Source organism: Myotis nattereri, assembly GCF_964212035.1.
Source record: "Myotis nattereri genome assembly, chromosome: 3".
Classification (NCBI taxonomy): Eukaryota; Metazoa; Chordata; class Mammalia; order Chiroptera; family Vespertilionidae; genus Myotis; species Myotis nattereri.
The window spans coordinates 59,692,530-59,938,176 of record NC_138077.1 but is presented as its reverse complement, the minus strand read 5'-3'; the positions used below and the strand labels follow the sequence as shown (position 1 = coordinate 59,938,176).

The window sequence follows — 245,647 nt, the reverse complement described above, 5'->3', positions numbered from 1 at the left end:
TAGACTTGTGTGTTTTCACTTACTTTACCCTGGTTGGGAAATCCCACTTTTTACTACTGTCTTGAGGAAGCTCTTGGCCTGTGAGGGGGTAAGGGAGGAAAGCCAGGTGGGGCTGCTCACAGTCCAACAGGACAGTAGTAATATTGGATGTTTTAGGCAGAATGTTACCCAAAAGAATTCTTCTCACAGGTTCAACTGAGGGGGGAAATAAGAGGAAGAAAGGACAGCCTGGGGTTGCCTCAAGGCAGTGAACAAAAAGCTAGCTTTTCCAAGAGCAAGAATTATGTCTATGACTCTTTGCAGAGCTCTCATTCTATATAGGCAACCCCTTTCATTTGGAACAATGAACCGAGGGGACGGATTTAATCCTCCTGAGTAGGGTTGCCGTCCTTCAGGCTTGTGGGTTCATCTGTTCCTTAGGACAGCTGACTGCAGAGACCTGACATGTTACCAACCGAACTGGATACTACAGAGATGCTCACGTCAAGATTCTGACTTCAGATCTTCAGTTCTGTGGTTCTGGATTTAGGATTCGTCCTTTTAATATCTGTGATCTTCTGATCCCTCGGAATTTCTCTACGGATTCTTAGCCCGTTATTCACACCATTCCCTCTATCTTCTGCAAGGCAGTGGACTCTCTCATTCAGTGTGGTTCTCACCTCCAATCCCAATGTTCTCTTTCTCGGGTTGGAGTACCCCTGACTTCAGTTGCCAGGCACAGAAAGTTTTCCATCTTCCACCAAGGCATGCCCTATTTACCTTAGACATGTTCCTGGAATCTTTCCCCTCTGCATTCCCACATTGCTGTTCTTGTAAGGCTTTGATTACTCTCGGCAGAACCATTTTAATAGCTTCCTAACTGGTTTTCTTGTCTCTCCCCACCCCCAACACAGACCTAAGAATGTCACTCTCCTGACAAAACCAACAAAACATTCCCTCTACCTTCTGCACATAAACCTGCAGAGCTCCCCTCTGCAATTAGAATACAGTCTAAACTACTTTCACAGTTGGGAAACAGCTTACCTGTCCAACCTTCTGTCCATTCAACACCTGTGTTCCAATTATACCGAGCCAGGCCAATTGCTGTTCTTTGAATACACCTTGGCTTTCAGATGCCCTTGTTTATTTTGCTCACTCTGTTTCCTTATCCTGGATTTCTCTTTATCCCATTCTTTACCTGTTGAATTGCTCCCAAGCCTGCAAGACCCAACTCAAATGTCTTCTTTAATGAAATTCTTCCAGATCTTCTGAGTCAGATCTGTGAGATCAATTAATACCTCCTTCCCAGCACTCTGTGTTTCTGTTACTACACTCACTACATTTGGTATATGTTACAGCTGGTTGTGTCCTCTTGTCTCCCACTAACTGTGAGAGCCTGCCAAGCAGGGTGTGTTTCTGACTTATCTTCACCCCCCCTGGGCAAAGTATAAGGAAGAAAGTAAATCCCCACACCTGAAATAGCCACTGTAAATGTTTTAGTAATCATATTTTCTCACATCTCTTTATGCACATGTCCATCCATATATGCACACGTGCAATCATGCATGCTGTTTTCTTTTGGACACCCTATTTTCTAGTCTTGTCTTTTCTTACTTCATTCTACCCTTACTATTCTCCCTCACTATTTAAAAAAAGTTAAATATATATATGGCCTGGTACACGAATTCATGCACCACTGGGGTCCTTTGTTCTGACCTGCGGAATTGGGCCAAAACTGGCTCAATTAATAGATTACCTTCTAAAAGGCTGTAACAATTTGCTCTGCATAATTTTAGGCATTCTGATAAGTAAATAGTAGTTGTTGTTCCTTTAATTTGTATTTCACTGACTACTAGTGAAGCTACTCATGTTCTCTCTCTTTCTCTTTTGGCTTTTCTGTTCTGCAAATTGCCTATTTGGATACGTAGTTAATTTTTCTTTTTTAATCAAAATTTTGGTTACCTTGGGAAAATGCCTACTGTTGTCTTTCTCATGCAATTCTAGAGATCTGCCAATCATGAAACCCCACTCTTCTGACCACAATAGTGGGCATGACCCATACTAGGACAAATTCCTGTCCCAGGAACTTAAATCTTGATTTTTAGGTGAGCAGTGTCTTAAATAATTATCCTGAATACCAGCCCTTAAAATCCTAAGATCTACTCTGTTTCTTTTACATATTTTCACACATTTTTTAAGTGATTGCTCTGGGTGTTATAATTAACATCTAAACTTAAAATAATATAATTTAAAGTAATATCAACTTAATTTGTATAGCATATGAAATTTTTGCTTCAAAAAAGCTTCATTCCATCCTCTGCCTTTTGTGCTATTATTTTCACACACACACACACACACACACACACACACACACACACATATATATATTACTTGTATTATTTTATACATTATAAGCCCATCAACAGTTTTATAATTGATTGTTGTTTAATGCAGTTGTCTTTGAAATCAGGTAGAAGAGTTATAAATGAAAAATGCATTTATACTGTCATATACTTACCTGTGTAGTTATGTTCCTTTATGTGGACTCCAGCCACTGTCTAGCATCCTTTTATTTCAGCTTGAAGGACTCCATTTACCATGTCTGCTAGCCACATACTCTCTCTTTTCTGTTTTCTTGTAATAACTGAATTTCTCCATTTTTGAAGGACAGTTCTGTAGATATAGAATTCTTGGTTGATAGTTTTTTCCTTTCAGCACTTTGAATATGTCATCCCACTGCCCATTGTTTCTGATGGAAAGTCAGCCATTAATCTTATTGAGGAGTCCTTGTATGTGAAGAGCCATTTTTCTCTTTCTGACAGCGCGTCTTTGGTTTTCTATAGTTTGACTATGATTTGTTCAGGTATGGATCTCTTTGTGCTTATTATACTTAAAATGTTTGGAGCTTCTTATATGTGTAAATAAATACTTTTCATCAAATTTGGGGTGTCTTTAGCCATTATTACTTCAAATATTATTTTTTCTCTTTTCTCTCTATTGTCTCCTTCTGAGACTCACATTGTATTTATGTTGGTACACTTGATGTTGTTACACAAGTCGTTGAAGTTTTGATTATTTTTTCTTCTTTCTGTTTTTTAGACTAGATTATCTTAATTGACCTATCTTGAAGTTTTCTGGTTCTTTCTTCTACATGTTAAAGCTCCTCTAGTAAATTTGTCATTTCAGTCATTGTAATTTTAAACTCCAGAATTTATATTTGGTCCATTTTTATAATTTCTATCTCTTTATTGATATTCTGTATTTTGTGAGACATCCTTCTCATTCTTTTTTTTTTTTTTAGTTCTTTACACATGATTCCCCTTCATTATTTGAAGATATTTATAATTCCTGACTTGAACACTTCATGTAGCAAGTCCAAAATCTAGGTTTCCTCAGAGACAATTTCTATTGACTACTTTTGTTTCTCCCTATGTAGTGGCCATTCTTTCCTATTCCTTTGTGTGTGCCTCATATATTTTTGTTGAAAAAAAAGGTAACTTTAAATTATATAATGTAACAACTCTGTAAATCAGATTTCCCCCACCTACCTCAAAATTTGTTGTTTCTTTTTGTTATTTTTGTTGTAGTACCTGCTGCTATTGTTTGCTTGCTTAGTGACTTTCCTGGAATTATTTTGTGAAGTCTGTGATCTTTGTTTTCTGCAGCACTGAAGTGTCTGCTAAGTTTGCTTAGTAGTCAGCTAATCATTGAACAGAGATTTCCTTAACTGCCTTGAACCAATAGGTTTCTTATTCTTTGCCAAGGAGCTGTGTGTGTGTGTGTGTGTGTGTGTGTGTGTGTGTGTGTTGGGACAATACTTCACATCTTGCTTTTCAGAGCCTCCAGATCAGACAGAGTTGAGAGATTTTTGGTTATCAAGAAAGCACTGCATCTGCACCTTGCTTTCTATATCTCCAGAAACATTTTGGAGCTTTCATTTAAGTTTTTTTGAAAGCCTCTTGTTTGTCCCAACTGGTATTGCTGCCTCAGGCAGCTGTGATGTTAAAAAATTGTCACTGATTGGTTTTGACAAATACCCTGGGGATAGAGGCTTTCTCAGTGACCAAGCTCTGAGGTCAAATAAAGATAAACCTCTTGAATAGGACTTTTCTAGGGAGTTGCCAGATGGTCAAATAATGACAATTCTCTTGGGACTTTTTGGGGGACTCCAAATCCATTATGCTCCCTCCAGTGGCTGCTAGATTACTGTTTTCCACAGCTATCATAGTTATGTAGCTGTTGGTTTTTCAGACTACTGCAGAACTGGGGTAAAGCAGATATAAATAGGGCATGTTAAAATGCCACAAAGCTTGCTGTTTTTATTGAGATTCAGCCACTTCATTTGAGTAAATGCTCCTCAAATTCCTACAGGTTTTTGATCAATTTCCACAGTTCTGAAAAAGTTGATTTTGATTCCCCCCCCGCCCCCCCCCCCCCCAGTGTTCTTGTTGCTTTTATAAAGGTATGGATTTTGGAGATACTTGCTCTGCTATTCTGGAAGGTCCTAACTCTGCTATTTCCTTTTTAGTTAACTAAGTATTTTTATTGTTTTGTCACTATTTTGAGGTGAATATTTTCCCCATACAGAGTTGACTTATATAGAAAAAACTCTTATACAGAGTCACCTTATCCAATTTATTTTCATTATGTTTTTTAAAAAATCTAGATAATCATATTAAAAATAAATAATTTTTCCAGTATTTATAACAATTACATTTTTCTCATTTTATTAAATTTTCCAGAATCTATAAAACAATGGTCAATAACAATGATGTGGAAAATTTCCTGTTTTATGACTGATTTTAACAGCAATGGCCTAGTGGTTTCCATGTTTAGAATAATTTATGCTGCTTCTAATTAAATAATTTTATTACATTTAATTTTTTCAACAATGAATGTTGAATTGAATTGAGCTCCTGGTTCACAGAGTTTTGCGAAGCTTTTAAATTTAGGTCTTAACATTACTCTGGGCTATTACTTGAAGGTAACTTGTGAAGTGTCTCATAACCTTGAATTACATAGGCAGTCAGATGAATTATAAACTGAGATATTACTATAGGAAACTTGAAGAAGCCTAGAGAATATACCCATGCATGTTTTAACAGAAACTTTCTGAAGGTAAAATTTCTACCTGAATTGTTTGTTACATTAATTGTTTGTGACTTAAGATAGGGAATCCAAGGCATATGATAAGGAAGGGAATCCCTGTGTCAGGCTGGCACGTGTGATGTTCTGGGATAAAGAGAGCTATTATTCTTGCTGTAGAGTCTCTCACGTATTATCTGAAACCCAGGACAATCAATTAATAAAATGGAGTTAACACTGGAACTCCTAATTCCTAAAGATGGCCCCTTCCTATAACCCATGTTAACCCTTCTCATGAAAAAGGTAACCTCTATTCTTTACCCTCTTGGCTCCTCATCTTGATTCCCTTTTCATTTTGTTCCATTTGGAACTTAAAATAAAATTCCAGAATTTTTGCTTTGAAATTGACCTAAAAGCCACTAGAATCCCCAGGCCTCCCACTCATTAACCAACTAGTAGCATCAGGCATTAAGATTTAGCACCCACCTCAGAATCTTGAGATGCTCTCTGCCTGGCCTCAAAATTACATCCAAAGGTTAGCTCCAGCTTCTACTGGTACCTAGAAGGCTGCAGGTAGTTTATGAATGGTACATTTAAAAAGTGGACTGCTGTCAGATGGCACTCATTCTTTTTTATTATTATTAATTAAATCTTTATTGTTCAGATTATTACATTTGTTCCTCTTTTTTCCCCCCATAACTCCCCTCCACCCAGTTCCCACCCCATCCTCCTCCCTCACTCGGCACCCACTGTCCTCATCCATAGGTGCACGATTTTTGTCCAGTCTCTTCCCGCATCCCCCTCACTCCATCCCCCCCAAGAATAGCCAATCCACTCCCTTTCTATGACCCTGATTCTATTATAATCACCAGTTCATTCTGTTCATCAAATTATTCACTTGATTTTCAGATTCACTTGTTGATAGATGTGTATTTGTTGTTCATAATTTGTATTTTTACCTTTTTCTTCTTCTTCCTCTTCTTAAAGGATACCTTTCAGCATTTCATATAATACTGGTTTGGTGGTGATGAACTCCTTTAGCTTTTTCTTATCTGTGAAGCTCTTTATCTGACCTTCAATTCTGAATGATAGCTTTGCTGGATAAAGTAGTCTTGGTTGTAGGTTCTTGGCATTCATCACTTTGAATATTTCTTGCCACTCCCTACTGGCCTGCATAGTTTCTGTTGAGAAATCAGCTGACAGTCGTATGGGTACTCCCTTGTAGGTAACTGACTGTCTTTCTCTTGCTGCTTTTAAGAGTCTCTCTTTGTCTTTTGCTCTTGGCATTTTAATTATGATGTGTCTTGGTGTGGTCCTCTTTGGATTCCTTTTGTTTGGGGTTCTCTGTACTTCCTGGCCTTGTAAGTCTATTTCTTTCACCAGGTAGGGGAAGTTTTCTGTCATTATTTCTTCAAATAGGTTTTCAATATCTTGCTCTCTCTCTTCTTCTGGCACCCCTATAATTCGGATGTTGGTACACTTGAAGCTGTCCCAGAGGCTTCTTACACTATCTTCGTATTTTTGGATTCTTTTTTCATTTTGCTTTTCTGATTGGGTGTTTTTTGCTTCTTTGGATTTCAAATCGTTGACTTGATTCTTGTGATCCTCTAGTCTGCTGTTGGGAGTCTGTATAATAGTTTTTATTTCAGTCAGTGTATGCTTAATTTCTAGTTGGTCCTTTATCACAACCTCGAGGGTCTCATTAGATTTCTTGTAGATCTCATTAAGTTTATCGGCAGTGTCTAGAAAATTCTTGAAAAACCTTAAAAGTGTGGTTTTGAACTCTATATCCAGTAGTTTGCTTTTCTCCATTTCTGTCATTTGTGTCCTTTTTCTTTGTCTCCGCATTTTTTATGCTTCCCTTTGTTGATAAAGTGGTTTTCTGTGCTGAGTGTCCTCTAGGGCCCAGTGGTTCAGCCTCCCCAATTACCTGAGGAGGACACTCTTGGTGCACCCCCTTGTGGTCTTTGTGCACAGTCTTGTTGTAGTTAAGCCTTGATTGTTGTAGGTATCACTGGGAGGTATTGACCTCCAGGCCAATTGGTTGTGAGAATCAGCTGTGTCTGCAGTGGAAGAACTTCTGTGCTGGAGACACCCCTCTGGGGCAAGACTTGCTTCAATGAGGCTTTGCTTCTCACTGACTCTGCCCCCTGAGTGTGTCCTTTATGGTTCCACAGAGCTGTAAACTGGATGGTCTCACTCTGACCTATGGGTTTCCTGGCTCCTGGATCTCTAGGGAGGTGCTAATCTAGCCTTTGCCTGAGGCTATCCAGCAAAAGCCTCCCTGCAGGGCTTGGGCAGGGCAGGTCCCATGGGATCAACTGAGTGGGGCTAGCAGTTATGGCTGCTCTCAATCCTTCCCTCAGAGTCTCTGCTTCTCAATATCCCAGTAATTGCTGCAAGCCCCTCGGAGAGAAAGCTGCCCTCTAGTTCCGACCGATGCCAGACAGTCCCGCTTCTCCTGTATGAGTCTGGGTCCCTAGAGACTCGCCCGGAACTGGAGCTCAGAGCCTGAGACTCCCTCCCGATTGAAAATGACAGCTGCGCCCTCAGCCGCCAGCCCGCTCCACATGCACCTCTGCACCTTAGTATTTTACTTCCGCACTGCGCCTCTTCTGAATCCCGGTATGCTTTTATCTTTCCTTCTAGTTGTAGAATTTCCACTCAGCCAGCCTTCCTGTGGTTCTAGATGATGTCTGTTCTGTCTTTTAGTTGTATTTTTGAAGTGGTGGTCCGAGGCAGCAAACTCTGGTGTTTACCTATGCCACCATCTTGGTTTCTCCTGGCATTCATTCTTTTATTATTATATTTTCACAAAAATTTATCAAATATAGGAGATACCAACCTCTTCCTCTCTGTATTTTCTTACCTTCCTCCAAAATATAGTTTTTCTGTTTTCTCAGAAGTGCTAACAATCTTCTCAGAAGAGCAGCAATCCTTTTTACTTTCACCTCCCACTTGTTTCTTAGGGGAGGTAGAATGGTTTATATGATTGCTATTTTAGAAAAAGAATTATTGCATTCATTTGGCCAAGTCCCTCCTTGACTTTCTTTTGGAATGATGTTGCCCACAGATGTGCATTCTTTTCTTCTTTGTATTGTAGATTAGTTGGAGCAGACCCTGCTTGTGGTTGTACAAGTTCTGCCTATAATTAACTTCAATTTGGGAAGAGGGATTGTGAAAGTGATTTTGACCTCTAATACAGGCTGTGTTCTCCAATCTAGCATTACAATAAAAAGCTGGTATTTGTATTATTATCTGACTTCTGGATTGATATTTCTACAGTCCGGAACTCAGAGGCAATAGGGTTGTGATTCTCGCTCTCAAACTTCAATTTTTGGTGTTCTTCATTGTTAGAAAGTTAAAGAATTATACGCATGGTCACTGACTTCAAGAAATTTGTAGCTTTGTAGTGGAGATGATACATTTACATAGATGACAATTCAAATGAGGATATTACCACAAATATTTTGGCTTAAGTTTTTATGACAGAATCTGAGGATACAGAAATATGCTGTGGTTTCTGTTTTTAAGGACTATACAGTAAAATCTTCACAGAGAAAAGGGAACTTGACCTAGTCTTTAAAGGGCAGCATCTCAAAGGGCAGAGATAGGAAGATATTCCAGGGAAGAGGAAATGAGCATGAGCATAAGCATAAGCTTGGAGGCAGGAATCAGAGCAAGCAGTCCATATTGATAAAGCTGGGTGGATCTTTCAGGAGAGTAATAGGAAATAACTAGACAGGTATATTGGAGTTAGATTGTGTGTTTTCTTCATTGCTGGCCTAATCAGAGGCAATAGTACCTGATGGTTAAGAGTCAGTGACCCTGGGTTAAAAAAAAAGGGTGGGAGGAGCAGAGGGAAGGTTCTCAATAGAGGCTAAACTCCTTAAGAGAAGAAAAATATTCTATATACTTCCCTCTGTAAACTTACTCAGAATTCAATTACTGACTGACAAAGACTGTAGAGATATTCTACTTTAACTTTTTCATTTTAAAAATGAAGAAAGAAGCTCATAGGGATGAAGTGAATATTCATATGAACACTAGGAGCATATCTGAAAAACTTAAAAATGATGTCAATATGTCCTGGCCAGTGTTCTCAGTGGTTAGAGCATTGGCCCCATGAAGGGTCATGGGTTTGATTCCTGGTCGAGGGCACATAATTGGGTTGCAGATTCGATCCTGCATAGGGTGCGTGCAGGAGGCAACCAATCAATGTATCTCTTTCACATTGAAGTCTCTCTCTCTCTCTCTCTCCCTCTCTCTTTCTATCTCTCTCCCACCCTCCCACCTTCCCTCTCTCCTTCCTTTCTACTCTATCTAAAATCAATGGAAATATACCCTCAGGTGAGGATTAACAAACAACAAAAATAATGTTAATATGGAAAATTCATTCCAAGAAATAAAAGCAGAAATAGCATCATCTTTGAATGAGAAGGGCAGATATATTCTAGAATTTCAGTAACACAATAGGTAATGAGCTGTTTCAGAAACACAAACTAAACAATATCTTACAGCGTGAGTGGGAAGATTCCTACTCCTTACATGTGTGGACACTGGTCTTTGTGAACCAGAGGTACTGAGTCACAGTAATTAGTAGATTATTGTTAGCTTATATATTTTTTTCATGTTACAGTCATGCACCAAAATGACTCTAAGGTTACCTTTCAATCCTCAGCAAGCCTTTAAAAGGTAAGAGACATCGTTTGTTGGTGCCTGCTAAGATGATGGGAGGTCACTGGAAAGGGTTACCATTATGAGTCTTCGTAGGGAACCTGCCTCCTAGGCCTCACTTGTCAGACAGTGAGTTCCACGGGACAGGCAGGAACAAGATACAGAGGGGAACACCTGTGGGAAACAGAAGTAAACATTATATTAAGAATAATTAAATTAATAAAATGGACGTTCTCCAACCCACTTCATCACTGAATATATAATGCACTGTGGCCAGAGGGAGAGTTTTAATGAGCACCAGACAACCCGAAACTAGGTGTCCAGAATCCAGCACAGTTGATGCAAATTGCCAGTCCTTTGAGGTTGGGAAGCTTGCTGGTTGTCTAGACCTTCTTATGGATGAAAGTTGAGACGGGCTCACCCTCTAGTGCTCTTAAGCAAATGTCTTTTTTGCTTTTAAAAAAAAAAAGGTATATTTATTCAAGTAGCATACAATTCACCCATTTAAACTTTACAACTCAGCAGTTTTCAGTACTTTCACAGATACCTGCAACCATCACCACAGTCAATTTTTAAGGTAATTTTATTTCCTCAAGAAACCTCAGCCAGTGAGAATAAAATGTAGAATTACATATGATCCAGCAATTCCAATCTTGTGTATATACCATAACGAATTGAAAGCAGGGACTCAAACAGATATTTCTATATTTGTGTCTGTACCAGCATTATCTGCAGCAGGCAAAAAAAAAAAAAAAAAAAAGGTGGAAGCAATCAAAGTGTCCATCACTAGATGAATGGAAAAACAAAATATGGTATATACATATAATGGAATATTAATTATCCAGTCTTAAAAAGGAATGAAAGTCTAACTCAGTGATGGCGAACCTATGACACGCGTGTCAGAGGTGACACGCGAACTCATTTTTTTGGTTGATTTTTCTTTGTTAAATGGCATTTAAATATATAAAATAAATATCAAAAATATAAGTCTTTGTTTTACTATGGTTGCAAATATCAAAAAATTTCTATATGTGACACGGCACCAGAGTTAAGTTAGGGTTTTTCAAAATGCTGACATGCCGAGCTCAAAAGGTTCGCCATCACTGGTCTAATTCATGGATGAACCTTGAAAACATTATGCTAAGTGAAATAAGCCAGTCACCAATGACAAATATTGTATAATTCCATTTATATGAGGGACCTAGAGTAGTCAAATTCATACTGAGAGGAGTAGAATGATGGTTGCCTGGGGTTGGAGGGAGGGGTGGGAAAAATGGGGAGTTATTTTTTAATGGGTGCCGAGTTTCAGTGGGGGAAGATGAAGAAGTTCTGGAGAGGGATAGTGATGATGGTTGCACAAGAAATGTGAATGTGCCCAGCTGGCGTGTTTCAGTGGTTGAGTGTCGACCTACTAGTATGAACAAGGAGGTCATTGTTCAATTCCCGGTCAGGGCACAGGCCGAAGTTGCGGGCTCCATCCTCAGTGTGGGGTGTGCAGGAGGCAGCTGCTCAATGATTCTTTCTCATCATTGATGCTTCTATCTTTTTTCCCCTCTACCTTCCTCTCTGAAATCAATAAAAATATATATTTTTTAAAATGTGAATGTGCTTAATGCTACAGAACTGTGCACTTAATAATGGTTCAATTAGTAAATTTTGTTACATATATATTACCATATTTTTAAAAAATATATTTTTATTGACTGGAATCAAACCTGGGACCCTTCAGTCCGCAGGCTGATGCTCTATCCACTGAGCCAAACCAGTTAGGGCACCATATCTTTTTTAAAAGAGGGGGTATCATTTTTAGGCCCTTGGGAAGAAAGATCCTTTCTTGCCTATCTCCAACACAACTGAAGGTCACCGTGCAGAAAGGGTGTGGACTGCGGAGGCAGACCGGCTTCTTGCCTCCACTTGCAAGCCATGTGACCAACACACTCTACTTGTTCTGTTTCCTCATCTCGAAAATGGAAATAATAAAGCAGCGGCTCAAATATTGTGGAGCTTTCTTGAAATCTAACATCCTGTTAGACCACTGTAGAGTATATTCTCCAACATAAAATGGCATTAAACATAAATATATATATATATATGTATATATATATATATATATATATATATATATATATATATATGTTTTTGAAAAAAGAAAACCCCATATTCTTTAGCTATCACCCCTCCCCCCAGTTCTCACTCCCCCTTCCTTCTACTGCCCTAAGCAACCGCTAACCTACTTTCTCTACATGTAGATTACCCTATTCTGGGTTTTTGTATAAATACAATTATATAATCTGTGATCTTTTGTGAATGGACTTCTTTGTCTTTTTTGCTTTGAATTAAGCTGCCTCTGCCTGTGAGAAGCTGCATTTCCACAGTGGGAACATAGGGGCTGTGGGCAACCCTGGGCAGGGCCAATGGGATTATTAGGAATGAAAACTAAATGAAAGTCCTAAAATTTAAAGCAGTTTTAATTTTTCTTATTATGAAGTAATATATTTATTTTAAAAATCTCAAAGAATATTGAATAGCAAAAATAACAAATAAAATACAGCTCTAATCTCACCACCCAGAAATAACCACTGTCATCATTTCGAGAAATATTCTTTCAGATTTTTTTGCAACACATATTACTTTCTCATATACACATATATTAAATGTGCTTTTTAAATATTTTTTTTCTGTTTATAAACAATACTAGAGGCATGGTGCATGAAATTTGTGCACTGAGGGGGCGGAGTGGTGTCCCTCAGCCCAGCCTGCACCCTCTCCAATCTGGGACCCTGCAGGGGATGTCTGACTGCCGGCAGTCGGACATCCCTCTCACAATCTGGAACCAATGGCTCCTAACCACTTGCCTGCCTGCCTGATTGCCCTTAACCACTTCTGCCTGCCTGCCTGATAGCCCCCTAACCACTCCCCTGCCAGCCCGATTGCCCCCAACTGCCCTCCCCTGCCGGCCATCTTGTGATGATGTGGGGTTGGCCATCTTGTCACACGAGGGTGTGAGGGTCAATTTGCATATTACTGCTTTATTATATAGGAAGGATAGATGCTTTCATATAGCTATCAAACCAGCATAGAGATATACAATTTAGAATGTATTTTATAACCCCTTCATATGTGTATATTTTCATTTAAGAATAGATCATGACAATTTTCATGTTAGCACATAGAAATTTATTTCATTTTTTTAAAAAGTTGCTTAGTAGCCTATGTGATTGTGCCATTATTTTTTTTGGCATTCTCCATGGATAAATTTAGTATAACTTCTAAAATTTCACTGAAATGATACAATCAAGATATTTATACTTGTTTCTTTTTGCCAGTATTTCCTAAAAGTTGAGTTTGGGGGTCAAAGGGTATGGAAATACACTATTGTATAACCTGCCTTTAAAAAAACAATAACCTATTAATACATTGTGAACTTCTTTTCAAATAATTAAACATTTAGTTGCCTAATATTATAATCTATTAATGTATTAAAATTTATTTTCCCAATGTCTTACCATTAGCAATTGAGTTATTTTTACACTTTTCTCTACTATAAAAAAATTTTCTATAAACGTTACTTTAGCCAAATCGTTTCATGCATGCTTAAAATGTCAAGATATAGAATTGCTCATTTAATGTGCTCATACACATTAAAAATAATGTTTATGTCTTTTTTCTTATTACAAAAATAATACCTGTTCATCCTAGATTAGAAAATACAGATAGGTAAGAAAATTAATGCATAACCTCACCACCCAGAGGTAACCCTTGGTAATGTTGTGGAGGTAACAGCTGGTAACTATTTTGTTTGCATACTTCTTTTTACATGAATGCAAATATAGAGAACGTTCTGCTTTGAACCATCTATAATGGGCATCTTTTCATTTATCTCCACTGTCATTTTTAATATCTAAAATTATTATATCTTATAGATGCAAAATGTTTTGATACAATCCTCATTGCTGGGCATTTAGGTTGTTAATGTACATATTTTGAAAACTTTTCAGGCGGATGTAGTACATATAGGGGAAATCATCTCACTGCCAAAGGGCCCTGAACAAAAGCGCCGGCCTCTTTATGGACCCGTGGGCCAGGGGCGGGAGAGGGAAGGAAGGCTGAGCAGTAGAAAAGTACTGAGTGGAAGTAGAGAAAAGTGTAATAATGTATTGGCAGAGCAAGTCTGCTGTGGGAGGGGTGCTTCTGCCCATGAGGCCTGCCAGGCAAAACCTCGTAATTTCTTATGACCGAGTCTGAAATATTACACATAGGATATTGGCCTGGAGCTGGACTCTTCAATTAACAATGACAAACTTCCAGAACGTGTACAGTGCCCCTTTCCACCCAAGTGTGTGAGAGTGCCAGGAGAAACAGCAGTTTGTCAGCGGCCCAGTAGGGAGGACTGAAATGATTTCCTTTGAGGTGTGTAGACTGACATCTGAGTTTGGGACAAAGAGTTCCAGCATGGCTGGACAACTGAATGAGCCCCAGAGAACCCTAAGCAGGATCCGATGTACTGGGCCCCCCACTTTTGGGAGGGGAGACTGTATCGTCTCCATTATCCACTCAGCTGAGGGCTCTACTATTAGAGTGAAACCTAAGCACATATTGTGTGACTGTTCAGCTGTACTCCATGACCTCAGAAAGATATGACAAATCCTCTGAATTTTTATTTTTCCCTAAGAAAGACTCTATCTTGGTTCATCCCTCTTCAATTTCCTCTAAATCCCTTTTCAACTTGCATGGTCTCATTGAGGAATGGATTCTCTCAGTCCCTAACCTACTGTGTATACTGCTTGCTTATTAAATTTTCCTGTTTCACAATTTACATACTTTGCGATTTAATGGAGAGTCGGCACTCTGGTTGCCTCATCCACACTCTTCATTATTTCATAAACTTTTATCACATCTCCTTTCAGAATGATTGCAAAGAATGTTATGAAGGGCTTAGGCAAACCAGGAATTTCCATATGCTGTATGTGGTGTTACTTTTCGGGGAGTAATTTATAAGTAGCTAAATGCATATAACAAGAAATTGAGAGGGACATTTTCTGTTTCTAAATTGCATTTAAACCCAAAGGTGATCCACAAGACACTAGGAAACAAAAAACAAAAAAACTAGATATGTATACATTTCCAGGAGAGCCATCAACTGGTCACCTTGAAGGAAACAAAACTGGCACTGCTACTAGCAAGACCACCCAACCAAAATGCCGAGTTAAATTAAGAAGACTGGAAGGAACAGGAGGAATGCTCAGCGGTGGTCCCTGGTCCTGTGAGAAAAGACAACAGTGATCACTCTGAGAGGCTTTTCTCTTTTCCTTTGGGGAAGAGAATGAGGGATGCTTTCCTGTCCTTGAATCCAAGTGAATGGGGTGCCAAGAGGATCATTAACAAAGATTAGGGCTGCCAGCAAGAAAGGGAGGTAGGTATTTCCTTTCCTAAGAGAGGTCTGCTCAGGCATGGACAGGTTTACTAATATCTTTCCCTGGGTGCCCACCTGACATGGAAGAAAGACTTGGATAAAGTACACAGTGGCTAGCTTTCCATGACCTTGTGTGGCAAAGACACGTGGTTGTCCTATGGATTGAGAGGGCCCTGCGGAAGGTGTCTGGGCTTGAATTATCTTGCAGCACTCCATCCAAGAAGGTTACCCATTCAAGGAGCAACAACTGTGACGTGAAGGACCCCAGCCGTCCGGGGGGGGGGGGGGGGAAGTAAGGTAGCGAGTGGAAGAGGCTGAGTCAGAACTGCATCATCCACGTGGGGGAACTACAACAGAGAGGGAGGCCTCACGAAGAACTCAAAATCTTGATGCTTGCCAGCAAATAACATCAACCATCTGCCCGAATGAGCCAGAGAAGCAGCATGGCCCACAGAGATGTTTCAAGCCAAGATGTTTGGCTTTCCCGTCATCTCCATTCCTCCTCCGTTTCATTCGTTGAAGGAGCCCTTCCAAGTCTCTCCGGGGAAGGGGAAAGCTTTGAATCAGCTTTGAAGTTTTAAATGGACCGGCAAGTTATGGAAATTGCTCAAGACATGCTTAAGAGCCCAACGGGTATTTAACATAACATAGTTGAAAGTGATGATTGGAAAAACAATACCACGACACATTGCTTATTCTTTACCAAGAGAATCTTTAAAAATAAACCAGCTTCATGCACATCTGCTTTGATCCTGCAATTCCCCGGACTTCAAATGTAGTAGCTAATGTACGACAAGTTATATATTCAAGGATAGTCATTGTAATACCATCTGTATTAGCAAAACAATAGTAACAACAAAATAATATTGACGAAAAACTAGAAACAACATGATGTTATTAATAGGATGCTGGTTAATCACATAATTACCTCAGAATCACACAACAGAAAGACGGAGGGAGAGATGTATGTATTGACTTAGAAACAGCTTCATGATGTTTTGTGATATGAAAAAAGCAAGGGGGAGCACAATGTGCATAATTCTTTAAAAATAAAAAACCTGCTTGTATAAGTATTTTTGAGTATTTACTGAGTATACCAATATATGAATTTAAAACTAAGAATTTACAAGAAATTTAAGAGTCATTTCCTTTGACATGAATGACAGGAAAATTTTCATTTGATACATTTAGGTGCTATTTGAATTTGTTACTCAGGGCATGTGGTTATTTATTTTTTTAAATGTTAAAAGTAAAGTAGGTTGTACAACAGCATGAATATACTTAATGCTCCTTGCCTTTACACTTAAAATGGCTAAAAGGGCAAGTTTCATGTTATGCACATTTTCCCACAATGAAACATTAAATAAATATATGTACATTCATTTTAAGTAAAAGAAGTTCAAGAGAAGAATGCAGAGTGAATGTGTGTGTGAGAAGGCTCCAAGGTGGCAATAAAAACAAGTTGAAAACCTGGTCTTGTGACTCTCTCTGAAGGCTATTGCATAGGAAGCCTACTGGGGCTTTTATGGGGGTTAGAAAGGAGCCAGGCCATGCATATTTGTCTGGAATAAGTTGGGGAGGGGAACCTGGTAATTTTTTATTTCCATTTGAGTTGTGATTAGACTCTGCACTGTTGTGTGAAATTAAAGCGCAGACAGATTTATTGGGTAGTGTGACCAGTTTTCTACTTGAGTAACCCAGGGTTTGACTTGCACAAAATCCTATACAAAACCCGGGCTGGATTCTTAGTGGATGACTCATGGACTCCATTCTAGCAGAGCAGAAAAGGACATTGAGTATGCCCTCCTTTTACTTGAGGACATTGAGACCCAGGAGTGACATTAGGGACGGAATTAGGAGTGTAATTCAGGTCTATGGGCAACCGGATCAAGTACTGTTTTTCTAAAAAAGTGATACCAAACTATTTTAGTAATGGCTTGACTATCTTTATTCAATTTTTCTTCCTGTAATTTGCCTAACTGATCCTCAGAATTGAAGGTCTGGTGTTTGGTCATGATTTTTTCCAAATACATTGCCAGATTATGGTTGCTAACACACTATCTAGAATGTTTGCACCCATCCTATATAATAAAAGGGTAATATGCAAATCAACTGAACGGTGGAATGACCAGAGTATCAGGTTTGCCCGTTTGCCCTGACCTGGTGACTTTTTGTCTGTCACTGGGACCGTGATTCGAACAAGTCTGGTGAAGATCCTGGAGTGTGGACAGGATTACATGTGTAACAAATGCAAGTATGTATTTGTGGTCAGGGCTGACTTTGAGCAGTATTATACCTTCTGCCGGCCCTCCTCATGCCCCAGCTTGGAGAGCTGTGATTCTTCAAAATTCACTTGCCTCTCAGTCTTACGTTCATCTCCAACCAAGTGTAGAGATGATCAGGAAATCAAAAGTCAGGAACAGGTTCAAGGGCTGGCTATTGGAAGTATTCCACGATCCATGAAGGTTATCCTAGGACAGTGATGGCGAACCTTTTGAGCTCAGCGTGTCAGCATTTTGAAAAACCCTAAGTTAACTCTGGTGCCGTGTCACATATAGAAATTTTTTGACATTTGCAACCACAGTAAGACAAAAACTTATATTTTTTGATATTTATTTTATTTATTTAAATGCCATTTAACAAAGAAAAATCAACCAAAAAGATGAGTTCGTGTGTCACCTCTGACACGCGTATCATAGGTTCACCATCACTGTCCTAGGAGATGACGTAGTAGACACTTGCAAATCTGGTGATGACCTCACTATATGTGGGGTTGTAATGCAACGGTGGAAGCCCTTTCAGCGAGATGTACGCTGTGAAGTGGAGATGGTCCTGAAAGCCAATTATTTCCAAGTAAACAATGAGCAGTCAGCAGGGATCATCATGGATGAGGAGGTCCGAAAGGAATTTGGAGATTTGGGGGAACACTATTAACAGTGATTCCTTTGCAGGAAGGAATGAAATATTGGCCAGTTTATGCCCTCAAGTTTTCAGGATGTATCTAGTAAAGCTGCTGTGGCCTTGGTACTGGCTGGTGGGATTCAAAGGACTGATGCTGCAGGAACACGAGCCAGAGGTGAACCTCATCTTTTATTGGTTGGGGATCCTGGCACAGGGAAATCTCAATTCCTCAAATATGCAGCAAAGATTACACCAAGATCTGTGCTCCCCACAGGAACTGGATCTACTAAGTGCAGGTATTTTACATGACCATTTCATTTAATGTCACTACAGAAACTAATGCAATGGGTTTTTTCTTATTAAAAAGTACCTACAATATGATAAATTTCAAGCTAATTTCCGAGTTACTGCCAAAAATGGAAGGGCATATGTAGCATTTCTTTCGTAGCTCTTATGAAAATATTTTCAAAGCTCCACCATTACTTATTTTCCAAAAACGTAGTCTATATATCTTTTTGCATCTTAGTTTTGAATGATACTATTCACTTTTCTCATTATCTAGTGATTATCTTCATACATACTTATGCATGAAAAACTTGTGTATTACCTGGCATTGTTTGAGGACCCAGAGAGCAGAACATGGAAACAAATTAAATAGGAAGGTAAAAAAAAAAAAATCAATGGGGAAAAAATATCCTTGAGTGAGGATTAAAAAATAAACTAAAGATCAACTAACACTAGCTGTGAACCCAAGTCATCCTGAGGTCTTTTCCCATGCAAGGTTTTTAAGTACCATTTCAAGTTTCTTATACATTGGTCTATTCCTATTTTTCTTATTTCAGGATCCATTTTTGTAAATTGTATTTCTACTAGGAAATCACCCATTTTCTTTAGAATTCCAATTTCCTGCCACAGATTCCTCTATCCTTTTAATTTCTACTTGTAGGTTTCTACAGAATCCATAATTTTTTAAATTTTTGCTCAGTTTTTTCTTAATCAGGGCATATTTTGTTAATCTTTTTCAAAGGAGGGCATTTGTATTTATTTGTACTTTCTGCTTCTTTTCTATTACATTCATTTCAGCTTTCATCTTAATTTCCGCTTCCTAATTTCTTTTAGTTTGCTACTTTTTTTCTAACTTCTTAAGGTAAAAACTAACTTTATTTTTGACATTATCTTCTTTAATAATGAAAACATTTAAGTTATATACTTCCTTTTGAGTACAGTTTCCTCTGTGAAATTTTGGTTTTGGTAAAAAATGGTTTTTTTATTGCTTTATAGATATTTTATAATTTTGTTTTGGTTTCTTCTGTGTATGGTTTATGGTCTTCTTTACACTATTTTTAACTTTATTGGATTAAGATAGGAGAATGTGGCTTTTACAATCTGTTAAGGTTTTCTTTGTGGTCAAATATGACTGATTTTTGTAAATATTCTATGGGTACCAAAAATGTTTTATTATTATTTGTTTGAGAGCTATTAGATTCTATACATAGCTATTACATCAGTTTAATTATTGTATTATTTAATTCCTATGTCATCCCATATTTGTTATATACCAGATTTGTCTAATTCTGAAATAAAATAGTAGTCTTCCACTATAATTGCATTTTATCAAATTCTTTTTATACTTATAATCTTTGCCTTAATATTAACTGTTACGTTGTTTTGGTATATACACTTACACATTCTCAGTGTATGATTATCTATCTTTTTATATTTTATCTGTAGATCTTTGTCCTTATATTGATCTATTTACTCTAAGTTTTATTGCTCACTACCAATTCCTTCCTTCTTTATCATATCACACTATTATAGTTAAGCTGTTGTTGGGCTACAGCCTCTTCTGAAGTATTTTCTTTAACTGAAAAACAAAGGTGTTAGTGTCTGACTTCTTACAAATCTGCAAGTATCTTGCTTTTCTCGTGACAACTAAATGATGTCTCAGCTGGTCACAGAATTCTTGTGTAGCAGTCCTTTTCTATCAGGGTCTGAAAATACTATAAGCTTTCACTTATATGTGGAATCTAATGAACAAACAAAATAGAAACAAACTTGTAGATTCAGAGAACAAATTGATGGTTGCCAGGTGGGAGGGGAGTTGGAGGACTGGGTGAAAAAGGTGAAGAGGTTAAGTACAGATTGCCAGTTATAAAAACAATCACGGAGATGTAAAGTACAACATAGGGAACATAGTCAATATTGTAATGACTATGCATGGTGTCAGATGGATACCAGACTTATAGGGGTGATCACACTGGAAGTTATATAAATGTCTAATCAATATGTAGTACACCTGAAATGAATGTAATATTGTATATCAACTGTAATTGAAAAACAAAAAGTCTGCAGATGTTATTCTACTAACTTCTAGCTGCTGCTGACGCAGATAAGAGGTCTGATTCTGTTTGCTTGTTTAAATAAAAATGCAACTATTTGCCCAGCTGGCATGGCTCAGTGGTTGAGCATCGACCTATGAACCAGGAGGTCATGGTTCAATTCCCAGTCAGGGCACATGCATGGGTTGTGGGCTCAATTCCCAGTGTAGGGCATGCAGGAGGCAGCCAATCAATGATTCTCTCTCATAATTGATGTTTCTATCTGTCTCTCCCTCTCCCCTCCTCTCTGAAATCAAGGGGAAAACAGTTTTTTTTAAAATGCAACTATTCTTTCCATATGGAAGCTTATAAAAATTTATTTTTTCCTTAGAGTCCAGGACTCTTAATATGGTATGCTAAGCCTCTTGGATCTATCTTCAAGTATGTCTTTTCTCTTTTTTTCATGATTTCAGTAGCTTTATATGTTCGCTATGTGCTTTGAGATATGTTCTCCATTTGATCTTCTAGCCCACTAATTTAGGTTTCTACAGTGACCATTCTCTCTTTTTGTTCATGCACAGAAATTAAATTGGAAAATCTCCCCCCCACCCCCCACCCCCACTTCTTTTCCTTCCCGTGCTCCCTTTCTTCTATTCTTTTTTCTTGGCTCCAGAGATCTTTCTGTTTTTCCTGCACTTTTATCTACTCTTGGCATACGTTTTATCTATTCTGATTGATCTTCCTTTCTGCTTCTGAGCCCCTTTGGATATGTGATTTCCTTTGTTGACTTCGTGGGGCTTGTGGTGTAACCTAGAGGCAGTAGTCATAGACATGGAGGAAGGCAAAATGATCTCTTCTTTGGGCTCATTGTATAAAGATAAGTTGTCCACAAGACTTCTTTTGAAGCAGGCAGGAAAATACCCTGCTCCCCAGTTTTTGTAGAGTCTCTCAGCCTCAGAGGCAGGGAGGACACAACCCACCATTCAGTTCCTTTCTGTCTTCCTGGGACCAGAAAAACGACACACATTCATGGAGGGTTGAAATCAGCCTTTATTCTTAGCTTCCACAAGTTCCCTGAAAGCCAAGTTTTCCCTGAGTTTTTTGGTTTGTTCTTGCCCGGGGCATTTACAATAATGGTTTCTCTTGTAGTCTTTGGTAGGGGGATCCTGGCATCCTTTCTTCTCTCCAGGTCGTGTACAGAGCCCACAGTCTCACTTTCATTCTTATGTCCACAGGCTTTAGCTACCATTTGACAAAAGTTTGGAGTCAAACTAGTTGGAGAGAAGGCAACTGGATTCAAATTGCCATCTTCAGTGTTTTAGTTCTCAACTACCTTACTAAGCCCTTGGGAGGCATGGCTGACTACCCCTTTGTCCTCCATATCTAATCCTGTGACCTACACATCATTATTATAGTGAAGATTAAGAAAAAGAAGGAAGGACCCTAGCTGGTTTGGCTCAGTGGATAGAGTGTCAGCCCGCAGACTGAAGGGTCCCAGGTTCGATTCTGGTCAAGGGCATATGCCCAGGTTGCAGGCTTGATCCCTAGTGTGGGGTGTGCAGGAGGAAGTCCATCCATGATTCTCGCTCATCATTGATGTTTCTATCTCTCTCTTCCTCTCCCTTCCTCTTTGAAATAAATAAAAATATATTAACAAGAAAGAAACAGAAGGAAGGAGAAGAAAAAGAGGAAGAAAGGAGGACGAGGAAAGCAAGAGAACTAGAGGAAAGCAGGACACCGGTGCCAACAATCTTCAGTGAAACAGCTGTCCTTTGAAGATTAGTTCTTAGTACCAAGGAATTTCCTTAAATCAGCATCTGCATCTAATATGACTTTCTCACCTTCCCAGCTGCCTAATTTTATGTGGGTGTGCACCATGGGGCCTGTATTTCTGGATCTGTTAGTATATAAATGATTGCCTAATTTTGTCTTAGTGCTCACGATTGCACAAAGAAAAGAGGTTAGATGCTGGCTATCTGGGGCTGAAGGACACATATAGAAAAACCAGCCCTAGCCGGTTTGGCTCAATGGATAGAGTGCCGGCTGGTGGACTGAAGGGTCCCAGGTTTGATTCAGGTCAAGGGCACATGCCCTGGTTGTGGGCTTGATCCCCAGTAGGGGGCGTGCAGGAGGCAGCCAATCAATGATTCTCTTTCATCACTGATGTTTCTATCTCTCTCTCCCTCTCCCTTCCTCTCTGAAATCAATAAAAATATATTTAAGAAAAAAAGAAAAACCACCCTCATTAGGGCAATAGGCTCATTAATGATAAGCAGATCCTTCTAAATCTTTTTTTAAAATATATTTTTATTGATTTCAGAGATGAAGGGAGAGAGAGAAAGAAATAGAAACACCAATGATGAGAGAGAATCATTGTTTGGCTGTTTCCTGCGTGCCCCACACTGGGGATTGAGCCCACAACCCGGGCATGTGCCCTGACTGGGAATCGAACCATGACCTCCTGGTTCATAGGTTGACACTCAACCACTGGGCCAAGCCGGTTGGACAAATCCTTCCAAATCATGATTTGAGAAATGAGACATCTGCTTTATGTCAGATCAACTACTTGACCTTTGCTCTAAGATGGCTTTGGCACTATATTTCTCAAAGGAGAAAAAATCCATCCAATAACAGAGCCTAGCTCTGCCTGCAGTGTCACCTAACAGCTCATTTATTCCTCTCTGGGCCACATGCTCAGGTGACAGTGACAGGCACAGTCTGCTCTCTGTGCCCAATGGGTGTGCATATGTGTATATTTGCATGGGGTATCTGTGTGTATATATGTATGTGGGATTGCATAAGGATTTGGGCTTATGTGAACGTAAATAAAGATTTGACCCAGTTCAAGTTCCTTTCCTTAATAGTACCCTGAAGAGATTATGGTGCCTGAGAGTTCATAAGGATAACCAAAAATAAGAGTGAATAGTCTCTTTGGGATAAGTTTGTAACAATTAACATGTACATACATGTATGTGGAAATGTACAAATAATGTGCATCTATAACTGCATGGTGGTTCAGGTATCAACCGCCAACCTTCCTCACTGAGGCATCCATGAAACACTCAGCCAAGAGTGGCTGGGGAAGCATCTTGTCCTTCTTTCCTCTTCGTGGACACATCAACTCCTTCATCTATGTCCGTCTGCCTGCTTACTCGTGGTAAATTTGAAAGCTTCACTGTCAAGACTTAATTCTCTTTTCTCAACTTATCACATCTTGAGGTCCACTTCTTATATTACTCGATTTATGTCTCAACTGTATAGAGCTGTGACCCTATTGTTCTCTCATTTTCCTCTTCCTAAGAGGTGTGGCACAAACACAAGGTAGAAACTGTTGGAAGTGTGACTCCCGTGTGTATTGACTTTTATAGTGGCAGAAGTTTGGGGTTGGGAGGAAGGACAAAGTACCGAGAGGAAGGGAGCAGTAACACTTTGCAGCCAAAGGCACAAAAACCATATAATGGGTAGTGCATACATGCATGCGTGTGTGTGCACATGCACATGCACGCACTCACACAATACACTCTTACTAGTGTCACTGTGCCTCTCTGCTGACATCAATAATTTAAAAGTTGTCTCCACATCCAGTCTGTCTGGAAAAATCACAAGAAACTTAAGAACTATTCTCACTAGTGGCAATTGTTAAACTTCAGAATTGCTGAAGAAATAAAAAATCTTCTTTGAGGTATTTGAAAATAGGATAGGTCTCACCCTGATGGTTGAGTTGTCCTGTTACATAAAGTGGTGTGATAATGACTTCTCAAACTCTTGCTGCTAAATATTTGATTATGAGATCACTTAGAACCAGAGAAAAATCCCAACAGCAGGCCAGGGTGAAAATGTAATTATAGTTACACCACAGCAAAAGTCACAGGCATCTAGTAATCATCTAAGTCACTCTTATCCATTGCTCAATTACACACATGCCTTCCTTTTATGAGAGGCTGTCCTCAGCAGAAATAAAAAGCAGATTGTTTCAAAGCTGTCATTGACGTGTCATCCCTTATAACAAACCCTGGGAAGGATATAAAGGGTAGAATTTTAATTGCAGATTCAGGGGTAAAGCTCTCACTACTCCACTAACTGCCCCTGGCTACACGTGCATTAGCTTTGGAGGAAAGATTAAAACACCCAGACAGAGTTGACTAAAAAGGGTGTGGTGAGTGATGCATGAATTTAGAAATATTTTAGAGCGACAAAAATAGAAAGAACTTTTAAGCAGATAATTGTAGACTCTTAAAGTTAGGAAGAGCTTTGGAAGTCATTGTCAAGGTTACAAAGTTCAAAATTAACAATAAGGATAACATTTTAAAATTGTAGAAGCTTTCTAGCTGTAACATAAGTTTACTTTCCAAGAAGTTAAACTTATTTCATATATCTTTAGTTTAGCTTTTAAAACATTTGACTGGGCCATCCTTTCATGAATATTTCTGGTCAAATTGACCTGTTTGCTGCTTTTGTGTTCCATGGTCCTGATGGGGAAAATGAGACATTTTTGGGGTCTAGCAATCTGAACCTGTGCCATTAACCCAATACACATTCTTATTAGCTTATAGTCTAGTCTCTGCCCCTTTAATCGTCTGGTCCTGGCAAGACCTGTTTACTCCCATTTCAGAGAGGCCATAAACTATTCCCAGACAGAGTTATCAGTGCTGGTGCCAGGCCAGGCCTTTAGTTGTGGTCTCAAGGCCACAGCACAGAACTTGCAAAGGGGACCAGAAAAACCCTTATTTGGGAGACAAAGAAGTGGAAAAAGTATAAATAGGGAAAGCTTCCTCCATGTTGGCTGCTCAGAATTTGAAAGACAGTTTTCTCTGGGCCCACATGTAATAATAATAATAAAGTGTAACTCCATTTCTCTAAGCTTTGCTTGGTTTTTTTCCGATCTTCTGCAACAATTCAGCAGATACTCTTAGTTGCAATTGGCTTCAAAATGGACAGTCAGCTTGAATATATCATCTTACACCCTCCAAACACTTTCAGTTCAGAAAAAAAGTGACTGACAGGGAGACACAAAGCACCTGGTCTAAAGTGGGCATTCAATTAAAAAAATTATTTTTTAAATAGATGAATGGATTCTAACACTAGCTCTGTCACTATGTATCTAAGAGAACGTGGTAAGTTGTTTTATCCATCGTTTGGGGCCCATTTCCTTATCTGTTAAAACCTTAGTCCACTGACTTCAAGTTACTGAGACCTTCCTTAAAGAATTATCACGCTTATTGGGCAACTGTAGGGGAGAGCTTCTACAACTACTGATGCCGACTCCACTTCTAGAGATCAGGTTTCAATTGTTCTGGGGATGGGGCCCAGGCATTTGAGTATTTTGAAAGTTCCCTTGGTGGTTCTATTGCACTAGGGTTGAGAACAGCTGCCAAGAAATAACCTTTCTAGTATCTTTTCCTTCCTGTGCAAGACTAATTCATCTGCTTAGATGGCCAAAATCTGATCCTTGTTCCAGGTTCCTCTACTGGGCAGTGCTCCAGGGTTTAAGGTTTGACCTGACCTCCATTGGATCTGAAGTGCGTCTGGTCAGCCTTGTGGAATGCTTATTTAAGGCTACACAGCCTCTGCAGGAAGTCTGACTTGGTTGGTTACATTCACTTTAAGTAGATAAGAAGCTCAATTCTCGATATGATAAAGCTGATATTTAGATTCCTTTCTGTAGTCTATGCCAATTTCTTAATCGATTTCAAATTCAGAGGAGGAAAGAGTGTGATAAACCACACCAACAAACTACCAGATCTAGTCCTGCCTCAGTGTCATGAGGATTAAATAAGGTAGGTTTTTGAATGTGCTTTGGAACAGTATTAAGCCCCCCAAGATGGTTACTCTTATCTAAGGTTTCCCAACATCTAAAATCTTGAATACACTGAGATGCACGCAGACAGCATCACTTTGATGCCAGTTGGCCTATTATACTGCAGCTGGTACTGATTTCCTGTAACAGAATAGAGGAGTAAGGAAAGGAAGGGGCATACTATCATGCAAACAGCAGTGAAGTAGGAATCCAGAGGCTTGGACTTAAGATTCAGCCATGTGAAGTCTTGGACAAGTCTCCCTGGGCTTAAATGTTCTCATTTAAGTGGCTCAATGTCAGACCTTTAACGTTTCTTTTAGCTCTAACATTCTAGGGAATGCTGGCAGTGACTGATGTGATGGGACACATCCAAGTCTCACATATCCCCTGGAAAGTGTGGCTTCCTACAGAATTAGACAAGGCATTAAAGAAAAAAATGTTCTTCTGACACTTGTTCTAAAGAGAACATCCCCAACTGGACAGATTAGAGCAGTTTTATCCGCAAGAAAGCAAGATCAGTTACACCCAATGTTTTTCTCTCTTGTGCCCTCAAATTTCTGAGCCCATCTTCACTAAGAAGCCTTCCTATACACTAACCAGGGAAGTGTTCAGCTTTTTCCACTTCAGCAAATTTAAAACATTAACTGTTTTGCAAAGAATATGTCTTTCCTACCCACTCTATTTTACAACTCATAACCAACCACAACAGTCTTTCAAATTTTGTAATCTAGGAAAATGTCAGGTTTCCATAGTCACCAAGTTATTGGCACTAAAGAACCATACTAAATACTATAATATTAACTGTTCAGTTAGTTCTATGCTACTCAGTATTAAAATTGTTGGATTCTGGACTAAATATAAGAAGGTACTGACCTTGGTTAGCAAAATGACCTCATTTCTAATTAGAGCATTCATCCATAAATCTGTTAAGACTGTGGAAGAAGGAACTGGAGTAGAAAGAGATCTGGTATAATTCATCTCATCCCTTGCATCTAGCATAGAGAGTAAATGCTACTATAGACTTAATGTATGTACTGAGACAATTCAATAAACAGATGAGCAATGATATAGCAAGGAATCCAGGCAAATACCAGTATTATAAGGATTTTAGTTTTTTAAAAAAATAAATGCTTGTCAATTAAAACTAAAATACAATTACTTTTCCAAAGTATAGAATCAAATTCCAACAACACACTTTTAATACAATACAGCAAACTGTTTGATATGGCAAAATTCACACAGAGGGTTAGTTAATACAAGATCCCATTCTTTTGTGTGTCCTGGGGGAATAAAGGAGGTAAAGAATTGAAGTAGCTTACAATATTCTTTTTAGAGCATTTACCATTACAAGGTAATATAGAAACTTGATGCAGTAAGTTGTATCTTGTTCTGAAAATAAATTGTAATTATCAAATCATGTTGCTAAATTACATTTATTGTTACCAGTTTTAAATATCTATATATACTTATTTAGATACTCCTAATTCATAAGATTTCAAATACAGAAAATTTAAAAATCAGATAAAAAGTAATTTGACTAAAAGTATTATGAATTTTCAACATCCTTTGTTTATACTTTAAAGTCCCAAACTTTATAAAAAGTTAAAATACTGATTATTTAAAATATTCCTCCCATTATGTTTTTCTCATGAATATGAAGTGGGCTCAGAAATGTAACACCAATTGTAGGCACACAGGTCTCTCCATGATTGCTGTAAAGTGACTGCTGAGTTTAATATTCCTTTCCAATAATACATCAATGTCAACCATTTAAGTTAGTGAAAAGATTCTCTTAAAACATCAGTTACAGACAGAAATACTAACCAATTTAGTAATGTTTTTATAGTACCAGCAATAGAGATGTCAATCTTATCCTATTTTCTTCCCCAGAGATTTGGAATAAAACAATTTTATCCAATTTATTCACAACCAAAGGAAGAAATAAGTTCTGTTGAATGCAATTTCTCCAGGAACCATGGCTTTCTGGTATGACAGTATATAAAAAACTTTCATTAAACTTAATGAATTTTAATATTTACAGGATTGAATACTATCTCTTGTGATAAAGTGAGACAGAGCAATACTAGTTAAGTCTAGTAGCACCCAAATCAGTATTACCCTGAAAATGCTCAATAATGTGCAACATGTGTTATTAGTGAACTGTTATTTTCTACATCATTCTTGGCAAATATGGACCAAGGAGAGAGAAAAAGAAAGATATTTACATGCAAAAATATTAAAACATACACCCCCTCACCTTCAGCCTAGTATTATAGATAAGCCACTCACAAAATATGGTAGGCCTCATGGCAATAGTATCTTTATATAATATTAATATAAAGTTGATTAACAACTGCTATCACCCCTTAGTGTTAGCAGATAAATTTTCTTTATAAAATAATATAAAGGAGAACATACCTTTGCACTGATTTTATTTATGGCTTTGACCTCCTGAGAGGATGCGTGCCTGGGATTCCTTCTCCAGAAGCCCTAAACTCATGGACATTAGGCCCTGTTTAGTGAAAGGAATCCCTCAGGATCACAGTTTTTTTCCCTCAAGTCAAGTGCAAAGGGTGACAAGACTGTCATAAACAACTTATTAAATTACCTCGTTCCCCCCAAAATCTGGATGTAGACTGGAGGATTTAAGGCACATACTTTTCTGAGCTGAAGACACTGCTACCTTTAAAAAGATCATGACTAATGAAAATACAAAATTGGATGCTATTAAATTCATCACATTAATGTTACAGAGTATAGTGTTTAATACAGACAGTGAAGGTCAATGCTTCTTTTCTATACATAGGAAATTAGAACTATGTATTGCAGATCATGCTGCCTAAAAACCTATACAGTAGCTTTTACTGTTGTTAAACGCCCAGCTCACTATTTTGAACTAAATGGGTAGTAATAGTTACACCACCACAATTAAATCTGTTTTGGATAAGAAGGGGTCATTAAAAATTAGGTATTTCTGAATGCAGCTTAATTTTATATACTCATACTATAACTGATATAGTTTAGCCTACAAAAGGTCTTATTATTCAGAATAACTCTTTATATAAAATGCTTTAAGAGATCAAACTTTATTTGCAGAAATTATGTTTTGTGGGTGTGTTGTTTTTTCCCATAGTGCAAAGGTAAACATTAACCAAGACTGTACCACAAATTCCAGGTTAATGAGGTATTACTTACTCCCTTTGGAAAGAGCAAGGTTGGCTACAGGAAAATCTTATTACTTGCTGGCCCTTCATTATGGAGGAATGTGGGCAATATCCCAATAGCAGAAACTAAAGAAATCAACGAGAAAGGCTTTCAGATGGTAGTCCAGCAACTTAATTTTAAAACAATTCACTATTACTTTAAAGAACTTTCTTTGCTCAGGGATATCCCTGGTAACTTCTATTTCCCTGCCCTTTGTTGCTTTAAAAGATTTCTTTCATTTCACACTCCAACAATGAGCCTTTTCCCTCTTTCTTGTTTAAAACTGATATTCACAATGTTTGTGTGGAATTGGTCTGCAGTGTTATACTGCACTAGTGTGAACTGTCTTTAACTTTTATTTACATCAATACAAAAATTTCTCAAATTTGAGTTACAATTTACAATGCAAGTCTTTTCTTTCAAATTTCATAGCCCAAAGTTCCAGGTATCAAGAATTTTATTAAGAGACTCCTCTGGCACACATTTAGAAGTAAAATATGAACGGTAACCCCCCAGACCTATATTCCCTACTCAAATACAGGTAATACTGACAACCCTGACTAGCTTGTCCTTAGGTCAGCCATTCTCTGGCACCATGAAAGCAAAACTTTCCTAGTTCCTAAAATCCTAAGACTATTTCACCTCTCAGTTTCATGATACTGAGAACTGTATTCTAAGGATAAAGATTACTAAGAATGTTCAATGTATCCATTTCAATTTTAAATATTAGCACTGAAGAATTTCATTCCAAACACTTTAATGCTTTGGCTAAGTAGTTTTATCCACATAAGTTTTGGTCACTAAAATTGTCCAAGTAGAGCTAAACATACTTATTTCACTATGAAAATTAGTGCATATTCTATACATCTCAAAAGATAGTAAGATTATTAACTATAGTTTAAACACAAATATGTGACTTAACAACTAAAGAGATATAGACTATCATTTTAAATACAGAGTGAGCTAGATGATTCGGGAGCTGATTATCTGGTTTCTAGAATATCAAGTCCCTTATATCTCACCTTCTGGTTTAATTTCTAGTCACCGAGAAAGGGAAGGTAGGGGTAAAAAAACAGGGGGGAAATCTTAGGAATTAGCAGCTCTTATAAAAGGTTAAAAGGTAAAAAGCTCTTGTAAAAGATTTTTTAAAAAGATAAAACAACTATAATGTAGATTTCAGTAAAAGTCACGAAAGACAGCTGGACACTGATCTTAGGTTTTCAAATGCACATATAGAGAACCATAGCAAACATTTTGATAGTTTGCTATATACATCTACATTATATAGCAAAAGCTAGAAACTGTTTCTGGTTAGACCTATTTACGCATCTGTAAAAGCTCAATCAGTGCATCTTATTTCTGGGAAGCTGGAAAGAGGTATGTAAGGTTGAACACCATATTTACATACCTATCCATTTTTTTTTTTTATTTTTTTACAAAGATTAACTCTTAAAAGATTACCCAAGCTGTTACTTAGGTGAAGCTTGTAATAAATTTGAAAGTAAATTGAGGCATTTAAGCCAGAAAAATTTGGTCCTATTCATTTGAGTATTTTACTATGAATACATTATTTATTTTCTATGAAAATATTTTATATATCTAAACTAAGTCACTTACAAAACATTTTGAGTTTACCACTTAGGTACTACCTAAGTCATCTTTACTATTCATACATTTGTAGTATATAACTTGCTGTGGTTCAAATGGAGAAGTAAATAAGACTTGTTATTACTTCCATTGTAAGACCCATGTATACTTTGCTAGGCAGTAGAAATATACTAGATTACGTCTATTTCTATACTAGACATAGAAAGTTTCTGAATCAAAAGGAAAAAAGAATCTTACTACATTATAACAAGGGGAAGGGATTTACTTTATAGCAGCGTTTCACAACTGCAGTCATGAAACTTTCATGTTGTTTCATGAATTAACATATAATAAACAGACAAACCCTAAACTACCCTACAGTATATTTTCTTCTAAAGTAAAAAAATACTACATATGACAAAAACCTAATACATATACATATCATTACTGTAAAACAATCTGCTTTAAGAAATGATGTGCCCATTCATGAATGCCAGCAAGTCAGAAAGGAGGCCACCTCCTGCTTGCAATGCATTTCTGATCTGCATATTACTGTATAGGTAACATTTACCAAACATCATGCTATTATAGATTAATGATCTAAGATTGCTAGTATGTGTTGTGTATCTTATTTTATAATACCAACTTGTTACTAAACTGTTACTCAATTTTTATTGCATATTAAGCTGATTAATAAAAAGTTGGTCATTTCCAATTGCAAGTAATCTGTAAAAGCATTTTTCTTCTATACTTTAAGGATTATCTAATATTTTTTTATCAATATAAAAAATATTTTAAAAATATTCCATGGTTAAACTGATTTTGAAAATTGTTCTACTGTGTACAAACACGACAGTGCCCAAATTTTATTTGGTTTGTTGTGATGTTTTTCTAGTGTTTTTTTTTTAAATCTAAAGAAAGTTATAGTTCAGTACACATAGGCAATAAAGTCATAACTGACTGTTAAAATTTTTAAGTCATTTTCCCACTTTGTGCAAGATACAAAGAAGCTTACATAAATCTCTATTCTGTCCAAAGAAATCTGACAAATTTTTTCTCAATCAAAAACTATTATTCTCTTATGATGAACAGAGTGGTCAAGAGTGAGGCCTCTCATTAAGTGTAAAAGTGATTTGCGAGGGGTTTACTTCATGTTTAAGCAAAAAATGAAGGTACGGTAATAATGAGCTCAGGTGTCAGATATACAGTTGTTCACCTAGTTCTGTTAAAGCATATTTCAGCGTTCTGCATAGTATGGCAGGCTATAGGCTACTCTGGCATCATCTCTCGCATAAACTTCCAAATCCTAGCTAGGATTTAAGGCACTATAACAGTCATTGCTAGATTACATAAGGGTAATAGCAATCATATAAAATAAAGGAGCAGAACTGAAGAGTTTCAAAATCCCACATAAGGTTATATCCCTTACTTTACCAGATAGTGGGGTCAGAAAGGTTTAGGGCCCATGTAACCATCTGTGAGCTTATCTGAATAGCTCTGTAATTTAGACATATGAGCAATATATGAAGAGGGTTAATTCTATTATGGTATAGTGTTCAACCTAAACCCAAGGACAACTCTGGTAATAATACAGCTCTGATCATTTATTTCTTTATCTTAATTGTTACCACTCAAGGTTTATTACAGCATTGCTCTTCAGAATGTTCTAGTCTGCTGTGGGAGTTATGCAAAACTTGAGCGAAAACTGCAAACAAACAGCCAAATTTAAAACGGCCATTCAGAGTGAATTCCATTTAAAAAATCCAAACATGGAAATGGACTCATTCCTGCTGAATGGGTAGATACACAAAATCTTTTATTTATATCACCTCTGACTCTTTCATGGACATTCAAGATGAAGATAATGTTTCTAGTGAACCTCACAGTCTACTTTCTTTTCTAACAACCTTTTCTCAGTCTTTTAGTGTTTCACTCCACTCTGCACTCTTCAACCAAGAAGAACTTTCTGCATTCTGTGTGCGGCAACACTAGCTTCGTCCTCCGAGTCAGATTCGCTCTGGGATGTGGAACTGCAAGGCGAAGAGCACTCTGGTGAACACAAGTAGTGCATCAGGGGGAGGCGGTACTTTCCACAGAAGTCCACAAATTTTATTTGTCTGACACAGCAGTCAAAGTACACTCCTGGAGAGAAGGAGGAATAAGTACAAAGTAATCATTACAAAGCACAGAATCAGTTTCTTTTGCAACCATTTCTCCAGCATTCTGAAGAAATGTCATGTACAGACTTCTCTGTTGTGAATCTTAAGCAGAACTAGATGTTTCTATAGCTGTTCATAGCTATTTATAATGATTTGGCTGCAAAGGGGCGGCCAGATTTACCTAAAAGGGAGATGGTATTAAAAGGACACTGTTTATTTAGCTTGTTTTCCCTGGGTGATTTGATAGACAGTGCCTGAGAGTACTACCCTACTGTCAAGAAACTTAAAAAGACCACAAAACTTCAAAATTTACAGAAAGGAGACAACTTTTGGTATCCTTGTTCTTTATGTTTTGAGAAGCAAAATAAAAAGAAAAAAAATGATATCTTACATTTCCACAGATTTTAACTCTACACACTTCAAAGCTATTTCATGAATGGTCTCATAGGGTTTTCACACAATTATATATTGTTAGGTAGACTGAAACTAGTACCTTTTAATCCTCACCTAAGAATATTTTTCCATTGATTTTTAGAGTGGAAGAGAGAGGGAAAAACAGAGAGTAACACCAAAATTGGTTGCCTCCTGCACGTGCTCTGACCAGGGTCCAGACTGGGGAGGAACCTGCAACTGAGGTACATGCCCTTGACCAGAATCGAACCCGGGAACCTTCGATCCGCAGGCCAACACTCTCCACTGAGCCAAACTGGCTAGGGTTATTCAGCTCTTTTGATTCCTAATTTTGATTCCACAGTGCTCCTGAACTGTGGCTCTTCAGCTAAGTAAAAATACATTTAGAGCTGAGAGAAAAGCAGAGGTTGCTGTATATCAGGGTTCTAGCTGCTCCTTCAAGATACCGCACATGTCTAACCTAGGCTGTCACAATGATTGCAGTATAACTGGAACATCTAGAACTCTGGGTCAAATTGCCTCTCTAGAGAGGAATCTCAACCTCTATATCTTACCTAAATTTCCTCTGGCACCAACAATTCTGTGTGTGTCACAAAAGAACCAAAATAACAAGATGTGGTCCAAGGAAGAAATAACAATTTCTATTTATTTTTCCCTAACACTACCCCATTAACTTCCTAATTTTTTTGATCCTACAGTAACTATAACTCATCCTATAAAAGGCTAATATGCAAATTGATCGAATGGCAGAATGATCGATCGCTATGACATGCACCAACCACCAGGGGGCAGACACCCAACGCAGGAGCTGCCCCCTGGTGGTCAGTGCACTCCCAGAGGGGGAGTGCTGCTCAGCCAGAAGCCAGGCTCATGGCTGGCAAGCACACCGGTGGTGGCAGGAGCCTCTCCTGCCTCCACAGCAGTGCTAAGGATCCCGAGGAGTCCCGGACTGTGAGAGCATGCAGGCTGGGCTGAGGGACCCCCCCCCCCCCGCCGTCCCAGTACACAACTGTTGTGCACCAAGCCTCTAATCCTATCTAATAAAAGACAAAAAGGGTAATTAACCGTACCCCCGCTACGCGCTTCCCATCGACTAATCAGGGCAATATGCAAATTAACTGCCAACAAAGATGGTGGTTAATTTGCATACGTAGGCGCCAAGCCACGGACTGAGGTGTTAGGCCTGGACGGGGCGGAGCCAGCCAGCGATCCTTGATGGCGGCAGCGTGGAGCTGGGGGTGCCCTGCCCAGGCCTAACGCTTTGGCCAGAGGCGTTAGGCCTGGGCAGGGGCAGTGCCAGCGATCACGGGTAGCAGGGGCAGAGCCGGCCATGGTGGGAGCTGGGGGTCCCCTGCCCAGGGCTAATGACTTGGCCAGGGGCGTTAGGCCTGGGCAAGGGCCAAGCTGGCAATTGGTGTGAACTACAGAGGAAACACCTTTTCTGACTGCTGATTGGCTTAGCTCCCTGTATGCCACTGGTAATATTCTTAGTAACTTGGGTAATAAGAGTCCAAATAGGTGATGTAGGGTTTTTTACCACACTCCTGGAGAAAAAAAGGAAGGTCTGCTGCTAGAGGGTTAAGAAATGTCATATCCTGTCCTAACTGGTTTTGCTCAGTGGATAATGCCTCGGCCTGCCCACTGCAGAGTCTGGGTTCAATTCTGACCACGGGCATGTACCTAGGTTGCAGGCTACTCCCTGGCCCGGGCCCAGGTCAGGGCTCATGCAGGAGGCAACCAATCAAAGTGTTCCTCTCACTTTGATGTTTCTCTCTGTCTTTCCCTTTCTCTTCCACATTCTCTAAAAATCAATGGAAACATATCCTCAGGTGAGGATAAAAAATATAATAAAGAAATGTCATATCCTATGAAAGACACATCTTGAAAATGCCTAAAGAAAGTTGTCATTTTTTCATGGTGAAGGGACTGGAGTCTGTGTTGATGAAAACACCTTGGTGGCTGCGGTGACTGGCAGTGGCTGCAACAGTGCGGTGATGGGGCTGGTGCCTTCCCCTGATCAGCCCGGTCGCCTCCCACAAAGGGAGGCCAGACTGTGGCTTAGGCCCGCTCCCCAAGGGGAGCAGGGAGTAGGACATCCCCTGAGGGCTCCCAGTATGTGATAGGGGGCAAGCTAGGCTGAGGGACCCCTCCCCTCCAGTGCACAAATTTTTGTGCACCGGGCCTCTAGCAGTTTAATAAAGGAAATTCAAGGTATATTACTTTGAACAATTTAGGAAAGTAGAAAAATGCAATAAACTGGTCAATCAGTATTTATATACCCTCAAAATATGTTAGCTTCCTAAGGAAGAAACAAAATAAAGCATTATAGAGTTACCATGAGTTAAAATAGTACAATATTATCTTGTCATTCATAAGATCTCAGACTACACAGAGAAAATGTCTCACAAAATATACAATTACTTTTGCTTAGAGTTTAATAACCAATGAGTCTGGGAGGGGAAAATGTCAGTGGTTCATTTTATATATTATCTTAAATTTTAAACTAATCATTTAAAATGCATTTTTGTTCCTAAGATAAGTAGCAAATCAGTATATTGAAAAAGTAATTCAGAAACAAATAAGAGAAAAAGTGAATTCTTATAGAGGTCCATTTCCAGAAAAGGATAGATTTAAAGAGATTAGACAGAGACTACTGAGTCTGAAGGCCTGGTGTGAATGTTGTCCCTTGTCATTGTTAAAGCCAACTTAGGAAAGAGAACCAGAGAAAAGTATAAGCAATTATAATCTGGCACAGCACAGCAATCTATACTTCTAAGAGTGAGTGGCTAGAAAGGCTCGAATATTGTTCTTTTTGAACCAATAATGTCTTTTTTCTCTTGATATTCTTTGAGGAACTTAAATGATTTTCTCCTTTTTAATAAACCTTTTAATGGTTTCAAGACATGATGGAACTTCCCAGAAAAATCTCTGGTCATAATTATATATCATTTCCTCAGCACCTACATTTATCCAACAACAGCAAAAACCTTTCTGCACCCCCATCAAATTGAATTTTTTAAGTAGCAGTCTTCTATGAGGGAGCCAAAATAAAATGACCTATCATCAGTCACCAACTCTCACTCACACTCCCTGGCATTCCATGCCATTCATAACCTACTCTCAATGAATCTTTTATAAACTCTTTTCTCTCATTACTCCCCTAATTGTACAACTGAGCCAATTACTCATTCAACATTCTGCTCCATACTGCTGTTTTATCTCTAATTTTATTCTTTCCTTCTGAAAAGTTTATCCTCAATCTTACCCTAACAAAATCCAACTCATATGTCAAGAATCATCTCATCTTTTCCAGATGTAGTTAAATGTACTCTCTCCCTCTTTTGATTTCCAATACTACACTGAATTCCTACTTCACTCTGCCTTACATTATAGCATTTGTTTCATTCTCTCCATATACTCTAAACCGAAGAAATTTTGAGCCATGGATTTAAAAGTATATAAAATTCCAAGGTACATTCTGAAATTGACACACATTCTGCCCATTCTCATATATCTTGAATCATACTCTGTAAAGGTACCGGATACTCAGACTGGTGATTCTAAGTAGCTAAACATTTTAGAGATTCTTTCTAGGCAATTAGGATTGTTATGCTTCTTTTTTTTTAAAAAAAAAAAAATATATTTTTAGTGATTTCAGAGAGGAAGGGAGAGGGAGAGCAAGATAGAAACATCAATGATGAGAGAGAATCACTGATCGGCTCCCTCCTGCACACCCCCTACTGAGCATCAAGCCCGCAACCCAGGCATGTGCCCTTGACTGGAATGGAACCTGGGACCCATAAGTCCGCAGGCCGATGCTCTATCCACTGAACCAAACAGACTAGGGCTGTTATGCTCCTATTATGTTTCCTCTCATTTTACAAATCTTATGACAGTTCCATAACAGGATAAGACTTTCTGAGTGTTCTCCTTGTGTATGAATCATAAAGGACTATGAAAAGAATAGAAAGAAAAGAAAAAGAATCAAATCCAGAGAGGGTCTTAGTTTCTGGTAAAAGGGTGAAAGGATGAGAGAAACAGAAACTAATTGCCTTTCTCTGAAAGAAGACAGCTAATGAAAACACTGAGATCATCAATTTTGAAAATAGCTAACTGAATGGAAAACAAGGACACTAAATTAGCTTACCTCCACACTTTGGGTTTGGGCAATTGCTGGCTAAACTCAAGTATCTAAGAAGATTCCCAGGAAGATCACAGGGAGTGTAGGAAATATTTCGAATTTTAATAGTCCGAGCAGCTAATTCCAGGAGAGTCGGAGGATCATAGGTTAAATCTCTAACAAAACGAACAACCAACGGATTTCCTCGCAAACTCAATTCTTCCAAATGAATAAGGTTGAGGATCTCTCGAGGCAGGTATGTCAGCAAGTTATTGTGAAGACTGAGGGATCGAAGTGAATGCAACCTGTAATGAGTGCAGTACAAAAATCAATGACAGTAAGCAAGATAACTACCAAGAAAGTTAAGTTCTTCACTTAACTTGATTTCCCCATAATGTGCAATTAAGATTAGGTCAATGGAAATAAAATTTAAAAGTGCTAAAACTAGATCAGAGTACAGATTTGTAAATGTCATGATGGGCTTTTGCCCATGGAATCTCAGACAGTACAGAATACTTAAGAGAATATTCTGATGTACTAGATGAAATATAATGCTAGATTTAAACATTTTGGGGGGATGTTTTATCAGATAACCAAAAAAGGGAAAGATTCTAAATGCAGCAGGAATCAAGACCCTTCACATTATCTCGTTAGGATAGGAATGCTTCATATAAAATTAACAAACTCCCATAAAAACCTGGGAAATCTCTGTCAATGAATACCCTATTTTTTATTACAATATACAAATATTGTTAGAAATAAACCACAGCCTTTAAAAGTAACATTAAAAATAAGCAACCCCATTCACAGCAAACATAACGGTAATTCTCATGTAACATCTAGTTCTTTCTACCTATAAAGCACATGGGTGAATGCCAAAACAGCAATTCCTAAGCATGTATCTCCATCTATAATATTAAAAGCCTAATCTACAATAATAAAAGCCTAACATGCAAATTAGATTGGACGGTGGAACGACCTTCCAGAAGTCATTCCAGACAAAGCCGTGGCGGCAGTTAGGGGCGATGAGGCAGGCAGGCGAGCGGTTTGGGGCAATCAAGCAGGCAGGCAGGCAGGCAAGTGGTTAGGAGTCAGCGGTCCCAGATTGCAAGAGGGTGCAGGCATCCTCCCCCGTCCACCACCACCCCATGCACAAATTTTGTGTACGGGGCCTCTAGTGTATACATAAGCTGCTTGAAACTACTCACTGTGAAAGCTGAGGAGGTACACTTTGAATTCTGTTGTCACATAATACCAAGTAATTTAAAGAAGGCAGATTTGCTAATTCTGGCGGGATTTCTTTGATGAAGTTTCCTCCAAGATATAAACACTCTAAACTGCAAAGATAAACAAAAATAAAAAATAAATAAACCAAAGCTAGATAAGATACTCCATTTCCTTTATTACAATGAACATATTTCATTTATTCATTCAGCATGTTTTACTTAGGATCTGCTATATGCCATACAGTCTCTAGAGAAGTAATGCAATCTTCAGGGAGCTTATATTATAGGCAAGCAGACAAGACACACCAATATTAGGCAATATTATCAATACTACCTGTAGGGAGCAACTCTAGGGTCAAACCTCAGGCTGACCTGTGGCAGGGCCACAAACAAGTCCCAGCCTGGAGGGCAGAACTCTCCTAGCATAATTAAGCCTGACCTTGTAGCCCTCCCTAATTCCTTCCTAAGTAGCTAATGGGCTGTGGGAGGTGCAGCAAGTGTTACATTTGTATACATGTAAATCTACCCTTATTTTAATCAGACTATAAAATAAAGCATCAGCTCAAAGGCTGGGTCTTCGTGTCCTCATCCAGGCACGGGAGATCCACCAAGCCCCAGCTGTATTCTCGTCTGTCTTTTTTTCAATCCTTCACCACCCCTCTTCAGGTTCACCCTTGGCCGTGCTGGTGCAGCACAATTACCTAGTGGTTTTATTTTTGTTTGTATTTATTTTACTGAATCCCAGCTCTACCACTTACCAGTGCAAGAATTTGGACCAGTTATTTAATGTTATGCTACAGTTTCTTCTTTAAAGTGGAATAATGTTATTATATATCATGTTAAGTACCTAGCCAACAAATATGAACCAGATACCTACCATGCACCATTCTAGGGAATTTAGTGAAAATAAAACCAATTACTTGACCTTAAGTAGCTTACATTCTAGTGAGACAGACAATAAATCAATGAATTGTATATATTTTGTCAGACAATACTATAAAGAAAAAGGGCCGAAACCAGTTTGGCTCAGTGGATAGAGCGTCGGCCTGCGGACTGAAGGGTCCCGGGTTCGATTCCGGTCAAGGGCATGTACCTGGGTTGCGGGCACATCCCCAGTGGGGAGTGTGCGGGAGGCAGCTGGTCGATGTTTCTCTCTCATCGATGTTTCTAACTCTCTATCTCTCTCCTTTCCTCTCTGTAAAAAACTCAATAAAATATATTTTTAAAAAAACCAAAAAAAAAAACCAAACGTTTAAAAAAAGAAAAAAAAAGAAAAAGGGAAGTAACCAGATGTTGATGAGAGTGATATTCTAGATGGGGGGCGGGGGAGATCATAAAGGGTTTCCTGTAGGAGATGACATTTGAACAAAGATTTGAATGAAGTGACTGAGTACAAATCCCTGAGGTAGAAAAATGCTTGCGTTATCAAAGAGCAACACAGCCAGTGTGGGTAGATCAGGGAGCCAAAGGCCGGACAGTGATAGTCACATAGGTCAGACAGGTAGTCTAGGAAGGGCAGACCAGGTCCTTCAGACCTCAGGAAGGACTTTGAATTGTATGAAGTTGTGCTCTTTACAAGAGTTACATTTACAATAGAAATACCTCAATACATTAAAAGTGAAGGGATAAAAAAGCACATCTCTACCATTTCACATCTGGACTACTACAATAGCCTCCAGTCTTGAGCTTCCATTCTTCCCATCACACTCCCTTCTCACTTCAGCAGCTATTTTCCACACAACAGCCACGTTATCCTTCTAGAGCAGCCATTTCCAATTGGTCTGCTACAAGAATTTTAAAAACATGCAATACCTGACTATTTAGTCAGGGGCACTGACCTTTCTTCCCTTAGACCAGTGGTGCTCAACCTGTGGGTCGCGACCCTTTTGGCAGTCGAACGACCCTTTCACAGGGGTCTCCTAAGACCATCCTGCATATCAGATATTTACATTACGATTCATAACAGTAGCAACATTACAGTTATGAAGTAGCAGCGAAAATAATTTTATGGTTGGGTCACAACATGAGGAACCGTATTTAAAGGGCCAGAAGATTGAGAACCACTGCCTTAGACTGTCAAATAAAAAAAAAAATGACAACAGCCAACACAACAGTTGCCATCCCGTGTGAATTATACTTTTTTAAGTCAGACTGGCAAGAAATATATTTTTTGGTGTGCTACAAAATTTTAGTAATTAGTTTATGTATGCCATGAGATATAAAAGGTTGAAACTCACTGTTTTAGAGTATAATTCAAGTATATCCTTTAGAAATTCTTTCAGCAAGAGCCCACCTTAGTTTTTATCTTTAAGTCCTTCGTCTCTGACATTTTTATCCCCCCCCCTCTCCGCCACTCCTTGTTAAGTAATGAATAGGTTGGCTGGGCATTAATTTCTAGGTTGACAGTTACTTTTATGAGCCTAGGACAGTGGTCAGCAAACTCATTAGTCAACAGAGCCAAATATCAACAGTACAACGACTGAAATTTCTTTTGAGAGCCAAATGGTTTAAACTTAAACTATGTAGGTAGGTACATTGTTATTAACTTAATAAGGCTAAAAACGTCCTCAATCTGATTGAGGTACGTTCGCTGAGGTCGACCCCTTCCAACTCTCCCATCCACACTTGTCTTGTATACTTGTTTCGTCTATTTCCTTTCCGAAAACTGACTTCTGCGCATGGGCCATGAAATTTCAATCGCACTGTACGTGTGCACCCGCATGTGGTATTTTGTGGAAGAACCACACTCAAGCGGCCAAAGAGCGGCATGTGGCTCTTGAGCCGGGGTTTGCCGACCACTGGCCTAGGAAGTTACTGCTCCATGATCTTATTTTAGCCAGTATTAGCATATTGCTCCTTTGTAGGTAATCTGGTGTTCTTTTTTTATTAGGAGCTTTTAGAATCTTTTTTCTTTATTTAACCTGATTGTTTGAAGTTTTATCATGATCAGTTTGAAGTACTCTTTTTAATTGTGGGAAATTCTAAACCATTATTATTTCAAACACTCCTTTCCTACATGCTCTCTATTCTCTTTCTAGAATTTCTAATAGCTATCAGTGGAACTTCAGAATCAATTATCCATGTTTTTTAATATTTATTTTATTCTACAAGCTATCTTTCAGCCTATTAAGTTCATAATTACGTTTTTTCATTCCTAGGAATTCTAACTAGGGTTTTCATAACTGTCAATTTTTAAATTTCTTATTCTTGTTTCATTAATGAAGTTCCCTCCTTTACCTCTCTGACATTCGAAATCATGCTTATTGTAAAGAGTTTTGTAGGTAGCCTTATTACATGTATTTTCTAGGTTTAATTTCTTCCATTTGTTGAATTTCCTATCTTTACTTCATTATCTCACATTCTTTATGTGTGGTGATTCAAAGTTTTGTCATTTTAAAAACATACTAATGATACTCTTTTTCTATTTCTGACTGCGTAAATCTCTTAGATTTATAATGCTTAAAAACAAACAAGTTTAATTCCAATACGTTATTTTTTTGTCTTTCAAATATTGTATCAAAAATCAACTGTCTGTATACAAGACTAAATTCACCTATATGTAAATGTTTAATTTAAGCACTGGTCTAAAAACTTCCTAGGCAAGATTTTTTGGGCTTAACAAAAATGGTCTAAATTAATGTTCAGTTATTCAGAAATAGCTGTTTTTCAATGATTAGAATGAAGAGAACAGAATAGAATTAGAATCAGAATAGAAAGGACACATATGTAATAACTTAATCAATAATAAAAAAAAGAATCAGAATAGAATATTTGGAGCCCCCCAAACAGAAACTACTCTGGAAAAATAATTATTTTAATGAGAAGACTATCTGGAAAAAAATATTAGCTAACTTGGAAGTCGTTTTATAAAGGATTAAACACTTAAATAACAACTTGCATTATAGTCTACTGAAGGAGAAAAGAAAATGAATAAAGGGGAAAGTGAATGAGAGCAAATTTAAATATTGTCTTTTCTATTTAAGTAACTAACCTAGATAAATTAGTGTCTGGTGGTCAGCTACTACTCAATGACTTTTTCTCTCAATATTTTGGAGTGGGTTGGGAGGCATACAGACAAAGGATGCCAAACCTTAGTAGTTACTGTGACTTGGCAGAGAAGAATCTGATGTTCTAAAATATAACCAAGCCAATGATTTCAAGATTATATAATTCTCTTTTGCAACTGATGGGTGTCATTAATCAGATTACACAACCAGCACATTAAATGTACACTTTGAGGCTTATTTCTCATTTTGAAACTCAAATAATTCCCAAAGTTCTAGGAACATGAAGCCTATAAAGTATTTCTAAAATTAAATTTCCAAAACACACTCTATTGTTTCCAAACCTACTTTTCTGTAAAAACGAAGGAAAACTATTATTGAATTTAAAACAAAACTGTAGTATTTAAAAGTTCTTATGTTCGTCAGCACTGCACCTCTGCTGATCAGGCCTGGAACAATTCTATTCTTTCAAGTGCTGGACAGATACAGAAAACAGGAAAATCATTCACAAAATTTACAGAATTCTTCCTTTCCTTTCTGTTTACCATTAACAGACCATCCTTAGATTTGTTTCTTGAATAGTATCTCAGTTCTCCAATCCTTAGCAATACTGAAGTAGGTGGCTTTTCTCTAGCAAAGGCCAATGACCCACTGAAAAAAAATACAGTAGGGTCCCTTAGTGCCAATCAACTTTAATCACAGATATAACTAGAAAATGTTTTTCTTCTCCATCCAAATAAAAACAACATTACTAGTAAATATAACAAAAGTATACATTAGTCCTATAATTATTGTTAAAGGGAGATGAAATTACAGTGAGACATGTTTGTAGACAAAAAGGCAGAAAACAAACAGAGAAAGAACCATATATGTATGGACAAAAAAGTAATTTTCTTGAGATACCATCCTCATATTGAATTATTTTCAAACACTATCACTGACTACAGGCTTTTAGAGTATATTATATGTTCAAAAGTAGAAGCACAAGTGGAAGAATCATCCCTTGGTACTTGCCCCAAACTAAGGCAATAAAAGAAAGAAATCAGAAGGAAGAAGTTGAGAACCAGAGAAAAACTCAGTATGTGATTCTAAATGGGAGAAAAACATTTTTATTTAAACTTTATCACTTCCTATTTATTATCTGGTCCAGTCACTTATTTTGTAAGATACCAATTTATTAGCTTCAAAACACTCTAGGGCAGCGGTCGCCAACCTTTTGGACTTCACCAACCATTAGTGGTCTGCGGACCATCGGTTTCCAACTGCTGCTCTAAGGCATTAATATTTACCTTTGTTTCTATCACAAGTCTCTTATCTTCAATTTCTAAAGCCACATCAGACATAATGTGGCATAAGAGAAGGGTCATGAATAGAAAAGGGAAGGCATTACTTGAGAAGAAAATACTGAGAGAAATGGTACCAACTGAAACTCACTTGTGCTCAAACCTACTCTCCAAATGTCTAGAATCCTGGATATCAAACAGTCCTGAAGCTTTTGCTTTTTAAAATAATTACTGGGCGTTAAGTTATTAAGCATCTGAGCTAATTGAGAGGAATAAGTTTAGAAGTCATATGAAACAGGCCAAAATACTAAATAACTTACTTTCAACATTATAAAAACAAAAATAAGTTTGTCTATATACTAGCCAAAGAGGTATTATACCTACTTGTTGGAGAATAACCTCATACTTTGATGATTAGAATCTACATCCACAACCTTATGGTTCATACTGAGCTTAATTTACTCCATGGGAATGAAGTTAATATAAGATTTTCAAAAAATAAAAATATATACATATATAAGATTTCCAGCATCTACTTATTTGTTACTAGTGGCCCGGTGTATGGTTTCATGCACATTGAAAGGAAATTAGAAGATTTGTGTAGTAATTACATTACTGCAAAAAATTACATGTTAAGATAGTATATATAATATTTACATATTCTATATATATAAAAGCCTAAGCAACTGTCCGACCGGTAGCTATGACACGCAATGACCACCAGGGGGCAGAGGATTAATGCAGGAGCTGCTGAGCTGTGGAAACTTGGCAGTTGTGGTTCTCGGATGATGCACCCAGAATGAGAGGATGGAGCCCGATTCTGGGGTGTGTCACCCCAGAACCACCCTCTTGCAATCCAGAACCCCTCAGAGGACGTTGGAGAGCCGGTCTCGGCCCGATCCCCGCAGGCCAGGCTGAGGGACCCCACCTGCCAGAGGGACCCCGCTTCACTCTGCAGACGACCTTCGAACCGTGGTGCCGCCCCAGGTGTGGCCAGCCAGGGAGGGACCACGGGAGGTTGGCTCCAGGGCATGTCCGGCCAGTCTCGCCCAGTCCCGCTCCGCCCCACCTTCTAATTAATTTCCTTTCAATATGCACCAACCTATGCACTGGGGCACTAGTAGTATTATAAAATTAATACATACATGCAATTGGCACCAGTGAGAGCTTTATATGTATCGGGCATGCGTGAGTCAACGTTTATTTTTAAATTTCCAGTGCATGTCATATGTACCGGCCAGTAGGTTGGTCAGATGTCCGGACAGATGTACAGTGGAACGTATGGTCTGTCACTTAGCCTTATATATATATAGATACTTCAAAACTGACCTTTCAGAAACCATTTCTACAAAAGAGTTTGCCACTAGGATAAAAGATTAACAAAGCACAGAAAACATACATGAAGACACCCTACAAATCTGAAGAGGTTAATTATACCAATTAAGCTAATTGTCCATATCTGTTACTCTTTCCTGAAATGAAGGCTGGGGATAAAGGAGACCTTCACATGGATTATATACTCTGCAATACTTTTTAAATTGCTGTTAAAGAGGATAGATATCTTCCTAACATCCAACAGATGAGAAATCAAAGAACTAGGTTCTAGCCCTACTCTGTCCCTGTGGAATATTCATGGGTTTGGAGTGAGAGATCACAGAGGTCAAATCCAATTCCACCACTCACTGGCTTTGTAATATTATGACTTAACATCTCAGAGCTTCTGTTTCCTCTTCTCATCTCACAGAGTCATTGTGAGAATTAAAAATCATATTTAAAACACTTATAACAGGGCCCACAGCATTGTAAGCAAGCAAATAAATGGGATTTTTACTTACCCTTTTCCTTGTGTGATGGAAATAATACTTGCTCTTGTTTTTTCTTAGTATTTTAAGAAAACTTAAATGAGGTTGAAATTATGTAACACAAATATTAGAAGGAACCAAGGTCTGTCAATTTGTATCTAAATTTCTCTTAAGCCCTTCTATTTCTTATTATCTCTCATGGTAATCTACTGTCATCTCTAATTCTACTAGAATAGCCCCCTTCCAACCAGCCCTCAAAATCTCATATCTCTCCACCCTCTCCCACTCCTTTCTTACACAGCAACAAGAGAGATGTGCTTAAAACTCTGTGTACTTAGAATAAAATAGAAACTTCAATATATGACATGGCCTGAGGTCTGGCTCACATGGATTTGCCACCTTCCCTCTTGGCCACTTTCTCACTATGCTCTAATACAATGTCCTCCTTTCAAAATTTTGATCTTCAGTCCTTCTTGCCTCTGGGCTTTCACCTGTGCTGCTCCTTCAACTTGGACTGATCCCTCCCACCCTCTCCGAGTTAATTCATACTCCTCCTTCAAAAATTCAGTTCAAATGTTACTCGCTGAAGAACCAAACTACGTCAGGCAGGCCCCTTTTATTTCATTTCAGGCACTCTGCATGTCTTCATAGAGCTTACAATTGTAATTAAATAATGAGGTTTGATGTCTCTTGTAGTGTTAGCTCCAGGAGGGCAGGATCATGTTCACCACAGTATCCCCAGCACCTGACACATGGTAGGTACTACATAAATATCCATGAGTAAATGAAGACATATCTTGTCCAAATGCCTCATTGTACAGATTAGGAGGCTGTAGTGAGGACACATTAAGTGACTTGCCTAAGGCTGGGACATCAAGAGACCTTATTCTCAGGCCAATGTTCTTTTCACTACAATTAGCTCTATGGTCCCTCCCATCTTTAACATTCTGTTACCTCAGAAAATTCAAATAAAAGCTGTGAAATATTTTCAGACGAAAGACACTTTTTTTCACTTTGGACAATCTACTGGTTCTTGCACTATTTTCTTACTCTCCTGCACAGCACATTTAAGGGACTTTTGCTACCTGTGTCTCTACTTCTTCCTTGCATTTAATTCAACAACATTAACTGAATAATAAGGCAGACCTGTATAGATCATAAATTAGTTGTGGTTCATGAAGCAGTTAAGAAAACAAAGATATCACCCTCGTGGTGGGTTCTGAAGGATGAATAGGAATTTACCAGGTACAGGCAACATTTTAGGCAAAAGGAAAAGGCCATGTAGAGAGTTACTGCATTCATTCTATGCATATTTACTGTACGCCCATCAATGCTGGTAAAACGCCTGGCTCACTGAATTCCACAAGTAGTACAGTAGTTCCCTTTTATTTGCAGTTTTGTTTCCCCAGTGTCAGTTACCCGTAGTCAAGTGTGGCCCAAAATTATTCAATGGAAAATTCCAGAAGTAAACAATTCATAAGTTTTAAATTATGCACTGTTCTTTCTAGTGCAGCCGTGGGCAAACTATGGCCCGCGGGCCGGATCCGGCCCATTTGAAATGAATAAAACTAAAAAAAAAAAAGACCGTACCCTTTTATGCAATGATGTTTACTTTGAATTTATATTAGTTCACACAAACACTCCATCCATGCTTTTGTTCCGGCCCTCCGGTCCAGTTTAAGAACCCACTGTGGCCCTCGAGTCAAAAAGTCTGCCCACCCCTGGTAGTGTGATGAAATCTAGTACCAACCTGTTCTGCCCCGCCTGGGTTCTGAATCATCCCTTTGTCCAGCATACACAGGCTGCATACACTACCCACTCGTTAGTCGCTTAGCCATCTCAGTTAATCAGGTCAACTGTCAAGTCACATTTACTTTACTTAGTAACAGCTCCAAAGAGCAAGAGTAGTGATGCTGGCAATCCTGGTATGTCAAAGGAAAGTTTTAAAGTACTTCCTGCAAGTAAAGAGGTGAAAGTTCTCTACTTAGAGGAAAGAAAAAAAAATCGTATGCTGAGTTTGCTAAAAAACTAAGGTAGGGATGATTCTTCTATCTGTGGAATTGTGAAGGAAACAGAAATCTGAGCTCGTTTTTCTGTCCCATCTCAAAACACGTAAGTTATGACCACCGTGCCTGTAAGTGCTTAATTAATAGGAAAAAGGCATTAAACCTGTGGGTGGAAGACGTGAGCAAAGACTACATTCATGTTTATTTCAAGTGTGTAGTTATAATTGTTCCTTTTATTATGTTGTTTACCTCTTACTGTGCCTAACTTACCAATGAAACTTTACCACAGGTGGGTGCCTATTGGAAAATACATGGTACAAACAGGGCCGGGTGCTAGCTGAGGTTTCCTGTGTCCACGGGGGACCTGAGAACACGGCCTCCCCGCCTCCAGCCCCTGCCGGGGGGGCTTCGGCGTCGCTGTTACTAGAGACCGGGGAGCGGTACATGTCCTAGAAAGCAAGGTTCGGATCAGAGTACATTTTATGTCTGGCTGAAAGGCACAAACTTTGATCTATAGCAGCGACTTTCAACCGATGTGCCGCCAGAATTTTAAAAACACGCAATACCTGACTATTTAGTCAGGGGCACTGACCTCTCTTCCCGGATTGTCGAACAAAGTAACAGCCAACACAACAATAACCGCCTGGTGTGAATGAATCAAAAACTGTTTTTTTCTTATCAGATCAGTAAAAAAAAAAACAACCCAAAAAACAAAAAAAAACAACACATTATTCGGTGTCCCGCAGAATTTTGGTCATCAGTTTATGCGTGCCATGAGATGAACAAGATTGAAAACCGCTCGTCTATAGGCGGGGAAAACCGCCAAGGACTGTTACAAAGCAAGAAAGTGACATTAGCATTTGTTGGAGTAGCTATCCGTCTGAATCGCGCCGAGAGAGACAGAAAAACGGCCTCGGAAATCTGCTTCGGGGAAATGCCACCCCCCAAACGCGGCCCCGCGCCGCCGCCAGATCCGCTGAGCTGGCGGCCGTGCTCACCGCCCACGAGGTGCAGCGGTTCTCAACCTTCCCAATGCCGGGGCCCTTTAACACTGTTCCTCACGTTGTGGCGACCCCCAATTCCATTGTGACAAATTGAACATGATTAAAGCATAGTGATTAATCACAAAAACAATATGTAATTATATATGTGTTTTCCGATGGTCTTAGGCGACCCCTGTGAAAGGGTCGTTCGACCCACAGGTTGAGAACCGCTGGAAAGGGAACGAGGCGGTTACGCGACAACTACACCGCGAGCAGACCAGGCCCCGCGCCCGGCGGCCCCTCCCCGTCGGTCGGCTGGGACGCGCTCACCTCCGCAAGTTCTCGATCTCGGCCGGGATGGTCTGCAGCTGGTTGCCCCCCAGGCTGAGCGTCTGCAGCGCACGCAGCTCCAGCACCGAGGCGGGCACCTCCTGGAAGCAGTTCCCGCTGAGGTTGAGCACCTGGAGGCTGCGCGCGAGCGGCGACCGCGCCAGCCCCTTGGGCAGCGCGCCGGGCCCGCCGAGCCGGTTGTTCTTGGCCAGCAGCGTGCGCAGGCCGCGCAGCGCCAGCAGCTCGGGCCCCAGCGCCGTCAGCGCGTTGCCGCTCACGTCCAGCAGCTGGAGGTGCTGGAAGCCGCTGCCCAGGGCCCGCGGCAGCGACGCCAGACGGTTGTGCGGCAGCAGCAGCCGCAGCAGCGCCTCCCGCGCGCCGCGCCGCTCCTCGCCCCGCGACTCCAGCTCGGACTCCAGCGTCTCGGGGGACACGCTGAGGCGGGACAAGTTCAATTCGGCCTCCCCGGCCGCGGTCACGGCCGCCCCGGCCTCCTCCATCCCGCCCGCCGCGGGGCGCGCGGCCCCGGAACCCGGAGAGCGCCGCGCGCGACCCCCAGGCCCGGAGCTGCGCGGCCCCGGAACCTGAAACGAGAGCTTCCTCGGAAGAGGCGGGACGGACCTTAATCCCGCGCGTCCCCGCCTAGTCACGCGACCTGGGGCGCCGGGTGCGCGCCGCTCTGCGGCCCGGCGGCGTCTCACGTGGCCCTGGCGTGCGGGGGGTGGAGGCCGAGGCCTGTGGGCTGCCACGTTGCTCTCTGGTGGGCAGGGCTTGGTGAGCCGCCCTTCACAAGGCCCCCAGAGCCAAGGTCCCCCCATGGGGGGAGGGGGGGGAGGCAGAAGAGCCCTGGTGGAGGGGCCACGCCCACTTGGTAAAGAGAAAGAGATTAAAGTCTTCGGTAACTTAGAATTTTGGAGTTATGCTAGGTTAAATAATAAACATTAAATATCTAGGTATTTTGAAATAACAGGATACTGAAATATTAATCCGAGTTCTCTTAATAGAGAATCTAGAGCAGTGGTTCTCAACCTTGGCTGCGCATTAGAATCACCTGGGAATCTTTTTAAAATCCTGATTTCTGGGCCTCATCCTCCGGAAATTCTGTTTCTTTGTTATGGGGTGGGGCCACAACATTAGTAACAAAGAAACAGAATTTCTGGGGGATGAGGCCCAGAAATCAGGATTTTAAAAGATTCCCAGGTGATTCAAATGCAGGGGTGGGCAAACTTTTTGACTCAAGAGCCACAATGGGTTCTTAAACTGGACCGGAGGGCCGGAACAAAAGCATGGATGGAGTGTTTGTGTGAACTAATATAAATTCAAAGTAAACATCATTACATAAAAGGGTACGGTCTTTTTTTTTTAGTTTTATTCATTTCAAACGGGCCGCGGATCACGGGCCGTAGCTTGCCCACGGCTGTTAATGTGCAGCCAAGGTTGAGAACCACTGATCTAGAGGATGGATTTGAATCTGTTGATGAATAAGTCTTGTATTTTGTTTGAAATATCTCTTTAAAATGTGAATGTATTGCTAATCTGAGGAATGTTAATTATTTACTTGTCACCTAAAAATTAATGTTTCTAAGAGTTAAGAATTCTAACTGGAAAGATATTACATGGCTTTGGTGTAATAGAAGGCATGAGGCATGGAGATGCCTTTTGAAGGAAAAGGAAAGTGGGTTCTAACAGCGGTTCGGAGCCCTCTGGTAAATCCCATTTTCCCTAAACCGAGGACACTTAGTAGTAAATGATTTGCATTTTTCCTCTCTAACCAGAAGGTAAACAGCTTATATCAACCTACTCAGAGAGACAAATAGCTTAGAGGAAATTGCCCAAAGTATTCTTGCTCCAGGGCACCAGAGTGGAGAGCAGGGATTACCTCAATGTTATTGTTATGGTATTAACTAGAGGCCCAGTGCATGAAATTTGTGCACTTGGGGAGGAGGTGCCCCTCAGCCCACCCTGTGCCCTCTTGCAGTCCAGGAGCCCTCCAGGGGATGTCCTACGGCTTAGGCCCAGTCAGACATCCTTAGCACCACCGTGGCTGCTCCAGCCGTGAGCCCTGCTTGTGGGAGTGCACTGACCACCAGGGGGCAGCTCCTGTGTTGAGGGTCTGCCCCTGGTGGTTGGTGCGTGTCATAGCAACCGGTCGTTCTGCTGTTTGGTCAATTTGCATATTAGCCTTTTATTATATAGGATTTTTGACTGTTAACTATCCTGTACCCACCTATGTAAAAGAAGCATGTATCTATCATTTTACTTTTTATCCAATCCCAGAGGTTCCCCCCCACACTTTGCTCTCTCCCACTTCCCTAATCTATCACCAATGGATTTCATGTAACTTATGTCTCCTCCTTTGATGGTAATAGTAATTTATAAAATAACGTGAAAACTGTCATTCTCTGGAACATTATCTCCATACCTTGAGATTCTGCTTCCCAGCTATTGTTGCCAGTTTGGCTCAAACAAATTCACAAAAATTCTTTACAGGTTTCAATGTGTCTTACATTAACAAAGTTAAGATTACAAATCAGTGAAATTAAAGGGGAAAGATGGAAATAGTCGCAAAAATAGAAAATGAAGCTACCTGATAAAAAGTTTTGAAGAAATGTTTAAATGAATGAGAATCCCTTTATTGCTCATTATAATTACAGCTTCCACATGGCACCCCTAATACTACAGTGGCTTTGAGACTCTCCAGTCAGGCTGGAGAATTCTGAAAACCCTCTGGGAGGTGAAAGAGGTTTGGTAGCCTGTGGACCTTCACAATGATGGGGTCTGTCTTGTGGTTTGCAGAAGGAGATACCAGAAAGGCAGTGGGGCCACTGGAGAGTGTGAAGGGAAAAGGAGACATTGTAATGCATTATCTAGGGAAAGGGTTGAATTTCAAGGGTTTGGGATAGTGCATGGCATATTTGTCCACTTACCCAAATTGTAACTGGACAATCAATGGGTCCATGCTGCCTGTCACTACTTGAGTCAATTCAGCAGAGACAGGGTTGAATCATATATGAGTGTTTATCCCAATACTGCCAGCAGTATGGGAGAGCAGCAGGTCATCCACAAAAATCTGCTCTGCACCCCACCATAAGCCAGCTGCTTCTGTTGGGTAGAGGGACAAAGATTACATGGGGAAGTAGGCAAAGGGTATGCCAAATGGGCAGTTTACAGGTAATATGGGCTGGAGATTTGCAAAGGCCTGTGGGCATGCAAAGGCTGGGGGGTCTTCAAAAGACTAGTGATATGCAAAGGGCTGGGGGGCGGTCTTCAGAGGGCTTGCAATTCTGATTTCTGCAACAAGGTTGTTAATCTTTCAGCTCTCTGATGGGGAGGATGGGCTGCATTTCCAGGTGAGCTCCCAGCCAGGTTAGAATGTGCCTTCTTTAACAAAACAATCACAGTTAATAGAGCATGATTAATATTTCTTACAATTATAGCTGGCCCCCAATATTCTATTTCTGTCCCTATCAAAAGTACACCATTCAGCTACTCATGGGTCAAACTGACTGTATTACAGGATAATGTAACATTCTCCTGACTAGAATGTTATTGAATAAAGAAGGGAGATCAAATGAAGGGAATTTTTTCCTTCAGCCACCTTGGGTAGGTTGCCTTACAAATACTTTCTTTTTTTTTTTTTTTTTTTGGCCAAAAATAATACAGCCATTAGAAATATCAAGTTTCGTGGAGCATCTTGGCGAGCTTTTGCAGCAAGACTTTGGTAATAACACTAACACCAAGCAGTCCCTGGGGACTGCCACACACCAGTCCCTTTGCAGAGATGCTTGACTCCACCTCGCTTGCTTCTCACCTGGCTGATCAGAGGGACCAGCTGTGATACAGGTAAGCTCTTTCAATAAAGAGTCCGTTTATTTGGGAGAAATTATTGGCCATGAACACAAACTGGAAAGCCAAATGACCGATAATGTGACTGAAGTGTTTAGATATCCACCCCAACTGTATCTGGTCCCTTTACATTTATGTATCTACATAGAGCTAGTTCATTGACTCCTCATAGTTTTCCTGTAAAATGAGATGAGAAGGGCATAAACCCTGGAGGCAATACCAGGATGCATGGCTGGAATTTTCTGTTTCGGCATAGTAGATACTCATCTTTAGTAGTGTATGAATTTCTCTTTTCTGTTTATTGTTTTTTTCCTGTTGAATAATAGAACTTTGTAAGAATATTACACCCAATTCAATTTAATGTAGTTAATGCAATAAACACTTACTGGGTGCCTATGACGTGTTGAATACCATGATGGACATAAGAAAGACAAAGAGGACCTTAGCCCTGTCCTTGGGGACATGACCTTCTAGTATGGATAATGAGATGTTGCAGACAGAAACTATGAAGCTAAGTAGACCAGGTTATAAAAATATTTTTAATGATGGAGAAATGCTTCCAAAATAGTGTCATGAGGAAAATTAACCGGACACTTAAACAGTATGTACAAATTGAGTTCTCCTAAGAAGATTGAAAGAGGATATTCCAAAAGGACAACAGTTCTCTGGGTGACAGACTTAAAAGTGATTGTAATATTCTTCTTTATTTTCTATTTTTTCAAACTTAATTTTAAAAAAATGAATCTGTGTTGCTATGCATCCCCTTTGGAATAGCAACTATATCTTTACAACAATACTTTAAGGATAATATTGGATATGTGTACAAAGATGTAAATACAAGATTATTTTTGAAACTCAGTGTATAATATCTAGAAATAAAGAACCTTCTAAAAGCCCATCCAAGAAAATTAGATAGATCCATTATGGAGCATATGAAAATGGATGATGTAAGTCTAAATTTATTGACATAGAAAGTATCCACAACCTATTGCTCAGTGTGTGTAGTATGGTCTCATTTTTGTGGAGGGAGAAAGAAAATGTTTATGTAAGTGTACACATAGTAGAAACTCTGGAAGAACATGCCTCAGAGCCTTGGGCACCAAGGATGGGTTTGATGGGCATAGTCTTCCCTGGAAGTAGAAAATAAAAGGAGTACATGGTATATGGTATATCTATGAACAGTAATAAAACCCATTAAAATCAGTCTGCTTATTACCATGTCCAGCAATTCTAAACAACAACAACAACAAAGATGGCATATAAGCCTCAGCTGCCTAACTTGTCCATGGGTCCCCTATTCTTATGAATGTACACATGTAATAAATATGATTATTTCCTCCTGTTAATCTGTGTCATGTCAATTTGATTATTAGGTCAGCCAGAATAACTTAGAGTAGAAGGAAAATTATTTTTCCTTCCCCACGCCTATTTTTATCCATTTGGGAAGGATCACTCCATAACTTCCCAGATACACCTGTATATCTTCTAACCATACCCCCTCCACTGTTGACGTTTCCCCAGCAATACCCGGAAAGGCCAGTGACAGTTGGCTTGTGAAGTTGTCACTGACCTCTCAGATATCATCTCAGGGCAGACTCATCCAAATGAATTTAAATGTGACTCCCTTAGAGAAAGAGCTTTGTATATTAGATAAATAGAATTCTAGGTTCAAACACATCTGCATAGGATCAGCCCGAGTGAACTTGACTCAGTAGACATCCCATAAGGAATGCTGAGGTGCTGGAAGTCTCTCCTAAGGGACTTAGCACCTTTGCTAAGGATGTACCTGGTGGGTGTGGAGTCTGGAGGAGGTGTCTGGGGGGCCTTCCTCAGATCTAGCGGGGTGGGGGGTGGGGGTGGGGGCTGGGCTATGCCTGACCCACACTCTTTTTCGGCTGAGGCAAGTTTTCTACCTTTCTTTTTGTTCCTTACAGAATGCCTTTCTTTTTGTTGACTATCAACATACTTCTGCTTATTTATGATGCAGGTGAGTTGCTTTTCAAAAACTACCTTGTGGATATTTCTAAGACAGCTTTGGAGATAGTGAAGAAAATAGTGATTTGGAGGTGTTTTTGTGTGTGTGTGTGTTTTAAAGCAAGTGATTTAATCTCTGAACCTCAGTCTTTTCATTTGTTTTATGCTGTATTTGTTTCACAAGAAATAGTGAAGAACAGATGGGGAAATAGACACAAATTGTAAAGCATTATTGTTTACTCTAATTTCATTTTTTAATGAGAAAAGCCTCCCCACACCCCCAATTTGGTTTGTCCATTTGAGGCCATATCTGGATAACTACACTTATTCACACCTATGATTTGAACTCGCCCAACTAAAAAAAAAAAAAAAACAAATCTGGGCCCTCCCCCCCGCCCCCCATATCCCTGCACTTCAGGTGACTCTGACATGTGCTGATTTATAGTATAAGTATCACAGGATATTTGAAATGAGATCTGTCCTGAAAAATCTGGATGGGCAGTTAACACAGGGTGTTCTTTTTTATAACTCTACTCAATTCTTCAAAAATGTTGGGATGCACAGTATATTCATGTTGAAATATTAACATAATTCAGCTAACTCCAAGTATGTATGCAACAATTTCTTTTTAAAAGGCATGTATCCAAAATCTGCAATGTAACTACTCTGAAAAGTGATGAAACATGTTTAGAGTTTTCAGGCACATCCTATCTCTCAGGGACCTATAGCAGTTCTGCTGGACTGCTGGTCTCTTCAAGCTCACAGCAGCTTGAAGGCAACAGGTCTCAGGCTCCAGGGATCTACTCAGGAGTTAGTGCAAGACCTGGTCCACCCAGGTTACTGTAACTGGGTACTGTGTGTGTGTGTGTGTGTGTGTGTGTGTGTGTGTGTGTGTGTGTGTAGAGGGGAGCAGTAGGTCAAAGTAAGATGATAATTCACTCGTGGTCAGGAACAACCCAAACAAATACATTAAAGGAATGGGGGCGTGTGTAGGTGAGGAAGAGAAAGGTATGTTAGTTCTAATTAATACCTTCCATTGTAGAGCAACTGTTGACAGCTTAATACTATGTGCTAGGTACTATAATAGGTGCTTCAGAAATAGTGTCTTTCTACAGTTTTTAAAGTGTTTTCCCATATTACTAGCTTTTTGCTGAGTTTTTACCTCAGCTTGTTAGGCCTTGGGAAACTAAAGACACATGGTCTAGAACAGTGATGGCGAACCTATGACATGCGTGTCAGAGGTGACACGCGAACTCATTTTTTTGGTTGATTTTTCTTTGTTAAATGGCATTTAAGTATATAAAATAAATATCAAAAATATAAGTCTTTGTTTTACTATGGTTGCAAATATCAAAAAATTTCTATATGTGACACGGCACCACAGTTAAGTTAGGGTTTTTCAAAATGCTGACACGCCGAGCTCAAAAGGTTCGCCATCACTGGTCTAGAAATAATACAGTGTGGCTCAGCAGTTGAGCATCAATCTATGAACCAGGAGGTCACGATTTGATTCCCAGTCAGGACACTGTTAGGTTGCCGAAGGAGGAATGCACGGAGGAATGCGGGAGGCCAGAGTGGTTAGAGATTACGAATTTATTCAAACATCCACGCACCAGGTGGCTGAGCTTGGATGGCTCCAGCACCCACTCAGGGGAGTCAGTGGCTTTTAAAGGACTTTTGGCGGGATTTTTCTGGGCGGAGACTTCTTTGTGCATACCCGGAGGGGAGATCATGGAATGTGGTCACCGCGAGTGAAAAGTGGTCTTCAGCAAAGGGAATGTCCATAGTGAAATGACCTGAAAAGCCAGTTCCAGGGGGAAGGGTACCAATTCAAATGCTCCATCAAACCTAACAGGCACATGCCCGGGTTATGTTCTTGATCCCCAGTGTGGGGCATGCAGGAGGCAGCTGATCAATGATTCTCTCTCTTTATTGATATTCCTACCTCTCTCTCCCTCTCCCTTCCTCTCGGAAGGAAAGCAGTAAAAATATATTTAAAAGAATGCAGATTGAAACAAATAGAAGAGTTATTCAAGTTTAAATAGGACCATCTGCAGACACATCAGAAGTTAGCTTTTATATTACCAATCACATCACCAGTCGTTTGTGTTCCATGATTTCCTGGCTAGAACCTTTGGATTCCTGAGTCTGAGACCCTTTCCTGAGAAGCTTGAATTAAGGACCCTTCATGAGCAAGTTACATACTCTTATGAGAGAGATTGGGAAAAGGGGCAGCTTACTAAGGTATCCACCCATTTGATTCACTCCTCTGTCCATCTGAAAAATGACTAAGCCATGTCTCTAGGATCCCAAAGCATTTCATAACAACCTGGGGCAGGTGTTCTCATCCTAATTATATAGAAGGAACCTATAACTCAGAGATTAAGTGACTTGCCCAATGTGAAATGACTTAGGCATTGGGGAGACTTAGAACTTGAATTTACACATCTTCAGACTAAGATTTATTGATAACTATAATCCATTGCTTCTTGATTATAACCACATTAAACAAATAGCAGCAATTTGAGCAAGACTCGAACTGAAACAGGCTCTCCCTCATCTTGAGCCTTCAAAATTCAACTGGAATATACCATTGTACCCCTTTTCTTTTTAAGCATACAAACATACAGAGATATATGGGGATAACCATATCACAAATTGAAGCAAAATGTCCAGCAACAGGGATATGTTAATGTTAAATGCATTCTATTTCCTTTATAATTTCTCTTCCATGTTTTCCAAGATATTTTTTTCAACCATGGTTGACATTCATTACTATTCTGCATTAGCTTCAGATGCACAGCAAAGTGGCCAGAAATCATGCACTCTACAGAGTGGTCCCCTGATGTCCCAGCACCCACCTGCCCCATACTCCGTTATCATGACATTATTGACCATAGTCCCCATGCTGCAATCCATATCCCTGTAACTATTCTGTAACTACCAATTTTTACTGCTTAATTCCTTCACCTTTTTCACTGAGTCCCCTAACCCCTGCCCCTCTGACATTTGTCAGCCTGTTCTCCGTTTCTATTTTGTCTGTTTATTTTGTTCTTTAGATTCCACATATAAGTGAAATCATATACCATTGAATTCTTGCATCTCCACCTTGCCCACTGCAGATCTTGGGTCTCTCACCTCCATAATAACGTGATCTCTTTATATAGGCTTTGTTTGCTCTATTTCTCTGGAGAATCCTGACTAATATGTCAGATAGCTTATTACGTGTTTTCAATGAGCTAGATTTGTTCTAAAAGCTTTTCCTGAATTAATTCATTTAATCTTTTTTCTAACACTGAGGTAGGAATTAAGGAAAGAGCATTCTGTACCTAGCATAATGTGGGGACAGACAAATCACACACATTGCAAATCTCACCTTCTATGCCCATCTTTGGGCTCATTCTTTCAATCTTCCAATGATTTTGTAAATGCCAAATTTCTGTACTAAATTTCTATCTGCTTGAAACAGCCACAGTGATTTCCTTTACCTGTTACTAAAACCCACCTAATACAGTAGGCACTGGTCTTGTTTTATTATTTTTTAATTTAATTTTTAAAAATTAAATTAGAGAGAGAAACATCAATGTGACAGAGAAGCAAGCATCCATTGATTGCCTCAAATACTCACCCTGACCAGGAATCAAACCTGCAACCTGGTTATGTGCCCTGACCGGGAATCAAATCTGCAACCTTTGGTGTATGGAATGATGCTCCAACTAACTGAACCACTGGCCTGGGCAGTATTCACTGGTCTTTATAAGTGCTTTCGTAAGTTCATTGCTTCTTTAGCCTTTTCAGGGATGTTACCCTCTCCTGCCATTTCTCCTTTGTGGAGGGCACAGAAAATCTTGAGTTTTCTTAGGAAAGAGAAGACATCCCAGAGGATTATGAGGTAAAAATTATAAAGAATATTTCCACTTCTTCGGGTACTATGGGGTTTTTTTTAAAGTTTTCTCTAAGTTGGTTTACCAATTTCACAATAACACAGAGCAACTAAAGAACCAAAACTCTTTGTATGAGGGAAGAGTCTCCATGGATCAGGTTGAAATTTCTGAGGGGACTCTATCACTTTTACTAAGAAATGTGGGTTTCATGGATGAAGCTATCTACAAGTGCTCAGCCATCACACCATATGGAAGATTGGAAAGTACAATTAAGCCAATAGTAGAAGGCAAGGAATTACTTGGAGATCTCACAGGGTAGTGGAGGGAGGCATATGGCAGAATTCCTCCAGGGTAGGAGCTGAAAGAGTGGGAAGTTGACAGTGAGAATTATTTGTTATCTTCTGTATTTCTCAGCAGAGCATATGAGGTCAGTGGGAAATTCGAAATGAATCCCCCAAAAGGGGAAGATTCCAAAATAAATACAGCAGTAGTAGTACCTGAGACCCAGAGGGCAGGAGCATACATGTTTCCTGATTTTCTCTCACTGTGCCTGGATCAAAATTTTAACTACAGTAAACCTCAAGATGTGTTGCCTACATAAAAGTTAATGTAAAAACTCAGGGCAAGATTTCTGCTAGCCCGATCCTCCTGGGGCTGAAATAATAAAGGAACTAATTGCTTTGTTAATTTTTTTTTTCAACCCAACTCTGAAATACCCCAGGTGTATTTGATAGGATTGATGATGAGGACGTGGCCATGTGCATCTCCAAGGGCTGGTACCTCCAGCCCAATGTGACCTGGTTGGACCGGGCAGAGAGGGACTTGAGCAACCACAGTACCGTGGAGGTCCTGGAGGAGCAGATGAATGGCCTCTCCAGGGTGTTCTCCAACCTGAAATACCCTGTCAAGTTGAATGAGAAATATGTCTACCCACATAACAGCGTCAGATGTGAACAATCAACCCTTCAGAATCATCTGCATGTACCCAAGTAAGTGAGTGAAGGCAGGTTGTATTTCACCACTGGGAAGTTATCAATCGTTAATATTTACTGAATGCCAAATGTATCAGGTACTTCTGGGCTCTTTGGAGATTTAAAGAAATATCAAAACATAAGCTTGTACTTTGGGGCAAGAGAAGGTGGTAAAGTGGAGTCTCTTTGGGTTTGAAAAGAGACCACACTTCAGGGACTGACATTTATCCCGATGGATGTGGCAGTTATTATTGATGAGGCGTCTGTTCCCCTGCTAAGCACATCAACTTTATGATGTGACAGGCCATTTATCAGCCTCTCACCACATGCCTGGCACATTATATATTTCATTTTAAGTCCTTCCTCCACCTTGCAAGGTAATTGTTATTGTCCCCCTCCTTTATGAGGAATCCAAGAAGTTAAATAGACTAAGGACATGGCTAATAAGCACAAGGGTTAGGATTCAAACCCATGCTTTCTGAATCCAAACTTCATGCACCTTGTTTTCTTATGCCACACAGCATTTATATACCTAAGACCACAAACTGCGTGAATTGATCGAAGTCCGGAGAAGGGGAGCCCCTGTGTGATAAGTAATGAGACCAGAAATGAAGTTCCTGCCTCATTCGTGAGTCCTGGGCAGTCTTAATGTTGCTATGTAGCTACATTCTGGGGACCTTCCAGCTCCTTGATAGAGTCCTTGAGAGAAAATTTGATGGGTAATTTTGTGTGTGTCAGTTCTGTTGCTTTCAAACTGTTTCCTGTCCCTCAAGGAGGGATTTAAGGACTTGAAAAAGTGTATAAGAAAAGGAACATGTATCTATTGAATATAAATGGTACGTTAGGGTGGACCTATGTACGTTCACATATCACATTTAACCCCACAGTGATCTCTGAGGTAGATATTATTACCCCATTTAGCAGTGAAGGAAACAGAGAGAAGGTCAAGTTCTAAAGGCCACAGAGCTGAAAGTATTAGATCCTAGGATTGAACCCAGGCCTAAATGTTAGCAAAGGCCTGTGTACTTTCCACAATAACATAGTTGACTCAGGGGCAGTAAGTTCCTATTGTAGCATCCAGAGCCTCAGGCGACGTCATCCAGACATGCTGCCACAGGTGGCTCTACCTGCCTCTCCTTTCAGGAGGAAGGTGATGGTGGTGATTAAACTTGCACCATAGGCTAATTCCTTCTACTTTCCCATGCCCCTGACTTAGATCCTTACCAAGAGCTCCTTGGAGGGTTAGATCTGGCAGGGACTTTAGCCGTCATCTTCTACTAACCACAGCATGTAGGAGTGAGGAAACAAGGCCAGAGAGGTGAGATAGTGGTCCAAGGTTGTACTGACTCTACCTGAGAAGTCTGAAGGAAGTCTGACTCCATGCAAAGGTTGATTGGTCACCTTTCAGGTTTGGTAAATATGGGCATGGCAGTTAATCAAGCATTCAAGACCCTTTTGCAATACTGGATCTCCCAGTAACTTGCTGTGAATATTTTACAACTATTAAAATTATACCCTAAAAATTTTAATGACATAGGGAAAGGCTCCCAACATAATGTTAAATTAAAAAAGCAAGATGTAAGCTTGTATGTGTCATATGAGCCCAACTTGTTTAACTGTTCGCATATTAAAAAGATAGGATGAATAATAATAATAACTATTATTATTAATGACAATCACTAGTTATATCTGCATAATTGGATTAATTTTTTTTCTTCTTTTTACTTGCCTGTCTTCTGCAACATTCTATAATGAATATGCATTATTTTATAATCCAAGAGAGCTATACTTTAAAAATCTGTTTAAACACCTTTACGAAATATAATTCACATGCCATAAAATTCATCCATTTGAAGTGTGCAATGCAATTGTTTTAATATATTCACAGAGTTGTGCAATCATTATCATTCTCTAATTTTAGAATATATTTATTACCCCAGAAAGAAATCCCATACCCATTAGCAGTCACTCCATTCCTCCCAGTATGCCTTCAGTCCTAGGCAAACACTAATCTGCTTTCTGGACAATAGATTTTACTATTTGAACCTTTTATATAAATGGAATAATACAATATGTGGTAATTGGCTTCTTTCACTCAGAATTATAATATTTTCAAGGTTCATGTTATAGCATGTATCAACACTCCATTTATTTTTATTGCTGAATAATATATTTCACCATATGGATATACCACATTTTATCCATTCATCAGTTGATGGAAATTTGGATTATTTTCACTTTTTGGCTATGATGAATGATGCTGAATATTGGTGTATAAGTTTTTGTGTGGACATGTTTTCAGTTTTCTTAGATATATACTTAAGGAGGAGAATTGCTTTGTCATGTGCTAATTCTAATTTTTTAACTGTTTGCAGAACTAACAGACTCTTTTCCAACGTGGTTGTACCATTTTACATTCCCACCAAGAGTGTGTGTGTTTCATTTCTCAATATTATTGTCAGCATTCATTATTATCTGCCTTTTTAAATTTTAATCATCCTAGTGGAAGTGAATGGTATCTCATTGTGGTTTTGATTTGCATTTTCCCAATGGCTAATGATGTTGAGCATCTTTCTATGTGCTTATTAGTGATTTGTATAATCTTCTTTGGAGAAATAGTCATTTAAATCATTTTCCCATTTTAAAAAATGGGCTACCTATTTTTTTTATTACTGAGTTGTAAGACTTTATATATTTTGGATTCCAGTCCCTTATCTAATATGTGATGTACAAATACGTTCTCCCCTTCTGTGGGTTATATTTTCACTTCTTGATAATGTCCTTTAAAGCAGAAAAGTTTATTTGCCTAATCCAGGATCACAAATATTTACTCTTATATTTTCTTCTAAGAGTTTTATGATGTTAGCTGCTGCATTCAGGTCTATGATCCATTTTAAGTGAATCTTTGTATCTGATATGAGTTAAGGGTCCAATGTCATTCTTTTGTGTATAGATATTCAGTCTTCTCAGGACCACTTATTGAAAAGACTATTCTTTCCCTATTGAATTCTCTTGACATCCTTCTAAAAAAAACCTGATTATAAATGTGGGATTTATTTCTGGACTCTCAATTACATTCCTTTGAACTATTTAACCTTATGCCAGTACTACACTGTCTTGATTACTGTAGCTTTTTAGTAAGTGTGGATCCTCTCCTGATCCACATACTGTGGATCCTCCAGTTTCATTCTTTTATTTCAGAATTGTTTGGGCTATTTTTGTTTTGATGTTTCCATTTAAACTTTAGGATCAGCTTATCAATTTCTTCAAAAAGGCACCTGGGATTTTGATATGCTTGGGATGCATTTCTTTCCTTGAATTGCCTAATGGACTCCTGCTCATCCTTCAAGATTTGGCTCAGACTCTAAACCCTTTTTAATTCTCTTACTCTCATTTCCATTTGTTCAATATTTCATTCACTCATGAAATATTTGTTGGGCTACAACTCTGTGCCATATTCTCTGTTAGGCATTGGGGATGCAACAAGGAATAAAACAAATTCCTACCCTCGTGGAGTTTACGTGCTAGTAGTGGGAAGAAGTAGACAGGAAATAAACAGATCATTAAAATATGTAGTATGTCACTGAATGAATCCTTTTAATATGAAATACAAAAACAGGCAAAATTAATGTATGCTCTTAGAAGTCAGGATAATGGTTACTTTGGAGCAGGAGGGAATAATGGCTAGAAGAGAGCATGAGGGGATTCCAGAGGTGTTGGTAATATTCTGTTTTGTTTGTGTTTTTTTACATCTGGGTGCCATGTTCAGTTTGTGAAAATGTTGAGCTGGCTGTGTTCAGTTTGTGAAAATTTTGAGCTGGACACTTACATGAACTTTTCTGTATATATATATACATATATATATACACATATATATAATATTTTAATATAAAGTATCAGATGGTGAAGTTGTGTAGAGAAAAATAAAGCATGGCAGGCAGATTGGAAAGAGGGGGTTGGGGGACAGAGGGTTATAATTGTAAATAGGCTGCAATTTCCAGAGAAAGCCTCACCAAGTGTTTAAATTTTAACAAAGATTTGTAGGAAGTGAGGAAGCCAGGCCTTAAGGTGGGTTTGAGGAACAGTAAGAAGACCAGTGGTTGGAATAAAGAGAATGTGTAGGAGAGTGTAAGAGACAATCTCAGAAAGATAACAGGAGGCTGGATTGAATGGCACTTGCAGGCCATTATAAGGTTTGGCTTTTGCTAATACTATGGTAAGAGATGGAAAGCTGTTAGAGGGTTTTTAACAGAGGAGTGAAATGATCTGACTTATATTTTAAAAATATCTTCCCAGCTCCTTTTGAGAAAAGACCCAAGAACGCCCAAGTGTGGGAATAAGTTTAGGAGATTGTTACAATAATCCAGGTAAGAGAGGATGATGACTTGGTTCAAGGTGATATTAGTGAAAGTGATGAGAAGAAATTGGATTATGTACATATATTTTAAGGTAGAGCAAATAGGATTTGCTGAGAGATTAGATGATAAAGTGAAAGAAGGAGCGGGTCAGTGATGACCAAGGCTTTTGCTGGAGCAACTGGAAGAATGGAGTCAACATTTATTCTGATCAGAAAGTCCTGGAGTTTGGTTTGGGATGTGTTAAGTTAGAGATGCCAATGTCAGATATGTGAGGGGCAATGAGGAGTAGATGGTTGGATATGAAATTAGAGTTTAGGAGAGAAGTCCAGGCTTGAAACATAACTATGGGTGTTGTCAACCTATAGATGGCATTTCAAATTATGAGACTAGATGGACTCACAACGCAGTCGTTATAGATGGAGAAGAGTAGAGGTTCAGACACTGAGTCCTGGGACCCTCCAACATTTGTAGGTCAGGGAGATGAAGAGAAATCAGGAGAGGAGAATGAGAAGGCGTGGACATTTAAATGGAAGGGAAACTAGGAAAGCACCATGACCTGGAAACCAAATGAAGAAAATGTTTCAGGGAGGAAGTGGTGTGGTGAGCTGTGTCAAAAGCTGCTGATGGTTGAGAATAGATTCTTTCAGTGGAGGCACATGGACTACTTGTGGAATCTGAGAATAGATTACTGGACGGTTAACACAGAGGACAGTTTCTTTTTCAAAGGGGAGCAGTAGAAAAATGTGTATTAACTGAAAAAGTTACAGGGTTTTATTTTCCTTTTATTTAGATGGGATAAATAATAGTGTTTGTTGATAATGAACAAATGGAGAGTGTGAAGTTGATGTTGGGGAGAGGGCGAAAATTACTGAGTAATGTCTTCTACTAGGCAGAGGGGATCGGGTTGATGCACAGGCAGGATTTACTGTAAATAAGGTTATGTGAAAGGTGGTTACACAGAGTAGATGGGCAGATGCAGAAAGGGGAGTAGTGTGGTGTTTGTGGAAATTCTTTTCTGCTTGCTTCTAATTTTCTTAGTGAAATGGGAGGCAAGTTATCCGCTGAGTGTAAGGCTGGGATGGTGATGTGGAAGATGTGAGGAGAAAGCATGAAATAGCCACCTAGGAGAGTAGGTGAGAATAATTAAAGAAACAGAACAGGGCCCTGGTTGATGGTTCAGTTGGTTGGAGTGTCATCCTGTACACCAACACATGCGGGTTAGATTCCTGATCAGGGCACATACCTAGGTTGCAGGTTTGATCCTCGGTTGGGGTGCATATGGGAGGCAACCAATTGATCTCTCTGTCTCCCTTTATCTCTTTCTCTCTCTCCATATCCTCTGGTAAGAATTAAAAGAAAGAAAGAAAGAAACATGACAGGCTTCCTGGGCACTACTAAAGGCACTTCTGAGGTTTGTGGTCATGAGTTTAAAGTGAAACCCCTCAGCATGATTGTGTTCTTTTTTCCAGCCACATTCAGCTGCTCGTGTGTGGACAGAGAATAGGAGGAGAGTCGGGCTAACCAGATGTGGAGGTTTTGCCATGCAGGTATGACACAGGAAGACAGATGCAGGCTAGGCAGTGATGAGAATAATCAATCATGGGATCTAAGCTGGGTTAGGAAGGATGAAGGATGCCAATGGAAGAAAGGATGGTGAAAAAGGTGGTAGGATTATTTGTTTTTTTATCCTGATGGCAGCCAAAAGATTTTTGGAGTTGGGTACTAGAGATAGTGAGATGGAGGATAGACGGTAGTGTTTGGAGAGTTTCAATGCCTGAAATTGAGATAATTTATTTTTACTTCCTGAATGCATACATACTGTAAGAGCATGGTAGAAGGTTAGGAGAGGCCAGCCAGTATTGAAAAGATAAGTATCACATGATCTCACTCATATGTGGGATACAATGATCAATATAAATGGATCCAGAGACAAGATAGCACTGAGCAGACCATCCAACCTCGGGGAGAAGGCAGGGGAGGGGGGATTAGAGATCAACCAAAGGACTTGTATGCATGCATATTAGCATGACCAATGGACACAGACACTGGGGCGGTGGGGGCTTGCCTTCAGGGGTGGGAGCAGAGGGGAGTGTTAATCGGGGAAAAAGGAGACATGTAATACTTTAAACAATAAAAATAAATAAATAAATAAATAATAAAAATAATGAATTGCATCACAGCCTGTTAAAAACCTGTTAATTGAAAAAAAAAAAAAAACAATAAAAGTGGTTGTGGACAAGATACTCTTCAAATTTGGTTTAAGATTTTCTTCTTTGAATGAAAATTTGAATAATCAAACTATGATTAATGAGATCAGTAATCTATAACAATAACATAACTGAGTTAGCCTTTTAATATTTGATATGCATTTGAGTAATACCCCAAATCCAATCAAGGTATCCTGGCTATAATTTTAGAGAAGCAAGACTTCAACACATGATTAAAATTAAGAAAGCATAAACCTCATCAACCATAATGAGCTCTTTCAGAAGATAGTATTATTGGGGTGGGGATTACATGTCTATAATAATCACTGGGACATGGGAGAGGAAAGCAAGTGTTGGTCATGTGTCTCCGGGACAGAGTAGAACAGAGGGTCTTAACCCACCAACATCAGTCCTCTTGGGAATATTTGTTCCTATGGATAATGCATGTATAGCAGGTAAAAGCCATTAAGGTTTCCCAGGCAGACCCTGGCATACCCCCGTGCCACCTGCCCAGGATATTTGGTTCTCATAGTTTCCCTGCAGCCAGCCTCACCTGATGCCATTTCAGTCTCATAAGACCCATGAGGGCTTTAACCATTTCTCAATACAGGAATGCTCCCTGACTTCTTATCATTTCCTACCCCAGACCCGCCATCCATCATTCTTTTAAATAAACTTGTTCTATCCCTGAGTAAATCTTCTCTCCCAGCTGCAGTTCCAAGATTTTATTAGGAGAAAATTTTTCAGGCCTCTTTTAAGGTTCCTGAAACCCAGACCCACCTACATCAGGTAAATATGTTCTCATAACTTTACTTAGGGAGGAGGTAAGGGGAAAGGAAACCAATACGACTGTTATTTTAATTTCTTTATTTATCAAGAATAAAAAAAAAGAATCAGGAGTTACAAAAACAAGTTAAATGCAATATGGAAGCCTACTAAATACAAATACATTTCACAAACACATAGGCAACAGAAACCTGTTTAAATTGCTTCTTGAAATTTGACTATTTAAAAACATAAGTGTAAAGGAAAGACATTCAGACTGGTTCACATGGACTTACTGGCAGGTGGAGGAGCCCTGCTTTCCAAAAACAGTGATGGAGTTGAGTCATGGCATGTGAGGTCTCCATGGACACCGGTGGGGAGTACATGTCTATAGTAACAGATGCTGTAATTAATATGTTTATAAAATAGTATACACACAGAGAAAGCCCAAGGAAGCTTGCAGACTAAGCCTTGTGCTTTTAGAGAGCTGGAGGAACTAAACCCAATTTAATCCTGTTTATTTGCTCCCTGTAAGACTCCCCAGACTAGGCTACTTAGCAGCTTTCCATGAATGGTCATCAGATCACATGATTCTGTGGTGCAGGTAATAGCTTCCCTATTTACAGGAGGAATGCAGATTTGCTCTTAGGAATTCAGTGTTGTAGGGTAGGTTAAATCTTGGATGGCAACCATTGTCCTAAATGTAACAGGTGAGAAGACACTCTGGTTTCTTGCTTTAAACAAATTGGTATTCCTGCTCTCATTCCCATAGTGTCCGAGTATTGGCAAACTTGATCAAACCGTGCTGCTGGGGTTCTCCAAGGCACTTGGGCAGGGAGGTGCCTTTCGGACAGCACAAGCGGGGTTCCAGGGGAGCGTTTAAGTGGGATGTCGATAAATGCTCAAAATTCTAAACAAAGTGGAATGTTCTCCTTTCAAAGGAGAATAAGGACATTGTTTAGAAGAAATTCCATTTCCAGTACAACTTTCTCAGAGTTGCCTGTGCAGTACAATCTACATAATTTCCCTCTAATGGTCTGAAAATGAGATCTTATGTCAAGTTTTAAATCTCTGTTATTCCAAATGCTTGTTAAGTATGGTATTGAGTGGGGTTAATAAGGACACAGGCCAAAAGACGTAGGAAAGACTGACTGCTCACCAATAACAATGTTAACATTAAATTTCCACTTTTCCGCTCTTGAAATGGGAAACTTCCTTTTGTCTTCATCTCTAAATGGAAAGCCATTTCTGTTTTCAAGAAGGTTTAAGAGGAAATGCAAAAGTGAAGACCAAGAGGACTGGTTTTCTTCCCGCTCTTTTCCAGGGCAGGGTTTACCCAGAGGGCTCTGCGTCACACACCGCACAACCCGTGGGGCCATTCACTGAGGTCAAACTTGGTCAGCTTGTTGTTGGCTATCCGAATCTTCTTCTTATAACAATAAGTTTGCATTTGTCCTAAGAAGGAAAATCCCAGGAACCTGTCTCCTCTGGGCCAATGATCATAACCACAGGCTTTACAACTTATGAAATGGAAAGGCTAATGCATTCCTACCTGCTCAGTGAGGAAACTGAGGCCCAGAAATAGGAAGAGCCAGGGCCAAAGTCACTCTCCTAGTTAGCGGCGGATCAACGAGCATTTTGATAGGCTGGGATATCTAAGCCTTGCTTTGGCTGCTCTTGTCTCCATCCTTTGAAATACTGGCTAGCATGAACTTAGAATAATTGAAAACAAATTAGCTTTTGGATCTAGAAAGCGTGTATGGAGACGCTTCTCTTCCCCTGGCTTCTGGCTGAGGTGTCCACTGCTCCTGGGGTAGACTGCTGACCCACTGGGAGCCAGGGGCAGTCTCTGGGCTACAGCAAGTATGCAGCAGGGTGGGAAGTCTGGGTTATAGCAGTCCCTGCACCAGGAAGAACCCAAACTCCCCCACCTCTGAAATGGTAGGACTACTGAAAAATAATTACAAAAGCTTAATTCCTAGTCAAGAAAATAAAATATAAAAGAACAACAATAACATAATGATAATAATTGAAAAATGAAGTCAACTTGCCAAAAAAGTTTTACAGAAAAATAGCACCTTTGGTAAAAAGTATTTTTAAAATTTGGTTGGGTCTCTAAGGGGCTGGAAGTCCACAAGTATCTGCATCATTTGGGTGCACGCTCCCATAAACTCCATCAAGTATGAGGGACACTGGGTAACTAGCCAATGGCTGTGTATCTAGAAGCAGTGGTTGGGGCCATGAGAAACAAAGACGCTGGAGCCTTATGCCGACTGGAAAGGGCTGGAAGCAGAATGCGTTCTTTTCCACTGAGCTTCCCAAATCCCTCCTCTAGGGATAGTCTGCTAAGTTCTCTCTGGCACTGTTTGCCTCCCTGCAGCGTGTTTAGAGCTGCGGTAGACTCAGAAGTGGTTCAGATCTGGGTCCGCTCCTCTCCCAACCCTGATGTAGTTTCCTTACTTGCCTCCAGCCCCCGAGCCCCATTTATACAGTTTCTCTTAAATCACTCCTAGAAATGAAGGCTATGGCCCTTCCCCTCCTAGCCAGCCACCCCCGTTTCCTTTATTGCAAAACAAATAGACGAAATAAAACGTGTTGCTATACAAGCAAATACTGGTGATTTGGCGATTGTGGCAGACACTTGTGTATACTGGACTCAGCGCTGAAGTGGAGGAGAAGGTGCCGGGCTCTGGACACCTTCCCAGGTGCCTCCTTACTAGATCTCTTTGGTGCTCACTCTCTTGGTCTTTTCAGCTGTTTCCTTTGAGAAGCAAGAGAAAAAATAAATGTTATGTAAAAAAAAAATCAGTGGCATTTACCTAGTCCTCAATACTTTATCTAGCATTGACAGATTCATGCTTATGCTGAATTTTAGTTCTGGTTACTTGTCTGTCTCCTGCATGGATGGCAAACAACTTGAAGGCAAGGAACATGTTTTATTCACAATATGGTCACTTAGGGGCTGTCACGGAATTAAGAGCTGACCCTATTTGAATTCCTATGAAACAATCAGACCACACATTTTGATGCCTGTCTTAAAGATGAAGAGAAGGCTACAAAATGGAAGTGCTACAAGACGTCCTGAGTCCAAGTCCTGAGAGGCTTGAAGAGCGACAGGCCCTGGAGGCACAATACCTGGGCTTCGATCATGGCTGTGCTACTTTCTGGGAGGTTTGGGGCATATTATGAAGCTTTCCATGCCTCAATGTCTTCAACTACAAGACGAGGATAATAAAGTACCATCTCTTACAGCAAGGATACATTTCTTCAAAAGGAGACATTTTTCTTACAGCCAATAAGCTCATGAGGAGACATTCAACGTCAATCATTAGGGAAATGCAAATAAAAAAAAACTATAGTGAAATGCCACTACACAGGGATGGCTAAAATAAAAAATAACGGACAATGACAAATGTTGGCAAATTTGTGGAGAAATTGAAACAGCCTGGCACTTCCTCAAAAGATTAACAGGGTTACCATATGATCCAGCAATTCCATTTCTAACTGTTACCTAAGAGAACTAAAAACACAAAACTTTTACAAGAATGTTCATAACAGTATTATTCATCATAGCCAAAAAGTGAAACCTAAATATACACCAGCCTATGAATAGATACACAATATGTGGTATATTCATATCATGGGATGTTATCTATATATATAAAAGCCTAAGTGACTGGCCGACCTGCTGACAGCTATGATGAACAATGACCAACAGGGGGCAGACGCTCAATGCAGGAGTGATAGCAACTTTACAGAGTGCCCTCTTGTACTCCGAGACCTCAGGGGATGTCAGACTGCCAGTTTCAGCCCAAATCCTGCAGGCCATGCCGAGGGACCCCACTTGCCAGAGGGACCCTGCTCACTCTGCAGATGCCCTTTGAGCCCCGGTGCCACCCCAGGTGCAGCAGGCCAGAGAAGGGCTGCGGGAGGTTGGCTCCAGGGCGCGTCCAGCTTGTCTAGCCCAGTCCCGCCCCTCTGGCCACCTTCTAATTAATTTCCTTTCAATCTGTGCACTGGGGCTGATTTTATCCATAAAAAAGGATAAAGCATATATTTCAACAGTAATTGAAAAATCTTTAATAAAAAAAAAAGAAATGAAGCACTGATTCATGCTATAACAAGGATAAACCTTGAAAACATGCTAAATGAAAAAAGACAAACAGAAAACACTATGTATTGTATAATTCGATTTACGTATGTCCAGAACAGGAAACTCTATAGAGTTAGAAAATAGGTTAATGATTGTAGAGTGACTTCTAATGGGTATGAGGTTTCTTTTGGGGATGATGAAAATGTTCTGGATACATAGTGATGGTGGCTGACAATCTTGTGAATATACTAAAAACTATTGGATTGTACACTTTAAAGGTGCGAATTTTGTATGTGAATTACAACAAAAAAATTAATAGGAAATAAAAACAACAGTGACTGGTATCTAACAGACACACTGTTGGTGCCCTGTCCATAGCCCTGGTCTTTAGCATCGCAGTTCACTGACATGGCTTCTTACTGCCAGTACTTGCACCTCTTTCTCTGGTTGGCAGGCCAGAAATGCCAGGTAATTTATGTTTGCTGGAGGGATCCTTGCCAATAGCTGACAGGAGTTCTGGTAGGAATACCCTCAGGCATGAAAACTGCTCCCACAGTTCCTCACGAGGATTAAGCTCCGCTTGCCTACAGTGATAACTGCTGGATACGCACTCTGTTACTTCCTTCCCATCCTGAGCTCACTTCCCAATTTCCCTTCTGGTGTTGCCTGGGATTGCCTTCCAAATAAACTATTTGTACCTGAGTCCTTGCCTTAGCATCTGCTCTTGAGGGAACTCACATAGACAGAGACACTTAAAGATGAGAGCTATTCTAATTCACTCCCCGCTCTCTACTCTGATCATCTCTCCATCCTAAATGCAAGGAATTCCTATGGACTTCGTTTTTTCTTTTGTGGAGTTGTACTCATCTGGAAACTCAAGACTGCTGAAATATGGAAAAACAGAAGATGGGAGATTCTGCATTGGCTCAAAAAACTGACATGAGGTTTCTACACTATTAGTGATAATAACAAAATGCATATAAAATCAATAAATATGAACAGTTACTATTAATATTAACAATTCTTTATTTTCAAGTAAAATATTTCACTCAATAGTTTAGCAGTTCTTATGACCTTTATATTCCTTAAAAACTTCTAGGAGAGAAAAAAAACAATCCTGTAGGTTGCTTAGTGTAAAAAAAAACCCCACAAAACTTCTATGAGAGAGAGAAGGCTTGAATGACCAGACCCAGTCTACAGGCAGGTGGTCTAAGGTGCAATATCCTTTGTTAAGACTTTGGTAAACGAGTGGAAGACAGGTCCGGGAGTCCAGCATACCCATGTTTTCTCCCTAGGCACTTAGCAAAATATGTCAGTGGATCACAATTCTGCTAAGAACCTTTTACCCAAGAAGGCCTTCAGCTTGACATAGAACCTGAACAGAATTCTTATATCTCAAGTCTCCAGGAAGCAGAACCTCAAAGTTTCCTGTATTTGTCATCCCAGGCTGTTTTCTAGCCAGCTTAATATTTAACTTAAATCCTTTCTGTTCCAGTCCAAATCCACTAATTTCACTGAGAGCCAACTGTATACCAAGCCCTATGCTAATACAGGGCTGCAATGATGAGCAAGCTATACTAGTAGAGCCTGGCCTTCAAGAATCCATGGTCTTTGGGTCTGGCCACTGGTTGTGACAGAAAACAGTTAACTTATTTAGCCCATGTTCATTTGCAAACCACTTGCAACCCATTTGCAAATCACCAACTGGCTGATTCTTATTTATTAAGCAATAAATAAGTTGCCAAGTTGTAATCTGCTAGGACCCGTGGGACCCTGCAAGGACCCCACCAGGGAACTGTATCGTAGTTTGATACTATAGGTGTATCATTCAGGACCTACTGTACTAAACAGAGTGCATCTTCTTGGTCTCCCAGGACATTAGGCAACATCTGAGTGGTGGAAGGGTCTGGTGACCCCAGAGATACCCGAATCAGCACAGAGGCTGCAACTCACCTGGTGCTTTTGGAGCTCTTGGACATATCTGGTCATCTCCTCCTCTGTCTGGGTCTGGGCCCTTTTCTGATTCTTTCCTGCAAGAAGAACCAAGGCTCAGAGGTGGCTGAGGGAAGCCAGTTGGGGGTCCCACTGGTATCTATTTTCTAGGTCTTTAATTTCATCTCCTATTTAATCAGTAGAAGAGATGAATTATCCACATTCCTCTGACACCTCCAAATTAACTCACTGCAAATAAAGCATCCTACCCCAACCCTTCTCTGGCCTCTGTCCCTAGTGACTTTAACTGCTCCAGCCCATCCTTTCCAGGAGCTGACCCTGCGGAAAGAACTACAGAGAAAATCTGGACCCTGACTCAGGCATTCTTCTGGGGCAGTGATTCCCTACCTTTCACAGGTCCTGGAGAACACTTCAAATACAAATGCTTAGACTGCACCTCCAGAGACTCTGAATTAATTGTTATGAGGCAGGGCCTGGGCACCGGGTTCTGTAAAGCTCTCGAGATGGTTCTGATGTGCAGCCAGGGTTGATCACCACCACAACTACAGTGTCTACCAAACTTGCACAGTGAAAAAAAAAAATCACAGAATATGTCTTAAGAACACAGGTTTCCAAGCTGCTCTTTTGTGGCTTCTGATTCAGTAGGTTTGGAATGGAGCCCAGGAATCTGTACCTTTATCGAGAATAGCACTGTTGTTAGGAAATAGCGCTCCACCACCACTTCCAGACTTCAGCATCAAGCTGCCCCCCATGGCAACTTCCCTGGGCTCTGGCTCCAGCTGGCTTCAAGTCTCAGTGCCCCTTCTTTTCTATGCCATTGGGATTTAGGATCTAACTTTCAGGTATTGACCTGAAAATGCCTTGGATGCCATCTCTACAATGTCCTCTCAGGTCCATGGCCTGCACACCAAGATGTGCTAAGGCCCCCGGGGCACGACCATGGAGAGTGCTCTTTATACATAACCACGTAGGGCTCTGAACATGGGCCATCAGAGAGGATAAACAGCCCCGTTGCTGTGGAAATGGGCATGGTCCCAGGAGGGCAATTATTTGGATTCTGTCTACTGCATGTGATGGGGCTCATTATCCAGATGATCGTAAACCAGCTGTTCACCGATTGCCTGCATCTTAGAAAGGGATGGCTACCTTTACTAAGCCAGACCAGGAGCAGTTAGGTGTGAAAAACTATTTTGGGTAGATGAGTAGAGTACAGGGGGCTTCCTGGTTGAGGCAGGCTGGGTATTGTTTTGAAATGTTCTCTCTTGGCTTCACTAGCTACTGTATGCTTGGCCTAGCTACCATGGCTTTAATTTGACCTCCAGCAACTTCTAGGCATTTCTACCTCTAAACAGCCTCTTCCTGCTTTTTCACTTGTCTCTGGAGTTAGGTAGGCGTCCTGTCCTCCCACACTGAGAAGAGACTTGTTCCTGGGGAGTGGGAGATGAGGGGTCCTCTGAGCTCCATTTGTATTATTGGTGTCTGGGCTTTTAATCTAGAAGAAACTCTTCCGGGGTCCTTGACTCTGTCTCCAATTACCAGATAACCTGGCCTTGAACATGATCCTAGGACCAGCCTGCTTTTTCTTGTCTCAGTTTGCTTTTTTTTTTTTTTTTAAATATGATTTTATTGAGTTCAGAGAGGAAGGGAAAGGGAAAGAGTGATAGAAACATTAATGCTGAGGGAGAATCATTGATGGGCTGCCTCCTGCACACCCCCCGTTAGGGATTGAGCCCACATCCTGGACATGTGTCCTAACCTGGAATAGAACCGTGACCTCCTGGTTCATGGGTCAACGATCAACCACTGAGCCAAACTGGTCGGGTTCAGTTGGCTTTTTAAGATATAATTTTAGGTTCACTCCATCTAGTGTAAATTTGGGGCTTGATTCCTTCCAACTGACCTTTCTTCCCTGAGCATGTGACCTGGCTTCACCCTTGTCTGTCCTGTCTCCACTCTGAATGGTGCCTAGTTTTTCCCAGGGCTTGGCTTTAATCTTTTCCATCATTGTTGTCCAAGACCTTAATGCAGCGGTTCTCAACCTGTGGGTCGAGACCCCTTTGGGGGTCAAACAACCCTTTCACAGGGGTCGCCTAAGACCATCGGAAAACACATATATAATTACAGTAGCAAAATTACAGTTATGAAGTAGCAACGAAAATAATTTTATGGTTGGGGGTCACCACAACATGAGGAACTGTATTAAAGGGTCGCGGCATTAGGAAGGTTGAGAACCACTGCCTTAATGGGACCCTAGTGGTTCTGCACTGGCCTCCCAAACTCTGTCTGACATCTCTATATCCCCAAGTCACCCTGCCCATGTCTCAACTTAAGGAATATCTAATTCTGTTAGTTCACAGAAGGTCTACATTCTTCCTTTTTCTGCTGAGAATGGGTGGTGAGGAATTGTTTTATCTTCCAAACACCGGAGTCTTTTACAGATAGGATTTTCTAAGCTATCATGAGGATTAAGTGGGTTAATATGTAAAGTGCTTAGAAACTGCCTGGCACATTGTTCTCACTAAATAAGTGTTAACTTTCATTATATTATTATCACCATTCCAATCTCATATCAACATTTGTTCTTGCCCTGGGTCTTGAACCTCTTTTGTTCTAAGCCTCTGGAGTGATTTTCAAACTTTTGCGTCTGGGATAAGTGCTTTGTCCTCAGTGCTGCCTTCTTGCAGCTCCAATATGACAAGTTTGAGTCTGTCACTTGCTGCCCAGGTTCCTTGCTTCCAGCTACCACCATTGTCTTTTCCATCATCCCCACCCTGACGTCTCTCATGGTGATTTCATGGAGGGAGCTCTGCCCCTGTTGTTCCTTCTGTCTGAGGCACAGCTCACCATCACAAGTCATGGCTGTGCAGACCCAGTTTCCACAGGCACAGACGCAGCGGTTACAGTCCACCTCGGTCTCAGCTCCGTCGGCGTACATTTCATCCTCCAGGGCACACTCTGTTGGGACCAAAAATAAGAGAGGCAATCATTTAGGGTGAAGGTGGAACACAGAGTCCTGTCTATAGTCTGTGTACTTTACCCTTTCCCCAGACAAGACCTGCCTGTCCCTCAGAAGCACTATATCTGAGCAAATGCTAACCATCAGCCAAAGGTTTTGGACCTGAACATCACTATGGAGATGAAGGGCTAGAGCCCACCTAGAATCGTGGAAGGGAATTTTCTTAGCAAGCACTGGAGAGGGCCATCAATTTCTGTCCCTCAAAATGCTCCCACCCCTCTCACTCCTTGTTTGTTAGGTGAAGCATACTCTTCTCTGGAGGGTTGAAGGACGGATTGAGGCACTTGAGGAACTCTTGGAAGCTGAGTTTCCAGTCAGCATTTTCATCAGACAGCTCAATGAGAGCATCGACACAGAGTCCTCTGCAACAAAACACAGGAGAAATGTGTCAGCCAGACCTCAGGAAGGTCTGAAAGTGTCAGGACCATGCACACCATGGGCCCCAGAGGAGGCCAAGAAGGTGACTGTTAATTGATAAAGTTTCTCTCTACACTGACCTCCCACAGCCATCAACCCTCCTGACTCCTGAAAGCACCCAACCTTTAGTCTGATATACCGCATGTCAGATCACTCAAATGTTCCTCCCGAGACAACTAAGACTTCCTGTATGGTTTTTTCCAGTTTGGATTGACAAATGTTTCACTACCTGCACACCTTCCACCTGTAATTGCCTTTCCCTATGGTGTGTCAAGCCGACCAAACAAGGAAAATCAAAACAGAAGCGAGAGGAATAGACAATATGAAAGCAATGTGTGATCTGAAAGAACATGGAGTTCAAGCAAGCATCACCATTCTAGAACAAGACCTTCCAGAAATTTCACAGAATCTCAGCTCTCTCACTCTCCCATGGCCTGGATTTGAGCCCTGGCTCAATCACTTACTGCCCAAATGGCCTTGAGCTAGTTATTCAACCTTTCTGTGCCTGCTTTCTCATCTGTAAAATGGAGACAGGACTCCTCCTTCACTGAGATGGTATGGGGATCAAACGTTGAACTTGTAAAATATTGCCTAATTTTAGTTTATCAAAATATGAAGGCTTTTCAGATATTATACTTAGGCCATGGACTATTATTAAGAAGGAATCTTTCTAGAGTCTGGGCTTTCATGCTTGTACTTCCTTTGAACAAAGTGGTGCTTAAACTATTTTAATTCTTACCAATGTACTGGAACCACACCAGAGGTTTCTTAGGGATTCATTTTTATTACTATTTGCTTTGGAATGATACCAGAAAAGGAGAGGGACGTACTCACATTTGTAACCATTAGAGTTCTCTACATGAAATAGCACCGATTATCATAAAAATCAGATCTAAGCTACAGTTAAATATTGCATTAAAGTAATTCCTTCAGAAAATTAACCGTTAAAACATTACCACAACACTCAGAAACAACTTTGTTCTGATGCAACCTTGATCATTTACTTAAAATTACATGCTTCTATTCCTTGCAAGTTCTAGCCAAAAACAATAACCGTTTGATCAGATACTAGTGGTGCTCAGTATATTAGTTCATAATGTTCACAGATTAGACCCGGACAGAATTCCTATTTTGCTTTTTACTTCGCATTAACACTGGTGGCTCCTTTGTAGCAGGAAGGAGTTCAAATCCCCTCTCCTATCCAGCCTTCCTCTCATGGACCCCTCCCTGTCGCTCTCACTCCACTCACCTAAGCAGCTTGTTGTTCTCCTGGTCTGCATAGGTGGTGATGTTGATGGCGGTTTCATTCTGCTCCACAAATTTTAGGAACTCACTGGAGTCCAAGCGAGAGTCACCATTATCAAAACTCTAGAAAGGGGATGAAGAGATCTTTCAGGAACAGTTTGTAGAACCCAGTTCCAGCATTCCCCCGCTGGGCTGGACCCACCTCTGGTTTATCTTGTTCTGGACATGTTCCAACCAACTCTGCCTTGGCTTAGCCTCAGAGAGCTACAGCACCAAAGGCTCGGATCCCTGGGCACCCAGAGAAGGCACCTGAGTCTCGAGATGAGAGTGAAAGTACCTGTGCAGAGGCCACCGAAGGCCTTCCAAACCCAGCCGCTGCCAGGGAGGGCAGCCTGAGGGTGGTCCGCGGAACCCAGAAAGCCTGGGGGGCTTCAGGAACTCTGCAGACAGTCTCGATGGCAGCCCTGAGTTCAGGCAGCCACCACACCACATCCTTAAGCCCTAAAGAACATGTGGTAACAACGCTGTGAGCCAGAATTTCCGTGGCAGAGCCCAGGAAGTGTATTTCTAACATGCTACTTGGGAATGACACAGGTAGCACTCAGAGCTCACAGGGCCATTTCTTAATGCTTGATTTCCAGCTTCCCTGGACTGCTCAGTGCTTAACTTTCACAATGGTACCCTTCATCAGTGAGGAGACAGACGCAAATGGCTTGCAGGCAAAGGTGGTGCAAAATCCCCCACCCTTGTCCTGTGTGTGGGCCCCACTGCAGCACAGGTCCTCAGCTGTCCAGGCTGTCCTCATGGCCCAGCTGACATCCCATGAGCACAGGGTGAGGGTGTATTGAGCTCAGGCATTGTCCCCACTTTGTCAAGATGCTAAACCAAGACCTTGTACTCAGGCCCCAGCTGGAGGGGGTTGTCAGTTTCAAGGCTTGGCTTAAATTCCAAGTTGGACACTTGTTTTCCTAAATAGTTCCAATGGAAAAGATTTTGTCTTTCAAAATTCTTCCCTTAGGCTGCCTCATACTGCTGCCCTGGGAGTAATCAGCACCCTCATGGTACCTTCAAGGTGGATTCCCAGATGGTGTAAGGAATTCTGGAAGAAAAGTCTGTCCAGGTTTCTAGGTGGAGGTAAAGACACAGCTACCAACTGTCCTTCGATAACTGTCACAGTCGCATGTATTCCACTCTAAGGCTGTAAACCTCTCCAGGGTATGTATGACAGCAATGTATGAGACAACTGTGACGGCCCTTGTTTAGTATCTGTTCATGATTCTTGTCCTAATTCCTAGGAAGAGTTCTCAGATGTTCTGTAGTCACCATACATTCACCTGAGGAACCTTCCCCAAGTGTTCACCTTGTGAGGTCTTGATTAATGAACATAGAGAAATAAAATAAGGTTGGCCAGGTGCCATTCTTAGCAGCATAGGACTTTCTTGGGTCCAAATGCTGCAAGTGCTGGACAGACCGGAGCAGCTTTTACAGACCCAACCCCATCAGGGCCTGAGTACAGACTGAGTGTGGGGAGAGGAACAATCCAGCAATGGCTGTGGACCCAGAGGGCCCTAGGGGCACCCGGAGCCTGGCACCTACAGCCCAGGCAGCTCTCAAAGGACAGTGCTGAGTGCACTCCCTGCACATTCAGTGGGACCAGAGTCCAGGCCTGAAACTGAGGGAGGGGCCAACCTGCCTGCACTCATCTCATGAGGACCCAATTGGGCTACTCCAGGCCAGGTCTGTATGTGGCAGCCACAGGAAAACAGAGGTTTGAAACCAGCCCTGAAACAGCCTGGAATCCTGAAATCCCTAGGGGGCCTGCAGGGGTGAGGGGGAGGAACGGGTCATGAACTTGGACCAAGAACCTACCTAATTCACTGTGTCTCTGTTCAACCAACCGGCTACAAAGGCATAGTACCTCTTTACACCAGCATTTCCCAGATCTACACTCGAGATAACTGCCCTTTTCTATGTAACCTTAGGGTTGAGGCAAGGCAGGAAAGTGTGCTCTGAGACCATGTTTGGGCTTACTGCAAGTTCGGAGATTGCTGAAAGGAGATGGGCTCGGCCAGGCACGCAGTCGCGTACAGAAGCTGGGCTGATGGGAAATGTAATCCTGGGGTAAGGGAGATCAGAAGGCTGGATCCAGTTTCAGCCTGGCCACCAGGAGTCTGCCACCCAGAGTCCAGGTTGTGTGTGTGTGACATGGCCGTGGAAGCCTCTTTCTTTACCTCTTCTCACGCTTTCACCTAAGAAAGATTGACTGAATCCCCAGTTGAGGTGAGGGCCTGATTTTGGTCTTCTCCGCATTCTGATTAGATTTGCTTTTTAACTAATTTTTCTATAAGGAACGCCAGCTGGGCTAAGGGAGATTCATTGGTGCAGAAACAGTCTCTGTGAGGTATCAGATCGCTTAGAAACAGGCAGCTGTTTGCCTAGTGGGCGGGAGTCTCCCTTTGAAGACTCCACATACTAGTACAGGTCTCAGATAATCATCAAAAAGCAGATGCTGAAGGACAGATAAAGAGCTTCCCAAGGGCTCCACAGCGTGGGAGAGGTTGAGACAGAGGACACAGTGAGAAGGGCTGTGCTTTAACATCCAGGTGTGACCTCAAACACTTGGAATCCAGAGAGATATACTTGTTCTGCCATAGAAGAGAGAACTCGCCATCTAAAGACAATAACACAAGCAGACTCTTAAGTGACCAGAGATCCTATTTCAAGCCAACGCAGTATGTAGGGTCCAGAATGTCTGTTAGAAGAGGAATCCATAGACTGGGCTGATGCTGACCACATTCGGTGACTGCAGAGCTGGCAAGAAGTTCTTCATGTGCCTGGGGTTGCTCCTGTGTCCTGCCTGGTTAGGTTCTGGGACAGAAGGCCCTGAGGCACGTGAGGGCGTGTATGTCTGGGGATGAGCATTCCAGGGCATCTGCCCAGAGATGTGTGTCTGCAAGTGAAGGGGCTTTTGTGCGCATGTGGGAATGTGGGTAACGGAGTGCGTGTGTCTGTGGATAGGATGTGTCTCTGTGTGGCGTGTGCATCTCTGTAAGTGGGGTGTGTGTTGCTGTGCGCACACGCGCTTGCTTTTGCATGTAGTTCGTTTATCTCTGAGAGGACATTCATTCATGTGCGTCTGTGTTCTCGTCCATCAGCTGGAAGAGAGCTCCCTTAACTGCTTCTTCCAACAACTATTTCAAGCTCCCAGAAAGATCTCCTTGACATGGTGGCCTTGCTCATTGCTAAGTACTATTTCTACCCTCATTTCCCTTTTTGAGGTAGCATCTCTCCTGTTCCCAATGGGAATAATCTGTCTCTTTAAGAGAGTAGCAATCTCTAGGTTCATGAAGGATCCTGGACCCATGAAATGCCAACCCATCGACTCTTCTCAGATGAGAGTTGCTCTGTGGGCCATGGGTAGTCAGTTAATGACTTAGAGAAATATCAAACTAGGTGGGAAAGAGGGTAAGGAGGCCTGGGCCTGAGTGAGAGCAGAAGGTATTTTTGTATCGGCAAACAGTTCTATAAGGTGTCATATGGGACAGGGGCATGGAGCCTGGCCATAGTTTTCATACATAAGCTTTATGACACCTATGTGGCTTTAACTGCACAAACAGAGAAACACATATGTGTTTGACCATAAAGACTGTACTGCTGGACTCCCTCTGATCAAGCTGGTCAGAAAGCAACTGTCGCTGCTGCATGGAATGACCTATGGTGAGGAAACACTCAAGGACTCTCTGCTGGTTTGCATTTCCTCATGGTCTAGCCACGGGCGACCAATCTTTGACCCCAACTTTGGATTACCTTGAAGTACTTGTCCAGGATTTCACTGTAGTTGCTGCCTTTAGAGAACCAGCCGTCTGGAATGATCTCTGCTTCCAGCCACTGGATGATGCGACGCCGGAGCTCATCGCGATTGGACTGATAGCAAACGACTGCAGGAAAGGGGGGAGGTCAACTGACGGTGAGGACCCCAGTGTCCCCCAGCACCCACCATGTGAGTGCGTCATCTCATCGCAGTCCCACAGCACTTAGGGAAACAGGATGGCCACGCACATGCTACAGAGGAGTCAACCCAGGGCACATACTGGAAAGTGTCTAACCCAGGACTCAAGCTCGCGTCACTAAAAAATTTATAAAGATCAAGAATATTGAAACAGAAAGACTATGTTGCATAGGTGAGGGGAAAAAAGTAGAGCAGCAAAATAAAGGACATTTTCATTAACTTTAGAAAGCTGAGGGGGTGGGAGAAATCAATTAATCAACAGAACAGCTCTCTTGGCCCAAAGATAAGGTAAAATAATACACGAATAAGGGAGAGCATTGCATTTCTTTATGCCACTGGATTTCTGATTCTCTCTGTATAGCTTTTCCTTCTCTCACCAACTGGGTCTATCAAAACTTTCTTCCACCTAAATTTTGCACTGCCTGCGTTATACTTTATTATACACAACAGAAAATGAGGCCAACGCAGGGCCACGTTGAAGCCAGTCTCTGGACAGCCGTGTAGGCCACATGGGAACAACAGGTGGGGCTGAGAATTGGGTGGATGGGGAAGCAGGGAAGGGAAAGACTTGGCAAAAGGGAATTCCTGGAAGATAATACATGTTAGGGTGTGTAAAAGGCACTGAGCCAGTGAGTGAAATCTGGGCACCTCTCCCCAGTGTGCCACTTTTTAGCTGTGGGATTCAGGGAAATTCACCTGGCCTCTCTGAGCCTCCATCTCCTCATCTGTAAGGTAATTACAATAAAACCTACCTCACAAGGTTATTGTGAGGATTTAAGGAAATGTATATGCTAACGGGGTCTGCATTTATAAATGATGATGAAATTTTACTTTTTATTCTAGAAAATCACAGAAGGAATCTTACTGGCATTACAGATTCCCCCCTTTCTTAAAAAGTTGTGCCTCTGATTCTGCTCATCCCCCAACAACAGGCTATCTTGCAGATCCCTGAAGGAAGGACTCAGTGACTTTCTCATCCTGGCAGTTCATTCCTGACTCAGCAAAAATGCAAAACGCAGTCAACATTCTGACTCAACCTGATGCTTCAAATGACAAACACACAAAAATCATGCAGTTTTGCAGCTTTTCTGAGCTATGCTGAGGAGCCACCAGCTGTGGTCACAGGGCTGACATGGAGCTCTGGTGGTCTTCAGCAGGGATTGCAGAACACGAAGTTTCCATCATGAAAAGACTTTCCTCCCTAAGATGCACAGCGCATGGATGGGCCTTGAGAACATTATGTTTCGTGAAATAAGTCAGTCAGAAAAAGCTAAGAACCGTATGATTTCATTCATCTGTGGGATATAAAACTGAAACTCCTGAACACAAACAACAGTGGGGGTGGTTGCCAGAGGGAAGGTGGTCGGGGATAAAGGAGGTCCCAAGAGATGGTGGCAGGAGAAGATCTGACTTTGGGTGGTGAGCACACAGTGCAATACACAGATCTTGTAACATTGAAACCCACACCTGAAACCTATATATGTCCATGCTGATCAATGTCCCCCCAATAAATGTAATAAAAATTTTTTTTTTAAAAGATACACACTGTGGAAAAACAGGCACTCACCTGGGCTGGCAGATGGACCTACAGATTTCTTTTCTGAAAGACAAAAAAAGATGCATAATGCAAAGTCAAGAAAAAAAGAAAATGTCTAAGTATTACTAGGATTAAAATGGCCCCACATTAAGTAGCCACCTGTAACCTTTTCATCATTTTGTCTTAAGTCCTGTCTCCTTTCCTTCTTCCAAGACCCAAGTTTGGGGGGGAAGGCGGTCTTTTCTTTCCTGCTTCGTTTGACATTTTGGGGCCACTGAGTCCCTCCTGATCTCACACCTTGTCCTGCTAGATTGAGGGATGGGGGAGATCACTGGGACTTTGAAATCTCTTATGGAATCACTGTGGAAACAGAGTGCAGACCAACATGTGGGAAACGCCTCTTGTTTCTTCAGGGAAGTCTGAGGCTGAGACAGGTTAGGCAGGGCAGCGGTTAGGCCAGGGGCGAATGTCTAATTAGCAACAAGCATGGGACCCCTTCCCTTTTAACCTTATGGATAATGGTTTGAATGTAAAATAGAGGAAATATAATACTACCAGGGCCGAGAGGTACCCAAATTTTAAAAGCATGGGAAAAGTGAAATTTACCTGCATTTTAAAAAGATACAGAATTCACTTAAACACTTCCTTATTATTATTGATTACGGATGTGGTTGCCTATCCACCATTCAGCTGCAGACAGAGCTGGAAGCCCCCTGGGGGTCTGATACAGGAAACCCTGGGCAGAAGCCTGGGCCATCCAGGAGGAACCCAGCAGGCTCATGGGTGCCAAGAGGATATGCCTCCAAGAACGTGGGTGGTCTCCACGGCTTTGGGTGCTGTGGTCAGGGTGGAAAGGACTCCGGTATCCCTGCCACACTGCTCTGCCTTCCCGGCTCCCCAGTGAGCAGTGAGGGCACTCCGTACCTTTGCAGTGTCCATCGTAGTCGACCTGGATTTTGGATCCAGTGAGGCAGGCATCTCGGTGCAGCTCACAGTGGTTGAGGTAGGTCTTGCCGTTGCTGCCACACACAGGCCTCTTGTGAGGTTTGCATTGCTGAAACAGAGCTGGATGTTGGTGCAATCAAGGGTGCTGGCACACACAGAGCATGCACACGCGAGCACACACAGCCATCTCCTGAGGACTCCCCACCAGCAGCGATGGCCTCAGCAGTAGGAGCCTCAGCCCTGCCATTTGTGACCGTACCCCACTTAGTGTTGGAGGCACCTTATCACCTTGCAGCCCCATATGGCTCTGTGTGCTGATCCTGGGTCAGGGTCTTCTGCTATTCAGTGAAGAGACAGACCCCCCTCCCTGCCACCTCCCTCCTTGACACACCCCTCTCTGCCACCCCGCTCCTTGACATACCCTTCCCTGACACATCCCTCCCTGCCACCTCCCTCCTTGACACACCCCTCTCTGCCACCCTGCTCCTTGACATACCCTTCCCTGACACATCCCTCCCTGCCACCCCGCTCCTTGACATACCTTTCCTTGACACACTCTTCCCTGACACACCCCTCCCTGACACACCCCTCCCTGACACACCCTCCCTGACACACCCCTCCCTGACACACCCTCCCTGACATACCCCTCCCTGCTATACCCCTCCCTGACACACCCCTCCCTGACACACCCTCCCTGACACACCCCTCCCTGACACACCCCTCTCTGACACACCCCTCCCTGCCATACCCCTACCAAACAAACAGAAAGGGCATTTTATTAGAAGCCAGGAGTTTGGAATTTTCATTGCTTTGTCATTTTGTAGTAAGTTACTCAATGTTTCTGGCTGATCTAAGATCCCTTAAAAGTCAGCATTCTATGACACAAAACAGCCAGAGCTGAGGGCTGGAAATGTGGAGACTGCAAAGCAGGCAAACGCTGCACGCCTTCTACTCTTCTGGGGCGGACCCTGAAGGATCTTTGCTCTCTTGCTTTGCTTGTACTTTGGGGCCATTTTGTTTTCCTCCCAATCTTACAACGCCTGCTGTGAGGCTGGGGGTTGGGTGCCCGGATCTTTGTGAAGTATTACAGAGAATCATTATGAAAGAGGAAGTGGACTAAAGTTCACTTGGCACCTCGGCTATGTAAAGTGCCATGGTCACAGGCAAGCTCAGTTTCTTAAGACTTTTGTGGTTTCTGAAAGGAGAGAGGGAGAAGCAAGTTCAGCTCGGACGTAATAAAGGCACCGAAGCAAGAAAGAGCAGATGCAGTGAAAGGAAACACAGGACACTGGAGAGGGAGGTAGCCCAAACTTTCCGATTTACAGACAAGAACACCAAAGCCAGGAAGACACACTGCGCTTAACCAATACTCATGACTGAGTTCTTCTATGTGCTGGGCACGGGGCAAAGCCAAACACAGCCTCTGTCTTTGTGGTATCCTGTGGCACTAGCTTGTTCAAAAATCACACAATTGACTGTGGCCGAGCTGAGACTAGACGCCAGGCTGCTGAACCCTAAGTCTGGGCGTGAGCCACCACACAGCGGCCAGCGCACCTCCAGTGAGGCCCTGCCAGGTCTCCAGCATAATCTGTTTTCCTAATTTCTAAACTGGAGGACTTCCTTTCTGGAGCAATGGGTCAGGATCCTTCCTCTGGGGACTCAGTTGGGTGTATTTATTTGCACAAGGACAGATGCACTTCAGGCTTGGGTTGATTTGACAGAAAGGGGGTAAAGGGCAGGCATTCAGGGTATTTGTTTGCTTGAAGATTGAGAACTGATCAGAATCCTGCTTATGAAAGAAGTATTTCTCGAAAGCTCACTTTGCTTTTTATGGTTCATTCAAAACCAAAGCAAACTTGAAAAACCTGCATTCTGTCTATTTTTTAACATTTGCATATCCGAGTGGAAATCAATCCTACAGAAATAAAGGCAGCAGCATGTAGAGCTATTTGCATAAGGGTGTTGTTGTTCAGTGGGACGTGTCCATCTATAGGGAAACGATTGCGTAAATCTGGTGCATTTATACCACTAAAGATCACGCATCTGTTAAAAAGTGAGTTACAACTATACATCGTGACCTGCAGGGCTTTCCATGATCTATGCATGAGTACAAAACGCAAGTTGTGTATATACATATCTATAACTATATGTTATGATTCCATTTTTGTATGAAATAGAAGGAATCTCTCTACATGTTTATAGTAGCAAAGGCAAAAATGTGACACAAATATATTCCAATCTGTTAACCTGGACTTTGGATTAACTCGGACTGGTTAACTCAGACTAATGGGATTTGAAGGTTATGGGGAAGATTAATTTTATGTTTGCATAAATACCTGTACTTATTTGACTTACATAAAGCAATTATTCATTTTGTAATTTAAAAATCTTATAAAACTAAACTTTAAAAAAAATCCCTGTATTCACATCTGATTTTTAACTCCTGGGATGAACATTCCACTCTTTTCAGATAGACCAGGGGTGCTTTCATAAAGTTGATGACATTGTTGGCACTGCTGTGCCGACTGGCAGCTCCAACAAGGCAGCCACCCTAGCCTGGGCAGCTGTCCCCTGGCTCCTGACCTCAGGACTTACCTCAATGCAGAGGCAGGTGGGCTCTCCCTTCTCCGTGACTGCACATTCCCGGCCGGCTCCGCAAAACACATTGGCACAGATCTTGGATTTGCTCCTTACTTCTTCCTAAAACACAAAATCATAAAAGAACACCATGTCACTGAAATGAGCCCATGATGGACTGAACCAATGGTGGTGATTATGGTTCAAGCCCGGGGCTTGGTCTGGAGTCACAGGTTGGAGGGTCCTGATTAGCCACAAGCTGTCCCCAGCAGCCAGCACCAGCCTTGCCAGCACTGCTCCAGCCCAGGCCACCTACGAGCCTGTAAGATTGTTTCTTTAAGGACAAGAGCTCTTGTCTTGCATGCTCCCATTCTTCTAAGAACATTTATTGGTTAATATAATATTATCCATTATATGCCAACACTATACTAAGGAAAGGAGATATAAAAGCACAGTCCCTGACCTCAAGGTGCTCTGTGACTCTCTGAGGAAACACAAGTCAAGAGATCTTTAGAAAGCGATATGGAAGCACCAGGGGGCTGGAGGAGAGATGGAGGGCACGAACCAAGTGAGACTCTGAGATAGGGGGCTTTCACTGATTTCCAAAGGGTGAGAAGAATAGACTAGGCAGAAATGGAAACTTTTAAAAAAATATTTTTATTGATTTCAGAGAGAGGAAGGGAGAAGATATAGATAGAAACATCAATGATGAGAGAGAATCATTGATCGGCTGCCCCCGCACACCCCTTACTGGGGATCGAGCTGGCAACCTGGGCATGTGCCCTTGACTGGAATCGAACCTGGGACCCTTCAGGTTCGATTGCGCCAAACCAGGTAGGGCAGAAATGGAAATACATGAGAGAAATATGGCTATCTGAAAGACCAAAATCTCACTGAGTAGTGTTCAAAGCACAAGAAGAATAGCCAAGCTATTGAAACATAGATCTGCTGTTATTTTATTTGGTCTAATTGAGGTCCTGTCCACATCTGCCTCTGGCTTCAAGACGAAGAGGGCCAAACCATCTGATAAGCAGTAGAACTAGCCTCGAAACACTTATGGTCAGATATTCCTGTGCAGACATATGCTCTAGAACTGAAAAGGCAGGGAATGGCTCCAACCTATGCCTCTGAAAATGTGGGTGTTTGTAGTTATTCATCTGTCAGTGACACACTTGTTCTCTCGTGTTAATTGGCGACTAAAAGCCAGGCCCACCTCATTTGCCACTCAGGCCAGCAGTAGTGGAGGTTGAATGAAGGAGAATGGGATTCCTCCAGCCACTCTTCCTGACTGGCTGCACAGGCAGTCTCACCACAGGCCTCTGGCCTGCCCACCAGGGTGGCATTGGCTGTGCTAAAACCAACAAAGATGGCAGTTGTTGTGATGGGGTCATGGGACTGGCCATAGTAAGGGTGGGGATGGAACCTGAGATTCTGCCCTTCGGGCCATGTCTACTGTGTCAAGCAGAGAACTCACACTCACAAACTCACTTCTTACAGTAAATTCTTATAGCTGGTGTTTTATATACAAGAATAGGTCACAGAAAACAAAAAACAAAGTAGATATTGAGAGCTTAGGGGCTGTGTCCAATACAGCTGGTCTGCTGCCACCCGGAGGCTGCTTTGCAAACTTCAGGTTATTGTTTTCTCTCCTGAGCCAGCCTGCTTGTCATACAAGGCTCCCATTGGTCTAGAAACCCTCGCCATGTTCACATCTCATTGGTTCACGGGCTGTTGCCACACCCATTCTTTTTTGGATGTTGCTAAGGCGAATTCAATAAAGCTGGCAGGCAGGGAAGAAAAGAGGAAGTAATTCCCAGAAGGCTGGGAGGACTAGCTGTTGTTTCCTAAACCAGGAATAGCGATAAAATCAAACATATTCTCCAAGCAGAGCAGCCCTCTTGGAAACTGTGCCTGGGAATAGAAATCAGCTCTAAAGAAGAAGAGGAAAAGGCTATTGCTGGGCAGTGTAAAAAAAAAAAAAAATCTCAGATAAGACCCTATTTTCTCCTTTCCCTTTCAGGAAACAACCAGCTAACATATAATCCTCTGTGTGTGTCACACGAGGTACAGACACACAAATGCATAAAAAGCATGCTCAGACATATGCCTACACTTAAAGGCACACCAACACACAGCTCCATGGCAGACACCCACAGCCGTTAGCACTTATTAGCTGTGTTTTAACTAGTCACTTTAATACTTTGAGCCTCAGTTTTTCCTCTCTATAATAGGGAAAAATACCAACCCTGCCCTGTGAAGATGAAATTAAATAACATATCTGGAAGTGCATCACAAACTGTAAAACAAATTGCCTATGAAAAGTGTTATTAACGTTAATGCTTATAGAGTTTACTGCAGAATAATAGCCGGTGGCTTTATGGAGCCTCTTTTTTATCTTCTGTTGTTGCTTTTAGTGAGTACTAAAAAAAAATCTTTTGGTTATAGTCATTCATCAGAAATAGATCTCAAAAATCCATGTAAAGAAACAGATACTTTTTATTTGAAAAATATAGACTAATACTTGAATAATACAATTAAAATTTACAAAGTGTTTATGTACATAAGATTTCCTCTTACTTTGTGAACAGCCCTGCAAGAACATGTATGTTATTAACCCCATTTTATAGACGAGAAAACTAAAGATCAGAAAGGTCAAGTAACTTCCCCAAGGCCCCAAAGCGAAAAATGAAAGGAATTAGGATTCTAACCCACATCCACAGACAAGAGATGATTAAGCTCCCATTTACAAATATCTGGTACCCTGCTGTGAGAGTTTTACTATACATTATCTTAGTTAAGCTCTATAACACAGCCATCAGTTTGACAACATAATCCCCATTCTACAGATGAGGGTTCTGAGCCTTATAGGTTAAATAACCAGAAAGTGGAAGATTCTACCCAATCTAAAGGAAAAGTTCTTATACACTGTGTCAGAGTTAGATTTGAATCCCTACGTTCCACCTCTGCTCCTCAGTTGCCCTGTCACGCCTGTGCACAGTGATAACACTGATCCCTGTGAGGGCTGTGTGAGATTAAATGAGATGTACCACATGTCGCAGGGTGCCTGCCACACAAATGAAAGTGGCCATCATGACAGTGCAAAACCGATGCTCAGGCAGTTTTCCCTCAGAGATGCTGTTACCACTTTGGGCTGTCACATCCCCACCCCTCCTCCCTTACACAGGAATGACAACCCTGAGAGCAGGTGGACCAATTAAATGGGAAAATCAAAGGGCCTACCAATCCTTGTGGCCCTGTTTGAAGTCCACAGAGAAATGCAGGTGGTGCATCTGTCAATAGGTGGCAATCTCTCTCTTTGTCTCACAGAGCCAAGAGCCGCAATGCAGAGTGCAGCCCTGGCTCCTGCAGTGCCTCTCAGCTCTTCCCTGACAGATGTGGTGAGGAGGTGGGACACTGGGGTTCCTGCCCTGCAGGCACAGGCAGCAGGAACCAAGAACTGGGGGAAAAATGTCTTACCTGAAGCCCTCAGAGTCCTCCCCAGTTCCTCCCATTCACAGGCATGCTTTCATGTAGAAATCAACAATGAAGACAAGCCCTTCCCAAGCCCCATCTTCTCTGGGAGCAGGGGTGCTGAGAGCATTCCCAAAGATTCCGGGAAGTTCCTTAGGGTGGTAAGTGGTTTTACCCATCTGCCGAGTGACTGATTCTAAGGGAGGGAGAACACCTTGAGATGTTCATGGCAGGAACATGCTCATGGGTAGGGAGAAGTGTGGCGAGGAAGAGAGAGGAGGTAGGGAGGCAGGTCTCGCCAGCTGACCTGGTAGGAGTGAGGATCTTGGGAAGTTTGGAATGGGGCCAGGGACATGATGATGCGGTGTTTGGAATATTGTGTCTGGTCCCATCCAACTTGGGAATTCTGACTCCAGGTGCGGGGCAGCCTGGGTGGAGAGAGGCTGGAGGCAGGGGAACCTGCCAGGCATAAGGCAGAGATCTTGTGGGGTTGACAATGGACGAGGGCCCGATGCTCATATTCATTAGAGCACCTGCACCGAGTGAGGCTCCTTACAGAGAAGTCTCTGTCCTCGCACGTCTGTGCAGGTTTCGGTATAACAGATGGGGAGGAAAGTACGATTCAGCAAAGCTCTGTGATGTACAGAGACCATATGACTAGTGCGAGCTGAGTCAGGCTTAGCACACAGGTCAGCCTGACCCCAGAATATCGAGGTAAAAGCCTCGATATTCTTTTACCAAGAGCAGCAAGGGAGTGAGCCTCGGAGAGAGGGTACAGCTCCAAGGGCAGGCACAGGGAGAGGTCACGCATATACACACCCGTCGGTCTGAATACACTTGTGAGAGTATAATTGATTGGGGAGAGGGGGTGTATTCTGGAAGTGTAGACACCCTGATAGATGAATAAAAATCAATAAATACTTGTCCCCAATGGAGAAACACCAGGTTTCTAGTTTTATCTGTCTGCATCATCTCCCCGACTGGCTCTATGTTGTTTGCAGTAAGTGTTGCAAGCCATGCCCTGGGAATTTGGCCCCTTAGTTAAGTTTCACAATGCAGACTTCTCTTGGTAAAGGCTGGCAGGGAAGATTGCTGACTTTTACAGGAAAAAACCTCCCCTCTGAGCAACTGTCAGCCACTGCATGGTAATAAATGATACGTTATATTTGTACCGTAATATTGATTAGTCTGTAACTTTGACTATCATTTTTATTCTCAAAACCTTCAAGGATAGGCAGGCAGGGGTTATCTCTACGGCCGTTCCAGATGTAACATCCTAGGATGAAGAAGGAACCGAGACTTGTGGACGGCTATATGTGATTGGTCCAAGACCTCATGGGGCTCCACGTGAGGTCTCCAGACTTTAATCCAGCTCTTTCCACTCCACCACTTTGCTTTCTTTACAAATCAAAGCTAGACCGGATCCACAGTCTAAAAAAACAGGAATTATTTTTGCAACTGAAAAAGCAAGTTATTTGCCAAACCACCACTAGAGGTGCTAGTGTGTCTGAGTCTCTGGGCCCACCAGCAGTAAGTCTGAACACAAAATAACACTTTGGATGTTTAAAAAAGTCTTCTGAAGTAAAACAATTTCTGGAAGAACAATGTGCTTTGGTAAGGGAGGGAGCTTATAAGCAAAGGCATAAAACTACATCTTCATATACCATCAACCACGATGTGAACTGAGTCAGCTCTGTGCCTAACATCCTTTTCCTCCTTCCTAACTTTTCTTTTTGGAAAAAAACCCCCCAAAACCAGCCCTTACGTATGCCAAGGTGGAATTTTGGCTCCACTTGCCACTATTCTGTGACAGAGCGGCTTTGTTGACGTGAGAAAGGCTCTCCTTGCTTTGCCAGAATTAGTCATGGAAACTTCACAGAAAGACCAGGGCTCCTCAGATTCGCACAGCATCATGGAGTTGGGGACAAAGGAACTCACAGAACTGGGGAGAACAGGAGAGCACGGTGGGGGTAGGGTAGGATGCTGGCGGCCCCCGGGAGGCCCTTCTGGAACGGAACCTAGTAGCCCAGACCTGAGAAAGCCAAGGAGAAAGCAAAACCACTTTAGGACCTTACAGTCTACCTGGAGTACCATGGGACCTTGCTTGAGCTCTCTAATTCCTTTCCCTGAAAAGAACGTGTTGGCGCAAGCTACTTATTCCAGGTAAAGAGGAAGGAGTGGTGATTTCTAGCAGATGTCCCGATGCACTTGGCAGCAGGCACTGCATTTGCAGGGACTCGTCCCCCTATGTGTTCACAACCCATCCCTCAATCTCGAGTTTATGCACCAGAGCCAGGTCCAGGTTTTGTGGGATCTGAAGCTTACAAAATTTAAGGGGGTCTCTTTAAGAAAAAGGATGCTTGCCCTAGCCCTAGTTGGTTTGGCTCAGTGGATTGAGCATCTGTCTGTGGACTGAAGGGTCCCAGGTTTGATTCCCGGTCAGGCACATGCCCAGGTTGCAGGCTCGATCCCCATTAGGGGGCATACAGGAGGCAGCCAATCAATGATTCTCTCTCATCATTGATGTTTCTATCTATCTCTCCCTCTCCCTTCCTCTCTGAAATCAATAAAAATATATTTAAAAACCAAAAACAAACAAAAAAAGCAAAATAATGCTTAACGATGACTGCAAAATTGGGCACAGGGGCCGTGGATGGGCCTTGTAAGTAACAGGTCTGAAAATGAAGCTTAATTGGCTTTACGGTAAGTCGGACTGTCCACCTACCCTACATTTTCTTCCTAAACGAGATAGCTCTGCACCGGTAGTCTATTAGTCAGAGCCTTGTTTAATATTTTATGCACATATAGCTTATCTCAAGTAGACTAAGTGCTTGCACATTTTGGCTTCCCACAGACCCACCACATCGTCCTGCCTGAGAGAATGCTTAATGAACGTTTCCTACACTAAATGTCATTGGGGTCTATTCAGATTAGTGTCAGTGTCAGTGGCCAATGACAATGGCGTTGGGATGTCTGGAGGAAGGTGTGGGCTTTATGACATCAAAATAAGGGATGTATCACCCCAGAGGATTCGCTTTAAGATAAAAATATCTATTATGGACTTGTCACTCGTGAATGATCCAGTTCTCCTTTCTGTTGATGTCTGCCTCTATCACAGCTTATGGGAACGTGCTCCTCACCTTTTCTCTCATGTGATACTATATGGTGTGCCTGAAAATTACTATCAAATTTCAAATGGGACAAAGCTGCTTACCTTAACCACTGTCTTTACTATGTGACAGATTCTGTCACATTCTCTAAGTGTCTGCCTGAAGCACCTTGTCAGCCTGAAGCACCTTGTCAGCCTGAAGCACCTAAAGTACCACCTCCACAGAGAAGCCCTTTCTCTGCGACCCCTCTCCTCCATAGACTAGGTCTTTCTTGAGGTGGCCCAGACCCAGCACAGCCACCTGGGTGCTTGGCTTCTCCATAGCGCTAAGTTCTGTTGTCTGTGATGGTCTTGTCCGGTCCTAGCAGAAGTATACAGCAGCATCTAGTAAGCACTTACAGAGTTAGAGTTACGCCAGGCACTTCATACAGGACTGAAAACCATCTCACAAGGGTCTAAGACAGCGGTTCTCAACCTGTGGGTCGCGACCCCTTTGGGGGCCGAACGTCCCTTTCACAGGGGCCGCCTAAGACCATCGGAAAACACTTATATAATTACATATTGTTTTGTGATTAATCACTATGCTTTAATTATGTTCAATTTGTAACAATGAAAATACATCCTGCATATTAGATATTTACATTATTATTCATAACAGCAGCAAAATTACAGTTATGAAGTAGCAATGAAAATAATTTGGGGGTCACCACAACATGAGGAACTGCATTAAAGGGTCGCGGCATTAGGAAGGTTGAAAACCACTGGTCTAGGAGGCGGGAGAATGCATTCCTATTGGTAGGGAGAAGGCTGTGGCTCTGGATCGTCTCCAGCACCTGAGGAGGGTGTTTCTGCTCTCATGCCTTCAGGTCCTGGTCCTCAATGATGAGCTGGGGTGTCTCCCTGGGGAGTGCCATGCTGTTTCCTCAACTCAGGCACATCCAGTGACTCCACTCTTACTGAACGGTTCCCCAAGATCTGTCTATAGTCCTAAGAGTTATCCCTTGGCGTGCCCGAGATATTCCGTTAGTCTTCCTAAAGAGTGCTTTTTGCAAGTCCCCCAGTTTCACAAATTCACCCCCTAGCCTTTCCAGAACACCTGGTTGGCGGCGTGAGAGCGGGGGCTTTTAGGTCAGACCACTTTCTGCCCTGAATTAGCCTGTTAGGTCTGAGCATAGTATTCATTTTCCGTTCTCCAACTGTCTGCCTAAGACTTGACCACATGAAGGACAAAGTAGGGCTAGAGAGAATCCTCCAGTCTTCAGGAAAGGACAGGCAGGTAATTTAATCCATCAGAAAGCATGTTTATGGTGAGTGCCTATAACAACAAAATAAGAATAATAAGTCTGTGCCCAGCATGGTGCAAGCTCTATGGCATACACTGGAAAGGAGTGGTCTCGGCCTTGGCAAAAGTCTCTAACCTCGTCATTGCGATGGCTAACAGGCCAATGCAGTCCTGAAGGAGATGGGGCTGACTCCAGGAGGTGGGGCTTCATGGACGAACTGGGACTTGAGCTGAGCCCTGACGAATGGTAGGATTGGGATGGAGGTTTTGAGCAGGAGGGTTTTAAGAATAGTTTGGCAGTGGTACATGGGAAGAAATGGGCAAGGAGGAATTAATTGGAGGCACAAGGAAATCAGCTAGAAAGAGCCTGGGAATGAGAGTCTCATGTAGGATGTGACAGAGAAGGAAGGAATCCAAGAGAAATTTCTGAAGAACAAGGAGATCTGGCAACATAGTGGCAAGAGAGAAGTAGGGAAGGAGAGAATGGGGGAATCTGCCAAGATCTTTGGCTTCGAGGACCTGGAAGGTTGTTGGTGTATCTCAGAGATGGACCCCTGAGAAGGGCCGCGTGAGGGAGGGGCAGGCAATGATGCATCAGTAATGGGCATACGTCTCCGGGGATGTAAAACATTCCACTGACAGTTGAAAATAAAGGACTAGAGATACACATCTGGACATCATCCGTGTCAGAGTGAGAAATGCAGCCAAGAGAACAAATGAGCTCAGGAGGAACGGGTGGGGATGGAGGGATGAGGGAAGCTGAGGAGAGGAAGAGACAGGCTGTGCGCAGAGAGGAGCAAGGAGAGCAGACTGCCACCAGCCCTCTTGGGGTCTCCTCGGGGCAGATGCAACACCTGGCCAGGTTACAGGGCTTGGCAAGCAGCGTCAGATTGGAATTCAGCCTCCCTCACCTTCTCATGTAGTGAACAGCCTGCACAACTGTATGAGGGCTCTGACGGTGAAGCAGCCAAGAAAGCAGAGTAGGCACATTCAGAAAACTGGGAGCAAAACCAGGAAATCTAGAGAGTGCCAAGAAATGCATGATGAATGCCATTATATGAGAAATGATTTGGCAAACGTTGGGATGAGACCCTTCCTCTTCCCCTCAGAAAGCCTTTAAACTTCTGTTAAAACCTGAACCAGTAACCCCGAGGACAGACCAGACAGAGCAGTGAAGTTCCATATAAAGAGAACTGGTGCAGAAACCTAGAGACAGGCCCTGACATATAACTAACTGCCTGTAACACACTGTGTGGCTTAGGGCAAGATGCTTGACCTCTCTGGTCCTCAGTTTCCCCATCCATAGAAAAGGGGCGGGGGGGGGCGGTTGTAGATGATGTCAAAGTCCCTTAAACTGTTAGGATTCTCTTAACTAGAAAGCACAGGAATTTACCATTTCAGATGTTCTTGAAAATCAAACTTTATTCTCCCAGGGAAGCTAACCCAAATGCCCAAACTACAGAGACTGTTTACATACAGAGCCCCGTGAGGGTATTTCAGGGGCTTTGCTGAGTTTGGGCTGAGGAATTAAAATTGGCTTTCACAGTCAAAGAATTTTCATAAGAAATGCCTTTTCATTCCCTCCTGGATCGTGGCAGAGGAAATCAGTGAGCAGTAATGGGACCCCAATTGAGTGGCCTTATTTCACTAACCAGTTAACTGCTTGGAACCCTCTACTCCCCTGGAATGCCATTAATAACCTTTTTATTCTATTTGTGTTTGCCTTGCAAGAAAAAAGGAAAGAGAAGAAGGGAGAGAATGCTTAAAGGAAATTCACATGAGATTCACAGTTCTTCATTCCTGCCAAGAACCTGTCACTGAAGTATGTCTGGGACTGCCAGGGCTCACATTTACTCAGCATTCGGGATCTAATTATTTCCACATGCAGTTCAAGGAGAATGGTTGATTAAAAGTAAAAAAAAAAAAGAAAAAGAAAAAAAGAAAAAAGAAAAAGAGAAAACCCCACACCTAAATCCCAATACCCTCAACTAAAGGAGGGAGACAGCTCTGGGGCAGCTGTGGGAGAGGGTCCCCTGCAGTGCCTGCCACATCTGGACCAACATTCCTGCAAGCCAACCTTCCATTTCCCCCAGCTTCCCAAGCCCGGAAACAGATAGGATTCACATTCATGGGCTTCTGAATAGAATGTAATATTTACTCCCCTGCTTCGGTGGGAAGCAGGTGAGATACGGATATAGCCTAAGAGCTACGAGTTCTCGCCACCCTTTTGTCCCAGGGGTCAACTGAATTTAGGTAGCCCCTAGGTAGCTATTTAGGGAATAAATCCACTGATTCATTAACATTGAGTACCTTGAGTACCTTCTCTAATCGGGGAATAGCCCCCCCACCTCCATGGCTCCTTTCCATTATCCCAATTTGTGCATGGCTCCCCTTAAAACTGAAGGCTATCGTTTCTCCAAGGTGATTCACAAGAGCTGGCACTGATTCAAATGCCTGACACCGTCACCTACTGGCATCTTCTTGGCCACATTTAACAAGGCCTTTGGCATGAAGCTCAGCGTCTTCTCTCCCCTGGGTAACTTCATTGTTAACATGGCCTTGAGATCCTTGGCCTCTTCACCTCCAGTAACTCTCTGGCTACACAGAGCGTCAGCCGTGCATATGGGTAGAGCAGGTAGCCACAGCATACTTAAGTCACAAGCAGACTAAAATAAAAGATATAGGACTCCTGAGGTTCTACATTTTGAAATGAGAACTCATTACCCTTTGAAAATGTCAGCACCGTTAGGTATTGTTAGATGCTCCTTTAACTTTCAGATGGGAGGAGAATGTCTTACGAGACCAGCTAAAAAGATGTCACCACCTGGAAAGTCTGATTTTTTGTCTGGATTGCACAAATTCTTCCTGTCCTTCATGGCTTAGCTCAAGTTACACGACTCTATCCTCTGTGACCTTCCCTTTTGGTTGATATGAATTCCTTCTTCCTTCCATGAATTCTCATTCCACTTTGTCTGAACTCATTTTAATCACTTTTTAAAATTTTAATTGATTGTACAGATTTTATCTTCCCAGCTGAATTCTAAGTTCCTAGAGGACAGGATTATATTTTAGAGTTCTTTCATAGGTCCCAGCATAGCACCCTGTGCCATCCATCAACCTTTGCTGAAAGCATGAAAGGGCTGCCCTGAGGACTTGAAGTAGGGGCTGAAAACAGATCCTGTGCCAACTCCTCTTCTGGGGCTGCCCCCTTCCAGGACCAGTCTTTTGGGGGAAATACTCTACAGGCCCCACCTTTCCCCACCAGGCCATAAATATTCAGCCTGAAAATTCACTAATTAGAGATTGTCTTAGACCCATAGAAAGACATTGGTGTGTGTGTATGTGTGTGTGTGTGTGTGTGTGTGCGCGCGCGTGCACGCGTGCACCGCACGTGCACATGTTGGTAAAGTGGACAGGAGAGCAGTGGGGATACTGAAATGGCTTCCAGTCATTCCTTTTGTCCATCAGCAATGTAACACCTAGCTGCCAGGCTGTGGAAATGAGAAATTGGTGGAGAGAAAGAGGGTAGAAGATGAGGTAATGTGGGAATGTGAAAATTGGGTGAGACTCTGGAGTGTATGGGGTGGCCTAGACAGGGAGAAGTGGAAATAAAGAGAACCAAGTGAGAAGAGGCCAAGAGAAATCATGAAATGGGCTTGTTATCCAAGGCAGCTGCTTTGTGTTAACTCTTCCCAGGATCCCCACCCCTACATTGTCCTATGAGGTAGAAGGGAGGCCAGTTGGTCAGTCTCCCTAGACCAGAAAAACAAGCTTCTTCCCTAGTTCTATCCCTCCCCACCCCTAGAATGTCCCAGGGTCTCCAACCACTCCCCTCTGGCTCATCCTTGCAGTGGGCTGCCAGGGACGGGTGAGGTTTTAGCTGTGCCCAAGTGGTTTATTTCCTCTGGGGCTGGACACCGTAAAAGGATGTCCCACCAAGAGCTAAGACAATTTGACAGATGAAGGGGTCAAGGTGGTTGGGTGGGGCTAGCAGGGAAATCAGGGGAGATTGGAACACAATGGAGCAGAGAGACCCAGAGACCCAGCACAGCCGAGCAGTGAGCAGCGTGGGTCTCCATTCTAAAAACAGGGACAAAGCCCTGAGAACCTTTGGGGACAGTGTGGCTGCAAAGCAGCCATCAAGTTTCTAGCAACTTGGCAATTATTTCCTGGCCTGAGGAATGCAGAAGGGGTTAAAACCCAGCAAGAACTCCAGGCTAAATGAAGTCTCCATATGTGTGTCTCGGTGTGGTTCTAGGAGAAGCAGACAGATGCAATTAGAAGTTCTCAGACACTGTGTTGCCATGGCAACTGCTGGCCAGGAGAAAAGTGGGGAAAGCCAGGAGTCCGAGGAATACAGTTTTCCAAAGAAATGCCAGAGGCAGGTGGTGTTCATCACCCTCAGGCTCCACAAGGAGGGCTTGTGCCTCCAGTGACTCTTAAGGACCCTCCCAATTCCCCTGCACCCCACCCCCCACCCCAGAACAATTCCAAATGCAAATGAAGGGCTCCCTTCAGATGGAGGAGTGTGTACCTGTGATGTTGCTCTCTGGGTGGCCTCTGGTCCCAGGGGCTTTCTAGATCTGAGTCTGAGGATCAGTGAAGGAAACTGCAAGCTTAATTTACATGTCACCATGGGACCCAGTTTCTCCAGGTGGGGGGATGCTGGATTGGTGCTGCAGGGCAAACAGGGGTTTGTGAGCTTGAGCGGGAGAAGATCTGAGCATATATTTTATCAGCCAAACTGGGACTTTTTCCAGACTAACGGGGGACCTTTTAAATAGACTTGGACAACAGGAAAACTGTGACACATGGTCACCTTAAATATTAGGCTGCCCAAGGGAAAAGTTATTATTTTTATTTTATAGAGTAGGAATTCTAACCTGGTGTCTATGAGCTCTCAGAAACATAGTGATAGATCTTGGAACTCGACTTTTCTAGGGAATAACCTAGGAAAGATGAGAAATCCAATGAAAGTGCTACTCTGAGCATGGACTGCCACTTGCAGCATTAATTGATTCAACTACCCCATGAGGATATGTATGCATGGGGTTCTGCTGCTGGGAAGCTGGAGAACCTGGGCAGATTTTGAAACTGCTTCAAAATCTTGGTCATTACAAATCCTTCCAACTGCTTCTCTAAAGAGAGAATGATTCATTTCATGCATTGTTGACAAAGGGAGCTGGTTCTCTATGAGTTTAAGGCAATAATGTGGGCAATAGAGTGGGATGATTTCAGAGCGGAGAAAGCTGCTAAATCTCCCCTGACGAAGGGAGGCTTCCGGGAGTGCATTCTTGCACATTCCTGAACAACTGAACCCAAAACACTGGCTCGGTGATCCTGTGGTCACAAAACCCAGGGGAAGGTCAGACTCTCCCAGGGAACCAGCAGAAATGACTGCATTTTAGGCATCATGTAGCCAGCCTAGAAATTATGAGCATGTGGTTCAGCCACAAGCTCAGTTACAAAATTGTAGGATGTTTAAAGGGTAAGGCCCACCCAGGGTGCATCCCTAGTATTTTCTCAGGGACTCTGAGCATCACAGCCATTTGATAGGAATTCCTGCCAGTTACTTGGCAACCATGGCTGGTGGTGGTCTTCTACTCTCAGTTCTGGTTGGCAGTCATGGGCCCACCTGATTTATTTACCTGCATTTAAACCTGAAAAGTGGGCCACATATCTCTGAGCTTAATGTAGAGCTTCCCCAAGATTTGGGGTTGGCAATGAGGGGCTCCTTAGGAAGTTCTGATGCTGACTTGCAGATCCCCTAGACTTTAAGAATCCATTTTTGAGGAATGTTAACCTTTCTGGACAAATTAAGAGCCACATAAAATCAGTCCCTTTGAAAAAAAGCAATATGCCAAACGCAAATCAATTTGCATTTCCTTATCATTGCCTGAAGTGGAATTGGACAAAACCTATTTCTGGGCAAGTAAGCAATATATGGGACAATCAAGCAACAAAATACCAAACATCATGCTGGATGCCAGGCTCAGGAAGAATAAAGCAAAAGGCAAATTCCCAAGCTGCTGACAGTTCAGATGGGGAAATGGGACAGAAAGACATGGAGTTCTAAATAACAGGACTCAATCTAATAAAAGATAACTCAAGACAATGTGTGGCTAAATGCAATGTATGGTTAAGCGACAAGTGTCTAGAGCAGTAATTTTCAAACTTTTTCATCTCATGGCACCCATAAACTAATTACTAAAATTCTGTGGCACACCAAAATATATATATTTGCCAATCTGCCAAAAAAATTATGTATAATTTGGATTCATTCACACTGGATGGCTGTTGTGTTGGCTGTTGTCATTTTTAAATTTGACAATCTAAGGCAGTGGTTCTCAACTTTCTGGCCCTTTAAATACAGTTCCTCATGTTGTGACCCAAACATAAAATTATTTTCGTTGCTCCTTCATAACTGTAATGTTGCTACTGTTATGAATCTTAATGTAAATATCTGATATGCAGGATGGTCTTAGGCGAGCCCTGTGAAAGGGTTGTTCCACCGCCAAAGGGGTCACGACCCACAAGTTGAGAACCGCTGATCTAAGGGAAGAAAGGTCAGTGTCCCTGAGTAAATAGTTAGGTATTTTGTGTTTTAAAAATTCTTATGGCACACAGGTTGAAAATTGCTGGTCTAGAGCAGCACTGTCCAATAGGAACATATCAGTCTATAGATAATTTAAAATTTTCTAGCAGTCACATTTTAAAAAGTCAAAAGAAACAGATAAATTACTTCAGCAATTTACTTTAAGAATTGCCAAAATATTACTATTTTAGTATGTAATAGATATTATTGAGACATTTTACACATTTTTCCATAATAAGTCTTTGAAATTGACATGTATTTTACACTAACAGCGTGTCTTAATGCGACCACCCACATTTCAAGAGCTCAACAGCCTCTTGTCGCTAGTGGCTTTTCCTACCGAGTAGCAAAGCTCTAGTTTAAGTAGTCCTGACAAATCACTGAGAGCTGAAGAGGAGAATTTTTAGGTAGAAAGAGTAAGATGTTAACTTGGAATATTGTAGGAGTTGTGTATATAATTGAAGTCAACATATATTACCTGAACACATGAGTGAGGCAGCATCTGGGTTGTATCTGGGACCAGGCTACACAGTTCCCTGAAAATGGCCAGATATCATGTGCACTTAAGCCTAACTCTGGCTCTGCTTTCAGTGCTCGTGGACACTGTAAAGAATGTCTCCTCTGGTCTTCTGTAAGGAAGGCAAAATGTTTGCCACCTCTTGTCATTAAGACTCTATATGGCTTCTCTCATCAAACAATGAGAAGGGGTTAATTAGACTACATATTTGAGCCTTGTCTTAACTATTAAAATATACTTTTTTTTCCTTTGCACAAAAGTTCATGGACAAATTTGGCAGATACACTCTGTTGCTGCCAGCTTTCAATAGTATTACATGCGTGTACACACACACACACACACACACACACATTTTAGTGTCTTGAGATGAAAGTCAATGAAAACATGCACATTCTATTCTTCTTGAGACATTCCTGCCTTGCATTCTTTCCTTGGAGCAGTAGGGAAGTCACAACTGGGGGGGGGGGGGAAGAAGCTGTAAAACGTACTTGTGCTGGCCAATCAGGCCTTAGCTGGCAGGAGGCCCACCAAGGAGAGGCTGCCAGGTATTCTGCTCCATTGCAGCAAAACTCCTTATTTTTGCAAAGATGAAAATCCTGTGAGACCCTCAAACTATACCAACAATGCACAATGACCTCCTTTTCTGTTCACTTTGTTTTCCCCCGAGGACTGTATTAGAAACCCTACAGAAAAACCTACCAGCTCAGTGGTGAGTAGTCTGTAATAGATTATGTATCATTCAGGGTGAAAACACTCCCAAGCATTATATAGCAGCATAGTTCTCAGGGCTCTATTCTTCACTTTAAACAGCCTGAGTAGTACACTTTTTAAAACATATGTCTAATCACCTACATAGAAATGCTACATAGTTAGCTAGGTTAGGTTACCCTGACTCCACTAAAAAATGGAGCAACAGTTTATGTAAGTAAGGAAATTTGGTCTGTGAGCCAACTGTAAGAGAGAGGGCTGCAGGCAAGTGGGGGACTGGCTCCCTGGGACTCCACCCACTGCTGATCACTGTGTATATCCAACGACATTGTTTTACCCATACTGGTTGCCATTCAAATGAAATAGGAGAGAGAGCAGAAAGGATCCCAAAAAGTAAAGGTCTCAGCAAATGGTAAAGTCAGAAGACAAAGTGACCAGAAGCTTTGGGGCAAAGACTAACCAACAACAGAATTTAATACTTTATTTTATGTTCTTTGGGATATGAGCTTATTCTGGAAATAATGGTCAGTGAAATCATAATGGCAGATCATGGAAGGAAAGAATACAAATATTTACTATTCTGCTAGCCTCTGCTTAAATTTCTACTTCACCTGGAGCTGAGAGAATCAAAATCCAGGTGTCAGACAAAGCTAACTCAGCACTAATATCATGTCAAGGTTAAGCAAAGTGCTGATAGGCAAGTGCTGTTAACTATCTTCCCAGGTGCACATATACTTGCAGAATCCAACACAGGGATGACTGGGGTACAGAGTTTATAGGCAGGATATTATACATTTTCTCATCATATAGGCAACATTTGGATTCATTAACTGACCCATTTGGCCAGTGAATTATTTCAACAAATATTTACTGAGCACCTACTATATGCTAAGCTCATTTCTAGGTGACAGGGATTCACTGGTAAACGAGACAGAGGACTCTGTTGTGAAAAAGTACATATCATAAAGGGAGGACAGTGAATAAACACAAATAATAAGATCATTTCTGATTGTGATGAACATTTAGGAGATAAGTTTGCCAGCATATGTTTGACAGAGACATCTGGGTGAAAGAAAGGGCATCACTTAACATTGAGTGGTTAGGAAACCTCTCTTGAGCTTAGACCTGAAGAATGAAATGAGCAATTCAGATAGAGGAAAAAAAAAAAGTGCCATGTTTTGAAGCAAGATGGAATTTATTATGTTCCCGGAACAGAAAAACTTGTGGCTGCAGGGAGAGCGGTGAGAGGTAAGCTGGGAAGAGTCGGCCCCAGGCTGGAACATGCAAGGCCTGGTAGGCACCGATAAAAAATTTGCATTTTATTCTCAAATACACAGGGACCACTGGCGGGTTTTACATAGGAGAGTGAGGTGATTAGACATATGTTTTAAAAAGTGTACTACTCAGGCTGTTTGGTAGAGAAGTAGATGGAAAGAGGTAAGGAGGAAAAAAGGGGCGAGAAGCTAGGATGCTACTGCAATAGTCCAAGCACAAAATGATGATGGCTTGGACTAGAGTGGTGGTAATGGAGACCAAGAAAAGTCAATAAAGGCATGATATATTCTGAGAGTTGAAAATGAATAATCAAGAAGATTCCTGAGTACTTCAAGTTGAAAACAACAACAACAACAAAAATCCAGCTAGTTCTAGGCAATGTATGGTCATAGCCATGCCAATGGTCCAGTATGGAGTCATTCCCAGAAGGATCTACACCTGGACTAGCCCTGGGGTCCAGATAAATCCCATACCTTCTTGATGAAATGGAATCAGTTTAGGTAAGTGAGTTCACTCACTTAAAGCCCATTAAGACCTGGGGTCAGATGTAAATAGTCTCTGCTTATGGAAATCTGCCCAGAACTGACCCATGTTTCCAAACTGCTCCATGGAATACTAGCCTTGACATATTTATGGTATTTTTTGAAACGGTGTTCTGTGGTGTAATGTCTGGGAAACACTGCTTAGACTACTGTCCCCTAGAGAGGAAAATTCCTAATGCATGAACACTGTAAGGCTCTGAAAAGTCCTGCAACTAAAAACCCATTTAACCAAACACATATACTGATATCACTCATACAGTTTGAGAAATACGGATCTAGGTTCTGTATGTCTCTCTCTGTAGTTCTGCTGTCCCCTGGAATTCAAGCGAAAACAAGAATAGCAACCACTATTTATTTATTGAGTACTTACCTTGTCTAAGGTGCTTTAGGTCATTATCCCCCTTGCTACACACTATATACAGGTAATGCTTTAATTTACAGGTTTAATATTATTGTTTGCTCTTGTGAGTTTTAATTACAGACCATATATTCACTTAGAAAAAGCAGACATACATCTTTTCCAATCATATACAGTATATCAGTAGTGTTCACTCATAGTATTTCCTCATGAAGCTATAAGATAAAGTCCAGAAACTCTTCACTTTATCACCTCATCTTCATTTACTGTACTTACCCTATGACAATTAACAGTGGCAATTTCCCACCCTCCACCACTGCCTCCCTTCCCTTCCCCCAGTCCTTCTCATCACTACTTTGCTTCTTCCTATTTACTCCATTCATTTCTCAACAAGAACCTAAGGTACTTGTGTGCCATGTTGTTTAAAGGGCAGTTAACAGGGGTGATTCACAAGCTTTGAACTCCCCTGGACTTAGAATCCCTAATTTTTGTTTCTCCCTCAAAAAAAAAAGTCAAGACTTTCTGAATACGGCTGTTGTCATATCTAAACCCACCGATTGGTAACAATAACCCTCAGCTATCTGGACACACACACACACACACACACACACACACACATACACACACAAATTCATCAACCTGGGCAAAGCGAAGACTTTCCTGGAGTTAAACAACAGATCACTGGGGAATGAGGAGGTCTTCATGCTCCAGGACACTGTAACATGAGTGATTACGGTCACTAAATGGCAATGCTACTTACACTGGGCAAAATAATGATAGCATTACCTGGAAAAATAATCCAATCACCAACCGAAATATAGCCGCTGGGGAGGAACCCAGCTTGCTCACTAATCCATGCAGCAATTCACTGAAGCAACTTAAGCAGAAAAGAAGAGCCTTCTATTTGATCAAATGTGTAAAGGGAATTTAGAGGGGAAATTCATTTAACTAAGCTGTAAAATGGCCAACACCGTGGGGTTAATAATCCTCAAGCATTGGTTGTTCTTGTAGGATTTTATATCATGTTCATGGTTTCTTTATTTTGTCTTAAAAAATAAAAAGAGTGCCTAAATAGGTCATGTAATAAACACCCACAAAAATAAGTTTTATAGTTTCTTATTATCATCCAGGTTGTGTTATACATGTTCTCCTATAGGAAATAAGGAAAAACACAAGAATTATTTTCCAGTTGTATCTCCCAGAGATAAAGCTGTTAACTTGGTAACTGCCCTTTAAACAACATGGCCCGCAAGTACCTTAGGAAATGTTATTAAGAAAAAAAGTCTGCAGTGAGTACTGAATTTATTATACCCAACATTTAGCGAAGACTTGAATGTCTGGCCTCGACTCAAAACACTTCCCAATCCCTTTCTCCCTTCTAGTCTTGTCCCTCAAGAAAGGAAATTGAGAAAACCTAAAAGAGCTCACACCTGAAGAGGGAGTCCTTGTGCTGGGGTTTTCTTTGATCATTAGCCAGCCCTTGGTGCCATGAAGAAAATTACTCTTCTGTTGAACATGACGCAGACACCAATTAATGCATAAAGTGAGAGTATTAACCTAAAGTAAGTAGCTAAACCAGGAAGTCTGTTTCTCCGTGTGTGGCTGTTGGCAAGGCCAAGGCCACACAGAATACGAGAGGAAAGAAAAGAAAAATGCCAAGGATAGAAGACTAGAGGAAGAGCACGGGAACAAAACAGAAATGGCCATATTCCTGAAAGGTGTTAGAACTCTAAGGAGAAGCCAAATGACTTTTCTGCTTCTGATGTGCACCTACGCCTGGGCCCAATTAATTGTAGTGTCATAATAATAATCTATAGTGAAGACCCAAGGATGGGGATGCCCTTGGAGATGAAAAGCTGAGTGTTCTGAGCACATGTGAATTCTGCCTCCACCTCAAAGGCAGGTTTTTGTGAGCTGGGCTGGGCCCTCCTGATAGGGACCCTAAGAGTGAATGGAACTCAAGTATGTGTGAGTCTGCTCAATTCAATAGCTTTTAGCTGCTTTAATAGAAATGTCACACATACCAAGTTCACACTGAAGTTTAGATGAGCCTGGAGACAGTCACCAGAAATTTCTCTGAACTGATTTTTGAGTTCTTCATCCATTTTATTTTAGGTTGCAAATGGTATGCCACAAACTTGGGTCCTTCTCCATAACTGCAAATTGGTTTAGTTAGCCTGATGCTAACAGAGAAGCTAGTGGGGCGTGCTAGTCCTGGGATTTGAGAGGAAAAGTGTACCTCTGGTTTTTGGAATGGGGTAGGAAATGAATGAATGAAAAAATGAATGAATGACATACATTAAGTTAACGTACATTAGCAAGCAAACCTCACAACCACAAAAAAAATAAGCACTCCTCATCACTATTTTCTATATGCCCAGGCTCAGAAAGGAATCAGGACAGCAAAATACCAGTCAAACACTGAACTAAGCAGTCAAATTAAGGGAAATTTAATAATATATATACTTCTCTCCATTAGTTCCCATAGAAACTTGTTTTTGTGAGGGGAGTGTATTTGAGCTATAGGCAGGTAGTCATGTTCTCCAAGTAGTGAAACTTAAGTCAATTAAGTAGTGTCAATTAAGGAGTGAAATTTATGTTTGTGTCTGTGCATGTAATCTACCTTGGAGCACAGCCAATTTTAATTCAATTCTGACACTGTACCAAGCAACATTGGGCGTGCTCCTACTTATACCAACAGTCTGCACAATATAGCATACCCGGATTATGTGGGATTCAGGAACTGGAATGCAGTTAAGGTAGCAAGCATTTAAGCAGGATGAAAACATCTGCTCTGGCCTCTGTTTCCTCACTGCCTTCACCCCAGTAAGTCACTTAATTTAACCCAGGAGGTCGAAGCCAAAGAGCAGTGTTCTCAGCTGTAACAAAAGCCCTGGACTGATTTAGAGAGAAAGGCATGGGGACTAGAGGAGCAACTTCATCAATACCTGCTCAGGAAACCCAGGATCCTGGGCATGGGCCAGTAACACGGTGAGAAAGCAATAAGGGCTCCAGAAATTAAAATTACGGGTCAGGCAACATTTTAAAAAGAAAGTGTGAACATTTTAGAAGGTCAGAAGAAAGTCATATAAAAGCTGAAGTTGCAAACTTTGGAATTTTGGGTTGTCTTCTTTTTTTAAAAAAAAAATTTCCTTGCTCAACCCCAAGGGGACTCAGCATTCTTCATGTCTCGCCCAGTGTTGTTGGACGGCTGGTTTCTAAGGTGGAAAATCAAGCGACCCCTTCCTAGAGAGCCAACAGCACTTGAACTTCCTGGGCACGAGGACTGTTCAGTGCCCCATGCTGTGCTGTTTATATTACACTCAATGCAGGTGGGACACAGAATGCCTCCTGCTTTTACTCATTCTCTTTTTCCATTCCTGCACCAGCTTCTCTTTCAAGCTGCCTCTCCCAGAAAAGAGTTAATCAAATATCCTACTGCATTTAGTAGGATATTTTGATAATCCAACCTAAATTGTCTGCCTGCTTTTGTAGGGATAGGACTGCAGATCTGGGTTTTAGAGCTCCCCTACTCTAACCCCCATTTTTTGCAGATGAGGGGTCCAGTGACTCACCCATGTTCACACTTCCCATGGTAGGCAGGAGACTCATCACCTGGGTGCGTGGTCTCCCCGGGTCATGCACTCCAGCCCATCTCTGCCCGGCCCCATCAATAGAGGCTTGTCTGAGGCCAGCTCACTTCCAGGCTCTCTGTAAACTCAGTTCCAGCTTCAGGCAGCACTGCTGGTATCTTCCCAACTCTGAACCTCTCAAGACTGTGGAATCCCGACAGTCTCATAAATGTACTCACCTGCTTCTTACTATACGTGGGGTCAGGCCAGTCCCCGAGACAAGTTTAAGGTTAAGAAAACTGGGGAAACGAGTGAAGAGAGGAACCCAAGTCAGCGCTGCAGAGCTGTGCAGATTGTGCTGAAAAGGCTCAGTGCCAAGCAGACACTGTCTAGATGTTCACTAGCCTCTCCAGGGGGGTGCGGGGAGGAGGGGGAGCAAGGCCGGAAAGCCCGCTTGCCTTTTGTTCAGCTAATGCAACACATGACACAACCCCTGATAGGCTCCGGGCTGGGAGTTCACTGCCTAAGACATTTTTTCTTCAGGGCTGGAATTCCACTGTGGGCTGAGGGAATTTGTGCTAATCCAGCAATCACAGGGAAGCTGGGAATACTTTTCTTAATTCCTGGGGAATCACAGTTCCCAAACTAGACTGAGTTGGGCAACAGCTAAAAGTAGCACATTGGTGAATGCAAAAAAAAAAAAAAAAAAAGCAAATTAAAAAAATATATTTTTTTTTATTGATTTCAGAGAGGAAGGGAGAGGGAGAGAGAGATAGAAACATCAGAGTCAGATGAGAGAGAATCATTGTTCAGCTGCTTCCTGCTCGACCCCACTAGGGACTGAGCCCACAATCGTGGTTCGTGTCCTGACTGGGAATTGAACCACGACCTCCTGGTTCATAGGTCAATGCTCAACCACTGATCCATGCCAGCCTGGCAAAAGCAGATTTTTAAAAAATTTCCACATGTATCACCTTAACGAATCCAGAGGAAAAATTGGCAAAAAGTACAAAACTGCCTTTTGATGGAGGCCTGGAATGAAAGTTTTGCAAGACTGAATGATGTCAATTTATAAAATGTACAGATGGATAAATGGCCCAGCATAGTCCAAAAAGCATCATATATATGAAAGAAAATGTTGAGTTTGGGAGCTTTGCACATCAGTTAGGAAAAAATGTCCCTTCTAGTTGGGCACACAAGCCCCATGCCAGGGTGAACAGCCTGGTAAGCAGAGTGCAGAATGGAGTCGGCCTCATTTGCCCCCTGAGGCAGCTGCACTGGTGCCGTAGATGGTCTGAACAACCTCACCCAGCAACTCAGCTGAGTCTTAGACATGTCTTGCAATTTGGTCCTATTCAATGTGGAGGGGTTGTGAATATACCGGAAGGACAAAGGGACTGCCTTCAAACATCGCCTGAGCCACTGACCATGATGCTACAAGGGCTCTGATGGAATAACTATACTTCATGGGGGTCAGAGAAGCAGCTGGCTGAACCAAGTTGGGACTAGACTACTAGTATGCCCATGTCTATGTGGCCAGAATGACCAGCCTGAAGTATCGATCGAGGCGCTTAGCTGACATAATGGAAGAGGACTGTACAGGTTTTTGTGCATGTGTGTGTGTGTAGTTTGTTGTTGTTGGGTTTTTTGTTGTTGTTGTTGTTTTTAGTCCCTGTTACCTAGAAAACCCGTTTTAGTTTGGTTTCAAAGTCACTTTGAAAGTTAAGACACAGAGGGTCTAGAACAGGGCATTTGCCGAGAGTCGAAGTCCTGTTTACTATGTACGTAGGTAGCTGATTTTGAGTCACTAACTGAATCCTCTGAGTCATGGTTTCTTCACAGATAAAAATAAGATGATAATCATGTCATTATCAGGTTGTGAGAATTAAATTAGATAAGGCTTTTCCCTCTCCTCCACCGGTTGTCCCACCAACCAGCACTCAGCTTGTGGGGCATCCCCTCTTGGAGGACTTCCCGGAAGACTCGCTGCTGCCCCGTCCTAGCACTTACCACACTGGATCAATCTGAGCCTGATCAATTGAGCACGGGAGGTGCTCAATGAGGACTTAATTCTTCCCCTGGAGGAATGATAGGGCTCTGGCTTCACAGAGGAAACACTATCGAGAAATGTGAAGGCAAAATTGGCTCAGTAGAAGCAAGGGTTCTGATATGAATTCTGGGCGTTAAAGCATCCACTGAAATAAATACCCTAGTTGCATTTTTAAAAGAAAAGGACTGCAAGCACCTGGGGAACAGGGTCTTTGTCCTTGTCACCAGCACTAACTCAGTGCCTGACGGAGAACATGCTTATGATGCTTTTTACTTTCCTTTCTTGAGTTACTTTAAAAAGTTGGCTTTGCTCCAGAAGTGTGAAGCACAATAATGCATCAACATTCCTTGCTGCTTTCTCTCTGCATTAAATGTGAGCCTGGTGCCTGAGATGTTCCCACAGCTCCTAATGCAGCCCACACACTCTCTAATGGTGGAGGAGGAAGATGAGATGGAGAAGGAGAGGCGAGAAGGAAGTGGGGAAACATGAACAGGAGAGCAGACAGCCACACAGGCAGCAATGGAGACCCGGCTCTGGGGCCTGGGAATGGGTGGTCACGTGAGGCTGCAGTCAGGGCTGGACGCCAGATACAGCAGTGCCCGGATGCAAGGTTTGTGTGCAAAACACCCTAGGCGTTGCCGTGGCTCCCAAAGGGACAAATCCAGCCTGCTCCAGGAATACTTCCGACCCTGTCTTGAGAAGAGGTTATTTATTTTTCAAACAATGGAAGCAAAAAGTTCTATTCCTTTGCCTGATCAAATTTTTCCAAACCCCAAATTTAGGATTTGTGGCCCAGTAATAGACATACCAAGGGGACTACAGCAAGAAAATGTGAAAATGAGCATTCCACAAAAAATCCAAGATATCTCGTGGCTCCCTCCATTTTTAAGGAGGGACATAAAAGAGAGAAAAGCTAAATGTGGAAAAATTCCAGACGAGTTTGATTATCTCTCTTCTGTGCTTTTTCTCACTCTGCTTCCCTTTCCAAGTCTCTCCCTTGTTCTCCGCTGGCTTGCACAGGTCACTGCCGGTGCACGGGAGGTGCTCACTGAGGACTTAATTCTTCCCCTGGAGGAATGATAGGGCTCTGGCTTCACAGAGGAAACACTATCTGACAATGTGAAGACAAGATTGGCTCAATAGAAGCAAGGGTTCTGATATGAATTCTGGGCGTTAAAGCATCCACTGAAATAAATACCCTACTTGCATTTTTAAAAGAAGGTGATCATTAATCTCTAGAGCAGTGGTTCTCAACCTTCCTAATGCCGCAATCCTTTAATACAGTTCCTCATGTTGTGGTGACCCCCAACCATAAAATTATTTTCATTGCTACTTCATAACTGTAATTTGCTACTATTATGAATCGTTATGTAAATATCTGATGTGCAGGATGTATTTTCATTGTTACAAATTGAACGTAATTAAAGCATAGTGATTAATCACAAAAACAATATGTAATTATATATGTGTTTTCCGATGGTCTTAGGCGACCCCTGTGAAAGGGTCATTTGACCCCCAAAGGGGTCACGACCCACAGGTTGAGAACCGCTGCTCTAGAGAAAGTAAAAGAGGCAAGAGGAGTTCTGCAAGCCATGAGCACAGGCATGTGCGCGTGTGCATGCACGTGCGCGTGCACACACACACATCCCCCCCCCCCCAACACACACACACAAACACCATGGCTTTGGAACTCTTCCAAAAGATAGGGATGCTGCAAGAATGATAATAATAGCTAACACTTATTGCACTCTATGTGCCAAACCACTTTCCTAATTGCTTTACATGTAATAAATAGCTGTTTAATCGTCACAAGCAACCTACGGGTGAAATACTCTGTGGTAAGCCTATTTTATAGATGAGGAAATAGGCCCAGAGAGGCTAACTAACTTCCCCAAGATCACAGGGCTATAAGGGCAGTGCTTTAAATTAGGGAAATCTAGCTTCAAAGCCTGAGTGTCAAACCATTATGCATACTTTCCCCCAAAGATAAATCAAAAACAGAGCAACAACCTGAGCCAGCACACAGGTCAGACAAATACAGACAATGCCAAGTAAATGCTAATGTGTAACTTGAGAATTCTCTTGCTGAAATCATGACAAAGTCAGCAATATTGTCAGGCCTATTAGGGAATGGCGAGAGGCACTTCATCTCTTGCAGATGTTTGGTGTCAAGTATAAGCCATGAGTAGAGGAAAACTTTTCCATTACTGAACTGGATAGATAGGCAGAGAGACAGTCATTATTCCCATTTCGAAGATGAGGAAAGTGAACTCGGGGAGATTAAATAACTCACACAAGGTCTCACAGCCAGATGACACCAGAATTGTAACCTGCTCCACTACCCCTTGCTCTCACCATAACTGAGGCCGCAGTGAGGCATCAGGTGGCTTTAGAAAGGTAACATCAACAAGAAAGAAGTTGAGCAGGCGTCCTAAGACAAGGACTCTTTCACGATTTTATAATGTCCCACTTAAAAATGAGAAGGTTCTGTAACAGGTCCATGTTAAAGATAAAAGTTGGAAACACCCAGATATGAGACCAAGAGAAGAGAATGAAGGAAGGAACTCCGTGGAAGGCTGAGGTGACATGAACATGGGCGATCAGAGAAGAGCACCAGCACTCCAGGGACAGACACAATTTCAGATCAAGTTCCACACAAAAAAACTGCCCCCTACTGGACAGATTGGCTAGTGGTCAATGGCCCAGCAGCTCCAGTGGAGCCTCTCAAATTCTGAGAAGGCGTCCATCCACTGCCACACTTCATCGTTTTCCGAACCAGCAGTAGGAGGTGATTAAGGGTATGGTAATTTCTTCAAAAGCCATAGAGTTGGCCCCTTGATGGCCAGGTCCATTTGAGCTGCACAGTAATGGTATGGTGGTAGCAGCTCCTTCAGATCAGGGACCTATGTGGTGTGCCTTCTGGTCCCACACTATTCTTCATAGCAGCATTGGTGCAAAGTGACTAGCATTAATGGCTGGCACTTTCGTGGGAGATTAATAAGTTACACTCATTAACTATGGTTGGAGGAAAGGAGGAAAGACTGTGGGGGAAAAGACAAACTTCACTTCAGACACAGGGTTTTAAATCTTGAACACAGTAACAAATAAAGACAAGGAGGCATTTTCCCTACATCAATATCCCATGACGCACACATATATAAATCTGGGCCTGCAACACGTCATGGCTTTTGACATGTGTCACATGACTTGTTTTGACAACAGTTTAGTTGGTCACAAATATTATCCAGGATTATTTAGGGGACATTTTGACATTATTTAAGTTTGACATTCAAACTTAACCCTGCGAATAGGCTCATAGGTGATGGCTTCTAAATGAGCATAGAAAATGTCTGTGAAGAGATTATATGGAAATCCTCCAACCACAGCAGAAAATGCTGATTTATACAATCCATTTTGTACTCCAACTACCCAAAGAGCTTTCTATTAGCAGGTTATTGCCAGGCGGCTGCTAATGCAGAAGCTGTTATCTATGACAGCAGCAGCTCTTAGAGCCTCAGCGAAAGCCACGCTTTAACCCGTCAGAACAGCCAAGGAAGCTATCATTATCATATTTTTGTTGATGGCTAACATTAGAGGGTTTGCCTTACTTGAAGGTGTTTGAATCAAAATCATTTAAAAAACTTAAAAGCTGGGACCAAGAACAAAGTGCTGTTTTATTAACATTTTCATCCATTTGCTGCTCTGGTCCTAAACACCTATTACCCCAGGTCACATAGTCCCAAACGCTGCCTTCTACGCACCTTCATTTTGGCTAAAGATAGAGCAAGGTTGTCAAATTGGATTGACTTTTCTAGCAGGAATGGCAAATATATGTGTATAGATGCAGATGTGAACAAAACCAATTCCATCTCTGTGTCCCGAATTTCATTTCAGTTTTAAGTTTCATACGGTGACCTTTGAACAACCTCACGATATTTAACAAGCATATTAAAGCTTTCTAGTTGATGATATGTGTTCCTTAAAAATGTAGCCATGAACATTTTTGTCAGTAACAGCCAGAATGGCATGACATTCAAGATAAATATAAGCTGATAATAGCATGGATTATAAACAATCGTCTATCACAGGACCACAAGGAGGTAGGGCCCCTCGTGTCCCTTTGTCTTGTTAAGTGGAGAATAATCTGCAGATTGCTGGATCATCTTTTCTGCTCTGCCCCAATCTTCCCATAAGTAAATTACCCTTTAATAAATGTGGTCATTTTCTATGGTGTTGCCTGCTTCATTTTTTGGTCTGAAGATACCTTCTCATTGTGGTAGCCATTACACCTTTTATCTCACAAACAGGATAACTGATGTGAAATAAAAGTTGCTAATGGCTACTTAGAATATTGCTGAGAAACACTTTCAAACCTCCTCTAGGCTCATAAGGACAGAGTTCTATGATTGATTAACAATATCTGTCAGGGGAAAGGGAGCGGGTAGTAGTGACATGCATGTCATGTTTGTGCTATCTCTGCAGGCCATTTATCTCATAGAATTAAGAGGTACTTATTTTTATTGCCTACAATGTCTAGTAGGCACATCACATACATCTGCTGATTGATTTTGATTATTTCTCTGAAAGGAGGAATAAAGGACTGGTTTATCTGTAGCTGGTGGAATTATGGGTAATTTTATTCTTTGCTCTCGTTTTTTTCTATATTCTCTAAGCTGTTATGAACAGAGGCCCTGTGCACAAATTCGTGCACAGGTGGGGTCTGGCCGGCCTGCCCCTATCGGGGTGGGGAAGGCCAATCAGGGGTAGGGGCCTCAGGCAGTTGGCCAGCCGGCCCTGCCCCCGGTCAAACTCACGGATGAACTACCGATAGAGGAGACAATTTGCATATTAGCCTTTTATTACATAGGATTTTATTTTCCTATTTTGTCAGAAAATAACACATTAACTTTTATTTAAACAAAATAGCATATATTAGGAGGGTAAATTCCTCTTGAAAAAGGAGAGGGGTCACAAGAATCTTCATGATGGAGTCCAAGAATTTTCTAACACTTCTCCATAAATTTTTACACAGTTGTGAGGATAAGGCATTGGTGTGAGGGGTGTTCTGCTTTTTAAATGAAATCATAATCATTTGCCAGAGCCTTAAAAATTTTTGCAAATGTAATTTTTAATGGCACATATTGCTGTTAACTCTTAACTCTTAAATTATTGCATGAGTAATAGGTTTTAAGTTCTTAGCTATCATAAATGCCGTGACAGGCATCTTATATAGCGTCCCTTTAAAAGTAATAATGGCCAGGACAAAGTAGTCAAATCTAACTGTTTTAGTTTCTTTCTTTGATTTAGTTTCTCAGTGTAGATTATATTGAGTTTTGAAATATACCCCCTGCAAAGCAGCAAAGTCAGCTCCCCCAAAGCTGATCCAAAGTTTGCTAAAATGAATTCATGTCAATAAAAAATATATTAACTGAATTTACTATATGTCTTGTAGCTAATAAGAAAAATAACTTTGTACTGCAAGCAGGTAAGTAAGTACATATTAAAATGCTTACAATAACATCCAAATTGAAAGTTTCATTATTGATGGGATTAATTTACCTTTTCATTAATTATTAAAGGTTTAACATGAATTAAATGTTACTAGGGCCAGACATCAAGAGACTGGACTAATTAAACCATAATGATCCTTGAGTGATGAAATGTAACCTTGATCATATCTACTCACTTTTTTTACTGTAACTGTTTCTACACACCTGGACTCCTTCACTCTTGGTTGGGTGGTGGCTACATGGGTGTACCCATATGTAAAAATTCATTAAGCTATATATTACAAATTTGTGCATTGTACTAATGTAAAAGAACTCTAAAAATCAAGATAAGCCTTACGTTAATGTAAAGAAGCAAAAATAATACTCGCAAAGATACTTGTTCACCATCTAGTTATAATAATACTAGGGGCCCAGTGCACAAACTTTTGTACCTTGAAAGGAACTGTGGGCCACGAGGCAGCAGTGGGCACAGGGGAGGGTCTCAGCCCATCCTCTGCGCCCCCACCCGGTCCCTCCCACCACAGCCCCTGGTCTCCTGTCTGCCGGCAGCCCCGCTCCCACCACTGCCGCTCCCACATGCTGACTGCGCTGGCCCTGCTCGCTTGCACCTGTGTGAGCAAGTGGCTGCTGCTGCCCCCATCATTCCTCAGAAGCGGGGGGTGGGGGGGTGGGGGGGTGGGTGGAAAGCCCTCAGGGGCTATTGGGGATGACAGCTGCGGCTCACCTGCTGACGGCGCCAAGGGATCGGGACCAGTGCCAGGCACCAGCAGCGGTTGCAAGTGGGGCCATTGCCAGCAGTGGGTGTGAATGGCGGCTGCTGGCCCTGATCGCCCCTCAGGAGCAGGGGGAGGTGGAGAAGCCCTGAGGGGCAATTGGGGCTGGCAGCCACCGCTTGCACCTGCTGATGGCGCCAAGCAATTGGGACCGGCGCCGGGCACCAGCAGAGGGTACCAGCAGCGGCTCTGGCGCCAGCAGCGGGTGTGAGCGGGGCCAGCACCAGCAGCAGATGCGAGCGCCCAGCGGGACTGCAGTGCATGGGAGCAAAGAATTTTCAGTAACTACCAGAGGCTCGCCCCAATGGCAGCTTCTGGAGCCCTGCCTTGGTCTGGCACCCCTGCTCACCTGCTCCACCATCCTGCTGGCTCCCATCCCCGCCATATTCCACACCCGCCCCATGGTGGCCAGAGCATGTCATAGCCACCGGTTGTTCGGTTTTTCTGCCGTTTGGTTTATTTGCATATTAGGGTTTTATATATATAGACTGGAGGCCTGGTGCACAGATTTGTGCACATTGAAAGTAAATTAATTAGAAGGTGGCTGGTGGGATGGGACTGGGTGAAATGGGCCGGACATGCCCTGGAGCCAAGCTCTCGAGGTCCCTCCCCCTGCCGGCCACACCTGGAGCAGCGACGGGGCTTGAAGGGCATCTGCAGAGTGAGTGGGGTCCCTCCAACAGGTGGGGTCCGTCTGCCTGGCCTATGGGATCAAGCTGAAACCAGTAGTCCGGCATCCCCCAAGGGGTCCTGGAGTGTGAGAGGGCACTCTGCAAAGTTGTTGTCACTGGGCAGCTCCTCCGTTGAGCATCTGCCTACTGGTGGTCAGTGTGCATCATAGCTACCCGCCAGTCAGCTGGTCGCTTAGCCTTTTATATATGTAGATACGTGGTACCTGCCATTTTAAAGCACCTGGCTCACCATTAAGTTGTAAGCAACCTGAGAGCAGAGACCATGTCTTCTACTTCATCCATGACTCTGTGTGTAGGGTTTGCCCTGCCGGCAGAAGGAATGCTGACTGATTGATGGCCGGTGAAGGGAAGGTCCATGCTGTTAATGACTCACCCCCAGAGAAAGGACCCGGCATCAGTCACAGATGTCAGAATATAGCACTTTAGAGAAAAGTGTGCATTTGACCTGCAGGACATTAATCACCTGACTTACAAAATCAACCTACCTAAATGCAAGTATTTTTTCACTCCTGTAATATCTGGCATCATTAAGCTAACACTATTTGTGGCTGCTAGAAATTTTATGTCCAAATGTCCAATTATTTGAAGAGTGCTGGGGAAAAGCCATGGTGACATTGCCAGTTCTCCATGTGTAACCCCTGGTATTTACAGCTCACCCTTTACTTTCTCCATTCTCCTGGAAACACACATCTTTCTGCCTCACTGACTTTATTTCCTTCTTCAGGACATTACATCCACTGCAACCCATGCCTCCCAATCTTCACCTCACAGCTCCTCCCCAACTCATTCCTCTAAGCCTGGGACCCAACTCCAGCTTTCCAGCACCCAATCCAGAGACTTCTATGGGAAGGGTAGCATGTTGCCCTTCTAAAGACATTTTCAATGGCCAGGGCTTCAATGTGCAGGGCACTTGCCCATCTGTTTTGGCTATTCAGGTGAGTCCCTGCTATGTTTTAACATCCCAATTTCCAACAATGGTCTTTGAAATCACTGCAAGTAGTGTATTTGCCAAAGGATAAACAAACAAGAGATTATTTTAGTGGTTAATGTGCAAGATGGATATTAAAATCTTAGTTTTGCTGCAGCTCCAAAAAGTCAGAGGATATGGGTGAGACTCTAAGCCTGCCTGAATCCACCATTAGAATAATCATAAAGCATATGGAGGAGTTCCCACATCAGCCAATAAAACTGAGACTCAAGGGCATATGTGCTGGCACCTGGGTTCTCAACCTTTCCCAGCCTCCCAGTCAACTGCAGTCATTCTCAGTGTGAGGGAGAAAGATAAGGGAGAGTGAGCAGGTCCACAAAGCCCCCTCCTAACAGAATCTAGAAGAGGGGAGGCTCTGCAATTGTTAGTGAAGCACTCCCTCTGCTGTTGCCACCCCCATTCTCCACCCATATGGGATGCTAATATATGCTCATCCAGAGATGTGCCCCACCCCAACACCCCTTTCAAGCACAGACTCTAAAGAGTGCCTGGGTGTGAGCTCAGGTGGCTGGGCCAGAATGTTGATGGAGACGGCCAGAAGGAACACATTGGTGGTAGCGGATGAAGACAAAGATAATGCAAGAAAGAGGAAGCAATCAAAAAAGCAACCCTGAGGTGCCAAGCAATAACACTTTCCTTAAATGAGATTTGCTAATAGATTCTTGAATCTAATGAAACAGGATTTATAGCCTGGCATTAACAATGATGACAAGCACCTTTCCCCAAGCCTGGGACACCTCTACTACTCCAAAGGCTTGACTTCTTCAAATAGCAATGTAATTTGTCAGGCAATCATATTTATTTATATATCCTCACTCCAGGATATGTTTTATTGATTTTGAGAGAGAGAGAGAGAGAGAGAGAGAAGCATTGATGTGAGAAACATCGATCAGTTGCTTCCTATATGCACCCAAAACTGGGATTGAACCCTTAACCTAGATATGTGCCCCAACCAAGGATCGAACCCGCAAGCTTTTGGTGTACAGGACAACGCTCCAACCAACTGAGCCACAGCATGGCAATCACATTTTTAAAAATTATGTTGAATTGACTCATTGTGCTTGTATTCAACCAAAAGGCATCAAGAAAACTTGAGTTTATTTTCTAAATTTCAGTTTTAAAAGGTTCAGTAATATTTGTACAATTTGAACCCTAAAGTCTACTGAAGTGGAGTCATGTCAATGAAGACTGCAAATATCATCACTTGGCTTTGTTTATGTTGTTACAGCTAACAAGGAAAAATTTTCTACTGCAAGCACCGTTAACTGCATGATAAAATGCTTAAAATAACATCGAAATTGCTGGAGTTAATTTACCTTTGTATTAATAATTAAAGGTATATTGTTAAAACATGGATTTAAAAATTGCTGAATGTTACTAAGGCCAGACACCAAGAGATTGGATTGGGCCCAAGACAGTTTTGTTCAGTGGATAGAACATTGGCCTTTGGACTGAAGGGTCCTGGGTTCGATTCTGGTCAAGGGCACATGCCTGGGTTGTGGGCTTGATTCACGATAGGGGCATGCAGGGAGCAGCCAATCAATGATTCTCTTCTCATCAATGATGTTTCTATCTCTCTCCCTCTCCCTTCCTCTCAGAAATCAATAATATATATATATATATATATATATATATATATATATATATATATATATAAAAGAGATTGGTTAAAAGATAATCCTAGATCAAACCTACTCCTCATTCCTCATACCCTGATTTCACAGCCTCCTTTATACATCAACTTCCTCCATTTTCATATCTCAGCATTTCTTGATTTTACCTTATTCCCCATGGATTTTGTCTGGGAATTCTGCGAGAGTGCTCTAGGCTCTTCTACCTGAAACAGGAAATTGCTGCTGGGGGAACTGCCTATGAGAACTAAGCTTTTCCCAGCAATGCACTGGGGGGAGGGGGTGTAACACAGGCTGCCTAGAATAGATCCTGGACCCTGGGCCACACAGCCTTATGGAAAGAGAACCCAGTCTCCTCACACCTCATACTAACATTCCAGTTCACAGAGCGATTTCACACACTAGCTGGCAATTCCTAAGCCTGCCGTAAAACCAACCAGGGATCCACCTCATCCATCAAAGGGCTGCAGCTGCCTTTTTAGAGCCCAGCAAGGGTGTTCCCTAGCCAGGCCTCAGTCAGCCAGTGAAGAGGGGTCTTCCCTCAAATTCAAACCTGGAAAACAATGCAAGAGAAGCTGATTTGGAGTTTGGGATGGGTTCCAAAGGTGGAAGGAGCTGTGTTCAGAGCCTTCTTCAGATCTAACTAGCTGTGTGACCTTGGGCGGGTTACCTGATCTCCCCAAATCTGTCTCTCCCTCTGTAAAATGGGATAACAAAACAGCCCTTACAAGGTTGGAGAAGTTTTAAAAGAAAGGATGCATGCAGCCCACCGCCTGCTGTACAAGTACGAGGCAGTTATGAGGTCCTGATATAGGTTAGTGGTTAAGAGCATAGAGTGTGATGCTAGACTGTTGGGGTACAAACCCTACCCCTACCATCTCAGAGCCCCGGATACATTGTGTAACCTCAGGACTCAGTTTCCTCAACATTAAAATGGAGTTTTATTACAACACAGAATAGATAGCCAATTAACATTCGCTATTTTTTAATTCTTTGTTAAAATAGCCTGCTTCTAGCTCAGCCAAGACTGTAGTAGTGATTTAAATGAGAGAGTAGTGATTTCAATATAATGTGTGTGTGTGTGTGTGTGTGTGTGTGTGTGTGTGTGTGTTTAATCGTAAAGACTTGCATGCTTCCATGATTTTTTTCTGGGCAGAGTCCAGCGGTGGTGTGAAGGGTGGGGCTAAGCTGTAATATGAAGAAAAAAACTCCAAGAGGGAGAATAACCACCCACCAGGGAGCTATTCCTTTTGTAATGTACATTCCATTTCTTCTCCCTCATGCTTTTTAATTCCTTCCACATTTCCTGCCATAATTATCAAATGTTTGGTTTCTGACCTCACTTTTCTGGAGACTAGAGCCCAGGGAATTTAGAATTGTTTATTTTCTGTCCATAAACCTTTGAGTTAATGGAAGGGCTGGTGAGTGAAGGGTTTGTTGGTCTGTTTGTAGTGTCTCAGGAAGGTCACTGGAGTTGGAAAAAAACACACACATTACCAAAAAAGTGCTGAAATACTTTGGAAAAACCGAGCCCTCCAAGAGCTGAGCAATGGATGGCTCACACTTGCGCAATGCTAGTTTAAGGGAAAGCTTGAGATTTTAAAAGGCCGTTATCCGGTCCCGACCTGACCATAACACACAATCCGAGGACACTTTACAAAGGAAGAAAAAAAAAATCAGAGAATTATAAACTTGCTTTATAAGCGAGAAAAAAATTTATTCCGCCCAAAAAGAAGAATCTTTTGGGATTTTGTGGGAGTTTCTATTCCCCCCACCCCCACCCCAGTCCCCACAGGAGACAGAAGACAGACTAGAAAGGAAAAATCCCCAACTCTTCTCAGATGCCTCTTAAGTGAAGGAAAGAGCTCAAGGCGCCTTTTTGAACTCGGCTGCGGCTCCGGTCGCCGCCCCCGGCCCAAACCACCCATCCCGTCCTCTCCCCCCTCCCCACTCTCCCTCCATGTTCGCCTCGGTGGGGCTCCCGCTCCTGGCCCAAACTTCTCTTCCTGATTTTGAGGTTTAAGTTTCGTAGTAGCGTTCCTGACCCAAGCGCCCCCCTCCCCACGCTCAGAAGCTCCCGGTCCCAACCGGGAGAGCATCCCCAGGGTGCAGCGCCCGCCCCGCGCGCAGACCCCAGCGGCCCCGCGCCCGAGCGGGGACCCCTGCGCGTCTCACCTACCTCGGCGCGGACCCAGGCGACCGCCACCAGCGCGAGCGCGAGCGCGAGCCAGCGAGTCCACATCTGCGGAAGAGACAGAGCGAGATTGAAGGCACCGGGCCCGCGCCGACCCCGGAAACTTCCTCGGGTCCCGGAGGCTCGCCCACGCCGCCCCGCCACCCTCGGCGGCCCCGGCGGGCCGGCCACTGCGCGCCGCGCCGGGCTCTCACCATGGTCCCGTCCCGGTCTCCGGAGGCGCGGGGCAGGGCGGCTGCAGCGAGCTCTAGGTGGGAGCTCTGCCGATCGCCAGCCTCGAAGGAAATCCGACCTGGGCTGGCCGCCCCTTAAGACCCCTCCTTCCCCGCCGCCTGCCCCCCAGCTCCTCCCCATTCTCCTCCCCTTCTGCAGCGGCGGCCCCCGCGGCTCCGGCTCCGCTCACCCCTCCCCGCCCCTGGCTCCCCGGAGCCGCGTGCGTCCTGGCGCCGCCCGAACCTTACCCCCCCGACCCCCCTCTCCCGACCCCCAGGACCTGGAGGCAGAGGCAGGGAGGGGTGTCCCAGGGGACACTGCAACAAAAGCGGAGGGTGTGTGTGTGTGTGTGTGTGTGCAATGGAGGGGAGGGCGAAATCCCACCCCCAGGAGGGGCCCTGGCTCGCTGCGGCTCCGGCGGGCTGCGGGCGCAGGGTGCAGTGGTGCCCAGGTGGGCGGTGCTGCTCGGGGGGGCCCCGGCCGGGGTGGGGTGGGAACCTGAAAGAAAAGGCGCCCGGCAGCCCAGGGAGCCGCCGCCGCCCCCCACGGGTGAGAGAGAGGCAGCTGGAGGTGCCCGGGGACACCCACAGCCCGGGGTCGCTGCAGCCAGGACTCCAGGAAGTGGGCGCAGGGCCCGGAAGATCGGTCAGAGTGGGAAGGTTGCTTTGGGTTCAACTGTGGGTTTCCTAGGGGGAAAGTGGCGGCAGCCCTGCTCTGCTGGAAAGATCCTGACTCCAGCGTTTGCTACCGGCCTCACCCCGACTGTCCTTTCCTCCAATCCAGGAACTGTGCCCCCTCCTCTCTTCAGCCCACCCGTCACATGTGGCCCTGTGTTCCTAATCCTGTCATCCCAGGTACCCTCCACATTCATGCTGTCCATCTCCACCAGCTTCCTTCCAGCGGCCTTCCAATGGTGCGGCCTCTTTGTATCGGCTCCCCAAACGCCCAGCTGCGGCCTCGTCCCTAAGAGAACAAATCCACTTGGCACCTTAGAGTTGACATGCCCAAGGCTGAGCCCCACGTCCCACCAGCTCCCAGGGCTGCTCCTCTGCCTCTTTCCGAGTAAAGCCACGAAAATGTGCTTCACTTCCCAGACCTGGGTTGTCACCATATCCTGGCAACTTCCCCTTTGACCTCTCCTGTGCATGGCTTCACCAGCTTTCGAGTTTCCATTTCCCTAGGCCAGACCTTCATCTGCTCTCACTGGCCGAGTTCAGGAAATGTTTGCCTGCCTTCCAGCTAGCTCCAGGCTCTCCTGCCCCAGTCTCCACCCCAACGCCTTGCCATAATCTTCCTACCTGATTTAAACACTTTCTTGTGCATTTCCCCTGCTGGGAAACTTTCAGCATTCTTCTTCCCATGTCAAATCCTAACTTTCTACGGTACTTGTTAAGTCTTCTGTTACTGGGCCCGCCCATCCATCTAACCTTATTTCCACTACTTAACATACTCCCCATGCTCACATCAGGTCAGTCTTGTCATTGTCCTCCAACCCTGTCATGTTCACTCTACTACCATGGTTTGCTGAGTGCCTAATGTTGTGGTTTTAGGGGCTTCAGAAAACACCCATATCCCCCACACGTGTTCACAAGCCATTGAAACAGCCACCAGAGTCAGACTGCTGGAGAGGAAAATGTCAGCTTTGTCGCTGGTAAAAGCTGGAATGGTGACCATGGCTTTAGATCTGCAGGCACAATGGACCTGCTCATACTTCAGCCCAGAACTGAATAAAATAAAACATGTTGAATGACTCCCCTTAGTACCTGGCTGTCACACGCAAAGTTGGAAAATCTGCATGTGTAAAATTGCAGAGCCGGAGCCACCCAGGGCTGATAGAGAGAGGGTTGGAGGTGCAGAAGGACCCATCTTGTGAAAATCTGATTGTGTAAAATGGCAGTTTTACAGTTTCTGGAAAGGCAGAAAATACAAGCTTCCTAGGGCAGGCTTGCTCCCCAAACCTCAGGGGTCAGAGTGACCTATGCATTCCAGCTCACCAGTCAGATAACTCACTCCTGCTTCTTTGATATGGAAATAAAAGAAGTGGGAATAGCTGTCCCTCACCTCTATGCCAGGACCGAGGTCAGCTGTGATGCACAGGGTTTGCTTCGGCCCTCTAATAATTTACAATACTTTTCATCCCTTACACATGCACTGTACCCCTCTGCCCCTTAATCTGGCATGATCTTTTCTCTCTTCCTCCTTCTGTCTATTCAAATTCTGCCTCTTTTTTTGTTTGTTAGTTTTTTCAGGACTCGAAGTAAAGTTTTATTGCATCTCTAGCACCTTTTCTGACAATAACTTGGCATAGGGAAAAGCGCATGAGGGCCCCGCCTGGCTCAGTGGTTGAGCATAGGCCTATGAACCAGGCGGTCATGGTTCGATTCCAGTCAGGGCACATGCCGGGATTGTAGGCTCGATTCCCAGTGTGGGGTGTGCAGGAGGCAGCCGATCAATGATTCTCTCTCATCATTGATGTTTCTCTCTCTCTCTCTCTTCCTCTCTGAAATTAATAAAAATATATACTTTTAAAAAGCACATGAGGTTTGAAGTCAAACAAATCTGGTTTTTAATTCTATCACTTTAAATAATTTGAGAGTTCATAAAATTATTTAAACTCTCTGAAAATGTGTTTCTGCATCTGACAATTAGCAGAGATAATGCTTTGAAGTGGGCTGTGAAATTTAAGTATAGTATATTATAGAAAGTACCTGGTGGGTAGTAGACCTCCATACATGGAAGCCATTACTATTTCATTGATCTGCATTGCAAATGAATTACAGCCAGTACCATGTGCCAAGTACTACAGAGCCAATCAAACTGTCTTATTTATTTAACTAGAGGCCCAGTGTACAAATTCGTGCACAGATGGGGTCTGGCCGTCCTGCCCCAGGCTGGTGGCGGGGGGGGGGGGGGGGGCCGGGCAGGGGGGGCAGGGGGGCCAGCCCTGCAGGGCAGTTGGCCGGCCGGCCCAGCCCCCTGGTCAAATTCCCAGTCAAATTCCCAGTCAAGGGGACAATTTGTATATTAGTCTTTTATTATATAGGATTATCACAATAAACTGAAAGGTATTTTTTTTTATTGTCTAAAGTTTTACATTTGTCTCCTGAAAGGTATTTTTCATTGTTTCCATTTTCCAAATAATGAAACTGAACCTCAGAAAATGTGGATACTTTCCCAAGGTTAACAGTTGGTTATACAGCCTTACAACTTGGCATTTATTGCATACCATTCTGGTACAAACTTTAATACTGTTCACATAGTTGTTGTTCTTGATTCTCCAGCTAGATTTTTAAGTTGCTTAGGGTATAAACAATGTTTTTATATCTTTATACTCTCTACATCTGGGGGCACAATTGATGGATTTGACCACATTTAAATTAAAGACACATGCTCAAACAAAGGCACCATAGTAAAAAAAAAAAAAAAAAGATAGATTAGAGAAGGAGAGAATCAACATTTAAAACTAATAAGGAACTCATAAATATGATATACATATATGTGACTCTTGCAAATCAATAAGAAAAAGAAAACCCAATAGAAAAATGTTCCCCAAATGGCCAACAAGTAAAGATGCTCAAAGTCACTGGTATTATTTAAACTACACAAAAACCCCGTGAAATCGGTAGTATTTTATCATTTCTATTTTACAGTTAAAGAAACTGAGATTTTAGTAATTTGTTTAAGATTACACAATAAGTAAATATTACTTTACACTCATCACAGTGGCAAAAATTAGACAATTAGACAATGCCAAATGTTAGTATGTAGGTAGTGCAGTGTTTCTGGTGTACTATAGTGATTAAGAACATTAGCTTAGGAGCCAGAAGCCGTGGTTCCAATGTGTCTTGGGAGTAAATCTTGGCTTTACTACTTATTGTGTAACCTTGGGCAAGTTACTTAAGCTCTTTGTGTCTCAGTTCCCTTGTTTGCAAAATGGGGATAATAGTAGTACTGATTCCATAGCATTATTGTGCAGATTAAATGGGTTAATATAAGTAAGTTACTTAGAACAGTGCCTGGAACATAAGCTCATAATTAACATGTGCTAGTTAAGAAATAATTCAATAGGAGGATCTTGCCGAAACTGATGATAATTCTGTGCTATAGAGTATGGTTAACTTTAACTCTACAATAAACGAAAAACAAGCAAACAACAATAACAACAAAACAAATTGCATGAGGGAGTTGACAGTTATATCAGTGAGGACTTTTTTGGTTGTAGGTGATAGAGAAGCTAACTTAAATAAATGGATTATGCAATTACATGGAATTTATTGGCCTATACATTAACTGTATATATATAGCCAAGAGATCCATAGGTCTGGCTTCAGGAAAGACTTCATCCAGGGCCTCAAATAAGGTTACCAAGGATCCAATTTCATGCCATCTTTTGCCTTTATCTTCAGCAATCTTATTTCATTCCTGGGTTCCACATGGTGGCTCCTGGGAATCCTTGTCTATGCTCTCGGTATGGTAAACTGACTGCAGTGATGTGCTCATTGTGCCACTGGACGACACCATCTTGGTGAGGGAGAGACCCTCTTTCCATAGCTGCTACATAACTCCCAGAATTCACTTTTTTAAAAGCCTAAATTGAGTTTCTTGATACCCACATTTCCCTATGCTAGTCACTGGGAAAGAGGGAGGGTGGCGCAGGAGTGAGGGGTGGGATGGGGGGCAATCAGGCTAATGATGGGCAGGGAAAGTAGGGAGTGAGTGCTGAGACTAGCCAATGTCCACTGCAGCAACGAATCACCAACCTTCACTGTGAAACCAATGCTCTCCAAAGGAGGGGTGCAGATCCCAGAGGTTATGGGAAAAATAATACATATTTCTACTTATTTCCAACCTAAAAATAAGAAATCGACTTTGCAAACATGTAGATAGACTGCGGTGCCCATATTTGGTGCATATGTCAGTCATAAGTAGCACCCCATTGCCAGGTACCAGGAGGAGAGAGTGGGCGCTCTCCCACACAGAGAGCCTGACAGCAGCCAGTTCCCTTTAACACATTGTGATGTACAGAAGTGTACCCACTTAAATGGATTACATATCATACTATCTAGTTTTAACTAAACTAGGTAAAAAACATTTCAGCTATGAAACCAAAAAAATGAGGATAAAGATTTTTTGTCTATCCATAAGAAAAGGGCAGAGCTGACATATTTCCTACTTCTGTGAAGAGCTCACTGTCTGCCACATTAGCAAGGTAAAAACAATGACTCAATCAGGCCTGACAATAAGTCAAGTCAACAAATTCAAAGGTAACAAAAAGCTGTTTGAAATATGGATTCACATTCATTATTATTAGTGATATCCTCATCCCAAGTATGCTTTTAGGTATCAGTTAACAATACTTAGGATTTGCAAGAATTTTAGAAACCAAGTAGGCAGAACATAAAGACAAATACCTACTTTTTCTTTCTATCTCTCTCTCTCTCTCTCTCTTTTTTTTCATTTTGGTGATGCTTGAAGATGCGCAATATTCAATTAAGTACTTAAGAAAATTGCACTCAATTTAGATGAAATGTTTAGAGACTTTCTTTTAGATTTCTTACTTAATGGCAAAAGACATACCTTTAGGGAAAACAATTGTCTTCCTGCTCTAATCAGGAATAGTAGAAGTAGTACATAGAAAACAATATGATGACAAGCTAAAATGCATTCTTTGGTCAGAATACACCATTGAAATTGGCAATATATATATGAAGTTTAGCAGGAAAAACAACTATTAGAGCAAATTACACCATGTTGATTGTCTATATAGGGAATGAAAATACAGGTTTTTCAAATGTTTCTCAACTTATTTTATTGGCTGGATTCTGTTTCAATAATGACATAAAAAGGTACTTTGTGAGCAACTAAGGAAAGCTATACTGGAAAATAATAGATTACTTCTTTAATGAAGTATTTTCTGGAAGAACCGTGTAAGTGAAGCCACAGAGGAATGGCCGCTTTGAATGGAGCAGAAGAAGGATTCAGGGTAAGGTCCCACAGCCACCCTCACACGTGGAATCCCTGGCTGCCCGTTCACAGATGAGCCACTGCAGCAAAGGCATTGAGGCCAGAGGTGCACAGCATGGTACAGAAAGCCACTGATGTTGTTAATTTTATAAGCTAACATATGGCAGAATATCTGTAACACTTAGTAATGGTATGGAAAGTGACTATGCAAGTATTTTATACCACATTGAGGCTCAGAGATGATCTTAGGACAGAGGCCACGGAAGTCAAACTTAGTATTTGTTTGACATAAAGACAGTTGTTCCAAATTTGTTGACTTTTTATGTGATAACAAGTAGAATGCTACTTATCAGTTCTAAAAAATCCACATACAATCTACCGCTTTAAGGAAAATTTGTGATGCTAGTAATGAGTGAGAATGTAATTGATTAAAAATACATGTTATGATGCTGGCCAGTGTGGCTCAGTTGGTTGAGTGTCATCCCATGCACCGAAAGTTTGCCAGTTTGATTCTCAGTCAGGGCACATACTGAGGTTGTTGCTTCAATCCCTGGTCAGGGTGCATGTGGGAGGCAATTGATCAATATCATCACATTGATGTATGTGGGTTCTTGTTTTTTTTCTCTCTCCCCCGTCCCTTCCTCTCTCTCAAAAATCAATAAAAATATATTTTATGTACTATGGAGGAAATATTTTAAAATTGGATATTCGGAAATGTTCATCATTAGGTGATTTTGTTGTCCAAAACAATAAAGGTGTGGTGCCTATAAAAACTCTCAATATATACACATTGTAAAACATCAACAAAATTTTCTAACCTGTTTAAAAATTTTCCAATCAAGAGTTCCAATGATTTATTGACTCATTAGTGAAAAATATAAAAATGCAACGACTTTCAATTAATTTAAAGAACAAATAGTTTCTAGAGCAGATGGACATTTACTAGCTAAATTTTGACCCAAACTTTTGCATGATTAGTTCATATGACTAAAAATGAGTTGTAATTTTGTGAGTGAGTCAATGATGCACATCTTCCATTTAGAGCTACGTATGTTTGGAATGTATTAGTCTGCTAGGGCTGCCAAAGCAGAATACCACAGACTGGGTGGCTTACAGACCAGCAACTTATTTTCTCATGCTTCTGGGAGCTGGAAGTCCAAGATCAAGGTGCTGGCAGGGTTGGTTTCTGGTGAGGTCTCTCTCCTGGGCTTGCAGATGGCCACCTCCTCGCTGTGTCCTCACACAGCCTTTTCTCTCTGTGTGTGCATCCCTGGTCTCTCTCTCTCTCTCTCTCTCTCTCTCTCTCTCTTTTTAAAGGTACATAAGTCCAATCAAATTAAGACTCTATTCTTCTGACAGTATTTAACCTTATTTACTTCCTTAAAGGCCCTATTTCCAAATACAGCCATATTGTTGGTTAGGGCTTCAACATGAATTTGGGGGAGCCCTAACCGGTTTGGCTCAATGGATAGAGCGTTGGCCTGCGGACTCAAGGGTCCCAGGTTCAGTTCTGGTCAGGGACATGTACCTTGGTTGCGGGCACATACCCTGTAGGGAGTGTGCAGGAGGCAGCTGATCTATGTTTCTCTCTCATCGATGTTTCTAACTCTCTATCCCTCTCCCTTCCTCTCTGTAAAAAATCAATAAAATATATTTTAAAGAAAAACAACAAAAAACAAAAAACATGAATTTGGGGGAAACATAACTCAGTCCATAACAGTGAGTTGTCTTTTTTACTTCTGACAGTCATAAAACCAAATATCAAAATAAACTGGACTTAGAATCATATCTTCAACCCTCCCCCTCACAAAATGTTAAGCAAATGTTTTCTAAATGAAATAAAAACATCACTCTCATTAAATTTATTATTTTTCCAGTGAGAGCAAATGGTTTTTTGATGGTTAACAAATAAAGTGTTTTTAAATGTTAGTTATTTTATAATTTTATATTGTTACTTTATATTTTGTACATGTTTTATAATGTACATAATATATCAGCCCACTGTTATTGGTGGAGGTGTGTCACCATAAAGTTTGGAGCCCACCACTACAGAAGAGCTAATCTCACACTTAGGCCAAAAGAACACTTCTAGAATTAAGCACAATATTTATTGTTGTTAATCAAATTTATTGTGACATTTTGTTTAATCATTGAGAGCATCGGTGACAAGATGCTTTCATCAGCAACTTTGGGGAAATGAAAAGTATCTATTAAATATTCATGTGGTTATTGACTTACACAGAGCAACATATAATTTAAATGTATGCCTATGAGGCCCTATCTAAAGATGCTAGCTCCACACAATCTCCTCAGTTAATTTCTGAAAATTCTGTAAGTCAGTAGTGTAAACTTTCATATTATATTCACAGAACTGTGATTTATGATAATCAATCTACTATCACAAGCTTGGCAGGCCTATTAATTTGTATAAATAAAGGAATTTTATACCATGAAATCCTCACGATGTTCAGTGCATGCCTATTCCTTTGCCAGCCAGCACGCTTTCACTCCATTTCTGTAACCATGTCTACTCTCCCTCTAGAATACGGCACCCCTTTCACTCCTCTGCGTTCTGCTCCACTCTGGAAGTAGCACGATCCAGGGTAAGACAATCAGTGCATTCCATTCCTCTGGCCACATTTCAGGAGTAGCCATCTGACAGAAGTCAGGCCAATGGGCCAAAGAGACCCAATTCCAAGATTTTTTTGTTCTACCCATTAGGGAAACACACTCTTTCTTCCACTGGCCCGGGTATAAGATAATTTAGTAATTCGGAGGCTGCAGGGGGCACCTCCTGGGGCCTGAGATACTGCCAATTCTACAGAGCCAAGAGGTGGAGCCCAATAATATCATCAGAGCCTCAAACTGAGCTGAATCTGATTAGCCTCAGACTTTTTAAAAAGAATTTATTGTTGAAAGTATTACAGATGTTCCCCCTTTTTTCCCCATTGACCCTCTCCACCCTGCACCCACCCCTCCCAGGCCTTCACTACAGTATTGTTGGTGTCCACGGGTTATGCATATAAGTTCCCTGGTTAGCCCCAGACTTTTTAGCTTTGTTGTCACTTGTTTTTGCTCAAGACTCTTAGGTTTCTTTTTTTTTTTTAATTTTTATCATAATTGAAAAAAATTCCAACTGATAATAGGCCATCAATGTAATTTCAGAGTGCTTAAAACAATAAAATAGTTAGCATAAATAAATGCAGCAGTTCTTTAAGCCTAATATTTGTACGAGCTATGAAACATCAAAGCTGGAAAGAGGAAATGATTTTCTCAAACACTTGCAGAAGAGCAGATGTTCTGCCCACTGCACCAGGCTGCCTCCTCCATCTCCCAGCCTGCTGCAGATATTGGGGATGTGCATTATTTAAAGATACCTTTAATGCACGTGATTGAACTGGACTCATGCTAGCCTAAGGCAGGAGGGAACTTATTGGCTGGTGAGGGTATGTGGGGTTGAAGGAAGAGCTGCAGGAACTAAGGTCTCAGGTATCTAATGGGACTGTAGTAGGCCGAAACATATGCTCCCTCCTTCCCTGCCAAGATTTACTCACATCCTAATCTCTGGAACATGCAAATGTTACCTTATATGCAAAAGAGTGAATATTCTCTCATATGGCAAAGATGTGTCAGCTAAGGATCTTGAGAGGAGCCTATCCTGGATTATCCAGGTGAGCCCTCCATGTAATCATGTGTATCCTTACAAGAGAGAGGCAGCGGGGTATTAGACATAGAGGAAAGAGAAACATGCAGAGAGGTCAACATGAAGATGGATGCAGAGATTGGAATGGTGCAGCCACAAGCCAAGGGACACCAGGGAATACTGGCAGCCATCAGAGCAGGAAGACCCTCCCCGCAGCCCCTCAGCCTCCGAAGGGAGCACTGCCCTGCTGACATTCTTGATTTCAGTCTTCTGGCCTGCGGAACTGGGAGAGAATAAATTTCTGTTGTTGGAAGTCACCAAGATCATGGTAATATCTTTTTAATCCTCTCCCAGGAATTTTTCCCCTGTTGATTTCCAGAGAGAGCGGAAGGGAGGGAGGAGGGAGAGAGAGACACATAGGCTGGTTGCCTCCCTCACGAACCCTTGCCAGGGCTGGAGAACATACAACTGAGGTACGTACTTTTGACTGGAAATTGAACCCGCGGACCTTTTGTCTGTGGGCCAATTCTCTAACCACTGAGCAACTGTCCAGGGCAAGATGGTTATAGCTTTTTATGGCAGCCCCAGTGGCTCCATGACGTTAATTGGCAGCATCAGATTGTTGATGGGTTGGGGCTCCCCTAAGATGACCCCTGGGGATAGAGGTTTTCATGGCCAGAGCAAAGGCTCAAGAGAATCTTCATTCTGTGGCTATTTCACCTTCCCTCTCCCTCTCTCCTGTTTTAGTCTCCCTCCCTCCAGGACCTTCCCTTTGTCTTCTTTCTCTCTTCTTCTCTCCAGACTCCCACCTTGGGAGAAGACGCAGGATGCTGACGCACCACTCCTGGGCTTTGCAGAAAGCAGATGATGCTTTTCTTTTGGCTGAAGAGAAAATGCCTTCCCCTGCCTAACTTCGGTGGGACACTCTGTTATCAGCATAATCACTGGCATTTATCACAAACCTCAGTGACAAGATTCTCCCAGGGCCTGGGCTACTCCCCGGGAGAAAATCAGGCAATTCTGAGCAATGACAGGGCTTCTTTCAGACCCTCAGGTATTATTTTTAATGCAGCAGCAAAACTTAAAAATGGAAGTGAATAAATACAGCTGGTTAAAGGAACTGACCGGCACAGGAAAGTCATGCAGTAGAAGAATTTGGCTCATTAAAAATGTGTGAACGTGGCAGGAAATGCTCATTTTTACTGGCTTTTCACAGTAAATAGAAATGCGGCCATTCGCCTGCTGGATGCCATGCAGAGGGAGCCTGTCAGAGATGCCACCTGGAAGCCCCTCCAGCTGGGTCTGCCCCTTGATGTCTCCTCTTTGCCCTCATTAAATTTTTAGTCCCTTATGGCTACTTCCAAAGAAAGCTGACTCTTTCAAGTTATGGCTTTAAATAGCTGTAATGGATGTGTGAGGGAGGGAGTTGTAATATCTCAGCAAAAAAGAGACTTGTACTTTCTCTTTTTAACATGTGAGGAAGTGGTGCTACTCCAATATGAATTTTCATTTACATGGACCAGATTGACTCTGTGTTGGGGGTCTCCAAGACCACTTTCAGGTTCCACAATTAGCTCGGAGGGTTCACAGGACTGGGCACAGAGTTGAGCTCACGACAATGATTTATTACAGTGAGAGGATACAAAGCAAAATCGGCAAAGGAAAAGGCACCTGGGGCAAAGACCAGAGGAAACCAGGGGCAAGCCTCCAAGAGTCACACAGGATGCACTCAATCCTTCCAGCCACAAACTGGGACATCTGTGAGATGTTGTCCACCAGGGAAGCTTATTAGAGACTCAGTGCCTAGGGTTTTTGTTGGGGCCTGGTCATGCAGGCACTCTCTGCCTAGTACATACCAGAATTTCAGATTCTTAGAAGGAAAGCAAGTGTTCAGCATGAGCCTTACTGTTTGCATAGGTAAGGTGCAGTTAGCCGCTCTCATCATTTCTGGAAATGGTGGGAACTCTTCTGGAATCGAAGTTCCTGATGCCAGCTGTGGGCCAACCTTGCAATCAGGGCTTTCTAAGGATGACAGTCTCAGGGCTGCTATGTTAACTCTTTCATCTCTACAACGTACCGGTGGCCATGGCCATGGCATGTCCTGCATTAAGGAAAACTTGAAGTTATAAAACAGAACTTAGTAAATATAAACTAGGGGACACACCATGAAGTCACCAATGTCTGTCATGCCCCCAGCTTTCTTTCAAATAGTACTTACATGCCATGTGCTTATCCTGTTATCCCGGCCGTTAGTGATGGAACAAGGGATGGTTGGACATGACTGAGACCAAGAGTCACAGAGTCGGACCAATGAGGGGAGCGCCATAGAGGAGGCGAGTGTCAACTGCTCGAATCTACTGTCTTGGGAAGAATAAATGCTAGAGGTGGAGCCCAATAGATGGAGATGAATAGATGGAGAAAGGGAAAGTGGGTGACTGGGGCTCAGATTTAGTGAGGACAATGTTGAGGTATTGTTCCAGGTCTCCATGAAGCCTGGTGTGCTCCTCAGTCTTGGAAGTCTATGGTCAAGATAGAGATGATGCCTCCTGGCTCACATTGTGCATCCTTGCAATGAACACATTACTCTCACTATTAGAGGTGTGTCTTTTCCAAGTAGCCTGAAAGAGCCCAGCTAATCACAGGGATTTGGCAACTAAAATGAGAATGGTTGTACTAGAGCAGTGGTCGGCAAACTGCGGCTCGCAAGCCACATGCGGCTTTTTGGCCCCTTGAGTGTGGCTCTTCCACAAAATACCGACTTCTGCACATAGGCCACGAAGTTTCAATCGCACAGTACGTGCATGTCCGCACGTGGTATTTTGTGGACGAGCCACACTCAAGGGGCCAAAGAGTCGCATGTGGCTCGCTAGCCGCAGTTTGCTGACCATGGTACTAGAATACCCAAGAAAACTTGAAAGAGTATAGTTTAGGTCAGGGGTGGGCAACCTTTTTGTGAGTACGTGCCAAAACCAGCAAAATCTCTGACTCAAAATTCTTCTGCGTGCCAACCCTAATTTTTTGAGAACATGTTATGCCTACTTGATATCTCTTAAGGTGTACATATGTGAAGAACCTTGAAGAAATAATAAAATTTATTCGAGCGACAAAAACACAGTATATGATGATGAAAAATACATTTATTTTTAATGTATACATGTTATGTAAAATGCATCCTTTTTTTATTATTGATTAAGATATTACATATGTGTACGCTCTACCCCCCCCCCCCCCCCGCTCATCCCCTCACCCCCCCGTTGTCCGTGTCCATTGGTTAGGCCTATATGCTTGCATATAAGTCCTTTGGTTGATCCTTCCCCCTTGCCCCCACCCTCCCCTACCTTCCCTCCAAGGCCCGACAGTCCAATCAAAGCCTCTCCGTCTCTGGATCAGTCCTTGTTCATCAGTTTATGTTGTTCATTATATTCCACAAATAAGTGAGATCTTGTGGTATTTATCCGCTCTCCAGTTCCATCGATGCTGTGGCAAATGGTAAGAGTTCCTTTTTCTTCTTCCTATTCTTAAAGAATACCTTTCAGCATTTCATATAATGCTGGTTTGGTGGTGATGAACTCCTTTAGCTTTTTCTTATCCGTGAAGCTCTTTATCTGACCTTCCATTCTGAATGATAGCTTTGCTGGATAAAGTAATCTTGGTTGCAGGTTCTTGCTATTCATCTCTTTGAATATTTCTTGCCACTCTCTTCTGGCCTGCATGGTTTCTGTTGAGAAATCAGCTGACAGTCGGATGGGTACTCCCTTGTAGGTAACTGACTGTCTTTCTCTTGCTGCTTTTAAGATTCTCTCTTTATCTTTTGCTCTTGGCATTTTAATTATGATGTGTCTTGGTGTGGTCCTCTTTGGATTCCTTTTGTTTGGGGTTCTCTGCGCTTCCTGGACTTGTAAGTCCATTTCTTTCACCAGGTGGGGGAAGTTTTCTGTCATTATTTCTTCAAAAAGGTTTTCAATATCTTGCCCTCTAGGCTCTCCTTCTGGTACCCCTATAATTCTGATGTTGGTACGCTTGAAGTTGTCCCAGAGGTTCCTTACACTATCTTGATATTTTTTGAATCTCTTTTCTTTTTTCTTTTTCGGTTGGGTATTTTTTGTTTCTTTGTATTCTAAATCTTTGACTTGATTCTTGGGATCCTCTTGTCTGCTGTTGGATCTCTGTAAATTATTCTTTATTTCAGTCAGTGTATGCTTAATTTCTAGTTGGTCCTTTTTCATGTCCTCCATGGTCTCACTATACTCCTTGAGGGATTCATTAAATTTATCGGCAGTTTCCATAAAATTCTTGACAAACCTTATAAACGTGGCCTTGAACTCTATATCCAGTCGTCTGCCCTCCTCCGTTTCTGACAATTGTGACCTGTTTCTTTGTCTCCGCATTTTGGCTGCTTCCCTGTGTTGATAGAGTGGCCCTGCGCGCCAGGTGTCCTGTAGGGCCCAGTGGCTCAGCCTCCCCAGTTACCTGGGGTGGACACTCTTGGTGCATTCTTGGTGCCTCGGTTGTTGTAGGATCACTGGGGGGAATTGACCTCCAGGCCAATTGGCTGTGGGAAGCAGCTGTGTCTGACGTGGGAGAATGGTCCCCCTCTGACCACTGGGTACAGTGGCTCCTGGATCTAAGGAGGTGCTAATTCAGCCCCTGCCTGAGGCCACACAGCCGGAGCCACGAAGAGGCTCAGCTGTGAAGCAATGCAAGCCGCTGCGGGGCCTTGGGCCTTCTCTTGGAAGTTCCGGGTCTGCTTGGCTGGGCTGTAGTTAGGTACATTCACATGCAAAGCCTCTGCTGCAGCCTGGGTGGGGCGGGGTCTCAGAGAGTCAAAAGGGCAGAGAAAGAAGCTATGGCTGATTCTCTGCACCCGGAGTCGCGCGTCTCAGTGTCCCAGTAACGGCTGCAAGCACCTCTGAGGGAAATCCGCCCTCAAGTTCGCCCGCTGCCGCCTGACAGAGCAGCCTCTCCCCGTATGAGTCCTGGGTCCCCAGAGACTTCCCAGAACCGGAGTTCAGAGCAGTCGGGAGCTTGTGATTCAAAAAGACAGCTGCGTCCTCAGGTGCCACCCCCTTTCCGCGCACGCGAGCCGCCGCCGTACCTCTGCACTCAGCCTCTGCAGCTCCTCTGGCTCTCAGCGTGCTTTTCTTTTCTTCTAGTTGTAGAAATTACACTCAGCCAGCCTTCCTGTTTTTCTGGACGATGTTTGCTCCGTCCTTTGGGATATTCTTCAATTGTTGTGGGGAGGCGACTATTTCCCGGTGTTTATCTATGCCGCCATCTTAGTTTCTCCTGTAAAATGCATCTTAAATGTTATCTAAGATGCACCTATATTGAATTTATCTGAAAAATGAAAAAGTCGATATTAAGAAAAAAATTGTAAATGGAAGATTATAAGAGAGCGTTTCGAGTGCCAGCAAAAGTTACTGATGTGCCATGTTTGGCACGCGTGCCAGGGGTTGCCCACCCCTGGTTTAGGTCAATGATAGAAAGTAGCACCTTACACTGCAAAGTGGAAGTTTCAGAACACATTCCACTTCCTCAAAACAATAGCAGCAACAACAAAAACATAAGTAGGCTTAAGAAAAGCTTTAAAAATTATCTGCATGGTTGAGTCATAAGGAGTTCATTTTGCTGGGACTATTGCTTCGCCTATGAGACAAAAGCCGGGAAAGAGTGACGATCTCCTGTGACATAACTCTGGTGTCCTTGACACATACAGTCCAGGCAGGAGGAACCCAGGACGGTCTGTAGCGAGGGTTCCCTTTGATGAGGCTGCCAGCAGGGGCTGTGATGATGATAATACCCTCTAAGCCAGCAGTTCTCAACTTGTGGGTCGCGACCCCTTTGGGGGTCGAACTACCCTTTCACAGGGGTCGCCTAAGACCATTGGAAAACACATATATAATTACATATTGTTTTTGTGATTAATCACTATGCTTTAATTATGTTCAATCTGTAACAATGAAAATACATCCTGCATATCAGATATTTAAATTACAATTCATAACAGTAGCAAAATTACAGTTATGAAGTAGCAACGAAAATAATTTTATGGTTGGGGGTCACCACAACATGAGGAACTGTATTAAAGGGTCGCGGCATTAGGAAGGTTGAGAACCACTGCTCTAAGGATTTTAGCCCAGAATCCCCAAACCAGACTTGAACAGTAAGCTGAAGCATCCTGATGGGCTCAGTGAAAGGCAATTATTCAACCTCTACACCCCAAGCAGGCTCAGAGGCATGAGTATAGTGTATTTATCAACTTGTCTGTGGATTAAATACATCACGAGAGTCAGATTTTGGGACTCGGCAAGGATAAGGCTAATCAGAAGTGTGCTCCATGGGCACTGTTAGCCCAGGATGTCCTTGTGAAAGGCCCCTCAGTCATGCAGTTAGTGTCAGGGTACACACCACCTACCCTCTGGCTAAGCACCTCAGAGACTCCCATTGACACAGCTTTGGTTGAGGCAGGACTGTGATTAGAAAGGGTGGTTTCATTTCACCGCCATCACCTTCTAAAGGAAAGGATAACCGCTCTTTATCTGGCACGTAACCTTTTAGCTGAACCTGAAGTATTTGGGGCTGTTCAGAGATAGTGCTAAATGGCACAAGAATACGTACTCTGTGCTGACTGTTCCCTAGCAAGCTTCCTGAAGTAGGAGAGATAAGGGTTGTCAGAGACTATCCGGTCTTAGTATTGGGGCATTTCCATCCTTTGTTATTTAAAATGGGCTTGGAGTTTTCTTTCTCTATAGGGGGAGGGGCAACTGAAAAGCTTTCTTAAGCATTCGGGGCTTGGTTATGCTTTGAATACAGAGTAGTGTGGTTAAGACTCTGAAGTGTTAGAGTCCTGCAAGTTAGCTGCTTGGGGCAGTTACCTAAACTTTTTGCTCCTTTGTTTCTTGTGTAAATGTGAATAATAATAATAACAATAATAATATCACACAGGGTTTTTATAAGGATGAGATTGGATAATGTATGTACAGCATTTAGCATAGCACCCAGCACAGAGGGAACACTCAATTACTACTAGCTGTTTATTTAACTATTTTGTTTTTTCACAAGTAGTGAATTCTGCATATAATTACTTTATTCCTGAGTCTTCAGATCAGAATTCCATTCCTGGAAATGGTCAAGAGCAGAACAAGGGTAGATTTACTGTCAAATGCCATAGACCTTTGGATTTCAGTTTTGTAGTTTCTGCTATTCTTAGACAACCTCAAGGGTCCGTGACATAGTACACGCTGTTACGTACATGTCACCTTAATCTAAAAGAGATAAAAAGTAGTCAGGGTGCAGGAGAATCATTTTGAGTACCCACACAGCCCTGTCCTTCCCTGAGAACTTTTCCTACCCACCCCCCCAACCCTGAAGAGAGATGGCCCCCAAAGCTGGTATTGTACCTCATGACCCCTGACCACAACTGATTGGACACTTGATGAGCAAGAACCAATTTGGGGTTTGAGTCAACTCAATTTTCAGTACATACACAAAGAAGAAATTGGGGATCACATCTCATGATAGCTACAAGGTATGTTCAAATGGTTCAGAAGAAAAAGTGTCTATAATACACACACAGAGAGTGAAAGCAAACTTCCCAGAATCATAACAATTGGTGAATCTAACTAAAGGGCATACAAGTGCTCATTGTTTCCATTCTTATTTGGTCTACAATTTTTAAAGTTGGAAAAGGGTTTTGATGAAAAATAAAAATCCCCCTGGAAAAGATTAGACAATAGAATACTCCCTGAGTTAGAAATCAGTTCCAGAGCCTCTAGCCATCTCTGCTAGGCCTTGAGCTGAGAGACTGCATGTTAATCTTGGGTGGAGGAACCAAGCACACACAGGAGAGAAAGCCAAACTTCGGGGAGAGACTAGGGAAGCAGAGGTGCAGAAACACGCAGAGGGGAGAGAGCCTGACATTCCTGGATACGGGGAATGGAGGCTGTGTTCCTGACCTCCTGTTCTGGCTCCGGAGGCCTAGTTCTGGTGCAAGACCTGGGAGATAGGGTATGCAGTGAAACAGCTGCAACTGATAAAAGCTACAGGAACTGTTAACAAAAAGTAAGACCACCCCACACTGGATTTATGGCTTAAAACTGGCAGAGACAAGATCGATCCAACATGGTGACTAATTTCACCCAACAGTAACCCCTAGCCTCACCATATGGTCATTGTAGCACATTAGCATGCTAAGCAAATAGAAAGCCCATATAAGGACACACACTAGCCCAGGAAGCTCCTCGGAGAAATCTCCACCCCTTTTTTTGGAAAATCCTGAATATTCCTCCCCCTTATTGAAAACATTACTCCCTGATGAAATGAACCTCACTAAAGGAAGCACATCCTGCTAAGGGGGGCTGCTCTGTCTGGAATAGCCCACTCTCTTTCTCACTGCTTCACTAATAAACTCACTTTCCCAGTAAACTCCATGCTGGCTCATGTTTGAATTCTTTCTCACACAAATCCAAGAACCCATAGTGGATGGTGAATTCTTGGGTCCCAGGACCCTTGGAATATCTGCATCATTCCTTCTACCCTCGAGGTCCATGAGTTACCCTGGTATCCTTCCAATAAATTATTAAAATTTTTTTTTTGCTTAGGATGGCTTTAGTGGTTCTGGTCCTTGTGAACAAGTGGGCTCTGATCAAGTCCCCTGGCAGGCCTGTGGTAACAGGTGCACGAAGGCATGTATGGGGCGCTTCCTCTGAGTTGGTGGGTGGAATAACTGGCTCACCTAGAAATTGTGCCTGGCAGACTGCTAGCATCTGCATCTCAATGGACTGTGTAGGACAGGCAAACTAAGTATTAACTGGAAGTATAACTTTCCATTATACTTTACAGCTTGGGGATAAATCATGTGTAGTGGGAACATATTCTTCAGGACGCAAGCTCAGGAGTGGGGTGGGGGTTGGGGGAGTAACTTTTTTTCCTTTTCTATGCTGAGCTTAAGTCCTCTGTGCAGCCTCCTTCTAGTAGCAGAGTCTGAGTTTGCTCACTGGGTTCAGTGTTTTCCCTATTTTTCCCTGGGGGAGTATGTTGGGGAGGATGGGCTATAATGCTGAGTCATCACCATTGATGCACACCTGGCATCTCCAAAGATGTCCCCCCCACCCTCTGATCCTCCCTGCCTTCACTGTGGGGCATCTCCTGGCTCACCTGCTCTTGGGGCCAGACTTGCTGCCTGGCTACACAGGGACTCTCTGAGGCAGCTTCTGGCCTCTTGGCCTACACCTTCTCTAGGGACAGACCATTCAACTGCCCCCTGCCTCACCGGGGTGGAGTCTTACCACTCTCTGGACTCAGATCTCTCCAACAGATTCTGTTTACCGTCCTCTCTAGCTTCTAGAAGGGCACAGAGTCTTTCTCAAGTCACCTAGGTGACATCTCTCTCTTCCCTCCTGGGATGGAGGACTGGATTATAGACCCCCTGGAATTCTTTTTAGTCTACTGCTCATATCACATTTTCTTTCAAAACTTAGTGTTTTATTTTTACAAGAGTAGGTGCACAGAAATAGCATATTTTGTCATTTTCTTTCATTATAAAATAACCAGAACTAACTGCTCTTTTAGAAATATGGAATTCACAATTTAATATATAATCTGGCATAATTTTATGCCCTGAATCATTTTGGGTATTAGCTTTTGATATCTAAAGACCAAGCTTTTGGATCGTAAAATCCTTTTTTCTTGCAAAGCCTATTTTGAAATCCAAATGTTAAGAACTGACTTCTTTGTTATTTGCATTTTGTTATAACAAACTTACCTGAGGCAATGACAACTTCCAGTCTAAGTCAAATGGAGACTGGTCAACAGATAGAAGAAAGTGAGGGGGTAGGCAGGAGGAGAACACATCAGGTTATATCCACTCCATATACCAATGTAGTATTCATGAATTTGGGGATTTAAATAGATTGTATAAGTTATCCTTGCCAATGTCAAGGTTTTCCTCTATTGAAAGGTACAAGATTTTTCCTTGCTAAGATTATACTGTATGGGAACATCTTGTGGACCTGAAACTTGAGTTGGATGGGGCAACTTAACAATCTAAACACAGCTGGGGATAGGAGGTAGCAAAGTCTGTAAGTCATTAAAACAGGTTTCATTGAAGCCACACACCAAAGAGTTCATCCATAAGCAAAGCCCTTAAAAAAAGTCGATTTATCTTTATTTATATATTCACTAAAGGCCTGATGCATGAAATTCGTGCAAGAGTAGGCCTACCTTCCCCCCGGCTGTGGGCACTGGCTTCCCTCTGGCACCCGGGACCAGGGCTTCCCTCGCAGCCCTGCTTCGAAGGTTGTCCAGAAGGAGGACCAGTCTAATTAGCATATTATGTTTTTATTATTATAGATACTCAGTTATCAAGTTTCTAAGGTTGTATTGGGGTAAGAGACAGAAAGATTATATTGTATATTGCAAACAACAAGAAAAACTGTTGATCACATTAGATAACAATGGAGGATTAAGCACAACAACAAAAATAACAGGTATAAGCATTTAAAACATCAAGGCTGTCTAGGAACTTTAGTGTAAAGATAACATGTGTTAAATTTCACATTTGTTCCTATAACCAGTACTGTAATTGATCAACACCTTAGAGGACATTTAGAGAAATCTAATCCAAGTAAGATATATTGGATTCATAATTTAATAAAAAGACATAATAACAACAGTGTGACATGATTTTATGCCTGTAGTCTTTTGTGGGCATTGGCTTTTGATAACTAAAAGCCAAGTTTTTAGATTTCAAAACGTTTTTTTTACAAAGATTATTATGGGCTAACTTGTGTACCCCTCGCCAAACTCATATGCTGAAGCCCTCTGAACTTTTAAAAAAATATATTTTATTTTATTTTTTTCTGATTTTCCAAAATGTCTGAAATCACTGTGCGCTAATTTAAACCAAGAAAAAAAAAACCATTATAAAATCTACCAGGTGGTTAGGTAAGAGAGTGCACAATGAATTCAGTCATTTTGTCATTCTGACTATAATGGAAGGTGCTTAAAAGAGTGATAGTGACAGATGCCAGAGTGCAAGGGTGGAGAAGTGACTGGAGAGTGAAGAAGTAAAGATACAGGTGATGTGAGTGTGAAAATGAAACTGGGTTTGGAGAAAGCTTTTTTTTTAGATGGAGGAACACTTGGATGTATTTATAGGTGGAGGAAGTAACTAACTCTAGGAGAGGGAGAGGTTATACAAATATAGAAAGAGAGTAAGGCCTGGAGGAAGCTGGAGGGATTGGGTTTGAAGCCACACAGTAAGGAGGTTGGCCTGAGACAGGTAGGAAGGAGGAAAGTTAGGGCCATGATGGGTAAGGTTAGAGGAAGAGGGAAGAGAAGCTGATGGCTTCCTGTCTGATAGCCCATTTTCTTTGAGATAAATGATCTCAGTTGCTGAGATTGAGAGGGATAGGCTGGAGAAAGGGCTCATGGAGAGTGTGTGTTATCAACACAGAGAATGATAAAGGGCATTTAATAGGCACAAGTAAAATCCTTGCTGGTCAGGGATGAGGGCCTGATCAGGGTTGAGGGCCTGGTCAGGGTTGAGAGAAAATAGGGTCATAGAGACAACTGTGAGTTACTAAAGGAGAGGAATAATGTGGTAACAAATGTATTTCAGGAAATTTTTAAAGTGCTGGTATACCAGATGGTGCAAGTGAACTTGGCCAAATTTTAGGGTGACTGGTAATGAGGTCGAAGAAGGGATGGTGAGCAGGGTCCTTTTGAAGGGAGATCATCTCGACTTTTAAAATAGGGGAGATATCATCAGACCACATTTCTCCTTGGCCAGTTAGCTCCCTGTGACAGGACAATTGGGGATGCTATAGAGAGATTGGATGCCTAGAAGAGATTTTTTGGACTGTTTTGCTTTCTTTTCCTCTCAGTGTCACCCCAGAAAAGGTTCTTCACCCTTTGGATGACAACTGGCTCTGGGTTCCATACTTGTGAGCCACCTCATAGCATCCCCTCGAGGTGCTGGCCACAGCCAGCTGGCCTCCTCTCCTCAGAGATCTGAGTCCCAGTTTCAGTCCCTTCTCTGAGCTCCCAGAGACACCAGCACTGACAGGCAGCCTCCAAGCTTGGGCCCCAGCTCAGCAGGACCTCTTCTCTGAGCTTCCAGATTTTGATAACTGAACCTCTTCCCTTTTCCTGCAGCCCTGAGGATGGTAGCTGCTTCCTGCAATTCTGCTACCTTTGCCTTTCAGCCCCCAATACCTGCTTAACCAGTTTCTGCAGTTAAACTTTTTGTGGAAAATCACTGGAGTGGTTTTTGTTTTCTGGATTAAATCCTTATTATAAGAGTCACGTTATTAGTTGGCTAGGGTTGTTATAACAAATAACCCCAAACTGGGTGGCTTAAACAATAACAGTTTGTTTCACAGTTCTGCAGGAGGTGAGAAGTCTGTAATCAAAGTGTTGGCAGGATTGGTTCCTTCTGAGAGCCACAAGGGAAAGTCATAAATGGTCTCTTTACACTGTCTTCCCTCCATGTGTATCTGTCGTCAAATTTCTCCTTTTTATAAGGACACTAGTCATAATGGATCAGAGCCCATTCTAATGACCTCACTTTAACCTGATTACCTCTGTAAAGATCCTCTCTCCAAATAAGGTCACAGTCTGAGGTACTGGGGGGTTAGGACGTCAACACATGAATATGGCAGGGATGGCAGAAGACACAATTCAACCTGTAACAGCCACCTCAGCATAATAAACAGCAATTAGAGGAAAGTATGTGCTGAAGTTTCGGTTAGTCCACTTCTAGCTTCATGTCCTTGGGCAAGTAGCTTCATCTCCCAAAACTTCAATTTTTATACTATGTGAAAACTTATACTATAGTTCTTACTGCAAAAATTAAATTAGATAATAAAATAAAAAGAAATTCCAATTCTCCTCTCTTTCTTTCTTTGTTCTCTGTATTTTCTGGAAGATAAACATGTTGCTCCTTCTTCTATTGCTAATTCTATTGTTCTTATCCTGCTTCAATTAAAGGAAGAAAGAAAGGAAGAAAGAAAGAAAGAAAGAAAGAAAAGAGTTTGTTTGTGCACAACTGGCTCTGAGACTTGACTGACAGGGCTGTGCTGACCACTGGAAATCCACCCTCCACTAACAGCTCTGCGAACCTCACCCAAGTGGTGTCAGTAGGGCTTCCGCCCAGCCTCCCTTTGCTCGCTAACTCATTTCTCTGCTTCCTTTGGCAAGGTCTGGGTGTGCCTCTGTGAGAGACCCCACTTTCCCAAATAAGTCTTGGCCAAGTTTCTGGCAGCTAACCACACCCCTGCCTCTCAGGGGAGAGTGCTTTTCCACACAAGACTTTGTTTAAAAATCCTTGTCCTGGAAGCTGACAAGCTGTGAGTTGCTTAAAAAGTAATGGTTACCTATGAACAGCACAGCTAAATATAGTCCTGCCAAATGCAGTATTTTCAAACAGAAGAGCGTTGTTTAAACAAGAATTCGAATAGTTTTCTCCCATGTAGGGATACGATGAGAGACCTCAGCAAAGCCTGTATTCTGTACTATTTTAAAAAGAAATGGAATTTTTAGAGTGGTGTGATGGATAATTTTATATATCAACTTGACTGGGTCACAGGGTGCCCAGATATTTGGTCAAACATTATTCTGGGTGTTTCTGTAAGAGTGCCATTGGCATCTAGAAAATAGAGTTTCGGAATGCTGCTAAACATTCTGCAACGCACAGGACGCCCCCACAGAGAATTATCCAGCCCAAGGTGCCCATAATGCCTTGGTCTAGACCAGTGGTTCTCAACCTTCCTAATGCCGCGACCCTTTAATACAGTCCCTCATGTTGTGGTGACCCCCAATTTCATTGTTACAAATTGAACATAATTAAAGCATAGTGATTAATCACAAAAACAATATGTAATTATGTATGTGTTTTCCTATGGTCTTAGGCGACCCCTGTGAAAGGGTCGTTCGACCCCCAAAGGGGTTGCAACCCACAGGTTGAGAACCGCTGGTCTGGACTTTGACTTTGTCACCTCATTTCTGTTCATGGCATCAACCACCTTCCCTAACTCCAGCCCAGAACAACCACCTGAGTGTCTGCCTTAGACAATCAGCATCTTAGCAGGTTATCTTTACCTAGAGGTCTCAAAGGCCCAACATGTCAAAAACTCACCTTCATTCCCAATCATTCAACCCTTACTATGTGATGGGCACTATACAGGTTATGTAAATATAGGTGTAAAGAAGATAGAGTCTCTGCCATCTTAAAAACTCTGATTTGTGGTGGATCCAAGCAGCCAAACAGGCAACTACAATATGGAGTGGGAAGTGGTCACTAGTCCAACAGAAGGCATGGTTTCAGAACATGCGACTAGAAATACACCACAGGAATGGAACTCTTCTTCATATCAGTTAGCCGGTGGTAAAACTGGTTTTGTTCTATGTCCTTTCACTTAAAGTCGAAGTTTCCAAGAACCTGTTGATGACGTTAAGTGAGATCTTACTGTACATGTGTTCATTGTATATGTGTTCACATGTAGTCACACTGTCATTTCAGGGCCAGCCTGAACTTTCCTCCAGGGCTAGTAGCAAGCACTCCAAGGGAATACACATGTGGAGTTGGGCAGTACGGTTCATTTCCATGAAAAAAACAAAAGTGTCATCCCATCAAAAGAGGAGAAGGAATTCACAAATAATTGATGTTCATTAGAGGTGAGCAACAGCTTAGCTGCTCTCTCAGAGCATAAATGGGTAAATGCTAGCCCGAAGGGACATTGCCACGGTAAAACCTCCTCCATGCCACCTGTCCATATTTTTCTCCAGTTGGCCACGCCCATGCCCTCACTGGCCCCTTAAGAGACCTGGGTCCAGTACTCTGAGCCACACCCTGTAATCACTTTCCCTGTAGCACCCCTGCTCCCTCACATCTACCAAGGTCAGCTGTCCACTCCTTGCGATCCTCCCATTACCCACACCTGGGACTCCTAATAGAATTCCATCAAATTTCAGAGCCAGAGGGAGCTTGCAGAGCATAATATCCAACTTCATTTTACAGCTGAGGAAACACAATTTACAGTGGAGAGCTGATGGAGGAAGCCATTTTCTGCTATGTGAGCTGAGTAACAGAGAAAGCCTGGCTGCACCATCAGAGAGGCCATGAAGCACAGGGATGCTCAGAAAAGAGCAGGGATCAGAGACTGCGAAAGAGGATCCCCCCGTTGCCTGGTCTTATCTGTTCTTGAGGTTCATCTGTATTTCCACCTTCACGCTCCACGAGTCTTCCCTGGACCCTAATTACAATTTCCCTTTTTTGCTGACGGTAGCTAAAGTCAGTTTCCAATATATATGTGGCTCTTACTTCACACACATAATAAATCAGAATTCACACATGCAAATTCACAGTGCTGGAGGGGAGCTCTCTGAACACCCTGGGCCCCCAGAAAGACAAACAAGTGGGTCTTAGAACAAATTAAGCGTGAAACATTTCCTGAAGCAAAAATGACAAAACTGAAACTGTCTTACTTAGGGCACATCGTGAGAAGGCAGGGTTCTCTGGAAAAGCCACTAATGCTGGGATAAAATAGAAGGCAGCAGGAAAAGAGAAAGACCAAATATGGATTGACTCCATAAAAGAAGCCATAAGCACCATGGTTGGCTAGCTTAGTTGGTTGGAGTGTTGTCCTGTACACCAAAAGTTTGCGGGTTCGATTCCCCATCAGGCCACATATTTAGATTGCGGGTTTGTTCCCTGGTCGGGGCACATACAGGAGGCAACTATTGATGTTTCTCTCTCACATCGTTTCTCTCTCTCTCCTTCCTCTCTCTCTAAAATCAATTTAAAAAATATCCTTGGGTGAGGATTAAAAAAAAAAAAAAGCCATAGGCCTGAATCTATAGGAGCTGAACAGGGTAGTTGAGCACAGAGCATGAGGACATTGCTCCTTCATATAGTCTCTGGAGCTGAAGCTGACTCAACGGTATGCAACACACACAAAACCACCTGGAATAGAAAGGGTGACTCCCCAGATGAAACTGCAAGTCTCAACCTATTCATTTCTCAGGGCTGCTGTAAAAAATGACCACAAACATGGTGGCTTAAAACAACGGAAATTTATTGTCTCACTGTTCTGGAGGCCAGAAGTCTAAAATCAGCATCACTGGGCAGAATCAAAGTGTAGCCAGGGCCATGCTCCATCAGAGACTCTAGGAGAGAATCTGTTTCTTGTCTCCTCCTCTTCTCGTGGCTGCATCATTCCTTGATTTCGGGTCACTGCAATCTCTGCCCTTGGTGTCATATAGCCTTCTCATCTTCTGTCTGTGCCCCCAGTCTCCCTACTCTTATAAGGATACTTGTGATTATATCGAAGGCCTGCCAGTTAACCCAGGATAATAGTCCATCTCAAGGTATCTAATATAATCCTGTCTGCAAAGGCCCCTTTGCCATATAAGCTACCATTCATAGATTCCAGGGATTAGGATGTAAACAGCTTTCAGGGGTCGGGGGAGGAGAGGGCTGATTGAGCGTACTACATTTGGGATAAACAAAATGCCAATTTTAAAGGGTATTAGCTAGCAATGAAATGGTAAAGAAGGGTAGAGCCAATGAGTGTTTGCAGCACCAGGTTGAATAAGAGGCATCTAGACCCAAAGAACAGCAGATCTGGCTCTCTCGGTGGGCATATTCCTATGTTGTTGTGGTCCATCCTTTGTTCTGGATGTTACCTGAGTGATCATAAGGAATTTTTCTGATAATTTGGCTGCTTATGTAGATTAACCTACAGTGACAGAATACGCTGATTTGTACACCAAAGTGTTTGGTTTGTTGGATCATTACATTCTCATCGTAAATGTAAAAATCAGAATTCTGTTTTATTGTCCATTAGCTTTTATGAGTTTAGGTAACACATCAGGCTCTGAAATGAGGTCTGTCCATTTTACAAGCTCAGATATGTAATTTGCCAGCACAGTAATAGTGAATCCATCCATGAAGAGGCAATCAAACTGAGTTATGATCTCTTGGTCCTAATTTCAAACTCTAAAGGAAGGAATGTAATTAGTTAAACTGAAGTAAATTTCCCACACTGGAGCAATGGACTGTGGCCAGGGAATGAGTCCCCTTTGAATGTGCGGCGCTTGTTTTATATTCATTTGGGAGGGATAGGTCAGTGTCCTCACAAGTTGGAGAACATGGCAAACAAAGGACATAATGTTAAGTGTTGTCCTTAATTCCCAGAAGACGTTCTATTTCCAAACATTCCCTGTGCCACCTACTACATCTTCATAATTATGTTTTTGTGTATAGTTTCAGGAATCACAGTAAAACTACAGTTTCTCGTTCCTCCAATGCATTCTTCTCACTCCTACCAAATTAATCTCTATAAAATACCTTTGATTTGTTATCTATCATGACTATTACTCATATACTATTTCTGTGTTTTTAGCCTTACTTCTGTATCTCCTGCATTTTATTACTTAGCATATTCTTAAATCAATTCACTCTATAATTAAATACACTAATAAAAAAATAAACTTTCTCCTATAAATAAAAAAACTGATATCACTTTCCTTAAATAGGAGATAATTATTCAAAGAAATGTAGCAGGATATTAGAATGTGGTTTTGACTGAGGCTCCAAATACAATATACAAGGCACAATATGCAATATGCCTATACAGAAGATAGTGTAAGATGCAAGTTCACAAAGCAAATTGTGGAGAACTGGTTCCATGGTGCTTGCACCCCTTAGCCAGATCAATGATATTTACGAGTCAGCATGTGGAGGGAGAGGATTCGTGGAGGGTCTCTTAGGAGGGATCTGATGATATGCCAGAGGCTCAAGGGAGGCCTCAGACCCATGTGACAAGCTTCCTTGGGATCGCATGGAGAGCCAAGGAAAGTGTTCCCTGCAGTTAGGGGATAGAGGGGATATGCAATGGCAAGCGACTCCCACCTAAGAAGGGGTGGAAGCGGCTGTGTTAGGATTGGACTACATACCAAGAGTTTTGGGGATAAAGGAGGGTGACTATTTCCTGTAGACCAGATGTAGGCCACTTGGGAGAAAGGGAACTGGCTTCTGGTCAGAGCATCTTGGGTCCTTCCAATTGAGTGGCCGAGGAACTCCAGCAGGAAGCTACAGGGGACTGCTGGCTTCCTACGGGCTGTGGAAGAGTTGTCAGCTGCCCTTCCACAGGGAGTGATTGAAATCTTCATGAGAGTGCCCAGGCACGAGGGAGTCAGTTTGACATATTGGTCCACAGGGATCTCAGCCACCAACCAGGAAGTACTGTCCTTACACCTTTACTTCTCTCCTTTTCTAACCCTGGAAAGTAGTAAAATAACAGCTAACAAGGGAAGGAGAAAGTGAGTGGAGAGATCAGGAGCCAACCACACTCCCTCTCTGGAAGGCAGGCAGTGGTCAAGCAGAGGCCTTGCCCAGGAGAGGACGGGGATATTGAAGGGTGGACTAGTATCTAATACTTGACATTCAAATGACCAAACCAAGACTGTGTGCAAGCCACTAACACTGCAAATGTTGATTGATTGATTGGTATCTTGGTGTGGGTAGTGAAGTCAAATTTAAAACCCCTGGATTCTAGACCTAATGCACAATAATTTGCTATGTGACTCTGAGCAAGTCACTCTCTTCTCTGGGCCTTATAAATACTGATAATTAAATAAAAACAGTAAGGGCTGGAAGGGTGTGAGAGCTGTTGGTGTATTTATTTTTTAAATTTATTTTTCAATTAGAGTTGACATACAATATCATATTAGTTTCAGGTGTATAACATAGTGATTAGACATTTATATACCTTATGAAGTGATCACCCTGATAAGTCTAGTACTGATCTGACACCATATATAGTTATTACAATGTTATTGACTATATATTCTCTATGCTGTTCTTTATATTCCTGTGACTATTTTTGTAATTGCTAATTTGTACTTCTTAATTCCTTCACCTTTCCACCCATCTTTCAACCCCCTCCCAACTAGCAATCATCAATTTGTTCTCTGTTTGTTTTGTTTATTCATTTATTTTACCTTTTAGATTTCACATATAAGTGAATTCATATGCTATTTGTCCTTCTTTGTCTTTCCCTTAGTGTAATATCCTCTAGGTTCACCCATGTTGTCACAAATGGCAAGATTTCATTCTTTTTTAGGGCTGAGTATACGTACCACATACACTTTATCCAGTTGTCTATTGATGGACACCTTGGTTACCTCCGTATCTTGGGTGTTGTGAATAACACTGCAATGAACATAGGGGTGCATATATATTTTTGAATTATAGTTTTAGAATTCTGATAAATTCCCAGAAGTGGAATCCCTGGGTCATTAGGCAGTTCCATTTTTACTTTTTTAATATATATTTTTATTGATTTCAGAGAGGGAGAGATAGAAACATCAATGATGAGAGAAAACCATGCATCAGTTGCTTCCTGCCCATGCCACACTGGGAACTGAGCCCATATGCTTTTTTTTGTTATTAGTATAGTTATTCCTGCTTTCCTTTGTTTAATATTTGTTGAATATATCTTTTTCTACACTTTTACTTTCAACCTGCCCATATCATCATATTTGAAGTGAGTCTCTTATAGACACCATAGATCATTGGATCATGTTTTGCAATTCAACTTACCAGTTTCCCTCTTTCAATTGTTGTATTTCAGCCATTTGCATTCAATGTAGTTATCAATATATTAGGGCCTAAGTCTTCCTTTTAGCTTTAATTTTTTGTTAATGATAATAATCATTATTATATCAAGTAATAAATATGTACAAAGATAAAACAGTTTTAGTCATTTTTTCCAGATGTTTTGATTGACTTATAAGTAAACACAGAACTAAAATCTATATATAATCTTAGAACAAAAGTTTCTATTTGGTTGGTTGCTCTTCTGTATTTATAATCTGTGCCTTTTACTTATTTATTTTTTTAAACTTTATTTTTGTTGTTGACACTATTACAGATGTCCCCATCCCCCCCCCCCCCCCCACTTTGCCCACCTCCACCCAGCCCCTCTTCCCTCTGGCCATCACCACACTGTGTCTATAGGTTATGAATATATGTTCTTTGGCTGATCCCTTCACCTTCTTTCAATAACTTGTGCCTTTTTAAATGGACTTCAAAGCATTAATAGTCACGCAAATACTTAAGCAATAAAGAAGTTCCATTATGCAGAATCTATAATGTATGGCAAACAGGAACTGGCTACTAAGTAAAATGTGCTGTCAGGATTCATTAAAAACAAAACCCTTAGAGTTGTGTTGGCTTATGAAAAGGAACAAGGAACAATCTGGGATACATAATGTATTTCACAGAGAAGATTATAGCGAGACATGGTATCTCAGAGGCAAATTACACTTTGCTATAAGTTAGAGTACTGTTATGTGCATCTTTTTAATCAACACTTAAAAATGATCGAATAGTTCCTAACTACTTAAATGCAAATCCTAATCAACTGCAAAATCTTTCCTGTAGTCAGAGCCTAGTGAGAACCATGGAAGAGAAAAGGGCAGAACACCCAGCTGTTAGAATTTAAAAACATGTTTCATCTAAACCAGTGGTTCTCAACCTTCTGGCCCTTTAAATACAGTTCCTCATGTTGTGACCCAACCATAAAATTATTTTCGTTGCTACTTCATAACTGTAATGTTGCTACTGTTATGAATCGTAATGTAAATATCTGATATGCAAGATGGTCTTAGGCGACCCCTGTGAAAGGGTCATTCGACCTCCAAAGGGGTTGCGACTCACAGATTGAGAACCGTTGATTACTCTAAACAGAGGAGATGAGTTGTAACTTATCATCTTGCAAGAAAAAAAAAAAAAAGGAAAACCTTTCAAAGCTAACAAGGAGGCTAGGATCTGGCATTCTGTTCTATTTCAGCAAAATACTCCCTAACCAGTCCTCTTGCATTAATGATGCCTCAGGTCAGGTGGGTCTAATCACTTTCTCCAACCCTTCTATGATGGTCAGCAGCTCAGCATGTTGTTTTGAGGCACCTGGTTGTCCCCAGGTCCCTGGAGGGTATAGACACTTTTCAAAAGAGGACATAGAGAAGGCCAAGATACATATGAAAACATGCTCAAAGTCACTAATCATCTGAGAGGTGCAAATCAAAACAACAATGAGGTACCATTTCACACCTGTCAGACTGGCTATCATCAACAAATGACAAGTTTTGGCAAGGATGTGGAGAAAAAGGAACCTTCTTGCACTGCTGGTGGGAATGCAGACTGGTGCAGCCACTGTGGAAAACGGTATGGTGTATCCTCAAAAAATTAAAAATGGAACTGCCATTTGACCACTTCTAGGAATATATCACAAGAAAATAGAACACCAACCAGAAAGGATATATGCACCCCTATGTTCATAGCAGCACAATTTACAATAGCTAAGATTTGGAAATGGTCTAAATGCCCATCAGTAGATGAGTGGATTCGTAAACTGTGGTACATCTACATAATGGAATACTACACTGCTGTAAAAAAGAAGGAATTCTTACCATTTGCAACATCATGGATGAAACTGGAGAGCATTATGCTAATGAAATAAGCCAGTCAGTGAAAGAAAAATACCACATGATCTCACTCATTTGTGGAATATAAAGAACATTATAAACTGATGAACAAAAATAGATACAGAGGCAAAGAAACATTGAACAGATTGTCAAACTACAGTGGGAAGGCTGGAGAGGGTTGGGTGGTGGTGGGGAGGGAGGTAAGAGATCAACCAAAGGACTTGTATACATGCATATAAGCACAACCAATGGATGCAAGACACTGTAGCAGAGGGGTGAGGGCATGTTTGGGGGGTTGGAGTAAGGGAAGCCAGAGGGAGGTCAATGGGGGAAAAAAAGAGACATATGTAGTACTAGTAATACTTTAAACAATGAAATAAAAATAAAATTAAAAAAATAAGTAAACAGAGACCTATAGAGGTTAAATAACTTGCCTAGTCTAATAATTGCAGAGCGAGAATTCAAACCCCAATTTGTCAGCTATGAAAATCTGCTTTGCAGGAAGAAGGTGGGGCTTGGGAGAAGTAGCAGTAGGGATGCTTGGTAAGTCCTTGAGGTGGCCACAGAGGATTGATAGATGTAGCTGGACTACACTGCTTTCCTTAGTCTCTCCTATTTTCACAATTGTGCTGTGCTTTGTGCTAGACACAGTGATGGCGAACCTATGACACGCGTGTCAGAGGTGACGCGCGAACTCATTTTTTTGGTTGATTTTTCTTTGTTAAATGGCATTTAAATATATAAAATAAATATAAAAAATATAAATATTTGTTTTACTATGGTTGCAAATATCAAAAAATTTCTATATGTGACACAGCACCAGAGTTAAGTTAGGGTTTTTCAAAATGCTGACACGCCAAGCTCAAAAGGTTCGCCATCACTGTGCTAGAGTCTACAGCCTTCTCCTCCCAGGATGAACTTTTATTTCAAGGTAAAAGTCTGGGCTGGGTTCTTCTTTCCTCTCAGATCTGAAGGGAGTTGGCCAAGTCTCCTCTTCCTGAGTGTACAAGACGAAGAGAGACGGGAGGGGGCCTCCAGCACAGAGACCCATTGCCAAGAACATCTCAGGGTGGAGAGACCTTTGGAACATTTTTTCCACTCTGCATCAGACAGGGTAAAATTGATTAGCATTTAATTGGTTTCAGCTGTTCTTAACATATTGCATAGAAAACTTTGATGTACTTTGCTAAATTCAATATCCCTTATGGTTAACAGGCTGAAAGCCAAAACACCCTTGAAGAAACACCAGAAATCAATGCTTTGGATCACACTGAGTTCTTTGCTGTTGTTCACCCATTTGGAATGCTCCTGGAATGCTAACTACCTTGAATTGGGATGAGAAAAGAAACAAATTGGATAGATAGCTTCCCAGAAACCAAAGTATCTAGATTGCAGCTCCAGATTTCCCTGGGTAGCCATGTGATTTTGATAAACCTCTTCACCTCTCTGAACTGCATTTGGGTTTCTAATCCAGAAAATGAGGAGAATGAGCTCAGTGATCACAAAAGTTGCTTCCATCTTTCAAAATTCTCTAAATTATTTTCCTTATTCTGATGCTTCAGTACAATTCTGGCAAAACAGCAATACGTTGCTCTCTGGTCAGGAAGTATATAGAACAGCAATGGGAGATTATGTGTTGTAACTCAGTGAGGAAAAGAGTTGAGAGAACATGTAGGCTACAGCTTAATCCATATGCATTTTAGTCTCCGAAGGTCAGAGGACAAACGAGGGGCTGGGGAAATCACTGACTGTTTCACTGTGTGTTCTTGGGCAAGGACTCTTCAGCCTCCACCCTTCATGTCTACATCTACCTGTTACTGCAGAAATCTTGGTCAAAAAGTAGTCTGCAAATTGTGTGTACCAGACACTGAGAGACACAGAGTGAGTGCAACTATAGTAACTGCTCTTTCTCAACCTTCCATCCTATTCTTCCCTGCATTCCCTTCAATTGCTCATTCTTCAACTTTCTCTTTGCCTTTATTTCTTCTCCCTTGCTACTTCCCTCTTGCTGAGTCACTGTCACTGGGTGTTTTCTTTACTAGCACTCATGGAGGACTTCGTGACCCCTAGAATAGTGAAAAGCTTAGGAGGACCTGAGAGGGAGCCTTCTAAAGTCCTGCGTGCCCCCGCTTGGCTTTATAGAGTCCCCAACAATTATTGTCCTCTTATCGTCAAACCGAAAGTTAGCATTTAATTGACTAACTTGCAGGCCTAACCCCAAGGCCTAGAGAATTTCTGACCTATCTCCAGCACCCCCAGGGTTCCTAGGATGAATGTGGACTTACTTAAGCTTGAGAAGAGAGAGACCTGAGGCACCTCCATTGAACGCCTTCTCCAACCCTAAAGCCAAAGATTCCCCTTATGCTCCATGAATTGGTTAATGCTTGAAATAGTTGAACCTGCTGGACCCATAGCTGGTGCTGCTACATCCTCGGCCCAGGACCCTTTAGGGGTCAAGGCAAATGGTAACATTGAAGAGCTGTTGCCTGAAGTGGTTCTCCATGAGTTAATACCCCTCATAGATGAAGTAGGTTTGTGTTAACAACACACAGCTATGACACTGAAGGCAAGACTAGCTACTGGAATTTGTAGGCTGCTTGTAAAACGTCATGAGCGTTATTATATCAATATGGATCCTTCTTTCCCAGAACCAAGTCATGCACTGGGAATCTGAAATGTGGAAGAGAGTAGGTCTTGGTCCTTGACTCACCCATTTGGGGATGCCAGCCTCACTAGATTGGAAAAATGATGAATAGTGTTCTTTCCATCTGGAAATGCCATGTGGCCACCTGGGAGGAGAATAAAGGCTTGCAGGCAGCAAGGTTTTCCCAGTCCCATCTGGAGGCTCTTTATCACAGTCTGGGTAGGAGTGGTCTGAACACGTTCTTCTCCATGAGTGGTAGAACATTCTATCTCTCTGAACACCCTCGGGGAGCAGAACAAAATTGAGCCTATTGAGTGAGCCCACCAGCTCAGCAAATCAGGGCTTCACACTGTTGTGTGCTAGGTACTCCCACAAATCTTTCCTGGCTTGGGAATTGCACACTATTTAGGGCATCATTTCTCTTAAGAGTTTACCCCTGGTTGGGAATGTGGGGAGTCCATGGAATAGAGATGAGAAACAAAGATGAAAGCAGTCTGTGAACTCTAAAGGGCTAGTCTTGTTTATTATTGTTGTTGGTGTGCAAAACCCCATGGAGCCTCCCCCCAGTGATTGCTCTTTAATATGTGTTCAGTCAGGGAGTGGGGCCCTGTCATCAGGTGATTTATATGCTCATATTCTTCATGGAGAAGCCCAAGCCCATCCTGCTGGCCTGGCCAGCTTGGCAATAAGCCCAGACTCATCTTGTTAGATCCTGATTCTGCTCTTCCTCCCCAAAGTCACAGCAACACTTGTACTCATTGACCTCAGCATTTTCCCTAGTTTCTCAACTCTAATTCACCTTGAGTTACAAATGGATGATGAAAGATCACATAATTTTCTTCATTTTGATTATAAAGAGGGAACACGAGGGAGCTTTAAATCTTGAAGTCACTCTTGTGCTTCCCACATGTTGCTCTCACTCAGGAATGGGAGAGGATGGTGTGGTTGGAATTGAGCCCCAAGTCCCCACCCCCATCCTCCCCATCCCCATGCCCCCTACCCCATCCCTGCCCAAGGTTTTAGCACAGCCTCTGTTTCTCCTCTGGATTCCTTTCTCAGCCCTTCTGAACTCCTTTTAGTCTGAACTCATGTAAATTCTTATTGAGCCAGACAGTGTTTTCCAATTTTTATAAACCAAATGATAGAGGGTTATAAAAAGAAAACAAGCCATGATTATGAAAGGTGCCATGAACATCAAGTTCCACACTGTTGCTTTTGAATTGGCCTTTATTAAAAACTGGTTATAATTCTTCTGGGGTCAGGACTGCTAAAAATATTAAAAGTTGACTTGGAAATTCTATGCTTTTATTATGCCCATTTTCCCTAATTATTTGTTTTCAGCCATAAAAAGCTGACATTTTAGGGTCTGTTGCTTTTTCCCTAAGCCATAAACTTAATTTTCAGCTGCTGCATCTTGGAAACCTAAGATTCGCAGACCATTATTACTTATATTCAGAAAAAAAATATTTTATTTTAATCAATAAGGTTTAGTTCACCAGTAATTAGGTCAGCTGGGATAAACCTGCATTTTCCTCTTCTTCTTTAATGGTGATGTAATTATGAGAACTATTGTAGTTTATAATAATGCATTTAGATATTGTATGATCAAAAAAACACCAATAAAGAAAGGAAATGAAACAATAAACAGGAGAAACATCTATCCCTTTTCCCCCTTCCTCCATCTTTTTGGCTATTCGAACATAAACTGTCACTAAAATCCAGGAGAGTTAAATTCTACTTCTATCTAGGATAACTGTTATAAACTCCTCCCTAAGCAAAAATTTTGTGTTCTGAAGTCATTGTGTTCTTAGGCTTCGGTCCAAAGTGACTTCATTTTCTGTCTGCTGGGATTTAAGAGAGACTGCTAATGTAAGGATGGCAGTTTCATGAGCCAAAGATGTCTTCTTTTTTTTCTGACTCATGCTCAATAAGATTGAATTGTGTGTTAAGATGCCCATCAAGTTTCTCCAAAATTTTAATTACGTTTTGCAGAATTCTACTTGGCTCAACCATGGAATTAATTAAAAGGTACATTACAGATCTGAGAAACTTAACAAAAAATTGGCATCGGGAAGGCAAAGGAACAGTTACTAAAACTCTAAAAATAACAGTTCTCAGAGAACAGTTCTCAGCCTTATATTAAACACATCAAAATTAATTTCAGCTGCATCAAAAAGTTGGCATATGAGTCAGTCTCAGGGTTTATTTTGTTTTGTTTTTAATTGGTTTGAATAGAAAGGGGGTAAAAACAATTCTAGGGTTTCAGGATGGAAATGAAGAGTTTATTAGTCATGAGCCTGTCCATTAAGAATGATGCAGGCATCTTAGCTACTAACACATCCTTAGCCTTCCTGTCATTGGCATCACTGTAAACCAGAAAGTCAACACTCCTGGGAGAACCTGTTCTAGAAGAAAATTGGCACTGAAAGTTCTCTCTCAACTCAGTTACTCCAACCTTCAAGAAGAAAAAATAATGAGTTTCAGAAGTCGCCTTAAAAGATAATCCAAGATGTGCAAAAAAGATTTTTGTAAAAGGTGCTCATTGAAACATTATTTATCACAGTGAGAAATTGGAAAGAGCCAAATAGCCCAAAAGAGGATTGGTTAAACAAATTATACTATAGTCAAACAATGGGATACTCTGCAATCATAAAAAATAGTCTATATATATAAAAGTCCAGCATCTGAACGGCAGAATGACCAGAACGACTGGTTGACCAGTTGCTATGATGCACACTGACCACCGGGGGCAGAAGATCAATGCAGGAGCTGCCCTCTGGTGGTCAGTGTGCTCCCACAGTGGGAGCACTGCTCAGTTAACTGGGATAGCAGGCCCAGGGTGAGGCGGAGTCTCTGCACCTATCAAATACCTGAGACAATTCAGACTCCGGCCTGATCTCATCAGCTGATGCAGGCCCTCTAAGGTGTGTTCTAGAAAGAGCATGGGGAGCTGGCATAGGCGGATGGCAAGAGGGGATGTGACTGTAGACCCTCCCCACCCGGGGAGGCTGTTCTGATGGCTGAGGATCCTGGAGCATGGCTTCCCTGAGCATCCCCGATGGTGTCACCGACCTGGAATCACACATCAAGGACATTCACCAAGTGACTTTGGGATGCAAAGCTCTCCATCAGGTTCCTCCAGGATGCAGACCACGCCTTTACCCAAGACATTACCCCAAAATATCAGCTCAGACTAATTTCCTCATTCAGCAGCTGCTCAGAGGGTGGGTCCTCAGGTGTTTGGTTGACTGGGATGAGTGGTGCTCCCACAGTGGGCCGATCCCTGCAGGCCATGCACACACCAGTGCACGAATCTGTGGACTGGGCCTCTAGTCCTATCTAATAAAAGAGAAACATGGTAATTAGCGTACGACCGCTACCCTTCCCATTGGCTAATCAGGGAGATATGCAAATGAACTGCCAGCCAAGATGGCAGCTGGCAGCCAGGCAGCTGGAAGCGAACATGAGGCTTGCTTGCTTCAGTGACGGAGGACTCCAACGTTCCCCGCCTCTGCTGCCGGCCTCTGAGCTTGCAGTTTGAAACATTGTAACAAGTATAGAAGCTAAACAAAACCCCAGAAACCTGCTTTCAGCCTGCCAGGATCTCAGAGCTGGAGTTATACATTGTTTCGATTATAGAACCCAAACAAACCAGATACCTGCTTTCAGCAGCAGAGGCCTCAGCGCTGGAGCCAGAGCTAAAACTGGCCCAGAATAAAAAAGAAAAAAGAAAAAAAGGAGCAGTTGGGAGCTTCAGTCACCCGTCAGCCTGAAAACAGCCCTCAGCCCCTTACCCAGACTGGCCAGGCACCCCAGTGGGGACCCCCACCCTAAAGGGTGTGTGACCAGCTGCAAACAGCCATCATCCCCTCATTCAGGCTGGCCAGGCACCCCAGTGGGGACCCCCACCCTGAAGGGTGTGTGACCAGCTGCAAACAGCCATCATCCCCTCGCCCAGGCTGGCCAGGCACCTCAGTGGGGTTCCCCACCCTGATCCAGGAAACCCTTCAGGGCAAACCAGCCAGCCCCACCCATGCACCAGGCCTCTATCCTATATAGTAAAAGGGTAACATGACTCCAAGCACCGGGATCAGCGGAGCCGCGCGGCCTCCCGGCACCGTGATCAGCATGACAGGGGGCAGCGCCCAAACCCCCTGATCACCCTGTAGCTCTGTGTGTGACAGGGGGCGGGGCCACAACCTCCCTATCTGCCCTGCTCTGTTCGTGACAGCGGAAGGTGCCCCAACCTCCTGATCAGCCCTGCTCTGTGCCTGATACGGGGAGCTCCCCAACCCCCTGATTGCTCTGCGGCTCTGTGTGTGACAGGCTGCGGCGCCCGCCCCCCCCCCCCCCCCCCCGCCCCCCCGCCACGGGCCCTGCTCTGTGTGTGATGGGGTAGAGCCATAACCTCCCCATCGGCCCTGCCCTGAGTGTGACAGTGGTGGTGCCCCAACCCCCTGATCGGCCCTGCTCTGTGGGTGATAGAGGGTGGCGCCCCAACCCCCTGATCCGCCCTGCTCTGTGTGTGACAGGGTGGAGCTCCTCAACCCTCTGATGGGCCCTGCTCTGTGCATGATGGGGGGAGCTCCCCGACCCCCTGATCGACCCTGCTCTGTGCATGACAGGGGGTGGCGCTGCAACCTCCCCATCGACCCTGCCTTGAGTGTGACAGGGGGCGGTGCCCCAACCCCCCAATCGGCCCTACCCTGAGCGTGACTGGGGGTGGCATCACAACCTCCCGATCCGCCCTGCTCTGTGCATGACAGGGGGCAGCGCCCCAACTCCCCAATTGGCCCTGCTCTGAGCCTGACCAGGGGCTGCACCTAGGGATTGGGCCTGCCCTCTGCCACCTGGGAGCAGGCCTAAGCCAGCAGGGCGTTATCTCCTGAGGGGTCCCAGACTGCAAGAGGGCACAGGCCAGGCTGAGGGACCCCCCCTTCCCCCCCGAGTGCACAAATTTTTGTGCACTGGGCCTCTAGTGTTATTATAATAATGCTAGAGGCCTGATGTACAAGATTTGTGCAAGAGTAGGTCTTCTTTCCCCTGGCTGCCGGCACCAGCTTCCCTCTGGCACCCGAGACCTGGGCTTCCCTCCAGCACCAGCAGGCACCCGGGACCCAGGCTTCCCTCTGGCCACCGGCAGACACCCGGGATCCTCACAGCCCCAGCTTCGTCTGGAAGGACATCTGGTCTAATTAGCATATTAAACTTTTATTATTATAGATTAGAGTTCATAAGAAAATGTTATTAACATGTTAAGCTAATTATCTATCTATCCTATCTAATAAAAGAGAAACATGGTAATTAGCCGTACGACCGCTACCCTTCCCATTGGCTAATCAGCGAGATATGCAAATTAATTGACAGCCATGATGGCGGCTAATTTGCATATGTCAGCCCCAAGCCTCGGACTGAGGCTTTAGGCTGGGGCCTGGGCGGAGCCACCCAGCAATCGTTGATGGTGGAGGCGGCGGCGGGGAGCTGGGGGTGCCCCGGTCCAGGCCTAACACCTTGGCCAGAGGCTTTAGGCTTGGGCCAGAGAGGAGCCAGCCAGCGATCATTGATGGCAGCAGCAGCAGGGAGCTGGGGGTGCCCCGCCCAGGCCTAACACCTTGGCCAGAGGCTTTAGGCTTGGGCCGGGGAGGAGCCAGCTAGCAATCGGTGGCCGGGAGTTGGGGGTGCCCCAGCCCTGGCCTAAAGCCTCTGCCAGAGGCTTTAGGCTTGGGCCGAGCGAGCCAGCCAGGGATCCTTGATGGCAGTTGTGGTGGGGAACCGGGGAGGAGCCAGCCAGCGATCATGAGCCAGCGATTGTTGATGGCGGCGGCTGCAGGGAGCTGGGGGTGCCCCGGCCCAGGCCTCAACCCTCAGCCTGAGGCGTTAGGCCTGGGTCAGGGAGGAGCCAGCCAGCGATCGTTGATGGCAGGGAGCATGGGGGGAGGGGTCCCGGCCCAGGCCTAACACCTCAGCCAGAGGCTTTAGGCTTGGACCGGGGCGGAGCCAGCAAGCGATCCTTGATGGCAGCTTTGGCAGGGAACCGGGCTGAGCCAGCCAGTGATCGGTGGCGGGGAGCTGGGGGTGCCCAGGTCCCGGTCTAAAGCCTCGGCCTGAGGCTTTAGGCCGGGGCCGGGGTGGAGCCAGCCAGCGATCCGCAGCAGGGAGCGCCGGCCCAGGCCCAGGCCTAACACCTCAACCGGAGGCTTTAGGTTTGGGCTGGGGTGGAGCCAGCCAGAGATCCTTGATGGCAGTGGCAGCGGCTGTGGGGAGCTGGGCGTGCCCCAGCACAGGCCTAAAACCTCGGCCTGAGGCTTGAGGCTTGGGCTGGGGAGGAGCCAGCCAGCGATCCTTGATGGCAGCGGCAGCAGGGAGCTGGAGGTGCCCCGGCCCAGGCCTAAAACCTCGGCCTGAGGCTTTAGGTTTGGGCCGGGGAGGAGCCAGCCAGTGATCATTGAGCCAGCAATCATTAATGGCGGCCCAGGCCTAACAACTCGGCCTGAGGCTTTAAGCTTGGGCCAAGGAGGAGCCAGCCAGCGATCGTTGATGGTGGCAGCGGCGGGGAGCTGGGGGTGCCTCAGCCCAGGGCTAATGCCTCGCCAGAGGCGTTAGGCCCGGGCAGGGGCCATACCGGCAATTGGTGTGAACTACAGAGGAAACACCTTTTCTGACTGCTGATTGGCGAAGCTCCCTGTATGCCACTGGTGATATTCTTAGTAACTTGGGTAATGAGAGTCCAAATAGGTGATCTAGGGTTTTTTTACCACACTCCTGGAGAAAAAAAGGAAGGTCTGCTGCTGGAGGGTTAAGAAATGTCATATCCTGCCCTAGCTGGTTTGGCTCAGTGGGTAATGCCTCGGCAGATTCTGGGTTCAATTCTGACCAAGGGCATGTACCTAGGTTGCAGGCTCCTCCCTGGCCAGGGCCCAGGTCAGGGCTCATGCAGGAGGCAACCAATCAAAGTGTTCCTCTCACTTTGATGTTTCTCTCTGTCTTTCCCTTTCTCTTCCACATTCTCTAAAAATCAATGGAAACATATCCTCAGGTGAGGAGAAAGAAAAAGAAAGGAAGAAAGAAAGGAAGAAAGAAAGGAAGAAAGAAAGAAAGAAAGAAAGAAAGAAAGAAAGAAAGAAAGAAAGAAAAAGAAGGGAGGGAGGAAGGAAGGAAGGAAGGAAGGAAGGAAGGAAGGAAGGAAGGAAGGAAGAAAGGTCATATCCCATGAAAGACACTTTTTGAAAATGCCTAAAGAAAGTTGTCATTTTTTCATGGTGAAGGGACTGGAGTCCGTGTTGATGAAAACACCTTGGTGGCTGCGGTGACTGGCAGTGGCTTCAACAGTGCGGTGATGGGGCTGATGCCTTCCCCTGATCAGCCCGGTCGACTCTCACAAAGGGAGGCCAGACTGTGGCTTAGGCCCACTCCCCAAGGGGAGCAGGGAGCAGGTAGTAGGACATCCCTTAGGGCTCCCAGTATGTGATAGGGGGCAAGCTGGGCTGAGGGACCCCCCCCTCCAGTGCACAAATTTTTGTGCACTGGGCCTCTAATCTATCTATATAAAAGCCTAAGCTACTGGCAGACCAGTAGCTATGATAAGCACTGACCGCCAGAGGGCAGATACTTAATGCAGAAGCTGCTGAGCTGCGGTGACTTGGCAGCTGTAGTTTTCAGGTGACACACCCGGAACCAGAGAGGAGGGAGCCCCATTCCTGGGTGTGTCACCCAAGAACTGCCCCCTCACAATCTGGGACCCCTCAGGGGATGTCGGAGAGCTGGTTTCGGCCTGATCCCTGCAAGCCAGGCTGAGGGACCCCACTGGTGCACGAATCCATGCACCGGGCCTCTAGTCATATATATTAAGAGAAAATAGCAAGTTAAAAAATAGTAGACTCCAAAAAGTAATCACGGCTATCTGTAGGGCAGTGCCAAAAATCTGCATTTTCCCCTCTCTGCCCTTTTCCACATGTTCTTTGGAACCAAAGAAAAGAGAAATAAATGCCACAAAAGGAAATTTCTTTTGCAAAATCTGCTGAGAGATGGTGCATATTTTAATTTCTTATTTTTAAACTAGAGCTTTCAAATTACTTGGCTTTTTAGAACGGCATCTACTGCTTATGGTTCTCATCACTTTTTAAAAATATCTGTCACTTCCTATTGTATTTGGAAGTTTTCTGTTCTTTACTTATGGTGCTTAGGGGAAATAAAATTTGATTGTGCTAAAGTAATCAGAAATGGCTTTTATTTTGTTTCTGGGAAGCCTCTTTAAGAGTTGTTAGATGGTGTTAATAGGCTGTTAAATTGGTCAAGAGTCCACCAGACCTGAAATAAAACAACCCTTTATTAGTACAAATACCTCCGTGGACAAACTCCACGCTCCAAGCAACATGCCGGCCCCAGAAACTGAAAAGAAGACACACGCTAAGCCAGGGTGCTCCTGCATTCAGAGCACAGATTAAGCTACTTCATTAAAGATGGATAACTGAGGCTTTGACCAGTAAGACTGAGCACTGGGGAAAGATCAGGTGGGTACATTCTTGTGTGGGAGGATCACTGTCCACTACAATTGAGAATGGCTTTTGGTTAGATGGGAAATTCCATGAGCCCATTATCTAAGATAAGAAACTAAAGTTATTATATTAGCTGCTCTTGATTTGAGACACATGTGTTAAAGGACTACAAAATCTCCATCTCTCTTCTCTCTCTCTCTCTCTCTCTCTCTCTCTCTCTCTCTCTCTCTCTCTCTCACACACACACACACACACACACACACACACACACACTAGTGGAAAGATAGAGATAGTTATCATTATAGCAGTAGTTGGAATTCTGTGTTCCCTCCTGTCACAGCTCCCTGTCCATGACCTGGCGCTTCTCCTTTCTCCCTGGCACTCTACTCCATGCCCTGCACAAAGTGGGTGCTTGAAGGATAACGGGGCAGCATTATCCTTCCAAGGCATAATGCTTCCAGTCTTGCATGCTCTAGGGAAGGAGACAGCAGAAACTCTAGGCTGCAAGAGGTGTGGCTGCTGGGTTCGGGTGTGAGATGTGGGAGGATGCAGTTGTTTGGTGCCCATGCTATGGGGATAAGGAGATCTAGGTTAGAGGAGAAGAGTAGTGAGGAAGAGTAGAGAGAGAAACCTGAGGGAAAGGGTTAATCACATGAGCAAGAACAGGGCACACACATGGCATAGGCAAGGAAGAGTGAGGAGAGGGTGGTCTGGCAGTGGAGGACTGCTGAGGGTGGGGTGGGTAAGAAGGCTGGTTAGCAAAGGAATTTCTTTCAGTGGAGTCTGCAGATTATAGTTTTAGTTTTGTGTGTCTGAAAATATCTTTATTTTCTCCATCATTTAAGTTGTGATTGAGCTGGATATAACAGTCTAAGTTGAGAGTTTTGTTCATTCAGCACTTTGAAGACTGCTTTCTTCATCGTTTGTACCATTTAATGTTGCTGCTGAGAAGTCTGACAGCGTTATTCTTCATATATACATGCACATACACATTTTTTCCTGGGTTTTATTTCTGGCACATTTAAGATTTCCTTTTTTTCTTTCTGTTTTAAGTTTCATTACAGTGTTCCTAGGTGGGGACTTATTTTTATTTATCCTTTTGTTACCAAGGGTAAACTGTCAATCTTTCTTTTGCTCTGGAGAATTTTATCAGCCTTATTTTTATGTTAAGCAACTTACATTGCTTCTCTGTCATTCTTTTCATTCTCTTTTCCCCCCGGGTACTCATGTTATATGCATATAACCACTCTTTGTCTCTGTTGAATTTGGGGTAAACTCCTTAGTTTGACCTTCCCATGGATCAGTACTTCCTTTACTGAGTATAAAGTTCATTTCTCCTATTAAGTATTTTTAAAATGTCAAAGGCTACCTTTTAATTTCTAAGAGTTCTATTTGGTTATTTTGCATATCCATTTTGTTCTTGCCCCATTTATTCCTGTTTTTGTTTCATAATGACTAGTTCTTTTTATAGTTATCCTCTTATTTATCTCCTTGCACTTCCTTGTTTTAACCAATTTGTTATACTGTTCATCAAAATTTCTTTCTGGAGCGAATTTATGTTCGGATTTCGTATTTTATTGATTTTTTTGATTTTTTAGGATTGGACTTTATGGATTTTGGGATTTTTATCTGCAAGCTTATTTTGAAATGAGTTGTTTTTGTTTGTCTTCAGTCTGCTTTTATCCTCTCCTTCCGTGCCTTTCTCTAAATTCACTGGTTTGTGGTTATCTTTTTGGTTGGCCCCCTAGAATTTCACTTCAGAACCAGACACTGTAAAGGCAATTCAGGATCTTGATCATGGTGATGTCAGGGATCTCTCAGGTCCAGTCACGTGGCCAACATGTGGCTTGGCTCTTGTCTTGATTTCAAGGCTGGATCTGTGTCCTCTTGTCTCCTTAGGTACATGGTCTCTCCTAAGTCATAGCTCAGGCAGTTTTTGGCTAAGGAACTCATCCTAATTCAAGTCCCTTGTCTCAAGTGGAGTAGGCTGTGAAGCAGCCACTATCCCCTAATTCTGGACCTAGAGACCAACAGGCCCATAGCTTTAGTCCAGCTCTTTGGCATTCTGTTGCTTTTTCTTGTTTGTGAAGATAGCAATCTTTATTTCTCCCTTCAACTCTGCAATGTCATTTTATTGTAAAAATAGTTTCTCTATCTTTTTCATGTGTTTGGGGGAAGAACAGAAATGCCCAAGTGTGAACTTGTTATCCCATCTTATTAGAAGTCCAGCAGCTATTTTAAAAATATACCCTGCCATTAGCTAGTACACATGCTGTGGGTTGTATATTTAAGTACTAAATGAGAATTTTGTATTTAGCAAAGTTAGAATGATTTTCTGGTTATAAAAATAATAGGGCATGGAACAGACTGATAGCTGTCAGAGGGGCAGGGGTGTGGGGAACTGGATAAAAGAAACTAAAGGGATTAAGAAAAAAATACCACATTTATATATAACACATAGACAGGGGCAACAATGTGGTGATAGCCAGAGGGAAGGAGTAGGTGGAGGAGGGCAAAGGGGACTGGAAGAGACTTTGCTTGGGGTGGCAGGTGCACAATGCAATGTGCAGATGATGTTTTGTTGACTTGTGTGCTTGGAACCTGTATGGTTTTGCAAACCAATATTATACCAATAAATTCAATCTACACTAATAAAAGAGAAACATGCAAATTAACCATCACTCTGCTACACCCACCAGCCAATCAGGAACACGTATGCAAATTAACCCAACTAAGATGGCAGTGGCCAGAGCTGGAGCGAGCAGGAGGTTTGGGTTGCCCCTGGCGATGGAGGAAACCAAGTGTCCTGCCCGCCCTGGCTGGTCCTGGCCTCCGCTCAAGGCTACAAAGTTTCAATTATAGAGGATAAATAAATCCCAGATACTTGTTTCCAGCCTGCCCTGGCCTCTGCTCAAGGAGGCGCTGAAAAAAAAAATAAAGAAAGGAGAGGCTGGAGTTTGGGTTGCTGGGGGGCGTGGCCAGCCTGAAAATGGCCATCAGCCCCTCACCCAGGCTGGCCAGGCACCCCAGCGGGACCCCCCCTCCCCACCCTGAAGGGGCTGTAGGCAGCCTGAAAATGGCCCTCAGCCCCTCACCCAGGCTGGCCACACCCTCATGGAGTAAGGGTCCCTGATGGGGGGCTTGGCCCGCCTACAAACAGCCATCAGCCCCTCACCCAGGCTGGCCAGGCACCCCAGTGGAGACCCCCACCCTGAAGGGGGTGTGGCCAGCCTGAAAACGGCCCTCAGTCCCTCACCCAGGCTGGCCACACCACCATGGGTTGAGGATCCCAGCTGGGGATCTTGGCCAGCCTGCAAACAGCCATCAGCCCCTTACCCAGGCTGGCCAGGCACCCCAGCAGGACCCCCACCCTGATCTGGGACACCCTTCAGGGCAAACCAGCCGGCCCCCACCTGTGCACCAGGCCTCTATCTATACTAATAAAAGGGTAATATGCTAGTTAGACTGGGAGACCTTCCAGATGTTCTTCTGGACAAAGCCATAGTGGCAGGGTCAAGGAAAAGGTGGTTAGAGGCCAAGAGGAGAGGGCAGTTATGGATGCTCAGGCTGATGGGGGGCAGGGCCGTTGGGGGTAAGCAGACCAGCAGGGGGGCCAGTTGGGGGTGAGCAGGCCATCAGTGGGGGTCAGTTGGAGGTGATCAGGACAGTGGGGGGACAATTTGGAGTGAGTAGGCCAGCAGAGGGCCATTTGGGTGCAAGCAGGCCAGTGGGAAGGGAAGGTGTGGGCGAGCAGGCCAGTGTGTGTGTGTGGGGGGAGTTGGGGGCGAGCAGGCTGGCAGGCAGAGTGGTTAGGGGCAATCAGGCAGGCAGGCAGACAGGTGAGTGGTTAGGAGCCAGCAGTCCTGGATTGTGAGAGGGATGTCCGATTGCCGGTTTAGGCCTGATCCCTGTAAACCAGCAGTAGGACATCTTTGAGGGGTCCCGGATTGGAGAGGGTGCAGGCTGGTCTGAGGGACACCCCCCCCCCCACCCCCCACCCCCACACAAATTTTGTGCACCAGGCCACTAGTAAATAATAATATAATAGGGCATGATTTTTCCTGTCATGGGTCAAATGGTTCTCACTGGATCAAAAATTGTACCTGAATTGATTAGCAAAGTTTGTAGTCCCTTAAGACCTAAAATCCAGAAAATGCTATCAATTTTTTAAAAAGATAGGTAGTCATAGGATTTTAGAACTCAAAGGATCATATATTGCTGGCCCCTCGTTTCTGGACCTGAAAACAAAGACAGAGAGATTAAAGGTCTTGCTCAAGGTTACGTGATAAACTGGTAGTGAAGCTAAAGCTTGAATAATTGGATTAAACTAGGTTTGTATTTCTCCAACAAACTTGTCCATAGTATATATTAGAAGTGATAGAACTAGGATGCTGATATATGATTTCCACAGCACTTAATTTTTTACCAAGTGGAGGCATTTCACAGAACAAATCACATCCGGGTTTCATAAGGTCCCAATTTCAATCTATCGTGTGATTTTTAAAAGCAAATATGCGCATAGCATCGTTTCTTGCTCTGGGTAGGAAGCAGAGGTAGCCAGGATGCTCCTTGTTCTATCACATGGCCATGTCTGCTAAGTGTCTAATTTGAGAAACATAAGAGACTGAAAAAATAAGAGTCGAGATGAAAATAGAATCAGATTGCATCTCAGGGCCCATGGTTACAGGTAACTGACTCTGGCTGAGTCAGCAGAAAAGTAACTTATTACAAGGGTCTTGCGTAGCTTACAGAATGGTTGGGAAGGCCAGCATCAGGCCTGAAGATAAGCTTCCAGAAATAGGCTTCAAACTTTAGAACTGGCCTTCCGAGAAAACCACTCCCGCGGCAAGCGCTGAGCATTAGATGCTACAGCGAACTAGGCACTTACAGGAACTTGGCTTTACTGAAACTACAGCTGCCATCACAGCAAGGCCGTTTCTGTGCAGAGCACACTGCTCTGTGAATGACACCCTCCGAGCTGTGCGGTGTATTTGTACTGCTCCAGTCATGGAGGCTCAGTTGCAGCCCCTGCTAGTCCTGAATGCCAGTGTCCTCTCCCACCGTCCTCGGCAGCAAAATGGGTTCTGTGCAGAGCTTCCTTCGTGGAGCAGAAACTGCTGTGCTGGCTACATCTAATTGATGTACTCTGGCTCGCACGCTAACAAGCCAGCTGCAAAAGAGGGGCGGTCTTTCTTCTTGGAGAGCCAGGGTTCTGAATGTGGAAACTTCCCCAAAGATAGCATCAGGCAACTAGAGAGTTTGCCAATGTTTTCTATATTTAATAAATGTAAATGGGCAAACAAAGGAGCCAAAGTGCCCATGAGGTTGCATATGGGGCAAGACCATCCATTGTGCTAGATATTCTCCACTTAACCCCTCTAAATGCACTCTCCACCCTTCTCCCCGCTGTGTCGAGCCCCTGGAGGCTGACTATGCACTGCGCCGACCAGCTTTTTTGCTCTCCGCCTCCAGTTGGGTTGGCCAGTGGGAAGGGTTGGCAGGGGATGGGAAGATAGAAGGACAAGGTTTGGGCATTTAGTCCCCCAATTCCCTCCTGCCTGGATTGTAGGTAGTTTCTCTCCTCAAGGCCCTTGTTGGGTGGCCTCTCTTGCAGAGGTGGAGGGGGAAGGGGTTGGAGGAGGGTCTGGCTACCACTCCTTTCTCTTGTCTCTTCAGGACTAGGGATCCCCACTATTGCTAGCCGTGGGCACTTACCCAACCCTGTGGCTTCCCTCACCCCTCTCCACGCCTTGTAAACAGCTTTTTTAAACTCTTCTGTCCCATTTACATGTTCTGTCTGCTCCCTGCCTGGATCCTGAGGAACATCTCCATCCCCACTGGGCAAGTGCCTGCCTCTTGCTTTCCCATCTCACCAACCAGAGTGCTGCCATGCATTTCCTTTCGTTGTCTTCTCAAACCCAATTACCGACTGAGTTAGAGGAAGACGATATTTTAAGTAATGACAGCAGGGGACATCTGTTATCAGGGTTTTGAAATGTGTTGTCCACAGCTATAGCCAGTCCTGGCAGTGCAACATTAAAAGCTCTAAGAATCATGAGTTTGAGACACATTTCAGAACAGGAGAGTGACAGGCCATATAGATGTACTAGAGGCCCGATGCACGAAATTTGTGCAAGAGTAGGCCTTTCTTGGTGCCCCAGCTGCCGGCACCAACTTCCCTCTGACACCCAGACCTGGGCTTCGCTATGGCCACTGGCAGGCACCCGGGACCCAGGCTTCCCTAGTAGCCCCAGCTTAGACCTGAAGGACATCTCGTCTAATTAGCATATTATGCTTTTATTATTATAGATTGTAAATGTGTATTGGCTGGTTCTGAGGCAATCCGCTGCTAGAAGCTAAGGAGAAGCAGTCCCAGAACGGCCACAGTGGTACGCACTGCTCCTGCCTTGCCCACACTGCCATGGACACAGTGCCTCCTCTGAGAGGACTACTATGAGAAGGCTGAATTAGTGCCCTGAGTGAATTCTTCAATACAGAGAAAAATTACATGTGTCTGAATTCTCATAAAACTCTACAAAGGGCTTCCTTGCTTAAATAGCTGTTTTCCCCGATTGCTTCTGATTGATGGGTAATTTCCTCTCACGTTCTAACAGATGTCAGCCATTTCTGCCACCTGTAACACAGAATCCTCTGCACGTAACACCTTTACTAATGTGACACAGCAACAAATTAATGGAAGCTTCCACTGCACTCTGCTTAGAAAAAGAACATCCCAAGGAAACAAGGTCATACAAAGGTAACACATTTTTAAAAATCAACTGGCAGTATAGGTTCAACCTACTCGCCTATGTCTAGGGATCATGCATGTCATCACGGATCTTCAGCATGACAGATGTGGAAACTGCATTATCTTCAGGCTTAAACAATGTTTTATTCTGTTTAATACATATTCTCATAATTATATTGTTATTCTTTTCATAAGAATCTCTCTATACATCACTCAATGCCTTTGATATGCCTAACTGTCCTCCAAGTTTTATAGGGATTAAGAAATACAATATGCAGTGCTTGCTCTCAAGGAGCTTCCAATATAATGGGAACAACAGTGAAAATGATTGAAACCATATTAAATGCGTTTTGTGTGGCATTCAATGGACAGAGGTTCAGAGGAATCTAATATGTTTCTGAATGATACATATTTTAGTGTTTCTAACTGCTCAACCAGCTTAGAGCAGTCCATTTTGGTGGATGATCCAGTTGGCAACTGTGACCACATTCCTCTTCCTAAGCCTTCTCTTAATATGGCTTGAAATTGTGTTCCCTTTTTGGCATCCACATATATAACTACTTCCAACTACATTTACCATCAATATTTTACAGGTCGGGCCACCGAAGCTCAGAGCAGCAAGGGGACCCGCCAGCAAGTGCAGCGCCAGGACCAGGATACATGTTTTCAGACTTGTGCCTGGTGCCCTTTCTTTTCTTTCCTCTTCTCTTCCCTTCTCTTCCCTTCCCTTCCCTTCCCTTCTCTTCCCTTCCCTTCCCTTCCCTTCCCTTCTCTTCTCTTCTCTTCTCTTCTCTTCTCTTCTCTTCTCTTCTCTTCTCTTCTCTTCTCTTCTCTTCCCTCTCTTCTCTTCTTAAAATATTTTTTTTTACTGGAGGCCGGTGCGCAAATTTGTGCACCAGTGGGGTCTCTCAGTGTGGCCTGCGTGATCAGGCTGAAACCAGCTTCCCAACATCCCCCAAGGGTTCCCGGATTGTGAGAGGGTGTAGGCCAGGCCAAGGGACCCCACCAGTGCATGATTAAGGCTGGGGAGGAATGCAGGAGGTTGGCCAGCTGGGGAGGGACCGCAGGAGGGCTCCAGGGCATGTCCAGCCCATCTCATTCAGTCCCCATTAGCAGGACCCCAGCAGCAAGCTAACCTACCAGTCGGAACATCTGCCCCCTGTTGGTCAGTGCATGTCATAGCGAGCAGTTGCACAGCCTTAGCACATCATTAGCATATTACTCTTTGATTGAATGGATGACTGGACACTTAGCATATTAGGGTTTTATAATATAGGATTAATTTTTTAGAGAGAGAAAGGGAGAGGCATAGTGAGTTAGAAACAGTGATGAGAGAGAAACATCAAATAGCTGCCTCTTGCATGCTTCCTACTGGGGATCGAGCCTGCAACCAAGGTACATGCCCTTGACCAGAATAAAACCCAGAGCCTCTCAGTCCTCGGCCCTATCCACTGAGCCAAACTGGTTAGGGTCCTTTCTTATCTTTAAGGCAGTATATTTTTAAAAAGAGGTCTTTTTATTTATTTGTAACATTTACAAGTAACATGTTCAGTAACATTAACATTGCATACAAACAGAGATTAAGTGAATATTCCCCTCGGCCCTTCCTCCAAGCCCATGTTCCTCTCCAGAGGTATTCACCCAACTTGGCTTGAAATGTATTCTTTAAGACCTTTTCCCAAGCACATCTTCCCTCCTGGAAATAGTTCATTTTTTAGGATGTTTCATAGAATACTTGTTTTTCTGAAATTTTCCCTTTTCACTCAATATATTTTAGAGACCTTTCCATGTCAGTGTTTATATATATTACTTATATTTTTATCTGCTGCACAGTGTTCCATTGTAGGGATATGTATAACTTAATTAATTTCCCCCTTATTGATAGACACGAAGATTGCTTTCAGTTGGTTACTTAAAAAATACTGTAATAAATATCTTGTGCATGATCCTTTGAATACATGTGTGGGAATTTCTCTGGGATAGATACCTGGAAGTGAAAATGCTACTTGAAAGATACATGCATAACAGCTACCAAAATTGTCCTCCAAAAAGACCTATTCATGTATATTCTTGTGTACAGGGGTAGCATTTCCTGTACTTTTAGTAATACTGATTTGTACTAATTGCTTTAGTTTTTACTAATCTGAATTGTTCTAATTACTGAGTTTCAGCATCTTACATTTCTTCTATGAGTTGCTTATTTTTATTCTTTTCATAATATTCTCTCTACTATACTTTATATTGTCTTCATATGAACCTCCCCCCAAAAGTATTGCATTAACCAAGAACAGCTATAGAGCTATAAACATCTTTAGAGGCCTTCCTCTGTGATGGACATGGATCCATTAACAGGCATTTGAATGAAGAAGTGGGCCCCTCTAACCAGTTTACAAACTGGGCGATATCCCTCCATCCTGTTCAAATGAATGTTATGAGCATCTTTACAAAATATCATACTGAAAAAAAGATTAATTGTGCCTGGTATTTTTATAATCTATCTTTTAAAAATTATTCATTGATTGATTGATTTTAGAGAGAGAAAGAAAGGTAATGAAGGAGTGCGAGAGAGAAACATCAATTTGTCGTTCCACTTATTTATGTATTCACTAGAGGCCCAGTGCACAAATTCATGCATGGGGGGGGGGGGAGTCCCTCAGGGTGGCCTGTGGGAATCGGGCCCCAGCTCGTGCCCCCAGCCTCACAGACCCACAGTGCCTGGGAGCTGGACAGTGCTCCCCCTCCCCGCTGCCTCTCCTGGTCACCATCTGTGGGGTGGTCAGCGGGGCAATGGGACCTCCACTCGTACCCACCTTGGCCTGGTGCCACCTACTCATCTGCTCCACCATCCTGTTGCGGTCCTGCTCTCATCGGGGCCCATCGGGGCCAGCAGTGCCTCCATTGCCTCCCACTGCTACTGCCGTGTTGCCAACATCCGTTATGTTCCACGCCGCCCCTGGTGGTCAGCGCATGTCATAGCGAGCGATCGAACTCCTGGTTGGATACTTTGCAGGTTAGGCTTTTATTATATAGGATTGGTTGCTTCTTGTATGTGCCCTGACTGGGGATCAAACCCAAAACTTTGGCATATCAGGACAATGCTCTACTGGTAACTAGCTGAGCTGCCCAGCCAGGGCCAAATCTATATTTTAGCTCTATATGACATTAGATTACCCTGTTTTAATGGTTAGTTAACAAGTGTTTATGTAATATGCATTCTAGAATATTGCAGAAAGTAATGCTAAGCTTGCTCACTCTATAGATGCCATAACCCCCCGCCCCCTCCTTTTTTTTTTTTTTTTTTTAGAAAATCTGTATTTCTGCCAGCCTTAGATTTCTGGCACTTGTCCTATTTTCAATTTCCCTGAGATGAGAGGCAGTGGTTCTGAGACTTATAATCTTTTGTTCAGTCTGCAAAGCCTGTAGACCGGGTTCTCTCTGACTCACTCCTCATTTAGGCTGGGCTTCAATTTATTCCCTGTGTATCTATTATACCCTTCTCGGTTTGAAGATCATGTTCCTTGCTGGGGAAGAAAGAAGCAATTGAGTAGCTCTGCCTTTCCTCTGTTATCATTTAACAGAATCTTCTCTAAGCAGTCAGCTTATCCTTCCCTTCATCTTCTTGCTTCAAACCATGTGTGTGTTTTTAAAGCCCTTTCTGGGGTCCTCATCCTTTAGCACTCCTCAGCTCATTCCAGATTTTTGCCTTCTGTCACTTTCTTTCAGGGTTTGTATAACTCTCTTATTCACCTTGGTCTGTGTCCTTTCTGTCATCTTTTGTATGTGTCATTTCAGAATATAGACTCATCAGAGAATGTCATGTGGGCTCATATCAGCTTCTTCAGATAATGGTTACTATTCTAACAGTTGCTCAGTTTGACAATTTAAAAACCCCCAATATATTTCTTATCATCGCCCTGAGGTTATATTTATGTGAACTTGTTAAAGTTTGTTTTCCTAAAGCCTCGATTACATGTGTGTTTTTTTGTTTTCTCTCTTACAGTTTCTGGGATGACAGGATCCCTTTCATCTTCTGGAAGGTAAGGGATGAGTTTTATTTCATATGTTTGTTGAAGTATTTTTATCATTTAAACATCAGTAAAACATCCTTCCTTGCTGGTCAGAATTGAGTCTAGTGTAGCAGTTCCCTTCATGCCTTCTTGTACTTTTTGAAAAATGAAATTATGCCCTGGCTGGTGTGGCTCAGTTGGTTGAGTGTCATCCTGTTCACCAAAAGGTCACTGGTTTGGTCCCTATGGGAGGCAACTGATTGATGTTTCTCTCTCTCTCATCAATGTTTTGATGTTGTTGTTTTTTCTCTCTCTCTCACTCTCTCGAAAAATCAATAAAAACATTTTTTTTTAAAAGAAAGATGAAATTATTAGGAAGGCAAGTCAAGAATGTAGTAAACTCTAAAGTTGTTTAGAGATTTTGAATAGATATCTAAGTAGTTGAAGTGACACACCAACATTACATCTTGCCTCTGTGACGTTTCTACCATGTGATTTAGAAAAGCATCCTTCAGCTCTTTAACTTAGCCTGGCAGTCTTAGCATGCTCCCACAAATAGCGTACGCTCTCACGCTCACTTAATCCTCTCCATATGCTGTATGCTGTACTTTTGGGTTCATATATTTGCAGTTTTGACACATGGTGGTACTATATATCCATTTTTATCCGAATTTGTTTGATATTGGAAACCGTACCATTTCATTGCTTAAACCAATTCCATTTCCCCAAGTCTCGGGAACATCTAGGAAATTGTGTTTATCTGTGTAACAGAGGCTATGGCGTACCACCGATTCCCCTTCAGGAGTAAAAGAATTATTATTCCAGCAACTGGGAGTGTCATCCAAGCTGGTCTCTTCCGGAACTGCCGTGGCTGAAGAGAGAGCCTCATCGCCCAAGGTCATCCCCTTCCAAAGTGGCCTTTGTTCAATGATTGATTAATGTGTGGATAAAGGGCTTCACCCCAATTCAGGACAGCTCTGAAGTATCATCTCAGAACTCCTCAGCAGGGCCACCGAGGCATTCCACTGACAGCATTGGAGCTCCACTTCTCCTTCTGCTCAGTCCTGCTTCTTTCTCCTCCCCTCTTATCCGAAGAGCAATCCCGAATAAACTTCCTGCAAGCCAATCTCCATCTCAGGGTCTATTTCCTGAGAAACCCAAACTGGGACAATCTGCCAATCTTTTTTTTTTTTTTTAATATTTTTTATTGATTAAGATATTACATATGTGTACCCTCTCCCCCCTCCCCCCCCCCCCCCCCGCTCATCCCCTCACCCCCCCGTTGTCCGTGTCCATTGGTTAGGCCTATATGCTTGCATATAAGTCCTTTGGTTGATCTTTCCCCCTTGCCCCCACCCTCCCCTACCTTCCCTCCAAGGCCCGACAGTCCAATCAAAGCCTCTCCATCTCTGGATCAGTCCTTGTTCATCAGTTTATGTTGTTCATTATATTCCACAAATAAGTGAGATCTTGTGGTATTTATCCAGTTCCATCGATGCTGTGGCAAATGGTAAGAGTTCCTTTTTCTTCTTCCTCTTCTTAAAGGATACCTTTCAGCATTTCATCTAATGCTGGTTTGGTGGTGATGAACTCCTTTAGCTTTTTCTTATCCGTGAAGCTCTTTATCTGACCTTCCATTCTGAATGATAGCTTTGCTGGATAAAGTAATCTTGGTTGCAGGTTCTTGCTATTCATCTCTTTGAATATTTCTTGCCACTCTCTTCTGGCCTGCATGGTTTCTGTTGAGAAATCAGCTGACAGTCAGATGGGTACTCCCTTGTAGGTAACTGACTGTCTTTCTCTTGCTGCTTTTAAGATTCTCTCTTTATCTTTTGCTCTTGGCATTTTAATTATGATGTGTCTTGGTGTGGTCCTCTTTGGATTCCTTTTGTTTGGGGTTCTCTGCGCTTCCTGGACTTGTAAGTCCATTTCTTTCACCAGGTGGGGGAAGTTTTCTGTCATTATTTCTTCAAAAAGGTTTTCAATATCTTGCCCTCTAGGCTCTCCTTCTGGTACCCCTATAATTCTGATGTTGGTACGCTTGAAGTTGTCCCAGAGGCTCCTTACACTATCTTCATATTTTTTGAATCTCTTTTCTTTTTTCTTTTTCGGTTGGGTATTTTTTGTTTCTTTGTATTTCAAATCTTTGACTTGATTCTTGGGATCCTCTTGTCTGCTGTTGGATCTCTGTAAATTATTCTTTATTTCAGTCAGTGTATGCTTAATTTCTAGTTGGTCCTTTTTCATGTCCTCCATGGTCTCACTATACTCCTTGAGGGATTCATTAAATTTATTGGCGGTTACCATAAAATTCTTGACAAACCTTATAAACGTGGCCTTGAACTCTATATCCAGTTGTCTGTCCTCCTCCATTTCTGCCAATTGTGACCTGTTTCTTTGTCTCCGCATTTTGGCTGCTTCCCTGTGTTGATAGAGTGGCCCTGCGCGCCAGGTGTCCTGTAGGGCCCAGTGGCTCAGCCTCCCCAGTTACCTGGGGTGGACACTCTTGGTGCACTCTTGGTGCCTTGGTTGTTGTAGGATCACTGGGAGGAATTGACCTCCAGGCCAATTGGCTGTGGGAAGCAGCTGTGTCTGAAGTGGGAGAATGGTCCCCCTCTGACCACTGGGTACAGTGGCTCCTGGATCTAAGGAGGTGCTAATTCAGCCCCTGCCTGAGGCCACACAGCCGGAGCCACGAAGAGGCTCAGCTGTGAAGCAATGCAAGCCGCTGCGGGGCCTTGGGCCTTCTCTTGGAAGTTCCGGGTCTGCCTGGCTGGGCTGTAGTTAGGTACATTCACATGCAAAAGCCTCTGCTGCAGCCTGGGTGGGGCGGGATCTCAGGGAGTCAAAAGGGCGGAGAAAGCAGCTATGGTGATTCTCCGCGCCCGGAGTCGCGCGTCTCAGTGTCCCGGTAATGGCTGCAAGCACCTCTGAGGGAAATCCGCCCTCAAGTTCGCCCGCTGCAGCCTGACAGACCAGCCTCTCCCCGTATGAGTCCTGGGTCCCCAGAGACTTCCCAGAACCGGAGTTCAGAGCAGTCGGGAGCTTGTGATTCAAAAAGACAGCCGCGTCCTCAGGTGCCACCCCCTTTCCGCGCGCGCGAGCCGCCGCCGTACCTCTGCACTTCACCTCCGCAGCTCCTCTGGCTCTCAGCGTGCTTTTCTTTTCTTCTAGTTGTAGAAATTACACTCAGCCAGCGTTCCTGTTGTTCTGGACGATGTTTGCTCCGTCCTTTGGGATATTTTTCAATTGTTGTGTGAGGCGACTATTTCCCGGTGTTTATCTATGCCGCCATCTTAGTTTCTCCTCCCTGCCAATCTTTTTAAAAAATATTTTTATTGATTTTAAAGCAAGGAAGGGAGAGGGGATAGAGAAATGGAAACACTGATGAGAGAAACATTGACTGGCTGCCTCCTGCATGCTCCCTACTGGGGATGGAGCCTGAACCCTAGGCTTATGCCCTGACTGGAAATCAAACCATGACCTCCTGGTTCATGAGCCCATGCTCAACCACTGAGCCATACCAGCCAGACTGCTCATCTTAGTTTGTTATATTATGTTATTTTGTGCATTGAAATATGAATAATTGAGCCTTAAGTATTATTCCCAGTACTGGTTCTCTGGCATTTTCTTAGAATTACTGGGCTTATCTTTCTCTCACTATAAATCTTTCTATGCCATTCATGTTAGCTTCCATTTATGTGATTTAGAAGTTTCTTCTAAGCCCGTTTTCCTCCTTTCCTTCAAACTTCATGTGAAGCTGTTTGACTAGTAACATTTGCCCCTAAAACATTTTTTAAAAATCTTCCTAACATGCATTTCTTGCTTGCCAGGAATCTGTCATTTTGGTATTATAAATCAGAGTTGAAAAGAAAAATATTGACACCATCTTCTGAGACACCTTTTCCATTCCAATAATCTTCTTAATCCCCCAAAGGCACAGCTTTCAACTGGAACAGCTGAGATAATGCTGATGGAATCAGTCCTCTGCCTGTTACCTTCCTGCCGGCAGCTCAGGGGTCTCTTTCTGAGTGTCTCCCGCTGAGGGGATTCAGTGTGGGCACTGCTTCTCAAGAGAGGGCTCAGCGGGCTCATATCCTGGAGTTCTCAGGGGCCAGTGAGCCTGGGTGTCAGTTTGGACCCTCTGGAAAGCATGATGGGACAGAGTCAAGATAAAGGGAGAAGAAGCAAGCTAGGGCAGGAAAGGATTTCAGAGTGTGAGGCAGATCTGACACCTGTGGAAGGAAAGCTGGGGAGAAGCAGAAGTGGGCAAGGAGAGCCTCAGACTGAGCTGCAGATAAGTCTTGGCCAACCCAATGGGGAGATTTGGAGCGAAGACTCTCCTTCCAGGTGTCTTGCAATGGGCACCTGGGAAGAGCATGGCCTGGGCTTGATCCTGATGGTGCTGCATCAGGAGGCTGTCAGGAAACTGCACTGCTCACAGCGGAATGCCAAGTTCGTTCTCGAAGGGGGATCCAAGTGGAGAGCTCCTTGGCTGCCCCAGTTCTCCCTCCACCAGTACAGTCTCCTCTATTATTCAGGGCGTAGCCCCTCGGGGATTGCACTTAGAAGAGGGAGGTTATTGGGAAGAACTGCAGCCCCCATTGCTTACAATACCATCCACAATGGGTCCTCAGTGCCTGGGGGCAGCACGTGTCAGGCTGCAATGCAGACCTGACAGTCTCAGCCAGCCCAGTGGGGGAGCTCTGTATCAAAGAAGGCCTGTTAGAGGAGTCCTGCATCCAGTGGAAATGGCCAGGCCCTGGCCCCAGCCATGCTCAGCTCTTGGCTGGGAGCTACCTGGGAAGAGTGTGGCCTTAGCACAGAAGCTGCAGGCCTTTGACTAGCAGGATCTTTGTAGCTGAGAGGCAAGTTCTTTCTTGAAGGAAGATCTGAGCAGCACACCTCCATGCCCTCACACCTTGCTAAAGCATGCTGGCTCAGGGTCCCTGGCACTAGGAAACTCACTTTCAACCCTCTTATGGCACAGTCTCTGATCCTGGCTTAACACTGGTTTTACAAGGTGACACAGCATCAGGGGGCCTAGAAATATAGTGTGAAGGTGGAGGGAAGAAGGTCTTGTCTGTAAAATAAAGCAGTTCACTTCATGGGGAAGCTATCTTTCTAGGATAAAAGAACATGTGCTCTTCAGGACCCAGTGAAGTGGGATACCCTGCTGATGCTTTTGTGTCCCTGGATCTCCCTCCATGGGGAAAGCCCATGGGTTCTCTCGTTCCACTAGGCACCTTTTTCTACTTTCAACCTCTTGAGAGATATTTTGTGTTACCTCCACCTCCTCTGAATATTTTTATTTCTGATTTATTTCCAGTATAATTTATTTAAGATTATTTGGTAAGCCATAGCACCAGAGAGGTTGAAAGGCAATACTTCTGCTGCTAACATGAATGTCAGGTAGACATGGAAATAGTTGAAGACAATTACCCATTTCCCAATCAAGTGGCAGGAAATTAGTCATGGATGACTTAACTGAGAGGGTGGGCTGCAGGCAGGCTGGAGGTGGCCTAACCTGGCCGTGGGTAGACCCCCCAGGAGCCTCATTTTTTATGAGTGGACTGTAGGTTGGATGGGGTTAAAGATGATCTTATTCTAAGATCAAAAGGAATGGGAGAGACTTAAGCCTAGAGAACAAGCCACACTTGTGACTTAGATTGTCTTGCTTGGTGGTGTGCCCTGTGTTCATTTTCCTGTTTGTTATTCCCCAGTGTGTAGTTCAGCTTTATATGAACAATCTGCCTCGTAGATGCTGTGCTACCGTTTTCAGGGGAAGGATCATTCATCTATGCTTTGATCACAGCCTCTGAAAAGGAGGTACTCAGTCTAAAAGGGCAGGCCCTGAAGACAAGGTGACTCTCAGCAGGATGTCCTCTTCTGTCAACCTGGAGGATGGCACATTTCCCCAGGGCTCCTCATCAAACTTTAGCATTCTCTCTCCTAACACAGTGACTACCTTGTACACACATACAAATATTTGGTGAGCAACTCAAGCAAAAAGAGAAACTGCACCTGCCCTTCAATTTCTATACCAGCTTCCTCAGAGAGTATATTTTCTCTGTCTTAAATCTTTTCTCATAAATAAATAACTGTATTAGTAGTGATGGCTAACAATTGCTATCCAGGGATGTTCTGAGGATCTTATAATTATACATTAACCCATTCGCTTCTCATAACAATCAGCTCTCTGAGACAGGTGCTGTTTTTCCCTCCATTTTGTAAATGGTGAAACCGAGGAATAGAGAAGTGCAGTGACTTTTCCAAAAGTCACCAGCAGGCGATGAAGCCAGGGTATAGAATAAAGCAGCCTGGCTTGAAACCCACCGAGAAATCCCTAGAATACACTACCCATTGATTTATTAACCTACCAGTGGTGCCTTGAGAAATGTTATAGGAAGATTCAAAATGAGGTTATTACTTGATAATATTTTAGCCAAAGAAGGGTTCTGTGCTGGGTGGGATCTTCTACTTGTATCTCTCACATGCTTGGCCTCTTCACTAGGGCTGCTGATTCTGGGCTTCTCTGAGAAAGCTGCCTGAGGTATGAAGGTTGATCTCCCTTTAAATTGTTGCCCTCAGCTCCCCCTTTCTAAGCAGCCTTGGCCTATTAACACCTGGAAAGTTAACTTCCTTGGTGGCATCTATTTATATAAAAGCCTAAGCGACAGTTATGACCGGATGACCAGCTGGTAGCTATGACGTGCACTGACCACCAGGGGGCAGATGCTCAATGCAGGAGCGCCCCCTGGTGGTCAGTGCCCTTCCACAGCCAACCTCCTGGGGCTGGCCAACCTCCCGCAGTCCCTCCCCCCCAGCCAGCCTGCCCTGATCAGCCCTGGTTGCCAGCCAGGCCGCGGGACCCCCACCCATGCATGAATTTGTGCACCAGGCCTCTGGTTCTATAATAATTTTTAAAATTTGTTCCCACCTATTTTCCAGGAATATTCACTGAGCCTTTGGAGTAGGGACCTGTGAGAAGCCTCTTAAATTCACTTTGGTCTTTTATAAATTGTTATGTTCTGCCCTTAGGAAACAAGCAAAGCAATGAATGCTTAGTAATAAATTGATGTGAAAAGTACACTAATTCATTTTAGGGAGATTTTTCTAATGGAAGGTTTTTCCAGTTAACCTTCCATTTCTCATTACCTAGAAAATGAAATTAATAAGACTGTACTATTCCCAAAGCAAGCTGGTCAATCCGTATTTCAATGTAAAACAAAGTTAATATTTGCAGTAATTAATTTATCTCTAGAGAATTTATTTATTTGATTAATGTTTTTCCTTGTAACCCTGTCAGTTACCTTGTGAATCTCTCCAATCTAGTTATTCCTTGTTTGAGAATGTTTTAAAAATTCTGTCCTGAGTATAAGAAACTGTTCATGGAATTGGCCCAAGGGATAAATTTCACAGAGGAGCTGCTCATGAGACATGGAAATCCACCTCACTATTCTCATTGCCGAAAGCAGAGCAGTTAGACATCTATGAGGTTTGTGTTCCAGCACTGACTGGACAATACTGATTGGCCATAATATTGTATGACTTATATTATCAGCTATTAGATTTAACTTAATGCCACACCCTTTTAACAAGTTTGTGGATGTAATAAATATATGACTAGAGGCCCAGTGCTTGACATTCGTGCACTGGGGGATGCGGGGGGGTTGTCCCCTCAGCTGGGCCTGTGTCCTTTAGCAGTCTGGGAGCCCTTGGGGAATGTCCGACTGACGGCTTAGGCCCACTCTGCCAGTCGGACATCCTTACCAGGAGGCAGAAGAAGCTCACCAGCTGTCAGCCCAGCTTATGGCTGAGTGACACTCCCCCTGTGGGAGCACACTGACCACCAGGGGTAAGCTCCTGCATTGAGCCTCCGCCTCCTGGTAGTCAGTGCGCATCATAGTGATCGGTTGTTCTGCAATTCGGTCTATTTGCATATTAGCCTTTTATTATATAGGATTCTTCAAAGCCTGTGGAGCATTTCCTAGGTTCAAATTACTGTGCATGACCACCTACATTAACTCACCTTAGGGATAGTGCTAAAATGCAAATGCCTAGTCTCCTGCATTTTTATATTCTTAAACACATTCAAGTTTGAGAACCATAGGCTACCAAAGTAAACAGTGTCAGTTAAGAATCAACTGAGGTAGATTGTGGATATTCACAATCTACTCTAAAATTTATATAGAAAAGCAAAGGAATTAGAATAGTCTAAACAATTTTGTGAAAGAATAAGGTTGGAAGATTCATATTATCTTTCTAAAAAGGTACAGTATTCAAAACTGTGTGGTATAGGGGGGAAAAAGGTACAGAATACAGACTCCAGAAATAGACTCACACAAATATGATCAAGTAGATTTTGACAAAAGTTCAAATGCAATTCAATGGAGAAAGGACATTCTTTTTAACAAAATATGTAGGAAAAGTTGAATACTCATACGCATCAAAGTGAACCTCAAACTATACTCCAGACATCATGCAAAAATTAACTCAAAATGGGTCATGGACCTAAATATAAAATGTAAAACTATAAAACTTTTAAAAGAAAGCATAGGAGAAAATCTTTGTGAGCTTAAGTTAGGCAAAATGTTCTTAGAATAGTAAAGCATGATTCCTAAAAGAAAAAAATTGATAAATGGGATTTTGTCAAAATTTAAAATTTTGTTTTGCACAGGCATTTTTAAAAGAATGAAAGATAAGTTACAAACTGGATGAAAATATTTCACATTACACCTGACAAAGGACCTTTATGCTATATATATAGCATATAATATATATATTCTCAACAGTAAGAAAAGAAACAGCAGACAGCTAATTTAAAAATATACAAAAATTTGAACAGATATTTCATCAGAGAAGATAATACATGGATGGGAAGAAGCTCAATATTATGATTAATTAGGGAAATGCAGATTAATACCACAAGGAGATAACAGTAGACAATGATTATAATGTCTAAAACAAAACAAACTGACAATTCCAAGAGCTAATGAGTATGTGGAGCAACTGGAACTCCTATACATTGCTGATAAGAATACAATTGGTACAGCTACTTTATTAGAAATGTTGGCAGTTTCTTATAAAGTTAAACATAGATTTATCATATCATCCTGCAATCCCACTCTTAGGTATTTATCCAAGAGAAATGAAAATTCATGTTTACCCAAAACCTGTGTACAAATTTTTACAACAACTTTATTCATAATTGCCAAAGACTGGAAACAACCCAAATGTCCTTCAGCTGGTGAATGGATACATCTACACAACGAAATAGTACTCAGCAATAAAGAATGAGTTATTGGTACATGGATGCCACTCAAATGCATTTTTTTAAGTAAGCAAGCAGTATCCAAAGGCTATATCCCACATGATCCCCTTTATATGACACTTAGAAAGGATCAAGACTACAGGGACAGAACCGACCAATGGTTGCCAGGGACTTAGGGAAAGGGGAGGTTTTTACTACAAAAGGGCAGCATGTATGAGGGAGTTTTACGGCAATGGAACTATTCTCTATCCTAATTGTGGTGGTGGTTTCATGGTTCTATGTTTTTGTCAAGAGTCAGAACTATGTGCCAAAAGGCATAAACATTTCACTGTGTGAATTAAAAAAGAATCAGTTAAGGCATATCTGGTTTGAAACTGTCAAAGAATCCAAATCAATATTTATTGAGTACCTATTATGAGCAGGGCCTGGATTGGTAGGTATGAGGAAAACAAAGCCTCATAATCAATTCCTTCTCTCTATAGACACCATTCCACTGGAAGACAGAAACAGGTGCACAAGTAACTACCATGAGGCAGTGGGGGATTTGTGCTCAACAAAGGAACAAAGAAGGTATAATTAGAGAACATTGGACTCTTACAAGAAGAATTGTAAGCTTGAAGAACTATAAGGCAGAAGCAATAAATGCAAACTCTAAATGTAATGAGATTGAATCAATGCATGCTATGCTATTTTTAAAAAAGCAAGTCAAATAATTCAGTACTGATTCCTCCTAAGGAAGTGAAATGAACAGATCATGGTTGTCGTATGAAGTTGTGATGACTTTAGATTTCAGAAGCCATTTCTTCGCCCACCTCCCATTCCCAATAAGAATAGTTCCCTTTAACAGTCTAAGTGCCCATCAGCAGATGAATGGATTAGAAAACTGTGGTACATCTATACGATGGAATACTATGCTGCTGTAAAAAAGAAGGAATTCTTACCATTTGCAACAACACGGATGGAACTGGAGAACATTATGCTAAGTGAAATAAGCCAGTCAATGAAAGAAAAATACCACATGATCTCATTCATTTATGGATAATTAAGACCATTATAAACTGATGAACAAAAATAGATACCAAGGCAGAGCAACATTGAACAGACTGTCAAACTACAGCGGGAAGGCAGGGGAGGGTTGGGCAGGGGGGTAAGAGATCAACCGAAGGACTTGTATGCATGCATATAAGCATAACCAATGGACACAAGACACTGGGGGGTATGGGAGGCCAGGGGAAGGTCAAGGGAAGAAAAAAAAAAAAGGAGACATATGTAATACTCTTTGTAATACTTTAAGCAATAAAACAAAATTTTTTAAAAAAAGAATAGTTCCCTCCTCTGAGAAAGACTGTCTAGGATAGTGATCCTCAGCCACAAAACTTCATTTGGAACTTGTTAGAAATGCAGAGTCCAAGGCTTTATGCTAAACCTTCTGAATCAGAAACTCTGGGTTTGAGCCCAGTGATCCATGGCTTAGCAGGTTCCCCAGGTGATTCTGATAAATGTTTGAAAAGTTTGAGAAGATGCCAAAACTGAATGCTGTGCTTAACTATTATAACCAGCTGAAGCTGGAAAAGAAATATCAACTTTTAGTGACCCCCTCATTCAAACCCAGACTGGGCTTAATGGAAGATTCTCCAGACCAATGAACAATGGGATTTGCTTTAACCAATCATATAAAATGTATGGTTTGGCTTCATTCGATCCAGTGGTCGGCAAACTGCGGCTCGGCAAACCACGGCTCGCGAGCCACATGCGGCTCTTTGGCCCCTTGAGTGTGGCTCTTCCACAAAATAACGACTTCTGCGCATGGGCCACGAAGTTTCAATCGCACTGTATGTGCGTGCCCGCACGTGGTATTTTGTGGAATACCATTAGTTTTCAATGCTTCCGTGGTTTAGCCACCTTGAATCTTTTCCATCTTTTCTAAAGCACTTAACACCATTCTAACTTTCCCCCCTTTGCCAACTAGCCAGTGAATTTTTTTTTTTTTTTTTTTTTTTTTTTTTTTTTTTTTTTTTTTTTTTTTTTTTTTACTGATGGGTATTTTCTTGCCAGGCAAATAAATTCTAAACTTTGCTTCTGTTACTGTTAAGCTCTGGTGGTCTTTGTTCCATTCTTTTATAGAGAGCAGGCAGTCAGCAAATGACTCTAGGATATCAATTTACTTTTTCATCCCTGGACAAATACTTTAGAATCAGAAAGCCTATATTCTAATCCTTGTGCCAACCCAAATAATTGGAAGGCTTTGGGCAAGTTACTTAAAATCTCTGAGAGTCAGTTTTCTCATCAGTAAAGAGGAAGGAGGAAATTATCCCCATCTCAATCAACATAATGGCTGTGAAGTTGCTTAGTGAAGTGGAAAGTGGATGCATATGTAAACATTATTATCATTTTATGACCTTTTCTCAGTACTGCACTCAATACCCTGTCGTGTCCCCTTGTCTTCAGAGTACCCCACAAGAAAAGCCTGCAGCCTGGGCATGGTCCAGACTCCTCTGGAAGCCTGGCCAGCAGGACAACCATCATTGTTTTGGAATTACTCCGGGTGAATGAAATAGCAGAAAACATTCCAGCCTGCAGGATCATGTATAAAAACATTAGATGGTTATAGGAATACATTATAGACTTTCCATCAGAACTAGGAAATGGCATTGCAAATTGGTGTGTGGTTTACAATAAAAAAAAAATGCTCTGATCCTTCGAACGAGCAATTGGCTTGCAGCAAATCTGAGCTTCCCCAAATAATGATCCAGTGAAAGTATTCTGCATGCCCAGCATCTCATTACCTGACACAACAAATAGGGTACAGCTCATGTCAGGTCTAGCAGTCTTGGAAATAAACTGCTGCTTCTGATAAATAGTGGGTAATTTATGTAGAATTATTTGCTAAGGGCCAAATTAGTCCCTTGCAGTGTGCACAGCATTTCTGAAGAACGAAGAAACAAATGCTTTTCTGCTTAAATAGTATCCTGGCCCAAGGCAATTATTACTGTAATGTGTCTGACATAGGAATGATCCTGACACTTCCCCAGGGCCTTGAATAAGAGGATTTTGCTAAAGGATGCTAATATTGAAAAAGAAAATAAACATCTAGGCTTGGCTTGAAAGAAGCAGAGGATAAGTTTAATGGAGAAGGGAAGGTAACATCATGTATCTAGCACTTACTGTGTGCCAGGCACTGTACTACATGTTATACATATGAGCTTTAGCCTCACAGTAACTCTGTGAGGTAGATAGACATTATTGCCCTCATTTTAACAGAATAGGACACTGTGTCTCAGAGAGTTAGTGGCTTCCACAAAGTCGCAGGCATACAGTTGACAACCGAGCAGTAGGTGGTCTCTTATCTAGACAGTTGCAGCAGCCCCCTGTGCTAACTAGCTTGCCTACACCCCTCCAGATCCCCTCTGTCCCCTTCTCCAGCTCACTCTGCACCCAAGGAGGCTGCCCCAGCTTGCCTTCTGTTTCCCGGTTGTGTCTAGTCCCAGGGGTGGGCAAACTTTTTGTCTCGAGAACCACAATGGGTTCTTAAACTAGACTGGAGGGCCGGAACAAAAGCATGGATGGAGTGTTTGTGTGAACTAATATAAATTCAAAGTAAACATCATTACATAAAAGGGTACCGTCTTTTTTTTCAATAGTTTTATTCATTTCAAATGGGCCACGGCTGGTCTGGTCAATAGGGTGTATTAGCAGGAGGTGAGAAAGAGGGAAGGGAGGGAGGCCAAGGTTTTTATGCTCCCCTCCCCAGTTCCATCAACCGAAAGTCTTAGCTCCTGGCCGCACAGAATGCCTCCTCAGGGTTTTGAAAACCTCTCCCTCTTCTGAGAGCCCTGCACTCTGGCCACATCTCAAATCTCCCAGAGTTACAGTAAAGTTGAGCTTGGCCACTTGAAAAGGCATCAAGGTTTAGAAATAACTGCCCCTCCGTTTTGTTGTTGGTTCTGATTCAGATGAAGTTGGATGATGGACACATTCTGCTTATCCTGCAGTGAATAGCTCCTGGTTCAATGTTTAGAGAGCATCTCTACTCTGGCTCCAGCTCAGAAAGACTAAAGAGTTTTTATGAGAAAAAGCACCTCACTGAGCCATATGTGGTTTCTGATTGATGGCATTCCGAGTTTGGAGAAAAATAATGACAGAACATGACATTTCTAAGACATTCCATAGCTTACATTCATATGCCTCCAGTAAAGGATATACTAGAAGCTAGATGTGTGGCTAGAAAAAATTGCTGGACATGAAGCTACAGTAAAGTTATATTTTTAAAGACAGGTAACGAGTGAGCTTCAATCAAGACACTTAACAGCTGACGAAGGTCTTGTCCCTGAACTATTTCATTAGCTAATGGAAGTGGTCTGTTTTGGCACTGCTGGCTAGCTCATTATCCAAGTGAAGTCATTTTCCATGGTTTTAGAAGAATGAAGAGGAAATAGAAACATACTATTTTAAACAGGATTGATACACTGAGTAGTTTTTATGTATGTTGATGCTATAGGCACAAATAAAACCTTTGGTGATCAGGAAATGTAACAGGTCCTAACATTTCCAAAGGTGTCAATCCTAAAAGTCTAATGTCATAGATGGGCAATACTTTTTAAAAATTGGTTTCATTGTTTTTTTTTGTGTTTGAAATGACAAGGTATTCTGCAATCATCATCTTACCTGAAGTAATTATTCTATTATTAAATAATTATAGCACTTAATACAAGAAAGGAAGATAGGTAGTATTTTTAAAAATGTCTTTCTATAACCAAGACATTTCCCTTTTAATTTCTAGCAATACTTCTTCCCTTGAAGTCCACTTTGCCTGATATTAATCTAACTATGCCAGAATTACTTTGACTAGTGTTTGTGTAGTATCTTTTCTCATCTTTTTATTATCAACCTTTCTCTATCTTTTTATTTAAATAGCATATAGCTGTTTTTTTTTAATCAGTCTGACAAACTTTGTCTTTTAATTGGATTGTAGACCATTTACATTTAAAATAATTAATGTTTAGTTTGAGTCTAACATCTTGCTATTTGTTTTCTATTTGTTCTTTCATACTTTGTTCCTTTATTTCTCACTTCTTGCCTTCTGTGGATTACAGAAACATTTTTTAAATTTTATTTTTCTCTTTATTTGCTTTTTAGCTACATATTCTCATGTTTCTTTTAATGGTTACCTTGGAGATCACAATAGCATCCTTCATGTATGATAGTCTACCTTAAATGAGTACTTTTGATTTTACCACTTCCTAAATAGGCAAGAAAGAACCTTTGCAAAATTTAACTGCATTTACCACCTTCCCAGTTTGTGCTGTTGTTATCATGTATTATACTTCTACATTTTACTAACATGTAAAGTCTGTCTTATTTCAAGTATTATAGACATCTCCTAACACTCCTGCTGTATTAGCCAGGGCAATCTAGCAATTTTAACAATATTTAGATGTCTGAGGCTTAACACAGATTTTTTTTTTTTAACTCATACAACGTTCAGTGTAGGTGTTCTTGGTTGGGTGGCTCTTCTGGGCACCTCTTCTCTTACTCAGGGATCCAGATTCCTTTCACTTTGTGACATAAGCATCTTCAACATGAGTTCTCCAGGGTTTTTGTGGAAGGGAGGACAACATGGTACAGGATTCACTGAACCACCTTGTACCAGAATGACCTACACACTTTCACTCACGCTCCTGTAGCCAGAACTAGTCATATGGCATCACTTAGAGAGTGGGAAAGGGTGACCCATTGAGCAAATACTTCTCAAAGTCAACTCTATACTACAGAAGGGGCTCACCAATCTTCAGTGGTCAGCCTGCTATTTCAGCTACACTCCTTACCTCTGTCTTACCACACATCCGTCCACATGGAATCCACCGTGATCTTTCCTAACGTAGATGTAACTGTCTCTTCCCCATTTCGCACTCATCAATTACTGCCTACTGCCAACTGAAATAAGTCCACCCTTTACCAAGGCACTCAAGACCATTTAGGATCCAGCCCTTCCAGCCCCATCTCCTACAAGGTTTTGTCTTAGGCTCCAGTTCCATGAACTGCTTCCAGTTGCCGGAAGCTTCACTGTTATTACTTGCCTCTGCACATTGGCTTATGCTCCTCCATCTTTCTGAAAAGTTCCTCTTTGCTGTGCCTAGTGGGCAAATTTCTACCTCTCCTTCAAAGCTTAGTATGAGCATCTTCCTCTGTGAACCTTCTGTAGCCCACTTCCTTAAGTAGAGTTGATCAGTTTCTTTGTGCCACCACTGAGCTTTCAGCAAACCTCCATAGTAGTACCCATTACACTGAGTTGAATTGTATTTTTACATGTCTATCCCTCCTTTTTACAACTATGAGCTCCTTGAAAACTGGTACAACAAAATGCTTTCTTAGTATCTCCAATGCCTACTACAGTGTCTGCCACGTGATGGATGTTTCATAAATGTTCTTGTAATAAACAGTTAAATGAGTGAACAGATAAGGTACAATTTTTTTAAAAAAATTCTTACACTTAAATTTATGTTTAATCTTCATTCAATATTTTTAAATTCCTGGAGAAAATGATGAACTTGTGCTCTATTTACTGGATCTTCTAATGAAGAAGAATGGACGGCCCTCGATGAAAGCCTTTTGGAAATACACTGGCATGAGTTCTTGCTTTGGTGGGGAGCTTCTTCACAATCAATAAACTCAATGAGAGTGATAGAGTGATTGATAGAGTGATAGAGTGGGCTGGGACCACAAGGAGGTTAGAGTGACAACAAGTGTTCTTACTGGTGCAGAAATAATAGTAAAAGTTCCAATTTGGGGAAGTGGAAGAGCACAGAGAGCACTGATAAGGGCTGAGAGAATTTGAGTTATTGAGAAGAAAAGCTTGAGGAAACATTATTCCAGTCTGTGATGTGATAATGAAAGGTGTAGAGGGTCAAGCACACTTCCCTGAACTCTTTCCTTCTGTGCCATGAAAAAACGATTAGGCTATATAATATGGGGTTTAAATGAACTGCATGCCATTAATAATTCTTTGAAATCATTGTCCATCTATGTTAATGACTGCTAAGTTAATCAGCTCATCACTACATCTGTAACCCATCTATATAAGTGAAAGTCACCGTATATTCAAAAACAACAAATAAACAAACAAAATATCCTGATGCCTGAGTTATTTCCTCTGAACCATTATCAGTTACTGTCATAATTTGGGGAGGGAGGGTCTCTAGCTTGAACTACACTGGAAATTTGCCACCCAGGGTGGATGTAGGGGGGGTCAGTGGGGAGTTGAAGTGAGGAATATTCTTTATCAAATTGAGGTAACAATCAGGAAAAGTGTTCCAGCTATAGGGACTGATGCAGAGCAGGAAAAGAGTCTGAGATCAGCTCAGCCCTCATTTCTGACATCGGTTTTGGCAGCATATGGAAGCTGCAGTGGGAAGTCTCCCTCTCCATTAATTTGGAGATCGGGGACATAAGGTCACCTTCAGAGTTAAATTAGCAAAATTCACAGACAACGAGTGTGATTAGTCATCTGTTGGAGTAAAGCAAGAGACCATCTGAAATGTGGGGACCTCACCAAACCCCAATTAAGATAGGTGATTTGGGTGTAAACAGAGGAAGGCAGGTCCAAAATGCGAATGCCATTTAGTAGAAGATATTTAATCAATTGAATTGTACATTGCCAGGAGGAAGACTCTGTACAGGTGGGTGGGGGGTGGGCAGAGGGGGCAATGTTCAGCTTGGGCCACACGAAATGAAAACCCAAGGAATGTTAACGTGGCAGTGCCCAGCCAAGCAGTGTGTGCGGAGGAGAGCCTCGCGCTTGGTGGTGCTGAAGTGCGCTCTGTGGTGGGACAGCAGTGCCTCTTCTGATCTCTCTTCAGCTCCCATGTGCCCTTTGCTCAGCATTTGTGTTCATCCGCTGTTGGCCTCCAGGCATTCTGATTTTAGGCCTGGCTACCCTGGGCGGTGGACATGAGCTTTCAGTCCCTGGGAAGAAATGTCTCCCACTATAAATTTGTAAGTTTGCCATGAAAAGCTTCATGGATTTGATCGATTCAGGTGACCCTAGATTCTGAAAACTTCGATGAGAGTAAATGCTGGAATTTGAAAAGTGGTCAGTTCTTCAGGGATTACTATCTATGGGGTCTCTTAGTAGGCAGCTACAGCCTTCTCTGTGGAATGCACTGACCTCAGCTTCAGTCCCTTTCTGCCTTCAGCAGACAGTACCACCATATCCACTTAACCTGATCAGAGTTCTTAACCTGATCGGACTCAATGACCTATTTTCTAAGTGAATATTTTGTTAGGTCCCATTTATTCTGGAAAGGAATTCACAAATAATAAACCTACACACATATTTAAAAAATAAAACTCAATATAAGGTCTTAACTATAAAAATAAAGAAGAAATACTGATAGAAGAGGAATGCTTTATAATAAAATAATATGTATTGGAATAATTAATGCTTGGGGATGACTAACTAAAAGATAGAATGAAATAGGCCTGGCCAGTGTGGTGCAGTTGGTTGGGCATCATCCTGTGCACCTAAAGGTTGCTGGTTCAATTTCCTGTCAGGAACATGCCTGGGTTGTGGGCTGGATTCCCACTAGGGGGCATGCAGGAGGCAGTGCTCAATGTTTCACTCTCACATTAATCTTTCCCTCTCCCTTCCTCTCTCTAAAATGCAATAAAAAAATCTTAAAAAAAAAGATAGAATGAAGTAGTCAGTTGTTTCGAGATCATAGTGAATGTGACAGAGACAAACATAGATGGACAGGTATGTTGGCAACCCCAACACCAAGTGCAACATGCTGTCAGGGAGTCTCCTCTGAATTTCTAACTATTGTTGGTAAAACGCCAAACCAAACACACTACAGTCTTCTCTTGCTGCAAAAATGCTTAGAGGGAGATAGAAATATATGAGGCTTTCATAATAATTTCTCACAAAACCAAACAAAATTACTTAAATAAATTAAAAAACAGACTTTAGCCACTTCACCTTTCAGAAGTGTGCCATAATTATCTCATCTCCTGGTTATGTGGCTCTTTTACTTAGAAAAACACCTTAAGGTGTCTGTTTTATTGTGAAAGCAGGGCCCAGGCTCGTTGAAATGGGAAAAGATTATGATAAAGGTAACAATGATTCTATTTGATCATTAAGTTATAAGATTTTACAGTTCAATCCTGGCTTCTTCAGAGGGTTTGGAACTCTGGGAGAGAGGGAAGTGGAGAGGGTATTAAGAAGAAAGGAGAGAGCCCAGAAACCTTGTGGACTGAAAGGAATTCAGAGAAACGAGCCAATGAGAAATGTCTAGTAGCAGGAAAGGCTAAGGATCTACAAACAGTGATATCTCATACTGAATTTTAGGTTGTTGGCTGGTCTTAGCTAGTGTCTCATATAAACACAACTATCTTGGATAATGGGGCTTTTGGCAAGGGAGGAACAGGAGAAGCTATGGGAATGGAGAACTTATGGTGTAAGGCATTTAAGAAAATCTCTGTTCTGTCATTAGCTGACCACTAAGCTAACAGCAGACTCGTCAGTGGGCACATGAGATTACAGAATTAGTTCAAGAAGTCACTAAAACAACAATAAACATCAACAACAACAAACTCTGGAATGAAAGGGGAATCTGATTTTTAAAAATGCTTACAGGGCATTTATGAAAAAATTCAGTGTATATCAAAACTATGCAAAAGGATCACTTGTATTTTCAAGTAAAATGAGATTAAGTTTCAACCCAGATAACTAGAAACGTGTTTTTCTGCACAAAGGACCAGTGTGACTTTTGAAGGTTACACAGGACACACGGCACTTCTTGGTTGTGGTGCCTGTGCTACACATGCCTAGATAGCTGTTCCCTCTCATTCAGTGCTACTCATGCCCCTCCCAACAACTGTGACAGTCAAAGATGGCCCTTCAAGTTTCCAATACTTCCCCTAGGGGGTGGTATTCCTCCTGCTGAGAGACACTAAATGAACAGGAATCAATATGAAGGTCCAATAGGGTAAATGTTCCCTGTCCTATGATGCAATCACTCTATGACCTGCATCGCAGAAAACCCTCGCTGGCAGCAAGACGGGGCCTGCCTGGATACGACATGGATGAAATAACCAGGTTTAGAAGGAGAAGCAGAGTTTGAGGCAGGACCATAAGTCAGAGCTTATGGGGGGAAACCAGGGTTCAGTTCACCTGTGGGACTTGGTGAACTGTGGCTCTGGAGCCAAATGGGTACTCAGGTTTGTTCTTGGTGCCAGACATTTCCAGATCTGGCTGAAAGGGAAGAAAATTTGGGGTCAACAATGGAACCTGGAAACAGTAGCTTGATTCCTAGAACTTGGGTCTGGGAATGTGACTTGTTTCCAATCCCCTATGCACAGCCCCAGCCAGAAATGATTCAGCATCATGGACTTAAGTATTTTCAAATAGTAGCAGCTGAGAAGAAAGCAAAGGCAGGAGACCAGCAGGCTGTGTTTATCAGGCCCGTGCATGTGATTGTGGAGGGAATGTCTATACAATGACATTTTATTTTCTTAGAATGATTTTAACACAAGTTAATTAATTCTTCAAACAAAAAATTCATGCTCAAGGGAACAAGATTTGGGGACATACAAACAATTCTTTACCACCCACACATCTATCTGTTGGTTTCCTGTGAGTGGACATAAAACAGCTGCTTGGAACTCGGATTTGGAGTCCATTCCCAAAAGTGGGGTCATGAAGGCATGGCCATAATTTGAGGCAATGCTTATATTGAATACTGCAATTTACAAAGGTAAGTACATAATTTTGCCTGGAACCCGGACTAAGGCAGCCCCACAACCCATGCTTTGTGACTCAGGAGCCGGACAACATTCTCACAGACCCAATATTCCTTGGAGACCATCTCGACAGGATGATGACTCGTCTCCTGTGACTATTCCCAAAATCCCACCCAAGACAATGATCTAATCTCTGCTCAGGATTCAAATTACCTAATGGTTTTTACTCCATTGGGTTGAGCAGGTTCCTTTGTGCATACAGTTCCTGGAAAAAAAGAAAATAGATGCTCTTATTTCAATTACCACCCTTTCAGAGATCCCATTACTTCATTTGTCCCACATTCATTACGGTAGTGGTCATGAGAACAAGTTCAGCTTTATAGTCCTTGATGGAATGTATTAGCAAAATTGAGTCTTTAAAAAAAAAAAAACAGAGCGAGAAAGAAAAGCATTCTGTGCATGAAAAAAGATTTTCCATTTTAGCAGATGAAAAGAGGGAAGGAACTAAACAGATTATCTGCTATTACAAAATAATCAAGGAGATAGCTGACGATATTTTTTCTTTTTCCAGAAGCTTTGCTTTCACCATGTTTAAGATACTGCTGAATTACACACCCGAGGTCCGGACTCATTTTGCTGACCTCTCACTGGCTGACTTCTTCTGTCCCTCCGTCTTTCCCACTCTCTCCTGATGTCTCCTGTCTCCCTGTACATACCATCTTCCAAGTCTGTCTCTGCTTACTTTTTGGTGTTCCCTCAGTGCCACATGCCAAGGATTCGATCTTCTGAGAGGCTTCCTCTGAACAAGGCACTCTATGCTGAGGAAGGGCATCTATCTGTGTAATATTATTCTCTGAGCTTATTTCTATGTGAATGTGTCCTTGGGATTTTCTTCCTATGTGTATTCAATTAAAAAACAAACAACTACATCCAGCTCTACCTTCCTGTTCAGAAACCTTTAGTGATTCCCTACCACCCACAAAAATTACGTCCAAGTTTTTTAACATAGGATTCAAGATCCTCTGTGATGCGCTTCCAACGTACCTTTCCAATAAATCAGCTCCTCCAGCCAACATGAGAAAAGATGTAAAAAGCAGTGTCTAAGAATATAGCCTTTGGGCCCAAATCCCAGCTCAGTTACGTACAAGCTATAAGTTACTTAAACTTCAGGTTACTTAAACTTCTTTCTACCTCAGTTTCCTTAACTGGAAAAACGGGATAATAGTAATAATTTGAATTGCATGAAAATCAAGAAGATCAATAAATGTTAGTGTCTAATACATGGTAAGCATCATCTACTATTATGATTATGATTACTCACTATCTTCTAAACATTTTCATTTTCTATTTTTATACCTTTTCTGACCAATTTCTAGAATGTTCTTCCCTTCTCTCCACCCCTCTAAATTCATCCTATCATTTAAAGCCCTGATCAGATTTTTCCTTTTCCCCAATGGCACTGGACCATTCCCTTATTCTCTTATGTACCAATGGTCCTTAGTATCTATCCCAATAATTCTGCAAATGGTCATTTGCTGCTTCATGGCACTTCTTGTGTGGCCACCTTGTGAGATTAACTTCAAACGTGATTTCACCTGGTCTCCTTCAAGTTAGCCTGTGAGTTCTCTGAATTCAGGACTCAGGCTTATGTCTGTTTAGTGCTCAGCACTTGGTACATTGCCTTTCCAATAGTAACTCAATGAATACCTGTTTATTTGACTGATTTGACCCACAGGTTGAATGCAAGTTTGCTGAGTGCTTATGGCAGTGGTGAGCTAAAGGGAGTGTAGAGGAGTTGGAACCTTTGTTATTCACTTGTAGGACATTTACAAAATGCCTGTGCAAGGTGCTTCACTTCCACCTTGCACCTGTCAGTGCACTCTCCTCACTCCAGGAGGAGGCACCAGGACTGCTTTATTGGTGATCTACTAGGTTGAGCAGGTACTGTGTTTGGCCAGAGGGGGCAGGCTTGGCAGCCAGATGGGTTTTTAGAATAGGGATTTGGCAGGATGCAGAGAGGCAGGGAGAGTCCAGGGCTGGTTGTAACACAAAGAGGTCTCTTAAAGAGCCATTGCTTCCACAACACAGTTTTTCAAATTCAGACCTTCATGCTTGGCTGCTCAGATTTGGCTCTGGGTGGAAACCTTTGGCATGTAAAAGGGTCAGGGTCAGGTAAGATAGGAGAGGAGCTAGTGTGGTATTGGGTCAAGACTTCCAGGTTGTAGTCCAGATTCTTTTACTAACTTTCTGAGTGACCTGGGACACTGATTCATTACCATATTCTCAAGTTTTCTCATCTGTCATTGAGGTTGTTGGATCAATACGTAACCTCTAGGGTCCCTGCTGTCTCTAATATTCTGACACCTTAAAATTCATCTCATAGTGGGGGTCACTAGTATCTATAAGGGGAAAGACAGAGACCTCATTTGGCCAGAATTCAGACTCTTCTTCTGGCCAGTAAAGCTCAAGTGAGTCAGTCCCTGGGGTATGGGGTGGTCTCATCTATTGGAAGTGGCCCTTCTTATAATAGTATTGGAATCCTTCTCTGTCTCCACCAAATTTGAAAAAGTAAGGACTTGGGATATAGGATCATGAAGAGATGGCTGGGTAATAATGAGGCATAGGTCTTAAACTAGAGCCATCTCTGTTTATCTAGTCAATTGTCCTTGCTTCTGAATTATCACTGAGTGTTCCTTCTTTGCAGTCCTGATGAAAGGACTGAAGTCACCGATGTAGATGAGGGTAGATAGAGGCTTAGCGAGATGAAGCAAGATTGCACTGAGGCATGGTGCCAAGTAAGCAAAAGTGGTCAGAGAGCCACGCAGGCCATGGGCTCAGTCTTATTGGTGCATTCCCCAGGCCTGCCGGCCCCTCCCACTCTCTCCTTCACCCCATGCCCTCCTCCTCCAGCACCACCTCTCCCTCTCAAATGCAGCTTTAGTAGCCTGTCCCACTAATTCAAATCCACTCCGCAGCTAAGGCAGCCAGTCTGCCTTCTTCACTTGCATCAGGCTCCTGGGGCATGAGATCTCTGAGGCCGTGTTTCTGTGCTTATGAGCCCATCTTGTGCCTGGAAAACCATGCCGAGGAGGATACTGCTGCCGCCACTGTGGGACACTGTGCTGCGTTCTAGAATTTGGGGAACAGTGTGGCAGGCAGATGGCCGTCTGGGGCAGAACATATACAAGGATACCAGTTCTTGTAGGACAAGTGGTGAAACATGGAAACGGACATCTGTCCCACTTATTTCACGCTCTTACTTAGCCTTCCCTCTTCCTGACAATGCACCGCCCCTGCTGGGTGCTTGTCTCTGTGACACTGGCTGGAGGGGAGCGGGAAGGCAGAGAAAATACATGGTCTTAAACTCCAAGGAGCTTGCAGTCTGGCCAGAGAAACCCTTACACACGTTTGCAAGAGTTTATAAGGGTGGCCATGAGCAGGGGCATTTCACCTGGCATCCATGTTGAACATAAGCATCTAAAAATCCCAAGTTTATTTTTCTGAAGACATAATGCATAATTGTCAGATTTCAAAGGTGCAATGGCCTCCAAAAGGATGAAGAACTGAGCTCAAGTTAGAAGTCCTGGGCTGGAGTCCTGGATTTTCATTTGCTAACTGCGTGATAGCAGCTTGTCTAATCTTCCTGATCCTTAGTTGTTTTGTTTTTTTTAAAAAAAAATATTTTATTGATTCTTTACAGAGAGGAAGGGAGAGGGATAGAGAGTTAGAAACATCGATCAGCTGCCTCCTGCACACCCCCCATTGGGAATGTGCCCGCAACCAAGGTACATGCCCTTGACTGGAATTGAACCTGGGGCCTTTCAGTCGCAGGCTGACGTTCTATCCACTGAGCCAAACCAGTCAGGGCTTGATCCTTAGTTTCTTAATCTTTAAATCGAGGGGATGATGTCTGTCCTTCCTATTTCATAGTGTGGCTGTGAGGATCAAATGAGACAAATATGTGAAAGTGCTTTACAAATCATAAAACACCATGTAGGCAGTAAGTATCATTGACATTTAAAACCTAAACACAAGGCCATACTGAGTGACAGACATAGAGTTTATAGGAACTTAGAGATGTTTATGCTAATATTTTCCTCTTGCAAACTATGACAGAGGAAAAGTGGCTCAGGGATAAATAGCTAATCTGGGGCAGAGGCAAGCCCAGAGAACAGCCTCCTTAAGGCTCTGCTGTGGGGAGCCAGGTGGTCCAGTGTCCAGAGCAGCTCACAGCCTCTGTGAGTGAGGGTCCCTGTTTGCTGCAGGCAGAGCCTCTTGCTCCCTCAGCCTCATGGGAAATACTATCTGGCTAAACCTGGATTTATTTACCTCCTCACCCTACTCTGCTTCAACCCCCATTTCCATTCTTGAGAGCTTGTTTGGAGGTTTTAGCAGTGGAGCGCAGCTACTCGTATACCCTTGACCGAAGACCGGTCCTCTCCTCGGGAGGGGGCGGGGAGGGGGGGTGGGGAAGGTCGTCCTCTTCGACCGAGCGCAGCTTCGGGAGGGACGCACATGGATCGGTGAGGGAGGAGGGGGACACCCGCCTAGCCAGCCAGATCAGCCGAATCAACCCTGGCGATCAATGGGGTGACAGATGTCGCAGCCAGATTGCCCTCACATCCCCATTTCCATTCTTTACCACACAGCCAACCCCTATGAAACCAGTTTCCAAGGGGAATCTGGGTTTCATGTTACATCATCACCAAATAACTGATGCCCCTCTGGGAGAGATCCAGAGATGAGTTGGGGACAGCTTGTGCAGAAAAGTGAGAGAACTGGTAGCCAAAGCAAATATTGCAGTACAATGCAAATATTGCAGATAGACTTTCTGTGAGTGAGAGTTTTCTAAAGAACCTCTTGCCAAGATTGCTCACGTAATTTCAAGCAACATCTATGCACAAGTTCATGAAACAAATGAAAGAGGCAGCTTGATTGAAGGGGCCCTGGCATGTGGGTGAAACATGGCCAGTGGGGACCATGGGCGTCCCATGGGTCCATTTCTCTCAGCTGCTGCTAAAGGTGTCCAATGCTCTCTGAGTTCTTTTTTTTTCTCAATTTGGGTGAGAACCTGGGGAGCTGGCTCATCCAGGCCATGCCTCTGTCCCCGCCCTGGATGTTACCTGCAGCATTGCAGAACCCAAGGCTCTGTTCTCTCAGCAAATGCCCCATGAGCAGAGAGCCCAGCTGTTCTCTGTGACCCACTCCAGTGTTAACTGTGGTCAGATCTTGGAAAGTGGGCCCCACAATGACCTTAGATACCACCTTAGCCATTTGTTTACTTCCTCTGGCTCCTACTAATTAGAAGTGGGTGATAGCCACTCACCAAGTTTTCCACTTAAAAGTATGCTTTCAAATATTTGTCCGTAATGGCTCCTTAACCTATACTTGTCTAGACCTAAGAATTTAAAATACACTCACTTACTTGATTATAATCTTCTCCAACTGTTTTATAATCTCTTCTACCTGACCCCCTGCTATTCAACCCCCTCCCAAAAGAACACCCCTTCACAGTGTCCCCCATCTCCTTTTTAGGCACTCACCTCTCTCCCCAAGAACGTTTTCATCTTCAATTCACCAACATTTGAACAGCTGTACAAGCGCAAACTGTTTGATTCGAGAACAGTGTCTGTGGGAAGGAATGCTTTGTAAGTTTTCAGGGAAATGTGAAGCTTAATATAGAAAGCCATATAACAATTTTTTTGGTTCTGGAAGTCACAGGGATATGGATTGCACTGCAGATGCAACCTGCCTGATGATGTTAGCACTTTGCAGCACTGGGTTTTTCTGCAGCACTTTCATTTTTATTCCCGTTCAGAGACACAGTGGATCAACCTGCTGGAAGCATTTGCTCTGTGAGGACAGGGCCCATGTCTTGTCAGTCTCTGTGTGGCCAGGGCCTAGGAAGGGTAAACAAAGGTAAGTGCCTTTACATGTTGGATTGCATTGTATTGCCTATCTGCCCCTACTTTGGTCTTAAACTTAGTCCAAATAGGCTCTAGAACTGGAAGCGATAATGGTTACCAAGTATTGAGTATAGCAGGGGCAGGTGTAATTAGATCATACCTCAACCACCTTCTTTGACTCCGGAAGGCTTAAACGAAGTTCAGGCGCTAAGATGGAAGAGTATCGTGTCCAACAAGGTCTATGTGATCATCTGTTCCTCAGGGAGACACATGATTAGGATCTGAAAAATAATGAGAACCTGGACAGAACAGAATAGATTTGGCGGTAGGGACCATGAAATGTAGAAATGGTGGGATACATCATGATCACTTCCTTAGCTATAGTATTTGGGGCTGGCACTGAGGCTAGCTCCTGCTGAGTAGAATTGCCTTGAAGCCGTCGTAGGCTGTACATGCTCAGGGTCCTCATTTGGCTTTTGTGGGCTCTAGGTAAAGCAGCCTTCCATTAGATGCTGGGGATGCTTCTTGACTGTCATGGAATATTCTGGAACCTTAAAACACATGCTCAGTTACATTTCTTGATTCCCCAAGGCTGAAAGCCCAGAAAAAGAACGTAAATTCTGTCCCTGCCAAGGGGTTAGGTATATACAGATTGTGTAATGAGCTGGAGGTCCCCAGCAGTCAATCTGGACAGAAAGACAATAAGGAAGGAACCCCTCTACCCTCCATCCCCACCCCCACCCCCCCCAAAAAAAACAGTTACCATGAGTGGAAATACTCTGGCAGAATGGACCAGATCCAGTTGGAGCACCTGCATGTTGGACAAGAGGTCCCAGGTAGAGTGCAGGGCCTGAGTCCCTCCATTTCTCACCTGGACCCCTCAGCCCCCAATCCTGAGTTCCAGGGTGTCCTGGAAAGGAGGGGGCTGGTTCTTAAGAAGCAAGAAACTGAGTAATCAGAAGTACAACTCTTCTAGTGTGGGCTTCTTCTCTAAAAGACCTGGGAGATCTTGTCCTGCCAGCTGGGGAGGGAGATGACCACTGGCGGTCAATGGTTTGGGAAAAGTGGGCAGCAGCCTGACAGCCACCTGGCAGGAGAGAGAGTGTAGACCGGCAAGGGCTGCAGGTCAGGAGGACAGAGATGGGAGAATATACATGAAAAGCTTGACTGCACAGCTAAGTGGTGGCAGAATTAGCCACTCTTGCTGTGTATGTAGAATATTCTGCATAGTCTAAATTTTCTTCAAAGTGTTAGTTTTTGCCAGATATTGAAATCTCTCAGAGCTCAGCCTGTGGATGGGTTCATCTCCATTTATTTTTCATTAACATTTACTAGTGAGTCTGGGATGATACAGACATATCAACAACAAAAAGCAGACAGAAACCGAGATTCAGAAAAAACAAAAAACAAAAAACCTCACACAGAATTACAAAAAGAAATACACACAAAGAGATACTGAGAGAGCCTGAGAGAAAGGATTAGAGGTAGAGGAACACAGAGAGGAAGCAATTTGGGGGAGGGAGGCAGGGAAGGGGGAGAGGTTGAGACCTATTAAAACGGTATTATGCAAGAAGCTAGCTGGGTCTCCCAGGATGAAGATCAGGGCGTCTTGGATTGGAAACTCAAGAGAAACCACAAAGGCTCATTGTTTTGTTTGTCCAGAGGTTTAGGCTCCAGGCAACATTGGCCCTGGCTTTCTGAGACACTGTCTGAGCGCCCCCTGCTGGCAGCTCTGTAGAATTTCACCATCTGGATCTAACGTGGAATGGGATTACGTAAGTCTTCAATTTTGCCCACCCATTTTCCCCATTTCTTTCTTGCTTGTTTGTTTGTTTTTTAATTTCCCAAGTTTTTTCTGTTTGTTTGTTTTTTTCTAAGCCTGATGCCTAGTGCTGGGGCTTGAATGTCCTGACAGATTGCCGAGGTCCTATCTCCCAGTGAGGACAGTCCTGAGAGGCCCATCCTAATAAGGGTGCCCACAGGAGGCTGGCTGAGCAAACATTTACTGAACACGTGCCACACACAAAGTACTGTGGAAAGGCCTGAAGGGAGCTCATTTGGCCTTTAGTCTTCTTGCCTCAAAAGTGGCTGCTACAATAGTAAACTGGCCTTCTGGGGTTGGGGCAAGGGCACTCTCCTATCCAGATCTGACCAACTGGACCAGCCTTCCAAAATAAGTCCTAGAGGAGCCTTAAGTCCTGAGGGGCACCAACAGTGCTGGCATCCTCCCCTCTTCCATTTCCTTCTCTTTCACCCCGTTCATCTTCTCCGCATGAAAGGGAGGAATTGCAATGTGCAAAGCCCCTGGGGCGGGAAGGAGAGCGACACAGTCTCCCCGAATGCTAAGTGGATTTTACTGCTAAGAATAGCCTTTATCTCTGGGAGGAAAGGCAGGAGACCTGGTCCTCTCTCCTCTCTCTCTCAGCTGAAGGTTGATTTTAAAGGGACAGCAGCCAGTCATAGGAAGACCGTGTGCCCTGGCTTTTCTACGATGTTTGAGTTCTGATTTACAAAGCCAGGAGAGGGGCATTGTGACAGAAGAGTACAAAAATCCAGAGGATCGCAGAAGGAGGGTAGGGAGGAGGCAAGAGGGAAAAGGTGGAAGAGGAAGAGCAGGACGCAGAATGTCTGTTGCACCCTGAGCCCTGACTTCTACAGCCCCAAGCAGGCTGCCGGGGCTGGCCCTGGGGTCAGCAGTGGATCCCCACTCTGGCAGTACCTGGGGATCACCTTAGGGAAGAGGGACAGATCTCCATACCTCTGACTAGGATTATGCTCACAATAAGGAATCCTAGTACCTCCCTGCCGGGGTCCAACCCCAGCAGGTCCAGGGGTTCCCAAAGGCGTAGACGGAGTCGGCGAAGAAGGAATGACACGGAGACAGCGTTCAGTTGATCAGCAGCCTAGCCAGGATCTCCAGCCAAGTTCTGGTCTCGATCTCCAGAGAGGTTCTGCTGTTTATTGTCTTGTTACATCCGTATTTATCCCAGTTGATTTTAATCCTGTCAATTTCTATTACAAAGGTTAGGGCGTTTCTTATCTCCATTCCAGGGAGTAAAGATTATGTAGCTTAAGCATGATTGTTTGTAGTGATTAACTACCCGCCTGGCACTTAGTTAAGGAGTTTCATCCCCTCCCTGACTTCAGGGAAAAATTCCTACCTGGGGAAACAACCTTTCTCGGAGAGGTGACCTTGGTTAAAACACACAGCGCTAAGGGGAGCAAACATATTAAGAACAGTATGCTATATACGCCAGGTCCCTTGAAACATATGCTGTGCAGATGTTTCTTTCCTGCAGCAACTGTGTCAAGCAGCAAGGATGGACCGGCTTCCGGCACCTCCCCTCAGAGGTTAGAGACTCCAATCATCTCTCTAAAAATTGAGTTTCCTTTAATAAAAAATGCTGTGTTTCTCTCAGGGCAGAAAGTATAAATGCTCCTAAAACAGTAGGTCAGAGGCATAGGGCTATTTTCAAGGACTCTGGGTGGAAGGCTTCTCTTTGCTTTGTTAGTTACAGTTATTTGCATTACAGAAAGCAGTAGTGGCTCTCTGGGCAAAAAGCATTTATTCTTTAGGCCCCTGATGGCCCTTGACCACTGTTTCTGTCTTTTATCCACCTCCCCGCCCCTAGCTTCTCTCCTCTTCTCTTATCGCTGGTGCAGTCTTTTGCTCACACTGTCTCATGGTCTCCCCGAGGCTTTGGCTTCCTTCCCCACTCACCTCTCATGCCCCTCTTGGATCTGCTTGCCTGGTCAGAGTGCTGATGTGGAAGGAAGGGATGAAAGGGTTGCCTGGCCTGCCTGGGGTCCCCAAATGTCTGATGCCCTGCAGAGTACTAACACGGCAAACGGCGAGTGACAGACCTTGAGAAGAATCAGGCTCTGGGTCTTTCTTTACTCAACACTCAGCCTATAAACCACCTCTGGACAACTACTAAACAGCCCATAAATTATATTAACTCCTATCCCAGCTAGCCCGGTCCGCTTCTACCATAGAGAAGTATTTTAGTAACTCGTGAGTCAGTAGGAGCAGAAGGCCTTGGTAGGCACTGCCTAAATACAAATACTGGGTATTTATCACAAATGAGAGTGCCTCATAAATAACTGAAACTGGTCCAGTTCTGCTTCTGTTGAATAAAAGGGAAAAAACTCACAAACGTCAAAATGTAAAAAATAAAAGAGGACTGCCCTGTAGAAGATGCTGTTTCTCTGTATTGCTGCAGCTGATTAAATCGTAGCTATTTCCAAAATGCTTCTGGAGAAGAGATGATGTTAGAAGAAAACTGCTCAGCTGTTCCGTGGTGGTCTGGGCTGCTCATGACCAGCAGAGGGCAGGCTGCAGTTACAAACAGAGGCTGCAGAGGGGATGGTGGGAAAAGGGCAATTGAGGATTCCAAGGTTGGCACCTGCTTAGTCCATGCTTACGCATACCCCCAAGATGCCCGACACGACACGAGAGATTAGATTCCCAGGAATCAGTTCTAAGCAGGGAATGGCTTGACTGTAAATGTGCCTTGGTTTCTAAGATGAAGACCTGGCCAGAGAAGGCTGGTTCTGCATACCTCCTCTGGGTGCTGCAAGCTGCTGTTTACTGTGAGCCACTGCAGTGACTTGTCCCCATCCCGGGCCTGCCACAGTCACTCAAAGCCACATATTGTCTGGAGTGGAGATGCTTGGGCTTTGTATCTGCCTTGGAAAGGCAGGTGCTGTGTCTAGGATTTGGTGAAGAAGTTCCTGCTGTTGGTCATTCCCTTTGGTTTAATAAATATAGAGAAGCCTTTTCTCTGGGAAACAGAGATAGGAATGAAAACCATTAGAAATGTTTCCTTAAGATCTGAGCCAGCCTAACAATTCCATTTCTAGATATAACCCAAGAGAATTGAAAACATATGTCCACACAAAACCTGAATATTCATAGCAGCATTATTCATCACCGCCAAAAAGTGGAAAGTGTTCATTGATAGATGAGAAGATAAATAAAATGTGACATATCCATGCAACTGAATAGTTTTCAGTCAAAAAAGGATGCAGTGCTGATACATGTTACAACATGGATGAACCTTGAAAACTTTATGCTAATTGAGAGAAGATAGCCACAAAGGACTACATAGTGTATGATTCCATTTATATAAAATATCCAGAATAGGCAAATCCATAAAAAAGAAAATAGATTAGTGGTTGCTAGGGGCTGGGGGAAGGGAGGAATGGAGAGTGACTGTTAATAAATAAGTAATTTCTTTGGGGGTGAAATGTTCTGGTGCACAACTCTGCAAATATACTAAAAACCACCAAATTACTGAATTGTGCACTTTAAAAGAGTGAATAATCTCAATAAACATGCTATTAAAAAATAATTTGACCAAGGAAGAGGTTATAGAAAGAAACTCAGAGCAGGAAATAAAAAGAATATTTGAATTCTGGGAAAGCCTGTCCTAGCTCCAAAGCCTGTCCTGGCTCTATATGTCAGTAAATTTAGTGCAGGCTGAAAATAGAGATAGCCAAATTCAGTGTAGGAAGTGAGGAGAATTATCCATGAAGCTGAACTGACCCTGCATTTTCTCCAACTGGCTGACTTGTGAAAAGTTGATACCTCTCTGGTTGTACAGTCATGGCAACATGGATGCTATTTCACTCAAGGAAAGAGGGCCATGTTTGTGTTGACGACATAGTGACTTTCTATGCAGTGGGAAATAAGGGACAATCACGCTTCTAAGGTCATAATAACAAGAAAGACTTCCCAAGCTCTTAAGAGCTGGCGAGGAAGGGAGATGATAACAGTTATATCATCAGCTCAGCGGCTGGGGCCTCATGGTCACACCTGAGGTCCAGGTACGTTATCAATAATGCCCAGAGTCTAGAGCTCGTACTTGGTTCCTCCTGTAGCCCCACAGCACCTTACGGAGGCTGAGCACATGAGAGCCCTTGGGAAATCCTTGGAAAAGTGGAGGGACAAGGAATCGATGAGCCTACAACTGAAAAGGCCCAATGAAGTACTCTGGGATGGTAGAAGCCATGTACAGCATTGGTCAACACATCAGAGAGGAAATACCTCTGAGTGAGAAAGACAAGGAAGAATGCCTTTGTTCACTCCCTGTTTATCAAAACAACTCATTCACAGGTCATGGGGCCTGCCTTATTGAGTCCTGAAGCATTAAGCAGAGCAAGGTCCCAGGCACACCTGAGCATGCTCTTCCAGGACAGCATGCTTGACATATCTTTCATTTCTTCATCCAATTCCTGGACAGAAACTATAATATGTTTATATTGTTGTGTGCTATCTATACTAATAAAAGCCTAGGTGGCATCGCGCCCTCAAGAAATCACAAGATGGCCACCGTATGATGATCTTCACAAGATGACCTTCATAAATGGCTGCCACAAGATGCCACCAGGCCGGCAGGGGAAGGTGAGTGGTTAGGAGCCAGTGGTCCTGGATTGCGAGAGGGATGTCCAACTGCTGGTTTAGGCCTGATCTCTGTAACCAATAGTCAGACATCCCTTTAGGGGTCCCAGATTGGAGAGGGTGCAGGCCGGGCTGAGGGACACCACCCCTCCACCATGTGCAAATTTCGTGCACCGGGCCTCTAGTTTAATCATAATTGGCTTCACTTCTAAACTGCATTGCGGCCCTAACTGGTTTGGCTCAGTGGATAGAGCGTCAGCCTGCAGACTATTGGGTCCTGGGTTTGATTCTGGTCAAGGGCACATGCCCTGGTTGTGGGCTCAATCCCCAGTAGGGTGCATGCAAGAGGCAGCTGATCAATGACTTCGTTGATATTTCTATCTCTCTCTCTCCCTCTCCCTTCCTCTCTGAAATTAATAAAAAATATATTTTAAAAAACAAACTGCATTGTGAAAAAAACTCTATGAAAATGCCTTTTAAAATTTATGTTTACTGATTTTAAAAAAACCACACCTGTCTATTCTGTAATTGCTTATGGTGACCAGGGAGAGCAATGATACGGGAGTATGATAAAAACATTTTCCAGTCCTGTGTTTTTCTCTAAGATGGATCCTCTGGGAGAATGTTACGCATTTTAGGGAACTGGGGATTGTGCCTGCCTTACAAAACCTGCTTAATTATAGATTCAACCAAGAGATGGGAATTGGGTAAGCTAATTATGTAGCTAGAGCTTCAAATAGGCATTGGAGACAGGCAGAGCTCAAACACTTCCTGTTATGCAGTAAATAAGGGTTAAAAACAACTGTCCAAACACCAACGGTTTGTAACAAATTATAAGGGTTCAGTAGTGAAAGAATTGGATTTGGGAGTTGGGTAGGTCTGCATTTAACACTTGGCCATTTCCTTCCGTTTTTCTGTTAGTAAATGTATTGATCACCTATTGTGGATCAGGCACTGTGTTAGGCACTGACAATAGAAGCACCATGAGAAAGTCAGCCTCTGTCCTTGGGGAGTTTACAGCCACAAGCTTTACAAAACACCTGTAACTTTAAAAAGTTGCTTAAACTCTCTACATCTAGGTCTGCAAAATGGAAAAAAAAAAGTGAAACCTAATTTGAAAGTTGTAGTAAGGATTGAATTGAATAACATTTAAAAAATGCCTAGGATACTACATTTTTTTTTTTAAAATATATTTTATTGATTTTTTGCAGAGAGGAAGGGAGAGAGATAGAGAGTTAGAAACATCGATGAGAGAGAAACATCGATCAGCTGCCTCCTGCACATCTCCTACTGGGGAGGTGCCCGCAACCCAGGTACATGCCCCCGACCGGAATCGAACCTGGGACCTTTCAGTCCGCAAGCCGACGCTCTATCCACTGAGCCAAACCGGTTTCGGCCTAGGATACTACATTTTTAAAAACAAATGGTGCTTCCTTTCCCTGGCCGGTGTGGTTCAGTTGATTGCGGCATTGTCCTGTACACTGAAAGGTGGCAGGTTCAATTCTGCATCAGGATCCCCCGGTCAGGGTGCACTGGAGGCAACTGATGGACCTTTCTCTCTTTCTCTCTCTCTCTCTCTCTCTCTCTCTCTCTCTCTCTCTCTCTCTCTCTCTTCTCTCTCTCCCTGCCTCCCTCTCTTCCTCTCTCTAAATCATTGAAAAAAGCATATACTCTGGTCAGATTTTTTTTTTAAAAAAAGTTGCTTCCTTTCCCCTTCTATACACCCTCTTGGTATAATTTTCATTTGCTACCATATATTTATTTGAACATTCCTAGCTTAAATGAGACCGAATGGGCCAGGGTTTTGAATGGAAACATCAAAGTAAGTTCATTAAACATTACGTGTTATAGTTGGGAACATAGGTTTGGCATCAGAGAGGTCTTCGTTAGAAATCAGCCCTGCCACTTGCTGATTTGGGGTAAGTTACTGAGCCTCTCTAAGCTCTCATTTCCATCTCTATAGAGTGGGGCTAATAACTCTATCCTCTTGGAGTTATTGATAAATTCAATAAGATATTACATGTAAACACTTAACCCAGTGTCAGGTACGTAATAGATGCTTGGTGAAAGTTATTATTTGTTTGTCTTACTCTTAGAATATCAATTTTTAGGCTGACCCTGGTCTTGAACGGTATCACACCCAACTCCTCATTTTATATATGAGGAAGCTGAAGTTCAATGTGGTTTGGCTGAGTCAGACAGTTGGAACCTCTGATCCCTGCCCCAGTGTTCTTTTTCTCTACTTCATGTTCAAGGGTGGATATGACTAGAGTATTGGTTTCTGGGAACATTAAGCTCATACAGGTGGGATGTGGTGGGAAGCCATCCTCCCTCCCAGGGCTTCATTGTCTTTAGCTACATTGATGGACTTGGCTAAAGGATTCTACTCAAGGTTCTAAGACACACTGTCTTATATATATACTAGAGGCCCAGTGCACAAATTTCAGGTGGGTCCCTCAGCCGGCCTGTGCCCTCTCGCAATCTGGGGCCTCTTAGGGGCCCCTTCCCCTGGCTGCTGGCACTGGTTTTCCTCCAGCGCCCGGAACCCAGGCACTGGAGGGGGTGTCCCTCAGCCCGGCCTGTCCCCCCTCACAGTCCAGGAGCCCTCAGGGGCAGGAGGTGACCTGACGATCAGGGGAAAGTGATGCCTCATCACACCTCTGCTGCTGCAACTGCCGGCAGCGCAAGCCTCGGGCGGTCCTGGTTACCTGAGCCTTGGGCTGGCCCTGGGTGGCTGGGGGGCTGAGGGGACTGGGGGACTCCAGAGGCAGGCGCGCAGCGAGGCTGGGCCTGCAGCAGGCCCAGCCTCGCTGCACGCCTGCCACCCCAGTGGGGCTGAGGGGACTGGACACCGCCATCTTGTGGCTGTGGGCGCCGCCATCTTTGAGGGCATGGCAGTGAATTAGCATATTCCCTCCTTATTGGCTCTGGGCGCCGCCATCTTTGTGATGGTGTGAGGGTCAATTAGCATAGTCCCGCTTTATTAGATAGGCTATATATATATATATATATTGATTTCAGAGAGGAATGCAGATGGAGAAAGAGATAGAAACATCAATGATGAGAGAGGCTCATTGATCAGCTGCCTCCTGCATGGGGATCAAGCCCACAACCACTGAGCCAAACCAGCCAGGGCCACACTGTCTTTTTTTTTTTTTTTGAGAAGTTTTTTTTTTTTTTAATTGATTTTTTACAGAGAGGAAAGGAGAGAGATAGAGAGTTAGAAACATCGATGAGAGAGAAACATCAATCAGCTGCCTCCTGCACATCTCCCACTGGGGATATGCCCGCAACCCAGGCACATGCCCTTGACCGGAATCGAACCTGGGACCTTTCAGTCCGCAGGCCGACGCTCCATCCACTGAGCCAAACCGGTTTCGGCCACACTATCTTTTTTAAGAGAAGCGAAGGAACACAGGTAACTATAAACTCCACCTGGCCCTTGCTTAGGTCAGGATCCTGCTCTATTTAAATGACTAGACCAGCGGTTCTCAACCTGTGGGTCGCGACCCCTTTGGTGGTTGAATGACCCTTTCACAGGGGTCACCTAAGACCATCCTGCATATCAGATATTTACAATTCATAACAGTAGCAACATTACAGTTATGAAGTAGCAACGAAAATAATTTTATGGCTGGGTCACAACATGAAGAACTGTATTTAAAGGGCCAGAAGGTTGAGAACCACTGGACTAGACCAATAGGTAAAGGACTCTCCTCCATGCTCTCCCCGACAAGGCAACCAGGCCTGACCTTAGAGGTGGCTCCCTCTCAACAGCAGCGATTTTTTAAACTGCAGAGCATAACCTATTAGTGAGTCTTGAAATAAGTTTAGTGGCTCAACATTTTAAAAAATGAAATAGAGGAGAATTAGAAATACCAGAGTGCTTGACAAGTAGTATTAAGAAGCATTATTTTGTAATTCTTTGTTAGATATGTTATATGTATGTGTTGATTTATGTACTATGAGGTCACAATTTTAAAACAAATATATATATATTCCCCCCCCCCCCATGGACTGTGGTCCAAAATAATTGAAAGCTACTGTTTTAAGATATGCCCCGTGTTGCTTGCAATTAAAGATTTTTCTCACTTTTTAGTTATACATTCATTCAACAAATATTTACTGAATACCTATTATATGTCAGGCACTGTTCAAGGCACTGAGAATGCAGCAGTGAATAAAAGACAAAAATTCCTGTACTCATGGGGCTTACCTTCTGGTGGGGGAAGCAGTAATATATAGGTAAGGTACAAAATTTAGGAAATATATATAAGGAGAAAAGAAGGAAAAAAGGAAAGAAGGAAGAGAGAAAGAAAGAAATGCAGGGCATTCCTAATCACACAACCCAGAGAAAACACTGTTGGTATTTCGTTTATGTTTTCACAGACTTTTCTTCGTTGACATGTGCTATTTATCTTGCCATTTAGAGGACTTCAGGGTAAAAGGTGTTACATAAATGCACAGGATGGAAGCTGACCAAAATCCAGCGACAAGAATCCAGTCCTCGGAAGCATGAAAGGAGAGCCTTTGCTTTCTCTCCATCTGCTTCCCTCCTCCCTCTTCCTTTTATCCCATAGCCGTTTCCATTTCCGTTGCTGCTTCTCTTTCTATGGCAATTATACTGCCAGCTCTTCACACTTGGAGACTAGACTGTTTACATGAAATAGGCACAAGTGCTTCTGTGCCAGGGTTTTATTGACTAATGACTTTTAATGACTTCATTGATTTAATGATTTTATAGATTTTTTTTTAAACTTGGAAATCTAGAGAGCTTGTGATTTGCCCAAGGTCTCACAGTGGGAAGCAGTCAGGAGTCTGAAATGCCCTGTGCTCCACGGTGTGAGAGGTTTGGTTTTGCCATTTCCATCTGACATTCATTTCCGATTTCTTTCTTATTGTGCTGGCATAGTTTTAAAAATGGTCAAGATCCTAGGTCATTTTAGTTATTTCATGCTGTTGTTTTCCAGGAGCCATGAACTGGTTAGACTTATCCTGGCTCTAGAGACCATTCATTTAGCTAGTCTCCTTGGATTTTGTGAGCGCCGTGCTAAAATGCAATAGGAAGCTGCACTTGGGTCCAGCAGACAGGAAGATAGACTTGGCTCCTTCCCAAAGCCAGTATTTGCACTTGAATGTCTCTGGCTTCCTCATTTACTTTAACAAGCGATTTCATGAGGTTACTTTTCTCTTAAGACACTTTTTTTTTAAGGGGAGGTGGCTTTTAGGAGAGAGCAAGGAACTTAAAATCAAGAGGTTTAGACTCTAGTCATGGTTCTGCTGGGTGACCTTAGACCAATCACCTCTCTTCTTTGAGCCTAACTCCTCATGTGTACAATGTGTTGGTGGACTAGTCACAGGTTTCGCACCATGCTCAGTGGGGCCTTGGTATTTTCAGGGCATCTGGGGACCATGCTTGGCGATCTGGTGGAGACTGGTCCTCCTCTCCTCCCCTACTCAGAGCAGGGGGAGAGGGGGGTGTGTGTGTCTATAATAAGATTTTATTTCAAAGAAAGGTTCTGCTGTGTGTTTTTTGGTGGTGGTGGTTTTCTGTATGTTTGTGTGGTGTTTTGTTTTTTTTTTCTTTTCATTTAAAAATCACCAGAACATCTAGACCAGTGGTTCTCAACCTTCCTAATGCCGCGACCCTTTAATACAGTTCCTCATGTTGTGGTGACCCCCAACCATAAAATTATTTTCGTTGCTACTTCATAACTGTAATTTTGCTACTGTTATGAATCGTAATGTAAATATCTGATATGCAGGATGTATTTTCATTGTTACAAATTGAACATAATTAAAGTATAGTGATCAATCACAAAAACAATATGTACTTACATACGTGTTTTCCAATGGTCTTAGCGACTTCTGAGAAAGGGTCATTGGACCCCCAAAGGGGTCGCGACCCACAGGTTGAGAACCGCTGATCTAGACGATCTGGAAGAGGATTTCTTGTTCTAACATTCTACAAATTCTACGTTCAAACATTGGCTCCTGATTTTTGTTTGAGGTGTCTTTGCTCTTACGGACACGCTCACTGATCACCCCTTAATTATACTTTCTCTGCTGACCTAGCTGACTGCTAACTACGCCTTATAGTGGCTATAAAGATCCTGGAAACAAGCTTGTCGGCTAATCCTGCCCTAATAGCGTCGCCACCAGCGGGAGGAACATTTGTAGCAGCGCCCATCTGCTGACCAGGGACTTTATTTAATTATTATTATTTTTCAGCTCGCAGGCATCAGTTCCAACCACTTTGCAAAAGCAGTTCCAGAACCGTCCCCAGCCGCGGCTGGCGCAGCAGCCCCCTCATCGGTATGCTGCGGCTTTGTCTAGGGAAGGGCATCCGCAGCGCCGGCCCTCACTGCTCCCTCCCCTCCGCGGAAAGCGGCCACGCGGACGGATCGCACATCGTCTCCTGCGCATCTCGCTATCCTGGCCGCCTGGGCCTGCAAAGTCGCCTCGGATGCCACGCCCGTGCTCTTTGGCTGCTCTGCAGTCGGAGCCCAGCCAGACTGTGCCAGCCCTGCCCTTCCTAGAGCGCCTGGCCCTTTCTGGGACGGATTTATTTCACACACACACACACACACACACACACACACACACACACACACACACACACGGCTGCTTTGCCCAGAGTGGAGCAAGAGCAAGCTTCCTTGACAAAGGACGGATTTGGATTTACATCTAAATTCAGACAGAGATAAATCAGCATTCTCTGCTCACTGCAGGCCAGTGAGGTTCAAGAACTTGCTGCCTAGATGTGTGAAATCAGGATGTGGGATGGGGAAGGTGAACAGAGTCAGGGCTTCTGATGTATCACACCGAGTGCTCTTTACCTCCTTCCATCCCAGGTAGTACCCTGACTCGGACCCCTGTTTGTTAGAGGAAGAAACCGGGGCTCTGAGAGTAGAGGCACTGGTCCAACAAGAACATAGTCAGGAAGTGTCAGAAGCAGGACTTGAACTTGTTCTATCTGGCACAAATGCCCAGCTCTTCCCACTCCACTATGCTGACTCATTTAGGGAGTTATGTAAGCTTGTGGATCACATTGAGATTCCCGGATAATGTGACTGCATAGAGAAGAAAAAAGTAGCCCCAGCCACTGAAGCAATGATGAGAGTAGAGAGTTGATAGATAATTCCAAGGTGTGTTCTGTACTGTCTCCCAGAACTCCTCAGTGAGGAGGAGCTCCAGCATCCTGCAGGACTTGATAAGACGCTGTACGCACTGGCTTCTTTCATCTCCCTGTCTCACTCCCCAACTCAGCTGCCAGAGTCCCCTAGGATTGCCTCTCTAGTCAATTTGTTATACCCAAATCTTTGTCTCAGGCTGTTTCTGGAGGAACTAAAATAAACACCATTCAATACCTCAGTGTAGAGATGGATAATGGGGGCCTTGATGTAAGGAGTAGAAGGGGAAATGGGGAAAAGGGGATGATATGAGCAGTATTTACCCTGAGATTTAAGACTTCAAAACTGGTTAAATGGCATGTCAGAGAGAGGTGAAGGGGGAAAGACTCCACAAGGATTCTGGGTCTTGACCTTGAACTCTTGGGTGGGTGCTAATGCCTTGACTGAACTAGGGAACAGGTTTGGGGAGTAAGGAAGTAAATTTAATCTATAATAATAAAAGCGTAATATGCTAATTAGACTAGACAGCCGAACAACCTTCCAGATGACCTTCCGGATGACCACGCTATGACACCCACTGGCGCCAGGCCAGCCAAGGTGGGTGTGATGCCTGGCCATCACCCCATGATCGCCCTGCAGAAGGAGGTCCAGGCCACCAGTAGGTGGGATGATCGATCCATCAGGGGGCTCCACGATCACCCCAAGGAGGGAGGCTCAGGCTACTGGTGGCAGCACTGCGGTGAGTGGGCAGGGCCTACCTCTTTGGGGTGATCCATTGAGGAGCCCTGGCCCGGTGGGCAGGGCCTACCTGTTTGGGGCAATTGATCGAGAGGCTTCTAGACTGTGAGAGGGCACAGGCCAAGCTGAAGCACTCCTCCCCCACCCCCAGTGCACAAATTTTGTGCATTGGGCCTCTAGTTTCATATAAGTAGGAGAAAGTGGCATCTGGCTCTGTGATGTCATTTGCAAGAGTGAAAGTACTGCCTTTGCCAAAAGCATCTTCCAAAACTGCTTACCATAGTGCTTGAAATTCTATATTACTCATTTCTTTGGCTGGCTTTTTCTAGAATCCTATTTTTAAAATGCTCCTGAGATTATTGATAATTTTGTTATGTGTGATAATAGCATTGTGGTTATGTAGGGGAAAAACTCCTTAACTGTTAGAAATCCATGCTGAAGTATTTATGGGTGAAATGAAACACTGTTAAGTATTGCTTTAACATAATCCAGCAAAAAGAAAAGTGAACTGTGTATGTTGGGGGAATAGATAAAAATATTTAAAATTGTAAAAGCTCAGGGATGAATACATAGGGTTCATTATACCATTCCATCTACTTTTCTGTGTAGTTGAAATTTTCCATAATAAAAGATAGAAGAGCCCTGATACTTTAAAAATGCTCCAGAGAGGATATCATATTCAACTATCTTTAACACTTGTGAAATACAACCACAAAAATGTGTTTTAAAACTTTGGTTGGGATTTATATTTTTAGACTATTTACAAGAAAAGGAAGGCTAGTCCTTTTAAGAAACAGACTTGTTAGGAACTGGATATTAAAAGAGAAGAAACTAGGATTCAGATGTAGAATATTATGCATTTCACCAACTGTTTAATCCTTACCACCATTCTCTAGAGAAGAAGGCATCTAATGACTTTTGATCATGCTCCACCAGGATGGTCCTATCCTTCACTAGGTACTATGTATGCATGATCTCATTGTATCTACAAAACTCTGTCTAGGGATCCATTTCACAGATGAGGAAACTGAGGCCGAGAATTGTCAGGCCTTCTGCCTAAAGACCACAGGTTGGTAAACAGGGGCTTGGGAGAGGAGACTGGGTCTGGAGCTGCATGTGACTGGCTCCAAAGTCCGCTGTGTTGCAGTCTTCAGACTTGCTCACCTCCATGGTTGGCCCTAGATCAGCCTGCCATTCAGAGAAGAGGTTATTCACAAATGGGCTCCCACTGAATTTATTTTTTTGGGAATTGACAACTTAAACCAAGAGAAATTAAGAGTATGCCCTCTTGCCCTCAGCGGTTTTGGCTCAGTGAATAGAGCATCAGCTTGTGGACTGAAGGGTCTCTGGTTCCATTCTAGTCACAGGCTCAGTCCCCAGTAGGGGTCATGTAAGAGGCAGCCAACCAATGATTCTCTCTCATCATTGATGTTTCGATCTCTCTCTCCCCTCTCCCTTCCTCTCTGAAATCAATAAAAATACATTTTTTTAAAAAAAGAGTATGCCCTCTTGGGCAGGGATGATAGGGTGATAAGAGTCCATAGAACAAGTGAGGAGTGTCAAGGAAGCACAGAGCCTGTTTACCCAGACCTCATGGGATCAACAAGGGGTGCTAAAAGCTGGAGAGCAGCACCTGGAAGAGTCAACAGGGATAAGAAGCAAAGAAAAAATTGAACTATAAAAAAGCAAATAACTCCATGAGTAAATGTAAAATGTTTATAAAAGCTGTGATTATTTAAGTTATTATAAATATTTTAAAGCCAGCCTGAAGGTCAAGTAAAGAAGATAGTTAAGTAAATTATAACTTATAATTATTTCCTCTTGCTGGAATATTATGAATCCACTGGAGGCCCGGGGCACAAAATATGTGCATTCAGGGGAGAAGGGTGAGGTCCCTCAGCTCGGCCAGCACCCTCTTGCAGTCTGGGAGCCCTTGGGGGATGTCTGACTGACAGCAGGGAGCAGGCCTAAGCCATCAGTCGGACATCCTTAGCGCTGCCACAGAGGTGGGAGAGGTTCCTGCCACCACTGCTGTGCTCGCCAGCCCTGAGCCCAGCTTCTGGCTGAGTGGCACTCCCCCCGTGGGAGCTCACTGACCACCAAGGGCAGCTCCTGAGTTGAGTGTCTACCCCCTGGTGGTCAGTGTGTGTCATAGTGACCGGTCGTTCTGCCATTTGGTTGATTTGCATATTGCCCTTTTATTATATAGGATAATATTATGGTATTATCATCTATATATATATATATAAAGAGCCAAGGTCCACTATGACCAAGGCTCGACCAAACACTGGAAGTCAGTGCTGGATTACCATGGTGACCCAGCACTGACTGCAGCCAGCACTGACTGCCAAGGGGGCTGTGGATCAGGCCCAGAGAGAGGCCTGCAGAGAGAGAGGCAGGGTCTGACCCCCAGCCTCCGTGGCAGCTGTTGATCAGCTGTTGCCTCTCTCTTTCTCTCCCGGTGTCACCAGCAGCCGTGCCTCTGTTTCTCTCCAGGCCTCTGCGGGGACTGCTGATCAGCCCTGCCTCTTTGATCAGGCCCAGAGATAGGCCAGAAGATGCTGACTGGCATAGAAACCAACCAATCAGAACCAAATCTGGGTGAAGTGCGAGTTGCCAATGGCTGCATAGGAGGCAGAGCTTTTGACACTGACTGGCATAGAAACTGACCAATCAGAACCTAATCTGGGTGAACTGTGAAGGCAGAACCTAAGGTGGGAGCTGAGGAGGGGTTTTAAGGCAACAGCTGTTTGGTGTAAGGTGTAAGAAAGTGGTTCAATTTTTTTCATGACTGGTTTGGTAGTATAGTGCATATGGCTGGCTATCAGTCCAGATATAGGGATTATGTATTTTTGTCTGCCAAGAGCATCTCCTCCTGCTGAAAAAAGCACCCCCCCCCCCATTTAAGCAATCCTATCCTATATAATCTAGCTATACTACTAAAGGGTAATATGCTAATTAGACCGGGTTGACCGGCCATCTTCCGGATGTCCAACTTCCTTCCAGACAAAGCCAAGTGGTGGGGGCCGAGGCAGAGGCAGTTAGGGGTGATCAGGTTGGCAGGGGAGGGTAGTTGGGGGCAACCAGGCTGGCAGGGGAGGGCAGTTGGAGGTGAGATCAGGCCAGCAGGGGAGGGCAGTTGGGGGCAACCAGGGTGGCAGGGGAGGGCACTTGGGGGTGATCAGGCAGGCAGAGGCACTTGGGGGTGATCAGGCAGGCAGAGGCAGTTGGGAGGTGAGATCAGGCTGTCAGGGGAGGGAAGTTGGGGGCGAGATCAGGCTGGCAGGGGAGGGCAGTTAGGGGTGATCAGGCAGGCAGATGAGTGGTTAGAAGCCAGCAGTCCCAGCTTGCAAGAGGGATGTCTGACCACAGGGATCAGGCTTAAACCGGTGGTTGGACATCCCCCAAGGGGTCCCCGATTGGAGAGGGTACAAGCTGTGCTAAGGGAAACCTCCCCCCGCCCCCCATGCATGAATGTCATGCACCGGGCCACTAGTCTATAATAAACACTATAGAAAATGCGTATTTAAAAACTTAAGTGAAAAAGTAGAGTATGGTATATGTATAAGATCCTCTACATGGAAAAAATGATTGGAAGGGAAAAAAACCTGTCAAAAATCATGGGATTGTCCTTAGTTTGTAGAAATATACATTTTTTTAATATTTAAAATTTTCATTCCATTCTTTATTTTCCTATAAAAAATGTTAAAAAATAAACCAAAGAACTTCCTCTTACTGTTTATCTTTGTTTAATCCAGGGTAAAGAAGTTTAAGGTATTTATGGTTTCACACTGAGGAGATGAAATAATTTGGTAGAAAATCTGAGAAAGCAATGGTAAGTTATATCTTAGCTGCCCTCAGTGAGCCTTAGATACATGAAGCAAACCTCATCACTGGGCCTCCACCCCCCTCACTAATCAGATGACTATGAAACATTGAGAGACCTGTTCACCTGAAGATCACACTAGTGAGAACAGAGCATAGACCACTAGCAATAGGTATCGCTATGTGCCTCAGCAGCTTCCATTCATATGCCAACATTTTTAGTTAGCCACCTCCTTGGCAACCTTAACAAGTCACAAAAGTTAGACTGTAACTCTTTCAGGGGCCCTGATAGTTTTTCAGGAACCAGACTGGTGCTGCATTGTAGAAAGCCAGAGTCCAACTATAGGCAGCAATAATGGCACCAGGTATCAGACCAGTGGAGTCAGACCAGCAATTTCAGTGCTTGAGTTCTGGCTAAGAAAGAATTCAGAGTCAAGACTCAAACTATAAGAGAAAGTTTATTTAGAAAGTCAGCGAGGCAGAAGAAGTGAGTTGTAGAAGAACTGGGCTTAGGAAACAAGTTACAGTGGCAAAAAACAAAAACAAACAAACAAAAAAATGGGGCTCTTGGAGCTTAGGAGAGAGAAGGGCAAAGGTAATGCACTTGGAGGGAAGGCGTGTTTCTGGGAAGGAGAGTGCCCTGGGTCCTCCATCCTAAGGGTTTATAAGGATGGAGATTTTATGGGAGGTCTGGGGGAGGGAGGAAGCTCAGTAGAATATTCATCAGCTTTCCAGGTGTGTCCTTTCAGGGTGGTGATTTCCACTGGTTGGTCAGCACCAGGGCAGGCGGTCATTAGTCAATGCAGCTAGTTCTGATGTCAGCCATGGCATCACTTGTCTGGTTTTGCTGCTTTTCTGGGCCTGGAGCTGAAGCACAACTGAGATGTATTTGAAGCAGCTCGGAACCTCATTGTCCTGGGGGCTTCATGTGTAAGGGCTATTCTCTGGCCCCCTTGTTCATTTCCCCTCTAGGCAGTTTAACCCAAATGACTAGCAACACGCCAAGGGAGGAAAGGGCCCAAACCCCATGGCCATCAATATGAAAGGTCAGGGGGTCTAAACAGCATGACCAGTAATATGCCAGGGAGGAAAGGTTACCTTGTGGTGAGGTCTTTGTTTTCTGTGTTTTGCTCATTGCTAGGAACCTGGGGCTTTCAAACCTGGTGACCTTCTGTACCCGGCCTATCATCCTTGCTCTGCTCATGTGTTTTTTAACGGCCGACCACAAAACTGGGTAAAAATGTCAAATGTATCTTTTACCTAGATAGAGACTTACTCTTCCAAGATTATTGAAGCAAATATACTACATCCACCTACAATATCTACAGAGTTCCTTCATAAGGGAGAGTGGTTTCTGCTGACTAACTCTGAAATTGAAATATTAGAAATCTATCACCCAGAAACATGACATTAAATAGCTTTCTTAAAAAGGCTTTTACCAAAACCTAATAAAAGAAATACATAGCCATGGCCAGCATGGCTCAGTGGTTGGAGCATCAGCCCATTCACAGAAGGGTCACAGGTGCGATTCCCAGTCAGGGGCGTGTGTGGAAGGCAGCCAGTCGATGTGTCTCTCTCACATTGATTTCTCTCTCTCTCTCTCTCTCTCTTTCTCCTCTTTCTCCCCACCTCCCTCCCACTCTTTCTGAAAATCAGTGGAAAGAATGTCCTTTGGGGAGGCTTAACAACAACAACAAAAGAAATACAAAAAGTTTCCTTACCGTTCAGCCAGCACTGGAGCCTGTGGTGCACAGGGTCCGGAGCAAGACCCGTCAGGGGATATGCAGAGTAAGAAACAGGATTGCTCTTAAGGGAGAGAGAAAAAAACAACTATAACATTGACTGGAAAGTAGAAGAAAAGAAAGTAGTTGGCATATTTAGGGAAGTGAAAAATCACCTCTACTTAAGGGTTTTATGGAAAGGTTTCCAGACGATGGGGCATTTGAAGTGGACCTTGATGAACAAAAGATTTCAATCGGCCACAAACAGCAGGGAGAGCTTAGGATGGCATTGATGGAGGGAAGAATATCATCCAACAAAAGAAAAAATGAAAAGAAGGACAACAGGTTCTGTTCCAAATTTTTAAAAGTACATGTGGCCCTATGAACTAATTACCCTGGGCATTGTGGCATGGCATATAGCTGCGATTTGTTTTGTTGATTATAGACTTGGGAGCAGGTGGAGGAAGAGGCAGATCGGCTGGAGATGTTCCCAGAGCAGACTTGGTAAGGGGGCAAAAGGGGGAGATGAGAGCCCCTGCTGTTGCAGAGGCAGGACTAGGAGGAGAGGCAGAGATGATGAAAGGGCACTGTCAGGGCATTTTGCTTTGTGATGTAGCCCATTCTCTGTCACCACACAAAATCTTCCGTGAAAAATCTACATCACTGGACAATGTTTTTGGACTTGAATTTTTAATTTGGGAGGTAGGGGAAGGAAGGGGGAGGGTTGATGAGTGTGGAGTATGCCTGGAAGTGAGCATGGGATGAAAGCAGAGGCTGCAGGAGGGGTGTAGTCATATTTGTTTACTATACTCACTTAGAAGTCAAGAAAGGCAACTGGTCATTTTATTCATTCGCCCCTGCTGTGATGTGCCAGGCACTGTGCTGGCTGGTGCTGTGATGCTGGGTGAGCCAAACCTAATGGGTTCCTGGTCCTCAGAGTCTACATTCTAGCGTGTGTGTGGGAAGGGACGGGGAGAGGATGGCAGGGATTAACTAAATAATAAAAAATGTAAAATTAGCATTGTGGTTAGTGTTCTGAAGGAGAGGTCTACAGTGCTATGATAGCTCATAAAGGGATGTGACCTTGTTGGTTAGTGAAGGGCCTGTAGAAATGAGTGAGTTCTGAAGGATGAATAGGATTATAGCGTGCAATGTTTAGGGCAGAGTGGAGAGTAAATGCAAATGCCCTGTGGAAGGAAGGAACGGAAAAGAGGCCAGTATGACTGGAGCAGGCAGTGATGGGGAGCAAGGAGCCAAGAGGAGCTGAAGGGGCAGGGAGCAGACCTCACTGGGGTCTTGAAGTCATGTGCGGGTTTAATTAGGGATGCTAGGATACTGTATATTTTAAAAGGTCACTCTGGTTGCTGTATGGAAAAGAAGTGGGAGTATAGCAAGTGTGAATGTATGTAAGAAAACCAATTAGGAGGCTTTTGCTCTCCCCAAGTAAAAGATGATGATAAGGTAGTACTTTATCCCTGCCCTCTCCCCTCCCCCTTCACCCTCTGCCAAAGCCATGACATAGCCTCAGCTAAGAGGATTAATTTTGTTAAACTGACAATTTGCAAAAAAATATCACCTTACACTTTGTAGGAAATTTATTTTTCCTTTCAAGTATAAATATATGCTTATGTAAGTGACTTTACTAATAAGAACAGATCTATGCTAGGACTAAGACAAAAAACTGTCTTTGAAGAAGAGGAATGCAAAATGTAATATTCATAAGCTTTTGGAAATGTCTACATGACAGATGTGTTTCTAAGTGTACTGTGTATTTTAAGCAGAAATCTCCTCTCTCTCTCTCTCTCTCTCTCTCTCTCTCTCTCTCTCTCTTTTTCTCTCTTTTTCTTGCTTGGTTTGTATACAGCACACTAAATGGATGGAGTGAACCAGCCATTATGTATGAGTTGCTTTGTCTTTATGGTAAAAACAATTCACAGATACCTGGGCATTAACATGTTTCCATATCAATTCAATTTATCCTGTGTATTCTAATCCTGCTCAATAAATTAACACCCACAAAGGCACAGGAAATTATAATATACTATTATATTGGAAATAGATCAAGTAGACAAAGATGAATAAAGATATAAGATATCCAAACTACTGAATGACTACAGGATATACATTCTTTTTAAGCTCAGATGGAGCTATTATAAAAATGACTATATATGAGTTCAAGGGTGTGTTCACTTTGTAATAACTCATTGAACAGCATATGTATGATTTGTGCATTTTTCTCTTTTTTAAAATATGTTTCCATTGATTTTTTTTTTTAGAGAGAGGGAAAGAGAGAGGATAGAGAGATAGAAACATTGATGAGAGAGAAACATCAACTGGCTGCCTCCTGCACACTCCCCACTGAAGATCAAGCCCACAACCCGGGCATGTGCCCTGACCAGGAATCAAACCTGCGACCTCTTGGTTCATAGGTCGACCCAGCTGTGCTGTGCATTTTTCTATACTTATGTTAATTTTTTAAAAAAAGTTTGTTAAAACCCAGCCAGCATGGCTCAGTGGTTGAGCATTAACCTATGAACCAGGAGGTCATGGTTCGATTCCCTGTCAGGGCACATCCTCAGTGTGGGGCTTGCAGGAGGTAGCTGATTAATGATTCTCTCTCATCATTGATGTTTCTATCTCTCTCTCCCTCTCCCTTCCTCTCTGAAATCAATAAAAACATATTTAAAAAAAATAAAAAATGTTCTAAAGAAAAGTTTGTTAAAAACAAAAAACTGACCACAATGAAGCCCCAAAGAGAGTCTCTGGGAATTTCAAAGGACTAATATTATACAAAGTTCTCTGACAATAGTGCAATTAAATTAGATATTTACAATAAAAAGACAGATAAAACAAAATCTCTTGGAAAGTGAAAAATGCATTTCTAAACTTGTAAGTCAAGGAAAAAACAATGAAAATTATGAAATACTAAGAACTACATGACAATGATCCTATCTAATAAAAGAGAAACATGGTAATTAGCTGTATGTCCGCTACCCTTCCCATTGGCTAATCAGGGCGATATGCAAATTAACTGCCAACTAAGATGGTGGTTAATGGCCAACAAAGATGGCAGTTAATTTGCATATGTAGGCACAATGCTGGGAGGCGAAAGGGAAAGGACGGAAGAAGCCCCCTGCCACTGACGGTGATTGGAAACCCAGTGGGGAGCTAAGAGCCAGGGGCAGGGCAAAGGCGGCCCTGGTGCTGCCTTTGCCCTGCCCCCCAGCCGTGATCAGAGAACCTGGCGCCTTTGCCGCTCTGGCCAGTGATAGCGGGAAGCAGGGGTGGAGCCGGCAATGGGAGCTGGGCAGGGGCGGAGCCAGAAGTCCGGGAGCTAGGGGTCCCTTGCCCAGGCCTAAAGCCTTGGCCAAAGACGTTAGGCATGGGCAGGGCTGGAGCCTGCAATTGCGGGGAGCTGGGGGTCCCCTGCACAGACCTAACGCCTTGGCCAGAGGTGTTAGGCCTGGGCAGGGGCGGAACCAGCCATTGCAGGGAGCAGGGGCGGAGTCAGCGATCCTGGGCAGCTGGGGGTCCCCTGCCCAGGCCTAACGCCTTGGCCAGAGGCATTAGGCCTGGCAGGGGTGGAGCCTGCAACCTCGGGGAGCTGGGGGTCCCCTTCCCAGGCCTAATGCCTTGGCCAGAGGCATTAGGCCTGGGCAGGGGCAGAGCAGGAGATCGCGGGGAGCTGGGGGTCTCCTGCCCAGGACTAATGTCTCCACCAGAGGCTTTAGGTCTTGGCAGGGGCAGTGCCAGAGATCCTGGGCAGCAGGGACGAAGCCGGGGATGGTGGGAGCTGGGGGTCCCCTGCCCAGGCCTGACACCTCTGCCGGAGGCCTCAGGCCTGGGCAAGGGGCCTATCCGGCGATTGGAGGGTGATGAGGGTCAACTCCTCCAGCCGAGGCATCAGGCCTGGGCAGGGGGCAGAGCCAGCAATCAGAGGGGTCTGGGGGTTCCCTGCCCAGGCCTGATGCCTGGGCCAGAGGCATCAGGCCTGGGTGGGGGACAGAGCCGGTGATTGGGGGGATATGAGGGTTCCCCTGCCCAAGCCTGAAGCCTGGGTCAGAGGTGTCAGGCTTGGGCGGGGGGTGGAGCAAGCGATCAGAGGGAGATGGGGGTTCCCTGCCCAGGCCTAATGCCTGGGCCAGAGGCATCAGGCCTGGGCGGGGGTCAGAGCCAGTGATGGGGGGAGATAGGGGTCCCCTATCCAAGCCTGACACCTCTGGCGGAGGCGTCAGGCCTGGGCAAGGGGCTGATCAGGCGATCGAAGTGTGATGGGGGTCGATGCCTCTGGCGGAGGCATCAGGCCTGGGCGAGGGCAGAGCCGGTGATCGGGGGGAGAGGGGGGTTCCCAGCCCTGGGCCTGAATCCTGGGCCAGAGGCATCAGGCCTGGGAGAGGGGCGGAGCCAGCAATGGAGGGGTCTGGGGGTCCCCTGCCCAGGCCTGATGCCTGGGCCAGAGGATTCAGGCCTGGGCGGGGGGCAGAGCCAGTGATCAGGGGGAAATGAGGGTCCCCTGCCCAGGCCTGACACCTCTGGCAGAGGCGTCAGGCCCGGGCAAGGGGCTGATCCTGCGATTGGAGGGTGATGGGGGTCAATGCCTTTGGCCGAGGCCTGGGCGGGGGTGGAGCCGTCAATTGGAGGGGTGTGCGGGTCCCCTGCTCTGGCCTGATACCTGGGCCAGAGGCATCAGGCCTGGGCGGGGGGCGGAGCCAGCTATGGGAGGGAGATGGGGGTCCCCTGCCCAGGCCTTACACCTCTGGCGGAGGCATCAGGCCTGGGCAAGGGGCCAATCTGGCAATCGGAGGGTGATGGGGGTTGACGCCTCTGGCCAAGGCGTCAGGCCTGGGCAAGGGTGGAGCCCGTGATTGGGGGAGATGGGGTTCCCCTGCCCACGCCTGAAGCCTGGGCCAGAGGCGTCAAGCCTGGAGTGGGCGTGGGTGGGGTGCCAAGCCGCAGATTGGCGTCAACTACAGCGGAAGCACCTTTTCTGACCGCTCATTGGTTAAGCTCCCTGTATGCCACTGGTAATATTCTTAGTAACTTGGGTAATAAGAATCCAAAACAGTGATCTAGGGTTTTTCACCACACTCCTAGTGAAAAAAACGAAGGTCTGCTGCTGGAGGGCTAAGAAATGTCATATCCTGCCCTAGCCACTTTGACTCAGTGGATAATGCCTTGGCCTGCCGATGGCAGGGTCTGGGTTCAATTCTGACCAAGGGCATGTACCTAGGTTGCAGGCTCCTCCCTGGCCAGGGCCCAGGTCAGGGCTCATGCAGGTGGCAACCAATCAAAGTGTTTCTCTTATTTTGACGTTTCTCTCTGCCTTTCCCTTTCTCTTTCACATTCTCTAAAAATCAATGGAAACATATCCTCAGGTGAGGATAAAAAAATAATAAAGAAATTATTATTATATGAAAGACACATCTTGAAAATGACTAAAAAAAGTTGTCATTTTTTCACGGTGACGGGACTGGAATCCGTGTTGATGAAAAAACCTTGCTGGCTGCGGTGACTAGCAGTAGCTGCAGCAGTGTGGTTATAGGACTGGTTCCTTCCCCTGATCAGCCTGGTCAGCTCCCACAAAGGGAGGCCAGACTGCGGCTTAGGCCCACTCCCCAAGGGGAGCAGGGAGTGGGCCTAAGCTGTCAATAGGACATCCCCTGAGGGCTCCCAGTATGTGAGAGGGGGCAGGCTGGGCTGAGGGACTCCCCCCCCCAGTGCACGAATTTCATGCACCGGGCCCCTAGTATTAATAAAAACTTGTGGAGATGTAGCTAAAGTGAAATGTGCAGAATTATATCCATAAATACTTATAAAACAAAAATGAATGATAAGCATTCTGCTTAAGAAGCTAAAAAAGAACATGAGAGCAATCCCAAGAAAAATAGAGTAAATATAAAAGGACAAATGATTGATTAGAGATGATTAACAAAACAAAAATAGATTTTCTGAAAAAACAAGGTAGACAAAACTTGAGTAGAATGAAAATAAAATGAAGCAACAAATAAACAATATTAGGCAAAAAAGAGGACCATCATTATGAAGACAGTAGATATAGAAAATATCATAAGATGAGATGAGAAACTCTATGGCAATAAGTTATAAACAAGATGTTTTAGAAAATGTAAATTACCAATATTAACTCCAGATGAAATAGAAAATCTGAACAAATCAACAACTATAACAGAAATTGAATTGATAGCCAAAAGTTTCTCCTGAAAAAAGATGGAAGACCCAGATAATTTTATAAGATAATTTACCAAGCCTTCAAAGACTATAGTCCCTGTTTTCTACAAACTGTTTTGGAGAGTTTGAAGGGGAAAAAAGAAGATCTATCCTACTTATTCCATGTAAATGTATTACCCAAACTATACAAGAACAAAATAAGAAAAAGAAAGTTGTAGAGTCTATTCACCTATGATATTAAATGATAAAGTTTTAAATAAAGTGCTAATATATTTAATTCATTAGTATATTAAAAAACATACTGTGACCATAAAGTAGAGTTAATTCTAGAATGTGAAATGACTCCACATCAGAACAACTTAACAAGGTTTTCCATCTTTTTTTTTTTTATCATATTAGCAGAGAAAAAAACATGTGATGACAGATTAAAAATGTAAAAATAGCATTTGATCAATTATCTCTCATTCATGATTAAAAAAAATAAAAACTTTTGGCAGGGAATATAAGGGGATTTTCTTAACCTGATACAGGGCTTCTACCAATTTTGGCATTTACATGTTCTCAACCCAAAGTTAGGAGTTTATTCACAAATTTACCTATGATCCTGCCAATTAAAAAAAGAAATGCCTTTCATATTGTTGCAAGCTGGGACTTGCCTGCTTTTTACAGTTTCTGCACTCACCTGTCCATCTCTGTTCCCTGAAACTCTGCCCCACTCACATAGCTTGACCACCCCTGCACATCTGCTCTCCTCTCCTCCCCCAATACCTTCCCCCCTCCCAGCCAAATGCAGGTAAATATACTTAGTCTTTCTAACCCATGTTCCAATAAATTCTGATAAATTCTATTCGGAGATTTCTTAGAGAAGTAAGAGTCTTCAAAACATGAAATATTCATTGATGTAATGACCACTTGTAAAATGACTGCCCACTTAAACTATTCCATCTACTAACCCTAGTGCCTACACCCACCTCTATCAAAGTCTTGGTCATCCATTTAAAAATATCCAGCCCTCAAATACCATACAAATAAGTATATTACAAATCTTGCAAAAGATGTGAAAGTTCATGCAATTGATGAAAGTAATGTTGGTGAATTACTGGATCTACATGCAAAGTCACTAATAAAGGAGAATCTCACAGAGTTAGACCAGATAACAAATGGGGGTGGAAAAATCAATAAGAATGATAATTACACCAATGCTTGTAAGGAAATAATTTCGTTTTAAAGGATTAAGAGAGGGCCTTGTGAAAACTGGATAAAGCCCTTCAAAACTTATAAAAATATGACCCTACTGCAAAAATCAAATGCAAAATAAAGAATAATGAGCTTAGCATACAGTTGTAATTGTAACTTAAAATGTGTTAAATATAAAATTAATTCCAAAGGACTTGTATGCATGCATATAAGCCTAACCAATGGACACAGACACCAGGGGGATGAGGGCATGAGTAGGGGGATGGGGGGGGGGCAATGGGGGGGGATAAAGACACATATGTAATACCTTAATCAATAAAGAAAAAAAGATTAATTCATTTTCATAATTTTTTGGTTGCATTATTGCACGATAACATCCCAATCAAGTCTTTTTCTTTCATTCTGGAATCTAGGTCTCCATCTTCAATAGATTCTCTCTAAGAGTGCCTTTTCTGGGAAAAGGAAGATAGAAAGAAGACCCCTTATACCCATTTCTATGTTTCTCAAACTCGCAATATTGTTAGAATCCCCCCAGGAAATTGTAAAATAATACAGACTCCTGGGTTCCCCTGCCAGACCATATCTGAATTTCCAAGAGCAAAAAGCAACCTAGGATTCCATATTTTTAACATCTTAAGAGATCCTTATGATAATTAAGCAAATGTGGAAATAACCACCTTAACTTAAAGCAAAATGATGTTTATTTTCTCGCTGTTTCCCTCTCTCTAAACCTTAAAGGTTGTTTTTTACTTTGTCAGCTGGCTTATACTCATTGCACTCCTTTCTTTTTTCTTTCATTCTTTTGACATGCCCTTCTTCCTAGGTCAGTGTCTAATCTATAAACAGATGGGTTTTTTTTTGAAATTTTATTAATGTAGCCTTTTTTTAGAATTTACAACCTGCTCCTGCTTTTCATTTTATTTTTAATATTTGAAAACACCTTTGAAAAAAACAGAACTTCTCTTTTCTCCTTTAACGTTGAGTGTAAGTGATTTGTCTCAAATTCCTTTTTTTCTGCATTCCCCTAGCCTGCATTCTCAGGAGCCCATTTTGCTCTCTAATCATTTGGACATTAAACTGTCTTGCAAACATTACCATATTCTGTCTGTTCTTTCTCTACTGCCTGATTGTCAGCTCCTCAAAGACAAACATCACATCCTTCATTTCTTCTGTATTTCCCCCACTGAGCCTAGGAGATTGACTGACTAGCGTGCAGTATGCTTCACGCCGAGGGGGCTTAATAAATATTTTAAAACAGTATTAAAATGTTGAATAAATTTGACAGCAATGCTGCTCTTCATCACTTCAAGTGCCAGCACTTTCTAGGTCCCTTCTCTGCCTAGCAACCATTTTCCCCGCATACCTGCATGTCCCCAGACAGTACATCCAAGCGGAAGCTTTCTTTTGATCCAGCGTTCCTTGCCTGAGTTATGGAAACACTATTTACATGTTTTCCCCTGAGGAATACATGATTGGTACCTACAGATTCTGCCATGCTTTCTGAAATTGTTTTTTCCCCTTCCATAGTAGGGGCGGGAGAAAGACAATAGGGATGGAGACGGCTTTCTTTTAGGTTTCTTCTCTCTAAATCATCTTTCCCAGTAAGATACAATGCCCTTATGCATATTTTCATATCTCTAAGGGTGTTTCTCATTCTTAGCACCCGAACAGTGCTAAGGATTTTAGGTACGAGGTGTTAGTATTTTAACCATCATTGTTTCTTCACGAGCTTTATTCAGCTTTTGTCTGCCTACTGTAGTCAGACAGGCGACACTTCTCTTGTAACATCATTCTCCTACTAAAATTATTTCGTGCCTATGAAGAATGCTCTTCTATGTTATATGGATCTAATGTCGCAACGTAGAGAAAAGCTTATTGTCCTTTGGTTAGGTCATTAAATTCTGCAAAGCACTTTGGCATCTATTCATTATCTCATTTAACCCTCAAGGTCACACAGCTTGCTTGGATTGGGTCCACATTGAAGCAGGACTTCACAACCAGTCCCATTTCCTGTTGGGGCCAGTCCCACACAGCTCAGCGTCGCATAATAAGGTCTGTCAGGTCAGGAGAGAAGGCTGCTAGAAAGAACCAGCAAGCGACAGAGAGAAAGGGCAGAAGTGTAGAGGAGGGGAGTGGAGGCGGGGTCATTAGGTGAGGAAAGCACTGCGCACGCGCAGATCGCTGTAGCGGGACAGGACGGCGAGGGAGGAAGCTGAACTCCTCGCTCAACGCCACCTCCGGCTGATGCGCAGGCGCACTTCCGCAGGCGTAAGGTCAGGCGAAAGACAGGGGCCGCGCAGGCGCAGTTGCTCGCCAGGGTCCCAAGATGTCGAACCCTAAGTACAAGCCGGCGCGCCTGGCCACTTTGCCCCCTACCCTTGACCCCGCCGAATATGACATATCTCCGGAAACCCGGAAGGCGCAAGCCGAGCGGCTGGCCATAAGATCCCGGCTTAAAAGGGAGTACCTGCTCCAGTACAACAACCCCAGCCGCCGCGGGCTCATCGTGAGTGGGGGTCGCTGGGCGGGAATCGCGGGCCGGAGTTGGGACGCTGCGCTCCGGCCGGGCAGCCCAGACCCGCCCGGGGGCCTCGCAGGGGGTGGCCGCCGTTCGGACCAGTGCCGGAGACTTCGGCCCCCGTCCAGGCCCGGAGAGCGGGACCGCCCCCAGCCCTTTCACCTTGGGCCGAGTTGGGTGGTCAAGGGAAGGGAGGGGCTCGGGACCCACACACCTGGCGGGGCCGAGTTCTGGCCGGATCGCTTCCCACCTGATGATGTTGAGAAAGTTACTCGGCTCGGCCGCTTACACTCAGGTTTCCCACCTGGGGAAGGGGAGCAGCCCTCCTGTCTCAGGAGGATTAAATCCGATCCAGCACGCGACCGGCCAAGGCAGTGCCGGGCTTGGAATGAGTGTTCGAAAGTGTGTTCGTGTGTATTTTTTTTTTTTAAGCTGTTTCCCACCTTTCAGCTCACAGTTCATAGTAATGCTGCTCTCTCCTGATGGGAATACAGTGATTCTTCACTTTGTATTTTTATTTTTTTTTAATTTTTTATATATTTTATTGATTTTTTACAGAGAGGGAGGGAGAGGGATAGAGAGTCAGAAACATCGATGAGAGAGAAACATTGATCAGCTGCCTCCTGCACACTCCCCACTGGGGACCTGCCCGCAACCAAGGTACATGCCCTTGACCGGAATCGAACCCGGGACCCTTCAGTCCGCAGGCCGATGCTCTATCCACTGAGCGAAACCGGTCAGGGCGACTTTGTATTTTTAAAGACCCGAAGACCCTGCGGCTTGTTGAAGCTTTGGGCTTTGGAGTCAGACTGCAAGGCGCAAAATATTAGCAAACTACAAGGTGAGGCAAAAGTAGGTTTACTGTTGTGAGCACGCAAAACAAGTTTATTCTTGTATTATTATTTTTGTTTTTTAATTTTTATTTATTGATTTTTAGAGAGAGAGGGACATCGATTTGTTGTTCCACTTATTTATACCTTCATTGGTTGAGTCTTGTATGTGCCCTAAGAGGGGACCCAACCCACATCCTTGATGTATGGAGGTAAGGGGTACGGGGGAGTTACCCGGTCAGGACTATGTATTAATTATTGTATCATCTTCCATAAGAACAACTGAAACCCATTTTTGCCCCACCCTGTGTATGACCTTGGGAAATTTGCCTAACCATTCTGAAACTTCGTTTTCTGATTTACATAGGAATGGTATTAACTTTTTTATAGAGTCGGTGTGGGATTAAATGAGGTACATAATATATGCCCATCAAAGTGATAGTTATTATTATTTAACAGGGGTGCTTTTTGGTAATTTTCTGTACAAGAGCTGAAATATGATATCAAATGTGTTTTTAAAAAGTATTTTTTCCAACAGTTGCATTGGTATTCTGTCGGAATTTTTGGAAGTTGTGAGAATTGAAGGAAATTTGCATTGTCGCAGAGACTATCTAAATTTTCCTGAATATTATTCAAATATCACAACTATTTAGAGAGTTAAGCTCTATTACTATCCTTGTTTTACCGAAGAGAAGACAACATGTGAAGGACAAGTGGTTTATAGAGTGACTAGAGACCCGGTGCACAAAATTCGTGTGTGTGTGTGTGTGGGGGGGGGGGGCTCCCTCAGCCGGGCTTGCACCCTCTCCAATCTGGGACCCTTCAGGGTGTTTGACTGCCAGTTTACAGGGATCGGGCCTAAACCAGCAGTCAGACATCCCTCTCCCAATCTGGGACCACTGGCTCCTAACCGCTTGCCTGCCCGCCTGCCTGCCTGATTGCCCCTAACCCCTCTGCCTGCCTGCCTGATCAACTCTAACTCCCTCTGCCTGCTGGCCTCATCGCCCCTACCTTGCCCCCGTGCCGGCCTGATCACCCCTACCTTTCCCCCCTGCCGGCCCGATCGCCTTTACCTTTCCCGCCTGCTGGCCTGATCGCCCCCACCTTGCCCCGCTGCTGGCCTGATCGCCTCTAACCACCTCTGCCTCAGCCTGGCCTAAGCCTCAATCTGGCCTCCCTCTGTGGGAGGCATCCTGGTGCATCAGGGTAAGGCGCCATCCCCATTACCCCACTGCTGCTGCCACTGCCAGCCTGAGCCTTGGCCCTCGCAGCCACTGTGGCTTTGTCTGGAAGGACATCTGGAAGATGTCTGCCCTAATTAGCATATTACCCTTTTATTAGTATAGATACTCTTAGCAAGTGTTTGAGCAGAATTTGAACTTTGGTCTAAGTAACCCAGAGCATCTGTTGAACCAGTTGGCTGTATCATCTCTTGCCAAAACCTGTTTATTTGTGAAGAAGGTGCAGAGAGAGACATTTATTATATACATACACAATTAGGTTTGATGTGCCAGATAGTATGATGTAGTTAAAAACGGTAAGGACTTGAACCAGAGTTGAGGTTTAAGCTCCACAGAGTTTCTCTTTTTCAGTTATGTGACCTAGGGCAATTTCAGTTTTGTCATGTACAACAGATGTAGTAATACCTGCCTCACTGGTTGTTCTGTTCATTGAGTGTCTCACACTTTATCATATACCAATCAATACATGAAAATTACTTGCTTAATCTTTAAGAATGATTGACTTAGTGAATAAATAATTACTCAGGATCTATTATAGGCCAGGCTCTGATTTAGATGTTGCGGTAACAGTGGAGAACAAAACAGGCAGAGACCCCTGTCCATATAGAGCAGTGATGGCGAACCTATGACACGCATGTCAGAGGTGACACGCGAATTCATTTTTTTGGTTGATTTTTCTTTGTTAAATGGCATTTAAATATATAAAATAAATATCAAAAATATAAATCTTAGTTTTACTATGGTTGCAAATATCAAAAATTTCTATATGTAACACGGCACCAGAGTTAAGTTAGGGTTTTTCAAAATGCTGACACGCCGAGCTCAAAAGGTTCGCCATCACTGGTATAGAGCTTTCTTTCTAGTGGAGGAGACAGGTAGTAAGTTAAAAAATGAATCATTTAGCATATTAGATAGTGATCATGATAAGAAAGGTAAAGCAAGGAAGGGGATTAGGAGTGTGTGTAGGAAGGGAGAGCAGCTGCAATTTTAGATAGGCCCAGAGAAGGCCTTGCTTATAAAGTGACATTTGAGTGAAGATCTGAAAGATGAGAGGTGAGGTAGCTGGGAAAATAGCATTTTAGGCAGAGGGGACAGCAAGTACAATAGGCCTTAGATAGTAGTATGCTTACTTGTGCCATGCCAGCACAACCAAGGGTTTGGTGAGGCTGAGGGGGGCGGCGAAGGATGTAGAAAAGACAGACAGAGAGAATAAACTGGGTCTAGGTGGATCTCCTGTGCCTGGTTAAGGCCACGGAGAGAGATCCAGACAGCACACTGAGCCTTTATTTTATAGCCAGAGGTAAACAAGGTAGTGGTCACCATAGTTAGAATGTTATCGTGAGTTTCACTTGTTTTGGCAGCACTTGCTACATCTCTCTCAGCCGGTTAGCTTCCCAGGTAAGATCTAGGGAGCATCATAAGGTCAAGCCTAATTATGCTAAGAGGACTGTGCCCTGTAAGCTGGGACTTGTTTGTGGCTTTGCCAACAGGTCAGTTCAAAGCTTAACCCTATAGCCGTGACCTACATCTCACTCTTCTTATTTTTAAGCTACTATAATGAAAGTAAAACTTAAGCATCAAGAACAAAACTCTGGCTATTAACAAAACTGCCAGTGTGTTAACATTTTAAAACTAGTAAGAATAACAAAACAATGCCAGTGCAACACAGCAATAAGTGAGAAATCAAACTAGAGTAACATTTTTCTACTAAATGAAAGTTTCTTTTGCTGACTTACTCAGAGTCCTTGGACCTGGCTGCGCAAGACTTTACAGATGACTGGCAGCTAGCCACTGCTAGCGCAGCCAGAAACATGGTTGAGGGAGTAGCTTCCACTCCTTGCTTTTCTACCATCTGCTGGGCCTCCGTTGCTAACTTACTCAGCTGACCCCATGTTGGCACCTCAGTCCCTTGCGTAGCCTTCCTTTTCTTCTTTTTTCCCCTTTGCTGTCATCGGGGCAACTCTCAGTCTTTTGAACGAAGGGACAAGCTGCTTCTCTGGGTCCACTGTGGTGACACATGTAACGCTCTGGCACCCAAATTGGCTGCACTGCTCCTTCTGGAAAGATACAAAACACAACCTCTTCCCCACATCATTACTAGATCTGGTAAAACTCTTATCTGGTTTGTGCATCCTTCCACTGGGCTAACCCTGCAGAGGCTATTATACAGGAGGCCTGATGCCTTTCAGCTGCTGTACAACCCTCTGCATTGCAGTTCATAAAGTTTAACACATAACATCCTTCTCCCCCCCTTTTTTTGTTTTGTTTTCATAGTTGCATTTTAAGAATAGGATTGGTGCTTTTCATTATTGCCTGAGTCCTGATCTGTTCTTCCCCAGGAAGAACTTGCCAATCCTGCGCTTCCCGAGGTGGAATGATAAAGGTTTACTGAGCCGACTGGAAAGGCTGCAGTGGGGTTAAGGATAAGGCCCCTACTCTTTGGTGGGGCCGGGGCCCTGCTTGAAGTTTCCCTGCCTAGGGGGCATTGGATTATCATCATCAGTCTTGGAGCAGCATTCATTTGCCCAATGCTTTCCTCTAGCAAATGCCCTAGTTTGCCACAGTTAAAGCAGCCCCCTTTCCTTTTCTGCTGACCAGTGAACAACATCTCCTTTAATGAGGCAGCTAGTACTGCTCCTTGAACATAGGCTGGTCCAATGTCAGCACAACCGTGAATAAAATATTTCCATAATAAGTAGTCTCCAGGCAAGAGGCAAACCTTTCAACAATATTAAGCTTATGGTAACCTTCCACTCTCCATCTTAGTTCCCGGCCACATCCATCCATTCCCTTTCAGGAGTGGGCTCTAGGCAGTCCTGAATCAGGGACCACAGACTGAAAGTAGAGAGAGGAATTTTCCCTGGACCTTCAACTATATAACGATCTCTAAGTTGTTTTCCTACCTTCTCCCATGTCTCTACATTTACTTTTCCTTCCTCAGGAAAACATGGGCAGGTTTTACTTACAAAATCGAACAATTCGAAAAGCTGTTGATACCTCACAGAACAACCCTGTGCCTAAGCATGGATACATATACATTCTTTTTCTGCCATCCTGAATTTCCCATGTTTTACACCTAGTTATATCACTAAACTTTGCTCCTTACCTTCCTTTTTGTTTTCTGCACGTGCTTCACTGGAGCGTCCTTTCACCTGACAACTGTAGTTCCCTTGAACTCAGGCCCCGTGTTGGGCACCACATGTGCTGGGCCAGCTCAGTCGGTAGAGCATGGGACTCTTAATCCCAGGGCCATGCCCTACACTTACTTAATTGCAAACATTCTGAAGTGATCATTGTGGCTTACGTGGAGAAAGATGAGGGCAGAGTAGGAAGAAATGAGGTCAGAAGGATACCTGGTCTAGATCAGACCAGGCCTTGTAAGTCATTGGCAAATTGGATGGAAAGTGTAAGAGATAGAGTGGGGTCAAGGATGACTCCAAGGTTTTTGACCTAGCCGATGGGAAGAATGAACTTGCTTTTTACCAAGATAGAGAAGAATGTGAGGAGCAGAGATAGAGGTGGAGTGGAACGCTGGGAAATCACTTTGGGATGAGACATCACATTTGACATGTCTGTTAGACAGCATGGTAGTTGGATATTATGTCTGGAGTTTAGGGTAGAGATCAAGGGCTACAGGTATAATTTCTCAAGTCATCAGCCTACAGATGGATGTTAAAAGCCATGTGACTGGAGGAGATCACCAATAGAGTGAATGTAAAGAGGAACAGCCAACAAATTCTGAGTGCCAATATTAAGAGACTAGGGGCTCAGTGCATGAATTCGTGTACCTTGATAGGAACTGTGGGCCATGAGGCTGCGGTGGGCACAGGGGCAGGTCTCAGCCCGTCCTCTGCACCCCCGCCCAGCCTCTCCCTGTCAGCAGCCCTCCTCCCACCGCTCGTACCTACTGATGATGTGGAGCGATTTGGGCCTGTACTAGCAGCGAGTGTGAGCAGGGCTGCACCATCAGCAGGTGCGAGCGGCAGCTGCTGCCCTAATCACCCCTCAGGAGCAGGGGGAGGCAGCTGCCACTCGCACCCGCTAACAATGTTGAGCACCAGCACTGGGCACTGACAGCGGGTGTAAGTGGCGCGGCGCCGGCATGGGCCGGGCAGGACCACGGTGCACGGGAGCAAAGAATTTTCAGTAACCACCATAGGCTCGCCCTGATGACAGCAACCAGCGCCCTGCCTTGGACTGGTGCCCCTGCTCATCTGCTTCACCATCCCATCGCAGCCAATGCCCGCCATGTTCCGCGTGCGCCCCCTGGTGGTCAGCACACATCATAGTGACCAGTTGTTTGGTTGTTCCACCATTTGGTCTAATTGCATATTAGCTTTTTATTATATAGGATTGGCGAGTAAGGAAGAAGAGCAAAAGAGGCTAAAAGGAAATGATCAGAACGGAGGGAAAACAAACTGGTGTATGTCATGGAAACCCATGATTTCAGGAAGGATTGTTCACCATGTCACATGCTACTGGTAGTCCAGATGTGGAGTGGTGTTAAAGGAGACTGTCCCCCATGTTGTGTGTATTGGAACATCTCTTAACAGCAGTACTGGGCTCAATGAACTATGGTCATGGGGTATTTCCTTTTTCTGAAATGAAATGTGTTTCTAGAAGGCAGATCTGTCACATATCAAAGTGCAGAGAGGTGACTGGCATTTGATAATTCATGGGAGAGTCATTCAAATACATTAATAGCAAAAGGGATAGGTAAAAGAATAGATGTACTGAGCTCAAATTTCCCCTTCAATTTATATATTATGTTTTCACTTTTGCTGTTTCTGCAAACAGTTTGCTATAAAATGTTACTGGGAAAGATAATGTTTCAGTAATTTAGTCCTACCAATTATGACTTCTTGGTATTGATTAGGACCTTGAATGTTCTCCTTACTGCTTAGTTTTGTTTTTTTTAAATATTTTATTGATTTTTTACAGAGAGGAAAGGAGAGGGATAGAGAGTTAGAAACATCGATCAGCTGCCTCCTGCACACTCCCTATTGGGGATGTGCCCGCAACCAAGGTACATACCCTTGACCGGAATCGAACCTGGGACCCTTCAGTCCGCAGGCCGATGCTCTATCCACTGAGCCAAACCGGTCAGGGCACTGCTTAGTATTAAGATTTTAAAGCTCGTTTCATTTTCTTATTTTATCAATCAATTAACTGGAGTGAATAATTTTGTAAAATCTTCTGAGGATGTAGCTAATTAAATTTAATTATGAATTTGGGGTATATAGTTATTCTAGACAATTAATTTTTCTTAAGAAAGACAGTAATTTTTTTAACAACAGCCTTGTCCTTGCTACAAAACTATTTTAATAGTGTGAAATATAATATTTTGCTCTTAAAAATATCAGTCAAGTTAGCTTAAAAAACTTAAAGCTCATAGTTAGCCTATCTCAGTCTTCACCTTCCTGTAACTTGTAGCCTGGAAAGACCAATGTGGGGGTAACATTATAAAGGGTTGGTAACAAAGTACAGAGCATGACAGAGCATATGAAATCTATTGGTCATCATTGGGAATACTATGTGGTTCTGTTGGTCACACTTCAAGAAAGATGATGCTGCTAAAACAATCCAAAATAGAATAGATAAAAATGATCAAAGAGAAAAAGTAGCTTTTCTGACAGCTTTAAAAAGATTAGGATTCTTGCCCATCTGGTGTGGCTCAGTGGTTGAGCATCTACCTATAAACCAGGAGGTCACGGTTTAATTCCCAGTCAGGGCATATGCCTGGGTTGTGGGCTCGATCCCCAGTGTGGATGCGCAGAAGGCAGCTAATCAATGATTCTGTTGTCATTGATGTTTCTCTCTCTCCCTCTCCTTTCCTTTCTGAAATCAATAAAAATATATTTAAAAACAAGAAAAGAAAAAGATGAGGATTCTTAAATCTTAAGTAAATAGAAACCTGAAGGTTGTTATAAAGTGCTTTTAAATTTTGAAGGATTTGAACACGATCATCAGAGAATTATTCAGCCAATAGAAATAAAAGATCTTCCCTGAAGCTATTTAGGAATATTCAGAATGTACCCTTAACTGTAGGGAAGAACAAAGGGAAAGCATCTCCTATGCTCCTCCACGAAAGTCCTGATGAGGTTGTTTCCTAGTGTGGCCCTGCTTATGTTGCTGTAACTTTTTGTTATTAATTCTAGGAAGATCCTGCCTTGGCTCGTTGGACCTACGCAAGAACAGCAAATGTTTATCCCAATTTCAGACCCACTCCCAAGAACTCACTCCTAGGAGCTGTGATTGGAATTGGGCCCCTCATCTTCTGGTATTACGTTTTTAAAACTGACAGAGTAAGTATCAGGACCTGATAGTTTTTGTGCTTTTAATCTTTATTCTTTTCCAGCACAAGATAAAACATAATTGAGTTATATGTTTGGTTTTATTTCTTTATCGTTTCAACTCATAGAAATATGCTTTGTTAGAAATCACTAATCTTTGGGTCTTTCAAGTATAATAGTTGCTCTTGAGTTTAAAGTAATGAATTGGTCAATTGAAATTTCTAAGACTGGAATTTACTCATGAAAGAGTTTTCCTGGTATATTTTAGATGATGTAAGGAAATTATACTGTGAGTAATACACAGGAAAATACAAAAATAACTTTTAAGAGGTGTAATGTCTTTTTTTCCCATTAGAAGATGTGTAGAAGTTAAACTTATTCTGATTAACCTTTAGATATCTTTGCAAATTTTTGTATTTAGTCTTCTTAATTCATTTGTTTTACAAAGAGATTTTTTTGGGTTAAGTATTAGCAACATACATAAATCCTTTAGTGTGTTCCCTATTTGTGTGAATTCTAGTTATATTGGTTACACTTTGCAAATTAATATTAAAACTTATTAATACCCTGACACCAGAAAGCAAAAGCAGCCTGTGCTGGGTATCACTGCCATCAGAGGCTTGCAGAGAAAGCCAAGCTTATCTCTGACACTAGACCACTCTAATGCTGGAACCCCTGTCCCAGCTTCTAGGCCTCACATTGCCATATAGACTGGTGCCCACCTCTCTAGCTGTGCCTTAAACCAGCCAATCCACTCCTGTTAGAGTGTATGTCTTTTTGATTATCTGATAAATATTGCTTAACAGGAAGGTAGGCCACACTTACCCAGCAGGTAATTGCGTTTTGCTTACGATATATGCTTTTTAGTGGAGTAATACAATTTTACTTACTAAAATGTGGGTAAGATATTTTCCAGTAGCAGTAGTTTCTTATTGTTCCTTTATTTTTTTCAGACTACTATTTCCTCACTCATGCTCCATAAGTTTTAAAAGGAGGGAGGTGGAATTAGGTTTGGAGCATTTCATTCCTGTTTTTTAGAATTGTATCATGAGTTGTGCCAGAATGCATTGTTCTTAATGTTTGCTTGTTGTTTATTTTTGTGTGTTTTTTCTGTTTACTCAGGATAGAAAAGAAAAACTTATCAAGGAAGGAAAATTGGACAGAAAATACAACATCTCATATTAAGGCTGACAATGACGACTACCAGTATATATATTGTTGTTTAATAAATCTATTAATCATGAAATAGTTTCTCATTCTTAATGTTACCTTGATTCAACAAACGTTTGCCGAACATTGTAGAACTTTGGGAGCATTCATAGTTTAATGGAGAAACAGATGCACGCTCATTCATTTACTCATTCAACAAATACGTGCCTACTATAAGCCAGAACAGTAATTACTTTAGCATCATCAGGCCATTGTTGAAGCAGTTACCTGTTTATAGTTATCACTGAACATGGATGCACCAAGATGCACTAGTGAATCCCCTGGGTTCAGGCATATCCCCTCCTGCTCTCATTGTGTAACAGCAACTCTGAAAACTGGTGGTGTGTGTGGGGGTTTTTTTTGGTCTACTTTTTCCCAGGTACAAGAACTCAAAATGATCAGGAGATAGTTATAGCTTCAGATTAAAGCCAAATCCTGTGATACTGTGATTGATAATAAATATATATCTTTTGTTTTTGTCTCTGTTTCTGGCATGGAGCTTCTAAAACCCTTGGGATTTCCTAAGTGATGAGATAAAGGTAACTTACGTTATGTTAATTAGGTGACTTTCGGACCCTACCTGAGGATGAGGGCAGGTTGCCAGGAGAACCAGCCCTGTGGTTAGAGGGTTGGAACTTTTCAGTCCCCCCTCCTTATCTCCTTGGTTTTGTATCCCTGCAGAGCTGGAAAGTATCTGAATTCTTGTCTCAGTTTCCTTATCTTTAAAACAATATAGGAATAATAATTACATTGTTATTGAACTCATTAGTGAGTTATTGAAAGTATTTAGAATAGGCGCACACATTAAGATCTCAGCGAGTGTTTACATTATTTTAAACCTGATTGATGAAAATTTTAATTGCATTTTATTAGTGAGGCCTCACTTTTTTAAAACATTTTTGTTCATTTATATTTGTTATTTGCTTGCTCAAATCCACTGCCCAATTTTTCTGATGTAATATGTCTTTTTTCTTAAATATTTTAAGGCATAAACAAGATAAAGATATTAGTCCTTGATCATACCAGTCTTCTTTCATCTGGAGTTATGTTAGTACACCTTAGTATTAGAAAAAACATTTACAGTATATCTTTGGTGCCTAAGCTTTGAAAGAAAAACTGTACCCAGAGAGGCATAGTCAGAATTTTTTAAATATTTTTTTAACATTGAGAATTATTGAGCAATATGTTCTTAAGAGTTTAATTTTAAAAGATTTTTTTAATCACAAACAGTGACCCATATCACACCCAGAGGTGGTCTGGTGAGAACAGCAATGGCCATCTCATCTGAGCAGTAAGTGCTGCTATGTGTCTGACTGATGCTGCTAGCTTTGGGCACTGGGCACAGGATCCCACACGGTTACCCTGCCTCTGTTGGGTCAAGAACTCATCTTCGCATCACCTGCCCCTGAGTCCAGGAGAATATGATTGGTCAAGCCTAGGTCATGTGCCTGAGTCCTAGCTGCAAGGAAGGCTGAAAAAGCAAGCACATGGCATATTTAGTTATAAAATGTGAGGCAGGTAAGGACTTCTCAAACATAAGAAAGTGGTTCAAATACTGAGCAAAGTGACATGTACTGAGGGAGGTAACCGGAACCAGATCATAAGGCCCTATCAAAGTTAAGAAGTTCAGACTATTCTGACAGCAATGGGAGCCATTGAAGGCAGCAAACAGGAGTAAGCTGGTTGAACTTGCATCCCTGCAAGGTCATTCTGGATCCCTGAGGATGACCTCTGCCAATCGCAGGATGACTCATTGGGATGTGAACTTGCTGAAAGCTTTATGAAAGTCTAAAGATATTATCTATTCGTTCTCCTTTATGCATGTCTGAGGAGCCAGCCTTCTTAATAAGTCCTTATCTTGTATGACATCCCTTCCTCTATGAAACAAAATTGCATCTCTAACAGGCTGGTTTATTTCAATACCATGTTTTCTTTTACCTTTTATTGTGGATCCTGCCTACAGAAAAAGATTGCATTCATGCTCTGATTGAAATCGCATTACGTTCAGTCCTGGCTTATTTTTTATTTTTTTTCTCATTCCTGGTGGCATCTGACACAGTCTTCTAATAACTTTGGGGGAGATATAGAGTACTGATTATATACATTCTTCAGGATCATTAATGGGGTATTTTAAGAAGTTAGAATCTGTACAAGAAACTGACTTGACAACACTTTAAAATTAATAAAAATATATTACTATAAAGCATTTTCAAAGATTCTGAATTTTCAAAGCTTACACTGCCACTTCCTAAAAAAATATAATTTTGTGTTCTATTAGAGGACCCATTTGTACCTATAAATATGATTGTAATACTTCCAATAGTTTCCCCTCTGGTTTGCCTTGTTTATTGCCACTTCTCCAGCTGACATAGAGACTCCTTCTGCTGATGCCTACGGTGGCCCAGAAAGACACTGAGCAGCAGCATCTACTTGGACACCAACATCCCAAGAAAATTCAGTGTATGGTGAACTCATTGCCAAGCTTCAGGATTTAAACGATTAAAGTCAAAGTCTGACATCTGACCTCTGAATGCCCCTGGAGGTGGATGGCTGGTGAAACATCTGAGATTTCTGGAGCAAACCTGTCACTAAAGTTCAAGTTCATTTCCCCCATAATCACAAGGACTATTGCCTTATTAGTTTTGAGTCAATTCTTTACTTCTATCACCAATTACATTTAAATCATTCATCTCTTAATAATTGGGCTCTGGAACAATCTTGTAGGTGGGGAAGGAGGCAACTGGCCGAGGCTGCTCCAGAAATCAATAGGAGGGATTCAGGGGCTGCAATATGATATGAAATGGTCATGGGTAGGAGAAGAAGGTGGTAGGGGACTCCTATTAAAACTACATTTTCATAATGGAGCACTTTTTAAAAACTTAAATGTTTCCTATCATTAAGAACACAAAGTTTTCTAAAGAGGGTTTTATTCATACTTTAAAACAGATGGAAACACCAATGAAGAGTATTCTTGTTTTGCATGGAGTGGCTTGGGAGAGGGGAGGTGGAGATGGGGGTGATCAATCTACCTGAAGCCATCCATTAGACATTGATAGGCAGCTTCTCCTCCAAAATCATGCTCTGCAGAAGGGATGACACAGAAGTGATTTGGTCCCATCAGGGTGTTTGGGAGGAGACGCCACTGCAGGTTGCAAGGAGAATGAGCTGCTGTTGGCCTGAAGGAACTGGGGATGGTTGATTTCCTGGAGCCACTGGGGAGGAGGAGCCTTTGTCCCACAGAATTCTAGTGGAACACTGGCCATTACGTCACCCCTGCGTTGGTCAAACTCTCATTGAGCCCTGATTATTTATTAAGCACTGAGGATACTAATATGCAGAAGATACAGCTCTTTGGAGGAACTCACAATGATGAAAAACAATTACAGCAGTCAACATTTATTAAGCTTTTACTTGTGTTCCAGGCACTAAGCTAAGGGGAGAGCTTTATATACCTCCCAGCATACCTTAAAGATCCCCATTTATGCAGGCAAGATTTAGTGAGGTTAAATAATTTGCTCGAGTCCTTTCGCTGATAAGGGCTGAGATAGAACTTCAATCTGGGCAGCCTGACTCTAAGAAAGGGCATGTCTTTAACCGTTCATTGAAAGGGATAAAGACCAAAGCTGTGGGGAGTCCAGTACTGAGAAAACATCTGACTCAGCCTGGAGGGTTTAAGTGATAACGCCGTAAGAAGTACTAATTGGCAGTTACAAAATAGGCACAGAGATGTAAAGTACAGCAGAGGGAATACAGTACAGTCAACAGTATTGTAATAACTGTCTATGGTGCCAAGTGGGCACTTGAATTATTGGAGGGAACGCTTGTAAAGTATATAAATGGCTACCTGCTGTGCTGAATCCCTGAAACTAATACAAAATAGTGTTAAATGCAAACTGTAATTGAAAAATAAATAAATAGGTAAATAGATAACACCTTTAAGAGCAGGGACGCCCACTTGCACATTTAGATTTTCTGCACATTCATAAGTATGTAGAATGTTAGAGCTGGCAGGATCTTCAAAGAGCTGCTAGTCTCACCGCCTAATGCTATAGGAAAGGCTTGCACAGGAAACATGACTGGTTCAATTCTTTAAGAAACCCTGTCTATTTAAGGATTAGGAATGCAGGTTTTGATTAAGACCTACTGCCCTGATGGCCTATGTCACGTGTTTGTGATTAGAAATGAGACTTTTGGGACAACTGAGACCTTTGCCAGCTAACCTCCTTCCCTTATACAAACAAAGGACTTGAAAAGTCATTTCAACAGGCTTAGATTTAGAGAGAAACCAGGGAGCATTTTCTATGTAAAGCAATCATTAGCAGATTTGTCCTATGGGGTTGTGAGAGTAAAGATATTGGATTCAAACCTAATACCTCCCATATTATTCTTGCCAAATTCTCACAAGAAGGTATTCATAGTGGTCACTGGCTGTTGCCCACTGACACCCACCTCCCCTTTCTTTCCTTCTGATAGAACCCCAATTTTTTTCCAGGGGACTGGTGGAAATCCCTTTATCTGTACCCTGCAATGGAATGGTGTCCTGTCCAGGGCTGAGTCCACCTTGTGCCCTGAGCTGCCTGCATAGGCTCCAGCCACTAGAGACCCTGAACTGAAATATAATGATCTTATTTTTATTAATATTTATTAAATGCATGTATAGCTCACATTAGCTTCAATGTTTTCTATTAAAAATGTTTTGGGCCCTAGCTGTTTTGGCTCAGTGGATAGAGCATTGGTCTGTGGATTGAAGGGTCCTGGGTTTGATTCTCGTCAGGGCATGTACCTCTGTTGCAGGCTCCATCCTCAGCCCTGGTTGGGGCACGTGTGGGAGGCAACCAATCAATGTGTCTCTTTCACATTGATGTTTCTCTCTCTCCTTTG

The 245,647-nt window shown here is 43.0% G+C and overlaps 3 protein-coding genes and 2 pseudogenes across 7 annotated transcripts; 3 read left to right on the top strand and 2 right to left on the bottom strand.

The window, feature by feature from the left end:
* Nucleotides 1-17,328: 17,328 nt before the first annotated feature.
* Nucleotides 17,329-21,760, top strand: LOC308515362 (DNA helicase MCM9-like; annotated as a pseudogene). The gene is made up of 3 exons: nucleotides 17,329-17,633; nucleotides 17,854-18,351; nucleotides 21,609-21,760. The product of its transcript is annotated as a DNA helicase MCM9-like (transcript).
* A 7,605-nt stretch (nucleotides 21,761-29,365) lies between these two features.
* LRRC58 (leucine rich repeat containing 58) lies at nucleotides 29,366-49,852 on the bottom strand. 2 transcript variants are annotated; one of them, XM_081086540.1, is made up of 5 exons: nucleotides 49,286-49,842; nucleotides 38,860-38,988; nucleotides 37,679-37,956; nucleotides 32,869-33,103; nucleotides 29,366-29,460 (listed from the first exon to the last, which is right to left on the bottom strand). In XM_081086540.1, the coding sequence occupies exons 1-4, from the start codon at nucleotides 49,783-49,785 to the stop codon at nucleotides 32,910-32,912; spliced, it is 1,101 nt and encodes a 366-aa protein (XP_080942666.1). In that variant the 5' UTR covers nucleotides 49,786-49,842; the 3' UTR covers nucleotides 29,366-29,460; nucleotides 32,869-32,909. The 2 variants fall into 2 exon arrangements, with proteins under 2 accessions (XP_080942666.1, XP_080942665.1); XM_081086539.1 differs by lacking the exon at nucleotides 29,366-29,460 and having other exon boundaries at nucleotides 31,744-33,103; nucleotides 49,286-49,852.
* A 5,214-nt stretch (nucleotides 49,853-55,066) lies between these two features.
* Nucleotides 55,067-59,986, top strand: LOC308515361 (butyrophilin-like protein 8; annotated as a pseudogene). The gene is made up of 3 exons: nucleotides 55,067-55,118; nucleotides 59,013-59,304; nucleotides 59,724-59,986. The product of its transcript is annotated as a butyrophilin-like protein 8 (transcript).
* A 9,409-nt stretch (nucleotides 59,987-69,395) lies between these two features.
* FSTL1 (follistatin like 1) lies at nucleotides 69,396-122,699 on the bottom strand. 2 transcript variants are annotated; one of them, XM_081087682.1, is made up of 11 exons: nucleotides 122,544-122,676; nucleotides 122,335-122,397; nucleotides 87,101-87,205; nucleotides 84,485-84,614; nucleotides 83,591-83,623; nucleotides 81,822-81,952; nucleotides 78,019-78,137; nucleotides 76,602-76,714; nucleotides 76,181-76,291; nucleotides 73,337-73,413; nucleotides 69,396-70,051 (listed from the first exon to the last, which is right to left on the bottom strand). In XM_081087682.1, the coding sequence occupies exons 1-11, from the start codon at nucleotides 122,544-122,546 to the stop codon at nucleotides 70,007-70,009; spliced, it is 930 nt and encodes a 309-aa protein (XP_080943808.1). In that variant the 5' UTR covers nucleotides 122,547-122,676; the 3' UTR covers nucleotides 69,396-70,006. The 2 variants fall into 2 exon arrangements, with proteins under 2 accessions (XP_080943808.1, XP_080943807.1); XM_081087681.1 differs by lacking the exons at nucleotides 69,396-70,051; nucleotides 73,337-73,413 and having other exon boundaries at nucleotides 74,950-76,291; nucleotides 122,544-122,699.
* Nucleotides 122,700-230,870: 108,171 nt separating this feature from the next.
* On the top strand, nucleotides 230,871-240,808 carry NDUFB4 (NADH:ubiquinone oxidoreductase subunit B4). Its single transcript, XM_081088548.1, has 3 exons — nucleotides 230,871-231,181; nucleotides 239,423-239,569; nucleotides 240,680-240,808. Exons 1-3 carry the CDS (start codon nucleotides 231,002-231,004, stop codon nucleotides 240,740-240,742), a joined length of 390 nt encoding a protein of 129 aa, XP_080944674.1. The 5' UTR covers nucleotides 230,871-231,001; the 3' UTR covers nucleotides 240,743-240,808.
* Nucleotides 240,809-245,647: the final 4,839 nt, after the last annotated feature.

Bases quoted from the DNA above. Each gene is read 5' to 3' on its own strand.
- LRRC58 (XM_081086539.1), bottom strand. From the start codon at position 49,785: ATGGAGGAGGCCGGGGCGGCCGTGACCGCGGCCGGGGAGGCCGAATTG. The intron at 38,989-49,285 runs GTGAGCGCGTCC...TTATCTTTGCAG, and splicing joins GAGATCGAGAACTTGCGGAG to TTTAGAGTGTTTATATCTTG. The intron at 37,957-38,859 runs GTGAGTAGTTTC...CACTCATTACAG, and splicing joins GTACCTCCTCAGCTTTCACA to GTTGCATTCACTTCGATCCC.
- FSTL1 (XM_081087681.1), bottom strand. The intron at 78,138-81,821 runs GTAATCCAAAGT...TCCCCTTTCTAG, and splicing joins TCCTGGACAAGTACTTCAAG to AGTTTTGATAATGGTGACTC. The intron at 76,715-78,018 runs GTGAGTGGAGTG...GTTTTGTTGCAG, and splicing joins GAGAACAACAAGCTGCTTAG to AGGACTCTGTGTCGATGCTC.
- NDUFB4 (XM_081088548.1), top strand. From the start codon at position 231,002: ATGTCGAACCCTAAGTACAAGCCGGCGCGCCTGGCCACTTTGCCCCCT. The intron at 231,182-239,422 runs GTGAGTGGGGGT...TATTAATTCTAG, and splicing joins CCAGCCGCCGCGGGCTCATC to GAAGATCCTGCCTTGGCTCG. The intron at 239,570-240,679 runs GTAAGTATCAGG...CTGTTTACTCAG, and splicing joins ACGTTTTTAAAACTGACAGA to GATAGAAAAGAAAAACTTAT.